Source organism: Theobroma cacao, chromosome 3 (genome assembly GCF_053813885.1).
Source record: "Theobroma cacao isolate CCN51 chromosome 3, ASM5381388v1, whole genome shotgun sequence".
Lineage (NCBI taxonomy): Eukaryota > Viridiplantae > Streptophyta > Magnoliopsida > Malvales > Malvaceae > Theobroma > Theobroma cacao.
This window is the reverse complement of record NC_142641.1, coordinates 44,919,352-45,160,402: the sequence shown is the minus strand read 5'-3', so window position 1 is coordinate 45,160,402 and position 241,051 is coordinate 44,919,352. Positions and strand designations below refer to the sequence as shown.

At 36.1% G+C, this 241,051-nt stretch overlaps 38 protein-coding genes, 3 long non-coding RNA genes, 3 other non-coding genes and 2 pseudogenes across 62 annotated transcripts; 28 read left to right on the top strand and 18 right to left on the bottom strand.

Moving 5' to 3' along the window:
* Positions 1–4,084: 4,084 nt before the first annotated feature.
* Positions 4,085–10,387, top strand: LOC18606638 (ABC transporter C family member 10-like). 2 transcript variants are annotated; one of them, XM_018117333.2, is made up of 11 exons: positions 4,096–6,396; positions 6,742–7,062; positions 7,141–7,227; positions 7,384–7,971; positions 8,062–8,226; positions 8,335–8,629; positions 8,886–9,100; positions 9,200–9,505; positions 9,643–9,706; positions 9,803–10,042; positions 10,160–10,387. In XM_018117333.2, the coding sequence occupies exons 1-11, from the start codon at positions 4,330–4,332 to the stop codon at positions 10,282–10,284; spliced, it is 4,473 nt and encodes a 1,490-aa protein (XP_017972822.2). In that variant the 5' UTR covers positions 4,096–4,329; the 3' UTR covers positions 10,285–10,387. The 2 variants fall into 2 exon arrangements, with proteins under 2 accessions (XP_088660817.1, XP_017972822.2); XM_088804691.1 differs by lacking the exons at positions 9,643–9,706; positions 9,803–10,042; positions 10,160–10,387 and having other exon boundaries at positions 4,085–6,396; positions 8,886–9,122; positions 9,200–9,353.
* Positions 10,388–13,000: 2,613 nt separating this feature from the next.
* On the top strand, positions 13,001–13,198 carry LOC148763862 (U2 spliceosomal RNA). Its single transcript, XR_016025638.1, has one exon. It is a non-coding gene; the product is annotated as a U2 spliceosomal RNA (small nuclear RNA).
* A 364-nt stretch (positions 13,199–13,562) lies between these two features.
* Positions 13,563–20,636, top strand: LOC18606636 (ABC transporter C family member 10-like). The gene is made up of 12 exons (XM_018117332.2): positions 13,563–13,765; positions 14,328–16,414; positions 17,080–17,400; positions 17,485–17,571; positions 17,717–18,307; positions 18,412–18,576; positions 18,692–18,986; positions 19,165–19,379; positions 19,464–19,769; positions 19,854–19,917; positions 19,995–20,234; positions 20,327–20,636. Exons 2-12 carry the CDS (start codon positions 14,345–14,347, stop codon positions 20,452–20,454), a joined length of 4,482 nt encoding a protein of 1,493 aa, XP_017972821.2. The 5' UTR covers positions 13,563–13,765; positions 14,328–14,344; the 3' UTR covers positions 20,455–20,636.
* Positions 20,637–20,942: 306 nt separating this feature from the next.
* LOC18606635 (6-phosphogluconate dehydrogenase, decarboxylating 3, chloroplastic) lies at positions 20,943–24,116 on the top strand. 2 transcript variants are annotated; one of them, XR_016025371.1, is made up of 3 exons: positions 20,943–22,577; positions 23,350–23,619; positions 23,726–24,116. XR_016025371.1 is itself a non-coding variant. In XM_088804745.1 (1 exon), the coding sequence occupies exon 1, from the start codon at positions 21,125–21,127 to the stop codon at positions 22,610–22,612; it is 1,488 nt and encodes a 495-aa protein (XP_088660871.1). In that variant the 5' UTR covers positions 20,944–21,124; the 3' UTR covers positions 22,613–22,834. The 2 variants fall into 2 exon arrangements, 1 of the variants encoding a protein (XP_088660871.1); XM_088804745.1 differs by lacking the exons at positions 23,350–23,619; positions 23,726–24,116 and having other exon boundaries at positions 20,944–22,834.
* A 715-nt stretch (positions 24,117–24,831) lies between these two features.
* Positions 24,832–26,803, bottom strand: LOC18606634 (uncharacterized). 2 transcript variants are annotated; one of them, XM_018117336.2, is made up of 2 exons: positions 26,631–26,803; positions 24,832–25,736 (listed from the first exon to the last, which is right to left on the bottom strand). In XM_018117336.2, the coding sequence occupies exons 1-2, from the start codon at positions 26,682–26,684 to the stop codon at positions 24,969–24,971; spliced, it is 822 nt and encodes a 273-aa protein (XP_017972825.2). In that variant the 5' UTR covers positions 26,685–26,803; the 3' UTR covers positions 24,832–24,968. The 2 variants fall into 2 exon arrangements, with proteins under 2 accessions (XP_017972825.2, XP_088660872.1); XM_088804746.1 differs by lacking the exon at positions 26,631–26,803 and having other exon boundaries at positions 24,832–26,011.
* A 107-nt stretch (positions 26,804–26,910) lies between these two features.
* Positions 26,911–30,491, bottom strand: LOC18606633 (BTB/POZ domain-containing protein POB1-like). The gene is made up of 7 exons (XM_007040350.3): positions 30,241–30,491; positions 29,844–30,123; positions 29,608–29,760; positions 28,977–29,098; positions 28,832–28,895; positions 28,316–28,595; positions 26,911–27,883 (listed from the first exon to the last, which is right to left on the bottom strand). Exons 2-7 carry the CDS (start codon positions 30,103–30,105, stop codon positions 27,070–27,072), a joined length of 1,695 nt encoding a protein of 564 aa, XP_007040412.1. The 5' UTR covers positions 30,106–30,123; positions 30,241–30,491; the 3' UTR covers positions 26,911–27,069.
* A 9,921-nt stretch (positions 30,492–40,412) lies between these two features.
* LOC18606632 (uncharacterized) lies at positions 40,413–41,932 on the top strand. The gene is made up of 2 exons (XR_001926907.2): positions 40,413–41,374; positions 41,515–41,932. It is a non-coding gene; the product is annotated as an uncharacterized LOC18606632 (long non-coding RNA).
* Positions 41,933–44,974: 3,042 nt separating this feature from the next.
* LOC18606631 (uncharacterized) lies at positions 44,975–47,440 on the top strand. Its single transcript, XM_018118045.2, has 7 exons — positions 44,975–45,353; positions 45,428–45,594; positions 45,700–45,802; positions 46,049–46,165; positions 46,250–46,420; positions 46,685–46,808; positions 46,886–47,440. The coding sequence occupies exons 1-7, from the start codon at positions 45,084–45,086 to the stop codon at positions 47,050–47,052; spliced, it is 1,119 nt and encodes a 372-aa protein (XP_017973534.2). The 5' UTR covers positions 44,975–45,083; the 3' UTR covers positions 47,053–47,440.
* Positions 46,631–47,891, bottom strand: LOC18606630 (uncharacterized). Its single transcript, XM_007040347.3, has 3 exons — positions 47,537–47,891; positions 47,208–47,340; positions 46,631–47,115 (listed from the first exon to the last, which is right to left on the bottom strand). Exons 1-3 carry the CDS (start codon positions 47,701–47,703, stop codon positions 47,059–47,061), a joined length of 357 nt encoding a protein of 118 aa, XP_007040409.2. The 5' UTR covers positions 47,704–47,891; the 3' UTR covers positions 46,631–47,058.
* A 121-nt stretch (positions 47,892–48,012) lies between these two features.
* LOC18606629 (uncharacterized protein At5g41620-like) lies at positions 48,013–52,384 on the bottom strand. Its single transcript, XM_018118044.2, has 3 exons — positions 51,758–52,384; positions 50,407–50,532; positions 48,013–49,794 (listed from the first exon to the last, which is right to left on the bottom strand). Exons 1-3 carry the CDS (start codon positions 52,181–52,183, stop codon positions 48,271–48,273), a joined length of 2,076 nt encoding a protein of 691 aa, XP_017973533.2. The 5' UTR covers positions 52,184–52,384; the 3' UTR covers positions 48,013–48,270.
* Positions 52,385–62,027: 9,643 nt separating this feature from the next.
* On the top strand, positions 62,028–66,486 carry LOC18606628 (cation/H(+) antiporter 18-like). The gene is made up of 4 exons (XM_018118442.2): positions 62,028–62,164; positions 63,651–63,913; positions 64,063–65,064; positions 65,159–66,486. Exons 2-4 carry the CDS (start codon positions 63,713–63,715, stop codon positions 66,374–66,376), a joined length of 2,421 nt encoding a protein of 806 aa, XP_017973931.2. The 5' UTR covers positions 62,028–62,164; positions 63,651–63,712; the 3' UTR covers positions 66,377–66,486.
* Positions 66,487–69,067: 2,581 nt separating this feature from the next.
* On the top strand, positions 69,068–75,987 carry LOC18606627 (cation/H(+) antiporter 18-like). 3 transcript variants are annotated; one of them, XM_018117934.2, is made up of 5 exons: positions 69,068–69,212; positions 72,157–72,217; positions 72,909–73,124; positions 73,381–74,382; positions 74,482–75,987. In XM_018117934.2, exons 3-5 carry the CDS (start codon positions 72,924–72,926, stop codon positions 75,688–75,690), a joined length of 2,412 nt encoding a protein of 803 aa, XP_017973423.2. In that variant the 5' UTR covers positions 69,068–69,212; positions 72,157–72,217; positions 72,909–72,923; the 3' UTR covers positions 75,691–75,987. The 3 variants fall into 3 exon arrangements, with proteins under 3 accessions (XP_017973423.2, XP_007040406.3, XP_088660504.1); XM_007040344.3 differs by lacking the exon at positions 69,068–69,212 and adding an exon at positions 71,060–71,334; XM_088804378.1 differs by lacking the exon at positions 69,068–69,212 and adding an exon at positions 71,060–71,334 and having other exon boundaries at positions 72,886–73,124.
* A 189-nt stretch (positions 75,988–76,176) lies between these two features.
* On the top strand, positions 76,177–78,495 carry LOC18606626 (Nucleic acid-binding, OB-fold-like protein). 5 transcript variants are annotated; one of them, XR_016025247.1, is made up of 3 exons: positions 76,214–76,405; positions 76,806–77,463; positions 77,915–78,495. XR_016025247.1 is itself a non-coding variant. In XM_018117936.2 (2 exons), exons 1-2 carry the CDS (start codon positions 76,317–76,319, stop codon positions 77,164–77,166), a joined length of 447 nt encoding a protein of 148 aa, XP_017973425.2. In that variant the 5' UTR covers positions 76,177–76,316; the 3' UTR covers positions 77,167–77,654. The 5 variants fall into 5 exon arrangements, 2 of the variants coding, with proteins under 2 accessions (XP_017973425.2, XP_088660505.1); XR_016025245.1 differs by having other exon boundaries at positions 77,796–78,495; XR_016025246.1 differs by having other exon boundaries at positions 77,760–78,495.
* Positions 78,496–79,155: 660 nt separating this feature from the next.
* On the top strand, positions 79,156–79,808 carry LOC18606625 (dirigent protein 5-like). The gene is given in 2 exon segments (XM_007040339.3): positions 79,156–79,237; positions 79,240–79,808. Coding segments are annotated over 2 exon segments (549 nt in total). The 3' UTR covers positions 79,707–79,808.
* Positions 79,809–80,637: 829 nt separating this feature from the next.
* LOC18606623 (dirigent protein 5 pseudogene) lies at positions 80,638–82,978 on the top strand (annotated as a pseudogene).
* A 2,775-nt stretch (positions 82,979–85,753) lies between these two features.
* LOC18606622 (disease resistance response protein 206-like) lies at positions 85,754–86,640 on the top strand. Its single transcript, XM_007040336.3, has one exon. It carries the CDS (start codon positions 85,858–85,860, stop codon positions 86,410–86,412), a length of 555 nt encoding a protein of 184 aa, XP_007040398.1. The 5' UTR covers positions 85,754–85,857; the 3' UTR covers positions 86,413–86,640.
* Positions 86,641–89,043: 2,403 nt separating this feature from the next.
* On the top strand, positions 89,044–89,895 carry LOC108661087 (dirigent protein-like). Its single transcript, XM_018116882.2, has one exon. The coding sequence runs from the start codon at positions 89,107–89,109 to the stop codon at positions 89,680–89,682; it is 576 nt and encodes a 191-aa protein (XP_017972371.1). The 5' UTR covers positions 89,044–89,106; the 3' UTR covers positions 89,683–89,895.
* Positions 89,896–91,753: 1,858 nt separating this feature from the next.
* Positions 91,754–91,846, bottom strand: LOC148763861 (small nucleolar RNA snoR8a). Its single transcript, XR_016025633.1, has one exon. It is a non-coding gene; the product is annotated as a small nucleolar RNA snoR8a (small nucleolar RNA).
* A 1,111-nt stretch (positions 91,847–92,957) lies between these two features.
* LOC108661078 (dirigent protein-like) lies at positions 92,958–93,854 on the top strand. The gene has a single exon (XM_018116817.2). It carries the CDS (start codon positions 93,064–93,066, stop codon positions 93,637–93,639), a length of 576 nt encoding a protein of 191 aa, XP_017972306.1. The 5' UTR covers positions 92,958–93,063; the 3' UTR covers positions 93,640–93,854.
* A 959-nt stretch (positions 93,855–94,813) lies between these two features.
* LOC108661230 (dirigent protein-like) lies at positions 94,814–95,548 on the top strand (annotated as a pseudogene).
* A 548-nt stretch (positions 95,549–96,096) lies between these two features.
* Positions 96,097–102,611, top strand: LOC18606620 (GDT1-like protein 1, chloroplastic). Of its 2 annotated transcripts, XR_016025382.1 has the most exons (13): positions 96,097–96,361; positions 96,754–96,838; positions 97,243–97,545; positions 97,968–98,021; positions 98,389–98,450; positions 98,642–98,710; positions 99,061–99,112; positions 99,262–99,336; positions 99,485–99,614; positions 100,295–100,365; positions 100,756–100,803; positions 101,621–101,755; positions 101,972–102,611. XR_016025382.1 is itself a non-coding variant. In XM_088804765.1 (12 exons), exons 1-12 carry the CDS (start codon positions 96,186–96,188, stop codon positions 101,690–101,692), a joined length of 1,197 nt encoding a protein of 398 aa, XP_088660891.1. In that variant the 5' UTR covers positions 96,098–96,185; the 3' UTR covers positions 101,693–101,963. The 2 variants fall into 2 exon arrangements, 1 of the variants encoding a protein (XP_088660891.1); XM_088804765.1 differs by lacking the exon at positions 101,972–102,611 and having other exon boundaries at positions 96,098–96,361; positions 101,621–101,963.
* A 4,015-nt stretch (positions 102,612–106,626) lies between these two features.
* LOC18606618 (WRKY transcription factor) lies at positions 106,627–111,228 on the top strand. 4 transcript variants are annotated; one of them, XM_018117301.2, is made up of 4 exons: positions 106,627–106,806; positions 107,525–107,585; positions 108,287–108,347; positions 108,566–111,228. In XM_018117301.2, the coding sequence occupies exon 4, from the start codon at positions 108,844–108,846 to the stop codon at positions 110,890–110,892; it is 2,049 nt and encodes a 682-aa protein (XP_017972790.2). In that variant the 5' UTR covers positions 106,627–106,806; positions 107,525–107,585; positions 108,287–108,347; positions 108,566–108,843; the 3' UTR covers positions 110,893–111,228. The 4 variants fall into 4 exon arrangements, with proteins under 4 accessions (XP_017972790.2, XP_017972787.2, XP_017972789.2 ...); XM_018117298.2 differs by having other exon boundaries at positions 108,287–108,367; XM_018117300.2 differs by having other exon boundaries at positions 108,282–108,347.
* Positions 111,229–111,953: 725 nt separating this feature from the next.
* On the bottom strand, positions 111,954–115,679 carry LOC18606617 (aluminum-activated malate transporter 9-like). Its single transcript, XM_007040327.3, has 6 exons — positions 115,119–115,679; positions 114,762–114,902; positions 114,373–114,642; positions 114,083–114,222; positions 113,817–113,963; positions 111,954–112,760 (listed from the first exon to the last, which is right to left on the bottom strand). Exons 1-6 carry the CDS (start codon positions 115,408–115,410, stop codon positions 112,128–112,130), a joined length of 1,623 nt encoding a protein of 540 aa, XP_007040389.2. The 5' UTR covers positions 115,411–115,679; the 3' UTR covers positions 111,954–112,127.
* A 3,306-nt stretch (positions 115,680–118,985) lies between these two features.
* Positions 118,986–119,057, top strand: TRNAG-UCC (transfer RNA glycine (anticodon UCC)). Its single transcript has one exon. It is a non-coding gene; the product is annotated as a tRNA-Gly (tRNA).
* A 412-nt stretch (positions 119,058–119,469) lies between these two features.
* CDPK6 (calcium-dependent protein kinase 6) lies at positions 119,470–124,682 on the top strand. The gene is made up of 9 exons (XM_007040325.3): positions 119,470–120,074; positions 120,166–120,452; positions 121,144–121,287; positions 121,503–121,655; positions 121,903–122,018; positions 122,453–122,620; positions 123,447–123,574; positions 123,648–123,747; positions 124,000–124,682. Exons 1-9 carry the CDS (start codon positions 119,659–119,661, stop codon positions 124,081–124,083), a joined length of 1,596 nt encoding a protein of 531 aa, XP_007040387.3. The 5' UTR covers positions 119,470–119,658; the 3' UTR covers positions 124,084–124,682.
* A 769-nt stretch (positions 124,683–125,451) lies between these two features.
* Positions 125,452–131,219, top strand: TRH1 (Potassium transporter family protein). Of its 2 annotated transcripts, none has more exons than XM_007040323.3 (9): positions 125,452–125,762; positions 126,183–126,426; positions 126,510–126,758; positions 126,866–126,916; positions 127,251–127,511; positions 127,602–127,654; positions 128,517–128,631; positions 129,065–129,319; positions 129,851–131,219. In XM_007040323.3, the coding sequence occupies exons 1-9, from the start codon at positions 125,760–125,762 to the stop codon at positions 130,945–130,947; spliced, it is 2,328 nt and encodes a 775-aa protein (XP_007040385.2). In that variant the 5' UTR covers positions 125,452–125,759; the 3' UTR covers positions 130,948–131,219. The 2 variants fall into 2 exon arrangements, with proteins under 2 accessions (XP_007040385.2, XP_007040386.2); XM_007040324.3 differs by having other exon boundaries at positions 126,180–126,426.
* Positions 131,220–131,956: 737 nt separating this feature from the next.
* On the top strand, positions 131,957–135,649 carry LOC18606614 (CAAX amino terminal protease family protein). 2 transcript variants are annotated; one of them, XM_007040321.3, is made up of 5 exons: positions 131,957–132,327; positions 132,842–132,994; positions 133,844–133,915; positions 134,537–135,034; positions 135,383–135,649. In XM_007040321.3, exons 1-5 carry the CDS (start codon positions 132,178–132,180, stop codon positions 135,434–135,436), a joined length of 927 nt encoding a protein of 308 aa, XP_007040383.1. In that variant the 5' UTR covers positions 131,957–132,177; the 3' UTR covers positions 135,437–135,649. The 2 variants fall into 2 exon arrangements, with proteins under 2 accessions (XP_007040383.1, XP_007040382.1); XM_007040320.3 differs by having other exon boundaries at positions 134,537–135,649.
* Positions 135,650–137,993: 2,344 nt separating this feature from the next.
* DAA1 (P-loop containing nucleoside triphosphate hydrolases superfamily protein) lies at positions 137,994–145,115 on the top strand. The gene is made up of 16 exons (XM_007040317.3): positions 137,994–138,545; positions 139,877–139,998; positions 140,116–140,204; positions 140,291–140,323; positions 140,433–140,523; positions 140,707–140,749; positions 140,846–140,937; positions 141,622–141,686; positions 141,825–142,321; positions 142,394–142,481; positions 142,577–142,717; positions 142,894–143,462; positions 143,861–143,999; positions 144,088–144,156; positions 144,322–144,450; positions 144,595–145,115. The coding sequence occupies exons 1-16, from the start codon at positions 138,331–138,333 to the stop codon at positions 144,706–144,708; spliced, it is 2,496 nt and encodes an 831-aa protein (XP_007040379.2). The 5' UTR covers positions 137,994–138,330; the 3' UTR covers positions 144,709–145,115.
* A 447-nt stretch (positions 145,116–145,562) lies between these two features.
* LOC18606611 (reticulon-like protein B3) lies at positions 145,563–147,818 on the bottom strand. The gene is made up of 5 exons (XM_018117756.2): positions 147,324–147,818; positions 146,610–146,790; positions 146,380–146,521; positions 146,129–146,198; positions 145,563–146,049 (listed from the first exon to the last, which is right to left on the bottom strand). Exons 1-5 carry the CDS (start codon positions 147,517–147,519, stop codon positions 145,880–145,882), a joined length of 759 nt encoding a protein of 252 aa, XP_017973245.2. The 5' UTR covers positions 147,520–147,818; the 3' UTR covers positions 145,563–145,879.
* A 3,200-nt stretch (positions 147,819–151,018) lies between these two features.
* Positions 151,019–152,852, bottom strand: LOC148763860 (uncharacterized). Its single transcript, XR_016025417.1, has 2 exons — positions 151,897–152,852; positions 151,019–151,490 (listed from the first exon to the last, which is right to left on the bottom strand). It is a non-coding gene; the product is annotated as an uncharacterized LOC148763860 (long non-coding RNA).
* A 2,645-nt stretch (positions 152,853–155,497) lies between these two features.
* Positions 155,498–157,397, top strand: MAKR2 (membrane-associated kinase regulator). The gene is made up of 2 exons (XM_007040311.3): positions 155,498–157,016; positions 157,114–157,397. Exons 1-2 carry the CDS (start codon positions 155,762–155,764, stop codon positions 157,215–157,217), a joined length of 1,359 nt encoding a protein of 452 aa, XP_007040373.3. The 5' UTR covers positions 155,498–155,761; the 3' UTR covers positions 157,218–157,397.
* Positions 157,398–162,336: 4,939 nt separating this feature from the next.
* LOC18606608 (late embryogenesis abundant protein At1g64065) lies at positions 162,337–163,229 on the bottom strand. The gene has a single exon (XM_007040310.3). The coding sequence runs from the start codon at positions 163,149–163,151 to the stop codon at positions 162,492–162,494; it is 660 nt and encodes a 219-aa protein (XP_007040372.2). The 5' UTR covers positions 163,152–163,229; the 3' UTR covers positions 162,337–162,491.
* A 2,872-nt stretch (positions 163,230–166,101) lies between these two features.
* LOC18606607 (late embryogenesis abundant protein At1g64065-like) lies at positions 166,102–167,013 on the bottom strand. Its single transcript, XM_007040309.3, has one exon. The coding sequence runs from the start codon at positions 166,882–166,884 to the stop codon at positions 166,243–166,245; it is 642 nt and encodes a 213-aa protein (XP_007040371.3). The 5' UTR covers positions 166,885–167,013; the 3' UTR covers positions 166,102–166,242.
* A 2,135-nt stretch (positions 167,014–169,148) lies between these two features.
* On the bottom strand, positions 169,149–170,151 carry LOC18606606 (late embryogenesis abundant protein At1g64065-like). The gene has a single exon (XM_007040308.3). The coding sequence runs from the start codon at positions 169,989–169,991 to the stop codon at positions 169,344–169,346; it is 648 nt and encodes a 215-aa protein (XP_007040370.3). The 5' UTR covers positions 169,992–170,151; the 3' UTR covers positions 169,149–169,343.
* Positions 170,152–172,013: 1,862 nt separating this feature from the next.
* On the bottom strand, positions 172,014–172,580 carry LOC18606605 (late embryogenesis abundant protein At1g64065-like). The gene has a single exon (XM_007040307.3). The coding sequence runs from the start codon at positions 172,578–172,580 to the stop codon at positions 172,014–172,016; it is 567 nt and encodes a 188-aa protein (XP_007040369.1).
* A 1,601-nt stretch (positions 172,581–174,181) lies between these two features.
* Positions 174,182–175,314, bottom strand: LOC148763859 (uncharacterized). The gene is made up of 2 exons (XR_016025403.1): positions 175,152–175,314; positions 174,182–175,019 (listed from the first exon to the last, which is right to left on the bottom strand). It is a non-coding gene; the product is annotated as an uncharacterized LOC148763859 (long non-coding RNA).
* A 765-nt stretch (positions 175,315–176,079) lies between these two features.
* On the bottom strand, positions 176,080–176,889 carry LOC18606604 (late embryogenesis abundant protein At1g64065-like). Its single transcript, XM_018117146.2, has one exon. The coding sequence runs from the start codon at positions 176,806–176,808 to the stop codon at positions 176,251–176,253; it is 558 nt and encodes a 185-aa protein (XP_017972635.2). The 5' UTR covers positions 176,809–176,889; the 3' UTR covers positions 176,080–176,250.
* A 1,543-nt stretch (positions 176,890–178,432) lies between these two features.
* On the bottom strand, positions 178,433–179,309 carry LOC18606603 (late embryogenesis abundant protein At1g64065-like). The gene has a single exon (XM_007040305.3). It carries the CDS (start codon positions 179,153–179,155, stop codon positions 178,598–178,600), a length of 558 nt encoding a protein of 185 aa, XP_007040367.3. The 5' UTR covers positions 179,156–179,309; the 3' UTR covers positions 178,433–178,597.
* A 1,649-nt stretch (positions 179,310–180,958) lies between these two features.
* Positions 180,959–189,728, bottom strand: LOC18606602 (respiratory burst oxidase protein F). 2 transcript variants are annotated; one of them, XM_007040304.3, is made up of 14 exons: positions 188,883–189,728; positions 188,636–188,795; positions 188,320–188,368; positions 187,639–187,752; positions 185,983–186,405; positions 184,209–184,595; positions 184,001–184,096; positions 183,654–183,769; positions 183,104–183,271; positions 182,827–182,986; positions 182,524–182,721; positions 182,308–182,436; positions 181,985–182,063; positions 180,959–181,889 (listed from the first exon to the last, which is right to left on the bottom strand). In XM_007040304.3, exons 1-14 carry the CDS (start codon positions 189,490–189,492, stop codon positions 181,780–181,782), a joined length of 2,799 nt encoding a protein of 932 aa, XP_007040366.3. In that variant the 5' UTR covers positions 189,493–189,728; the 3' UTR covers positions 180,959–181,779. The 2 variants fall into 2 exon arrangements, with proteins under 2 accessions (XP_007040366.3, XP_088660267.1); XM_088804141.1 differs by lacking the exon at positions 184,209–184,595.
* An 11,282-nt stretch (positions 189,729–201,010) lies between these two features.
* LOC18606600 (LURP-one-like protein (DUF567)) lies at positions 201,011–202,016 on the top strand. The gene is made up of 2 exons (XM_007040302.3): positions 201,011–201,342; positions 201,443–202,016. Exons 1-2 carry the CDS (start codon positions 201,079–201,081, stop codon positions 201,821–201,823), a joined length of 645 nt encoding a protein of 214 aa, XP_007040364.3. The 5' UTR covers positions 201,011–201,078; the 3' UTR covers positions 201,824–202,016.
* A 681-nt stretch (positions 202,017–202,697) lies between these two features.
* On the bottom strand, positions 202,698–208,911 carry LOC18606599 (uncharacterized). Its single transcript, XM_018117789.2, has 7 exons — positions 208,472–208,911; positions 207,456–207,791; positions 206,029–206,184; positions 205,449–205,786; positions 204,121–204,640; positions 203,999–204,031; positions 202,698–203,492 (listed from the first exon to the last, which is right to left on the bottom strand). The coding sequence occupies exons 1-7, from the start codon at positions 208,617–208,619 to the stop codon at positions 202,984–202,986; spliced, it is 2,040 nt and encodes a 679-aa protein (XP_017973278.2). The 5' UTR covers positions 208,620–208,911; the 3' UTR covers positions 202,698–202,983.
* Positions 208,912–210,818: 1,907 nt separating this feature from the next.
* TOPP3 (type one serine/threonine protein phosphatase 3) lies at positions 210,819–215,051 on the top strand. The gene is made up of 4 exons (XM_018117790.2): positions 210,819–211,170; positions 212,841–213,400; positions 213,748–213,960; positions 214,641–215,051. Exons 1-4 carry the CDS (start codon positions 210,993–210,995, stop codon positions 214,653–214,655), a joined length of 966 nt encoding a protein of 321 aa, XP_017973279.1. The 5' UTR covers positions 210,819–210,992; the 3' UTR covers positions 214,656–215,051.
* A 1,567-nt stretch (positions 215,052–216,618) lies between these two features.
* Positions 216,619–224,211, top strand: LOC18606597 (RING/U-box superfamily protein). 2 transcript variants are annotated; one of them, XM_018117739.2, is made up of 16 exons: positions 216,619–217,035; positions 217,678–217,750; positions 217,970–218,035; positions 218,624–218,689; positions 218,980–219,062; positions 219,708–219,759; positions 219,835–219,906; positions 220,104–220,171; positions 220,270–220,318; positions 220,423–220,507; positions 220,589–220,690; positions 220,810–220,861; positions 221,483–221,534; positions 222,100–222,216; positions 222,295–223,158; positions 223,289–224,211. In XM_018117739.2, the coding sequence occupies exons 1-16, from the start codon at positions 216,860–216,862 to the stop codon at positions 224,066–224,068; spliced, it is 2,757 nt and encodes a 918-aa protein (XP_017973228.2). In that variant the 5' UTR covers positions 216,619–216,859; the 3' UTR covers positions 224,069–224,211. The 2 variants fall into 2 exon arrangements, with proteins under 2 accessions (XP_017973228.2, XP_007040360.3); XM_007040298.3 differs by having other exon boundaries at positions 216,621–217,035; positions 220,807–220,861.
* Positions 224,212–224,560: 349 nt separating this feature from the next.
* Positions 224,561–232,726, top strand: LOC18606596 (Transducin/WD40 repeat-like superfamily protein). 2 transcript variants are annotated; one of them, XM_088804305.1, is made up of 10 exons: positions 224,939–224,954; positions 225,398–225,503; positions 225,589–228,094; positions 228,170–228,273; positions 229,037–229,106; positions 229,393–230,205; positions 230,633–230,835; positions 231,152–231,275; positions 231,538–231,744; positions 232,357–232,726. In XM_088804305.1, the coding sequence occupies exons 3-10, from the start codon at positions 225,764–225,766 to the stop codon at positions 232,492–232,494; spliced, it is 3,990 nt and encodes a 1,329-aa protein (XP_088660431.1). In that variant the 5' UTR covers positions 224,939–224,954; positions 225,398–225,503; positions 225,589–225,763; the 3' UTR covers positions 232,495–232,726. The 2 variants fall into 2 exon arrangements, with proteins under 2 accessions (XP_017973227.2, XP_088660431.1); XM_018117738.2 differs by having other exon boundaries at positions 224,561–224,954; positions 225,398–228,094.
* An 876-nt stretch (positions 232,727–233,602) lies between these two features.
* Positions 233,603–236,628, top strand: LOC18606595 (endoglucanase-like). Its single transcript, XM_007040295.3, is given in 9 exon segments — positions 233,603–233,920; positions 234,146–234,358; positions 234,746–234,946; positions 235,028–235,105; positions 235,198–235,350; positions 235,436–235,544; positions 235,637–235,803; positions 235,880–236,206; positions 236,209–236,628. Coding segments are annotated over 9 exon segments (1,512 nt in total). The 5' UTR covers positions 233,603–233,683; the 3' UTR covers positions 236,236–236,628.
* A 1,501-nt stretch (positions 236,629–238,129) lies between these two features.
* LOC18606594 (putative WRKY transcription factor 29) lies at positions 238,130–239,691 on the bottom strand. The gene is made up of 3 exons (XM_007040294.3): positions 239,088–239,691; positions 238,880–238,996; positions 238,130–238,759 (listed from the first exon to the last, which is right to left on the bottom strand). The coding sequence occupies exons 1-3, from the start codon at positions 239,462–239,464 to the stop codon at positions 238,294–238,296; spliced, it is 960 nt and encodes a 319-aa protein (XP_007040356.3). The 5' UTR covers positions 239,465–239,691; the 3' UTR covers positions 238,130–238,293.
* Positions 239,692–241,051: the final 1,360 nt, after the last annotated feature.

Below are 241,051 nucleotides of genomic sequence, written 5' to 3'. Positions count from 1 at the left end.
AAAAGTGGAAAAGGGCAAAACTTCTCCTTACCCACATGCTTCAAGAAAAGCCCAAGAAACCATGTTCCAGGCGTATGTAAGTTCGAGGCACAAATTCCGCACCCCAAGTCCATACTAGGGGGGGGGGGGGGGGGGGGGGGGGGGGGGGGGGGGGCGGCTTTTCCTCAATCTGATGTGGACCTGGCACAACATGTGTAGCATGCGGGGTTGGATTAAATGTTAACAGTCCACCTAGTTCTGTTAGTATGGCAACCACTCAAGCCAGCATAAAGGTGTTAGGCCCCCTTTCCATCCCATCTCAATCTTTGTGTGTAGAGATCAATTATCAAACATATCTTTTGATAAGATTAACATATAATAAGATGAAATTTCAATTTAATCATATTCAAAGTAAATAATTAAAAAAATCAAATAAATTTAGATCAAATTATTCTTATTCTCAATTCAAATTTAAATAAAATAACTTGATACATTTATATCAGACTAAGAGCAACAACTTAGTTAAGTCATGAGAAGCATCAGCATTAGCCTTCATTTGTCATCACTCATCAACAACTTAGTTAGGTCATGAAGAGCTTCAGCCTTCGCCTTTTATTTGTCATCACTCATCAGCAACAATCCCCGAAGCATTTCTTTCGATCTTTTTATTCTTTATTTAGTACGGCGCACAACAATGGTATCAAATGCAATAGTTACTGAAGAGCTTGGAACAGTTCGTTTCTTCATTAATTTTTTTTTTTTGAAAGGTATTTCTTCATTAAGTACAGGAATGTAAATCTTATCCTTCAGCGTTTCATTTTTCAGCAATTCCAGTAAATCGAAAGGGGTCAGATTGCCTAACAAGGCTTGTTTTGAGGCATTCACATATGTCTGGTTATCATTTCTATAAATTTTTGTAAGTTCTTACGTAGCAACGCAATAGTTTTTTGTTCATGCTTAATTAACTTTCCGTGTTGTTGTAAAAGAACTTGGAAAAATTAATAAATATGATAATCAGATATATGTAAAAGCCTTAAACAATGCTCGAATTGCTGAGAAATGCACGCTGAAGATGAAATTTGTGTTCCCATAATAAACGAGGAAATGAATTGTTTCAGATTTTTCCGTAACTGTTGCAGTTAGTACCTTTGTGTCATACTAAATAAACAATAAAATGATCGAATGAAGAATGCTGGCAATCATGACTCTCCTCATTCTCTGCCAATGATGGTAGACAAGGCCCCTCGGGTGGCTATGGAGGCTAAGGTGCTGGACATCTTTGAGTTAAAAGGAAAAGAGCAAGACAAAGGGCGGGGATGTAAAGATTGCAACTGCCTGGTGATTGATGGTCGTGTCTTCGAATCATCAACCATGATGCTGTTGAGAAGCGGGGAAGTCGCATTCGAAGGATCTTGCACGTCATTGAAGCAGGAGAAGCATGACGTTGGGAAAAGTGGGAAAAGGGAATGAATGGCGACTTGAATTGTTTGCCCCTACAATTCTACATGGAAATCCATGCAACACCTGGCCTTACTTCCAGGTAGCTACGCTTTGTGTTTAGAGTCAGAGCAACTTAGGGATCAAATCCTGCTAATCCAGGGCTCTGCGTAATTGCAGTTGAAATTTAATCTTGGAATTTGTTAAGTTTTGGAAGGCGATAGTGATTGTCTATTTAAATTTTGTACACACGATAAACTTACAGATAACCACAAGGCAAAAGAAGAACAGCCATTCACCTTTTAGCTGCTCTGCTCTATATGTTTAACTGCAAATGGGAATTAAATTATGTATATAGTGTGTATGATTCCTTTAAATAGATCAGTCTTTACATTCATGCTGATGCTGATGCTGATGCTGATGCTGATGCAGGCCCCACCCAGGCCTAAAGACTCCATTTTGTCACACCATAGCAAAACTAGAATCTTTGACTTCGAAGATGAATTATTTTCGTCTGGTTATTTTCCTTGTCTGGTAATTTTCGTCTTGTTCTACTTGTCAATTCCCATGCGCCAATAACTTCTGAATTCAGATGAATAACCCTTTGGACTTTATTTGGATTTGGGTCTTCGAAAAAAAAGAGAAAAGATTCAGGGACGGAGGACCACCTGAAATGGGAGACATAAGGTGTTACAGAGGTCTGAAACTCCCAAAGGCCAGGTCTCCTGAGAAAGCGCCACACCACATGGCTTAAAGAATGTTGTCGTTTATGGAAAATCAAATAAAAAAGCCAACTCCTCGCTCTCTCTTTTAAGAAATTGTCGCCTTTCGCTTCCATTAGCTAACAATTTTGACTTTTGCCTTCTGTGTCGGGCCTCGAGTCTTTGACAGGTTTGCGCACAGTTACGGTCGGCAGAGAACATAAACGGTAAATTTGTCTAATGAATGAATCTAATTTATGGAAACTGAAAAGCAAGTATGCTTGCGTTTTTGGATAGTGTGATAATTTTTACAGCCTTTTCTTGTGTCGTCTTGCACTTCTCACCCTTTTATTTTTGCTTGTCTGGAAGCTGCAGTGTGATTCCGGGTATGAAGTGAAAAAAGGGGGTGAGGTTTCTATTTCCATATATCCTTCTCTCCTCCTGTTTTATAATCAATCATGGTCTTTTTTTCTTTTGAAAAGAAAAGTTTATTCTGAATAAAGTTGAGTGAAGTTATTGTGAGAAAATAATGTTTGTTGGGCAAACAACAAACAGTGAAATGTGAACTGAAAGTGATGTCCTCCTGCAATAAGTTCCCCAGGGTGGGTCTTGTCAATTTATTTCCTTTTATTGGCTATTGCTGTAATTCCAAACTGATTTGGCCCTGAAATGATTTAGCCTACCTGCTGGAGTCCATCTGTATTGGCTGTGATGTGTGGACAGAGTAAAAGAAGGAAAAACAGAGAAAGGGAGGGAGGGAGAAGGGAGAAGCCACCCATCTGATGGCTTCCATATGCAATGTCAATCATGTGGGAGTTTTAATGTATCTTAAAACAACTCCTTTTTGACAAAAGATGTTATCACCTCCAATCATAATTAAAGAAGATTATAAAAATGTTAATGATTGGTTTTTAATACAGCAAAGATGCTTTCACTTGGAAATATTTTAAGCAGAAAAACCCTAGAGTGTGTGAATTACCTTCATCTGGTTTTACTTTGTATTGTTCTGATATTATTGTGCTTGTGAAGGAATTTTATTTGTTAGTACTTTAGATATTTTAAAGGTGTGTATATACGCAGTGCAGGGAAAATTTCAATCTGAGATCCCATAATTGTAGGCTGTCTTTTTATGGGGCATTGATTAGCATAGGGACAGAATGACAATGGAAGGCAAGTTGGATCTTCTGCATCATGATAGGTGGTGGGAACCACTGAGCTTCTCTCAGCGTCATGACTAGAAGACGCTAGGTACGTTCTGTGGTCTTTCACTATTTCTGATTGAAAGAGTTTGCTGATTTTAGTCTTATTCAGCTCACAGTAAGAAACTCAAACGCTCTTGGACGTGAATTGTTATTGTATTATGACATAAATATTGGCATCTTCTTCATGATCAAAAAGCCATTAGGAAAATGAATTCAAGAGAATGAGCCAGAGATACCAAGACTTACTGAGGTAACAGTATGGATTCCATCGGGATCAGTGTGTGATCATGATGCATGCACAAGCACCTTGAACCAGCTTAGTAGTTTGGTTTGTGGTCGCGTTTTGTCACTTGTTTAGTCTTCAGGTTAAACTAAACAAGACTTTCCTTTCCAATATGACTTTGCCTGCCTTGTATGAGCTCAATCCCTGCAACTTTAGATGCTTTTGATTAAGTTTTGTAATTGATATATACATATATATATATATATATATATATATATATATATATGTATATTCTCTTCCAGAGCTATTGAGTTTGACATCAGCATTAATTCTGACTATTCACATCATCATCACATCATTCCTCATCATACAAAATACTCTTACAAACAAAGTTTGTTTATACTAGTGGTTCTTATACCTTTCCTCATACTATAATAAAGATAGGAGCCCTTTGGAGGACTGAAGATTAAATACCAAGGTTTCAATAGTGGCTCAGTCACTAGTCCTGTTATGATGATGTTGATGAAAATAACACCTTTGCAATTATAATACTCCTAGTAAATGGTTGGACCAACTTTAGAAAAACTCTATCCAATGTTGAACCGTCAAGCCCATCAGTAGCAATGTTTGCTTTCTGCATCTTCATACACATCCATTGTAGACAATGGATCCTGGTTTTACTTCAATGGTCTTGCTTTCGTCAGTCTGGTTGAAGTAAACAAAAGTACAACTCTGCTCTTTTATACCTGTTTATAAATTGCAGATCTATTGGGACACAAAATACAACATGGAGGGTGCATGGACTGTATTCTGCAGTAACTCTGAGAGTTCACATGGAGTTGGAATAACACGCAGTCCTGGTTTTTCGGCGATACTCAATCCATGTACATGTATCAATCATGCTTTGACGATTTCTGTTGATATCCTGCTTCTGTTAATTTTCTTATTCATAGTCATTTATAGATTGTCTATGAGGAAGGTTACCGCAGCCTTCCAGTCTGAACACGTCTCTTCATTGCAAATTCTCTCAGCAGTCTTTAATGGCATTTTAGCCATTGCCTACTTGGTTTTGGGGATATGGATAATGAAAACAAAGCTAAATACAGATCAGACAATACTACCTTTGCATGAATGGCTAGTAGTGTTATTTCAAGGACTGACATGGTTGCTTTTAGGGTCATTTGTGAGCCTGAAGAAGCAAAAACTTCCATGTATATCAGCAGTGAAATCTTGTTCAATTCTTGGCCTTTTGTATGCAGGGTTTCTCTGTATATCAGCTTTTCGAGAATCTATTGTTGATAGAACAGTTTCAGCTAAGATAATTTTGGATATTTTATCTTTTTCTGGATCAATTTTACTGTTCCTTTGTGCCTTTGAAGGGGACAAGCGTAAGGACACTGATCTAGATGATACCATTGATGATTGCTATGCACCTTTGCGAGGTGGAGAACCTGAAGTAACTGATGGAATTAGCATCATTCATAATGTTACGACCTTTGGCAGAGCTGGATTTTTCAGTACGATGACCTTTTGGTGGTTGAATCCATTACTGAAGCAGGGTAAGGAGAAAATTCTTGAGGATCAAGATATCCCTTTGTTGCTAGAGGAACATCGAGCACAAATGTGCTACTCAAGTTATATGGAGCAGCTGAGTAAAGAGAAAAAGGAAGGACCAAGTGATCTGCCCTGGAGATTGTCAATGATTTTCTATTCTCACTGGAAAGCTATTTTAGTTTCTGGGTTCTTCGCATTGATAAAGGTTCTCACATTGTCCATGGGCCCATTGTTCCTTAGAGCCTTTATTGAGGTTGCAGAAGGAAAAGAAGCCTTCAAGCATGAGGGTTATGCGCTGGCTGTTGGCCTCTTCTTAACAAAATGCTTGGAATCATTTTCTGAGAGGCAATGGTTCTTTCGGACAAAGTTGGTAGGACTTCAGGTAAGGTCTTTGCTATCAGCAGCAATATATCAGAAGCAACTTCGACTATCAAATGCTGCTAAAACAACTCATTCTCCAGGTGAGATAGTAAATTATGTCAGTGTGGATGCCTACAGAATAGGTGAGTTTCCATCTTGGTTACATCAGATATGGTCAACAAGCCTTCAGTTATGTCTTGCGTTGTGCATTGTATACTACACTGTGGGACTTGCAACAGTTGCAGCTTTAATTGCCATTATCTTCACAGTTCTTGCAAGTTCTCCATTGGCTAAATTACTTCTTAAATATCAGAAAAAACTAATGTTGGCACAAGATAAGAGGCTAAAGGCCATCACAGAGGCACTTGCAAATATGAAGGTTTTGAAGCTGTATGCTTGGGAGAAACATTTCAAGAACGTTATAGAAGGATTAAGGAACGAAGAATTAAAGTGGATTTCAGGAATTCTGACACAAAGAGGGTTCCAGGTAGTTCTGTTTTGGTCATCTCCAGTTATTGTACCAGCTGTTACTTTCTGGACATGCTACTTTCTCAGGATTCAACTCAATGCTGGAACTGTTTTCACATTTTTAGCAAGTTTGAATATTCTTCAAGAGCCAATAAGGGTGATTCCTGATGTTGTTGGAGTGTTCATTGAAGCAAAAGTTTCCCTGGATCGAATTGTGAAATTTCTTGAGGCACCAGAGTTGAATGACAGAGATTTATGGCAGGAACACAATGACAAAGACTCTGAGTACTCCATTTTCATCAGCTCCGCTGAATTTTCTTGGGACATAGATTCTTCCTCCAAACCGACATTAAGGAACATAAATTTGGTGGTTAAACCAAGAGAAAAGATTGCTATTTGTGGAGAGGTTGGCTCAGGCAAATCAACCCTTTTAGCTTCTGTTCTTGGGGAAGTTCCAAAAGTCCATGGCATTGTAAGTGCACCATTTAGCAAAAACTCCACATTTCCAGAATTTACAGGCGTGTGTAATGATGAAAATCCTGAGGAATCTTTAAGAAATGTTTTTATGATAGCATGATGGTTCAGTTTCTTTCCTATCTTGTTAGTTAACTAGGTAATTAGGATACAAGAATAGAAAATCTGCTAGTAAAATGTCCAGACTGAAGGTATACAATATTTTAGATTAACTACTGAAACTGAATGATACACTTCAATACTTCATGAACCTATAATAATTATGAAAATTAGGTTGACAGCTTAAAAGCCTAAGAAGATCATTTAACATTTCCACTTACGGTATTGGAGATGTGTCCATCAGGTTCGTAGTTGCGGAAAGATAGCATATGTTTCTCAGACTTCATGGATCCAAACTGGCAGTATACAAGAAAATATTCTATTTGGCTCTGTGATGGATCCAGTTAGATACCAAGAGGTGCTTGAGAAGTGTTGCCTAGTAGAAGATCTAGAGATGCTTCCTTTTAGGGACCTCACTGAAATAGGAGAAAGAGGTGTAAACTTGAGTGGTGGACAAAAACAGAGAGTTCAATTAGCTCGTGCATTATATCAGGATGCAGATATCTATCTTCTGGATGATCCCTTCAGTGCTGTAGATGCCCATACAGCAACAAGTCTCTTTAATGTGAGTATAATTTCCATCTTTTTGCAATCTGTTCGTCAATGACGCAATTTTCACTTAAAGCTAAACCCTCATTTCTAGGAATATATCATTGGAGCTCTCTCAGAGAAGACAGTCTTACTTGTGACCCACCAAGTGGACTTCCTCCCAGCTTTTGATTCTATCTTGGTAAGCTACTTGTAAAATACCTGCTATTTTTTTTGCTTTCACCTACTTTGTTTATCACTGTTTTTCAATGCTCCACATGGGAAACTACATCATATTTTATCTTGCTCTACATATATGAATCGTCCACATAAGCTGTTCATGCAAATCTTATTGCAGTTGATGGCTGCTGGAGAAATCATAGAAGCTGCTACTTATGATAATCTACGTGCTTCAAGTCAGGAATTCCAAAACCTTGTATATGCACATAATAGTACTCTTGGCTCTGAGATACACATTGACCACTCTACAGGCAGAAGACCTATGACATCCAAAGGAGAGATCCAAGATATATATGTTAAGGATCAGTCAGTTGTGCCTTCAAGAGAGCAATTGATTAAGCAAGAAGAAAAAGAAACAGGAGACACAGGTCTCAAGCCTTACAGACAGTATTTAAGCCATGACAAGTGCTTTTTATTTTTCTCCTTTGCAGCGATATTCCACATGATCTTCATTATTGGCCAACTGATGCAAAACTACTGGTTGGCTGCTAATGTCCAGAACTCTAATGTAAACAGACTGAAATTAGTCACAGTTTACACGGTGATTGGGAGTGCTGTAGCAATCTTTTTGCTCCTTCGATCCTTTTCTGTAGTTCTTTTAGGTTGTGGAGCATCACAATCTATTTTCTCTACACTTCTGAAATCCCTTTTCCGGGCACCAATGTCCTTCTATGACTCAACTCCTCTGGGGAGGATACTCAGTCGAGTAAGAGTTTCAAAAAACACAGCTTGATTTCAGTGCCATGCTCAAGTAGAAAGTTTTAAAGGGCTTACAATTTGTATTTTACTGTAATAGGTATCTTCTGATTCGAGCATTGTTGATCTTGAAGTGCCATTCAGATTTGCTATTGCACTTGGGTCAACCTTGAATGCCTACTCTAGCTTTGTGATACTGGCTATTCTTGCCTGGCCAGTTGTCTTTGTCATCATTCCCCTAATTTTTCTAAGTATATTCCTACAGGTATTACTACAGCAAAACCAACCTTGCAATGTGACTTCTGTGCTTTTAGCATTTCTTAACTTCTCCTTCCTTCTCCATTATATTTTTCATTTGTTTTGAAACAATTAGAGGTACTACCTTGCTTCCTCAATGGAGTTGAAGAGAATCAATGGCACAACAAAGTCTTCAGTTGCCAGTCACCTTGCTGAATCCATTGTTGGAGCCATGACAATCAGAGCTTTTGGGGAGGGAGATCGATTCTTCTTGAAGAATCTGGGCCTGATTGATGCTAATGCAAGTTCAGACTTCCATAGCTTTTCTGCAAATGAGTGGTTAATCCAACGTCTGGAAATACCTTGCGCTGTGGTACTTTCTTCGTTGGCACTTGCCATGACTTTACTTCCTTTTGGAGCATCTGCCTCTGGTTAGTTATCATCAAATGTTTCCACTAGTTGAAAATATCGGAGTGCTGCAAGTTTCAAAGCTTTAGACTGATCATATACCTGCTAAGCTAAGAAATAGGTCCTAAGGTTATTCAATTCAAGAATTGCATACTGATCTTTAGGATTTAGTTATATAACCATTAGAAAAGCTCTTTTATTCCACATTTTGAGCAATTAGTAGAATATGTACTCATTTATTTGTTTAAAAAATATTTTGGTTATTGATTTTGATGGTAGGGTTCATTGGAATGGCATTGTCTTATGGCCTCTCATTGAATTTATTCCTTGTTGTTGCCATCCAATACCAATGCGTGCTAGCAAACTTAATGGTTTCTGTAGAAAGGCTTGAGCAATACATGCATATTCCAAGTGAGGCTCCGGAAGTAATTGAAGATAATAGGCCTGCCCATGGTTGGCCTTCTGTTGGTAAAGTGGAGATTTGCAATTTGAAGGTATATACATTGAAATTCAAAGGCAAGTACTATCTCTTCCATTTGCAACTAATTATACTTTCCCAAATACTGTATAATATCAATGTCATCATCTAGCAGGTTAGATATCGACGCAATGCTCCACTAGTTCTTAAGGGCATAAGCTGCATTTTTGAAGGAGGGCATAAAATTGGGATAGTTGGCCGGACAGGTAGTGGAAAGACAACTCTTATCAGTGCTTTGTTCCGTTTGGTAGAGCCTTCAGATGGAAAAATCATCATTGATGACCTAAACATCTCCACGATGGGGCTTCATGATTTGAGATCACATTTAGGAATCATCCCACAAGATCCTACTCTTTTTAGCGGCTCTGTCAGATACAATCTGGATCCCTTATCAGAGCATAGTGATTACGAAATATGGGAGGTAAGCTTTTGTTTCCTAATATGTGGTTATATCTCATGTTAGCAAGAAAACTGTTCTCCTTGATGTAAGAAACCATGTGATAGCTAGTCCCTGCCTTTTTTATTGCTAAAAATAATTCTCATCACTACACTTTTAAGGTTCTTGAAAAATGTCAACTTCGAGAGGCTGTTCAAGAGAAAGAGGAAGGCCTGAATTCCTTAGGTAAGACATAGAAGTTGTAGAGTTACTTATGCTTTGAGAGTTGGCGCTATTTGTAAAGGAGATCAAGAATTCAAAAAGATTGGACCTAAACTGCAGTTGTACAAGATGGATCAAACTGGAGCATGGGGCAGAGACAATTAATTTGTCTGGGACGAGCACTGCTGAAGAGGAGCCAGATACTAGTACTTGATGAAGCCACTGCATCAATCGATAATGCAACTGATTCTGTCATCCAGAAAACTATAAGAACAGAATTCGCAGACTGCACAGTGATTACTGTGGCTCACAGAATACCGTCTGTGATGGACTGCAATATGGTGCTTGGTATCAGCGATGGTGAGTTACTGAGTTATACTTCTCACCAGTTGTACTAGCTGTTAAGGACTATCAAATCTTGTGCTTATAAACACTGGTTATAGCCTACCAATCAATATATTCTGCTTATGTTAACAGGGAAATTGATAGAATATGATGAACCATCAAAGCTGATGAATAAACTGGGATCACTCTTTGGGCAGCTTGTCAAGGAATATTGGTCTCGTTCTTCCCATGATGATACCTATTCGGAAAACTGGTAATGAAACGTTGTATCAGACTCTTTCTGGTGGACGGTTGTAAATTGAATGATAAGTTTCTTAAGGTTTTATCCCTGCAATTTGACTCGGAGTTGCTGCCGGAACATATGCTTGTTTTCTTTTTTTTGAAAATTGGAACGTATGCTTGTTTAAAGAGTGTGAGGAACTTATGGATAATAGCAGCCATTGGGAGGTGACACGGAAGGAATATTAATCTGCATGAGTTTTGTATATAAAATGAACTCACTGATAGTTGTATCACTTATCACAAATAGCAATTTTGCAGATGCCAGGTCCATCCATTTTGGTAGACCTTAGGCTCCAATGCTAAACTGCAGTTGATGCCTTGTTCTAGGAAAGAGCATAGTTTGATGCACTATGAAGTCCCTACACACAATTTTTCCATACAGTCACCTGGCTTTACTTATACCAATCAAAATGTTCTGTCTATATTCTCAGGGAACTTGTTAGAGTATGATCAACCACCAAAGTTGATATAAGCAGTAACCACTATACAGGCAGCTTGTCGAGCGATACTGCTCTCGTTCTGCAAAATGCTAGCGCTTATGCAAGCTTCCCAGCAGGCTCTGCCTGGTGGACCGCCTGTAGTTAGAACATGACTACAGTTCACCAAACGTTCTGTCCCCGCCTGCCAGCCTTCTTTCATATACGATTAAGTGTTTAGACCTAAACACCCCATTTTGGTAGATCGCCGGCTCCAATCCTCGATTGCAGCTGATGCATTAGCTTAGGAAGGGATACAACTATTGTATTTAAGTTACCTGGCTCACATCTCCAAGATGCGACTCTGTTCCCTAAACTTCCACATCCAAACTAGAACATTACTGCATTATTATTTATTAGTAAGGGAGAAAAGTACGAGACTTTTATACAACATTAATTTGGTCAACTGGAACTTGAGAAACAAATGTAGCAGCATATATGTGGCACGACAATGTTTGTTTCAATTCATTCTTATCTCCATAATTACTTCTTCTCAAATCAAGCTTCAAAGCAGCAAATTTTTGTGATTGAAGACGAAGGTGTACTCGAAGAACCTCGATCGCTTTGCGTTCATTGGGACTGGGGCATGCAGAAAATAATTTTCTTTTTGAAAAGTGGTAAGTATAATCGGGCCTCTGGGGCGAGACAAAAGCAGAGCCATTCATGGCTTTTTACAAAAGGCCAAAAGAGTCTCGAGATAACAGAACTAGCATGATATCAGAAGGTTTCTGATATGCCATCGAGACGAGTTACAACAACGTACAACCTTTTCAGCTTACAAGAACCAGATCATGCTAAACATGCAGAAAGCAATTGTAAACTTGAGAAATAAGGTAAGCTGACGGGTTGGTTGTTTCTTTTTTCTTTCTTTCTTTTGTTCTTCGGGTCCTCATAGAAGGAAAATTTCTCTCTTTTCTAGTTTTGTATTCATGCATGTGGACGGCATGCTGGTTTTGTTTTTTCTTACTTTGATTAAATAATGTTGTAGGTAACTATTGATGATGAATGGGCCTAAACAGATAGCTCTCTCTGCATTAAATTTACAAATTATTGAGGGTAGGTTTGGTTTACAAATTATTGAGGTTAGGTGTGGTTTACAAATTATTGAGGTTAGGTATGGCTTTATTCTTTATTCTGTTAACGATCTCTCAAAATAATTTTTTATTTAACAATTAATAGAAATAAAAAATAATAAAATAATTTTATATATTTTACTTAATTTTAAATATTTTTAATTTATATTATTATTTTTTTATTCTTATTCTATTTGTTCATATGTTTTAAGTTTTGATAAATTTTATTTCTCAAATCTCTACAAATTATTAACCATATTCTTTTTCTTTTTTTTTGTTATATTATATGTGACATCTACCTTCTACTTGCCATATTTTTTTTTTTTATGTTACGTAGATTTTATTTTTTATTATTTTAATTTTTAAAAATTAATAATTATTATATAATTTTCAAATATAAATTGTAGTATTATGTTGTTATTTAAGATTTCATCAATATATTATTTTTTATTAATTTTGATTATATAAGAAGAAATTAATTTGAGTATATTTTTTTATATGTTTTTTATTTTATATTTAATTGAAATAAAATTATCTTAAATATGATTACATAAAAAAAATTATTAGTCTTATATATTTTTTTTTACTATTTATATTTTACATATTATAATTTTATATTTTTATTATCAATCTTTTTATTGTTAATTGTATTTAACATATTAATTTTTAAAAATTTTTACTTTTTATATTTTCGTGTTTCACTTCTCAATAAAATTTGACTAACTCCGACTATGAGCTTTATGCAATGAATCCTAGCCCTCCAAACCATTCTTCATCTGAAACGTAGGCAAAATGATAAGGCAAACGTCGTCCATGGTCATAATCTCATGAAAGTGATCGACTCTATGCAAACCGTTCTCTCTGTGTCCTGTTAATTTATTACGTCTTTCTTACTTACTGAAGACACCCTAACAGTCTGACATACTCCTGCAACAGTCCAACTAAGTTGATTGCAACAACCATTTGAAGGCTTTTAATTTCTCCTTGGGATGTGAACCATATGTCACTGTAAACTAAAGCAACTTTTCTTTCAACTTTTTTTTTTCTTTGAAAATTAGAATCATTTCATCAACTGAACAGGGTATAACCCTTTACAAAAGGAAACAGAGTATCGTGACCAAATCAATATTGGTACTCTGTTATTAGCCTGGCTTACAAAAAGATGGTCAGAGGCATCAACCCATCTGTTCTTAACAGTTTAATATCTGATACGTGGGCCATCGTTCCACATGATATTAAATTAATTTTCTGAGGGGGGGTGCTCACCACAGTAGCTTGCTACTGGAGCTCCCGCGCGTCGCCTAAGCGTTGCACTACAGCTTAGGCCTGGCGCACCCCGCCCAAAAATAAAAATGAAAAAAAACCTATCACTATACAACATTCACAGCATAAGCCTAATCATTTTCTTTCAACTAGGTGTAAATTATACCAAATGCACCATCATCGAAAGGTTACTTTGGAATAAAGAATTGCATTAGCTTCAGACACGTTATCAAAGCTCATAATCTAGTATTTGGTGCCCAAAAAATTACTGAAAAAAGGGTGTTTGTTGTATGATTATAATCAGATTTGTCAGTACATGTAGGGACAGTATCAGTCTCGTGTATCTTAGTGGTGTGGCAGGTTAGAAAGCTTAAATTTAGACCATTTTATAATCTTAATAATTAATGGTATTACTTTGTTTTGTCCTACGTAACATAATGGGACAGAGGTAGACAGCTTCCGAAGATATGCCGATGACAATAGAGAATGGAAGTACACTACGTGCTTAAAATTCCAACATTTGTATTTTATACTTTAGACCAAGATTAAGAGAAAAGGAAAAAAAAAGTAGCTGCAATCAGCTCGGATATATGTTCCTGTTGATCAGTTTCTTGTCGCATTCTTGATACTTCATCAGTTTCCAGGTTAGTAAGACTATCTTTCAGTGTGAGAAGTTGTGTGCCTTAAATTTTAGCTCAATCCTTGCAAGTTTAGATGTTAATTTTGTTACTAGTCTGTGTTTCTTCTTGTTCATTTTTGTGATGATACATATTAATTTTCGTCTCTGGAGCATCTAGTTGGGCAGATTCCTTCAATCTTCACCATATACATAGGTATCATCACAACAATCATCATCTATCATCAAGAAGCTGCAAAAGAGTTTCTTTAGACTATCTTTTCCTTTACTGTCTTGATACGCTACTGAAGAGAAGAACTCTCTCTAATTTCCCCAGTCCTGCTAACAAGATAATAATTTTGCCTTAAATATTTGGATTCTTAATATACTCAATGGAACATGACTTGCATGACTATGTATCTAAAAGCTTTTGAAAGAATAGGCCATTGAAATGTTCACATGTTCTTTTGCATCTTTAATACCCAAGTACTGCATTGGTTTAACTTCAATAATTGGACTTTCATCTCTCATGTTAAAGTGACAAGAATCTAATAATCTCCTGTACATGTTGCAAATATTTTGAGGTGCAGAATAGCAGATATATAACATGGGGGAAGGCTTATGGATTCTGTTCTGTAATAACTCTAACTGTTCACTGGAAACTGGGAGGACATGCAGTTCTGGTTTTTCAGCAATACTCAATCCATATTCATGTGTCAATCATGCTTTCATCATTTCTGTTGATATACTGCTTCTGTTGCTCGCCTTACTCATCATCATTTATAAATTTTCCATAAAGAAGATTACAGCACCTTTCCAGTCACAACACTTCCCTTCAATGCCAATTCTCTCAGCAATATTTAATGGCATTTTGAGTATTGCCTATTTGGCCTTGGGGATATGGACCATTTACCAGAAGCTTGATACAGATAAGACAGTTTTACCTCTGGATGGATGGCTACTGCTGCTATTTCAGGGATTCACATGGCTGCTTCTAGCCATATCTGTGAGCCAGAAGAAGCTAAACCTTCCAAGTATAACAGCAGTGAAGTCTTGCTCAATTTTTGCGTTCTTATATGCAGGATTTCTCTGCATTTCATCTCTACAAGAAGCTATTGTAGACAAAACAGTGTCAATTAAGATCGTTTTGGATGTTTTATCTTTTCCTGGATCAATTTTATTTCTATCATGCGCCTTTAAAGGACACAGTTTGAAGGACACTGATCCGGACGGTAATTTTGATGCTTTCTACGCACCTTTGCAAGGTGAGGAACATGATTCAAATGATGAAATCGGTTCCAACCATAACATTACTCCTTTTGCCAAAGCTGGGCTTTTAAGTAAAATGTCATTCTGGTGGTTGAATTCTATACTGAAAAAGGGTAAGGAGAAGATTCTGGAGAACAAAGACATTCCAACTTTGCAGGAGGCATGTCGAGCACAAGCATGCTACTCAAAGTATATGGACCAACTGGGCAAAGAAAAACACAGAAGACCAAGTGGTTCACCTTCTATGTTGTCAATAATTATATCTTCTCACTGGAAAGCTATGTTTACTTCTGGGTTCTTTGCATTGATCAAGGTTGTCACACTATCTACAGGTCCACTGTTTCTTAGGGCTTTTATTGAGGTTGTTCAAGGTAAAGAAGTCTTTAAGTATGAGGCTTATATGCTGACTGTTGGCCTGCTCATAGCAAAATGCTTGGAGTCCCTATCTGAGAGGCAATGGTTCTTCCAAACAAGAGTAGTTGGAATTCAAGTAAGTTCTATGCTATCTGCAGCAATATATCAAAAGCAACTGAAACTATCAAATGCTGCTAAAATGACTCATTCTCCTGGTAAGATAGTGAGTTATGTCACAGTAGACGCCTATAGAATAGGTGAGTTCCCATATTGGTTTCATCAGATATGGTCGACAAGCCTTCAGTTGTGTTTAGCATTGTTCATTGTATACGCTTCTGTGGGACTGGCAACTATTGCTGCATTAGTTACTGTAACATTAACAGTGATTGCAAGTTATCCACTTACCAAATCACAGCTTGAATATCACAAGAAACTCATGTTGGCACAAGATAAAAGGCTTCAGGCTATTGCAGAGGCACTTGCAAATATGAAGGTCTTGAAGTTTTACGCTTGGGAGACACATTTCAAGAATGTTATTGAAAGGTTAAGGAAAGATGAATTCAAATGGATATCAGGAATCCTGTCACAAAGAGGGTACCATCTAGTGTGTTTTTGGTCTTCCCCAATTATAGTGCCCACTGTTACTTTCTGGACTTGCTACTTGCTAGGGATTCCACTCAATGCCAGTAACATTTTCACATTTTTAGCAAGCATTCGCATTGTTCAGGAGCCAGTTAGGCTAATCCCTGATGTTGTCCAAGTGTTCATTGAAGCAAAGGTTTCCCTAGACCGGATTGTGAAATTTCTTGAGGCACCAGAGTTGGCAAACAGAAACCTACAGCAGGAATCTAATGACGAAAAGTTTGACCACTCCATTTTCATCAGGTCTAATGAAATTTCTTGGGACCTTAAGTCTTCCTCCAAACCTACCTTAAGAGACATAAATCTTGAGGTTAAACCAGGAGAAAAGATTGCTATTTGTGGAGAGGTTGGCTCAGGAAAATCAACTCTTTTAGCTGCTGTTCTTGGAGAAGTTCCAAAAGTCAATGGCACAGTAAGTGCACTGATTAATACGAAGACATGACATTTAAAGAAGTCTTTAAATTTTTTTAAAATTTTAAATAATTTTTTATTTTTTATTATATTTAATCAAGTTTTTATATTTATATTTTAAATTAAATAAGTTCTTATGTCTAATGATTGATTAATAGTCTTGAGTTAAAATATCATTTGTCAATCATTAGTCGTAAGAAGTTATTTGACTCAAAATAAAAGCGTAAAAACTTATTTGATTTAAAATAAAAATATAAAGACTTGATTGAACTAATAAAAATATAAGTTTTATTTAAATTTTTTAAAATAATTTAAGTGTTTTTTTGGATATTATGCTAACTCTTTATTACCACAATATAGCATTTTTTTAATGATGAAAGAATCTTTACAAATTTTCAAGAAACTTCTTGATCTAATATTATTTCGGTTCTTTTTTCCTCTGGTTCATACATAAGGCAATGAGAAAGGCGACTTGCTAGTTTAGATATTAAGCTTTAAGCTGAGATATTTCTACGCTGTATAATTTGTTTTGTTGAATGATAAGCCTAGTTAATTGCTGAACATTCAAGAGATATGAAAAAAAAAAAAAAGTGTCAACTGCTTGCAAAGCCTAATAGTTTCATGTAAATACTGGAGATGTGTTACTTAAGTTTTTGTGTCCATCAGGTTCATGTATATGGGAAGATAGCATATGTTTCACAGGCAGCATGGATACAAACAGGAAGTATCCAAGAAAACATTCTTTTTGGCGCTGCGATGGATCCGGTCAGATATGAAGATGTGCTCGAGAAGTGTTGCCTGGTAAAAGATCTGCAGATGCTTCCTTTTGGGGACCTCACTGAAATTGGAGAAAGAGGAGTTAATCTGAGTGGTGGACAGAAGCAGAGAGTTCAACTGGCACGTGCATTGTATCAGGATGCAGATATCTATCTGCTGGATGATCCATTCAGTGCTGTAGATGCACAAACTGCAACAAGCCTTTTTAATGTGAATATAACCTTTTGTCTTTTTCAATCTCTTCCACCATTGATCGGATATATTCAGTTTAAACTAACATCCCTTTTTTGGCAGGACTATGTCATCAGAGCTTTGTCAGGTAAAACGGTCTTGCTTGTGTCCCACCAGGTCGACTTCCTCCCAGCTTTTGATTCTATCTTGGTAAGCTAGCCGCTAGTATTTCAGTTATGTACTTATGTTATCATCCTTTCTCAACCTCCAAATTGGAGACTGCTTCCCATCTGGCTTCTACACTTATTTAACATCATCAAAGTATCCGTTAATACAAATCTTATTTTCATGACAGTTGATGTCTGCTGGAGAAATTATAGAGGCTGCTACATATGATCAGCTGCTAGCTTCAAGTCAAAAATTCCAGGACCTTGTGAATGCACACGGTAACACAATTAAGTCTGAAACGGATCAAACCTTGTATTCTGATAGCGGGAGAGCTATGACATCTAAAGATGTGATCCAGAAAGTACATGTTAAGGAACAGCCAGTAGGGCCTGCCGGAGAGCAATTAATTAAGCAAGAAGAAAGAGAAACAGGAGACACAGGTTTCAAGCCTTACATGCAGTATTTGAGACACAACAAGGGCTTTCTATATTTCACCTTGGCAATTTTATTCCACGTGATATTCATAGTTGGGCAGCTAATACAATACTACTGGTTAGCAGCTGACATCCAAAATTCTCAAGTAAGCAGGATGAAGTTACTTACAGTTTTCTCAGTGATGGGTTGTGCTTTAGCAATCTTTTTGCTCCTGAGATCCTTTTACGTAGTTCTTCTTGGTTGTGGAGCATCAGAATCTATTTTTTCCACACTGCTAAAATCTCTTTTCCGGGCACCAATGTCCTTTTACGACTCAACACCTTTGGGAAGGATACTAAGTCGGGTAAGTATTCTCGAAAGCACAGCTTCAATTTTCATTCCATGCTTTGCAGTTTGGACAAGTTCTTACTGAACTTACAGTTCGCAATTTCTATTTTACTATAACAGGTGTCTTCTGATTTAAGCATCATCGACCTTGAAATGGCTTTCAAATTATCAATTACACTTGGAACAACCATGAATACCTACTTTAGCCTTTTTACATTGGCAATTCTCGCCTGGCCAGTAGCATTTGTCATCATTCCCATGGTTTATCTGACTATACTATTGCAGGTATTGCATATATGAACAGAACCAAAATTTACCTCCTTCCAAATCTTAACATGTTTTCCATAACTTCTCCACCTTCTCATCATTGTGCTTTTTCACATTTTCTCGAAACAATTAGAGACACTACTATGCTTCTGCGAAGGAATTGATGCGAATCAACGGCACAACGAAGTCTTCAGTTGCCAGCCACCTTGCTGAATCCATTGCCGGAGCCATGACAATCAGAGCTTTTGGGGATGGAGACCGATTCTTTTTAAAGAATATGAACCTGATTGATGCCAATGCAAGTACAAACTTTCATACTTTTTCTGCAAACGAGTGGTTGATCCACTGTTTGGAAATACTGTGTGCAATTGTTCTTTCATCCTCAGCCCTTGCCATGACTTTAATTCCTCTTGGAGCATCTGCATCGGGTTAGTTCAAGCATTATGCTCATGACCTAAGCTTAAAAGTTAACTCCCCAAACGATTCAGTAATATAACCAATTCATTTCAAAATTTCCATTCCACAATTTGAGGAAATAATAGTGAATATCTGCTCATCTCTTGGATTATTCTCTGACAAAATTTTGATTATGGATTTCAATGGCAGGGTTAATTGGAATGGCACTGGCATATGGCCTTTCATTAAATGTATTCCTTGTTGTGTCTGTAAAATTTCAATGTTTGCTATCAAGTTCAGTTGTTTCTGTAGAAAGGCTAGAGCAATACATGCATATTCCTAGTGAAGCTCCAGAAGTAATTGAAGCCAACCGACCTCCACACAACTGGCCTTCTGTTGGCAGAGTGGAGATTTACAATTTGAAGGTGTAACAGATATTTCTCTATCTTCTCCATTTGCAAGTTACGGTTTTTACAGAGAATGACTGTAACATCAAATTCATCAAGCAGGTTAGATATCGTCCTAGTGCTCCACTAGTTCTTCAAGGCATCAGCTGCATATTCGAAGGCGGAAGTAAAATTGGGATTGTTGGCCGGACTGGCAGTGGAAAGACAACTCTTATCAGTACTTTGTTCCGCCTGGTAGAGCCTACAGATGGAGAAATCATCATCGATAACCTTAACATCTGTACAATTGGGCTCCATGATCTGAGATCACATTTGGGGATCATCCCTCAAGAGCCTACACTTTTTGGTGGTTCCGTCAGATACAATCTAGACCCCGTAGAACAGCATACTGATAATGAAATATGGGAGGTAAGTTTTTACTAAGACCTGCTTATATATCACCACAATCTGTCATATTATACTCCTATCCTGTTCTTTCTTTTGGATGTTAAGGTTCTTGAAAAGTGTAAACTCCGAGAGGCAGTTCAAGGGAAAGAAGGCGGCCTGAACTCCTTCGGTAAGAAACAAAGATTTCGTAGTTGCTTTTCTGCATTGAAGATTTGTATTTGCTTCTACTAACAACATGAAGTGCAGTTGTACAAGATGGATCAAACTGGAGCGTGGGGCAGCGGCAATTATTCTGTCTGGGACGTGCATTGCTGAAGAGGAGCAGGATACTGGTGCTTGATGAAGCCACTGCATCAATCGACAATGCGACCGACTCTATTATCCAGAAAACTATAAGAACAGAATTTGAAGACTGCACCGTGATAACCGTGGCTCACAGAATACCAACCGTGATGGACTGCAATATGGTGGTCGGCATTAGTGACGGTGAGTCAATTTGTGTCCTCCAAACTAAGGATTGCTGTCATTCCCATCCTAACAATCTTCATACCAATCAACACAATCTGTTTCAATTGCAGGGACATTGGTGGAGTACGATGAGCCAAAGAAGCTGATGAATAAGAAGGGATCGTTGTTTGGACAGCTAGTCCAGGAATATTGGTCACGTTCCGCTAACAATGGTACAAGTCCAGAAGATTGGTATTAAAGCGTTAAAAGACAGGCTTTGCCTGGTGGAAAACTTGTAATTTGAGTGGTCAATTTTCTTAAAGGGTTTGTCCTTATGATAATGGAGTGCAATTTGAAGTAACTTGAAATGAACAGCAACCAGCAAATCCTCCATGTCCATTGGTTCTTAACCAGTTTTAACACTTTCAAGGGAGATTATTAGCAGTTTATCGTTTCGAAGGCCATTAATATGGCTCAAGTTTTCTAGTTGGGCTTTGGGCCTTGAACCCATGCTGCAACCCCTAGGAAATGAGAACTCCAATCATCGAAAGGACAAAAGGAAAAGGCCAAAAGCAAAGACGGCATTGGGATAGTTGACAGTTGAGACCCCAAATTTGACCAATTTTAAGACAAGTCGTTCAGTATCACTTGGATTTGTGTGCGTAAAACGGCGTCGTTTAAGGCAACCACCCACCCCTATTCCTCGAGTTGATCGTCTCTCTCCTCGTTGGTTAAGCCACTGCCCTTTCACTCCCTCGACGAGTCCGTCACTCTCACAAAAATCCTTCCTTTCTTCAAAAGGCCAAACTCCCCGCTTTCTCCTACCTTTAAAAATAAAAGGAAAATATCTTTCACCAAACCCCCCATTTCCTTCCTCTCTCCATCTAACCCCCATTTCCTTTCCTTGCTGTCGTCTTTTCCGCCCAAAAATGGAAGCCTCCCCAGCTCTCTCTCGCATCGGCCTGGCAGGCCTAGCGGTCATGGGCCAAAATCTGGCCCTAAACGTCGCCGAAAAAGGCTTCCCAATCTCCGTCTACAACCGCACCACCTCCAAAGTCGACGAAACTGTCCAGCGAGCCCAGGAGGAAGGGCAGCTTCCACTCTTCGGCCAGTACTCCCCTCGCGAATTCGTCCTCTCAATCCAAAGGCCCAGATCTGTCGTCATCTTAGTCAAAGCCGGTTCACCCGTCGATCAAACCATCGCCGCTTTATCTGACCACATGGAACCTGGCGACTGCATCATCGACGGTGGTAACGAGTGGTATGAAAACACTGAGAGAAGAATCCAAGAAGTTTCCAATAAGGGTCTTCTTTATCTCGGTATGGGCGTTTCCGGTGGCGAAGTAGGGGCACGTAATGGCCCATCGTTGATGCCCGGTGGATCTCACCAAGCGTATTCGAATATCAAAGACATACTTGAAAAGGTGGCGGCCCAAGTCGAAGATGGACCTTGCGTCACTTACATTGGCGAAGGAGGATCAGGTAATTTCGTTAAAATGGTTCATAATGGAATCGAATACGGTGATATGCAGTTAATTTCTGAAGCTTATGATGTTCTTAAACATGTTGGGGGGCTTACGAATGATGAATTGGCGGAGATTTTTTCGGAATGGAATAGGGGAGAGCTTGAAAGTTTCTTAATTGAGATAACATCTGATATATTTAGAGTTAAGGATGAGTTGGAAGATGGGTATTTGGTGGATAAGATTTTGGATAAGACTGGGATGAAAGGGACTGGGAAATGGACTGTGCAGCAAGCTGCTGAGTTATCTGTTGCTGCTCCTACTATTGCTGCTTCATTGGATTGTAGGTATTTGAGTGGATTGAAGGAGGAGAGGGAGAATGCAGCTGGGGTTTTGAAAGAAGCTGGGTTGAAAGAGGAAGTTGGAAGTTTAGCACAGGGGATTGATAAGAAAAGATTGATTGATGATGTTAGGCAAGCCTTGTACGCTTCAAAGATATGCAGTTATGCCCAAGGGATGAATTTGTTAAGAGCTAAGAGTGTGGAAAAAGGGTGGAATTTGAATTTGGGAGAGTTGGCTAGGATTTGGAAAGGTGGGTGTATTATAAGGGCTGTGTTTTTGGATAGGATCAAGAAGGCTTACCAGAGGAATCCCAATTTGGCTAGCTTGGTTGTGGACCCTGAGTTTGCTAGGGAGATGGTTCAGAGGCAGGCGGCTTGGCGGAGAGTTGTGGGGTTGGCTATCTCTGCTGGGATTAGCACTCCAGGAATGTGCGCAAGTCTTGCCTATTTTGATACCTATAGGCGTGCAAGGCTCCCAGCCAACCTTGTGCAGGCACAGAGGGACTTGTTTGGGGCGCATACCTATGAGAGGACTGATCGTCCAGGGGCATTTCATACGGAGTGGACAAAGCTTGCTCGTAAGAGTACTGCTGGTGTTGGTGCACTCAATTGAGCTTTTCTAGTTTAGACTGTTATACTCTGGTTTACTTGTTTGTTTCAATTGAGCATTGGTTATATTTCTATGTTGAAATAGGATTCTACCTCGGCATAGCATAATTGTTCAGTCTTGCAGTTCTTTTTTTTTTTTGGTTAATAAAATGCATGCCCTTTGAGTTGTAGAAATTGAGCGGTTATTCAATGGATTTATGTTGCAACTTGCGGCAGATTAGATGGAGCTGTCTTCTGGTTCTCAATATATTTTCCTGTTATAAATTTAAATAAGATAGGATGATATGATATACAAGAGTTGGACTTAAACATTTTGGTAAATATGATTGGAAAAGTTAGGTAGCTTCTTCAATGTAAAGGTAAAAAGATTGCAGTTTGCAACTGGAAAGGGGTCAGTAACATTGCTAATGTCTTCTCAATTATTCTGGATGAAGAGATATTGTAGTTTATTGTAGCACCTCTCACGACCACTAACATATGGCTTTTACATATATCTGACATTTTAATGCTCTTTTACTTTTGATGCTTGAATGGATTATGATTCATTGCTCAAATAGATGGGGTTAGAAACTATTTTTGTTGCATTCTTTGCTTGGACCAATATTCCTAATCCTAATCATTTAATTATGAAGAATTTGTGGTGTTCACAGGACCACAGCTAATAGTAGTTTTAAATGCTACTTTTCTCTTTTCTGGTTCAAAATGTTAACTATTGTTTTTTGCATCTTTCCTGTGAATTAGATGGGATAAACTGGTAATTGGATCCCACCCGTGACTCTTGAATCAGCTGCAAATAGAATGGGGCAAGAACCTTTTGAACCAGATGCAAATAGAATGGGGCAAGAACCTGTTGTGTTCGTTGCCTGGAGCAATGTTTTAATCCTAGTCATGTAGTTCATACTTGGAAAATTTGTGGTGTCCATCTCTAGGAGTTTAATTTGATGTTAAACAAAGCTATCGGAGTTGTGAATCTCTTTTGCCTGAATATGGCCACTATGGAGTTCTCATAAGGTGCACACTCCAAAAAATGCACTCAATTTCTGTTTGCAGAAGAGTCTGGTAGAACTATTTAGGTACCTGTTTCATTTTGTTAACTTATAAAATGAACTCTGAACAGGTTTTGCGAGAAGCTTTATCTGGTAGATCTTCTGCAATGAAAAAGGAACAAGGAAAACTTCATTGAAAATGCATATGTTTGACAAAGGTCTCTCAACTTCTTTTTCAATCGGTCAAAATGAACGATGAAACACTTACAAGCTTTTACCTTCTCATGTTTCTGGTTTGATGATAACTTTGTTTTCATGTTAAGTGCCCCGTAGCGTTCACATTCTTGGAAACTGCCCTCTGCTTCGAAGAGAGGAATTGCCCTTGTTATAATTTGCTGTCTTATGTGTATGTACTGACAAGTCATATGTTATAGCCAAAGCACCAAGGTGCACCTCTTTTTAGTGATACTCATAGAGGTGGTAAAATGTGAAATCACATTGTAAATTTTTTTCTTTTTTTCACCATTTTCTCTTGGTTATAAGCACTGGACTTTGCCAGCGGCACCATCCCCCACATGGTCAGAATTTACTGTTGGGATCTATCGGACACTTTCCTCATATTTGTCAATGAACCTCGCTATAAAACATAGGAGACTGGTCCCAGGACTCGTTGCCTGACCCACGGCCCGTAGTGAATGCGCGAACCCGTTGAACCTGGATATAATAACGTTAGGACCTAATAGATTGACCCGACACTTTCTCATTTGTCGTGGGAACCTCATTATCAAACGTAGGGGACAAGTCCCAATTTTTTCTTAGGATCTTCAGAGATTGATTCTACACTTATTCGCTTGTCGTGAGGACCTCAATGATCAAACATACCAGGCTGGTCCGAAGACTTGGTGCTTAACCTCCGGGTAAATGCGCCCCAACCCATGGGAAAAGACAAGGAAAAAACGGAAGAAAGAAAATCCACTTCACCAGGTTTATCTTGTCATCACGGTGGGGAGTCAAAACTATTATGGTGGAAGCTGCAAGTGCAATTGATTGATACGATGCGTTGAGCTCAGTAGCTGAAGGTTTTGCAGAAGGTAAATTAAAACACTTGGGACCAGTCCATGATAAAGATTGTCATTCTCACCAATACAAAGATTTAAAGATGGTAAGGGGGGACGGAGAATTATAAGTGAAAAACTCCTTTTCATCAAGCACAATTAATATAGAAACAAGCTATCAGTTTTGAAAAGAGAAAATCAAGTGTGTATTCTGATTTCATTTTATGTAATAAAACAATTTAGTTATGCTGCACCACATACTCCCCAGAGGCCAAAATACAAAGAAGATATACACAAAATGAAGTAAAATATAGGAGTTCTATGGAAAACCTCCATTCTCGAGGACTGGCTGAGTTCTAGTTACTGTTGCAGAAGGCATTTTACTGCTACCGACCCATCTGCTATCAAAAATTACACCTTCATCAGCTTGTCTTTCCATTGCTTGAATCCTTTTTGTCTTCAAAAGTCTGATAAATACCAACCCGAAGTAAGCAGTGAAAATCAGACCAGAAGACCCAAGCACAACCCCTATCACCCATGGATACCATGGCCTGTGCTTCCTTTTCAGTCGAACAACAACAGAGAAATGGCCCTCATCTGAGGTATAACATACATTGGGCAAGATCATGTCACTGAAGTGAACTGTCCCTTTAGTGCTGAAACCTACACATCTTGCTACAGTTGATTCCATCCCATCAGGGAATTTCGGGTTGGAGAAATGAATTGATATAGGCTTCCCCATTGTATCAAGGCTGATATTTCTTAGGCTTTTTGCTCTAGTATTTGATGCATCAAAAACCATGAAACCAACAACAGAAGTGATCAATGAGTAACCTGAAACCTTGTAGTAGTGAGAAGACCAGTTGCCGAGGTTCTGATAAACTATTGCCAGTCTTCTCACATGAGGAACTGGGACGGTCCTGGATGGGATGTGAAAGCTGCTTAGAGTAGCTCCTTTTTTCCACAATGTTCGGCTTCTGATGCGGGCAATAGAAACTTCCATACCTGAGAGATTAGCAGGAAGACTAGCTTTGTATAGAGCCCCAGTGTGAGGCCTGTGTCGAACCAGTGCTCTGAAAGCAAAATCCTGAAGAAACATATCCAGGGAATCATTGGAAAAGTTGTCTAAGCTATGGACAGAGGAAGAGAAATACAAGCTTAAAACCAACCAGAGGACTGTCAAACTCATGCTGGATTCCTGGTAATGATGCACAGTGTCTAAAGGCCTTCTCTCATCTTTTCAACATGAACAGATAGCAAGTGGAATATAAGAGAAATGCAGGAAGGATTATGAGGAAGGATTTATGCTATTACTATTAAAGAAAATAGATTTAAAGGCATTGTTGAATGATGATGCTTTTCTACAAAGTGATAAAGCATGCTCTTAAAGGGGTCCCAAAGGGAAAGGACTAAGAAGTCATTTGCTTCTAACAAAGTTTTGCATCTTTAATTAACCTACGTGGCCCGTTAAAGAAAATTTGCAAAGGCAATGATTATTTTAATCCCCAACCATTCAGTCGAGAGCGTCGTGCACGTCTAATTTTGACGTGTTGACTTAATCGAATATGGGTCTGGTACCTACATGCAATTCAAGTCCCCATTAATCATTAAGGTCAATTCGGTGTTGAAGGAAGAGAGAGAGAGAGAGAGAGGGTCTTAGCCCGTCGATTGCGGGGAACAACATTAGTATTCTGTGCTAAAAGCATGCGCTGATAGCTCTCCTCTCCTCACATGGATGCTATCTAACACATCACATGACAGATTGAGCACTTTGATTGATATTTAAGAAACATGCTTTGAGTGTCATTAATCAGTCATAACCATGCGAAAGAAACCCCAAGGCCAAATTAACATAGACTCCGATGGAAAACAAAGTTGTGTGTGTCAGAAATTTGAAGTCAGTTGTGGAGCCTAGTTCATGGGAACTGGTTTGAAGTTAGAACGAACAAGATGGGCATTGCAAGGGGAGGAAATGTTTCACCTTATGATGATTGTTGGTACAAATTTGTTGTCGTGTTACCCTTTTCACCGGCATTAGTAAATCTGTTGATCAGATGCCAAAAAAGTGAATTAGGTTAACACCTTTATCATAGAAACGTTTGCCCTTTTTGCAGTATAATTGAGAGTTTGAAACTCTGACTGACAGTGAAAAAGATACTTTATGAATGGCATCTGCTAAGTTTAAACGGTCGGGAAAGCATTCTCTTCTGACCCCCCTCCCCGCACTTGAAGTATTTGCATATAAGCACTTGATAATAATATTATACATAAAACATAAAATAAGATAAAATTATTCAAAATTTTGAGATGATTCATAAGGCATTTACATAGATTTTACTATCAGCAAGAAGCAAAAGGATTGGAATCAGTTAAACTGATCTAGGCACATGGAACGCTATAAAAAACCAGCTACCATAAACTCACTGTCTAATGGTGAGTTCAGCCCTGAGATGCAGGATGCCATTTATAAAATAAATGCTATCATCGGCCATGAATGCTGTCCATGGGATACCAAACAGGTTACGGTAGCCAACAGCCTTTCCTCCTGTGAAAGTGTAGTTCCCTTTATACTTACTTACATAATCCTCAGTTGGCTTTGACCTTGCTGCAAACTCATAGTCAACAGCAAAAGTAACAGATCCCTTCTCCTGCATTCCCAAAAACAGCCCAAAGCAGTGAAAGGAGCTTTGCTGGTCCATGTTGCAATGAGCAGACAAGAAAAATCCTTGCCCGCCTAGGTGAAACGCCTGTGAATAAACCCTACCAGCAGGAAACAGATGCACACACTCCTCACGCTTCAGGTCCAGGTACACAACACACTGCTGCCGCGGCATTTCAAACTCTACAACCTTGACTGGACGGTACTTGTAGGCCCGCTCCACAAAGCGACGATAAGGGGCATTGGCTTCCTCTGCTGCATGAGCGCGTTGTCGGTATGGTGTCTCAGCCTTGAAAAAAAGAGCCTCAAGCACAACCTTGGATGCCAGTTCCGGATCAAAGTCATTGCAGGTTAAAACCTTTTTCAACTTTCTGCAAGTCATATATGGAAAACGAATTAGGCGACCAAGGCGTGTAGCAAGAACATCACGTCGTTCCTCCAGTTTTGGGTAATGAGTCCGAGCCCACTTCAGCACAGAGTCATAAACAGCATCCTCTGAAGCTACCTGGAGATCATCACTGGAAAATACTGCCTCTATACCTGCAAGAGGCAAATTGAGTACCTCCTCCTGGAACCTGACAAGAAAACAGTTAGTGAATCCATGATTTAGGAAATAACTAAAAAATAGACAAAAAAAAAAACAGTTAAGGAGACGTTGAAACTAATATTACAAATTTTGCACTCCAAACAGCCAACATCCATATCAAAGTTATTGAACTTTACTCGGCTAAATATACACATGCTATAAAAGACTGCATTTTTGCCCCATCCTTTTTCCTGAAGAAGATAGCAAATCATGCAATATATATCCATCCACTAACATTTTAAAGAAGAATGCCCACTTTTTTGGACGAGGAAAAACTAAATAACAAAACCAAATAAATATCATCATAAGGATGCTGCACATTCATGAATAAGTAATAAAAGAAAAAACCCTTGCTGTTACTTAAAGAGATTACTCAAAATATAAATACTGGATTAATATTGTGGATAATAGTGGTGCTCACTTGGTCACATCCTTGTATCTGTCAGCAAGAAACTGCTTTGCTGCATCTGTCAGTGGCTGTACAGCTTCTGCCAGTAAAACACTAGAAGGAAGGTCCAAATACAGTAAGGCAGATTCGCAGGTCATAGGCAGGTTCCGCAACAATCGACTACAATATCTCATGCAAGACGCAACCTCAAATTTATCAGCAGCCATCAACACATCTAGCAAGGCCGTAGGTATGGTTGTTGATAGGGTGTTGCTATACATAAAACTAAGCAGGTCCATGAGAGCTGTTTCTTCTGCCCAGAGAAAAAAATATAACACACAGTATTAGTCAAAATTTACTTAGTCAAGAACAAAGTAACGACTTATAAAAGAATATAATGACCTTTAGACACGATCAAATGCAGAAATGAACCCACAAAATTTAACCAGTTCCCACGTTGAAACAGACCGAGATCATGGCAATTCATATCAATATGGGGAAAAAGAAGACAGAAATGATCAATAACAGGACACGTATTCCAGCACTTACCAGAAGCATGTATCCGGAGTGTCACATGTCGCTGCTCTGACTCCCTCATTCCATTAGAAAACAACTGCAAGAAGAGGCACAAACTGATAAGTCAATCATGACATCCAATAAAAAAACACAAAGCAACAGACCAACATCTCCACACCTTATAAAAAAATGGACTTTTTGCTGCTAAAATTGGAGAACTAATATGTATGGTCTTGACTCTAAGAACTGATGAACAATCCATGTTCCAAGATGAATCATTGCTAGGAGTGGCATCATTCCCTACAAAAGAATCAAACGGGTCTCAAGGTTCATTCCTTGCAATTAAACAATAACTAATATTGAAATCACAAAACAACTCTACATACAGTTATTATCGTTAAAATAAAAAAAGCTTTAAGCAAGCAAGACACCATTTTTGCCAAACATATAGGCCCTATCTTATTGCTAGATTTCCGACTACCTTTTTGCTTTCAAATACAAAAACTTAGGGAGAATTACAAATGTACTACTTTGTGAATAACAAAATCCATAATTTTACTTCTACCCATTTGCTCATTTCTATCAAATACAACTTCGTTTTTACTCTTTCGTGTTGTTCTTTTAGCAACTTATGAAGAAGCAAAAACATAAATAACAAAAGGCAACTAGCAAAAGGAACAAAAAACGACAATATGAAGGAACCCAAGAAATTTAAGTTAGCATAAAGATTAAGTCAAAAGAATGCCTTAATTAGTGTGTATATATTAAAAAAAAAAAAAGACGGCAAGCATTTCATCTCATGTAAGTACCAATTTGATTGGAATTCAATCCAACATCGGTAGGGGACCCTTCAATCATTGCCACAGCCTCTTCATCTTGATTTTCATATGTCACACCATCCTCCGTGTCTGGCATGTTACAATTTAAAGTTTGCTCCTCACGTTGTCCAACAACATCTGCACCTGAAGGGCAAAATCGTCGAACTAAAATTATTACATTGTTAGAATTAACAAGTAATTCCAAATGATTTAGTAGAAAAACAGACCATTTTCTTTCTTGATATCTTCCCTCCGCCTCTTTCTATTACGGGCCCAATCAGCTATGGAGGAGCAACCGTCACCGTCGGCTTTAGTCTCGCGCAAATCAGGCATGATCTCGATCCTCAAGACCCGATCGGAGAAATTACTGTCGTTGAAAGCAAACCCGAAGTCCGAGTCTCCAGAACCCGACCCAGATGCTTCGCCCGGTGAGAAGTCCGAGTCCATAATCGTTCGCGGATCGAAAAGATCAACGTTCGGCACTCTCATGCCCACACCCTCCACACCCTTAATTACAACAAAACACAAAACAAAATATAATACTACCGATAATCTCCCAGGGTGTTTTGAAAATATCAATCAAATTTCGAAGAAATGGAGGAAAGAAAATTGTATGTTCGACACCTGAAAGGAAACGCTGTCCTAGTTTCCGAGTTTGTAGTTGTTTTTGAGTTGTCTGTTCGGTGCTTCCTTATGTTGTTGTCGTTGGTTTTTTTTTTTTGATATCCATGTTTCTTTCGTTCGTATGCTACGTGGCAATCAAAGAGTGGGTATCACAAACTAACCGCCTTTTCAACATGTTTCTCTTCTCGGACGGATTTATTGCTGCAACTTAGACGCCAAGTAGGAAACGCAAATCTCCCAACTTGGGTTCTTGCCATTTATTTTTGGTTAGTCCCCTTTCTAACTTTTTTTATTTTCTTAATGGAAATAAGCCAATTGTTGAACTTAAATTTGAAATTATATTTAATAAAAAATACTACTAAAATAGAAAAAGAAAATACGACGGGAGAGACAAGTTGATGACTTTTTACCTATGACCATATGGCAGGTGCATAGTTCGGATAAGACCTGCCGGGCTTCCAACTAGACGGGGTTTTAGCCCAGTATTCAAGGGACTAGTAGACCAGTTATGAGTCGGCTGGCCCAAGTATTGCCTAAGGCTGATTTGGGCCGAATGGCCTACTGCACTTTCCAGCTATAGAGAGAAAGAGTCGGTCTAAGTCTAATTCTGTTCACTCGTTTGGGGTTCGGATGCCCAAGGCTGAACTGGGCTGGATTGTTAGCAGTCGTCAAACGCTGTCAGCCCCTGCCAACCCTAAACCGTACTACAGAAAACGTTTCTTTTGTTGAGGGTACATTTGACAAGGCCAGTAAGAGAAGGGAAGAAACACATTAGGACATGCATACTTTTTTTTTGTCCCCACCCCCCCACTCCCAAAGGTCAGTTGGGACACTAAGCATGATGCCCGAAGCCTTTATTAATTGTCCCACACGTAAACTCTCTTGGAGACTCACTTAATGTCTCATGCATAATTTCCTCTTCCCACAATTTCTTGGTGTTTATGTTTACCTTGATTAATAATAAAGGTACTAAACAACAGCACAATGAAACAGTCGAAATGCAAGATTATAGTGACATGACGAAGAAATATTTTCTTAAAATTCCTTTTTGTAGCCTGAGAACCTACTCACAGTGAAATAAAATAAAGAAGAAAAGAAAACCAGCAAAGACATAAATGGTTTTGAGGCAGAAGGATGAGCCTTGCTTGTCCCGTCTAGTCAAAGATCACATCTTTCTATTCCATCCCGGTTGGAGGTAAACAAAGCGCACAAGAAAATCTTCTCGTTATAATTTCATTGCCATATCCATTCATCAACTTTTCCTCAACCAGAATCCTCTCCCAGTGAACTTCACATTTTAAGTCAATTTGACTCCATGAAAATCTGTATGAGGCCTATGACGTGACTCAACCCAACCACCGTAAAGGAAAAAAAAAAAGAATACCTCTTATTGCATAGCTTAATCACAGTACAATCTAATTTTGTTAGCTTCAGGCTAGTTATGATTATCCTAATATGGAACGCATTGTCTATGAACAGGAAAACATGGCACTTCCATGAAGTAATTTAGTATATGAAATGATTACCAAAGTTTACCTTTAATGGGAATAACTCAATCCAATTATTAAAATTTTTATTCTCGTTAATCAAATTAAGAGCAAAAGACAAGGATTAAAAAGTTGATTATGTTCTCGATGCTTCTTCCTCCATCATTCAAAGTACAGATCCGTGTACATATTAAACATTCTTAATTTATTGCTAAATGATGATGATCATAAGCCCTTGCTTTTTAATATCTGATTCTTTTCATTGTTAAATCAGTATAGTTATTTTCTTATCAGTGGTTGAACAGTCCAAAAAGCTAAAAATTCTGTCTGCTTTGCTTCTCCATGGCAATAAGAAAATACCAACTGTAATGAATCATTTAAACTTGTTTATATTGCCGACTCCGGCATGAAGAATTTCTTCGGATGCCTGATACCAAAAACAAACTCCATTTAATTCTTCTAAGGCTTAGGGATGGTAAGAATAAATGCCCCCCATCCAAAGTATAAGGCTATACGGTGCTCTTTGTGTTGAGTCATATCAGATCATCAATCAAGGATTCCTTTGAGAAGCATCTTAGAAAAAAAAATAACAGAAGAAAAACAAACGAAAGTACTCAAACTACTATTCCAACACACACTTGTGTTTGGTTTTGGATGGTGAATGAACATTTTCAATAGCGAAAAAGGGTTGGATGATCACTTCCCAAACAAGTAAAACGTCCTTTTAACTAATCAGAGTAATATCCCTGCCAATGTTCTGATAACCTGACATCATTATTCACTTCTACCGTGAAAATACTAAAATCCTTTCTTCTTTTTCTTTTTCTCTTTCTACTTTGAGTTATGCTTCACGCAAATCCTATGATTCTGGTACATTTTTTGTCCGTCATTTTTACTACGCAAAAAGTGAAGCAGTACCCCCCTAAGTTGTCCACAAACCATTCGGTACTGTTCAAGTTAAACGATGCGGGCAAGTTGGATTCGAAATTCGAATAATATATTTTCCTTGCAGGGTGTAACTAAGTACTGCTTTTTTCTCTTTTGTGGGGGCTGATCGAAAAGATTTAAAAACAAAAAAAAAAGGGAAATATGCTTCTGATGAGCTCTGAGGTCATGACCTTTCTTTCCATTTGCATGTTTATCCTTGAAGAGATTTTCAACATTTGATCAAGATAGAATTTTCTACCCTCTCTAGAACTTAGGGAGTACCATAGATATGACAGCCTCTGTTAGTTTGTAACTTGGTAACTTTCTGTTGATCTTAGAATTTAATTACGTGAACCTCTATTAGATAGTTTGGTGCCAGGTTCCTCACTTTCTATTGCCCTCCAATGGCTAATAAATATAGCTAAAAACGTAGGCATGATGTTTAACTCTTATCTTATCATGATCAAGAGACCATTATATGCACGGTAATACCCTATGAGCTTACTCATAGCAGTTATAACTCTTTGGAAAAAATTGAATGAAAGCAGGTGAGGGACTGTAGCAAACTGTATAGTATTGTCATTGTCAACCGTTCAGTAATGAGAGTTGGAGCATACTCCAAATCCCCCCAATACGGAAGGCTGAAACTGAAAGTCAGAACTGTAACTGAAGAGAGACAAGTGCTTGGAAAAACCCCAACCAGACTTTCGAACTTGAAAGCATATCTCAAGGAGGTGCAGAAGAAGGAATAATGAAAAGATTCTAAAGGGTCATGCATGTGGGCAGCTAAAGAATAATTCTGGCAAACCCCATTATGACAGAGAGGAGTAATTGTTTTTTTTTTTTTTTTAAAATCCCTGATAAAGAAAAGATGATAGACATCTAATGCTAACTATTCAAAGGTAACAAATGGGGAAATTAAAGGTAGAAGAAAAGAAAAGAAACAGATGTTTGGAGCACAAAGAAAGTCATTTTCATGGGACAAGCCCATTTGTCCAAGTAAAGCATGGAATGCTCTCTGCTCATGTTTGCATTGGTACTTGTCTCCCATATGCTGACGTTTGTCTGCTAAGTTATCTGATCTCTCTTTTGTTTCTCGCCCGTCTGTGAAGGGAGGTGTCTCTCCTCCCTTGCATTTTTGTTTACTCCATTTATTTATGTGTTCTTACTTCTTAAACCTAAACCTTGTTTTTCCCCCACTCGTTTAATCTTAATCTCGTCCTTTTGTTAACCTTTTGGAATACAAACAAATGCATGCCAATAGGCAGAAAGATTTTCCTCGATTTTCCCCTTTCAACTTAATTACAACATCGTTGTTATTTTTGGATAATTGAAGATAATTGCTTGCAACATAGTACTCCCACTAGTAAGTGTATATTTGTGTTGATCAAAGAGGTTGCTGGGTGTGCATCTATATTTGTGTTGATTTACACTCTTAAATACTTAAATTTGATCATATATTCTTGGTCCAAGCGTAATTGCCTTCTCCCTTAAAAGGTGAGATTGATCAACCAGGCTTGAGATCAAATTTCAGATCTTACCTTTTATTTTTGAAATTTTAAAACATGTTCCCACTGACAAACTTGAAGATTGGGGGGTCCAAACTTCTAATGCCAGAAGAACAGTGTGGAAGAACCAAAGCACTCATCAATTTACACAGTTCCCCCTACCTGCCTAGTTTTCCAATTTTTACAGTTGATTGAAATTTGACTCAGAGAAATGGGAAATGCAATAGGCCCCATCTCTGATAACATTTGAAGGTGATGATTACAGGAGCTGTGAACATCAACAAGTAGAGAATGGAAGTTCGCAAGTGGTAGTACAAGGTGTGAGACGCTGCTCATGAAAATTTAATGCTTTTGGCTTATAGCGTTTGTATACATTCAAACTAGGAAAGATTTTTTATTATGCCTCCGGCACCAGCAATGAAATTTTTGGCTCAGTTCAGTCCATAGTACAATCTGCACAAGCATTTGCCAGGTACATATTCTTGTTTCCAACAGCCCCATTCAACCCCACCTACCATTTATTTGAAAAAGATTAAATGGTTCCCAAGTCCTAACAAGGGATATGGGGCATTTTCTTATATGAAAAACATTCCCAGAAATCCCCAAATTCATCTCTAAGGATGTAGCCAGTAGGAACAATGAAACAGGGAAACAGAAACTGATTAATTACACAGTACAAAATTCCATTTCAAGGCGCAATAAAACAGGGAAAGAAGAGAGCAAAATAAAGAGAACAGTAGCAATGGGAAAGAAGCGAGATTAGATGGACGGATGGACAGATGAGAAGAAAAAGTGGTGATTGGACAAATGGAAATGAAATGGCAAATAAGAAAATGCGTACAAGATGGGAGGGAAAGGAAGGAAGATGGCACCTTTTGTAGGCAGCCTTTTTATGTTGACAAGACAGTGAATTCAGGTAGTGACTGGGAATCTGATGTGATCTTTCCCAACAAATTCATATAAATAAATGATGGAGTAGTATATTAATTAATTTTCCTCATGGCCATCATTCTACCCATTTGCCCCTTTTGCTGGTTCCTACTTCCTTCCTCCCCACCCTTCACCAAAACTTCAACCTTTTTGTGCATTTGTCTGAATGCACAAGCTAAGCTAGCGTTATATGTTAAAAAGGGATAATTACACTTTTGCTCTTAAAGGTTTTCCTGTTTTTATATTTCAGGCCCATAAATTTCTTAATTTGTGACACCGTTAGGCTCAAGGATGACGCATTCACGAAAATACTCACCAATAGCTGACGTCGGGATAATGATGCTCAGGTTTGAATACGATACGTGGCATGCCACGTGGGTGGACACAGTCAAAATGTTAATTTTTTATATTTTTCATTGAAAAGTCAATAAAAAAAACTTCATGAACCTTGAATCTTAAGGTTAGGTACTTTATTCGTAAGCATTCGAAAACCAAACAGTAAAAATCAACCGCGTTTGTGATAAAGAATTTTTTAGTGACAAATGCACAAATATGTAATAGACATAGATAAATTGAAGAAGGTTAAACCTCAGCTTCTTTCAATGGAATAGACCCAGAAGGAGAAGCATCTAACCATTAGTGAGCAAGACCAGAGGAAGGAGAAGAGAGGAAATGAAAGGCAGGGTGGCGAGTGGGTGGACTCGCCTTGCGGTCTGGCCATACTAAACTGAAACCCAGATTTTGCGATGTTAAGGTCCGGGGCCGGCCATCAGGGTTCTCTTCCTTGCGGTCCTTCCCATGCTTTCTTCTGCTCAGATTTTCCATACTGAATGGAAACGGATCATGAAAACCATGTAAAAATTTTCATGAAGCCAGAGATTTCTTTCACTAAATTATTTATTTTTAGTAAAAAATATTAGATTTTTTTATTATAATCTTTATTTTGTTTTGCTTACAATTTTTTACCATCCATCGACGTGGCATCCGCAGTATTGCCATGGATTCACCGTTATTTCCACGTCAGCTTTTCCTTAATCAATTCCGTTTATGAACTACTGTTATCATATAATTAGGACTGAAATTTAAAAACACAATAACATTTAGGGCTAAAAATTTAATTGGCCCTATGTCATAATGTTATGATACTGTACATTGCATAATCTTTTTTGTACATTTGATCATAAATGTCAAATTATCATATTTTTTTCCCAAGTTTCCAACATAAACACGTGCATAAGGAATAATTGACATTGTTGAGTGTAGACAAAAACCCATGGGGACACCATGTTGTTACATCCCAAGCTGTGATTGCACATACAAAAACATAAATTATTGAACCAAAACATGAGTCCAAATACATAGCAATAATTCTCAATCTCACAAAATTTTGTGTATAGAAAATTTTTAAAATTATGATAGAATGATCTCGACTCAAATGTTTAACATATGATTTTGGTTTGTTGCATTTATTTAGGTTAATCATACAGCAAAAATCATTCATTAAATGGCCCATCCAACAACGTTCGACACGAAGATCAAGTTGTTAATTTTACTCAAATTTTTAATATTGCTGTCCCTTTATTTTAATAATTGTACCTTTTTTAAGCAAGAATTTCACAAGCTTTGAATTTGAAGGCAATAATAAAAAATTTATCAAAAAATTATTCTTAATTTCTCTTGATCGTCATTTCTTCGAAACTCTATCAATATGTATTTTTTTAATGTAAAATTTATGTGTATATGTATGTGTATATATATATATATATATATATATATAGATATAATGGTTTTGAAATACATTCTACTCGATCAAGTCTTTAACTTTTTAAGCAGTCGATAATCTCATTTGAAGTAAATTTTATTTATAGGAAACAAGTGGAGAAAAGGACATTTAATATTGTGTAATGTATATATATATATATCTCGACTCAAATGTTAACATATGATTTTGGTTTGTTGCATTTATTTAGGTTAATTAATTATACACCAAAAATCATTCATCAACTGGCCCATCCAACAAAGTTCAACACGAAGATCAAGTTGTTAATTTTACTCAAACTTTTTAACATCATTGTCCCTTTATTTTAATAATTGTTCCTTTTTTTAAGCAAGAATTTCACAAGCCTTGAAATTGAGAGCAATAATTAAAAAATCTATTGAGAAATTATTCCTAATTTCTCTTTATGGCCACTTCTTCAAAACTCTATTGTTATGTACATTTTTTTTAATGTAAAACTTGTTATATATATATAATGGTTTTGAAATATATTCTATTGGATCAAGTCTTTAACTTTATAAGTAGTCGATGATCTCATTTCGAGTAAATTTTATTTATAGGAAACAAGTGGAGAAAAGGGCATTTAATATTGTGTAATGTGTGTGTGTGTGTATATAATATTATGTAATGTTTTTATTTAATGAATTGTTTTCATGGGGTGAGAAAAATGTGATCAATAATAATGTTTTTATTAGGGAAAAAAGTGTAAAATATTGTTAAAAACGTGACTTGAAGAAAAAATGAGGAAAAATTTGTGATTTGAGACATAATGTCATGTACAAATATATGGTGAAGATGAATTATGGATGACACGATACATTCCCTTTTATTATTCCATGCTGACCAAATAATAAAGAACACAAAACAATTACTCAAAAATTAAGTAATGATCAGGTCAAAATATATGGGCTTATAGCATGAATTTATTCTTGGTGAGTAATATTTTACTATGATAATCGAATACGAAAATTTCAAATTAAAATGTAACGGTGAGTGTATCCCATTAAAATATATCAAAATATATATTGAACATGTTTTCATAATTACCATGTGAAACTAATAACAGCATGGAAGAAAAAAGGGTATAGTCAGAAAAGGGAGGAAAAAGAAATCAAATGGTTTAGTTCATATTTCAAACATTACAGCCAGCTTTGACAACAAACATGGCTTTCATGATTATTGCAATTTGATTGGAAAATTTCTCCATTTTGGGTTGCATGAGCTAACTCCAATGGCTAAATCATGTCAACATCTCATATTGTATATTGAGATTAATCTTGTTGTTGTTTAGCTTCAAATGAACAAAGTCTTTTGTCACAATCTCTTGCCTGTGAGATTTTAGCCCCGACAAGAAGCTGTTTTTCTTTTTTTAGGGTCCTCAAGAAATTCCAATTAAGGCATATTTTCTTTTTTTTTTTCCACACAAGTAAATGTAAATGTAAATTTAAATTTTCCTTAAATTTTGATGAATTCCTTTGCAAATGCATAATTTATTATGTTTGGAATCTAACACAAAATTCCTATCCTTTTATTGTTAAATTTGAAAGGGCAAAGGAACTTTCTTGGAAATTCCAAGATTAAGATAGTCTAATAACAATGACAACTACGCAAAAGGGTCACTTTTTTCAATTCTAAAGGTTTGAAATTTAAACCCATCATTTCAAATTCGATCAAAGTTGATTAAATTTAAAAATGAATTTTACAAAATGAATAAATAATTATCAAAACACTATCATTCTAGGCTGTAACTAGTTGTACCATGCTCTTTCTCTCTTATGCACATGCACGCCCACATATTTAACTTTTTGAATAATTCTTGAATTAAGTAGGTAAATAATTATCACTAAAGTATTTTAAAATAGAAATATTGAATCCAATTCTTTATCAAAATACAAAATAAAAAGAATTAATGAATTCTATAATTTAAGATATAGTGGGTTACATTTGAGGATTTCTCTGAATTTATATGAATTCTGCTTAGAATTAATGCTTCCAAATTTAAAAGAAAAACAAAACATTTCATTCAATTCCAAACACATGCTCTTTTAAAGCTGCTGTTTTTGATCATATTGGTACCAATTTCTCTTGTCAGGCAAAGCGAGTCAAGTTTATTTTTTCAGACAACAACCTGAAAGTGCGGTTGAATGTGTTGAGAGAGATATGGGCATGGATCATGTGTCTAAATATAAAACAAACAAAGTACATGCGATCTAATACGTGTTCTTAAGACTTTTGAACTCCAAAGTTAATAAAATAATCTGGTTTAAGCTTCTACTTTGATCAGAAAAGGACTTGATTAACAGTTAAACAAGTCAGGCTTTTCTTGACTAAGGCTTTTCTTCATGTGCACGGGGCATGATATTATGGATTCAGTCTGTACTTTCAAGTGCGGGTTTCAGACAAAGCTGAACTGTGATAACTGGCTTTTCTCTGATTCATATTCATAGCATCTAACTTTTAAACAACCAAAATCCCTGTAATGTTGCAAGGCATGTGCTAATAGAGATTAATATTAAACATGGGTTTTGATAAGTAAAGTTATATATTACTTACAATTTTGCATGCAATTTAAGATGCTAATGGAGGGGGGTTTGGATAAACTTGCACATCTCTTGCATAATTTAATGGAGTTTAAAAAGGCTACTGATCTCAGGCCCCTGTCGAAAAATAGGTTTGTACCTTGCTAAAACAAAGCATTTTGCCCAGTGTAATCGGAAAACCCTAGCTAGGATTATAGGTTTTCCAGGAATCTTTAGGGTTTCTATAGAGGTTTACTGCACATCTTTTCAAGTTCTTTTTTTCTAATATATAAACTGAACAATCCCTACAGTAGTCTATCTACCAAACTTTTTCTTTCTGTCAAATTGAAGCAGCAACATCATATGGACTAATGGATACGAATATGCACCCTCCTATGTCATCTCAAAATTCCTCCCTTTCAGATTTAATCAGAGAAGTGGAAAGATGAATCTTTCTTGTACAAGCAAAAACTGTGGCTTCAACTTTCAAAGGGCTGGCCTGTTTTTCTATTTCCACCCCACTGGCCTGCTCCACATAAATTCAACAGGATAGTATAGTAGTAGTATATACTGGGAGAGAAGCAAATTTTTCTATTTTTTTCAACTCCCATGCATAAATCTGGAATTGATTATACATGTAAAAATCTGTATAAAATGACACAAAAGTATATGTATATGAACAAGGCTGTAAGAATACAGCAATTCTAGGTTGTGCATTAAAATAGAATACTGGTACACTAATAAAAAAATCTAGGGCATATTGCAAAGCAGGGAAGTGATGGGCCTTCGTAAATCATAATGCAAGGGATTGGTGGGGAGCCTGGGAGAGGGTTCTACGAGGGGAAAAAAATATAAACAAGAAAAGGAAAAAAGAAAAGAATATGAATACGTCTCTCCTTTTAATTAGTTTATATTATTATTTAAAAGAAATTATACTTCTTGTTGAAGTATGCCCTTTCCTCTTTAGCTTATATAAAGCTATAAGCCCTTGTCTTTCCACCCACAGATCCATAAGATGCTTTGGCTGAGTTTGCTAGCCAGTGATTATAGAAAACTAAGCAATGATCTTTCTCCTCTTCTCTTCTCGGAAGTGTCCATCGTCTTCTGTTTGACTCTCCTTTGTGAGATCTTCCCTTTTGAACAGTCGCTGTCTTCACCCCTCCTCACTCTTTATTTCTCTCTCTCTTTGGTTAGAGCAGTTTCCACTTCCATTCACTTTTTGCCCATGATCCATTTCGACCTGTTACAGTGGAGAAATTTCTCTGTCCAATTGCTTCTGATTGAGGGGCTAGCTTCTTTTCTTTTGTTGGGGTTCTTTAGGGTTACATGGGACATGGGTCATTTTTATTCAATTATAAATTAATGTGAAAGTGGAACCACAGATCTCTGTACCAAAAACCTTGCAATTTAAGTGTTACTATGTGTTTTTCTAATTTCTGCTTTTTATTTTTGTTTATTTTGTTGATGATCTAACAGGTAAGAGAGCTTTCTTCAGTCCACTCATGGGTGGCGATGGGATTTAATTAGCTGCCGACTCATTCATCCAAATACTGAGTTAAAAGGATCAGCAAAGATACCCAGTAAATGAGTGAATGATGCGGGAGACAAATTGAATCCTAAACTTCCTGTGCTTGGACTGAAGGGAGCTCCCTCTGCTGTTATTTTATCCACTTGTAACTCTTTTTAGTTTCTTAGATCTTCTTTTGTCTTGTTCATATCACAATTTCATGTACTTTACTCAAGGTTTTTCATATCTTTTTATGACAGCCATGCTTTTATATATATATTTATATATCACAATTCTAAGTAGTACTTTAGTGCTGAGGTAATGTTGGAATGATGATCTTTAACTTATTCGTTTATTCTTTTTCGTGGACATATGTCTAGATTATCTCAACTTCTTAATGGCGGTGGGTTATCTTTGTTCGGCTTCAACGAATCTAAAGAAATACGCCACCAGTTTCCTGACTAGGGCTAAGGTTTCGGGTATTTCTTTTTTACCTAAGAAAATCCCTTAATGAGGGGTAGCTTACAACTAAAACTTAATTTTGAGCAAAAAGGCATCGCTAGTTCTCCAAATTGTAATGGCTGGGCCTAATTACTGATTTTGCATCTTGTATGAACAGCTCGAAAACCTTGGAGACCAGAAGTTTTAGGGTTTCTGTCAAGCTGGAGTTGCAGTTTCTTGTTAAAAGCTCCCTAAAAGGGCAACGCATGGGAGGAGAAGCTCGCAAAGCTCACGCTCTACGACAAAACCTTCTTGGGTCTTGCTATCTTACTGCAACAAGTTCCTAGACATGTCTGCCAACATTGGAATTACCAAAACATCCCCTTCCGGTTGTTTAAAAAAGTCTTTGGACCAAGATTTGCAGGAATGTGAAGCACTAATCTTTGTTCTAATCCTGTGTCTTTGGGTGATTTTACTCTTTTCAAGTTTGGATGCAAAGGTAAAACGCAGCACTTTTTCTGTATGCCCACTTTCTAGTTCCTTTCCTGTATAAACATTGATAAGCAAAAATCAATTAATTATTTAATTGCAATAAATAGGGCTTTGAAAAAGTAATAAATGAATTGGCATACATCTACCAGAACCTTCTGCTGTTACGTATGGGAAGTTGCAACAGGCAGTTTCCAATTAACATCTGGCAGTATTGAGCAATTTTCATCATGTCAACCATTCATGGTTGCTTGTATGTCCATATAAAAAACCTTTGATAAAAGGATACTTAGGCTTTAATTAGCTTGTGTGTACTAGTTGATGGATGGATTGGAAGGATAATGGCATACGCATGTCATCTATGCAGAACAATGGCAGTGAGTTGAATGTAGAGAGGGAAAGAGAGCGTTGAATTTGGTTTAGTATGCCAGAAAGCTTTGGATGGCCAACCTGAGAAACATGTTTATATTTAGTATTATCACAATAGTATCACTTTATTTCGAATAAGAGATATTCAAATTAGGATCAAAATCTAATTGGCTTCGGACATGTGTAATGTGTACTCTTCGATATTCTCTCATTTAGAAAATGGGAACTTTTGGAAAAGGAAAGAAATGGCCACCAGCAAGGTCATTCCCGAAGCTAATAGGTCGAAGCAGATATACATATATATATAAGCTGACCTTCCATGAAACCCTATTTTAAGACGAAAAAGAAGAGAGAATGGTGTGTGTATATGTATAGGTGGAAGTGGGGTTTCTTCTTTGTTATTGGGTTCTTTTTCCCTCTAGTGCTTCCCTCCCAAGGACCAGTGAATGCCAAGTGCCTTACTCTGCCCATATATCTCTCTCCTTTCCCCAAACGAATCTCTGAAGACGAGAAACAATTCCCCCACCCCCACCAAAGATGTTTGATGTATCTTTAGCTCATTCATTTTATATACCATTACTCTTCTTCTTCCTCTCTCTTTTACCTCCCTAAGCCTTATCAGCACCATGCCAAATATGGATACGAGCTTTTTTCTGAGTCCCTGTCTGCTTTTGTAGAAACCAACGGCTGTTTCTCATGCCATGATTGATCATTGCACCATCTTTAACAAACACAAGTGCCTTAGTTTTTTGTCATTATTGTCCCATAATTACAATCTGGTGGGCATGAGAAATTTCCACGTGCCGGTCCCCTAGTGGTCCCCCGAGATTGATGATACTGAAAAAAAATTTTCGATGCTCAAAGTTGGGATTTGATGATAAGGAGTTGTTTTGTATTTTAGTAAGTAAGATCAAAGCATTGTAAAGTTTGATCTTTCCTTTATTCTCTGGGGCCTGGATGTTCCAACCCATTTGGAAAAAGGTTTCATTGTAGATGAACTGGTTTAATTTCTTAATCAAATTCTCGTCCATCATCATCTTTTTCAGGGATATGTTGCATAAATTTTTGACTTTCTTTCCTTTGGGAATTGGGATGATATGAACTACTCACTAATGAAGCCGAGAAAATGGAAGTGAATATATATAGTATCTTCATGCTGGCTTACAGGCATGATGTGACAATCACTTCATTTATCTATGGACTTTAGGACTTAGGAAATGAAAAAGAAGAAAGGATAACCTAAGAGATCAAATACCCTTCTTCTAATTGTTAGGTACATGAAATCAGAAAGATGATCATCATCTGAAACTTTACCATGTAAAGTTTCTCTTTAATTTTCTTGCTGCTGTCGTTATATCATGAGTTACCCATTACCCACATCATTTGAGGGCAATTCAATTAATGTCTTCAAGCTAGAATGGACCTTTGATGACAAGTATTGCTGGAGTATATCCTCAAATTCTCAGGTCAGTTTAGCATCTATGAGAGATGCAACCCTTTAATCTATGCCATGTAGAACCATATTTTGCATAGTCGAGTTCTCTGTATCAGTTCATATATACCAGCAACCTAAATTTCCGTATATATACTTCCAAACCTTGTACTTGAACCAAAACCAGAACTTTTGCAGTACTCCAGGGTTTTTCTTTTCTCATTATAGTCAAGCTGTACATATTAGAGCTTCAAAAAGTTTTACCATCTTATTACTACTTGCTAATAAAGCCTCCCTTTATGAACATGAGCAGATATATAAGAACTTTCAAAAGTTTTCATTGTTTTCTTTTGATAACTTTAGGGTCAATAAGATTATTGGAAGACATCAAGTTGCTCTTAAAATTTTCACTTTATATAGAAAAAAAACATAGGATATCCGATGCTTTGTCTTATATCGTTCATCTGTTCTGACCCACCTTCAATATTTTCCTAGTACCATTTTGATTATATTAACATGCAAAAGTTTTAACTAAGATCTGGAAAGATTATCTTGCTTCTCTAACTGTGCAGCTTCGATGAGAAAACCATGATCTAGAGACAATCTTTCTTTTTTAACGTTTTCTTTGAGGTACAATGGCATGGCCAGAAGAGGGGAAATGAGTTGACTGAATCATATTTATCACATTCTCTTGATTGAACAAACCTCTCCCAAGGCAAGGAAAACCTGGAAGAAGCTCTGTTTTTTTTTTTCAAAGTATTATTGGCATTTGTTTCTTAAGAGAGCTTTTTCCAGTTGATATTTAGCCTACCCATAAATCAAATATGTAGATAACTCATATTTTGACATGGGACTTCTTTTTTCTTTTTTTCGTTCTACTTGAGAAAAGGGGCACGACATTTCCAAGTGGATTGCTGTGTTGGAGAGGCGTGTACCTAGGTGCACATAAGACATGACATTCAAACGGGAATGATGGAGAAAAGAATTAAAAAGGGGACTGAGGTTCAATTTGAACCATTTAATTTCATGTACTACGTGTACGTAATAACTGGTGCAGTGGTCCAGAAACTTGATATTTGCAAATTGCAACTGCCATGGTCATGCGGAATAATATTTGCCTTGCCCGCAGAGCCAGCCCCTCCCTACACCACTTCAATTCCCATCTCACGGCACGCCATTCTTTTATGATGTGTATGCACTCCTTCCAATCAATCAAAGCCATCTGAACCATACAGCAACCAGATTAAATCTTGAAACATCATTCAAATCCAACTAGCATATGCCCACCAACGAGGCCAGCCCAAAAAAGGAGAAGTCCAATAATGTCATTTTCAAGGTTTATATCATTGGAAAGTGTAAACGGAACATTGGAGCATCACCGTAGTCTGCTCAGCGGAAAAGGATAAGAGACAACTTTGTTGTAAATTACTTCAGCCACAGGGTTTGGGAACTCAAGCATGGAAGGGAAAGTGTTGGAGATGCTTGAAGTTGGGCCCTGTGAAGATGACTACCGGTTGGGTTTTCTCATAGGTCAAAGGTTCTGTAGTCAGATAAGAAGCAGGTTGGCTGGAGACCTCATTCTTCAAAACCAGCTCCTTCCTTTTGCTCGAACAACACAGGCACAACCACTGATCGAAGCACTCTCAGAAACTAACCAGAAGAAATTCCCAAGATATTGGGCTGAACTTTTAGGGACTGCAGAAGGAAGTGGTGTGCCTGTTCTTGATGTAGTGCTCACAAACTGTTAATTTCCATCATATATCTCTATTGAATCAGTCACATTCTAGTTCTTCCCGTGCAGATAATACTTATCAACTTCAGGAAAGAGATACTTCCATTAATTTCAAATACAGCAATGAATTCAAATGGTGATACTACAGATGACTGTTCTGATATTCTCGTTGTTAGCGATTTGATGGCCCTTGCAGCTCATAACGAGGATGCAAATGTCGCTCTAGTTGGCCACACGTATGCTCTTTTAGTTTCCTGCATCCTGCTCTGATTCTAGACAGTGCAATATGTATGATAAATAGATACTCGTAAAATGTAATCATGTCTATGCTGGATTTGCAGCTATTTGATCAAGCGAAAACTGTCAAATGGATTATCTTTCATAGCTTACACATATGCAGGAGAGCTTCCAAGCTGTGCTTTTGGATTTAACAGTCATGGAATGGTAAAATTTCTTTTGTGCATCATAATCTGTACTGGACCATCTTATGCTAAAAGGAGTGAGATAAAACACAAGTCCCCAATATGAACCTAACCAGATGTAAGTCTTTGGCCGTATCAATAACATTAAGATAATAAAAGAAAGGAAAAAAAAAAGAATAGCATGATTGTTGCTTCAATTTTACTAGATGTCTTCTGAAGGAGTATTATTTCAAATGAAAGCTAATATTTCCTTCATACATACCTTAAGGCATTCACACTGAATTCTGTACCCCCAACCGAAGATGAGATTGTACCAGCTGGCATTGGAAGGAACTTTGTGTCTAGAGACCTTCTCGAAGCAACAAGCATTGCAGATGCATTAGCAGTAAGACCCTGTAATTTTCTCTTCTCATATCTTATGAAATTTAAGACGAGCTTGATCATTGGTACTGACATGGTTTAACCTCAGAAAATACGTTCATCAGAGGTTTCTGTGGGACACAGTTACAATTTAATTGATATACAGACGCGTATGATCTTGAATGTTGAAACCGCATCAAGATCTCGAGTTTCAGTTCATGAGGTTGGAGCAACACCATTTTTCCATGCAAATACGTATCTCCATCTTCAGGTTCAGCAGGTAAACAACATATCACATAAGAGAAGGAACCTTCATCAGGGCAAGAGCTGGTTTTACCCTTTATAGCTAGATCCATCTGTGGCTGCTGTGCTGAATCTCAAAATGCTTTTTTAACCAACTGATTTCAAGTAATAGCAGTTCAAAAGTTTCTATATGACAAACTCAGATACATTATCACATCTTATTATTTAGCACAGAACTCTAAATCAGTTTTATAACTTAATTCAACTACATTGAAACTGAAAACAATGTTTTGCAATAAAGGTACACGATGAAAACTCAATGAGCAGGCAAAGAAGAGCTGCTCTTCTACCACAAGGATCAAAGACCAATTTTCTGTCTATTCTAGGAGATACAGAAGACACAAAGTACCCCATCTACATGACAGGTATAAATTGAAAGATGGAAATGTAGAGCTGCTTCTCTTCAATGGTTACTAACTCAAGCTATTGGCATTATTTTCAGGTCCAACTCTTTACACACTATGCACAGCTGTCATTGATTTGGATGAAAAATCACTTACAATAGTTGAAGGGAATCCAAAGAAAGGAAAAGTTTCTCATGTCTTTTCTATGTATTCGAAAGACTTAAACCCTGAGTTGGTCAACTGCGCCGAAGGGACTCGTCTCTAGAGCATTTTATGCAGGTTCATAGAGGCCAATCATGTGACCATCAATGCATCGCATGGCAGCAACCTGATAACAATGAACAAATTTGAGTTGCAACTTCAGTTCATCATCAAGCTAAGCATAAGAATAAGTGAGGGGTGAAAAAATGGAGGCAATACCTTTCCATGGATTTCATATTTGATGGAACCATCTAGTTCAGCTCCTAATGCCATTAATTTCGTTACTGTACCGTTAATGTCGTTCACTGTGAATGATAGAAGTGAAGAGTATCCATTCTGCTTCACATTATCACTGTCAAAAAAACTGGGTTAGAATTATCCAGTTTCCCTCTCTTTCTTTCTTGGACAATTGAATGTTCAATAAAGCAACGTAAATCTGGGACTATCAACAATCTTATTTATTTTGGTTATTTTTCACTAAGCCTAAAATCATCAAGAAATTTATCAAACCTTCCATGTCAGAACGAAAAGAAATGTAAAAGCAGCACCTGGGAGATTGCATAAGGGCAAGCTTGAGAGGACCGGATTGGAGCTCTGCCCACCGAAGAGTGCAGATATTTACAGAGAAGTCGAGCCCTTGTGAGTAGAACTTAGCCGCCTTCGGAACGTCCTTGTGGAGTTGGAGTATCCACCTGAACGACGCCGCCGCCGCCATCTCCCTTCTTCCTGTCACTTCCTCTCGCTTTCAAACACGACGTCGTTGCTATTCAGGCCAACCTATAACATCGAATGGCCTCTTGTCTGTCTATTCCATTTTGGGTTTCAAAGACTTTATTAGGCCCAAACCCCACAAAAGAAAAAGGGATGATCGTTTGGCATATAATCGGATCCGATGGCTTCAAGTATCCAGTATACGTAAAATTTCCTACACCTCTCTCAGGATTTACGGTCTGTTTTATAACACACTGAAAACTTTCAACGTTAGAGGGCAGGTGATATATCTTGAATGCTCGCTTGGGAGATATAGAAACTAGAAAGGCTTAGTCACTCAAAATTGTAATGGACCCAAGATTCATCTGATTCGTATCTATGTTGTGATATTACACTAATATACAAACATTAAAAAAAAAAATCCAGAATTATGACATAGCAACATTCAGATTAACGTGTATCGTGGCCAGTATGGCAGTATTCACATAACATAATGCCGGACTGCAACAGGACGCAGAACCAGTTAATCCTGTGAGCTTTTCAGCGGATTGTTCAGGGAAAAGCCCGTGAGCTATGACTTCCCCTTGAATATTTTTAAACGAGAGCGTTGCCCTTTCGATCTTGCTTCAAGAAGCTTGGCCTTCAATGTGTTTTCCTTTATTCCTGGAGGTAGCTTGGTGGAAGGCTCGGATACATCTACGTCGGGGGATGTGAATTTCGTCATCCATTGTCGCACTGGGCTAGGCTGGTTCCTTCGTGCAGGGAAACTAGAGGAAGCCTCCCCACAGTCGTTTTCAGGATTTATATTCCCACCTTCTGACAATGCTATATGATTTCGTATCAAGTTATCCAGTACATAATTGGAGCTCAGTCCATGGATCTCATCAAGCTTATTCTTTCTTCCATCGCTGCCATAATGGGTAGCTTCATCATTTTCAAATTTTTGTGACACCGTTATTTCAGTGGTGATCCCTACACCAGTATTTTCCTGTTCTGAATCTGCCAACTGGGACTTTTTATTTCCGTTACAGATGGCTCTTGCCATCTTTTCTTCAAACTTAACTTGTAAGCTGGATGGATGCCGACTTTTACTCTTCTCGTGGGATGAAGGTTTTTTCTCTGCATGATTTGATTTCATTATTTCCTCGACATCACCATTTACAGCTTCGTCTTCATTTGATTTCAAGTCAACACTGCTTGGTTTATTCAGCTCAAAACAATTCGAATCACTGCCAGCAGAATCTTCCTCACCACAAACATCTTTGGGTGCACTCACAGCCTCATTTAAAGGGACAGATTCAAGTGATTTCCTGCGATCCTTTCGTGACAAATAATCAGTACGCTTAGAAACTGAAGTACCAACCCGTTTAGCTTGAAGGAAGGTCTCTATTTCAAAGCCTAATTTGTCTACTAATGAATTCTGTTCAGCAAAACCAGACTGAGCTTCTTCCAGCTTCATCTGCATCCGCTCATCAAGCCATGATTCAGATATATGAAGAATCAAACGATCATGGTCAGCCACTCCTGCCCAATCCTCATCAGATTTCTGTCTTAGAGTATGCACCTCCTGTTCATAGCTTTTTATTCCCCTCGCAAACTCATCACAAAGATCTTCCAAGAGCTTCCTTGATTTCCTTTCTCTTTCAAGTTCTTTCAAGGCATTAGAAAGAGAAGCTTTTGCCTCAGACACTTCCCGAGCTAACTTCCTGTGTAGACTCTCTGATCGTTTTCTTAACTTTCTCTCATCTTCTAGTTCATCCCTCACAGACTGTACAGCAGCATGAATCCGGTCTTGTTCCTTACTCTTCCTAACTAGTTTGTCTTCAGCAATCTGCTTCATCAAATCATCAATTTCGTGTCTATCTGCTTGCTGATCTCGAAACAACTCCTTGATCCTAACACGGGAATGATCTAGTTCCATCTTCAATGCTTTTATCAATGAGATATTAGACGCATGTTGCTCTTCCAGGCTCCAAATACGATTTAGTACTTTTAGCAGTTCTGTAGATGTTTTGAGATTATAATGTGACTCACCAACCCTTCCCCTAAAATCTAAGGAACTGCTAGGCGTGACTGCAGGATTATAAGGGGCCACCTGAAAAGGGAGGTAGGGCATGTAAAAACTCTATGGGATGGGATGTAGAACTTCGTGGGAAAGACCTACTGAGCAAACCACACAGCAATAATTTCCAAGGAATTCTAGCAGAAAATTGATATGAACAGACATAACACCATAAACATCGGTGTGGAAATTGATAATCGTCCAAATTTGTTCATGATTGTTCTCATCGTAAATAACATCCCAGTAAGTGAATTCTGAAAATGCCATTTATGTAGCATTCAAAGCTACAAACAGGCTATATATTTCTTTTACTGTTATAAAAAATCAGATATATGTAAACAAGTAACTAAGATGTTATGAACGCCCAATATGCTATCTATCAACTTAGAACCTTACTGAATACTACAGAGTTAGATTTGAGGCAGAGACTAAAGAGACAGTAGTCAGACTATAGCCAATGTGAACTAACTTGGTGGCAAGGCTCAAGTTTTTCTGCATATACAGGACTCACAACAATTATTCTTTCTTTACTCTTATTCAAGTAGCTTCAGTGAAAGCATCAATTACAGAAAGAACATCACCTTCCCTATTCAGTATTTATTCTACATGTAGCACCTTTTTCAGTAGGAATAAAAGAAAATTTACCTCCATTGAACTGCCATAACTTGCAGGAGATACAGGCTGTAAGGCATGATTATTTTTTTCAATCGATCGATGATGTTTCATCAGAGTTTGAGCAATATGCCTCCTCAAACTGCTTGCACTCTCTGGCTGATATAAGAAATAAAACAGAAAAGTTAGTAACAGAAGGTATTGCTTCCCCCTTGGATAACTCTAGAAGTGGCTGAAGACATTGAGTTCAAGCCACCAAAAAAGGTTGAAATCAACAAAAACTTTGTTGGGTCATCTTTTTATAACAAGTATCAATTAAATGGTTCTCAGTCCTCACTGTAAAGCAATGTCTAACAAAGTTACACTACACTTGACCATCAATCCATCATAGACAAATGATAAGTTAACGGTCAACAGTAAAAATTCAAGAAATACTCAACACTCTTCTGAAAATTCAAAAATTAAGGCTAATTACAATATTATATTGAAAGATTAAAGCAACCAGTGCCCTCTGGTTCCCCATAACAGAGTTATGGAGAACCAACCAACTAACAAATAACTGCTTAACCAAACACCACCAGATTTTATAGTATTAATCCTGAATTGAATGCTTTATGTTTTTTTTTTTTTTGTTAAAATAATAATCAGTTAGCAGACCAAACAATCAATGGCGTTGGTAATTACAACAGATAAAGATTGCAGGCACAGGGACGATGCTTCTTAGATATTATTAGGAACTAAATTGTTAGCTAGATCAATGAGAGCCACAAAACCAAAAACAGAGTTAACTTAGAGTAACTCTCCATAAGGAAAAAACAAATTCATAATCGAGGAAATCCTTTCTCGTCCAGAAAAACCCTCTCCGTTTTTCATGCTTGCTCATATGATTATACAATTCTTGACAAGAAAAGGCTCCATTAGGTTTTGAACTGGTCAAAAACGGTTGACAGAGAGCAAATTTTCCATGAGACATGAATAAAATATGAAACAATAGTACATTCAAGACAAATAATCTAACCTAACAAACTCTATAAACCAAAAAACATGAAAGTTAGGCAGGGCATAACCAAACAACCAAGACGGATAACATGAAGACAAAAAGAGTAGTCCTATCAACATAAACTGTAAACATCACCAATCTATCTGCATATCTCTCAGCCCAAATAACAAAAACATAAGAACAAACCATGTAGCCTAGGACAAACAAGTATCATCATTTTGCCACACCCAAAATTCCAAATCAATCACCATCCATCCCACCAACTAATAGATCAAAATACCCCAAAGGAGAACCTTTAGAAGAAAAATAACATACAAATACAAAAATACACATACACTACTTGTAGACAAACAGAAGTAAGGTATGCAACAAAAAAGGAAAAACCTGGTCAGGATCAGAGCTGGGGCAAGGATCAGCCAAGAAATGAGAAAAGTCAATTCCTTTGTCCTTGAAAAGATTGGCGTGGTGGCGTTGGTGGTAACGGCCATTAGTGTTGTTAACACCTCTATGCATTTTAGGATGATGAGGAAGGTATTGATGAAACTCCCAGAGGGAAGCAGCTAACTTTCTTGCAGAAACAGCAGCAGGAGGAGGTGGGATGTTGTTATGATGAAGGCGAGCCTGAGGGTGGTAAAGTTTCCACGAAGGGAGTGGAGTACAGGGGCCCCCTCCTTTCCTATTCCCTACCAATAATACCCTCCTACTCAACTTTTCACACAAATTTTCCTCCTTTTCTGCTACCCCTTCTCCACTTTTTTCTGCCCTTTTCATCTCTCTCTCTCTCTCTTTCCCTTTCTTTCTCCCTAGCATTCAAAAGGGTTTTATAAAACTACTGTATTCTTTTCTTTTTCATCTATTTTCACCCTTTTTTTTGCCTCCTGTGGTCTATCCTGCCGAGTCCAGAGCGAAATTTTGTTCTTTATTGTGGCTTTTTTTATTCTATTTACTCCTTTGTTCTTTTGTTGGGTTCTCCTTCTTGCTTAGAGAGTAGTACTGGGATTGATCCCCCATGGACAAAATGATTTATAGGGGAGGGAATTGGTTGGATTACCTGTCAAGCATTTAGTTGGGTCACCCGCCAAATTGTAATTGCATGAAGCTGGGCAGCTATAAAAGACTTTAAATTACTGTAGTAATTACTGAATGGGTAAATTCCACACGTGTTTTCGGTAAAAAAAAAAGTCAATCCATTCACCCATTAATCACGGTCTTTTTTTTGAAAAAATAAAATTAAATAACATCTATATGATTACTAAGGTGGAAGGGGATAGCCACAGTGACTTCTATAAACCAAGAAAATGCAGCTTGTCACAAGATTTTTGCCATTGTCAGTGACTTATCATATTTGCATTTACAGCTAGTTGATTTAACTATATTTATATTAAATAATCATAATAATGATAAACCTATTTTAATGTTTTCTCAATCGGCTAGAAATCTAGTTGTGTTTTAATAAAAAAAAAAAAAAAGAAAAACGTTGGAGCGTTAGGTGGGGCTAAGGTTTTCTTTTGCACTCAATAAGATTCATCGTACTGAAAAGGAATATGTTTCTGAATCCAGATTACTTAAACCAAGTGACATATACCCTACATTTTATAAAAAAAAAAATTTGATTGAAAATAAGATTTAAATGTGAAAAATATTTTTGGGCCAAAAATTAATAGTGACAAATTGTTTTTCTTCTGTGCTACTTTGCATAAAATATGTTTTTCTATGTCGTTTTATATTTATGGTGATGAAATTAACAATAAAATAAAATAAAATAAATAAAAAGAGAATCTCTTACAGGCCAAAGCTTCTGCAACCTGCCACGTCCTTTCCGTGTCGTGTTGGAGTTCCTTTCACTTCCATTTCACCTGTTCTCAAGGCACATACCCGACCATTGGATTCTGTTTGGTTTGTATTCTCTGGTGTCGGTTCGGGGGAAAAAAAAAGAAAAGGAAAATTTTCATTCTATTTTTATTTATGTTGGTGCTCTCTTGTTTGAGCTTATTTATTTGTTTAATTAGAAAATAAAAAGCACATTTATTCTAATATTCTCACCCTAAAAAAAAATTGTAATCCTTTTTTTTTAATCTTTTAAATTTTAATCGAGAAGACACGTGCATTGTGGATCCTTGATCTCTGACACTGACCATGAAATCCTTTTTCGGATCCTAAGACAAAGAAAGAAATACTCAAAATATATTCCATGTTCAAAGCTTAAATGCAAAGACAGCAAAGAGACATAGATCCTAACGCACGAGGGCTCCACGTGTTGTCGTAATTTCTACCATCTACTCCTTTAAAAAAACCAAAGAATGAAAGGCAAAACTCCTCTTATTATTAATGTATGTATATCGGTTTGGACCTAATTTGTACGTTCCGAAATTAATTCGAACAAGGACTGTACGGTTTGTATTAATTTATTTATTTTTTAACTAAGAGTAAAAATAATTAAATAATTTTTTAATTACAGTGTAAAATCTTCTTCTTCTTTTTTAAATTATCACCACGGTAATGTATTTATGAATACGACGACAATATAATAATTTTACTTCATTCAAAATCAAGATGTAGGCCTTGTTTTAGAATAGAGCCCAACCCAAAACCAAATCCTTAAGCACTGCAGCACACTCTTACACCAACCTTTAGCTCATTTGGGAGGCAGGTTCCGCACCACAAAACTAGATCGTTTGTCCAACCCAACCATCGATGCATTTCGAGTTGGCACACATTTTTTTGATTGTATATTAAGAAAAACGACAAACCTACATTTGTTTCATGTTGAAAATAAGCTCCAAGCTTTGGTTACAATAATTCATTCACCATAGTTAAAAGATATATTTAAAAAAAAAAGTTAAAAAGATATTATTATTCTCATTATAAGACTCTTTGACTTTTCTTCGTATTTAGAAGGTGTTTGGTACACTGTATGTGAGGTAGATTCCCTACATTTTAATTGGATGTACAATCACTTTATAGTATTTGATTTGCCTAAAACATATGGTAAAATTATCCCTTTGCAATGTGATTACAATAGACCAAAGGAATGTCATTCTCTTCAGCTACGAAGGGAAAAAGTAACTTTCTCTTTGTAAAGGGAAAGTCACTTTTTTTTTCCCAAATCATCCTATCCATAAGGCCATAGCCAACCCTTTTTTTTATTTTCTCTTCTTCTCTTAGCCACGGTGGGAACCCTAGCCGCTCACTCTAGCTTGTTTGATTCATTTTAATATGGATTGTCATTGATGTTTAATGGGAATCTTTCATTACAGATTATTTTCCCCATTTCTTTCTATTCTTCAACTCTCTTTTTTTTTTTTTTACTGTAAATCTTTCATCAATGAGCTTACTGTGTTTTTTTTTTCTCTTTTTTGTGTTTCTAATTTTTGTTTTTGGATTGATGACCCAATGCAGTAAGAAAATTTTGATTATTGTGTGTAGATTGATTGATTACCTTTTGGGTAACGATTTTGGAATATTATAATAGATTAAGGTATAAGAAAACAAACTCTTCGTGTAATGAACCCAGAGTCAATGATTGCTCTATCGTTTTCTTTAATTCAAAACTTAATTTAAAAAAAAAAAAACAACTTTGAGAGAAGATAATTAACGAAATAGGAACTCATTTTAGCAATGTGAACCATCATCCATACATGGTAAATTCCAAACAAATTATGTCCTCCAAAATATATTTCTTTTTTTTATTTGTAAGAATGATTTCAAGCAATCAATTTTTTTTTTAAATATTGATTGTCAATTTTTGTTTATATAAAAGTAATTTTGTAAATTTATATTACATTACCAGTAAAATGTTTTCAAATCAAATATTATAATATGATCTTTCCAATAATTACATTCTCTATAATCATCACTTTTCATATTATACCAAACACTGTAAAATTATTTGTCAGCAATCACATTATTAACAATTACATTCTTCGCAAAATATCAAACATTATCTTAAATTTCTGAATTTCTCATTTTCTTTTACAAAACATTACTAATCTTATCCTATATATATATAAAAGAAACATCATATTGCCAACTTTTCGTTGCAATGATTGACTTAAAATTAAATCATACCATCCCAAAAAAAAAAAAAAAAAAAAGGTTATTATTGAAACTTGAGAAACGACAAATTAAAATTTTTCTGATATCTAATTTACAATAGAGAAAATGTCCCTTCACAGGCTGAATAGATCGTTTTGAAACAACCGTGGCTAATCTTTGGTAGTTATACTTACAATTTGGTTACTGTAATATTTGCTTATAAGTAAAAGAAAAGGAATAGAATTTTTATTTATCAAACCTCCTAATCTTTTTATCTCGCTAAGACAATCAACCTTGTCTATATTCACACACGATTTTGTTTGGAAGAGCTTCAGGGGCGGAGCGTACCTTTGCAATGGCCTCCCCAAAATTTTTGAAATTTTTTATATATTATATAATTTTTAATAAAATTTTAAAATATTTTTTTATTAAATAATTAATATAATTAAAAAATAATAAAATGATCTTACAAACTCTATTTAATTTTACTCAAAATTTTAAATTTTTTTAAATTTTTTAAGTTTCTCCACCCATTTTTTTTTCTTTTCTGTTATTGTATTGTGAAATTATAAAGAGGTAAAGTTTTTATTTAATTTTTTCTATTTATATTACTATTATTGTTTATATTTATTTAATTTTTTAAATTATATTCTATTTGTTCATATATTTTAAGTTTCTATAGATTTTTTGTTTTAAATTTCTACGAATCATCAATCATATTTTTTTTTGTTATATAAGTTATATCTCCTATTTGTCATGATTTTTTTTCTATTACGTGGATTTTATTTTTAATGATTTTAAAAATTAAAAAATTAATTACTGTATATGTAATTCTCAAATATAAGTTCAAGTGTTGCATTATTGGTTGTTATTTAAATTTTCACTAATATATATTTTTTTATTAATCCTAATTATATAATAAAAAATTATCTTGAGTATATGTTTTTAATGTGCTTTACGTTTTATATTTAGTTGAAAGGAAATTATCTTGAGTATAAAAAAAAATATTAATTATGTATATCATATTTAACTATTTATATTTTATACATTATAGTTTAATATTTAGTATTATAAACTTAAATATAATAAAATAAGAATATTAGATATTGACTATATTAATTTTTAGTCGTTTATATTGATAAATACAAGATTTCGAAACAAAATAGATGATAAGTTTCTTACAAATAATTTAGTTGTTTATATTTAAAAAAATATTATCATCGTCGAACAAAACTTTCCTATAGTATTATTATAAAATTTTTTTATTTTTTTATTTACATGTTATATAAAATTATTATTTATTTTAAATCTGTTGATTATTAATGGTTAAGTTTAATATATTAATTTAAAAAAATTTTAACTTTTATTTTTCTTAACCTTTGGCCCTCCCAATAAAAATTGGTTAGCTTCGCCCCTTAAGAGCTTGTTGGTCCGAGGGACGGAGGAGGCTTGGTTAGCCCCAAGATAGTTATGGGTTCAAAGACGAGAGTTAAACGAGGATATATAGTTCATAGAGGTCGGGGCTCATTCAAGACTTACTGGAACTATAACTTAAAATAGGAATTATGTTTTGTTATGAATTCACATTTATATTCTAAAAGATTTACTAAGTGAAGAAAAATTTTTATTTATAAATTTAAGATTTATCTCATTGTTTATTAATAAGTGATTCGTCATATTTTTATGTCAGTGATGAATTGAGTAGATTTTGATGCCACTTATCACGAGTTTATATTTTTTATTCAAAAGATATAACTATTAAGTAAAAAAAGATTCTTATTTATAAGCCAAAAACATATTTATCTCTGAGATTCACGACACTTTAATTTTGACCTATTGATACAGGAACAAAGATAGAATATTCACACCTAATTATTAAATTGTAACTCTTTAATTTTTTTCAATTAAAACAAAATTGATGTAAAATTATTATCTCAAAGTCAATGCATAAACCTTAATAGTTAATTACATGAAGGAATTCTATTTCAGCATATCTCTCCCATAATCTGTTGTTCATAACTTATTAAGAAGAAAAAACTAATAGCAAAAAAATTAAGGACTTAGAAAAATGAGTAAATATTACAATAAACAGGGTGTTGAAATCATCTCTCATGCTAAGCTTATTCACAAGCATCGTTTTTAAAAATTAATTAAAAAAATATAATCTAACTATAATCACGCTTAGTAGAAGTTGATACGATTGGGAATCGCTTACGTATGGCCTCCCCCAGCAACGGAATCCCTGTTTCAGTCATATAACTCTCTTAATTTATTCATTCATCGTGCTTACCTATAAAATAAGAATAAGAATACTTATAAAGAGTTAGGATATATTTTTTTAAAGAAAACATTTATGGTGAACGAGGATGTGTCTAGTCGTGGCAGAGCCATCGATTTGAATAGGTTTAATAAATACTACTGATTGGAATCAATCTCTAATCAAATCAATTGCATATTTGTGTCTTTTAATAAATACTATATAGTAAAATCATATGTCACAACATGCGTCTCTCTTTGAAATTTGAAGATTCCAAGCGAATTAGTTGCTCACTCTTGAAACTTCAATAAATTATTAGTAATTTTTAAGGTTACAACGAGCCTCCTTTTTTTAACAGAAAACAATTAATGGTCTACTCAATTATTTGTATCACATAAGGAATTGTTTTAGCTTTTTTGATTGAAATCTTACTTATTCTCGGCCGGCTTAAAAGTTTTGTCATACATAATATACATATTTATTTCCCAGCAATCGTTGAGGCCCACATATCATATGTCTATATATTTTTCAATTGTTTCGTGACACTAAATCATATATACTATTATTAGTATTTATGCTCTTCATCTTTAAAAAAAAAATTATATTCTTTATTTTTGTATTTTCACATTTTACAATTGCCAATTTGCATTCATTGTCAAAATAATACTAACTGGTATGCATTCAAAGTTTGTCACCCCCAGTATTAGTGCATTTCTTGATGTACATTATTTAAATAGTTATGTCACGGGCCATTCAATCAATTGTTAATTAATTAAGTGCTCTAATGTCTTGTGGAGAAGTAATAGTACAACACGGCAACAGCTTAATTAAATTAAAAATGGGGGTTTATTCTTATTGAATCATCTGCTTTAGGTAAACCAACATTTCTAAATCTGGATGAGATCCTAATTTACTAATGAATTATGTCAGCTCGTTTTTAGCCAAACCATTGAAACTTGTTAACTTGAAAGAAGATAATAATATGTATTCAAAACTATAACTACCATTTTAATATCTTCCATTCTTGAAAAATTCCCACGTGCAGCTTATTGATTGGATGTAAACCGATTTAGATTGTAAACAAAATTTTAATTTGATGCAATTTTTTGTGTATGGTTGTGTACCTAATTATTGATGAATCACAACTTACTGATCAATCAAGTCCTTATTATTAAATGTAATTTCATGTCATACGATATTGACTCCATTATAACGAGTCAACTTATCAAATTAATCTCATGTGGTATAAGACAAACGAAAAGTGTCATTTAGATTAACATAGTTAGTTAGCTATTAATAATAAAAGTTTATATAAATTTTAAAAAAAATAAAGAGTTATATAATCTAAAATAAAAAATACATGAATTTTATTAAATATAATAAAATAGTAAAATTTTATTTAAATAATTCAGAAGCTTTTTAAAATATTATATCTACATCAAATAACTATACATATACAGAATCTTCAGACTAGGAATCTAAACATTAGCTTGTATTCAATAAGAATTAATTTAACTTTTTTTGGTCAAGCAAAAAGCTAAAATGAAAAATAAGATACCAAGTCAACCAAAACTTATTCTCTTAACAAATCATCGTATAGCAGAATTTCAGGCGGCCTTGGTGATTCGTGCTTGATTAGTAATTCGAATATTCACTTTCGGATCCAGTGATCATGTTATATTAATCTATTAATTAATTACATAATTTATTAAAGGACAAAGATACCCTTATACATAGTTTTTATTTGTAACCTTTACAGGGCTGCAATTGTACAGCGACTTCATTGTAGAGCTTGCCAAATATTTTCCAATCACTTATCCGTATGGGGGGGTGGGGGTTGACTCTATCAAATGCTGATCCATCTAAGGTTTGTTAATAAAAACTAAACGTAATTTTCATTAAGTTCTCAAACAAAAACGAACTATGTATTAAAATTTTATTACTTTGACATGGATCCTACGTAAGTTTTGGGCTATCAAATCAATGATATAACTGATTTTGCTGCCAGCTTTTGGTTTCGACTAGCAATGAGTTTTTTTGTTTACGCTGTTGTTCTTCTGATGATGTTGCCAATACTTTTTAGTGCAGCTGAACCATGTATTTCCTTCTCTCTCTTTTTTTAATCAAGCTGATTTTAATGCCAATGAGAGTCTTAAGGCAATTATAATTCGAGATTTTCTTTGACATATTGATAGTATAAAATTCATTTAAAAAAAATAATATAAAGTTATTTTTATTGAAAGAATTTAAGAAAAAAATAGCACTTTTATGAAAAACTTTATCTGAAATATTTAACCAACCATTTAAATTCAAACCTCTTTATATATATATATATAAATATATATTATGCATTAATTAAGGAATTGTTGCAGATGAGGGTAAGTTAGGGGAGAAAATAGAATTCAAATCTCCTTTTTAATTATTATAAAAAAAATCATTACGTAATATGTTTAAGGTTTGCGACTAAAGAATGTGAAATATCCTTTTCCACCCCATTGAAGACGGTGGTATTTCATTTTTTAATTGAACTTGTTTTAAAAGTCAGCGGGAGATTCAATTTTGGACCAAGTCAATATTGGTGTTTTATTAAAAAAATTCTCCCTCCTTTTCCATGTCATGCAAATGTTGCCCGGAAACCTGTGAATGACACAAAGATTCATCACATGATGCAAGCAGTACAGAACCAGTACCACAAGAGGTTCCCATTCAAACTTTTAGAGTTGAAATCGTTCCCAATTTGACAATAACTTGCGTGATACAAGTTATCTACAAGTAGTTTAGTTTCGAAAGAATATCCATTTATGATACTGATCAAGTTTAGATTTCGTACTGATAACGTGTTGGCATGGCGATGATTTTTGTAACAGGTCAATACAAATTGCCGTAAAGCTAATCTTTAATATTTGTTAATTGTTCATGCTTGGCACTAATAAAAATTGCAATAATTCAACATGTATGTCACTTTCATAGTTAATTAATAATTTCAATATATAAGTCTTTGTAATTAACCTTAGCTTGTCAAAAGGAATAATTGGAATCCATGAGAGTACATATGATGTGATTTATGTATCGTATATTTCCTTGCCGAGAAGCACATAAACAAGAAGGGCATCTGATCTGAAATAGTTTGCACGAAAATTCTAGTGATAGACACATAGAGGAATCCGACACATTTCTTCTCTTCCTTCCACATAAATGCTTTACTTGTGGAGAAACAATCATTTTGAGGTCATATAACATAAATAAAATATATTTTATTTTTTTTAATATAATTGGAGAATAAGAATTCGAACTTTGCTCTTTTAAATAGAGAAATAATATACTAATCAATGTCAAATGTTCGAGTACAAATAAAATATTTTTTATTTGATACTTACTATTTATGATACTCTAGATATAGCTAGGAGCCTAGGAGCAATAAAATTCAAAGATGGAGCATAGAAAAATGAGAATAATTTATAACTTAAATTCATTGGAAAGTTAGCAAGGCACAACATCAATCCCACAAGTTAACATGTTTATCGCATTCTAATTACTATTTATGTTCCCTTAGTTTAGATTATGTTATAATCTATGTTCAAGAACCATCAACTATTTTTTGTTTGTTTGTTTTTTTTTTTTTTTGTGAATAATATTTTAAAAAATTTAAATAAATACTTACATATTCTTCTATTATATTCAATAATATTTTTATATTTTTATTTTAAATCAAATAGATTCTTGTAATTAACTGTTAACTAATGTTACTAATCATTTTATACTATGTAATACTAACGTGATATGCTAACATATCATAATGAATAACGTGACATACTAACATGTTATAATAGATGATGTAATATAATAATGTGACAAAATGACATAGTCACGTGATATTTTTATCTTACATATTAACATCACATAAGCGTCACGTGGATAGTCATAAATATTTATATGATCAAAAATAAAAATATATAAACTTAATTAAATGCAATAAGAGAATAAAAAATTGTTTAAATATTTTTAAATAATTTAAAACTTTTTAAAACATCATTTTTTTTATCTCCTTGTAGCATTAAAGAGTTCAATGAAGGTTGCCTATTTACGTTCTAGATTCATAAATCGTGATAGGATTAACTTCCTTCAAAACTACAAACTCGTTACAGTTGCATGGAAATTCTCTCTTTATTACAATTCGTTACCCAAAAAGGCACTAAAGAAAGCACATTTTAATATATCTTAAGCTATGATTAAGTAAGGGTAGTTTTGTCATGAAAAAAGAAATTGCAATAACCATAGTGGGAACTAGGAAGTTGGTGTCATCTGGGGCAAAACCGGAAGCTGAATCATTACGCGGGGTCTATAAATGAAAGGTTTTCGCCTACCTGCCTGCCACACGCCAATGCGCTATTCTCTTCTTCTTCATTTCTTCTGATTATAAACAGAGATTCTCTGATAAATATGAAGAGAAAACGAATGTGATTAGTTAAACTCACCAGATTCATTCGGTGCAGATTCAGGTGACTCTTTCTCTCTCTCTCTCTCCTTCTCCTGCTCTTCTCATTTTCTCAAGTCTGTTCGGTGATTAAGAAAACATAACGAAAACAGAACGTCTCATTTTCTTTTCCTTAGTTTTGAGAAAATGAGATTCGTATTAATTTAAGATCTTGTTTGGTTGTTAAATTACGTTTAGTGGTTGAGATTGTAAATTAGAGGCGAGTTTGGGGGCATTACTGTCTTTGGGAGCACATGGCAAATGCAGGCTGCTACCGTTGCTTGGACGAGGCAACGCGGAAAGCGCAGAGCCTCCTGCTCCTAGTCTGTTTAGTTAGAACGTTCAACCACGTGGAAAGGACACTTGTGCCCCTGCTCATGTCCTAAATAATAATTCTTTCAATTTCTTTTTTAAACTTATTTTTTGATACATATCACAAGGAAAATTGCTTTAAGCCTTAACCTAATTCCCAAAATATTTAGTAACAGTTCTTAAGACTAAGCTTGAGTTAATTAATATTCTATACCCTTTTTGCTTGATTTTAGTAAATCTCTTCCATTTATGGTTTATTATAAATTGGATTACTGTAATATCAATACGTTGGTAAGAAATATCTGTGATTTATTCAAATAAGAGGTTGGCATGTATAAGATTTGTTTTTTTGTATTATTTTTTACTTTTTTTAATATGTGGATGCAAGGGAGAATTGATGCAGAGATTTTTATTTTTAGATTATATGTCATGTGATATTCACATGTTAGGTTTACATGATTTATCATTATTTAATTTATTTATCATATGGTTCCCATATGTCGGGAAGCTCTATGGTCCCATGGAGAGCTGATCATGGCTGAATTTTAAAGGATTTTTCACGTTTTATTTATTTTTCCCAAGTCTTACCGTATACTTTCTTATAATTTTTATTACACCTGGCATTGATATTATATTTTAGTTGTTAAATATATGAAACCTTTAAGATGGAATACTTAAGCCTTAAGGCTCAAATAAATGATATTTTGGACTTCTGATTTTATTGATAATTGGATAATACTAGAATTAGGAATTAAACTGCTAGTACTAGATTAGAATTAGGAAACAAACCATAAATTAAAATTAGAAGACCTTATTATCAATCAAAATTTAATTTTGTAAACAAATATATATTCGACATAAGTAGGAATTACCAAAAATTAGATGCTGAGACAAAAATAAGGGAACAAAGCTGGCAAATTGGGATACCATAATTGGATTTTGAGTATGACGAGGAAAGTTAGAATTAGGAAAGCAAGCCAGATAAAATTGACTAGACAAACTTTTTCTGGATGAAGAAAAAGTATCATGTCCCACCATTTATCAAAAAAGAAAAAAGCACCTCTCCCAGTACCAGACTTGAAAAGCTCAACCCAAGTTTGATCTTGCTGGTCCTATTATTTACTGTAAAACATCTGCAACGCTTAATGATTGTAATTATTTTCTTTGTGATTTACTTGGTTTCCGTTATGTGGATGCAGGTATTGAAATTAGAATCAGCAAATTCGTTTTGTGATAGCAGTGGTGGTTGTACTGGTGCAATATGGCCACGAATGCCACAACTGCAAGTCATTGCCCTTCTCCCACGAAGGCTACGTCTAACGGGTTGTTCCAGGGTGATAATCCTCTGGATTATGCACTCCCTCTCGCAATCCTTCAGATATGCCTTGTGGTTGCCCTCACACGCATCCTTGCTTTTCTTCTTAGGCCTTTACGACAGCCTCGTGTCATCGCCGAGATTGTTGTAAGTTCCTCTCTTCGTATGCATACTCTGAATTTCTTGAACAGTCAGTGCTGCAATTTTTTGATTCCATATATAGTCTCTTTTGGACAGAGACGCTTAAGTAGTGGGGAGAATGACTATTCAATTTTTTTTTCCCACTTTCTTTGCAGGGAGGAATATTGCTTGGCCCATCAGCTCTGGGTAGAAACGAAAAGTATTTGAATGCAATCTTTCCGTCCAGAAGCCTCACAGTGTTGGATACTTTGGCAAATCTTGGTCTCCTCTTCTTTCTGTTTCTTGTTGGCCTAGAGTTGGATCCAAAATCACTCCGCCGCACTGGAAAGAAAGCTCTATGTATAGCCCTTGCAGGGATTAGCGTTCCTTTTGCGTTAGGAATAGGAACATCGTTTGCCCTCCATGCAACTATCTCAAAGGGTGTAGATGAAGCTCCATTTCTTGTCTTCATGGGGGTTGCTCTTTCCATTACTGCCTTCCCTGTCTTAGCCCGTATTTTGGCTGAACTAAAGCTTTTGACTACAGATATTGGCCGAATGGCAATGTCAGCGGCAGCTGTGAATGATGTGGCTGCATGGATTCTGCTAGCTCTTGCCATCGCCCTATCAGGAACTGGCCATTCTCCCTTAGTATCATTATGGGTTTTCTTGTGTGGTTCTGGTTTTGTCCTTTGCTGCATATTCATTGTCCCTCCTATATTTAAATGGATGGCACAGCGTTGCCCTGAGGGTGAACCAGTGGAAGAGCTGTACATATGTGCTACTTTGGCTGCTGTTTTGGCAGCTGGTTTTGTTACTGATTCTATTGGAATTCATGCCCTCTTTGGTGCCTTTGTGATTGGAGTTCTTGTCCCCAAGGAAGGGCCATTTGCTGGTGCCCTTGTGGAAAAAGTTGAAGATCTTGTATCTGGCCTTTTCCTTCCTCTGTATTTTGTCTCCAGTGGCTTGAAGACAAATGTAGCCACGATTCGAGGGGCTCAGTCTTGGGGTCTCCTCGTTCTTGTGATCATTACAGCATGTCTTGGAAAGATAGTTGGCACTGTATCCGTTTCCCTTATGTGCAAGGTGCCTTTTCAGGAGGCTGCAGCTCTTGGCTTCCTCATGAATACTAAAGGCTTGGTAGAGCTCATTGTTCTAAACATTGGTAAAGACAGGAAGGTAAAACTTACTTTTTGGCTGTTGGATTGGTCTTAAGGCCTTGTACAGTTATATATTATACTTGATCAATCACCGTTTCCAATTGATATTGCAGGTATTGAATGATCAAACATTTGCAATCATGGTTTTGATGGCAATCTTTACCACTTTTATAACTACTCCTCTTGTGATGGCGGTGTATAAGCCGGCTAAAAGAATGAGTAAACGTGATCACAAATACAGGACAATCGAGAGGAAAGACACTAATACTCAGCTTCGAATATTGGCCTGCTTCCACAGTACAAGAAACATCCCCTCTATGATAAATCTCATTGAGGCTTCACGCGGAACTGAGAAAAAGGAAGGACTATGTGTCTATGCAATGCACCTCATGGAACTCTCAGAAAGGCCGTCTGCGATACTTATGGTCCACAAGGCTAGAAAGAATGGGCTACCTTTCTGGAATAAGGGGAAGCAATCAAATAGTGATCAAGTTGTTGTTGCTTTTGAGACTTTCAGGCAGCTAAGCAGAGTGTCTGTCCGCCCAATGACGGCAATCTCAGCAATGTCTGGCATGCACGAGGATATCTGCACTAGTGCTGAAAGAAAAAGGGCAGCCATGATAATTCTCCCGTTTCATAGGCACCAGAGGTTGGATGGGTCATTGGAGACAACTCGAACCGAGTTCCATTCGGTCAATAAGCAAGTTCTCGCGGAAGCACCATGCTCAGTGGGGATCTTAGTTGATCGCGGTCTTGGTGGAACTACCCATATATCTGCAAGCAATGTTTCTTCCATCACAACGGTCTTGTTCTTTGGGGGACATGATGATCGTGAAGCCCTTACTTATGGTGCACGTATGGCCGAGCACCCTGGCATCAGTCTAACCGTTATTCGCTTCTTACCAGGCCCTGAGATTTCAGGCGATGAGATCGTCCGAACTGATATAAACACAATCTCCAATGCTTCTGAAGGGTCAACTGATGAACGGGCTCTGATTGAATTTAAGAAGAAAATCTCAAATGACAGCACAATAAGTTATGAAGAAAGAGTAGTGCAAAATTCAACGGAAACGATCGAAGTAATTCGAGAATTCAGCCGATGCAATCTTTTCCTGGTCGGTCGAATGCCTGAGAGTCAGGTGGCAGCCACATTGAATGCCAAGAGCGACTGCCCTGAACTAGGGCCAGTAGGCACCCTATTGACTTCCCCTGAATTCTCAACTTCAGCATCTGTTTTGGTGGTGCAACAGTTTACGAAGCACTCACCTCCTCCTTCAGTAACTTCTACGAAGGTTGCAGAGACGCCCGATCCGGATATAGAAAGTGCATGATCAACTTTGCTCTGCCTTGGATAGTTGGATGTACAGCATCATGATCAGATTACAACCATGATTCTGAAAATTAAATATATTAATTATTAAAAATCAGCATTATACCCTTATGATGATTAATGCAATTATGTTGTAGTACTAATTAATTAATAACAAGGACCATTATAACTATGATATAATAACACAAAATAAGCATTATACCCGTAATTAATATTTTTATATAAGAATATTAATAAAAAAATAAAATAAAATTGAGAGAAATTCATGTATCATGATGCTTAAATTTGAAACTTAAAAATTATAACGTCTGGTTGATGGCATTAATTAATTTCAACCAATACTTTTCGTTAAATAAAGTAGATAAGAAAGTTATTCCAACCTTTCATAATTTTCCATTTAGTTTCTCCACACGCCCCATCGTCCTGCTGTCTGATTAAACCGTCTATTGATTTGTTTTCAAAAATAAGTCCACTGATTGCTATTTTTGTTGTTTTGCAAAATGAAAGAAACTTTTTTTCATTGCCCAATTCATCAATGGCCGCACATATCTTATCGAATAGTATCAGTTCCCTTTTACATAATTTTCATCCCATCAGAAAAGAAGAAGGTAGAATTCTAGAAAGATTGATTTCAAAGCTTAAAGATGTAATTGAAAAAGAAAAATGAACCATTTAAGATTAAATTGATGTCTTGACATGCATCACATGATGAGACATGTCTACAATGCATGCACCGACACCGTTTCATGTTCACGGGAGAGTTTGACATGTCAATTTTTCCATACGATTTTGGAGGGAGGAAATTGTGCTTGGCCTTCGGCTCTGGGAAAGGATACAGCATCTGAATCCAATCTTCTCATCTAGAAGCTGGCCTCCAGTGTGTGTTGGGTGCTTTTAGCATGTCCTGGTCTTCTTTTCTTTCTGTACCCTTGTAGGCCTAGAGTTGACGCCGACGATGACTCCAAACATTGAGCCATATTGTCAACTGATGAGCAGTTCCTGTAGTGGAACAAAAGTTCAACTGACAAGTACCTTCCAAATTATGAAGAAATGCAGCAGAAAATGCCACAAAGTCAGATTGGTGCAAAATCGTACACCAGGGTCCAGGTATGACTGCCCTCGAACTAGGGCTAGTGCCTAGTAGGCAATTTACCTGTTTCACATCCCCTAATTAATCTTTGTTGCTTTCTTCTGTCGGCTTGAAATGCAGAGCTCATTTAATACTGATATTGAATCCAAGTTTCATTCCCATAGATCAGATTCTGGGAATTCTTTATATATTTTAAGGGCCTAGGTTTAGGCCTGAGAATCACGTTTGGCCAACAGTCAAACAAGTCCATGCATGGTTATAACCGATATATTATATCATGAAGTTGACCCCTCTCTTTTATAATGCATACTTCGTTCATTAAGAAACGAAGTCGATATACTGGACAATACGTCAATAGCAATAAACACCTAGCCAATGACTATCCTGCTTTTAATCCTTCCCATTTCATGGAATGTTTCTGGCCGTAAACATCAATAATTTTCTTTTTGAAGTGTTTTTTTTTATTTTAATATCGTTAGTAATTGTCTCTTCTAGCTGGAATTCTACAAACAGGAGACGCGTTGATCAAACCCATACTTGATGTACGATCATTTCCGACTAGGAAAAAGATAAAACCCTTATCATGTCGGCTATCCGAATGTCATCTAAAGCTAGTGCTCCATTTCTGATATCTCAATGCTGCCAAAACCCAAAAGTACATTGAATATCAGCAGCAGGGAGAGAGTTAGTCAAACCCCAAAGGCCCAACCCCTCCACCCACAATATGGATATGACGTTTAAGATCATGGGTGCTGCCATTTGTATAATTATGCTCAAGGCTAAAGAACTTCGTTAGTGATAATAGATTTTGCATCTGGCTAGTTTCATATGGTGTAATGGTGTTTGATTATTTACTCTCAGCTAATTATTAAAGCAGCCAAAAGTCCCACTAGTGGCAACTGACAAGAATCCTTTCTCTTTAGAAAAGCAATTTAAGGAATCAAACATGCTAGGGGAATGCAGCTTTAGTCTAACTTCTTAAACAAAAATATATTGCCACCTTTGCCACCACATCGGAAAGGTTATCGTGGTCATCCCAACAACCGAAATATGGGACCTACCGTCTGCTGTCACTGTCGTTTTAGTCATTCATTAAGCACTTTGTTTATTAGGTGCTTTACTTCCACTTAATTACTTTATTAGGCAAACATTTACGTAACTTTTCTGTTCTCCCTGCCTACTCGACATGGCATTTTTGTCTACGTAGAAAAACAACTTTAATTTCTTAATCTTCCAAACACATGCCCATGTGAATGCGATCCCGAAAAAACAAATTTGTGCTTCTTTTTCTTCCTTTTTTGCTGCAAAAGAAAAAGTTTATTGACATCTCAAATATGTTTGTTATTTGGTCGTTTACTGTTAAGAGTGGAGGATTTGATCATGTGCAACATGCAAGATTTGAGCATGTGCAGGGCACATGGCAGTTAACGGTAACTGTCAACATGATGGCATTTGTCCAAATATCATTAACTTGTTGAGGTTATCTTGTAATCTAGCTTACATACATTCTGTTAAGTTTGTTACAGTACTGAAGACTCTAGACAGAACTGCACTTATAAATAGCAGAATGTATTGCAATTTTCATCAAGGGAAATAGATCACAAATATTACAAAACGTTGGTTCTAGTTTCTCTCGATCTGTTCATACTTCCAGTTTTAACATTTACCACTCAGAAGCGAAACCCCAGAGAACCCTTTCTCTGGAAACCTCTCGTTCAGGAATCTAGTGGTTCTTCCGTAAGAAAAGGTATTCCCTTTTATTCTCTGCAATGCAAAGTGTGCTTCTTGTATTTCTTTCTTATTGATTTCCTCAACTCTTCTTTTGGGAAACAAAACCTCTGCTCTGTTTCTCTGTTTCTGATTGCTGTTGAGTTTTATGGAAAATGCCGCATTGAATTCTGGATAAATGGATTGTCTTTTTAGTTCATAGATAATTCTGGGATCTTGCATCCTCTTTGAGTATGCCTGATACATGGCCGGCTAAATCAGCGGTTTGATTTGTCGATGCGACAGATAACTTCTCCGGAGAAATAAAATCTACTTTTAATGCTTCGTATGCGATCCAAAACTATGATATTGGGTTGTTTAGGTATTTCTTTTTCCTGATCTTATATCTTATAATGATATTGCAAACTGAGATTGGAGAGATTGCATTAGGCTTTTTGGAACGGTTACAGTTGTAGTGTGGTGTCACGAAGGCTCTTTCAGGAGAATATTCTTGTTACTAAGATATCAGCCGAATTAAGTACGGAACCTTGACAGATTTGAGTCCTGACCACACTTTCTTGCAACGTTTAATGGACGTAAGAGCACGAGGAAAGTTGACCATTCTTTAAGGAGAGAGAGAGAGAGAGAGAGAGTTTTATTTTGTTGCCAGCTTACCACGTCTTATTTGGAGAGTGATGGTCTGAGTGGAACTAGAAAACAGTCATTGGTGTGAGGCCATTAGCCACTAGAGCATCAGATTAGTGCTTTTCACGATCAGATCTACCCATGTAATGTCTACTATGAAATAGCAAATACTTTTTGTTAAGTATGACTTTTGGTTGATTTTGAAAATTAATTAATATTTAAGACTAATTATTCCTTGCGACAATTGTCAACCACACTAGGTAAAAAAAAATGAGAATAGAGAAAAAATAGTTAGTTCTTTCCTGTACCAAAGATTCTATAAATGTCGCGGGAGCTGCCATTTATTAATGGCATTTGCGGGAGAATTGAGAAAAGAAAGGCAGCATAATTAGGCTCAAGGCTAAAGGACTTTGTTAGTGATAATAGATTTTGCATCTAGCTAGTTTTATATGGTGTAATGGCGTTTGATTATATCCATTCAACTAGTTCTTAAAGCAGCAAAAGTGCCACGATGGACAAGAATCCCTCCCCTTTAGAAAAGCAAGTTAAGGAATCAAACACGAGGACGACCGCTCAATCCAAAGGGAAAGCAGCTTCGGTCCACATTCTTGAACAGAAATATATCCCCACTTTCGCCGTCACACTGGAACCGTGATCATCGTGATCCCCACAACCGAAATGTGGGACCCGCCCTCTGATTGGCTGCTTTTTCTTCCAGTTAATTTCTTTATCCAGCAAATATTATATAAATTTTTAAATTACAAGTCAATGCTTTCTCTTCGAAAAATTAATTTGATATAGTATAGGATGGCCAATTTATCTGTCATTTGATATGAAATTGTAGATCATATATATATATATATATATATATATAAAATAGAGATATAAATACATAAATCAATTAAAAAAATTTTCTTTCATAATTGACTTTAGATAATGCAATTAAAACTCTAAAAAGGAACTGAGGTGGCAAATTAGGAATGACAATAGAGATCAACATCAATATTTTCATATTAATAAATGACGGATATTTTGACATTTGAAATTTAAATGTTAAAAAAGAAAGTTGAAACAGAAAAGGAAATTCCATAAAGAATCCAAATTGAATTACATAAAAACTTTTTAAATTTTCAAATCAGTAATATTAGTGCAATCCACCCAATCTACAAAAAGCCCATCACGATTCCAGCTGTGGAAAAAGTCAAATCAAAATGAAAGAGATTTAGACTTATAAAAACTCAAAAAGGAGGCGTGCCTCTTTATCTTCCCAACTTAAAAACCAGTAGGATATCATAGTATACTACAGGTGTCCTATTCGAAGTCAATAACTCTCTGCATCTTCCAAACGCATGCCCATGTGAATGTGATCCGAAAAAACACAAAAGAAAATATTTATTTAAATCTCTGATATCATCGTTACTCGGTTTTTTTTTTATCTAAACTCCGGAAGACCTGTTTCTCTGGAAACCTCTCGATCGGGTGAAGAGAACCCAAATTGGTTCTTTTGTAAAAAAAAGGTATTGCCCATTATTCTCTACAATGCAAAGTGTGTTTCTTGTTTTTTTTTTTTTTGTTGATTTCGTGAACTGCTCTTTTGGAGAGAGACAAAAAAAAAAACTCTGTTCTGTTTCTCTGTTTCTGATTCCTGTTGAGTTTTATGGGATGTGTCACTCGAATTCTCGATAAATGGATTGTCTTTTTAGTTCATAGGTAATTCTGGGATCTTGCATGCTATTTGAGTATGCCTGATATCTCGCCTAAATCAGCGGTTTCATATATTTTTCGTTTACAGTTTGTCGATGCAACAGATAACTTCTCCAGGGAAATAGAATGTACTTTTAATGCGTAGTTTTTTTTTTTTTTTTAATGACGCTCATGTGCATCTGTTATATCTGGCTCTGTTTGGCTGCCGAGAAACTCAAAAGCTTACTGAAAATTAACCAAAAATAGTTCGTTTTGTTATGTTTTCTTTTTCTGTATTTAACGAAGAGGCGTGAATTTTAGAAAACCTCAATTGAAACCTTTAATAGAATGTTTTCCTTTCTGTTATATCAGGATTTGTTGTAAAGTCATTGTTTTAGCTAATATATTAACTAATGCAAATCCTTTAAACTCTGCATCTATTTCTTATAAAAGTCCGTTTAATTTTTAAATTATTTGTTAAAAGATTAAGCCATTTTTGAAAATTGAAACCTTTTCTGTAATTTTTCATTTTACCATTAGGAATTCGGTCCCAATTGCTTCGTAGATCTCGACTCAGATTGTTCTTTTTATTATGATTATTTTTTGTTGCTTGCTTCAGTTACAAACTGTTTACTCATATTTATTTTTTTTTGTAGGAACTCTGGATAAATACCTTATAAAGTTGGAGCGCTCCATACGTATCTTTTCATAATTTGAGTAAGTTTCTTCATTCCAATTTTCAAATTTTTGCAAAATAATTCCTATGTTTTTGTTTTAAAATCATATCTTAGCTCCAAGGGAGGTTGAGTGGATCAAATTATGGTATTAGAGCTAGAGGCTGTCTTTTTCTTTTTCAATTTTTTTAACTTGGCTTTTCTTACTTTCTCACTAATGAAACTGTAACATATTTTTACTAGAATTATGTTTTCTGTTTTGAATGCTATTATTTGATTTATCACCTTGGCTTCTAACCCCATTTCTGATTCATATTTGGCTGCTTATAAGTAGAGGAAAAGAAAGGAGAGCAAATTAGATTGCCATACTTTGCATTACTTGAAATATCCTGAAAGCTTATCAAAACAAAAAAAAAAACTTGAAATATCTTGAAAGCAGAATAATAAAGTGAATTTGTTCCTGTCTTTACTAGATCAAATTTGCTTATCTATTTCAGGTGCATAGCTTGCTTTAAATTTCTTCTTTAGTTCTCCTGCATTTAAATACTATCTAATTTTGTCGTAATTTTCATTTTTTATGCTAAGCTGTCACCATCTCACATGAACTAACTCATGTTTAAGAAAATCATAAAACTTTCCCCTTTTCTCCTTCTGTTTGTTTGGCATTTTTTCCACCTAATCTCAAGCTATATCTCTTTGCTGGAACTGAAGCGTGAAGTGCTCTTTTCTGTTAGTATTGTCCCAGTGCAATGGCTTCTAATGCTACAGTTGGACAGAAATGTCCATCGCCAATGAAGGCTACATCAAATGGCCTCTTCCAGGGTGATAACCCCCTTGATTATGCACTTCCTCTTGCCATTCTGCAGATATGTCTGGTAGTTGTACTAACAAGGGGCCTTGCTTTTCTTTTAAGGCCAATAAGGCAGCCACGTGTGATTGCAGAGATCATTGTGAGTTCCTTTCTATGTTCAAACTTCTACATATCCATGTATTGATTTCCCATGTTAGCGTTATTTATGTATAGTTATCAGTATATCTGATGTCAAATTATGGCAAAAAGTTTATAGTTTCCCACTTCAATAATTTTTCCATCTGAAATTTAAAAAACATTTCCAATTTTTTTAGATGTTTTAAGTAAAAAATTACTATAGCTTCTGGAAGTAACACAATATTCTATTGATTTAATTTTCACTGCTCATCTACCAGGGAGGAATTTTACTTGGGCCATCTGTTCTGGGTAGAAGCAAGAGCTACTTGCAAGCTATATTTCCACCCAAAAGTCTCACTGTACTGGATACTCTGGCAAACATTGGTCTCATTTTCTTTTTATTCCTTGCTGGTCTAGAGATAGATCTTAAAGCCCTCCGTCGAACTGGAAAAACAGCCCTTGGAATTGCTGTTGCTGGAATAGGGCTTCCTTTTGCATTAGGAATTGGCTCTTCATTTTTGCTCAAAGCAACTATATCAAAAGGTGTCAATGCTTCTGCATTTCTCGTGTTCATGGGTGTTGCTCTTTCTATTACTGCCTTTCCTGTCTTAGCTCGCATTCTGGCAGAGCTGAAGCTTTTAACGACAGATGTTGGAAGAATTGCTATGTCAGCTGCAGCTGTTAATGATGTAGCTGCATGGATTCTACTTGCTCTTGCTGTTGCCCTTTCTGGATCTAACAGTTCTCCCGCTGCATCACTGTGGGTCTTCTTGTCTGGGTGTGTTTTTGTCATTTGTTTGAGTTTCATTGTACCCCCAATATTCAAATGGATGGCTTATCGATGCCATGAAGGTGAGCCAGTAGAAGAGATATACATATGTGCTACATTAGCTGCTGTTCTGGCTGCTGGGTTTGTAACTGATGCTATTGGAATTCATGCCATGTTTGGTGCTTTTGTGGTTGGAGTTGTTTTCCCAAAGGAAGGGCCATTTGCCGGTGCTCTTGTGGAAAAAGTTGAGGATCTTGTATCTGGTTTGTTCTTGCCATTATACTTTGTTTCAAGCGGACTGAAGACAAACATTGCAACAATTCAAGGGCTTCAATCCTGGGGTCTTCTGGCTTTGGTGATTTTTACAGCATGTTTTGGGAAGATTGTTGGGACTGTTGTGGTGTCCCTTTCCTGCAAAGTTCCTGCTCGTGAGGCTTTTGCGCTTGGGTTCCTTATGAATACTAAAGGGCTGGTTGAACTCATTGTTCTGAATATTGGGAGGGATAGAAAGGTAAATTGAGTTTTCCTCCTGTAGTGACTAGAGTCATTGCCTTGTTTCATTATGGTTTTTATGAAATAAATGATGCATTTTGGCTGTTTTCACTTTCAGGTTCTGAATGATCAGACATTTGCCATTATGGTTCTAATGGCTCTCTTCACTACATTCATTACCACACCAGTTGTTATGGCTGTATATAAGCCTGCAAGAAGCAGGAAAGTGGACTACAAGCATAGGACCATCGAAAGAAAAAATCCAGATACTCAACTTAGAATATTGACCTGTTTCCACAGCTCAAGAAATATCCCATCGATGATAAATCTCCTTGAGGCTTCACGAGGCGTAGGGAAGCATGAAGGATTTTCTGTGTATGCTCTGCACCTTATGGAACTATCTGAGAGGTCATCAGCTATATTAATGGTACACAAGGCAAGGAAAAATGGGCTTCCCTTCTGGAATAAGGATCGGCATTCAGATTCTGACCATATTGTTGTGGCATTTGAAGCTTTCCAGCAACTGAGTCAAGTAACTGTCCGGTCAATGACTTCAATCTCTTCAATGGCTGACATGCATGAGGACATCTGTACCACTGCTGAGAGAAAGAGAGCTGCGATCATAATTCTTCCATTCCATAAGCACCAGAGAATGGATGGTTCGTTTGAGACTACGCGGACAGACTTCCGCTGGGTGAATCAGAGGGTTCTTGAACATGCGCCTTGTTCCATTGGAATTCTAGTTGATCGTGGGCTTGGTGGAACCACCCATGTATCTGCAAGCAATGTTTCCCTTTCGATGACAGTTCTTTTCTTTGGGGGCTGTGATGATCGTGAAGCCCTTGCTTATGGGGCTCGAATGGCTGAGCACCCAGGTATCAGTTTAAATGTTATTCGCTTTCTAGTGGAACCTGAAACTATTGGAGAAATTGCTAGGATTGATATGCAAGAGAATTCCGGCCTCAAATCAATGTCATTGGATGAAGAATTTCTTTCCAAGTTTAAGCAGAAAATATCAAATGATGACTCTGTCAGATATGAGGAAAAGGCTGTCCGAAATGCTACAGAAACCTTTGCTGCAATTCGTGAGGCAAGCCGCTGCAATCTTGTTCTCGTGGGGCGAATGCCTGATGGTGAGTTGGCCTTAGCTTTAATGAGGAGAAGTGAATGCCCAGAACTGGGGCCTGTAGGTTGTTTGCTGATTTCTCCAGATTTCTCAGCGACAGCATCAGTCTTAGTTGTTCAACAGTACCATGGCCGTGTATCTCTGAATTTGGCTTCAGACATGGAGGAAGAATCACCTGACAAAGATTCAGAATCCAGCTAAATCTCATTGTCCGAACATTTTGTCCTGATGAGTACACAATGTAGAGGAATTTTCAGTACACAAAGCAAAAAATTAAAAAAAAATGATAAATAGTAACTTGAAAATTCTTTCTACTTAGCTATATATGTATATAGTCGTATTCACATTGTTTTTCTTGCTTCTTATAATGTCTGTTTAGTATGGATTTTACATGAAATAGTTGAAGATCGCATCAAAACGTTCATCTATTACCAAAGACCTTCTTTCCCTCCCAATCAATATGTAAATCAATTAATGTTTAATGTTGACCCTTTCCAAGATTTAGGTTCAATTCAGGCCACCATCAAACAAGTGTGTTTCCCTTTCTTTCTTGAAAAGGGGCAAAAAGAATTTTTTTATATTATATTAATGTAAATGTGCTCAGAAGGGTTTTAACATCAAAGAAAAGAATTTTCCATGGAAAACAAAACTTCAAATAAAGTTAAAAGAAATGGAATTTCGGGAACAGCCGATGTGTCATTGTTTTATCTGTAGCGTAACTTAAAAAACTTACACCCTGCCACACTGTATAACTCTAAGCGGATAACATCAGGTTTGAGGGGATTGAACGCCATTCCGGCTTTACAGTGAGTTAGGGTTTTGAGATTATGGCTTCCCTCTGCTCCAATCTTCATCCTCCGTTTCTCTCTCTGGTTCTTCCCCGCCAAAATACGGTTTCCAGTTGCTTTTTCATCAAGTAGGCCATCATCTTTGTTTAAGTTACTCTGAAATTTATGCTCTTTTTTTTTTTTTTGCTTTCGATTCACTGCTAAAAACCAATTTTTTATTCGTTTTATTTTGTCTATATTACTTCTGAGTACATCAGCATATATGGGTTTGATTAGTTTTGAAGTTGGTTGGTGGTTTTTGTGTCTTACTGTATCAATTTTGTTAATTGACTGTAAAGATAGGTTTTTAATCCAAAACCCAAATGGAATCTTATGGTTTTAAAGCATTTTATCTGGTAATTGATGAAACTGATACATTAGATAACCTATCTGTCATCAAGGATGATGAAATATCTAGAATTTGAATCTTAAAATACTGTTTGCAAACTATGAAAAACTAACACCTTAAAAGCCCATTCTTTGTTTCAGTAGCAGGGTAAAATTCAATCTGAAAAAGGTGTCAACAACGAGAAGAATAACTTGCAAGAAGGCGAGTTCAAGGGGCCCTGATAATGATAGGTTTGTGAGAAGTAAGATCGAGAAAACTGTGGCGAAGCAGGGAGACAAAAAATTTGTTCATGAAGGTTTAATTACTGAATCACTTCCCAATGGTATGTTTCGAGTTCTTTTAGACAATCAAGATTTAATTCTAGGTTATCTTTCTGGAAAGATACGAAAAAATTTCGTACGAGTATTGCCTGGAGACAGAGTTAGAGTTGAATTGAGTCCTTATGATTCAACCAAGGGACGTATAGTTTATAGGCTTCGTAACAAGGATGCAAGTGGATAGTAGGCTAGATTCTCCAAGAAATTTGTGCTCTGACAATCAGTCACTAGGAGTCGATGTGAGGAACCTCCAACTATTAAAACAGGGCCCTGTTGAGTGTAAGAGAACAAAAAAACAATTTGTTGTCTTTTGAGAAACTCCTCAAGCGGTTGATTAATTGGTTCACCGTGCAAAACTACAAACCTGATGAAGATTGGAGGAACAATATGGCAGTTAGTTTAACTGGCGAGTTTCTTGGTGACATGGCAAAGATTTGGACAAGTCTTGGCTTCCCTTGGAGCTTGGGGAATTTCGAGATTGGTGAGAATTAATCTTGTTTTGTAGCCTTACTTTTGAAAGTTATATTAGCATTCTCAACCTTTCTTTGAATAGTTTTGATAAATGTATTTCTTTACTTGAATTGAAACGTATCTATTTTTTCTAATTGTTGAATTTCCATGTACAATTTACATACTTAAAGTAACTTGACTGCGCATGGATGTGCTTTTCAACCTTGATTTGGGTAGTCTTACTGAAATTGAAATGCTTGAGGAATTTCTTGAATTCAAAGAATCCTGATTAGAGCTAGTAACTATGCTAAAGAGATTGAATTAGAGGGGAGTGAAGTTATTGAGAAGCTTTCTTGCAAACAGGATGAAAAGAAATGAAATTCTGTTTTTCCTAAGCTGAATGCTATTGATACTGCCACGACACATTTGGTGCCGATCACTGGCTGATTATTGAGAGATTCTAGTGGTGTTTGGATATGTAGCTACAATGCAAGCATAGGATTGGCTTCTGTTGTTTCTGCAAATCGCTGGAGTAAAACGGCTGACTTATAATTGATTGGGAAAGTCATTGCTAGTTAGCAGTGGAATCCGGCTGAGCCATGGGCAAAGTAAAGATACCAACGAATGAAAATGTGTATCTGTAGGGTCCGACTGAAGATTGCCTAACGCATTGAGGGAAACTAGATTTGCATTCTTCAACAAGTTTGCATAGAGGAGTAGCACTGCTGACAAAATAACGGGGAAGAAAAGTAGTGGGACAGTGATGGGTTACAGCTTCTCTTCACAAATATGACCCAGCCACTCGAAGATAATGCTTGGCCGTCTGCAGGGCTTGTGTTTCTCTTCTTGTTTCTGTTCCTTGAAACTGACTCAACTCTGCACCCAGTTGTTGCCTTTCTCCATTAGATTGAAGTCTATTAACACGAAGGTCTGGGTTTATCTACCCTCTTCTGTGTTTTTGTGTTTTCCTTCTCTCTCTCTCTCTCTCTGGTTAAGGAGAGAGAATAATAATTAAACTTTAGATCATATCATATATCAACTAATTTCTGTCGTTTGGATTCGAGAGTGAAATCTTGAAAACATAATACTTCTTATTCTGAGATGACAAACCTAATGCATGTCATTGTCCAAAGAGAATACTAGATGGTTTAAGTGCGGAACAATAAGAGGTTAAAAGGAGATTTAGAAAAGACTAATTAAATGTTAATGGGAGATTAAGAAAAGACTAAGTAAAATAAAGTTAAATCAATATACTGTTACTTTCAAGTAAACAATTGGTCTGTAATCTATACAAATTCGTAAGCACTTTTAAACGTTCTTTCTTTTCTTCTTTGTTTGAACTAAGATCCATAATTAGCAAAGCCTAATCAAGCTATAAATTAGTTAATTGTAATAAATTATCCGTCGTGCGGCTGTCTTTTCTGAACCCCTCCGTGGAAGATTCAAGCTTTGCTGATTGAATAGATTTAACTACTACTGTCTTAAGCATTTATCATACAATGAAATGGCCACAAAGATTCGTTGGGCAAGTATATTTTCTAGACGACTTAATACTTAGCAGAAAAGGACAGCATGCTTCCGCTTTTTTGTGTGAGTAACAAATAACAGTATTTAGCAGCTGCTCTCTCTCTCTTTCTATATATATATATATATATATATATATATCTGAAGAGATTTAGTTTTATCAACCACGAAGCATCAATTAAACTAGCCTTAATTAGCCATGAGATATACTGTAGAGAAATCATGTTGCCTTGTCTTCTTATTCCTGCTTGTATCTCAACACTCTGTTTGGGCTACCAAAAAGCATTGAACCCACAAAAACCATGCAAACGATTCGTGCTCTACTACCATGACTTCCTCTTCGGTGGCGATGACATGGCTAACGCTACATCTGCCACAGCTACCAATATGACTAAGCTAGGGAACTTCAACTTTGGGATGCTTGTGGTATTCGATGATCCCATGACAAAAGACCAGCGCCTCCTTTCCCATCCTGTTGCAAGAGCACAGGGTTTCTATTTCTACGACATGAAAACCGACTACAATGCTTGGTTTGCTTACACTTTGATCTTCAACTCAAGTCATCACAAGGGAACTCTAAACATTATGGGTGCGGATATGATGATGGAGAAGACTAGAGATCTGTCAGTTGTTGGGGGAAGAGGAGATTTCTTCATGGCTAGAGGCATTGCTACCTTTAAGACTGACACTATGCAGGGTGACAAATACTTTCGCCTTAAGAAGGATATTCAGTTGTATGAATGCCATTAAACAATATATAGGCTTGGTTAATTAGCCACGTGCTAGGTTTGGTTGAGTCTAAAATCAATATAAATAATCAAATTAAAACAAATTGCAATAGGTTTTATAGTTTGATGTTTGGGTGTGATTTGTGTATTCTATGTATACGTGGTAGCAAGTTTGCAATCCTAATTAATCTTAGGTTTGCAAAGATGTCATTGTTTCCATCTGTTTGTACAAAGCTTTAATTCAATGCAAATCTTATCCCAGTTAGCAAAATAATTTCCTCTCTTTTATATGATCTTGATACGAAATAGAATCAAAGCTGATCACGGGGTTTTGACCTAACTAACTAGTCTTGACTGGGGATTCATACTCGATGCTCCTCAATGATCCTGTCTGCTGACATATCTGCTATTGGCTCCTGACCAATTTTAATTTTTTTTTCTTCGTAAATTGGTTGCCTGGTCGACATAGAACAACTGGATTCTTGGTTCGACATTCTAACAACAATATTTTGTCCCGTTTAAATTAACAAAAACGTGACGGGATGTGCAAGCTATACGGAACGTGCATAGTTTCTGTGTTCTACCTAGCTTCAGAATTAAAGTAATGCAGATGTCCCAGATGCCCCAGTTTCTTTCCTTCAACATTGATGAAATGATTTCCATTGCTTCTCTGATCCGAAAATAGAACCCAAAGTGCAAAACTCAACCCTTGATTCAAAATTTCATTGTCTACTGTCTGTAGAACAACTTCAGGTACGTTTGAACGTACGGTACAGAGACACTGAATCTGCATGGATCTGTATATTCAGTGCGCATGAAGGGTGCAGTGCGGTGCGGGATCCAAGAAAGTTCCCTTTTACCATGTTAAAGAAATGAAAATGTCATTGTCTTGAGAGCTGATAGTACGTCGAATCCGGTAACAAGTCGTTGGGAAGATTATGTCTAGTTATTCCATGGGAGCTGTCAGGCGTAGTGCTCCAAAGGAATTGCTAATGTCAAAAAAGGTGCTGCCTGCCTGCTGATTTGGCTTCAACAGTCGTTGCCTTCGTAATTAACAGTTGTTGTCTCGTATTATTCTTTAATATTCAATGATCAAAATGAGCCTTTTTTTTTTGAAGAGTAATTCCATCGTTACTGTTATTGACTTAAAGCACCAATGAAATCATATACACGAGGAACATGACTTACCTCAACAAGAGATGCTGATTTCATTAATGGAGCCACGAGCAGATCGATGGGAATAGATTCCATGGTGATAGGTGGAAGAAAAACGACAACCATTTTTAAGCAACAAATTACAAATCTTCTCACAATTTATCCAGACTTTGTTCAAGATAGCTATTAATTTCGCTTTAATATGGACATTAGGTTGCATGAATGCTACTAGCTACCTAGGCCTTTTGTTTGCGGAACAAGAATTTTATATCTCTTGTGCTTAATTAAAATGGTCAAAGTAATTAAGAGGTATATGGTGTTTTTGTCAATTTAATAACTTTACTTTAAAATTAATTAATTTAATTAAGTTTTTAATTGAAATTTTATGCAATTGAATCCCTCCCCTTTAACATTGTCCAATCAAAACCTTTTTTTAAAATTTTTTTTGAATGGTAGAAAACTTATATATATATATAGACACGTTTTTAATTAAAAAGATTATTTGTCCAATCATTATCATAGATATAGTAATCAATATCAAAGAAATCTTGCCTTTCTAGTGGAATTGTGGGAACTCATTTTGACCTGTCTTCATGATTATTTATCTCCTTTGTCCATGCAAAGTCATTTTCATAAAATTATAAATTGTCTGAATAATTTAATAAACAGGAAGAGCATCATAATAACAATAATCTTCACTTGTCAACCCAGACAGAATAGCTGTTTTCCCCTGATTTTTGGCAAATGCATCTTACTTTCACTTCCCATGAATTCTACTACAGTGTTTTTCAAGTTTTGACCTGATGACCCGGGTTTTGCCCCAGCATCCTCAGCAACCGCCATGATCAAATGGAAACTCCTGATATCAAAAAACGGTCTTTCTCCAGATTCCTCTGTAAACAAACAAACAAACAAAAAAAAAATCTCATGCTAAGCTGGCTCCGTTCAACATTCCGGCTAACCGGAATATCCTTGACCCAAAGTGGGGCGATGACGCAGGAGCTTGATTAAGTCCTGTTTGGTTGACTTCAACTTTTACCTAATTAAGCATCTCCTCCTAAGTCATGCTTAAGCTGTTAAGAGAGGCTATCACCTAGTGCTAGCAGAGCAGCAGCGGTAGTCTCTATTTAAAAACCCAGGCATGAGAAATTATTTATATACATGAGACAAAGTACGAAGATCTACAAATTTTTTTGATAAAGAAGTCATCAAAAGAAATGCTTCCCAAATAACACACTAAACAAACTTGGTTTTGTCCAATCTGCAAGTCAAATTTGAGCTCTCATTAAATTGAATGCCCATGCTTTCCGCAAATAGTATTATTTTTCCTAACCGAAATATTAAAAAAAATGGACGAAATGTATTTAATGTCTTTATTTACTTCAATGATTCTAGCACGATTGTCTGCCCCAATCATTTTCCACCAAATTATGATATATACCAACCTCTTGAATTGCTCTATATATATAATTAAGCTGGCTTTTGAAGCAGCAAATTAAAGCAGGATGATTGCTATCTTGATTAGCCACCACAGAAGTCATATTTGTGTATTCTGTTCTTCACCCTTTTCATCGTGTCTCAATCAGTTGTAGCCACCAGAAAAACGTTGAAACAACGGGAACCATGCAACCGCTTTTCTCTCTATTACCATGACAACCGCTTTAGCGGCGACGATGTTGCTAACGCGACGTCCATTGCGGTCCTCAACGCCACTGCTTTTGGCAACTACAACTATGGCATGTTGGTGATCTTCGACGATCCTATGACGAAAGACAACAGCTTTTTTTCTCCTCCAGCTGCGCGAGCGCAAGGGTTCTATTTCTACGATGGCAAAACGCAGTACAATGCTTGGTTTGCTTTCACTTTGGTGTTCAGCTCCACTGAATATAAGGGAACAGTGAACGTAATGGGTGCGGATCTGTTTAGCCAAAAGACTAGGGATCTCTCCATTGTTGGAGGAACGGGGGAGACTTTTTCATGGCCAGAGGGATTCTCACAATTTATCCCGACTTTGTTCAAGATAACTATTATTTTCGCTTTAAGATGGAGGTTAAGCTGTATGAATGCTACTAGCTAGCTTAGGCCCTCTGTTTGCGGTCTTCATATATCCTATGTGTGTTATTGCAATGTGACTTCAATAAAGACCTTTATATCTTTTGTGATGAAATGATAAAGAGCATCAAAAAGAGCTTAGCTGAGCACTCCTGTGCTTAGTATTACAGCAACTAGACTATGGCCCGTGCGTTGCACACGGGCCTCTTCCTACTTGTTTTTTTCTTTCTCTTTTTACCTCTCTTTTTCTTTCTTTTTTCCTTTTTTCCCCCATGCTCTCCACGTGATTAAAGGAATAAGCCTTTTTTGAGACTTCCTTTTGAAGAATGTTATAAATTTCTATGGGCACATGGCTTTAAACCCACTTTTCCAATGGGCTATGTCGGCGAACCAACCGAAGCTTTATCCACTGTTAGCTAAGATGCGACCCTTGGCCTAAATCAGGTTCTTCAAACGGGATGCCTGCCCAGCCCATGGATACTCTCACTAACCATGTAATTGGACCTAATTTATAATTCTAATTAGTCTCTTCATTCGTGTACTGCAAAAGGTTGTTTATCCAACCAGTTATCATGGATATAGTAATCAATCAAAGCAATCTTGCCTTTCTAGTGGAATTATGGTACCACTTTTGATTTTAGACCGATTATGCCTACTCCCCAAAGGGTTTTTAATTTCTTAATTTGTTAGTATTTATCACGTAATTATTGCGTTAGTGTAGTTGCGTAGAATCAAGCAAACTGATTTTGACTTTTCTTTCATGATTGTTTAATCTCCTTTCCTCCATGCAAAGCCATTTTTATAAAATTATATATTGTCTGAATTATTCCTTTCAATCTTTATTAACTATCATATTGGGCCCTGATGCACAACTTTGCTGCCAAGTTACTCACCAGTCCTGATTTCCATTATGTTGTGGCTTGGAAGTTTTCAACAGTGTGTGGATGTTGGTGTAGCCATTGGTGCATTGCTAAGAAAAGCCGACCTTCTTTGAATCTTACCCGCAGCCTTGAGAAGAAGATTTCATTCACCAACCAAGAACAAAGAAAGTGGGTTTGTCACTAAAAATAAAAATCGAACACACCTACTCCACCAATCTTTCCCCCCCAAAGTTTCCATGGAAAGCAAAAAAGAAATAATTGAGACAACTCAATAATCGGAAGGGACCCCTTTGCACGTTCTTAGACAGGACCCAAACGTTAACTGACAGTGACTTTCATTGCGTAATCATAAATATATTATGGACTAAATAATTACTTGTATGATCTGTGACGATGGAGGTGGAGTTACCTATGAATTCTAGCTTCGGATATGGTTGAACAATTACTATATTGTTTCGTAAAAATTCCCACTGGATCTTGAACTACACCAATTGGAAATAATCTAATCATTTCATCAAATAATAAAACCCCAATCCTCACTCCCAAGATTCAAAGCCAGAATTTCTAATTAAGTTTTGATTGTTCAGTTTGCCCCTGGAGGCCAAGATGACTAACATGATGTAAGAGAATGTCAAGGAAATAACAATGAATAGGGAGAACTAAGTATATGTTCCAAAAGTTCCTGGGACACCATTAATGATAATTTGCAGCTAATTTCTTACGTTTTATATCCAAGTCATTCTGCTTGGTATGCATGTCATCTTAAACTCTTCAATATCTTCATTTTCTTGGTTCTAAGCCAAAAGATTAGTCCATTGTCAAGTGCCCCACTTAGCTGTTACGCAATTACTTTTCTGCTTGTTGCCTTTCCCCACGGATCATATTCATATCATTATCGAAGCTTCTGTCGCCTTTCGAACGTAAATTCCATGATAGTCATCAGTCGCTAACATTGATGCTATCGTGTTTTGATTCTGGCTTAAGAAAATTGGGATTATGGGTAGAAGCCGCCTACATTTTTCATTTTTGCTTAATAATAAAATCGATACAAGCGGAGAGATAGTCTTACGAATGGAGTGAAATATAAACGTTATCAATAATTATTAGATTTCTGTTTGAATTTGCTTATTTATTTATTTTAATGGTGTATCTATAGTTATAGTTATAATTATCATACAATACACAATAGATATGTATAATATGATACGACACGATACTAATAAAAAACTATATATATCTATGATTTTATCGTACTTGATTTAATATCAAAAGCATATTGTACTATATGTATTTTATGATATGAAACATATGGTACCATACAGTCGATACACTTTTTATAAGCTTAATTTTAATTAATTATTAAAAATTTTATTTTTTATTTTTTTAAGTTGGAACATGAAAAATTATATTTTATGAGTTTTAATTTTTAGATTTTAAACAAAAAAATACTAAAAAATTAAATTCCTTTTTAATTTTAACATGATAAATGTTTTTTTAATTTTTAATTAATAAATTAATATAATAAATGTATATTTTATTTAAAAATCTATATTATTAAGAATTATGTTGAAAGTTTAAATTAAAAAAATAATCATCTTTTCAATCTATGTCCTATAATCTTTAATTTTTTTAAAAAATATAATATTTTTCAAATTTTTTATTTTACATAAAAATATTATTTATAATTAATTTTAAAATTTTTATAATATTTCCTGAAACGATATTGGATATTAAAGGTAAAATATGTATCTCATATTTTAATTTAACGATTATGCCTATCCGATCGTTGTCGGTAGCAGATTCGAGCTTAAGCTGAAAAGTCTAAATGGATGATTGATGGCAACGATTTTTCCATAGCAGGTACGAGATGCTGTGACACTTTTGAATATGAGATTGACATTGGTGTGCTCTTACCAACTACTTTCAGTCTTCCACGCAAAATCCATGAAGCGAGCTCCATATAGAGGGAAGTGAGGGAGAGTAAACCTCACAGTTGCTAGCAGAACTAGAATTCATTCATTAAGATTGGGATAATCCCACTTTCTCTTTTGTTTGCTATTTCTTCTGTAATCAGATATAGAAGTAATGGCATCAAAAAGTTGCGTTCTTCTTTCTTTTTTCACGGTTCTTGCTGTATCCTCAGCCTATCCATTCAAGAATAAGCAATACAAACCATGCAAACACTTGGTTCTCTACTTCCATGACATAATTTACAATGGCCAGAACAGGGAGAATGCCACATCCGCCATTGTTGCAGCACCACAAGGTGCTAACCTGACCATCCTGGCAGGTCAGTTCCATTTCGGGAACATAGTAGTTTTTGATGATCCCATTACCCTGGACAACAACCTTCACTCAAAGCCTGTTGGCAGGGCTCAAGGCATGTACATTTATGATACCAAAAACACCTTCACCGCTTGGCTAGGCTTTTCATTTGTTCTCAACAGCACGAACTACCAGGGCACCGTAAATTTCATTGGAGCTGATCCCCTGATGCAGAAGACCAGAGACATTTCAGTTGTGGGTGGCACCGGAGACTTTTTCATGCACAGGGGAGTCGCAACTTTGACGACCGATGCCTTTGAAGGAGAAGTGTATTTCAGGCTCAAAGTTGATATCAAGTTCTATGAATGCTGGTGATAAAGCAAATTGAAGAACAAGTACAATATAGAAAATGAGATAATAAGTGAGTGAAAATAAGTATGCTTTGTTTTGTAGTGAGTGTGATAGGGCATGTGCTGAAATGTACTGAAACGTGAAACATCTACACAGTCAGTTCTGCACTCTATGATTCTTGTTGAACCTTTGCCACTTCTAATTCCTTTTCCAGTTAAACATTCTGTTATATGGAAATCCTGTTCGATCTTAGATTACACTATAAGAGATTTAACTGCTGAGATTCTTGTGGAGACCAAAACCTACATGATGTAAGAGAATCTTAGTACGTAGGAAATAACAATAAATTTGGAGAGCTAATTACTCCAAAATAAAAGAAACCAATATTAACCAATTTTCTAAATAATTCGTCATCCACAATTCGAGGATGCCTTTCCTTTGCAGCTATAATATCTCACGTTTCTTATCAAGTCATTCTGCTTGGCCTATTGAATACATGTTCACCAGAAGCGACAGAAGACGTCCCAAAAATTAAAGGAATTCCTACGGTGTCTGTCTTTTCCATTCATGTCTCAATTACACTGACTTCACCATCACCACAATATAGAAAACCTAAGTCCATTGCTAAATGCTAATAATCAAGTGTCTAATTAGCGTAGGTGTACCTTGCCTTCACTTTTCTGCTTCTTGTCTTTACATTTGGATCATATTCATAACATTATCGGAAGACTGAGCCTTTATGGCTGTCACTCTTCATCCGGTCTTCTCCAATATGGCAGTTGCTAGCATCGGTTGTCAGATTTTGACTTAGAAAAAATGGGATTCCAGCAGAAGTTCTGGGCTACAATTTGCCTTTTTACTTAACTACAAAATGGAATACAACTGGAGATGGAGCTAATTTGTGGTGCAGATACAATGAAATATAAAAGTCGTCCACATGTTTTAGACTTCCGTTTCACGTTGCAAGTATAATATTTTAGTAGTGCAACTACAGCGACAGCATTAGGTAGCAAATCCGTGCTCAAGCAGAAAAGTCTATGGGGAGGATTTAGGCATAGCAGGACAAGATGCTTTGATATACGTTGAATCTGAAAATGGAAGCTCTTGCTCTCTCTCTTTTTATTTTGCCATTCTACCCTTAAATTGACTCCTTCTGATTCGGTATTAAGGACTAATAATCCTTTGTGATATCCAAAATAAAGGCCATATATGGCAATTCCCATTCATCCTTGATCAAATGAAAATAATAAAGAATAAATAAATTATGGAAAGTGAACATATGTAGTATAGAAATTCAGTGGAGAGCAAAATTGACCTTCTATAATTTATTTATTCTTTATTATTTTACTTTGAACCAGGATGACTTGTAATTCTTTCTATACTAATGAACACCAAATTATTATCTTTCAGATAATGAACACGAAAGAGAGATTCTTAGCAAGGAAAAAAATGAAGGGATCAACTCTTCCTATAGCAATGGTCAAACAACATTTGATCAAGTGCTAGGGCAGTAAGACTGAAAGGCTAACAAGACCATACCCAAAAAGACCACAAACAGAAATCCCAGCCGCGTGGCTCAGTGGTACTACTCGTATCCTTCTGTCTTTCTTCAAGGGATCGATGTACCTAGAGTCTGTACTCTGCAGGCCTTTTAAAGAAGTCAAGCTCCGTTAGGCTTTGGAAATGGTACCGAATCCCTAGTCCTATGCCTTTCAAGGGGGATGTATGATCACTGATCAGCTCAGGAAATTAATGCTAATTTCCTGGTACATGTTCAGTCAAAATGCCCCCTTTTTCACCCAAATGAACCATTTGGTAGACTACCAACCTCCACCTATATACATGCTGCACTAGTACATATGGTCATTATGACAGCTGGAAAAAAATTATTTAATTAGATGGGGTGACTAACTAATTCTTGGTGAAAAAAATTAACTAATGTACTATTGTAACGCAATAGAATGCTACTTAAATTTAATTTACAAATTATGAGAAAAACACAAGAAAAAGAAACATTAAATATTAAATAATTTTAATTTGACAATACTTTTTATCATATTTTTATTTAAAATCATTTTTAGAATATATTGTTATCATCTTTTTAAAAAACTAACTTACAGAGATTTGCCGAATCAATACTTATAAACTTTTTAAAATTTTCTTATTTCTCCAATATGAAATTAAAAAATTTTATTTACGTTTCTTAAACATTTAGCGTGACATGAATTGTAAAGTGAAATTAATGTATGTTCGATTCTCAAAATATTAATAACTGTGAACTTGGTTCCATTGTCGCTGATCATATTGCCCATTTATTGCCGTAACATCCTTTAGCTTGCAGTCAACTAACTAAGTCCAAGGATTCCATAATTTCATTCATAAAGAAAGAACACTAATGTTGCTCTACCAAATCTCCCTACAGCATCCAATAATTGTGTTAATCTTTGATCTGAAGCTATCAAAACGATCAGTTAAACGCCTAGGGTGCCGACTGAAGAATGATTAAATGGATAAAGGTTGTCTCTTTTTGGTGGAAGTTACTGCTATCCAATCATTACTTTCAAGCCAATCGTTTCTTCATATTTAATTAACCAACAGAGTAACCCAAAAGTTTTGCAGTTGAAAGCTCTTGTATAAAGCAGCTCAACTTTTATGCAAAGCATACTATCACAGATTCCATAGTTTTTTTTTTTTTTTTTGTAACCTTCTTGCTCTGAAATGAAAATGGAAGCAAGGAGATTTCTGCTACTTCTCTTCCTTCTCTCCCTCCTCTCCATATCTACTGCTGCAACAACACGAAAAATCCGCGCCAGGAAACCTTGTAAGAGCATGGTGCTCTATTTTCATGACATAATTTATAATGGCAAGAATGCAAAGAACGCAACTTCAGCCATCGTAGGTGCACCGCAATGGGCCAATAGAACCCTTTTGGCAGGACAGAACCATTTTGGAGATTTGGCTGTGTTTGATGATCCCATTACCTTAGATAACAATCTGCATTCAACCCCAGTTGGTCGTGCGCAAGGCTTTTATTTCTATGATAAGAAAGAGATTTTCACTGCTTGGTTGGGGTTCTCTTTTGTTTTCAATTCTACCGAGCATAAGGGAAGCATAAACTTTGCTGGGGCTGATCCATTGATGAACAAGACCAGGGATATCTCAGTAATTGGTGGAACCGGTGACTTCTTCATGGCTAGAGGAGTGGCTACTTTGATGACGGATGCCTTTGAAGGGGAAGTATACTTTCGCCTTCGTACCGATATTAAATTGTATGAATGTTGGCAACAAGTTTAAGTACTTGCTATAGCTATGCCAACAATCGATTGTCAAATTCAAGTTGTATTTTTCATTTTCCAAATATTTGTTTGTTGAGTCGTGAAGAGTTTCATCAATGGCAACACTGTACGAGGCTCTATTGTGGTTAGGCCCTCTGAATATTGCGTCTCTGTTTTGTTATGCAAAGCTGTATGTTCGGTAAAAAACAATAAAAGTCTTTTAATTGCTTTAGCAGAGGCACAGTTGCTTTACTTCTCTCTCCCCCATGTTGGTACGTAGTCCTTGTCTACTAGGTAGTGTGGATAGAAAGAAATTAAGAACAGTAGTTGTAAAGTTGGTTTCGTTATTTTTGACGTTTTTGTCATGGCTTGTTCAATTGTCTTTAATAACACCCTTTTATGTCTTTCCATACAAAATCAGTATTAATTCGTGACATTTTATCGCATTTAATTTTATAACGTCTTCATTGTATTAACTCTTTTATTTATTGAAGAAAAAACTTTTAAATTTATCTCGATTTTAATTTTCGGATTACTTGTTATGGACTCATATTTTTAATTTATGATAATATAACAATAAATTAATTCTTTTCAATTAAGTGATAACCATCTATTATTTGTCAAAAAAAAAAAAGAGAATCATTAGTACACGGTCCTTTATAATTTGATGCCTTTACCTGCTTTTGGAGTTTTTGTTGCTTTGGTTGGTGAGTCCAACGAAAAGACAGATTTATTATTTCCAAATGGGGAAAAAGAGGAAAATCATTAACAATAGTTAAGGTATGATTAAAATATATAAGGTAAGTAGTTGAAACATTACTGAAAGGATAGTGACAATACAGGAATAAACTTTTTGTTAATATTAATCGACACCCATCATAGAATAGCACATAATTCGAATAAAAAATTAAGTAATTCTTAATGACAATTGATAGAAAAACATATTTTGATGTTATATATGCTAATTTGTTGGTTCAATTTTTTTGATTAAAAGACCTATTCAGTTCCTGTATTTTTTAATTTTATTCAATTTAATCTTTATACTTAAAATCAAAGCAATTTAATCTTTTGATTTTGAATATTGCGTCAATTCAATCCCTCTCCCCAACGACATCCAATTTTACCGTTAAAAAATGATGTCAACGATGATATCAGTGATGATGTGTCATATTTTGATGATGTGACATGTCATGTGATATCGAGTGATGACGTGACAACGCAACGTGGCACTATACGATGATGTGGCAGATCAAAAAAATTTTCAAAAAAAATGTTGTCACCGTCGTAAAGACTAAATTGAACAAAAATATAAGATACATGAATTAAATTGAACAAAATCTAGATGTTGAGGGACTAAATTGAAAAAAAAATTTGAAAAATATAAACCTTAAGTAGATTATTAATATGCTTATTAATAAGTCAAATATTTAAGTGTAAAAGATTTATGGTGTTAAAATATATATATTTTCTTACTTGATTATTTGATTCTAAAATATGTAAATTAATTTATCTTTTTTACAAAAATTAAGTTTGAATTCTTCTTCTATAAAAAAAAATTAAAAAAATTTCATACTTAAAGTCAAATTTAAATGAATATCTTGCATACGTTAAAATAAAATAATATAAAATAACTAAATATGTTGATTTAGTTATAACTTTCATAATTTACAAATACACATTATTTTGAAATTATTCAACACTTACTCAACTTACCTTTTATTTAAATTTACTCAAATTAGCAAAATATGTTGATTTAGTTACAACTTTCACAATTTATAAATACACATTCTTTTGAAATTATTCAATTCTTATCCAATTTATACTTTATTTAAATTTACTCAAAATTTTTTATAAAACAATTTTATTTAAATTCAAACATTACAATTAAATTCTGCTAAATTTAAATTTAAATTATTAATTTAGATCTACAAAAAATTTACAATAAAATAAAATGGTACAAATATTTATAGTTATATTTAACTTTATCAATAATAATTGCAATCTTTAATTTATGAAATTTCAACTTAAAAAATATAACTTGAAATATTAAACAAAATACAAACATAAAAAAATAAAAAAATTGGAAGGATGGAGCTCAGATTCTATAGTTGTAATAAAAGGTTTGTCATGTCCAAATTAAACAATTCAAAATAAGAAATTAATTTTATAATCATCACTAACTCCATATCTCTGATTTTCATCTTTTTAAAAGAAAAAATTAAATCAACATATTTTGCTAATTTGATTTTAGCTCAAGTAAAAAACTAAGTTAAATAAATTTCAAATTTTTATACTATTATAAATAGAAAAAAAAGAATTTATTTAGTCATTTTATATTATTTTATTTTAACATATTATAAATTATTTATCTAAATTTGACTTCAGGTATGAAATTTTTTCAATTTTTTTTATAAAAGGAGAATTCAAACTTAGTTTTTGTAAAAAAGATAAATTAATTTACATATTTTAAAATCAAATAATCAGTAAGAAAATATATATATTTTTTAACACTGTAAATCTTTTACACTTAAATATTTGACTTATTAATAAACATATCAATAATTTATTTAAAAATTTATATTTTTTAAATATTTTTTCAATTTAATCCCTCAATATCTTAATTTTGTTTAATTTAATTCTTGTATTATATATTTTTGTTCAATGTAATTCTTATGACATGACAAAAATTTATTTTTTTAAATTGTCATGTGACACTGATATGTCAACATGTCCAAAATACTAACTTGAAGAGATTTACAGGATCAATACTTATAAACTTTTCAAAATTATCTTATCTGCCTATATGAGATTAAAGAATCTTATTTATATATATTTTCTTAAATATTTAGCGTGACATGAGTTGTAAAGTGAAGTTAATGCATGTTCAATCCCCAAAATATTAACAACATTAAAATGTCGTTTTCTCTTTAAAACAAAACTGTGAATAAGACTGCATTGTAATTAACTGTGAAACTGATTCCATTGTCGCAGATCATATTGCCCATTTATCACCATAACATCCTTTAGCTTACAGTCAACTAACTAAAGTCAAAGGATTCCATAATTTCATTCATACAGTAAGAACACTAATGTTGCTCTACCAAATCTCCCTGCAGCATCCAATAATTGTGCTAATCTTTGATCTGACGCTATCAAAACGATCAGTTAAACGCCTAGGGTGCAGATTGAATTCAATGGATAAGGGTAGTCACTTTTTGGTGGAGTTACTGCTATCCAATTATTCCTTCAAAGCCAAGCATTACTTCATATTTAATTAACCAACAGAATAACCCAAAAGTTTTGCAGTTGAAAGCTCTTGTATAAAGCCGCTCAAGTTTTATTCAAAGCATACTATCACAGATTCCATAGTTTTTTTTTTTTGTAACCTTCTTGCTCTGAAATGAAAATGGAAGCAAGGAGATTTCTGCTACTTCTCTTCCTTCTCTCCCTCCTCTCCATATCTACTGCTGCAACAACACGAAAAATCCGCGCCAGGAAACCTTGTAAGAGCATGGTGCTCTATTTTCATGACATAATTTATAATGGCAAGAATGCAAAGAACGCAACTTCAGCCATCGTAGGTGCACCGCAATGGGCCAATAGAACCCTTTTGGCAGGACAGAACCATTTTGGAGATTTGGCTGTGTTTGATGATCCCATTACCTTAGATAACAATCTGCATTCAACCCCAGTTGGTCGTGCGCAAGGCTTTTATTTCTATGATAAGAAAGAGATTTTCACTGCTTGGTTGGGGTTCTCTTTCGTTTTCAATTCTACCGAGCATAAGGGAAGCATAAACTTTGCTGGGGCTGATCCATTGATGAACAAGACCAGGGATATCTCAGTAATTGGTGGAACCGGTGACTTCTTCATGGCTAGAGGAGTGGCTACTTTGATGACGGATGCCTTTGAAGGGGAAGTATACTTTCGCCTTCGTACCGATATTAAATTGTATGAATGTTGGCAACAAGTTTAAGAACTTGCTATAGCTATACCAATAATCGATTGTCAAATTCAAGTTGTATTTTTCATTTTCCAAGTATTTGTTTGTTGAGTCGTGAAGAGTTTCATCAATGGCAATACTGTACGAGACTCTGTTGTGGTTAGGCCCTCTGAATATTTCGTCTCTGTTTTGTTATGCAAAGCTGTATGTTCGGTAAAAAACAATAAAAGTCTTTACTTGCTTTAGCAGATGGACAGTTGCTTTACTTTTCTCTCTCCCATGTTGGTACGTAGTCCTTGTCTACTAGGTAGTGTGGATAGAAAGAAATCGAGAACAGCAGTTGTAAAGTTGGTTTCGTTATTTTTGACGTTTTTGTCATGGCTTGGTCAATTGTTTTTAATAACACCTTTTTATGTCTTTTCATATAAAATCGATATTAATTTTTGACATTTTATCGCATTTAATTTTGTAATGCTTTTATTGTATTAACTCTTTTATTTATTGAAGAGAAAACTTTTACACTTATCTCAAATTTTGATTTTCGATATCACTTATTATGAATTTATATTTTTAATTTATGATAATATAATAACAAATTAACTCTTTTCAATTAAGTGATAACCATCGATTATTTGTCAAAAAAAAAGAAAAGAGAATCATTAGTACACGGTCCTTTATAATTTGATGCCTTTACCTGCTTTTGGAGTTTTTGTTGCTTTGGTTGGTGAGTCCAACGAAAAGACAGATTTATTATTTCCAAATGGGGAAAACGAGGAAAATCACTAACAATAGTTAAGGTATGATTAAAATATATAAGGTAAGTAGTTGAAACATTACTGAAAGGATAGTGACAATACAGGAATAAACTTTTTGTTAATATCAATGGACACCCATCATAGAATAGCACATAATTCGAACCAAAAATTAAGTAATTCTTAATTACAATTGATAGAAAAACATATTTTGATGTTATGTAAGCTAACTTTGCTGGGTCAATTTTGTTTTCATTATAAGTGAGAAGCTATTTGCACCATAATTGCTATTATTAGAAACACTCAATTCGATTCAAAGAACATGAGTTGGGTCACCTGGTGCCTCGTGCCACCAATTATTATTCTTTTTTTCTTTTGGGCACATATTGGTCCAATGATTATGCCTAGGCGCAGTGATGAAGTTATATGAAGTATTAAATATAGATCACGTTTAAACCAAAATTTATTCTACGTAAACTCACTTAGAAATTCTATTTATGGATTGACCCTGGAGTAGCCAATCGGCCAATCCTCAAAGCAGACACGAAATGGCTGCTACAAGACTCACTTCAACCCTTGTGCTCTGTCTCCTCCTCCTCCTCTCTAGCTCCACCGCCACCCATAGGAGGAAAATCCGGTCACGTTGGCCCTGTAAGCAGATGGTGTTTTACTTCCATGACATTCTTTACAATGGAAAGAATGCCAAGAACGCAACTTCAGCCATAGTGGGTGCACCTGCATGGGGCAACAGGACGATCTTGGCAGGACAAAACCATTTTGGTAACTTGGTCGTGTTCGATGACCCCATTACCTTAGACAACAATCCACATTCAACCCGGGTTGGACGGGCTCAAGGCTTTTATCTCTATGACAGGAAAGATTACTTCACAGCTTGGCTAGGATTTTCGCTTGTGTTCAACTCCACTCAGCACAGACCACAGAGGAAGGATAACATTTGCGGGGCCTGATCCCTTGAACAAAACAAGGGACATCTCGGTGATTGGTGGAACTGGGGATTTCTTCATGGCTCGAGGGATAGCCACTTTGATGACTGATGCAGTTGAGGGGGAAGTTTATTTCAGGCTCCATGTTGATATCAAGTTATATGAGTGTTGGTAACCAGTGTCCTTAGTCACTCAAGGATTGTTTTTTCTTATGTTGTTCACTTTTATGTTTGCTATCATGTCTTCTTTTCACATGATATTTTAATTTTTATCGTATTTACATTATTCGAATTTAAAAAATTTTGATAACTGTATGATGTTTTTTTGAGTTTAAAGAATTATTATATTTCATAAGAGTTGTTAATTCTTTTATTACAAATTATTCATTACCCACAATACTTTAATATTTAATTTATTAATTAATACAGAATCTCTCTCTTAAAAAAATAAAAATCTAATCTCCTTCCCTCAAATAATAAAAAAAATTATTCGTTACCCACAACTTTCTTTCATGAAAACCATTAAATAGCCTTCATCAAACCTGATGGCCATGGTACAATTTTAGGCGTAGTTTGGTTTTGGGCTTTTGGAAACTCACAAGCTCTCTGACGTCCTTTAACAAAAGCCCATGGATATTGGTCCAATGATCTCATAGAAACAAGAATTCTTGACCCAAAGGTTAATTTTAAGCCCAAGCAATGGTTTCAAAACTTGACAGTTAACATGAAATTGTAGATAACCGCTGGATTTGTATTGGCGCTATTATCATGGGATGACTTTTATTATTTATCCATTTATCTATGGACACCATCATTTCTAAGGCGAAAACGAGAACCAGAGGTTGAGGTACAGAAGCAGGGAGCTGCTGAGAGAGTGTGAGAGAATGCGAGGCATAACGCTCACGGAGAGCGGATTGGTTGTTCTCTCGCTGTTGCCTCCATGTCTTAAACCACCCAAGTCTTTCACTTCTCATTTGCTTTCTTTGAATGTTAATTCTCTCTCCAAGAAGCAGTACTCCTCCAAGCTCTCTTCTCGCCACCAAAGCCTTCTTTTCTCTAGGTATACTTTCATTTCTTTGTTTCCTTTTCTTTAGAACTTTTCCTTTTGTTCTTTATACCCTGCCTGTCTCTTTGTACTGAAAAGTTACTAGCAAGAAAAGCAAGTGGTGAACCCATAAGCAGAAGAAGCTGCCTGTGGGAAATGCTTATGACTAGTGGGTGGTTGATCGGGGTAGTTTTAATATCTGTCTAGTGGGAGAAAGAATGGACATGCCAATTGGAATGACATAATTGTCAGAAGAAAAAGAAAAGCATCAATCTATTTGTTAACTGAAGAATCACATATAATTTGATCTTACTCTCTCAATATTAGGTGCCAAAATGCTATGCAAATGGTGGGGAGTGGAGAAGGCGATTCAGTTATAGATTTAAATGCTATTTTTTTTTATACAGGTGTTATAGAAATTGGTCTGAAAGGACATGTGAGGAACGGTTTGGGCGTTTTCTGCAAAAGGTTGCTGAACTTCAGCATGGCCTGGTAAGATTTCTTATATCAAGTTCCTTTTCTTCTTTGTTTTAATGATCTTAACTATGTAGAGAAGTTTAAATACAGTACTTGAATTTTCTGATGTTCAGTTTGGTACGATAGAATGTGAAGTTTAACCATATCATGTCTTAATGAAATATATGGCATATCTACTTTTAAGGTTTGATTCAAAACCCTAATCCTTGCTTTTTCCTTTTGGATGTTATAATTAGGAAAGAAATTGTTTGCCTATTCTCTCATTGTAGCAATTTTCTATTTTCATCAGTTAATGTTGCTGACTGACTGATAATTGCCAAATATTTTACCTAGCATTAATTCTGTGGCTTTCTCTCTGCAATATAGGAGTTCTTACAAGTTGTTATATGCATTTATCTGATTTCTTCATTTTCGACCAGGAACATAAGTATGTTGATTGCAAGAATGGGGAAGAGACTCGAGCATTGGGGCACAATTCAGAGGACTGTTGTGTTTCAGATCATGCACCTGTGAATTATAACTTGAGAAGGGGAAATTATATAGCTACAAATTTGGCAATCTCAAATACATTGTTTAACAAGCTGCTAAAGTTTATGGTTCTTTTTGGGTTGTTCACATTTCAAGGCTCACAACCAGCAGCTGCTGTCTCAGATATTGCTAGTGGGTTGCAGTTGATTCCTTACATAGGGGACCTTGGTGATATTAGCACAGGTTTTGCTTCAGTTAGGAAAATCTCCCTGTAACTTTTATGCATGATACTTTTATTGTTCCAATTAAGGCCTATGCATAGTAATTCAGCTTCACCTAGTAATTATGTTGAAGCTTAAAGCACTTCCTTCCGTTAACTGTTTAAAACTTAATGGACTCCAGTGTCCTTTAGAATTTAATGTTTAAGCAACTGATCTTTTCAATCTGGAAATATGACTGTATATTGTGATTGTTGAGGCATTAGCTACTCCTTTAGTTCTTTTTCCCCCTCTTAGTTGTAACAGTACTTATTTCCCAATTCACTTTCCTTTGTAAAGTTTTGAAGGAAAAAGAAAGAATGAAAACACTGCTAATTTCCTTTTGGTAGACTACAGTGTTTGCACATACAAACACACATCTTGAACTACTATAATTGAAGCATTTTCTTTTATTGCAGGCATTCTTGCTGATATTTTTCTCAGAGCTGGGAGACAAAACCTTTTTCATTGCGGTAAGACTAAACCACATAATATTTTATTAGTGTCGAGGAAGAATCTGCGAATGATCTTTCTTTCAGATGCTATTTTTAAGATGGGGTCAAATTTTGTATACTTGTCTGTCTAGATACATATCTCTTTCCCACAAGCACAAAGTTGTATCTTATTTCTTATTGAGACACATTAAACGCTTTGTCTTTTACCATTGTCATTTTGGCTTGGATGGATTCCTAGTGCTAACAGAAGATCCATTCTTTATATCATTTCTTTTATCCACCTTGAAGCAATTTCTTTTCCATTAGCACATGTGTATAAATTCCCTAGTTCTCAAACTGAAGATAGACTATTGAGTGCACCCTGATTTGGATGTTTTATATGCAGGCACTTTTAGCAGCTAGAAATTCTGCTGGTGTAGTTTTCATTGGGACTTTTGGTGCACTTGCGTATGTTGTTCTGCCCATGCATGGTGATTTAGAAGTCCTTTGCATTTTTTAATTTCATTAGATGAGATTCCTCATAGGTGTGTGCTTCACTTGGAAAACACATGGGAATTTCTTTTTAAATAATTGAAGTGTTTATCTATTATGTGCAGGGCAATGACAATAATATCTGTTGTTTTATCTATTATGTGCAGGGCAATGACAATAATATCTGTTGTTCTCGGGCGAACTTTTCACTATGTCGATGAACTCCTTCCATTCAGGTTTTTAACTTTAGATTTTATTTATATTCGAAACCTGGGCAGATAAAATTCAATTGTCCCAATGCATATTGTAATGCCACTAAATGCAACAAATGTGTATAAATTTGAGATATTTCTGATGCGTTTTAACTCAGCTATTTGCAGCACAAAGTTAAATCAATGGAAAAGATAAAATTTTCTTTTCTGCAGAAGTTTTTAGATCAATAAATCATTACACTTTCAAACAATTTAGTAGTTCAAAACAGCTAGGATGGCTATGCAAATTGATTAATTTCAAAAAATTTGGTCAGCAGTTGTCTTGATGCGTGGTTCATAAGATTCTTCTCTAACATTAGACTATTAATGCTCAGGTTCGGTGAGGCTGATCTGCCTATTGACGACATTGCTGCAGTGTGCCTTTTGGTATATTATCCTCTTTTTAGGCTTTAGCTGTGGGTGAATATGCAGAAAGCACATTATATGCCAAAAAATGTTCTATAGAGGAACCTGTAGCTTGGATTTCTTTCCCAACTGACATAAGAAGAAAATTAAGCTCATTCAACAAACTGCAGGTATATTTTGGAGTTTCAACATTGCTTGATGCTGCTTCAAGTGATAATCAAAAAGCGGATGAAGAACAAAAGGAGGTCAAACTACCACTTCCCTAAATGATGCCTTAAGAAGTTACCTGACCTGCCTTGGAGATTCAAGCTCCAATATTGGTCCTATTTTCAAGTAATATTTTTCATTTTAAAACACATTTAAATAAGTTTCACATCTTGTGGAATCAAACAGGCAGAACTAGCAGTTTCAGAATTTTCTGGAAATGGAGCTGGGATCTTAGCTGCTGCTAACACTGTTGTTAGCACTTTCATCTTAGTTTTCATTGCTGAGTGGGGTGATAAATCATTCTTTTCGACAATCGGTCAGTTCCAATTCTGCAAATTTACATTTAATGATAATTGCTATTGGGTTTGTTACTGTTAGAATGGATCATTGCTCTGTTATACATACTCAACACAAAAGATTATTATGAATCTATCTTTGATGGCTGAATTTACGAGTTTAGAATGACTTCTTTAGATCAATATAAAGTAGGTGAATTTTTTGGATGAATTTTAGTGTGGAAAAGAATTTCCCGTGCATTTACTTTCCACCATATATCTCAAGGCAGATGGGCATGATCAGTCTTAATAACTCAAGCTAATGGTCAACAGAAACATACAAGTTGATTATTTAAAGATGATGGAAAAAGGAATTTTTTTTTATCTATTCTTCAATCAAAAAATGCTGTTCATATTCTAATTGCAGAATTTCCGAGTCAAATATCATGTAAAAGCAAGCTAAATTTGCTTGAAATCTGTTTTTGTGGATGCCAAAGCACTTGGTCTTTTTTCCTTGTAAATTCCTTTTTCTGGCTATTTGGCGGTCTGAAACTGAGATGTTGATATGTTTAGGTATATTCAATCAGGATTGTTTTAATCATATAAGTTTTACCTGGTGAATTTCTCAAGCTAGAGTCAAGTCTTTCATACTCACTCTACCAAGCATGGCTGCCTCCCTCTCAATCCTATATTTACACACGGTTCTCTTCTTCTCATGCAGCACTAGCAGCTGCCTCTTCACCTCTTGGAGTCATTGGAGGCGCACTGGCTGGTCATGGTGTTGCTACTCTGGTACCTTATACTTGACCACACAAGAAACAACACAAAAATAGTCTTTTCTTTGCAGCCACTTTCAACAAACAGTATATTTGCAAAAACTGCTAGTTTACCATAAAATCAGGAAAAGAAAAAGATTGTTTTTTTTTTTTTTTTGCTGAAAACATGCTTCTGAAGTCAGAATTTACCCAATGCTAATAGTGCTACAGATCTCTTATAATATGTAGATCACAATTGCAGAACATAAATCTATAAATCAAAATTGATAAGATCAGTTAGTTGAACAACCAATTTACCTCAGGCATCAGGCCCCTTATCAATCCAATTAAAGTTTTTACTTTTTCTCTTTACAATTTTTAATACATTATTTTATAGACCTGATTAACTTGCAAATTCCTTCGACAGCTTGCTGTTTTGGGAGGCTCTTTACTGGGAACATTCTTATCAGAGAAGGTAAATTTTGGAACTTTCAACCTTGTTCATCCGTTCATCAAGGGACATCCCGGGCATTCCTTGTTCCCACTTGGTTTCTATAGCACTAAGCCAGGCAAAGAGGATCAGAGGCTTCATTTCTACTGCATACATGGAATTACAAAATCTCTAACTATATCTTTCGGACATACAAATAATTTTATTCTTAAGCATAAAACTTGAATCTTCCTTAAAATTATTAATATTAAGAATATAGTGGAAAGCTCGATGCTTCAAGATATTCCACATGGACTTGGAACCATCCTCGTCGAGTTTATAGTGATTTCAAACTTAGTGTTATCAGTATCCCGACCTTGTCTCATTCCTTTCCTCCTCAAGCCTAATAATTGGAAAATTATTCCAAATTATTATCTCGTGGCCATTAAGCCCCATTCAGATCTGGTCAATAATGATCTTTAATTTTCAGTGGAATATAAGTTATGGAATGGAAGTTTGGTTTGAGCCAGTCATCACCATATTATCTTAGCCGACAGATTTATTCTTTGGTATAAATCATCTAGTCCAACAATGTAAAGTCAGCATGGTATTTGTACCTTTAAAAGGTGCAATGGTTGGTCCAACATGTTCAGGCCACCACATATCATATTGTCATCCCATATGACTAACTCAGTTTTTGGAATATCTAAGCAACTGTGCGGATTGTGTGCCATTGGGACATCTTCTTCCTTTGCCCTTTCAATGCAACTGCTTAACTTTAAGCGATGAAGCATATTAAGCTTTCTTATATACATTTCATCCATCAAGTACCATTGAAGTCTTACTTTTGATTCTTGTGCAGGCTATTGCCTACATCGGCGGTACTCTTTTTCTCGTCTTCGCTGCTGTTACACTGATTGAGATTGTGAATTAAGGGTTGGAGAATATAGTGTCTGACATTTTTGTGCACTTGTTCAAGACTTGCTCTCTGCTCCTGGTATTGATGATATCTACTCTTATATCATGGATGTGTTACATATTGAATCAAATCATGAGCTGAAACATGATTGGATAGTTGCATTCTGTATGATATTCTTGTTGTTCAAGATCTGTAATCGGTGGCTGATATAATACAATGACAGAACTTTGAAGGCCAAGCAGGGCAAGTTGGCTAAAAATTTTAAGGAATTCACTTTCTTTTTTAACTCTTCAGGGTGTGGGGTAACAACGTGTACACGCATACAAGGGCGGAGATAAAGAGGGGGCAAAATTTGGATAGACGTGGCAGACCCATGCCCATCCGTTAAACCTTTTGACAGAGAATCAAAAAGGCGAGCCTCAAAAGATGATTGTGAAGGTGGACAAACCCCACTTCCTGGTTCTTTTCCTTTGCCAACTTTCTCCATTAACCTCTCTTTATTTCCACGTCTGCTGCGTACGTCGCCTATCTGTCCAATGCATACTCCACTTTCATTCCTTACTCTTTTCACCTCTGCTAGCAATATTGAGATTCATTATTGGAACAAATTTATAGTTATGTGTAGCAGCACAAGGAAAGAAATGCTAGAATCCACCTTGCTGATGTTCCAGATTATGTTAAACCATTTCCTGGGTATACCCATGACTTTACTTAACCCCATAAATTACCTGTAACTCTCATAGGACTACTGTGGGAGGGAGGGAGGGAGGAGCAGGGAATAATTGAAGTTATAACAGTTAAAGGAAGAAAGGATTTGAAAGGCAGGAGGAGGAGATCTTGTGGGGACCATGTGGTGGATTGCTGTACAGACAATGAGCTTTTTCATGTGACACAGACAACCATGCAATCTTAAACAATAATGATGATTCTTTTACTTTTGGTTTGGTAGTCACATGAAGGACCTCGTGCATTCACCACTGCACGTGCACCTTAAGGAAATAAAACCGAATATTAAACAGCATATTCTTCGTTGCAAATAAAGCATGACAAGCCCTTGGTACCCACTAAACATTCTTATAAGATTGACCTGACCAGATCCAATGGTCCAAATTCCATCCAGAAAGGAGTTAGGTATTACATTAGAAAATAAACTATTCTCCCTGTATGTTAAACTATTGCCAAGGCTCTGTTCACAATATAAAATTCATTCATGAAAAGTTCACCAACGTTCCAAACCCATTAACAGTAGAGTTGATATCACTTGGAAGTTTCAACGATTGCTAATCATAAAAAGGTGGGTGATGATGGATCTTTTTGGGCAGAGGGACCATTCTCGGAGATGAAGATCAGACGGCGAACAGTGAGGATGGGGAAATCTGATTAGTTGGGAGATTAAAAAAAATAAATAAGCGAATCGATTCTGTTGACTACAAGATTTGACCTTTCATCGCTTATCTCTTGTATGTATTAATGTATGTGCACCACTCTTTTGATTGAATCTGAATTTAAGCTTTTTCCCCTGATTTTGGTAAAGTGTGCCTCGCGGTATGTATATGCAAAAACGCTAAATCACTATAATGTAAAATTATACAATCATATTATAGTTAATAAATGTAATATAATTATGATTTAAAATTAATTTAATCAAATTGTATTGTATTTTATATTATTATTAACAAATTTTATTATTTTATTAAAAATCTTTTACAATGTTATAATTTATTTTTTTATATATATTTTTTCAATGATGTCTTTTTATTTTTCTAAGTAGTCATAGTGATTGTCAATAAAATCTTATATTATCTTTTAAAAAATTAAATTAAAATATATAATATATATAAAATTACATTAAAAATAAAAATAAAATATATATGATTATAATAAAAAATAAAAATAAAATATGTGATGTTAAAAATATATTTAAGAGATCATATTATATAAAAATTGATAATAAAAATATATAAGTATATTAAACTTATATTTTAATAAATAAGATAATTATAAAAATTGACATTATAGTCCCAACAAAGTACTTGTAAATCAAATACTGCAATGTTTTATTCAAACGTTGTAATATTATTTTCCATACAATCATATTACTTGCAGTTACATTAACTGTAATTATATTACGTTGTTAAGTATCAAACACTACCTTATTTTCTCTCTCCCATAAAAAGTTATTAGAAACGATGTAGTTTCAAATATTAACACCTACATTTTTTTTTCATTTTTATTTTATTTTATTCAAAAATTTTTAAATAAGATGTAATTGATATAATACAAATTGAAAATACAAAAAAAAATAATAATTGAAAACGTTAAAGGTTTAATGAATTTGATAACAGGAAAATAATTTGCCAGGGAAAATTTTTTCAATGCAAAATATTTTAGATGAAAATTAAATTTTTTTGTTATTTAAATAAATTGTTGAAAATTTTTTTATTACTATAAAAAAATATTTTCTACCATCACTATGGAGTTATTTGAGTGTTAAAATCATAAATAAGAGTTATTACAAAACAATGATGTTATTTTGTTTAAAATTAGATATAAAAATGAGAAAAATCAATAATAATATTTTTAAAAATATTTAACTACATATTTATAATAAAAGTAAACTTTAATTTTCAAAATTTTTCTATCTCATCATTTTTTTACTATAACACTATAAAATATCAATATTAATCAATTGTATAAAATATTCAAAACTTATAATTATTTTGAAAATAAAATTTTATTTCTCCATTACTAGCAATGCCATGGCAAGTCTTTAGCTTGTTTGGCTAAAGACTTTGGTGGCATAAAAAACCTAGTATGGACAAGATTCAAAACTTATACTTATAAATATGTACCATCATTGAAATATTTTTTATTATAATTATTAATAAGATTTATTAATTTATAAATAAAAATTTTAAATGCATTTAGTGATTTTATTAATTTTTTTTTAATTTTAATAGTATTTAATAATTAAAATATTAATATTTTAAATTAATTTTTTAAAGTTAAGTATTAATATATATTTTAAAATTTTTTAATATTTTAAATTAAATATTAATATTTATTAAATCTATACTCTTAGTCTTAATATAAGAGTTTTTTTTTCTTTGGGAAGTGACTTAGGTCTCTTAGAGGCGTAAGATTTTTTTCGTAATTAATGAGTATTTTTTTTGTCAACTCATAAAATGTTCTACATGTGAAATAAATTTTTTGTATTGTAAACAAATATAAATCCTAAAAATATTTTACTAAAAATAAATGGAGCTTAAAATTGACATTACTGGACTATACATTACACACTTGCTTCTTTCTACTTGTTTTTTTCTTTCTTTTTTTATCTCTCTTTTTCTTTCTTAAATCCTTTTTTTCTTTTCTTCTATAGCATCCAAGTGGCTAAAAAATGAAGCCCTTTTGGACTTTCTTTTATTTATACTAGATTATAGCCTGTGCGTTGCACACGGGTCTCTTTTTAATTGTTTTTTTTTTTTTTCTTAACCCTCCACGTGGCTAAAAGAAGAAGCCCCTTTGGGGCTTCCTTTTAAATATGTTATAGATAATAGATTAACTTTTCATGCTATTATTTCGATTTATTCGCTTATTCTTTTGGACCAAAATAACATCATGCAAATACTAATAATATTTTTCAAAATTAAACAAACTCAAAAAGTTTTTTCCTTTTTCAAGTATCATCAATTTATTATATTTAATTTAGACGCGCTAATGGTGAGAGTGGTTGACAAGGTTGGTTGCATTGAAGGGGTTGTAAAGATAATGTGTGGAAAAAAAACCGCTAGCCGCCGCGGTCATAAAACCGAGAAACGCGGTGGGCCCAGGGCCGTTGAAGGTTTGTCCAATAAGAGCGTGGGACCCACGAGAAGAGGCGAGGAGGGTGGGACTTGGACAATGGGAGCACAAAGAACGGTGACGAGCCGCTGCCGACTATCAATAAGAAAATATGGCGCCACGTTGACGTGTCCTAGGAAATTTAATTTTTGATTTTTCCATTTTTTGGTGGGTGGATCAGACAAGGCAGGATGGGGGTTCGATATCGCGTCGCCACGCAAACCATGAATCTGACCGTAGAGTCAGGGCAGGCGGCAGCCTGCATCTGTTGCTGTCATCACCCATTACGTTATACTTCAAGACAAGGGAGTTGTGCTCCCGTGCAGCCAGCCCTTGCTTCCACAGGATAAAGATTTCTCTTCCATTTTTCTCTTTTAACTCAATGGATTCTAAATTTACTTCTTTTGAAATGAATGATTCATAATTATTTTTAGTACTTTTTAATTGAACTAAGTTTAAAAATATATTAATATTTGCAATGCACATATAATTATTGTTTATCAAATACTATTTAAAAAGATGCAATGTGGTTGACCGACAAATAAAAATGGTGTCACATTTTTTTATATGAATTTTAAATGAATTAAAAACAAAGTAAGTGCATTGCACCCATAATAATTGTTAGCACTCTATACTTATATAATTTTATTAAGTAAAAATATTTCAAAAAAAATTGATTGATTGAAAACTAAGATATTGTTCCACTTGTAAAGACAAAGAAGGTAAGATGTCATTCAAACATACAGGAATTAAATATATAATAATTGCAGATGAAACAATGAAAATAAATAATATAATAAGAGCAAAACCTTACACCTGCCCCTAGTTTGAACAAAAAAAAAAAAGAATCATTCATGGGTGAAACATTACTTCAGCAGTACCCACATACTATTTCTTCCATAATTCAAGTTCCTTCCTCTCTAAAATGAACTATAAAAAGATAAAAATATGATGTTTTAAATTAATTCCATTATATTAAAAAAAGGGGCACCATTAAAACAAAAAGGGCAAATTACAGATATCTGAAACCCTAATTGTAGCACGTGCAGCTATATCATAGACACGTGCCAGCACCATCTGAAATTCCACCATTTCACTGCCTTTCTAGCCACTCTCTCCCTTTCTCTCTCTCCCTCTCTAATTCGCTTCATATTTATGCCTTCATTTCTCCCTCTCTCTCTCTCTCTCTCTATCTATCTATTGCCGGCGCCCAAAGCCCTAAAAATCCCCTACGCCTGATCCGTACACCTTCTCTTCTATCCAACTAAATTCAATCAAATTTCAAGGTAATTTGAATTTCATCATTCTGATTTTTTTTTCCTTTCGAATTCTTTATCTTCTCTAAATTCCAGTCCAGGTTCAAAGCAGGTTAGTTTTTTTTTTTTTTTTTGGAAATCATTTTAACAGCTTAGTTTTTTTATTTTAATGACGGTCATGTGCATCTTTTATATCTTGCTCTGTTTGGCTGCCGAGAAACTCAAAAGCTTAGTGAAAATTAACTAAAATAGTTCGTTTTGTTTTGTTTTCTGTATTTAACGAAGAGACTTGAATTTTTAGAAAACGTCAATTGAGTTTGAATCCAATTTCTCCTACTTGAGCTGAAAAGTTTAGTTTTGGAATCATGAGGGAAGAAAACGCTATTGTCTTTTCTTTCCCTTAACACACTGCCGTTTTCTCAGCAACCAAAGAGGTTTTCTATCCGGTATATCTCTTTTTATCGGGATTTGTTGTAAAGTTATTGTTTTAGCTAATATATTAACTAATGCAAATCCCTTAAACTCTGCATCTATTTCTTATAAAAGTCCGTTTAATTTTTAAATTATTTGTTAAAAGATTAAGCTTTTTTTTTTTTAAATTGGAACCTTTTTTTAGTTATTCATTTTGCCATTAGGAATTCGGTCTCAATTTTTTCATAGATCTCGACTCAGATTGTTCTTATTATTATTACTTTTTTTTTTTAGTGATTGCTTCAGTTATAAACTGTTTACTCTTTTTTTTTTCTAGGAATTCTGGATAAATACCTTATAAAGTTGGAGCTGTCCATACATATCTATTCATAATTTGAGTAAGTTTCTTCCTTCCAATTTTCATATTTTTGCAAAATAATTCCTATGTTTTTGTTTTGAAATCACATCTTAGCTCGAGGGGAGGTTAAGTGGATCAAATTATGCAATTAGAGCTAGAGGCCATCTTTTTCTTTTTCATTTTTCTTACTTTCTCACTAATGAAACTGTAACATATTTTTACTAGTATTATGTTTTCTGTTTTGAATGCTATTATTTGATTTATCACCTTGGCTTCTAACCCCATTTCTGATTCATAGTTGGCTGCTTATAAGTAGAGGAAAAGAAAGGAGAGCAAATCAGATTGCCATATTTTGCATTACTTGAAATATCCTGAAGGCTTAATAAAAAAAAAAAAAACAAAAAGCTTGAAATATCCTGAAAGCAGAATAATGAAGTGAATTTGTTCCTGTCTTTATTAAATCAAATTTGCTTATCTATTTCAGGTGCATAGCTTGCTTTAAATTTCTTCTTTAGTTCTCCTGCATCCGAATACTATCTAATTTTGTTGAAATTTTCATTTTTCCTGCTAAGTAGTTACCACCTCACATAAACTAACTTATGTTTAAGAAAATGATAAAACTTTCCCCTTTTCTCCTTCTGTTTATATGACATTTTTTCCACCTAATCTCTAGCTGTGTTATGCTTGGCTTTATGTATTTATACTGCTGTCTTCTTTTTTTTCCCCCTCCTGATAGTTCAGATTTGTCCTTCCTCAACTCTGTTGCTGTCTACTTGGGCTGGCTGATGACTTCTGTTCTCAGGTTGTGTCTGGAGTAATAAGGTTCTACTTCCATCCTGTCAACATATATATGCATGTTAAGGACATTATATTTTGGAGATGGAACCTTTATAAAAATTGGCAGATGTTAGCTTGATAAGAATCTAATTTTGCTTTTCCAATTTTTAATTTTTGCTTATTTCAAATCTAGTTGCAGTCTATTTTATTAAGCTACAACTTTCCTATTTTATTTTGAAACAGGATGGTGGTGCACCATGATGTTGTTGTAAAGGTGTCTGGTCTGCACAGATTTATCATCTTTTGCTACAACTGATTGGTTAAATTTTGGGTTAAATCACATTTAAGCAAATGGATCGCTGTGACACTTCAGGATTTGTTAGTGGGGGTGGGATTTACTCACTCAACGACGTCTAACCCTAGTTTTGTGGCTTATTGTCATCTCCCGGAAGTCAGGTTGACTGCTCTATTGCAATTGAGATTTGGTCTGCATTTCATTGTTTGATTTCAGCTATCGCTAGATGGACACCAGGTTCTCAAATTTGGGATTTGCTGCTAATTTTTCTTCAAATGCATTCAAAATTTTGGGTGGCTCGATGCAAGTTGGAGGAACTGGGGTTGCATATGGCACGGATACTGTTCTACGTCTTGATTCCCCTGGTTCTTCAATCCCTTACATGTCCACATCAAAGGGAACCAAGCGGAAGTGGAGTTTGATGGATGGCTCCGTCAGTGAGCAAGTTGGGTCGTCATTGTCTCTTGGGCTAGGCCGCTCCTCAAGTTCCTCAGACAGCAAGGGGAGTTCAACAACTGCTTGTACTACCACATCTTCTGCCAAAGAAGCTGATGAAGAATCCTCAATGGATATTGAGTTGGATTTTACCCTCCATCTTGGAAATGAAAAGGTAAACAACCTCAAGAAACATGCTAGTCCAAATCTGAAAGGACTGGAGTTGCAACCAAAAGTTGACCTGGGGTTAAGTCTCTCCACTGGGCCTTCTGAATCTGATATAACTAGTGTTCATCTTAGCTCTTCTCCTATTCAGTCCGGTATGGAGATGCCAATAGCAGTTGATGGTGCTCCAAATGCAGATGAAGGATCGACTTCATGTTGTTGGAAACCTAGGATGGCTCTGCCTCCATTGCAGAGTTTACCAGGAAAACAGACTAGCATCTTCTTCAAGGAGGTTCCAAGAAGCATTGATCTTTCTCCCATTGTTCCAGACCTCTCTTCAAGTGTGATTACTACACCAAAAAGCTCAGTCACCTGCACTTCCGGGATAACACGGCAACAACAGCCACAACAACGTAGCTCTAGTTCGAAGACATGTCAGGTTGAGGGATGTGGAAAGGGGGCCAGAGGTGCTTCTGGCCGTTGCATATCTCATGGTGGTGGCAGGAGGTGTCAAAAACCTGGCTGCCATAAGGGGGCAGAGGGCCGGACTGTGTACTGCAAGGCCCATGGTGGTGGTCGGCGATGTGAATTTCTTGGTTGCACAAAGAGTGCAGAAGGTCGCACTGATTTCTGTATTGCCCATGGTGGTGGTCGAAGATGTAGTCATGAGGGTTGCACTCGAGCTGCCAGAGGGAAATCTGGACTATGTATACGTCATGGTGGTGGGAAGAGATGTCAAAAAGAAAATTGTACGAAGAGTGCTGAAGGCCTCTCAGGACTCTGCATCTCACATGGAGGTGGCCGTCGGTGCCAATTTTTGGGATGCACAAAAGGGGCACAGGGGAGCACCATGTTCTGCAAGGCACATGGTGGTGGAAAACGATGCACATACCCAGACTGTACTAAGGGCGCTGAAGGGAGTACCCCTTTCTGTAAGGGTCATGGAGGGGGGAAAAGATGTGCATTCCAAGGTGGTGGGGTTTGTACGAAGAGTGTGCACGGAGGAACCAACTTTTGTGTAGCACATGGAGGAGGTAAGAGGTGTGCTGTGCCTGAATGCACAAAGAGTGCTAGGGGACGTACTGATTATTGTGTTCGTCATGGTGGAGGCAAGAGATGCAAGTTTGAAGGGTGTGGCAAAAGTGCACAAGGTAGCACGGATTTCTGCAAGGCACATGGTGGAGGGAAGAGATGCTCCTGGGGTCATCCTGGATCAGAATATGGCAATCAACTTTCTGGTCCTTGTAACTCCTTTGCAAGGGGCAAGACAGGACTCTGTGCGCTCCACAGTGGCCTGGTTCAGGATAAGAGGGTTCATGGGGGTGCAACACTTGGGCCTATTGTCCAAGACCCCAAAGTTAGCAAGTCCGAGAAGATGAAAGAGATTGTCACTGCTGAGGACATGAATGTTGACATCATGAAAATGGGGAGTGACATGGAAGCGTCAGCAGGCAGAACTTGTTCTAGTTTGAATCAGTATGGGGTTCCAAATGCTCATATCTCTGTTGGGGAACGAGGCTTCTCTGTTTTTGTTCCTGAAGGTAGGGTGCATGGTGGGAGTCTGATGGCAATGCTAGCAGGCGGTTCTGGTCCTGGCTCAGGCGACAGTGAGGGTTTAGCTTGTGATCCATCAGAGCCAAGTAAATCTTTTATGGTGACCCAGAGCTGGATGTAAGTTTATTTCACGGCTATTATCAAATTGGTCACGGAAGTTGGCCCAGTTTCACTGCTTGTTTGTGTCCTTTGTTTCTAGTTTGTTAGTCCGTAAGTGTTAGAAAGCTGTCGTTATTCATTGGTCTAGATCGTGAGAACAAAAGAGCTTGATTGCACGTGTCACGGTTTGGGGGATCACTGATCAAGTAGGATGTAGCTAGCAATGAATCAGGTCTTTGTTCTTTCTTGTAGATATTTACGTATGTCCAGCAGGTTGTTGTGAATACAGGGTAGTGCCTGTAAGGCCAGTCAGTTGGTCAAACAGTATGGTTTTAATAAAGCTTTTATTGGGACTGTATTTACTATTTAGCTATCTTGGTTTCACTACCGCTTATGGAGTCCTTTCCTGGCAAGACATTTTTCAAAGGGCATGTAGTAGCTTCTCCTAAACTTTTTTTAAGTTTCAAAGAACGATTTAGTGCGTGTGTATTGCAAATAGAGAAGTAGGACGGGGCGAATAGCTGACAATGGGAGCCTTTACTCTGGGAAACCGATGGCCCGATTCCAATTGCACTGCAGGTCTGCCACGCATCTCCTCCCCCCCTTGTCCTTCTATTCTGTAGTTTTGAATTAGTCATTTAAATAAAGCCTCTATTGCCAAACATGATTTGGGTTTCCAAAGCTGTTGATGAATCTATTTCAATATGCTTATTTGCTCCACTGGCTGTATTTCCTTCTCTGGTTCTCGACTTTCCTGTTTTGCAGCCGTCCACCCATGCTTGGTTCAAAGGTCTATTAGTTCGTTGTTTGTTGCTCATTCAAATTAGGCAAGGGCATGTGATTGTCCTTTCGCATCTTTTCTTGCAATGGCGTTTTCTAAATACTAAACGAAAGGCCACTACTGTTCCTAAAACCCAGCAACCAGTAGTTGAAAACTGCTTGTGCCCATGGTTTCTAAATCGACGACTTTGGCCAAAGCATCTCTCTATGGATTCTTGAAAGTGAAAGCTATGTGAAATTCCCTTCTGTGGATTCCATTTTTTTGTTTTTTTGTTTTTTGTGTTTCAGCCTAACAAAAAGAAGTTCTGAAGGAAAGGAAAACTTACCTTTATTTTTGGGTTATTACAACAACTTTTGAAATCCCTCTTTACTCTCGCTCTCTGGTTCCCTTTTTCTAAACGGTATAGTTTTATATGGTGGTATTACAGCATCAAGTTATGTATATATGTGTTAATGTGTAGATTCCCCCCCCCTCCTCTATAGACCCTCGTGCTTGAACTTAGCCATCTTTGAGAGTTCATCAACTGCTTCCACCAGGTGATCAAGCCTAACTACAAATTCAATGAGCAAGGAAGTAAAGGTGGCAAGTGATAACACTGCAGTGCTCTCGAGTGCTCTCATCCTAGGTAAAAGGTCCGTGCTGAAACCTCCTTCTTCTTCGAAAGCATCCACCTCCCTAGATGGCCAAGAATGCAGCCTTCGTGATTGTTTCCTCATCATCTCATGGTAGGACTCTGTTTGTGCTGGCGGGGGAGTCCCTGACTGCATGTTTTGTGTTAGTTGATTCGAGCTCTTCTCAGGGCTTGTGCAGTCAAGGTTATCCAACTGGTCTGGTAGGTCACAGAGGGTTGATGATACAGCATGAGAAAGCTTTGGAAGTGGCTTAGAAGAGTTATCAGGAGGGTCGCACTGCACTGTGAGGAGATATGCATGCACCTCTATGGCACGTTGGAGTCGCTCGGTTGAGCTGTAAACTCTCTTTAGCAGGGAGCTTTTGAGGCTTCGCCTCATGTTGCAAATGTCTTTGCCCAAGCTCCTCACTAGCTCTGCTGCCTGGTTTGTTGCATCTTGGATCTCTGACTGGAATGTTTTTCGGAGGTTGTAAGGGGCCTGAATACCAAGGAAGAGGAGCTTAGTATCAATATAACCATGCCATCTTGAACTTGGAAATTCTTTTCATGTTGGTTGTTATGCTCCTGATAATCCCTTCTAATGACATGTACACGTTGGCAAAGACAAAAGTAATTCTACTTCCCTCTTCTTGCTGAATTTTTTCTGGCCCTGTGGTATCAGCTTAATATTACACTTATCTTATTTACTTCTACTGATCTAAATTGGTGTAAAGACATCAACAAAAAATGACGTGGTTCAAAGCTTTCATACCTCACCATCAATGCTTCTGAAAACCACGAGGACGCAGCCTTGCCGTTGATGATCTGCCTTCCCATAATATACTAAAAATTTCTAATATACATTTGAAGCTTCATATTTAAAAAGGCAGCCACCAAACAGAGGCTGCTCAAGCCTCCACCGAGGGAAGTTCCGGCAAGGTGTCGTCACCCTCGAGAAAATGTTTTAGGCTTTGTGTTGGACTGAACTGGGCAAAGCCCATTGTCCAAAAGGTTGTTTTCTTTACAACATGCTTAGTAGAGTTCTGTCCCTAATGTTGTGGATAAAGATTTCTTGTTTTCTCTCACGCAGTTTGATATGAACTAAGGTCATAGGAATCCTTGTATGCCAATAATTGTGGCAACATTGCCACTTATATTAGGTATGAGAACAAAGAATAAACAAAAAGGAATGGCTTCAGCATTTTAGACTCAGTGAGCCAATATTCGTGTGCGATTCACTTGAATGCATACCACAATTCGAGAACAAATGCATGGTAGATAATTCCTAACCATTTTGATTTGTGGACCTTATACTCTCTTTTCACCTTTTTAGTATTCCTAGTTCCTTTGTTACGATTTGTTACGATAAATCTAGACCATTGACGTAAGTTTCAGGTTGCAGTCTTAGGTATATTCCTGGCCTGCTAGCAATCCTATGGAAATGGTTCTGATTCTGCTAAATTGGAAAGGTGAATATCCTATCTATATTTTCTATGGAAAAGTGGCAACACTCGCACGTGTAAGCGCACAAAAGAGAAGGGGAGGGGAGGAATACCTGAATCTCAGAGTGAAGAACTCCATGGAGTGCCATAACCTCATAAGCACAGTGTCGTAGAACTGCTCCAACATTAACATACTCTGACCATGGGTAGAAGAAGTGCTGGAACCTGCCATGTGGGGGCTCCCATTTTGCTGCATTAGCCTAATGATTGGAACCAGGGAGAATTAGGATGATTTCAAGCGCACTCAAATGGTGATAAAACCAGAAACCATGATATGGAAAGAAAAAAGAATATATGCAAGGAACATAGAATAAATTACCAAGGATTCCAATTTGGCAGAAGAGTTCAATGTGGATCGGCATTTTCTGTAGGCAGGTTCGTCTGGGAACTCATCCATAACTGTCTTGGAGAATTCTGGATGATCTAACCCGTCATCTTCTAAATATTTCTTCACACATTCTGAAATTTCCATTACGAGCTCTTTGATATCAGTTCCAATTATAGATGTATAGCACTTTTAACTGTCATTAAAGTTATGACCTATTCACGTCTTTTCTTATAACTTGGTGTTGATTAAAGGGATTTGAGAGAGTTTTCAAATCAGCTTACCTTCAAGAGCGTCAGCAAGTGAGTTAAAGCTGTTGACTATCTCTTTGTGTAATTGCTCCCCAGCCCATATAGGGAAAACAAGCACGTTCACGAAGACTGCTACAAAACCTCCAATGGCAATAGAGTACAGCCTATCCATGGCAGTTCTAATTGGGTTCCCCATTCGATATCCAGAGACTATTATCAGGCAATAGGTGAAGAGTATGACCCGGAAACCATATTCATAAGGAACAAATGATGGCCATAGTTTCATGAATGATGTAATAGCCCCTGTACAGAACGTTGAACAAATATCCCTGTAATTAGCATGTGGATTTTCACTTTTTGTTTTTTTTTTTCTTTCATTTTAAGAGTACAGGGATTAAAACAAAAGTATTTCATAGATATACCGATAAAGAAGATGCTAATTCCAATTATTATAGGCTCAGCAACCCGGCCAGTGCGTAGAGCTAACTGAGCAACCGCAATAGCTAAGATTCCTGCAAGCAAGCTTCCAAGTGCTCGGTTGAATCCTCGGTTGAAAGTTGCGCCTTGAGAGAATTCACAACAATTAGAAAAAAAGCATCCTTTTGTATTTACTATATAGGAGTGAAACATGTATTTCTGTGCTGAAATCTGTATGATAGTTGTGTTTACTGGTGAAAATGTGTGCATAACATGGATGTAGCTTAGGCTTTTCAGCTGTTTGGTTTATGCATGATGCTATGAACATGAATCATGTTGCATGACGAGATGCACATACATACCAACTGTGTATTCAAACATGATTGCAACAGTGAGGATGGACCAAATGATGTTGGTGCCAAAAATTTCGTAAGGTCCTTGTACCAGTATAAGCAACGAAACCAGTAGAACGGCCAGTCCCACTTTGAATGAGAATGTTACTCTGTTACTATCTTCTTTGCAAAATTCCCAGACATTCCATATCCAAGCTTTGCAGGAAAGGCCCTGGAAGCTGGATTTCCTGATAACTTCTGGCTGCTTGGCTTTAGCAGCTGGCGGAATGTTGATCTCAACACTGCCCTTTTTGCCATTCATTCTCCAATGAAATAATATAAGTTCTTCCAACCCTGTCAGCCCACTTTGGTTCAAGTTCGCCGTATTGTCGAGCTTGTTAATTTGATTTTTCTTATTAGATTTTCGGAGAAAAGGAATTACAAGGCAGATGGTATTGGCAAAACAATAAGGCCAGAGCCAGAGGAGGAGATGAGTTGAGTAACAGTAGTTGAGTTTGGATGTGGGATGTGTATATGGATGGAAGGTAATATAAAGGGATCGTGCAAGCAGAGTTGTAGGTGCAACTGGGGAAAGAAAGTATGTCTAGTCGGGATATGAAACGTAGAAAAAAGAATTATACGGCAATAATAGAAGCGTAGATGGAGCTAAAACACAGGATAAAGATGCTTAACCTCAATAATGGTGCATGGATAGCGAATTAGAATCTAAAACTGCATTGCCAATGCAGTTTTCAATAGCCACGTTTGCTCCTATGAAATATCTTTTCTTTTTGAGGCCTATAAACCAAAAAAGAAAAAAAAAAAAAAAAACCCTGCAAGGGTTTCATTTCATCTGATGCACCAATATTATTCTTTCTGGATCAGCCCCAAGATTATCAAGATCAAGTACTGCAGACCTTGCATTTCATGGCTGCTTGATTTACATTCATGTATCATAACCCACCATTGAGAATATCATGGTCATCTGATTGTCCAAATGTTGTCAATATAGAATTTCAAATTCAGGATTCTCTCAAATTATTCCAAAACAAGACGACTTTTCCTTTTGGGCGTTTGGTGAGGGTGGGGTATTTTTAAACAAAAAGCTAAGAGTACTCATCTTGATCAGAGGCCTCACTTCCTCCATGAGGGGATTATACCTTGTGTAAGACTGCTGAGATGTGCACAAGTTGTGAAAATAATCACATTGGAGAATTTCTCCAATCCCTCATCATCTTCAACATTCTTGAAGTGCCTATCCTGTTCTTAATGATTTAAGCATATCACCATCTGTTCTTCCTTTTTCAATAAGTATGAATTATGAGGTATCTGGTTATGTAATATATATGCTTTTATATCTCATGTATTCCTTAATTTTTATTTTAGGAGCTTATGCTATGTATTATATTCTTTCACAGTCGTTTTCCTTTCCGTTCTATCTTCTCATTGGGTTGCTTGTATTGCAGTTAAATTCTTTGGAGAGGAATAGATGCTGGAAATTTCTTCCAATCGAGGTTGATTGATTGATTATCATATTACATTGACAATGCATACGTTGTTGAGCACGAATGAACCAGGTAGGCACAGTGGAATACGCTGTAGATACCTGCATAAACGTAATACTACGAATTGAATAACTGAAAACATTATTCTCCAGAAACAAATTGAGTAATTGAGGAAGGTTTTTTTTTTCTTCATTTTTCTTTTTATACAAATTGAGGAAGGTATTAACTCTACTGAAAATGCATGTGAAATTTAGATGAGGAATATATTCCAGGAATAAAGTAATGACAAATCCAGTGTTACTTTCACATCACATGAGGAAACCAGTAAGTTAAAGATAGCATGGGTGACGCTTTTGACCAAGACTCTTGGAAGTGAACCCAGAAACTTTAAACCCTGCACTTAAGACAGTAGAATCTAAGCCACTTTGCTAAATCAAGTCCTAATAAGCTAAATACCCATAGACGTAAATTGCAGCCATTAAATCTTTCTTTGTTTCTTACCCTAGATGCATCCAAATTGCAGACATTCTGGTCAGGTGCGTATTCCTCCAGGCAACCCCTTCCCTGCATTGGAAATTTATGACCAAAGAGAGAGGTGAACCAAGATATGGTAGGATACTATACTTTTGGTGAAGAATTAAAATTCTGATTCTGCCACCAGGGTCCAGGGGAGCTGCCTTCCATGTAATGGGAACCTGCCAATCATTATACGCTATAAAGATTTTGCTCAGCTTTAGCATGTGCCATAAAAGTCAATTTATGCAACTCGCAACAGCAATATGGAAAACAGATAATCAAATCGAATGATACAGCCACTTGATTATGTCTGGATCATGATCTGGTTTGCAGCAGTTAATAGTGTTGTAATTTTTGCTGAAGGGCCACTAAACCTGAATTTTCCAGCTCAAGAAACTCTTAATATGAGCCCGCTGCCCCGAATGATGTTAATTAAATCTTCACATATCTTACAGGTGGCTGGTATTGTGTATGTTTTGACAATTCAAACCCAAACCAATAGGATTTTCCTTTTAATTACTTGCCATTCTTCTTCTGTTCAGAACTTCCCAATCAAGCCAAGAGGTTAAAATGCTTCTTTTGATTATTCTAAGATGCTAGTTATTCAATCTAATCATGGTTATTTTTTTCGTTTATATTATCTATCCCGAGACAGACAGGTCACAGATATGAGATTTTTCTTCCAGAATTGTCAACAGAGATCATGCTGCTTGCCACTGGCATTTGTTCTTATAATTTTCTCAATGCATCTAATTAACCTAGCTATTCATTTCCACTTTTCAAAGGACGAAACAAAGTTTGAGTGAAGACTGTCTGATTCCCCATACCTCATTCGTTCCGAGCACGAAAATGAGACCTCTTTCCCATCCACATCTGGATGCCAGTATGCCAGCATTTCCAAACAATCATTATTCGGCTCTTGCTTTTGAAAAACTCATTGAAATTTGTTAGATTCTGTGGGATTTAGTTCGTCATTACCTTGACATGATCTTTCAATGATGAACAACTAATGCACCAGGAAAAGAATTTGGTAGAATTTTGGTGATGTTCTTGCATGTATGGATTTGGATTAGGCCTTTTCAGTCAAATCTTTTAGTCACATAAGCAAGATATATAACACTGACTTGATAGGAAACTCAGATTTTTTTTCTTCATTATACTCAGAGGCGAAGGGGGAGAGGGGGAGGTTCAGAAATACAATCTCTTGCAGAAGATATTACAGTTCATATGTCATACCCAACATATTGGAGGATTGGATGCCTAATAAGGCCTTGAAAGCTGGATCCCAACTATTCTATATGTTCCCAAATCTACTATTCTATATGCTCCCAAATCTGCAGGGACTTAGGCAGAAGCAACTGGACCAAACTCTGCTAAAAGATTCAGACCCGGATCTCCCTCATCAATCAACTATCAGCTAAAAGCTGATCGACCCCATTTGTATGTAATATCAGACATGGGCACACAGCATTTACGTGAGACTTGATTAATTGTTTAATAATGGTTTTATTATATGTCCATGCAGTGAATGGGAAAAGTAGTCCAGATTTTAACGTCAAGTCGTCAACGACAGTAGCATGACACTGAGTACGTCATGTGTCCGGTTTCGCTTTTTCCGTTTCAACTTGTTAGCGCCTTTCATTCTCCGTGACACTTCAATTTCCCTAAGGGGGTGGTTAAGTTCCCAGTTTGAACCGATTTGAGCTGTTTGGTCAATGAGAAAAGTTCCTCTTTCTACCGACCCTAGTGCTTGTCGTAATCAAGTTGCAAGAATGGGTTGTTTTTGTAAGTGAAATGGAGCACTTGAAGACCGAGGACACGTACTAAAATTTTCTGGGCATTCGTTAGAAATGTGCTCTTCCTTTCTCATCAGCATGCGTTTGTAGTCCAACGGTTAGGATAATTGCCTTCCAAGCAATAGACCCGGGTTCGACTCCCGGCAAACGCATTTTTCTTTTTTTTCCTGAGCATGGAGGTAGATAGACCTGGACTTGTAACCTTGACCCACCATAGGGTCCTTTTTAGGGAAGCGCGTGAGCATTTATTTATCCCGTTTCATTTCTTGCAGTTCTCACCCAGAACAGGGACAAAAATAAGCTTACCCATGATCAGACACGACATTTTTACTTTGGTTGGATTGTGCTCCCAAAAGTCAAAGGTTTAGACCCCCTGATTGGAAGTTACGGTAAAAAAGCAGAAAGATCACATTGGAACTACAAAGGTGGGGAAAGAGAGGTTTTATCAGGTGAGGAAACTTCCACCACATGACAGCAACTGTTCATGATAATGGCTAAATTCCTCTTTCTTTACCCATTAATATTGCTGAATGGTGAAGGAAATCATGCACACACATGTATAATAGTCTCCCCCCGTCTGATCCCATTTTCGTCATTTCCATGAAACCTCAAACTTTCTTCCCCCTTGCTTTTAGATTCGGACAAACAAACCACCTTCCTTCTAACGCTCCTCTTTCACTCTGTTAACTCCCTTGACTCGCTTTTGACCTTAATAAGGTAACTGGGCTCTTTATTTTTCATTTTTCTTAAATAATGGGTAACTGCAACGGCCATCCGTCAGCCGATAACCAGTTCAGACCGGACTCCGACTCCGGCGGTGGTCCCCACAATGGCATCAACATCAAAGCTGGCCCATCACCACCAAGGCCTCAACAACATTCAACCACCCACCACTCTTCCTCCGCCGCGTCCAACCACCGCCTCGCTACCCCTACCACTCCACCGATCGGTCGTGTTCTCGGCCGTCCCATGGAGGACGTTCGGTCTAATTACGTCTTCGGCCGCGAGCTCGGCCGTGGACAGTTCGGTATTACCTACTTGGTGACCCACAAAGAAACCAAGCAGCAGTTCGCTTGCAAATCTATTGCCACTCGGAAGCTTATCAACCGTGACGATATCGAAGACGTCCGCCGTGAAGTCCAGATCATGCACCACCTCACCGGCCACAGGTACCCCTCAAAAGAAGAATCTGATGTTTTATCTCTAATTCTTTTATAGTTTTTGGTATTTTAAAAAGTTTTAAGAAAATGGGTTTGACAGGAATATTGTGGAGCTGAAGGGGGCTTACGAGGATCGGCACTCTGTGAATCTGATTATGGAGCTATGTGCTGGGGGGGAGTTGTTTGATCGGATTCTAGCGAAAGGTCATTATTCAGAGAGGGAGGCGGCTAACTTGTGTAGGCAGATCGTGATGGTGGTGCATAATTGTCATTCCATGGGGGTGATGCACAGGGACTTGAAGCCTGAGAACTTCTTGTTCTTGAGTAAGGACGAGGATTCTCCATTGAAGGCTACAGATTTCGGGCTCTCTGTATTTTTTAAGCGAGGTGAGCATTTATGGTTAATTCTCTGATTTGAATTTGTTTGACTTTGTGGTGATTATCACTTTTCGTGCTACGGAAATATGAGCAAAGAGTTATATACATATAATGGAGGGATACTGAGTTTTCATCCTACTGCGGTCGGGTGAAACTATGATTGTTTTTAAATTCATGCGTTGGATATTGTTCTATGGTTGCTTCTCAACTCAGAAGTCTTTTCTGACCGCTTGGCAACAGTTTTGTTGGAATGAAGATCTCATCTTTGGTTTGAGTACATTTGTATGTTGGTCATGCAAACAATATCTTGGGGGCACTGTCTATGGTGTCTATGATGTAATTGAAGACAATCAGAGACCATGTGTCGAAGAAAATTAGAAACGCATATTGTGCTGGACAATAACATTGTAGCTGTAGTCAATCATCAATGGCATGAAATGAAAAATCTTCATAACTTTATTCATGATGGAATACTGAAATGATGGAAACATGATATCCAAGATCTTTGTCAATCTTAGATGTTTCTAACAAAAAAATGCTAGTATTTAAAGTAAATTGTCAATCTTCATCTTTTATATATCCGCAATTCACTTAACAGAGTGAGGTAGATGAGGAGACAATTACTCACTTCTCTCATCACCTTTATTTCTGAAGGCTTATTGGTGATGCGTATCAACTAGATAGTTCTTTTCTGATGCAGGGGATGTTTTTAAGGACCTTGTTGGAAGTGCTTACTATGTAGCGCCGGAAGTATTGCGCCGACGTTATGGACCTGAAGCTGATATTTGGAGTGCTGGGGTGATTCTTTACATTCTCCTAAGTGGGGTCCCACCATTCTATGGAGGTACTACTATTGTTTCTTATGTAGGTTAGCTGATCCTCATGATGATATACTATGAGCCATATCCTTTTCTGTGAGTTGGAAACTTTTGAAGTTTGAACATTTCAGTAATTTCCAGTTGAGCGTATACATAAAATAAGAGCTGATTTGCAATGAACACTGCTCAGTGGTGGATGAGTGAGAGGGTCTCTCATCTCTGCTTTTGGTTTTGTATGCAGAAACTGAACAGAGTATCTTTGATTCTATTCTTCGGGGAAATATTGATTTCTCATCAGATCCATGGCCCTCTGTTTCCAGCAGTGCCAAAGATCTTGTGAGGAAGATGCTACTAGATGATCCTAAAGAACGGCTTTCAGCATCTGAAGTCTTAAGTAAGTTATTTTGTTGTTTTTTTTTTTTAAATTTGAAGGGACCTAGCGACTGGTTTCTAGCAAGTTGATGGCAGTTGCATCCTATTGTGAAGGATAGGGAAGTTAAAATGCCTTGGACTTGAAACTGTCAAGTTGGCTGTCAAATTCATATTTAGAATTTTTGTTTGCCTCACTTCAAATTTTGCTTCAAGTTTCTTGTCAATTCTGTGAATAAGAAATAAAGCTTCACTTGTAAATTGCATTGCAGATCATCCATGGATGCGTGAAGATGGTGATGCATCTGATAAGCCTCTTGATATTGCTGTTTTAACTAGAATGAAACAATTCAGGGCAATGAACAAACTCAAAAAAGTTGCTCTAAAGGTGAATGCTTTCTCTATTACCATTATGGAATATTAATATTTAAGCTACAAAATTCATGAATGTGAAAAGAAGATAATATAATGTGGATGAGCTGATGAGGTGTTTTGACCTAGAAGTTTTGAAAGCTGAGAATACAAAGTAATGTATTGAAGATCTATCTTCAAAAGAACAAGCTAAAGATGGTTGTGTTAAGGTGATATGCCTCTTTATTAAAAAGAAAAATGCTCTTCTTTGGTTGACCTAGTAGCTTAAGTGCATTGTGCTTGTAATATAAATATGAAAGATCAGTCATCTATTCAAGTATATGTAGGTATCTCTAGGGGCCTTAGCATCAAAGATATATAGTCTATTGCTAGCCATTAGTTGATGCAGTGTGGCAAGATAGTTGTCACCATTATCCATTATTATTTATTTCTTTCTTTCTCTCCTTTCAGGTAATTGCAGAAAATCTATCTGAAGAAGAAATAATAGGTTTGAAGGAAATGTTCAAATCTATGGACACTGATAACAGTGGAACGATCACCTATGAGGAGTTAAAAGCTGGCCTTCCTAAACTTGGTACCAAGCTTTCTGAGTCTGAAGTGAGGCAGTTAATGGAAGCGGTATGTCTTGGTCCTTTTATATTAATCCTGCCTGATAATCACTGTGCTTTTAAAGAATTTACTTGAACTTCAATCTAATGATGTACAATGAATATTTGGATGGGACAACATTCTTTGTAGAACCTCGGTCATCACTATTAGTATTAAGTACTATTAGCTTTGTGCAAATTCAAGTTCCATGCTTCAGTTTTTGCTGAATAAATAGGAGCCTCTAGGACTGAGGAATGATGTAGAAATTGATATTTACAAGGGAACTAATGCTGAGTGAGGCCATCATGAAGCTTTTCATCACATTATATAATGCTAAATAAATGACAAGATAAGGATCACGCATGTTGGAGACCTGTAAGCACTCCCTCAAGCCAACCTGAACTCATAAGTCTAACTCTACCTGCCAAACATGCTTTTGGAAGCCTTAATTTTTCCAGTTAGCTATAGTGCAACCTGAAAGCAACTCAGAACTTAGTATTGAGTAATGAAAGATGAGTATGCCCTCCAGGTGACTGGCTTAGTGGTTTCTCATAATGAGAGTTTATCTATATTCTCGTTTATTGCTAAGCTAATATATAATGTTACTTATGTCATTTTATGTTTTGCAACACACCATCTCAGCATCCAATCATGGTTTTGTTCTATGAATGTGCTATTTCTTGATTAACATGCATTCTGCTGGAATCTAAATCACAGACAAGAACTGAAAAAAGTGTAGATGAATACTGTGTTTTCATGTGCTACCTGAAATATATCAAATGTATGTGTAAATCTCATTTTGCAAAACATTCTTCATAACTTGCTATGGTATATAACCTGTTTGTTACTTCCCCAGGCTGACGTTGATGGAAATGGAACAATTGATTACATTGAGTTTATAACAGCTACTATGCACATGAATAGAATGGAAAGAGAAGAACATTTATACACTGCCTTCCAATACTTTGACAAGGACAATAGCGGGTAATCAGTCTTACCAATTTGTTATGTTATATTACTATTTGTGATGACTGAGCATGTTTGCTACTTAATTTAGATACATTACAATGGAAGAGCTAGAACAGGCCCTTAGGAAGTATAATATGGGTGATGAGAAAACAATAAAAGAGATCATTGCAGAAGTTGACACGGACAGGGTATGCTTCTTCCTCTTTAGAGTCGAGTATCTTTTCTTATCTCTTTTCAGATGCTATCCTTTTTCATTTATATATTTTTTCTCTTCAAACACACTTAACTCTGGCAAATAGTGAATCCATATAAATGAAAATGTCACAATTCGGGTATCGAATTACATTCTAGTTGTTATCGAGATAACCGAAACCTATTGATTTTGTTGATCATTGTTATTGCATCTTTATATTTGATAGATTACCATGTTCTTCATGCAGGATGGAAGAATCAACTATGATGAGTTTGTTGCCATGATGAGAAAAGGCAACCCAGACTTGGTCGGTAATCGACGACGCAAGTAAGCTGAATGCAGCTCGCATGTCTACCGGCTCAATTTCATGTTTTGACTGGTTTGTTAATTCATATGGTTTTGTTAAGACCACAATGACGTGCTGATCTCAGTTTCACCACCTGGGATCGCGAGATAGTCCTTGCTTTCTGAAATCATTAGTGGCTTGTCTACGCCTGCCCTTTGCAACAGAAATGAACTAGATTGCCATCACACCGCGGGAGAGTGTAATTATGTTGAGTTTTGGAAGATTTCTTTGGTTGAATACTGGAGTGCAAAATTAATATTAACCTAAACCTTCCTCAGACGAGTTGCAGATTACAAGAGGGAGGAGTATGATTTTTACTTTTTACTTTGCTTGTACATTGTGCTATTGCTTGAAGGTGGCAGATGCATCGTGTAAATGAGCACGGTCCGTTGATCATTTAGCCGGTAGATACTGACACTTTTGGTAAATGGCGCAAATCCTCTGCTTGTGGGGGTGCTGCAGCTTGTAACTGAATGAACTCTAGCAGCTGCTAAGGTTCAAGCAGTTGATTTAATATGTTGCTTCGGAATCTGACATTCTAACGTTAGTGAGTTTTTATACAAACGTGGCTTTTTCATTTGGAATTTGAGTCGGTTTCTATTCAGGTGGAGTCGTGTCCAGCCTTCATTTCTTTTCGATTAAAGTTGACAACTTTGTCTACTTTCTCCTTTCTTGCTATTCAAACAAATTCCCCCTCATTAGTTCACTCTGTCAAGGAACACAAAAGTGGAAAGGGCCCGTGGGGGGGCGGCAAAGACTTTTTGTTGTCCCTTCCATTTCAGGATATTTGAACCAAATGTCTTGTATATTCAGCAGGACAAACATGGAATGAAAAACAAGCCCATCGATAAACAATCATGGCTGCTGGTTTTGACCAACACAATTGCATAGTTTTGAACATTCTGATTCATAAACTATCCGTAGAAAGCAAGAAAAATACAGAGATCCCAAGGTCAAAGCTGGAGAACCTGGAAGTTTTTGAGTGGTCGGGTGTCATTTAAAATCGTTTTCAAGACAGTATATGTCCTTGTTATATATATATATATATAAAACATGTTTCTCATTATCATCTCTAGCCGTTTATCACTCTCTACACATCGTCTATGAATTATTGGAGATGGATGCACAACCCCACAGCTAAGAAAATTTTGACATTTTAATAATAAATACAGACTATCCTTTTGCTTAAAGCTTCACCTGTTAAATATATTAGATATAGAATGACCCAATTATTTTATTTGCTTATTAAAAAATAAAAAAGGTGACTGTATGATCTTTCAAAATCTATTTTTTATTTTACTTTTTTGGTTTTTTTCTGTCGATTTTTCCTGCTAAAATAGCGGGGTCTAGTTTAGGAAAATCCAAAGGAGATATAAACAACCATCATAATACAAATAAGGAGATAACTATGGATACATTCCGAGTCCCAACTCTTACTAAACAAAACTGAAACAAAATAAAAAAACACACCCGCGAGATTTGGATCAGTCTGGTACAACTCTAAACAACGTTTTGCAGATTCAACAATTCAGTACAATCCCACATGTAATTAGAAAACTCTTGCTCCCCCCACCACCTCCTTCTTTTTCTTTTTTCCCTTTTAGGGGTTTTTAACAAAACATACAGAGCAGGAGATTCCATACAGCAACAGCTTGCAAATTATGGTAAGTGTCTGAAACTAAAAGCCCCCTGCTTCCTGCTTGTTTCTCAAGAAAATGTTTGGAGAAAACCCAATTTAGGCTTTTTATGAAGAACCCATTTAAGAGTTTGTTGTGATTTACATAGAAGTTTTAACTTTTAGCTTCGGGTTCACTTTAAACAACGTGAAAGCTGTTGCCTTTAAATTTAAGCGATCAACTTGATTCATCTTTAAAAAAACAAAGCGATCAACTTGATTTACTGTAGAAATTTGAAAGTCAATGAAATCAATGTGGGATTTTATGAATGTTTTTGATTGATCATCAAATGGAAGTTGATCTTGTAGCAATCAATGAACAAACCATCTTCTAATCAATATGTTGTCACATGGGTTGACTGTGTTTAAATACTTGAAATTCATGCAATCTGTTTTGTCTTCAAAGCAGGTTGACAGAAGATATCAATGGAAAGAAGTGCTACTCTTAGCTTATCAGAGTTTTGGTGTACTCTTTGGTGACCTGAGCATTTCACCCCTTTATGTCTATAAAAGTACATTCTCCGGGAAGTTGAGTAATTACCAAACTGAAGATGTTATATTTGGGGCGTTCTCCTTGATATTTTGGACTTTCACACTTCTGTCCTTGTTCAAACATGTCATTATTTTGTTAAATGCAGATGATAATGGTGAAGGTAAGGCTTGACTTCTTGATCAACTTTTCAATGTTAAGAATGTATATGGTTGATCAATGATAAACTTTTGGGGCCATTTTCAGGAGGAATTTTTGCTTTATACTCTCTCCTTTGTAGGCATGCAAAATTTTCTTTACTTCCCAATCATCAAGCGGCAGACGAAGAGCTTTCTACATATCACGTTCTGCGTTACTCAAGCAGAAATCTGCAGTCATCATCAGCCAAAAAGTTTGCTGAAAGGCATAAAAAGTTGAAAACTGCTTTGCTGCTTCTAGTTTTGTTTGGTACTTGCCTGGTTATATGTGTGGGCTTCCTCACACCAGCAATGTCCGGTATGTGGTTTAATGCTGTTGATTTCATTCATCTCTTCACATTTCCTAGTGCCAGTCATCAACTTTTCCAAAATTATTTACAAATGGTTATTATTTGCAATTTTCAGTTCGTTCATCAATTGAAGGGCTGAAAGTTCGATCAAACAATCTTCATTATGGTAAGTACAGCTGTCTGGGGAAAAAAATTGATCTTTAACCCGTTCGCATGCTCTTGATGTCTTTATGGAATCGGTTAGTGCGTATGAAGTTTGAGTAAATGATTGTCTTGATATCAAGCTGATTTCTTACAACAAAGATTATATTGGAAAGTTATGACTCATAAACAGGACAGGACCTAGCCTTAGTTCCTTCTAGCATTATAAATAAATATGTTGCTATATAGAAAGAAACTGTGATGGGTTATGCCTTCTTTTCTCCTTCCATATTCGAATGTTTTCCATCATAGCTTCATATATTGCTGTTTAAGCTGCTAACAATTTTGTCTATACATAGGTGTGGTGGTTGTCATAGCCTGTATTCTGTTGGTTGGCCTGTTTGTTTTGCAGCACCGTGGCACCTATAGGGTGGCCTTCATGTTTGCCCCTATATTGATTTTGTGGTCATTGTGCATTGCGGCGATTGGTCTCTACAATATCATTAAGTGGAATCCAAGAATTTATGAGGCCCTTTCTCCGTATTATATTTACAAATTCTTTAGAGACACTGGACGTGATGGTTGGATTTCGCTTGGAGGAGTGCTTTTGTGTATCACTGGTAAATCTGAGATTTTGGGATTCAATAGAAGTTCAATTGACCAGTATCCATGTTTTCTAGATTCATGCATGCCTTTCTTGTCAACTACAGGAACTGAAGCTTTGTTTGCAGACCTTGGCCAATACACAGCTGCATCGATAAGGGTATGCGTACCAACTGTGAGGATTTAATGCATTTAATGCTTCTTAGTTGGCATAATTAAGATTTAAGAGCTTTTGAGGGAAAAATTTATTCAGACTTTGGTTCTTCCCATAGTGGAAAGAAGGAAATCTTTTTTGTATAAGCATAACCAGAATATTCTGTAAGTGTTCTTTGCTGAACCAACTGACGGGTTAGTGAGCATATGTTGTAATTTCATCCTTGCTAACGCGAAGGGAGGAGGATAGGCAGAGGGAATTTAAGCCTGCGGTCCATTTTCTTGAGTAATTCTATTGTCCCAATGTCACATAACTGCATAACCCACTTTGATATTCAATGTCACAGTCCCTTTTGAGGAAGAGGACAAACTTGCAACAGTTCTTGAATGGTCCGGTATTCAAATACCATATGCATCAATTTTTATTGGCAAAGTTGCAGGCTTCCTGCTAATTGGAATGATTAAGGTTGTCACTTAGGAAACTTGGCCTCATGGTCTTAAGTTGTGGCTGTGTAAAGTGTAAACCATGTCATGCATATAAATAAAAAGGGAGGCAAAAGGGAAATTTTGGTGTTAATCCCATTCTCATTTTGTATATGTTTGTCAAATAGGAAAGAGATTCACTTTTTCCCATGATTTTTGGTAGAGCTATTTGTACTTGTTTTAAAGATTGAAGTTCATGCTTCTGTCTTACATTGCTTTTATCAACCTCAGCCCTTTTGGAGTTCTTGCATTCTATTATTGATGCAGGATTAATAGGTCTGAGTGGTTTTTTATGTTTAGTTAATTAGTTGGTTTAATTTTAGTGTTTCTCATATAATTGTTACTGTTGTTTGAGAAAAACTCTGAAGGCTTGTTTCTCTATGCAGTTATCCTTTTGTGGCATAATTTACCCATGTCTAGTGCTCCAATACATGGGGCAGGCTGCTTTTCTTTCAAAGAATTTTGCTGCAGTATCCACAAGCTTTTATGCTTCCATTCCAGGTAAGCTTCTGGATTCCTCTAGTTTTATTGTTTTCACTTTCTAAATCAGGGTTATCATTCCGATTTAAAATATGTTTAAAGGATTTCTAGGCAGTTATAGTTTAGGAAGTTCTAAACACAGTCTAACAGACCAAAATATTAATTTAGATGTGAATACATTTTTCCGGTTGTACCTTCTGCATGGTGATTGGTCGGTGCACGGTGAGGTTTATATATTATGGTTACAATGTCTCCCTAAATATTTATTCTTTAAGACTTGTTGTCATAAAGCTCAACTAGAATTTCAGGACTGTCAGCCATTCCAATTCTTGTACTGAAGCACTGTTAAACAAGAATGATATATAGCCTTCTCCTAGAGTCACTTCAAGATTTATTACCTTTGCAATTTATTATTGTTATTATTGTTTACAGAATATTCTTGCCATGTCTGTAGATTCCTTGTTTTGGCCAGTTCTTGTGCTCGCAACTTTAGCTGCAATGGTTGCTAGCCAGTCGGTAATCTCTGCGACGTTCTCTATTGTCAAACAATGCTATGCCATAGGATGTTTCCCTCGTGTCAAAATTGTACATAAATCCAAATGGTTCCGTGGTCAGATATACATTCCAGAGATCAATTGGGTCCTTCTGATTCTCAGCCTGGCTGTCATGATTGGTTTTAGGGACATAAATCATTTGGGGAATGCTTACGGTAAGTCATATTCATTCAAAAGGATACTCTGGAATTTTGGATTAAAAAGCCACATATTTGTTCTTCTGCTTCAACTGATATTATATTTGTATCCTCTGGTACTGATTATGTTGTTTACTGGACATAACAATTAACCATGTATGTTTCATTGAGAATATTGGATTTTCTGGCAACTAAAGATCACTTGAGTCAATACATAGGGTGCCAGCCAAGTTGCATGACCAAATTGGATAGGATGAAGGTAGGGAAGCTACTCTAATCAGTGTATATCACACCTCAAAGATGGGTACATGTATAACTCTAGTACTTGTTAAATTGAGTTCATAGTTGAGAAAATTATATTTCATAGGGTCTTGAAAAATCGTTTATGTTTATAGTCAATGGTATTAGACATATAAAGTTTTATCTAGTTGGCTAGAGTGCTGGTTTGATTCAGCAACTGGTGGGTGATGAAGAATGCTTTGACATCATACATAATGTTTTTCCTCTTTATCTTTTCTATCTGAAAATATGGTTACTATCTTAATTCAGGATTTGCCTGCATGTCTGCAACATTGGTGACAACATGGTTGACAGCTATGGTCATTAATTTTGTCTGGCATCAGAGTCTTCTGCTTGCCCTTCTATTTGTCCTCTTCTTTGGGTTAGTTGAGATCGTCTTCCTATCATCATCTTGTGTAAAAATCCCTAAAGGTGGATGGGTTCCTCTCATGCTCTCTGTTATCTTCGTGCTTATTATGTATGTGTGGCATTATGGTGCTAGGAAGAAGTATTTATATGATCTACATAACAAAGTATCCATGAAATGGATCCTCACGCTGGGTCCTAGTCTTGGAATTGTTAGAGTCCCAGGGATAGGCCTTATATTCACCGAGTTGGTTAGTGGAGTTCCTGCCACATTTACCCACTTTTTAACCAATCTACCGGCATTCTATCAAGTGGTTGTCTTTGTTTGTGAGAAGACTGTTCCTGTACCATATGTCCCTCAGAAAGAACGGTATCTCATAGGCCGTATCGGTCCCAAATCTTTCCGAATGTACCGCTGCATTGTTCGAAATGGTTACAAAGATGTGCAAAAAAATGAAGATGATTTTGAGAATGACCTTGTCATGAGCATAGCAGAGTTTATCCAACTAGAAGCTGAAGGTTGTGGAACTGTTGATGGATCTTTGGATGGCCGACTGGCTGTTGTTAGGACATCTGAAAAGTTCGGCAAAAGGTTGGAAATGTTAGAACCCGAGAGCAATGGAGAAGGTAGCAGTTCAACATCCCCTGCCGTATTGAATGGCGGCAAGTCACACACATTGCAGTACTTGCAGTCCACATATGAGCTGGTATCACCCCAGTTCAGCCTAAGGCGGCGTGTTCGATTTAAGTTGCAAGATGTGAAATATAAGGATCCAAATGTCAAGGAAGAGCTCTTGGAGCTAGTGGAAGCTAAGCATTCTGGGGTTGCATATGTATTAGGTCACTCTCATATAAAGGCAAAACGGAATGCCCCATTCTTGAAGAGATTCGTAATCCACGTGGCCTACTCTTTCTTACGTAAAAACTGCAGGGCTCCGGCCGTGGTCTTGAACATCCCTCATACTTGTTTGATTGAGGTTGGTATGAACTACTATTTGTAGAACTTTTTGCTCCATCTTTTTCCCTTTTTGGCAATTGTTTGAAGTTGAGTAGTTGTGGATTCAAGTTATTAATGGTAGCTGAGATACATTTTTGAACAATGGGTTATGGAGTTGATCCTTACTTTGGTGTTACCCAGAAGAGCTACAATTGCTTGCAAGTCCTTCATACTTGGAGCAGCCTCCTCCTTTGTATTTTCCTAACTATCCTTCGATCTTGTACATAACATTTTAAGTTTTGATTGTATCCACAAATATGGAAATTCTTTTCTCCATCTTGTCATTGGCTTCTTCAAACAATTTGCCTTCTGGTGGAGCGTTGTTATCCAATTTTCTTTTTCTTTTTATTATTTATTAATAAATTATTATTTACAAAAGCATCTTCTAGTAAAATTTAATTTAAATTATAATATTTTTTTTTTTTATAAAATCTATTGTTATTGTGTATGTGAACAAAACATAAAAAATCTTCAAATTTAAAACATATTAAATCCAATACAAAAAAAATTACAACCACAGGTACTGTTAAACTATAAAAAAAAACTCAAATGTTTAAAAAATATTTTTTTTTTTTGAATTATAAGAATCAATTTGATTTGCCATTCAAATTTTAAGAAGAAAATTAAATAATTATATTTTTAACAAGATGATTTATATACTTAAATTGATGAAAATGATAATAAAATAAATATTTATATTTGATCTAAAGTTAGCATATATTATCACTTAATCACATAATTGTCAATTCATAAATATATAAAAATAATAATTTAAAAATGAATATTTATTTTTAAAATTTTTATTTATTAATAAAATGAGAATATTTAATAAATGATATAAATTCATAAAAAAATTTCATTATAACATTAAAAGTAAAAAAATTACTAAATTACTTTAAATTGTAAGAACTAAAATAATATACTCTCAAATTTTAAGGACCACGTATAATTTCTTCCAATTAATTACACCAACCACTACAAAAATTAATACAAATTATTTTTTTTCCCATTTCCCGGAACTATCACTGAAAGAAAAATGAATTCCTCGTGTCCAAACACCCCTTAAATCCTCTGCCGAAAAAAATCAACTAGGAAGAAACTGGGAAGTAGCTTCCCCCCATAAACTCAAAACCCAAATGCACAAATTAGGGTTTTTGATTTTCAATTCCTAAATTACATGTAAAATTTGTTCCTTTTTAATGCAAGTTATTGGCGCTCTTGAAGTTAGGGCCTCATGTTGAGCTTCTATTGCTCGCACTCTCTCGCTCAGCGCCCAACTCTTGCATCTTCTCTCCCCAAATTTCGGTTTGCGAACCGACCCGGCACCTTTTCTTTGACCCGGAGCTCCCGGATCTTTGAATCCAATCCTAAGCTCACAAAGAACGTAAGTATAAATGCAAAAGCATTTTTTTTGTTTCCACCTTTTTTCCTGTTTTTAAATTTCTTTTTTATGTTAAATTTTGGTTTTTGAGAATCTGAAGTTGAACTTTGCAATGGGTTATGTTTTGTTGCTAAAAAAATGGAGGAAATGTTAAGTGGAAGTCAAAAATTGGGAGAAAAAAAATCCATTTAAGCCTGTCTTGATTAATTTGATATTTACCTTAATGAAAATTTTGTTTATTATTTGGTTTTTTACCCTGAGGCTGAATTATAGTTAGTTTGGTTTTGACTGGTTGCTGAGAAAATGGAGGAAAAGAAAGAGAAAATTGTGTACCGGCAACTTGATTTAATCTACTTAGGCCATGATAAATCTAGAAAGTTAGTAGCTCTATTAATGGGTTGAGTTTTAGAGTTCAATTTGAATATCTCCTTTGTTGTGATTATGTTCATGAAATTTATGCTACGTATACTATTGGTTTACAGTCATTTCTGTTTTTTTTTTTTTTTCTAATTTGCAGAAGTGGAAAATTTCATGCTTTAGGCATGAGGGGTTCTCCCCAGAAAACCCAAAATCTGAATACGTTGAACAGTTTCTGCCTGAAGAAGTGGTACAACATGATTTTGAGAAGTCTAGTGCTCGCAAAAGAGATTGGAAATCAACTCTTCAGGAGGTAATATTTTCCTTGAATTCAGTTCAATGTGTTGGACCTAAGATTATTATTTGTTTATGTGTGCAAGATTGTACTTTTAGTTTTAATCTGTATGTCCACTATCAGTCATTGGTTGATCACTGAATCTATTAGCAACCAGTCTCCACATAGGCTGGACTATCAATTTAATTAACTAAAGTTTAGTCTGAGATAGTATTTATGACAGAATTTGAGTAGTGCTGTTTGTCCTAAGTGAACTTTCTGGCAAAGGACTGATGAGAATAAGTTATATAGGCTATCTTACTCATTACCGTATGGCTCTTGGCATAGAACTAGGTGATTTTAGATCATTGGAAGTGATGAAGTTAGTTTCTGTAGTTGGATTCTCTGCCTGTGAGTCGATGGATCTATTAACCAACCTGTCGAGTATCTTAGCTTACAAACTGAAACTGTACTGATACATGGAGCAAATGGTATTGAATGACCAGCAAACTGATATGGTTGTGTGCACAGTCCATCTATGAAGAAACAACGGGCTATACACAGATATGCTACAGGTTACTAGTAATTTTACAAGAAAAAAGATGAAATGTACCTTCAACTTGTATAATGTTGGAGATCCTACTTCTCTCATTCTTTCATATTAAGTAAAAAATAAGGATCTAGACATTTATGATTTTTCACTTCTGTCTTGTTTTTTAAATTCGAAAAGTACAGTTAATGCAGATAAGATTATAGTTGCAAGGGATATAAAATAACATAGTGCAGAATTGTCAAATATGTAAACATGTTTGCTAATATCTACACATTTTCTTTCTTTTTTTTTTTATTTTATAGGGAAAATGATAAATTTAGTTGATTGTGATGCAGGCTGCAGATGCTGTCTTGAGGGCAGTTGGTAGTGGGTGGACTGTACCATGGACAGCAGAGACCATTCTGCAGGTTAGTTTATTTTACTTCTATGTAGTAATATATTTTGCATCTGCAACTGGCTTCTTAGCTTTTATCAATGTTAAGCATATTTTGTCAATTGATTATACAGAAATAAGCTGCTTAATAAGGTCCATGAACTCTAACAATGAGTGTCCTGTGTCGCAAAGCTGCCTACTGGGAGCTGCAGGAGATGCAGTGGATTCAAATCCATTCTCTTGAGCCCTAAATGAATCTAGGAGAGAAGAAATTTAGAGAATTTGTTTCACATCCTTCCTTACTTGTCATTAGTTGTAGGTTAAATATCTGCTGGTAGATCACAGCTGAACAGGAATAATATCTTTGTTTATTATTTTATGTTTGATATAATTCATAATTGTTTACCCAGGAGAGAGGAATGAAAAATAAATTTCAGTAAAGAAGTGGAAGCATATTTGATAATAGGTTAAAATCATTAGATCTGATGCTAGATGTTGTCATTAAACAGTCATCCTTATTAGCATTTTAAGATTTAAAACTATAACAAAGGATGGAACTGTAGGAATGGCATCTTGTTCAACAATCTAATTGAAACTTGGATGAATTACAAATATGTCAATTGATTCTATGATAATATTTTATGTGCTGACACAGGTTATGCTTCTCTGGGTAGCTGCTTTCTGGTTCATTGGGTCCTGGATGATTCCTTTTGCAGCTCACATGGCGGGGTTCAGCAAGGAATCTCTAACATTCAGAGGACAAGCTTTGTTCAGCCTTGTGACTGACGTAACTGAAGGCCTTGCTGGGATTGCTATACTCCACCGCTGTCTGTCTCAGTTTCATCCCCTTCCATCAGATTGGTTTAAATTTAGCTTGAAAGGGAAGTGGCTTTTTGATGTTGTGCTAGGATGCCTCATGTTTCCTGTTGTCAACCGATTATCACAGTTCAACCTCAACTTGTTGCCACTTATGCCTTCTACACCTGTAACCCTTTCAAGTGTTGAGCAGTCAATTTTAGCAAGGGATCCAGTAGCCATGGCACTATATGCGATTGTAGTTTCGGTTTGTGCTCCTGTATGGGAGGAGATAGTTTTCCGTGGTTTTCTTCTCCCTTCCTTGACCAAATACATGCCTGTATGGTGTGCAATACTGGTGAGTTCAGTTGCCTTTGCTCTGGCACATTTTAATGTACAGAGAATGCTACCTCTTATTTTCCTGGGAATGGTGATGGGTGTTGTTTTTGCACGGTCAAGGAATCTATTACCTTCTATGCTTCTGCACAGCCTCTGGAATGGTTTTGTGTTCTTGGATTTAATGAGATAAGCATCGTTGTCTTCTCATATAAGTCTATTGTTGGCTGATCCTATTTAGTGAAGCATAGGCTTCAGGTCAATTTTCTGGGGGTATGCTTCTTGCAAGGGTTTTGAGCATATTCTCGTTCATAGGCAAGCTACTTCATTGTATCTGCAACACAATTGAATGCCTAGAAAATTTGTACAGGTCCTCCAACTGAACGCAAGAAGTAACACGCATGCTGATTGGCCATTCAGTTGATCCAGCATAGCTTAAGAGAACTGCTCCACAGTTTCTGTTTGTCTTTGATTATACCAGGGACAGCAAAAGCAACAAAGAAAATGAAGATGATATCTCCATTTTGGCCAAAGGCAATCTCCCATCTTGGAATTGTAGAACTTCATGTTTTAATTTGTTAGATGAGGACTTCTCTGTTTCTTTATGGTAAATAGTAATCCTTGCCTTTCCATTGTTGCTGGCTATGTTCAAAATGAAACGTGAATCTGACCCATGTTCAGGCCAAAGGCGAATAAATAATCAATCAGATTATATTTTAATAAAAGGGTCTTAAAATTTTCTCATTTAAAAAAAAAAGAAAAAAAAATGCTCTTAATTTATAGAAGATGCTTCAGTCTTCAGAATGCGTGCTTTCTGCTTTGAAAAGAATCAAACTAGATCCATGTGCCTTACTTCCATCATCAGTACCTGCATGGAGATTCCCCTTTAGATTCTTAATAATTGGCCATGACTACTTTTGCCCTAACATTTCCTTTTCAACTAATTATATAATGCTTTTGAGATAACGTTTCATTCTCTCTTTCTTACACAATTGATCCTTCTTAGTGTCAATAATCATCCCCACAAATTAACTATCAAAGCCCATTATAGAGGACGCATGTGACTGTCAGAGTGGTTTGATGACAAAAAGAAACAGGTTGGCTTTTGCAGCATATCCTTACACCTTGGGAGATTGCTTCCATATTCATGGTACAGCTTCAGTGGGGGACAGACATTGATCGATCTCTTCTGTGCGTGCTCGGGCGCTGTATAAAAATCAAATGGTGCACTGCAGCTGATATTTTCACACCTTTGTCTTATTCTTCCATTGATGTCCCTTGTTTTTGTTACTTAAAAAGACTTAAACAGTGATAATAACAGTTACAAAGTTCTACTTAAAAAGAGACTTTTAGACGAAAATCTTAATTTACCAACCACACTTAAGATTCAAGTTCAATGCTGCATTTGCTCATCATTCCCTAAACTCATTCCTAAGTCCAAGCCTCAGGGTTAGGGTCTTCTTTCGGGGACCAGGCCAATGATGCAGACGTGAGAAAGTACCCAATATACCAGACATTGGTGTGATTGTAATGGTGAGAGTAGTTGGTTCCTGTCTACATCTTTTTTCAGGTCCACTTTCACAAAATTTATGGTACGTGCTTCTCTACTACTTTTTGTAAAGCAAATCTTTAAAATATAAAACTTCATCATCTTATAGAAAGTTGCCCAGGCAGATACAAAAAAACTTTTTCCATTCGAATTTGTTTTCCAAAATCCAAACCAGTTCATATCAGAATGATTTGATTTGGCACTCTTTTTGTACCCCTGATCCATTTACATATCATGGCCCTGCGTGTATCCCGTACAGTCCATTGATAATTGCACTTTGTAAAGTTGTGAATAAACACCCCAAAACAAAATGATAAAAGTTAAAAGCACTGTTTTTTTTTTTTTTTGGTTTTCCTAGAAGGTAAGAGGTATAGTCTATGGCCAGCTTGATTGGATAAAGTTAGGAAAGGTTTCGTCAAGTGGAAGGCAGAGCCCGAGCCAATTTAGACCTGCGGGGTTGCGAAAGTCAAGGTTTTATAGTTGGGTGGCAGATGCCGCAGAACCAAGTTGCAAGCACACGCAGCCCAATGGGGGGTGTGGGGTTCCTGTAAAATCCATCAGCTTCGTCTCCCTTACATGCCTTTCTTCTTTCATTGGTCGAAAAGGTGCTGCTGCTGTTTCCTGTGTTCGTAGTTGTCACGTGCAGTTACAGCTGTGGATAAGTGGATCATCTGCTTTGAACTCTGATGCCTGAAGCAAGACTTTTTGGCAGTGTTATTTACAAATACAATGCTTCACTTAAAATTTTTCCCACTTGATTCTGTGCCCATACGGCCATACCTCGATATCATAGTTGCTGCTCCTCATTCCCTATGAACTCTCCCGTCTTGGGGAAATGGAAATTCACAGTTGCAACCGGCAACAGTTGCACCAAATGCAATCACTGTTCTCTGTCGCTTGTTAGTATAACTTCAACTAGCATCACAAATCTAGCCTATTACACAAGACGTTAAGCTCATAATCCGAAGAAGATTCAATCAGAAAAGTTTGCTTTTAAAGATAAAAACTCTTTCGACGGCATATGCTAAGGGAGCACAGCACAGTGACTAATTGTAAATGCAGTGTGAAATGTTATTTTTTTTATTAACTTCATTTGATATCTGAGCCCCCCAATGCCTTGACCCGGAGGGTCCCACCAGATCTTGATTAATCCGGACGCGTGTAGTACTCGGAGAGGATCCTGAAATCATGCAAGCCTTATCTGATTACTACACTTGGGCGACAACTTTAGGCGACGGTTTTATTCCATGCAGACTTCCTTCGTAATCTTGCGCCACGTAGTCCTGCAAAAAAACACTTTTTTAAAAACCTATTTATTTAAAACTGTCAAACCGAACCGTAGACCGTCAAAATAGTGCCACGTAAGCGTATATCTGATTACTCATCAATTCTCCCTCCTCTGTTTTTCTCTTTAAAAACTGTAAGAGAACGAGAGAGACTCCAGAAAAAGCGGGAACCGAGTTCACTACCATTCCTCCGTTGCCGTTCTCCGTCTGTAGCCGCCGCTTTTTCTTCCCCTTTCCAGTGTCGCTTTGGTGTCAAAACATCCGCTTCTTTCGCTTCATTCAAATTGGCCACGGAAGATCACCATTCAATTATTAGAAACCAAAAAAAAAAAAAAGGAATATACGTACTAAGTGTGAGACAGAGGAAATATCGCAGAGATCGAAGGATTTTCATTTTGAGACAAAAGAGAGAACTTTTGAAGAACAATCAAATTTATTTTCTCAGGAAACTAAACTTCGGGTTTTGAAAATTTTAGGCAAGCAATGGAACAAAAGCATATACTGTTGTCGGCGTTGAGTGTTGGGGTAGGCGTAGGGGTGGGGCTGGGGTTGGCTTCGGGTCAGAGCAAATGGACCGGAAGCGGTTCGGGTACATCAACTGGTATCACTTTGGAGAGGATGGAGAAAGAATTGCTCCGCCAAATCGTCGATGGCAGAGAAAGCAAGGTCACCTTTGATCAGTTTCCCTACTACCTCAGGTGACGATACAATTTTCTCATCATGCGGTTATTATAATTCATTTTCTTCTTTGAAAAAGAAATTATTATTATTATTTCCATATAACCAAAAAGAAAGTATTTCAATTTAATGTTTAATTTTATTTTTATTTATTTATTTTAAACTTGTAAGGATCATAGTAATGAATTTCAAGTATTTTCTTTTCCTTAATATTCTAAGCAAACCAAACACTGCCTTATATCTATCTTTTGAAAAATTTTCTGGATATTTCGACTTGTTTGCCTGTTTGCCACGAGGCTTGCCTCGAGAATGAAGCATGTATTTCTGTAAAATCATGGAGCTCAAAGTGTACGTTAATAAATTCCAGCTATCTTCAGTGTCATTCACTCACTATCAATAGATATGGAGCGTTTTATATAGTTTTCAGATTTGATGGGATGTTTCATTCTTGTTGCATGCTTATGTTATGTCTCACACACTCCTTTAATAATTGTGCAATTGTCCCATTTTTTTTTTTTTTTTGAAGATGGTGTTAGATTTAGGATGTGACTTTCACATGCTCTTCTTTTTTCTTGGGTTTTTAAATTGAATTCCTCAGTATGTGGTTCATGTCTCTGTATATTTGTCCATTTGTACATAACTAAATTAGATATTTTCTGCTTGCTCAATATAATATGATCTGGTAGTTTGCCAAACCCAAGATGAAGGTTTATTATTCCCGTTCTTGGAAATAGTTGATGGTTTAAGGATGAAGACAAATTGAACAAACAGGTTTCAAAGGCTAATAGGCTTAGACTCAATCAGGTTTCAATGGATAACTTTATGAATTATGTGTGCTCGATAAAATTAACAAATGCCCTGTTTTACTGAACTTGATAACCGAAATCAAGGTGATGATGTACCTAAGTTACAAAAGGGAGATAAAAGAAATGAAAAGCATGCTTTGAATAGTAGGATTGAATACTATGAGACTTGTAGCCTAGATGAGAATTGGAAACCTAATGATAGGCCGCACCTTGCTGAAAAAGAAAAAAAATGTTCTGAAGCTTAATTCCTTTCTCCCCCAAGTTAACTAAAATGCTGACTATGCATCCGGAGTGAATCTTGTGGTGAACTAGTGATATAAGCAAGGGCAAACATAGCAGGGTTTTGAACTAAAAGAGCTCTCTTGGCAAGAAAAGTAGAAAACAATTGAATGACCTCTATGAATGATAATATAAGCCATTTTTCAAGGCATTAGACAGAGATAATTTTTTATTTGCTCGAATGATCTGCTTAATGTTTAAGTTGTCATCCCATAATCTAGTCCTGCTTGTTCTGACAACTTCACCATGTTGGTTTCGTTTGGCAGTGAGCAGACTCAAGCATTGCTAACCAGTGCTGCCTATGTCCACTTGAAACATGCTGATGTTTCCAAGTACACAAGGAACCTTTCCCCTGCCAGTCGAGCCATATTGCTATCAGGACCTGCAGGTTGGTTGCCAGGAATCTCTTTTGTACTGGTGGGCTAAAATTCACAGCTTTTTTTTTTTTGTACTATAGTTCTATATTTGTTAGATTTCTGATTGCATTATTTTCTTTTTTTTGAAGAACTTTACCAGCAAATGCTTGCCAAAGCTTTAGCCCATTACTTTGAATCAAAGTTGCTGCTATTGGATGTAACTGACTTTTCCTTAAAAGTGAGTACGCACATTTTTTTCTTGCCTCATCCCCTTATCTTTAAGCTTTTTAACAGTTGACAATTTAAATGCTCACCATTGTACAGATTCAGAGTAAATATGGAAGTGGCAAAGAATCTGTAAGTTTTTCTTCTTTTTCTCTTTTTTGAAGCATAATTTTCTCCGATGGCACATGGAATTGGGTCAACCCTGCTTTTGATTTCTCTAACCTTTGATTCTGTTCTGCAGTCTTTCAAAAGGTCCACTTCGGAGACGACACTAGAGCGATTGTCTGGCATATTTGGTTCATTTTCACTCCTTTCTCAGGAGGAACACAAAGGTATAGTAGAAAATGTTTGGTTTCCAGTATTTACGTGAAGCTTTATCGATATTGTTTCTATATCATTTATTGAATCTAGTAGCAGAACTGAAATATCTAATTTCTTCATTCCTATGATATGGATATTTTGTACAGTAGTTCTACCTATGTCTCTATGACTATTAACTATAAGCTCTGTTGCAGGTACATTGAGGCGGCAAAGTAGTGGTGTGGATATTGGATCAAGGTATAGTGAAATATATTCCTGATTCATCTTGTGAGAAATGTGTAGCCAGGAGTTCAGTCTTCCATTTTTCAATATTTCTGGTCCTTGTAACTGCAGGGGAGTAGAAGATCCTCCTAAGCTACGTAGAAATGCATCTGCATCAGCTAATATCAATAGCCTTGCTTCTCAATGCACTTCTGCAAATCCAGGTTTGTCCTAAGTTTTATTAGTAAAGGCTTATAAATTATAATTCTTATGGTTAAGAATGGAAATTTTTGGGTGAAGTAATTTGGTAGGTTTTCCTTAAAGTGCAAGGTTAACATTAAATACCACTAATTTTTGTTTCACAACAAACTAATGAAATCTCCTTGACGGTAACTTTTTAGTACAGAACGTAGTACATTGCACTTCATTAGAAGCAGCTAGTGAATGGTTCTATTCTCTGTCATGAGAAAGTAGTGGGAATAATGTAGTGCGCTATTATTGGTTTCTTCTTGAGCACTTTGGAAAATCTGTTATGAGTATGTCCTAGACAGAAAAGGCAGTGTAGTCTAACTGCAACTATAGAAATTTTAGTTGTTGGTAGTTGAAGAACTTCAGAGTCATGACATGATCCTTAATGAACAAGAAAGAAATTTTATGTTGAAGCTGTAAGTTGTTGAACAACTTTGCTTGATCTTTCTTTGATCGATTATACTAACTTTATAAGGGCAAATGTTTAATCCATTTTTAAATTCAAGGTTTTTGAAGCAATCACTGATTATAAGAACCCTTCAACATGGATAGATTCTCATGAAGCTTAACTACCTTCTGTACTATTTATGCCTCATATTCTTATTTACCAAGTTCATTTTCCCACTGCTCATGGCTGCTTTTTTTTCCCTTTTTTCTAGCTCCTCTGAGGCGGACAAGCAGTTTCTCTTTTGATGATAAGCTTCTTATACAGTCTCTTTATAAGGTAGGGTAATTTGGGGATGCATGTGAACTGCAGTCTCTACCATGCAAATCTAATTGCACTTTATTTATAATTGAAATCAGCTCGTGTCGTGTTTTGAAACTAAATGATGGATTAACAGCGATTCTTAATTGAATGCAGGTGTTAGTTTATGTGTCAAAAGCCACTCCTCTTGTGCTGTATCTTAGGGACGTTGACAAGCTCTTGTTTAGATCGCAAAGGATCTATAGCTTGTTTCAAAGAATGTTGAATAAACTGTCTGGCAATGTGTTGATCCTTGGCTCACGAGTTGTCGATCTGGGTAACGATGACCGAGAATTGGATGAGAGGCTAACTGCCATTTTCCCTTACAACATTGAGATCAGGCCCCCAGAAGATGAAAAACATCTTGTCAGCTGGAAGTCTCAGCTGGAGAAGGATATGAAGATGATCCAAGCTCAGGATAATAGAAATCACATCATGGAGGTACTTTCAGCAAATGATCTTGATTGCGATGATCTAGATTCAATTTGTGTGGCAGACACAATGGCCCTCAGCAAATACATTGAAGAGGTTGTGGTATCAGCCATTTCTTATCATTTGATGAATAATAAGGATCCTGAATATAGAAACGGAAAACTCATGATATCATCAAAAAGGTCAGATTAGTTCCTCTTGGACTGGCGATGTTATTATTACATTGCATTACTGAATGGGTCACATCTATGCAGTTTGTCACATGGATTGAGTATATTCCAAGAAGGAAAGTCCACTGGCAAAGACACATTAAAATTGGAAGCTGAAACTGAAACATCAAAGGTATTTGTACTAGTTTTTTAACATCATGTAGAGAAGAAATTAACTGATAGCATACTAAGCTGACCTGCCTATTTTGTTTTTTTGAGTAATTATAGGAAGCAGGAGAAGTTTCTGTAGGTGCGAAGACAGAATCAAAATCTGGGAGCACAAATCCTGAAAAGAAGAGCGAAATGGAGACAACAGCTACAGCAACAAAGACTGAGGGTGAAAACCCCGCCCCAGCCCCAAAAGTTACTGTGAGTTTGTGTTGTTTTAGTACAGTTTATGGATGGTATTTGTTGGATACATGCAGGTCAAATTTTCAAACAATTTTTAATGATTTAATAATTTATCCGATCACCAAATTCCTGAAAGGAGTAAGGATCACCTATACAATTTTTCCATTTCTTACATCACTCTGTACTTTTGGCAGGAAGTTCCTCCTGACAATGAATTTGAAAAGCGTATAAGGCCAGAGGTCATACCAGCAAATGAGATTGATGTTACATTTGCTGACATTGGTGCCTTAGATGAAACCAAAGAATCCCTGCAGGAGCTAGTAATGCTTCCTCTTAGAAGGCCAGACCTTTTCCAAGGTGGACTTCTAAAACCTTGCAGGGGAATATTGTTGTTTGGTCCTCCTGGCACTGGGAAGACAATGCTGGCCAAAGCCATTGCCAGAGAGGCTGGAGCAAGCTTCATTAATGTATCCATGTCTACCATTACTTCTAAATGGTTTGGTGAAGATGAGAAAAATGTCCGAGCTTTGTTCACCTTGGCAGCCAAGGTCTCTCCAACTATTATATTTGTTGATGAGGTTGATAGCATGCTTGGTCAGAGGACTAGAGTTGGAGAGCATGAAGCCATGCGGAAAATAAAAAATGAGTTTATGACTCACTGGGATGGGCTATTGACAAAGCCAAGTGAACGTATCCTTGTTCTTGCTGCAACCAACAGGCCATTTGACCTTGATGAAGCCATCATTAGGCGTTTTGAGCGAAGGTACTTATGCTTATTGACTTTTAAATACAGTAACTTAAAAATTACTGGAACAAAGAAAGAAGCAAGGTACTTCTTGGAGAAGCAGAGTTTCTATATGCACATGTACCCTTTCGTAGCTTCACAACTGAAATTTTTTCATAGGCTCCATCCTTACTCAATCTGCAGTCTATTGCTGTCATTAAGAAAGTCATGTAGGTTAGCATGCAGAGAATTAATTTTGGTCAAGTATTAGTACAGGTCAAAACTTATGCATCTCCAAAATTACAATCACTCGAGAACTTAACAATTTTCTAAATTACTTAAAATGCTATTGGAGAATTCACTGTGATATTCATTGACACATTGATTTTTCTTCAAGGAATTATGTTTGTTATACTAACTCTTACTAATTTTAACAGAATCATGGTGGGGCTTCCGTCTGCAGATAACCGGGAAAAAATTTTTAGAACTCTCCTGTCAAAAGAAAAAGTAGTAGATGGTCTAAACTTCTCTGAGCTTGTATCAATGACAGAAGGATATACAGGAAGCGACCTTAAGGTTAGCATTTTGATAAATGTGTTGTTAATAGATGAATAACTAGCCAGAATGATTTAATATAGTGAATGTTATTTCCTGTTTAAAACAGAACTTATGCACAACAGCTGCTTATCGGCCAGTTAGAGAGTTAATTCAGCAAGAGAGATTGAAGGATCTGGTTAGTGCATCACTTCGTCTAAATCCTTATTGCAACTCCTGTTTTTCTTTAAACAAAATAAATTTTCTTTTTCTTCAAGGAAAATTTGAATTTAAATACTTCTTTTCAAGCAAGTGCCTGGAAAATTAATTCAACTTTGGTCCTATTATGAACTATCCTTTGCAGGAGAGAAAGCAGAAAGCTGCAGAAGGGCAGAACACTGAAGATGCCTCAACTAAAAAAGATGGTGCAGAGGAAAGAATCATTACCCTAAGGCCATTAAACTTGGAAGATTTCAGGCAAGCAAAGAATCAGGTAAATGTGATTCCTATACCTCATAATCATTGCTCAGAATAATTTCATAGGATGAAACAATTCCCAAGTAGTCTGAAGAGAAATGCTCCCTTAGCAAATTTTATTTGATTCTTTACATATTTGTTCCATTTTCCTGCTGGGCAGGTGGCAGCTAGCTTTTCTTCTGAGGGAGCTGGAATGAACGAGTTGAAACAATGGAATGATTTGTATGGAGAAGGGGGTTCGAGAAAGAAGGAGCAGTTAACCTACTTCCTATGAGACAGGATTCAATTTACAGTTGCAAGCGACATAGGAAGAGTTTTGTAGAGGATGTCATGATTTAAACATCGACATGTGGGTGAAATATTGATAGAAGAACAAAATGAGAAGCGGATACAAAGCCAACGAAAACCCATCCTTTCTTAGTATCTATAAGTTCTGTTGTGAAGCAGAGAAAGGTTTGTAATATTATTTTAAAATAGTTTGAGTTGTATGTGTATAATGCTTCGGATCATGTTGCTTTATTAAGCCTGGAATAGAGTAGTAAAAACCCCTAATGCTGATCTGAAACAACCCTAGGCTTGTGTACACTGTCTTAAACAATAGCATAAAAGGATGCTTTTTCAAGTCATCATTAGTTAATTTCAATCTATATCAATGAATTTGAACACTGTTAATTTCCTGCATTTGATAGTTGGTATAGCTGCAACTCTTGTTGAGATTTGAGCTTTTTCGCCTCAATTCAAAAGTTCCCATGGCATCCATGGGCATCTTCAAGAGCTATGATTTACTTTATGTAACCCCGGCTCTTATCAACATTATGGAATGCTTATTGGATCTCGCTGCTCAAATCTAAACCTGTCACTTCCTTCCAAAGCCAAATTCACATTACACCTGACATGCATGACCAACCTAAAGTCTCACAACTATTGACAACCTAAAGACAAGCCATCAATATCTAACAATCTCAACTAAATTTAAACAAGTTGTCAACTGCTACAGAAGCCTAATCTTCACTACGTCTATTAGTAGGCTGAGATAATTTGTGCTATTATTTAGGTAACACATGGAAGGCATTAACATCAACAACAGTTATAGTGATCATGAGGTCAACCACTCCACAAACATAAAAGTGAATCATCCAGAATGATAGCCAGAACAATTTGATAGAACTTTCAACCCAATGTACAATGCACTAATCAACATGAAATATGATAACATATCGTCACATAGCTTATAGTTCCATGAAAAAGCTACCATGTGTGTAGCAAAAACAAGATTTAAAAAAAAGATCCCATATTCATCAACATTGTGAACCCAGTGACTACGAAAATAAAGGATGAAAGCAGGGCTCTAGCTGATACTGGATAAAATTTCACAACACCTTCACAAAACACAGCTACCAGATGTATGTCAGAACCTAGCAACAGCAACATCAAGGCTGGAAAATCTAATCCTTCTTCTTTTCCTTCAATGGTCCCCTAGGAATCTTACTTAAAACTTTTGCATCAAACACTGCATACTGCTTCTTAATTTCATGCATTGCTTTCTCAGAAAATGAGTCCACCTTGTCCTCATATTTCTCATACAGCACAGGTACAGTGTGAAGTAGGACAAACACTGTTTTGCAAAACAATTAAAATGACATCAGGAAACCAAAATATTTATATTTGGGAAACCAATTGAGCAACTCAAGTACCTATGTAGAACAGTGTCAAGAAATTGCACCAACTTCCCACAATAGACAAGACCCATAAGCCAGCAATCACCTGAACAATCACAATGCCATTCCAATATGGTTGTCAAATGCATAATAACATAATTCAAAATCTCCATATCAATAGAATGATCAGGACAGAGCATGCATCACTACCTTAATTGCAAGTCAGATGAATAATTGCATATGATCAACTCAAAAAGAAAACTATTCGATACAAGGAAACTACATACAGAGAGAAACTTCTTAAGATCTCTTCCTGATGCAATATCACGCAGGACAGCAAAAGCCCGATTAATCTCAAATCTAAGTGCTTGGGCAAACTCTAAAACTGGCTCCTTAGGGATTTGAACTTCAGGGATGCGTGGTGGAGACCTATTCAAAACAATTACATTACCATGAGTAAAAAGAAACCCAAATCAAATATAACGCCCAAAAGTAGACAACAAATTCAACAGCTTACTTGTTGATGAAGGTAGTAGCATTTGACCACAAAAAGAGTATTGCAAGAGCAAGTATCAATAAATGACACACCAGTGTGAGAAGGTAGTATTCCAGCAACTCAAATAAAACCCATATCACGGTTGCAACACCAAGCGCTCCTGCCGAGATCTTTTTGTTCCTCCACAAGAATATATCAGCCGCTATTACACATACACCCAAGTTCATTACATAAGTATGCATTACAAAAAAGAGTTACAGTCATGAGGCAATAATTACTGTTGATAATCAATTAAAATATCAAATTAACATCATCAGGGAAGGTTACCGGTAATTAATAGTACTACCTTTTAATACTTTTAATAAAATAAGATAAACCCAGAAGTTGTTCACTCTCATAAAGCAAAAAAGTAAACTTTACTGGAACTAATCGCATCAATTCAGTTGAAGATCTAGAAATTCATTAACTTTTTTTCAAGCTAAACCGAAAATTTACAGATCAAAAACCATATTTAAGCTCAAACAACATCAATTAATCAAAATCGAAAGCTCGATCTAAACCACTGAGCCAGATCTAACTCTTCAAGGACCACATAAAAAGATCCAAAAAATATTGGAAATTTAATTCTGACTCAAACAAAAAATAAAAAACTTTAAAAAGACCCAGACTTCTGACAAGCTAAAAAATGAAGTGAAAAAAATTTAAGAAATGAAGAAAGAGGTTTCTGCTACATACGTTTGCCTCCTCCGAGGACTTGGTGGACGGGCTTTTCTCTTCCAAAGAGACGGAAGACGTTAGACTTGATCGACGATTCTGATGGCTTATTGTCCTCATCATCCGATGATGACGACGACGACGAGTCATGGCCGTGGATCTTCTCTGTTATCTTTTCCATCAACGTTTCCTCGTGCTTCTCTTCGTGCTCAGCCATTTTTCTTTCCACCCAAATTCTAAAACCCTAACTACTCTCCTTTCGAAACCTTTCGAAGGCTGACAGAAAAAAAAAAAAAAAAGGGAAAAAAAACTCGGGAAATGAAACTTTTGAGAAGCGTTCCTTCTTCTAAACTCGAACCCTCCTGTGGCTAAATAGAGAGCGTACACGTTAGATTTAATCTGTACCGTTTATTGGGGAGGTTTCGATCTGGACCGTCAATAGCTCTGGAAAACCCGAACCTGAGGAGGTCTGGAGCAAACCCGAAACCCGACGAGGAGCCGGTGGAAAAAGATAAAATGAATGGGAAGTACGTTTTACAGGTTCGAGGACTAACGGCCGTCTGATTTTTGACGGAGACGTTCGTGAGTGATACAAGCTGACGAATATCATACCGACACGTGGAGTTTCGTGAGCCGTGATATTTTGTATTACTTTAAGCACAATAAGGTTAGTCACACTTATTGTGGGCGCATTTCGCAGCAAAGTTCTTAACTGTTAAGCAGAGGGTAAGAAAATTTATGACACTTTAATATATTAATAACCTCTGGAAAATAAAAGAAATATGACCATCTCATGCATTAGATTTAATTGAGGGACCCATATTTAATAGGTTAGTTCATATTTGTGGTCAATAATACAGATAACCTAGAAAATTTGTATAATGATTTGCATGGATGTATGTGTATCCTCTAGATTTAATAATAATAAAAAAAAAATCCAGATGTTTCTAGCACACATTTGTGGGCTTTTCCTAATAAAATACATTACTGTTGGTGCCTGTAAGCAATTGATCTTAGCTTTGAAGTTTTGGTGAAGTAGGGAGAACTAAAAAGAGCAGCAGAATTTATGAATATATATATATATATATATATTGAGAATTATTTTATTGGTGAGTCATTCGAATATTTAATTCATTGATTGATATACGATATTTTTTTAAAAAAATAAAATTTAATTTTTTTAATTAAAAAAAACTAATTCATGAGTAATACAGTCAGAAAAATCATCTGAAATATAAAAAAAAATGGAGGTGCGGGATAAGATGCTGAACATGTGTCCTTGAACATGTGCGCTATTCATTATCACCAGACAGACAGATAAAATCTATAGCACATTATGAATTGGTTGGCACACATACCACAAACAAATTTCCCAAGCATCACCAACACTTTTTCCATTGGCACCCTTCCTTGTTCCATGTTTAGAACTAAAACTTCAGCAGATCAAAATTGAAACAAGGGTAAAGCTATTCCAACTTTTACAGAAGAATGGGAAAAAAGAAACCCAAAAAAATGAGAGAGTAATATGATTTGGATTTGAAAGCCATTATGAAGCATGCATTTTTCTTTATGATTATTGATTCCCTTAGCTAAACTTCTTATCAGTCCTTAGACCATCATCTAACAGCCACAAGTGGACTCTCCTAATGGGGCCAGGTAAGGAACAGATATCCTTTCTCCAAACGAAAGCTAACGAAAATGGGAATGGGAGACAAAAGTGTGGCGATAAAAGAGCATCAAGACTTGAAGAACAGCAGAATCTAACTGTCAGAACTCTATTGAAGATAGCAATGTCTGGATTTAAACTATATATATATATATATATATAAAGTTGATTTACGACTGGGAGATTAGTCCTCCTTGACATGATGTTGATGACCCTACATCCAGCTTCTATGTGACAAAGCGTTTCATGAAAAGTGCAGAAAGTTCATGAGAACAACCCCAAGAAGTAAGGACAGTAGTCCCAAAGCAAAAGTAAAAAAGTGACACAGGATAACCATTTCCAGCTCCCAACTAATTGAATTGTGATCATTTTATGACTTGTAATAGGCAAAACTGCAGCTTTTGCCTGAAACTAGCTACCATACATGCTTTTGAAACCCCACTGCCCACCCTTTCAGAAGAAAGAACTAATGCCATGATGTTCCTATTTTTGATACCTGCTAACCAATCAAAAGATGAATATGCAGTGGAGAAACCTTGAAAATATAGACAGAAAGGAAAACTTTACCAGCTATTTTATCACATGCCAGTCTATGGAATTGCATGTAATTTAATCATACAAGGCTGTAAACATAAGAGAAAAATCCTAATAGCAGATGCCTATATGGTAAAAGATATGCTCATAGTCCTTCTTAAAACTGCATACAGCTTACTCATAGTTAAGTTTACCTCCACAGCGAAGCTCAACTAAATCTGTTTTCTGCCAAAAGGGAAAGCAAGAAATTGATGAAGATTATGGCACATGGATATTGATATAGTCCTACAAGTTATGTTGGATTTGAAATGTTGATATCAGTGAGTTGGCTTGTCAATTTTAGGATTCCATCAGCTCAACAAACGTGACAAAGGCTAGCAGAAAAGGTTTCCGTAATGGAACTGGCAGGTCATGTGCCTCCTTAGAAGTGAAGTATTGGAAACTATTGGTCCTAGAATTTAAGTTAAACGTTATAATAAAGCAAAGTGCATAGTAACTTTTCAAGTTTGCAATGTCAAGATGAGAGAGAAACAGAAAGTTAGCAGATGCTTTAGCTGTTTCAAGCTGTTAACAAATCTGATCTATACATCTCTATAAAGCAAGTAATTAGAAAAATGCAAAGTCAGGAGATAAAATACAAGTGATAGCTGGTAAATTTGTGCATACATCTATACCTGGACTGAGTAAGCCCTGATCTTGCATCAACCCAAAATTTTCATTTTTCATAACGATGGGGTGGAGAGAAACTAAAATGTGTGATTTGGGATGTTCATCCATGTAGCATGTAGGCATCTTATTAGTAAATAATCATGAAGATAATGATGCTGTCTAAGTAAAATGTCTGTTGCCTATCACTTTAAAGTCATTAGCTATCATGTAGGCCAAATTTAACTTCAAACATATAAAGCAAATAAGGGAATAGATGCTTTGACAAGCATGACACTAGATACAGCCACCCTGCCTTCAAGGCTAAGACATGACTAGATCAGTGAGTAGGATTTCACCTCCTTCCAAATTCTCATTTTTCCCACTGCTATTATAACCTTATGATAGTCAACAAAACAATTTTACTCTCTCAAATGTGCCATCACCATTGTATCATCTGTGCATACAGTGCTTTTTCACATACCTAAAAGAAAGTGCTTTGAAATAGACTGACTTTATTTCTGAAAGTGTTGGTGGTTTATACCATTTTCTAGTTGTTTAATGCATGATAAGATTCCTTAGCTTCAAAAGTTATGGAATTTCGCTGTATTTTTGCAGCAATTACAGAATAGATCGATCTGAGAGTAAGTAGCAGATCTCTCACTGACTATCATGATCATATATTAACTCTTTAAAGAGAACTTCTCTTGTCATATATAAACCTTAATGACCATCTTTGAGTCATAGACTGCACCACTTCGTGGCTTGTTATGGATACTAATCAGGTTTAATCCTTAAGATTGTGTTCAAATGTTTGACAGATAATTCATCAAATAATTTGCCTTATGATATGTAGTTAAAGTTCCAGGGATCAACAAAGTACTTGCAGATGTATAAGACAGTGGTAAGCAGGATCTTTTCCAAAACTCTTGTCTCCGTAGACTGTCATCCTGTTCAAAGTGGGGGGATTGAAGAGAAGGGGTTCGTGGGCAACTCGTGGTTTTTGCTACCCCCCAGCCTCAAAAAACTCAATCAAAGATCCTTCTACCAACACATGTTCACTGAATTCAGGTTTACAGTCGTTTGAATCTATACATTATACACAAATTATTGCGAGAAATGACATAATCATGAATTTGCATCATAGTCTATAGAATCCTGAAAACAACCCAATCAGCAAGAAATTCTTGATTCTTGAATCAATTCTATCTAAAGAGGTGTCCTGCAGAGCCAATACCATTTGTAATGCATTGATCAATACTTTTAACCATGATTCTTTATCAAGATCGACCAACTATGCAAAAGACCAGACTGCAATTTGAACTCCCAATTCTTCCCTTGCACTATTACAAATTAATAAAACGACTTTGAGCGGTTCTTGAATCTTGATGAAGCAACTAAAAGAGACCATAACATTGAAGCAGAAAAACATGGGTACTAATAGTAAATGAACCAACATGAATTGTTTACTAATGAAACATACTAATAATGCAGAACAGACAACAATATGAACATAGTTGAACAAAGTATGCATATAAACAATCAATATCTCATCACAAGTTGTGTTGCGGCAGCCAGTAAAGTATATAAACTTAGCTTTTCTTCAGCCACGAACTTCTTTAGATTATGTAATACAGAGAAAAAAGAAGCTAAAGTATTGGATGATGGTACGATAAACAACTAAAAGGAGAAGCAAAGAAAACTCAAAGCTGCTAGAGAAAAGTACGGTAGGGTTAGCATTAGAATTACCTCATTTGATGCTGTAAAGGGAGAAAAAAGCAATGCAGAAAAATATACAAGCCTGCTTTAACTGGCTTCCATGGAATCATGGGAGCAGCTTGCACTTGTATACGCTTCCAGATAACAAAGACTTCAGCTTCAATGCCTGGAGCTGTTCAAGTATTCATTGACCAACATTTGAAGCCAATTTCTGGGAGTTGTTTTTTGTTTTCCAGTTTGGACCAATATGACCGTGTTGAAGTGTTACAATTTGAGGCAGTGATCTACAGTCTTCGATGGGAATAAGGGCAATGGTGTCATTCAAGCCAACGGCGGCTTTTCCATTGAAGTTAAGAGGACTTGTTCAGATCATATTGCTTTGTTTGGAAAAAACGAACATTTCAACGAATATGCGCTGGGTACCATGTGCTTGGCTCTTCTTATCCACTGGTACCTATATTTTCTGCCATTAGACTAAATTGTCCGCTAACATCAGAAAAAAGAAAAAAAAATTAAATTGTCTGTAGTAGTTGTGCCATTTCAGTAGAGGATTGTGACCCAAAAACAGTTGTTGGCCAATAAAGAAAGTAGAATAAAGGGCCTAGAATATTTCTTTTTCATATTCTAAAAAGAAACATATTGGAGAAAACCTTGCAATTGGGCCTTCACAGGCTGCACTGTTGCAGCCTGTGAACCAGAAAATGGAATACTTTGGGCTCAGGGAGAAAACAATCTCAGATCTACCCAATAAACCGGCAACATTAATGAAGAAGGTGCAGGTTGCCAAGATTGTAACTGGTATCAAATCCAATCTGGGTCGAGGGACCAGCAGAGCAACTGTAAAAAGTACCCAAAAAAAAATTATGGAGCTGGAAATGGGAAATAATTGAGCCTTAAACCTGAAAAAGGAAGGAGGAGGACTGTTTGTTTTCCACTAGAAAAGGGACGAGGAATGGGGGCCATCCTTCATCTTCAAAAGGAAAGTAAATGGCAACAAAAAATGCCAAAGCTGTGATTACCATCATAATTTTAGTGGGGAATTTTTTTTAAAACAAAACAAAAAAAAATCTCAACAAATCATTCTTTTCCAAAGTTTCATGTGATTTTTTTTTTATGTAAATACAAATGAATGTGGGGTAGTGTTTCAAACTTTTGAACCTTGCCTCCAATAAACAAGACAAATAGTTAGGAAATCAGGGGATTTTAGTGGATAAGATCCCTTTTTGTAACAAAAGTGAAAGGTGGCTCTACTTCTTTTGGAACCTAGAATAAGGAATAAGAAATTTAGGTTATAGCATTAGTATTTATTTCCATAATTGAGGGTAGAAAATAAAAGGAAAAAAAAAAGCTTAAGAAATGTTCATCATCTTGCTAAATTAAACATTTAACACTTGAATGTTTTATGCATGCATCTGCTCTAAACCAAACTACTTTAAACCTACGTACCCAACCCAACATAGGGTCTTTGACTTGCTTTGCTGAAAGAATGCTACCCTTTAGAAAAGTGTACAAGGCATAGCTTGCAGTCCAGGACTCCCTTGATCTAATTTTCTTGTTAAACTATTGAAAATCAAGTATTTTCTCGACTATGGTTTTGTTACATCTGTATGTAGTCACTCCAGGGAATATTAATAGTTGCAGATGGGTGAATTAAGCAGGCTATGCATTATTCCATACCAAGAAATCTACTCATCAATGGTAGGAGAAGCCACGCAATAACCTGCCCAGTTTGTCCAAAATTGCAGGCTGCATTATTAGAGGTTGCAGAACATTGCTGTAGACATGTTTGTAATTAGGTTTGCTTCACCACCCTTTAAAGCTTTAATTAGTCTCGCACCAACCATGGGAGAATATTAAAAGCATTTGTAATTCTATTGCAAGTGTGTTCTTTTGGCCTGGATATAATGGATTTGATTTGGATTTTGGATTCCGTAATTAAGAGTTCAGTTGAATTTTGTTCATAATACACGTCTGATGATATCTTCACGGATTTTGAAGTAGTTGACACAGTTGGATTGCCTAAGAAAATAGCATTTACCTTTATATAATTAGTTATGTGGAAGAATGTAGGGATGTCAATCAAAGATTCCATCAATGGCAACAGATGCCATTGAAACTTAATAAAATATCCTTGATTCTACCTATTAGACCAATAATCCATTGATAATGGTAGCTTGAAGGCACCTACTAGTTTGTTACGTTTAAGATAAGGGTGTTGTTCTGTCACTTTTATGGGACCCTGTTCCCCAGAGTTTCCTGAAGTAATAATATCATGGGGGTTGTCCATTCATCAGACGGTTGCTATCAATTCTCTGTCTCAAACTTAAGAGTCCTCCAGTCATTGGAAGACCCCAGCAAATGGGGCAGATATGGGCAGTTGAAAGCATGAAATCAAGTACCAGTCTCTATCCGTCATGTAAGGAAACTTTTCTCTATTTTGTTGAAACATATACCTATATGACGTGAAAAGAAGGGTTAGAGTTATGCCCGATCAGGGTGAATTAGAAAACTCTCGAGGTCAAAGCTTTTTTTTGTTTCCCAAGTGAAAGACTCCTGGAACTGGATTGTGCAAAGCAAAGGTCCCCTACATGCATGTTAGCCACGTGATTTTACACTACCCAAGTATAGCCAATTCCGGTTCTGCAGCTTGCAGGGGCTTGGACCCCGGGATTCAGTCCTTTTCGTCTGTTAAAAGTAAATGTGAGTTTAACTCAGGACCTCGGCTCAAGTTCAAAGGCATAGAGTCAGAGATGCTAGCTTCAAGAATCAAACCTTCCTTTTCTTTTCTTTTTATTTAACTCTGCTGAGACTCTCCTTGCAGGTCTTTCACTTTTCTCCCCCTCTTCCTGGAAATTTCGACGACTCTGCCTTTTGTTTGTTAGATAGTTTGTGTATAAGTTTATGAAATAATAACAAAAATCATGGTGTATAGTAACGAGCTAGCGAAATTAGAAGTCAAGGAACTACCTTGTCGGTGCCCCAAATGTTGAGAATCTTACCATGTCAAAGAGAGGGGAGGTGCAATTATAACAATGCTTTATCCAAAAATAAAAAAGTCCACAAACTAATAAAGAGAATTCTCATGGTATTACATAATCTTATTCTTTTATTCTGAGGTATAACATCATGAACCATATGATTCCATAATGATTTGAGGTCTTAATTACCATACAAGATTCACAAAATTGTATGATTATGGACTCAAAACATCAGAGAATAAAAGGAGAGTTAAAAGAGTGTTATCCAACTCATCAATAAATGAAGTTACAAAGCTGAAGGATGGCCAGGAACTAGGAAGAGCTGACCATGATAAAAATTCAAGACAGAGCATGATGACAACTGATGTGAACTTACCTTACCCAACTACCAGCAAAAAATACAGTAAAAAATGCACCCAAGAAAAACCCAAGAAAGAAAAAGTGTATAGTAATAATAATTATTAACATTTTACAGCACATAGTACGTTTTTTATGTATACGATGGTACACATACTTCCCCTCTCTCTTCTCTTACAACTCTGTCTTCTGTCAAAAAATTTTTTTCTGAGCATTGCAGCCTGCTCTCACATGACTGACCTGCTGCAACCACGTATACAATACAAGACAAAATAAAGGCCAACGCTCCACCTTTCTATCTTTCTCTCTTTACTCTCCTTTTCTCTCCCTTGGTAAAAAAGCTTACCCCTCCCCATCTTCCTCTCTGTTCACTCTGTCACGCTCCATTTTCAGTACTTCCCATTAACCCTAAAGCCTCCATCTTCTCTCTCTCTCTCTCTCTCTCTCTCTCTCTCACTCAAAAAATATCCCTCCTTTTTTTATTTCTTGTTTTATTTTACCCATCTACTCTAAAAACCCATCCTCAAAATTTGTGTTTTTCTATTCTGGCTCTCCCAACAATGGAAGCTTTTAGCTTGCTTAAGTATTGGAGGGGTGGGGGTGGTGGTGGTGGTTTAGGTGGTGCTGCTGGCGGAGGTGGAAGTAATGCTTGTGTTAATGCACGTTCCGCTGGCACTGCCGGTGGTACAACTACGATTGTGACGGCGGTGACTACTCATCAGGCGGTGGATACGGATGATGACGATGACGATGATGGGCCTTTCTTTGACTTAGAATTTGCGGTTCCTGATGAGGACGAAACAGAGGAAAACGAAGAGATTGGTAAAGAAGAAGATAATGTTGAAGATGAAGAAAGTGAGGATCAAATTGACGACTTTGACGCAAAATCTGATGATGGCGGCTCGGATGGTGAGAGAGAGTTCAATTTCACACTCTCCTCTGGCTCTATCAACGACCGTTCTGATCCAAATTTAACTCTATCTCCTTCTGATGATTTGTTCTTTAAAGGAAGACTTGTACCCATTGAGCCAAACTCTTCTTTAGACTCAAAGCCTCCTCAATTCCCTGTCTCGTTGTTGAAATCAGCCACAAAGTTTCGAGTTTTCTTGTTAAGGTTCAAGAAATCAAAGCTCAACTCAACTGAAAAAACAGAGTCGGCTTCAGCTAATGGCTCTGTTTCTGTCCCCACTGCTACACCAAAAAAACAAGATACAACCCAAGAAGAAAACAACAACAACAACAGCAACAACAATAACAAGAACAAGTTTTTTACTGTGAAATTTAAGGTTGAAGAGGTTCCTATAATGTCTTTGTTTTCCAGAGACAATAGCAAGTCACAGAAACAGCAGAGCTCTGAAGACTCTGTTTCTGATGAAAAGAAATTCTCCAAAGATGTAATGCAAAAATATTTAAAGAAAGTTAAGCCACTTTACGTTAGGGTTTCAAGAAGGTACGGTGAGAAGTTAAGGTTTTCAGGGCAGTTAAGCTTGAGTTCTTTGAAACCTGCAACGCCACCGTCTACTGCGGCGCAGAAATCGGTTTCAGGGAAGGTAACGACGACGGAGAAGGGACAGGTGGAGGTAGAGGTTGGGGAGAGTCAGGTGAATGGTAAGAACCTCAAGCAGGTGAATTTCCCAGCGGGACTTAGAGTGGTCTGTAAGCATTTGGGAAAGAGTAGATCGGCTTCCTCCGCAGTGGCGGCGGCTCCTCCTGTGCCAGCTTTGTCACAGAGGAGAGATGATTCTCTGTTGCAGCAACAGGATGGGATCCAAAGCGCCATCTTGCATTGCAAAAGATCCTTTAATGGCTCTCGAGGTATTTCATTTAAAGCTCATCACTTTACTTAAAGATAAGTCTTTTTTTTCCCTTGTTAGTTTTGTTTCTGAATGAGCTTTGATTTTTTTGGTCATAGATTCTTCAGAGTCTTCCGTGTTGCCAAGGTCTGTGAGTGACCCATCTCATGAGAAGTCAATTAACTTGTCAAGAAAATCAACACCAGATGAAGCTAAAGAATGAATGCTGGGAATTAGAAAATCCCTGTCTCTGTAAGTTTTTAAGATCAACACCCCCAGAACAAAAATGAAAAAAAAGGCGGGAAAATTTGTCCTTTTATCAGTGAATCAATCATGGGATTGATATTTCAGGACTAGGAAACGAGTTTTCACCTATCAGTTAATTCAGCAGCTTAATTGATTATCTCTGTGTAAATGTTTTTGTTTTCTAGATAATTAATTTTTACTAGTACTTAGTATTAATTAGTTAAGAGGGAAAAAAGAGCAGTGGCTTATTTGTGAAGATGACTGGTTACTGGTTAGTCGTAGCTAGTTAGTCTCTTCTGCTCTCCCTCTCTCCTACTGTATGTAAAGCTCCTCTTTCTGTGAAAGTGAAAGAAGAATCAGATCTTTGTATCTATCTTAAAAAATATGAAGTATGAAGGCTCCATCATTATCAGCAAATTTTTCCTTTTCTTTTTTATTTTTGTTTGAACAATTTGGAATTCAAGTTTTGATAATGTGGGTGCCTTTTAATTTGGATTTGTTATTCATGGGTCCCGGAGTCGGGACTAATGCTGTCTTTAGTGGTCAGAGAAGTGGGAAAGTGGAAACAAAAGCAGTAAAAAAGAGATTTTCTTTTCTTTTTCTTTTTCTCAAAGAGTGAGAGAAAAACAAAAAAGAACAGACACAGCAGGGTTAAAGATCAGGCTGCAGCAGCCAGCAGGTTCGGTGGAAGGAGCACGATGGCATCACGGTAAAAATCCCACCATTTTTATCCATCTTTTTAAGTCTATGGAGCAAGACCACAAACGAGTTCTCCCTTAGTGGACACCTTTCTTCATCTAGCTTTGGCCTCTTCATGTATTGGAACTCGAGAAGTCATGGACGTTGATGATACATACAGCCCCATTTTTTCTGTGTTCTTGTAATTGAAACGTAGGAGATTCAATTTGTCTCCTTGCGGCAGGCTTGGGGCCTACAAAAGCGCTGCTGAGTGCCCTCCCTTTGCCACTCTGCTACGTTTTCGGGCAGTCCCTTTTGTCGTTTTGGTCAGTAATCAGATTCCTAATCAAATTTTCTCCCTCTTTTGGTGTTTAAGCGGCAGCAGCAGCTATTTGCTGCTATTGTAGGCCAAAACGACAGCTGAAGGAGAAAAGAAATGAAACAACCAAATTCCGAGGATGGTAGGACAGAAACAAAAGTGAATTTCGTAAGTAAAAATTCAATCCTAGGTGTAATAACTTGGGTAATAATGATTGCAGTATAGAATCTTTTGGTTTCGGTGTCTGAAAGCAGCGTGCCCTAAAGGCTTAATGACGGCATTGTTTGGTTGGTACAATACTTTGACTAGAGTATTAGAAAGAGTAATGGGCTTTCTAATCAGACTAAAGCTTGAAGCACGCTGTCACCCCTTTTCCTATCTCTCCTTCAGAAAAGAAAACAGAGAATACGGAGTTATCAGCTCCTTGGCAATGCTTTTTAGGCATAATTGTACCATATTAGCCTCTATTTATGGGAAAGAGACTTTATGATTTAAAACAAAACAAATGCTGCCCCTCCCTCTCCCTCTCCCTCTTAGGGAGCGTTTGGTACGGTAAAATTACTTGATATTATTTAAAAAAAATTAATATAATGTAACATTACATTGCAATCATATTGCACTCAGTAGAGATAATTACATTATTATTAACATAATATTTGGTTCGAAGAAAGTGAGAACACATTTCTTACAATGTTATCAATTAAATTATATTATAATGTTTATGTTACAAAAAATTACTGTAACGTAATATTACAATACAATCACGTTACAACGAATAGATATAATATAATTGCAGTTCAAAATTAATACAATCAGATTGCGTTGCACTCTATAATGTTATTAAAAATATTTTTACCTTTCAATTTTAAAATAAAATATTAAATATTATCTTTTTAAAGAAAAAAATTTAAATAAAATATACATAATATAGGAAATTATATTAAAAATCAAAATAAAATATATGATATTAAAAATATATTTAAAAGATGATATTATATAAAAATAAAAAATAAAAAAATACCAATACATTAAACTTACATTTTAATATATAAAAATAATTCTTAAATTTAATATTACATTTTTTACATTTTAATCTTTATTTATACATCAAACACTGCAATATTATTTTCTTTACAATTGCAATAATGTAAGAATCATTAAGAATCAGTATAATGTTACTTTGCCGTTTACTTGACAAAATAAAAAAATTTGATTTACCATTGTTGCCCCATTCTATTTTAACCAAAGGGTCTTCTTCTTCACCCAAGTGTTTCTTTTTCTTCTTCTTCAATTGGGTTTTTTTTTTTTTTTTCTCTCCTGCAATTATATTACATAATATGCATAATGCTTGCATAAATCTATATTGTTTGTCTTTGAAAAAAGAAACCCACAGCGACATTACGATTTACGAAGAACTATCTTTTACTATATACTGCAAAAGGACGAGCAAAAAAAAAAAGGGGATTTACTCCGTCAGTTTGCTAAGTTCTAGTACTACTTATATTGCAAGTGGGCAAGGAAACGTTCTTGTTAATGGTCCAAATGCAGCCTGTATACAGACATGACAAACCTTAGACCTAATTTATTATATTAAAGTCTTGCATTCTTGTCTCTTAACACTAAAATTCTTTTCCCAAGACTTATAACACAACGCCATTTGACTTGCCTTCAAATTAAAATAATGAGAATATTCTTTAGTTATCCTTTGAATTAGATGATAAAAAAGATATTGCAAAAGTATTGCCATTTGTTTAATTAACAGAACAAGTTTTCTTGTAAGCCTGCATGTGTCTTAATTTTGTGCCATTCTTTGGAAGCATCCTTATGAAATCTTCCAAACCATGTTAGTCCATTTTCTGTTCCCGGCATGTGAGTGAGAACATGTCTATGCTTGTATTTTATTAAAGCCTGATTCATGTGATGAAGTTTCATGTACTAACCATAGGTTTTCCTAGGGGGGAAATATTAAAAATATGCAAGTACAGTATACTCATTGATAGCCTAAAGTTTGGTTCCGCTTACCATTTTCCCTAGATAAAAAATGGAAATAATGCTGATTTGGCTTACTTTTAGAACCAATCTCGACCAATATATTCACCATGATCCCTTGCTTTCGCGAAGTTAGAAATTAAAGTCGCCTCTAAAAGGGTTGTTTGAATTCAATTAGGAGGTTTAGGATCCAATTGTTTGATAATTGCACCTGATCCATGAAGGAATAGTTGTATCTGGTTTTGGTGTCAGAGAGAAACACGTTAGCAGATTTTAGCCAATAGTGTAACTGCAATAAGGGACAGATACCCTCAAAAAGCCTGCATGGATGGCTTTCTCCTAAATAGTCAGGGATCATATGAGGCTGATTCATGAACAGGGGCCATTAATCTTTGTTTTTTCGAATTCATAAATGGATGTTTGGAACACAAATTTCCCCAACCATGACAGTTGCGGCTGTTTCAAGAGATAAATAACCCCGTCAAGAGCCTGCATGTGCGTGAGGGGATGCTTTTTCCCGCTTCTCAATTGAGATTTGAGAGTGGTTAGCCAAACTGGAACGATTCATGCAACCGCTAAAAGGATTTTTGGATTTCTGGACGAAGGCAAATGAGATTACTAAATGTATGTTCTTCTGGAAGTTGTAAACGGAATCATGCATGCACTTGAAAAAGGCTTGACAAAGAAGGTCACCCAACATGTTCTCCTCAACCCGAGGAAGAAAGATCGTCTCTGTTCCCAGGGATGATATGCCTGCCTTTTAGCTCTTCAAACATGAAAATTGTTTGTTAAAGAAAGGTTACGTTTGGGCTATTAAGAAACGAAAACGTTGTTAGCCTGTGTTTTTCTCGATGAAGCATACAATCATGTCACGTATTTGCCCAGGATGTGACGGTTTGGGTTTAAATGGACAAGCATCTCTTCTTTAATGGGGCCGACGCTGATGCAGTTGCTGGCCCAAAACTTGGCTTAGCAGGTGCAATGTCCTCTCTTTTCAAAGGCCCAAATCAATTCCAATTCCTAGCCCTCATTGTACATTTTTCAAAACAAGATTATGACTATTGGAGATTCAACCTTTGAATCTTTTATTCTTAAGGAGATTGGGTGTAGAAGATTCTTTCAAGGTGCTAATTCATCTTGTTGATTGTGAATGTATAGAAATACCTACGACTACGATCAAATCTTACAATACTAAGTATAGTATTTATTTGTACAATCTAATCTTTGAATTACCATTATTTGTCTTTCTAAAAGAATGAGATCCTTTGACTTGATGTTTTATTTTATTAAAGAATTTGTCAAGAACTTCGAGATATCCAGGCGATGATTTTCAACTTCGAATTTCAAGTTGATTGGCTTTGAGAATTCAATTGTTTTACTTTTCAAATAACCCATATATATTTCTATAGCAGAATTAATACAATGTGCTTAACCAGTAAAGAAATTATTGATCAATCACAGTCAGTGTTTGGTGAGAGCCTAGAAAGCTTGAAGAGAGAGATGTCAACAATCAGATGGAAAAACGATCCAGCTTGAATTCCTATAATTTAGTCATGAATCTTAAAATGGGAAACTGGGAAATGCTCCATTTGACAATATTATTACATCAAAAGCAGACTTGGAAATTTGGCGGTCCATGCATTTTTTTTCTTTGAATATGAAATTCTTACGCTAAACTTCCTAGATATTACCATCGAGAAATTCGTATGATGAATTCTTTTTCAAGTGTACCAATAACCTTGTGCCTCCATTGAAGAATGTTATGCTTGTATGGAAGGAAAAAAGGAAAAAACAAGAGAGGTCTAATCTATTTACTGGAAAAATGATGAAAAAGAGGGTTGAAACTTGAAATCAAAGCAACGCTTGATTTGGGTGGCAATAAGCAAATATGCATTTCTTGAATTCCCAAAAGATATAAAAGATTTATGGGTATAACTTAAAAGGGCATTTATGTAAGATCTGCAATGGCAACACCAAAAAATTTAAGCGGCAATAGGAATGAAACGAAAGAACTTTCCCCATTGAAGCACTGGAAATTCTCGTTTCAGTCCATTTTCGACCTTAACACGATGATTCAGTATTGCTTTAGAACTAGCAAGATCTGATCAACTTTGAGGAAAAAAACCAAAAATGGGCAATTTCTTAAATTACTCCTTAGTCTTTACACGTAATTTCATAGGAAAAAGCAGAAATGGTACAACAATCGAATCGAGGTGCTGCATATTTAACCACAAGCTTCAACAATCACCATAGAAGAAAATGACTCTAGTAATCAAGTTCTGGTCTGCAGCTCTCTCCATGAAACTCTTGGCCTGAGAGTCTATAAGTCATGGTACAATTAAATTTAACCACAACTTTTTTCTTGATAAAATTCAGTATCCTGACCCGGCCTGAAATTCTGGTGTAGCTGCTTATGTTCAATGCCTGTGATGCAAAATCGCTCATCAAGCTTGGAACAGCCAGAATTTTCTCTGGAATTATATCCACCGTCACGTTCCTCCGCAGTGTACGCCTCGCCTTGGCCTTCCCTTGGAGATGGTGGCCCTCGCCGACCACCATCCCGCCATAGTAAATTAACGTGGTGCTGTTGTTGAACTTGAAGGCTGCCACATTGGGGTTCTTCACTGAAACATCAGCCAAAAGTGTCACATTCACATCAGTCCTGAGACTTCCGTTCTGGAAAAACTCCAGTCGCTGGATTGTTACAGAATTCATTCTAATCATGGGATCCTGTATCCGGAAAACCGTGAAAAATAGGACTAGAATCACCACAGCTTGAATTAATAAAAGCGCGGCGACGCAGCCACAGCACTGGATATATCTTCTCCTTTTCAGCTTCAATTGCTTGGACAAGGCTTCTTCATCGTCGCTGCGAGTTTGGAAGGCCGCCGGGGCTAAGGGCTTGACCTGCTCTCGATCGGCCATCGCCAAGTTTTGGAATCTGTGACCCCTGGTCCTTGGAGATAAATACTTAGCAAATGGGACTACATTCTTGCTTTTGTCTAATAGTATTTGCAAGGAAAGTATGCCTGATGTGAATTGAATTGTCCTGTGTGTTTTGGGCTCAAACGCGTCCGCACGCTTTGCACGTCTTGACTATTGACTACTGCCTTTCGTAAGAAATTCTACCCTTTTTTTTCAATGGAAAGGAAATTGTACCTCGAATACGACATTATATGGACTTTCTTCGTCTGGTTTTTTTTTTGGTTCAAACGGAGTACAGACATGAAATCTTTCAAATTAAGAAGTTTCTTTGAGTTTCTTATGATGTTTACTGATTCTTTCTCTTTCTTATTTCTTTTAAACCCTCTCCTTAATTTGTTTACTTAAATATGTTGTGAAGATTACACATGGTTCATTATCTTCCAAGAACCATATAGTATCTGCCGTCTGCATGGCATGGGACAATAAAATATACTATTGCAATTACTGACTTCATCTTGAATTTGAAGTCACACTCACACGGTTTTTGGGCAATTGGCAATGTGAAAGGAAGGAAATACCAGTACTTTTTTATTTTTCTGGTATGAAGGAAATACCAGATCAACAACAAAGAATGCTAACCTAACTGTCCAGGATTTGAGGCGAATGAAGTTATGGGTTTCTTTGGTGTGAACTGAACTCCAGAACCTACAGGACGGCCAAAGAGTCACAGAATCTTGTTGGGTTTTGGGTTTAGGCGTAAAGCCCAAAAGCTATAGCTTAGTTGATAGACTAGCTTGGTTGGCCCTTTTATGGTGACAGGGAAAGCTACTTATTCAAAATAACAGAAGAATTCTATAGTAAATTTATAGCTATGGAAATGAAATGAAAGAGAATTAACCGATCCAAAAAACATTAAAGATCTTAAATTTGTAGCCCATAGTTCTGAGAAATACAAATTTTGAGCACCTCAAAGCTAACTATAAGGTTGTGCAGCGGTTTAGAACCAGAGAAGAGCTAAAATTGAGCTGATCATGGTCCTAATTTGTGATACGCGGGCATTGGTTTAGCCCCTAAGCGATTGCTCTGTTTTAACTTCTCATTCCCTTTCATGGAGGCTGGCATATGGAGTGGCTGCGGGTTGAGAAAAGTGCATAAGAAATCACAATCTAAGAGATGTGATCTTACTTTTCATATAGGTTTAAGGCAAGGAGTTGGCAGGTCTAAACACGTAACTTTGGAAGAAGCTAAGTTCTGACTCCCGAGTCCCTTCCCGCTTGGACAGATACTTTCAATGGTTTGAAGTTTCCTTGGGTCCCAACCGTGAAATGCGTCAGAAGTTACTTTTAGCTTGAAAAAGGAGCAAGCAAGTTGCTGGACCAGCCAATGGGAAAGGTGGATTCAGAAATTTGTTATAATTAAAATAATAATAATAATAATTTTAAAAAATAAATTAAAAGTTTAATATTAAACAAAAATATAAATTTAATATATTCATTAAATATTTCAAAATAAAAATATTTAAAATGACTATGATTTTAAAATAACAATTATTTTTCATATTTTAAAAATGATATATGATATCATCAGTAAAAATATTATCAAATATATCTTTTATAATATATATCATCAAGTAATTATTTTTTTAAAATTACTACTCATTAGTATAAATTAAAATATTAAAAATAAATAAAATATGATCTTACATAACAAATTATCAAATTCAATAACTAAAAATATGACAATTTTCTATTCATTAATCAAAACTAAATATAAGCATCAACAAACCAAAGAAAGTTAATACAAAAATCAAATAATTCAACTATATATCTACGAAATAAAAAAAAAAGAAGAAGAAAGAATCATAATTTCAATATATTATTTGACATGTAATTACTATTTTTTATTAGCTAAATTATAATTATGAACCTAAACTATCTAATTAATCAAAAAATATTTAAACATGAATATTTAAAAACTTAATTTTAGTTGAAAATTGCTTACAATTGAAGACTAGATAAGTTACTTTAAGAGAGTAAAAAACACAGCTAAAGACTGAGAAAATGAAATATTTGAATTTTTGGATAAAGAGAATAGTTTAGGTTTTGAAGTTTCTAATAAAATCTTAAATCATAAAAAAAATTTATTATTTTTTCAAGTAATATTTAACTATTAACATATAAATTCCTTTTTCATAAATCACTTTTTTTTTTGAAGTTTTTGACCCACTCTTTATAACATTGTAAAAAAACAGATTTATTAATATATTAATTACCCTAAACTATATATAAATTAAATCTTTTTAGAAAGTGAGTGGTATCATGTGACACCACTCTCTGCTACATGGGTCCGCCCATGCCAATGGGCCAGGAAGTACCAAAGGAGTGTGAAGAAGCATGAGATAGCCCACGAAAACTCCATAGAAACCTTATCTTTATTATCCCAATTTTCTGCTTTGACTTTTTCTTGCAAATTGAAACTGTTCAGTCCGAAAAATTAATAATAATGAATAACCTGAGGCAAAGATTGAATCTAAACCCTAAACATCAAACATGAACACGCTGAGCTCACTTGTCAATTCTCATTTTTGGATCGAAACACAGAAAGGGTTCAAATTATATTAATTAATTCCAACATGACATACAAAATAGGTTTAAGAGGATTAATTAATCCTGAAGAAACATATATACAATAAATGGAAGAAGATCAGTCTACTCAAAATAATAGAGAGAAGGCTCGTTACGATACTCGTTGCATTCAACAAGGTGGGACGGGCTTTGGCCCATTCATGGACTTTCACATTGCAAGTTGACTTATTTCTTACGCCATATGGCCCATATCCTGCCATCTCAACTCAACTGTAAACCGCCATTCATACAGGAGCAGTAACACTGCTAATAATATCATCAAAATCATGAAGCAAAGATCTATATTTTATAACTATTAACAAAAATTGTTCTTCAAGAACATGGGAATCTCTAATAAAAAAATTTTAATTATACATATGTGATCTTATACACTTGTCTGTTTAATGAAACCAAGACAACTCTACAAAACCAAAATTAAGAACAGGGAAAGAAGTTCATCCCTCATATCATTCGCATGGAAAATCCTGTTTGGTTTGCCCTGTCAAATTGAGGGTCATGAAGCAATTCATCTCCGGATGCCTTCTCCTCTTCATAATATTCATAATACTCACTTTTCCGCTCAGTTTGACATGGCTGTTCAGCTCTAACAATCCAGAACTTATATTACAGCTTAAGTTCTTTGCATCTGGCAGCGGGAGTGAGCTCACATCCACAGAAACATTTAACCTCTCTGTTGCCCTGGCTTGGGCTCTCCCTGTAGGTATTTTCATCTTTCCAACGACTACAGAACCACACCAAACAGTCCCGGTAGTGTTCTCAAACTTGAAATCGCCGAAATTGCTGTTCTCAACAGTAACCTCGGTTACAAGTGTAAGGTTAAAAGATGGAGCCGACGAATTGCCGTACTTGAGATTTCTAACCGTGACTGATACGATCTCAACATCGGGAGTTCTGGCACGTAAAACAATACTCGCAAAGATTAACAGGACCGCCCCCTGGATGACCATTCCAACAAGAACATAAACAAGACATTTACTGCTCTTTTCTTTTCGTTGTGACGCTGTCGGTTTAATCCCCCCAAACTCCATGTCGCTTCTAGGATAATATTCAACAGGTGCCAGTGGCTTGGCCTGGGGGTCCTCTTGCATATTGTCTAGAAGGAAAAAGGGTTGAGAATCTTGAATAATTGTAGGTTTTTCTTCTATAGCGTTTTGGGTTTAATCACAGGATCGTCAGGATTTTTTCTCTTGGGTGTTTCCTCACAAGTTATACACATGCGGCCAGTTTATATATAATTTGAAGGCAGGGGACTCGAACAACCGCGTTGAATTAGTGTTTAGGTGCATGTATGAACCTTAGTGGGTTATTCTTTTGTTTAGCGCCGGCCGTCACAGGGACTTGATATTAAGTGAAACCGACATAAACAGTATTTTGGAGCAGTAAATATTTTACTTAGTCGTCTGTAAATCATAAAAAATCTCCTAGTGTACTGGAGGTTCTGCCAATCTCGAAGGCTCATTTGCTGAATTTGTATTATAAAATAAAAGAAGAAAATGAAAAGGAAAAGACTGATGATTTGTTCTTGCTGAAGGGTTTGTTGTGAATAATAAAACTTTTGGGTTGTCAAAACGTGTCCATCGCCATTAAAAGTCTCGATTATGACATATATTGAATGTTCCTTGAAGTTGATCGGTTTGAAACTTTGCAGCCACGTCATTATGATTGTGTAGTAACGAGTATAATTCAAGTTTCATGAAAAATCAAAAGTTTTTTTTAACTAGTGTTTAGGATTGGAATTAACTTTCACCACACAAGTGTATTTCCTAGCTAGTCATCATAGTATAAATTGAATAAATTAATATTGATTTAAAATTTAAAAGTTATATTTTTTTGACTTTAATATGATGTAAAAAAGTGAAATTATGAATCAGAAGCACAAAAGTAAAAGAAAAGATAACAAAAGAGTCCACAACACGTTCCATCACTTGAAAGTACTCTTCTGCGAGTCATGATCTACTTTTAGGACAATAATTAACCCTTTATTGCATGGTCATTAAGGAAAAGTGGAAAGCCATTCCCTCACAGAAGCTGATTTCCTTTTTGCCCTTTCTCTCTCTCACACACACACACATATATATATTAAAGCTTAGGCATTAATTAATTACAAAATGATACGTTTCAAACCAGAATAAAGCAACACTATTGAGCTTTTACATCCATGATATGTTAACTATTTTATTAGCAGATATTGTAACTTTGATTTAAAGAAAATTGGAAAATAATTTGTTAATGGAAATTCACACATAAAATTAAAATATGATTCATTAATATAAAATTAATGTTAAACGACATTATTTTTTATTACCTAAATATATTAAAATTTTGTGTCTATGACAGGTTTAGTCAAGCTAAGCTCTAGCAAAAGTTAACCCCAGGATTTTATTTTTAATATTTTAAAATCAATTTAACTTTGGCAAAAGTATATTGGTGGTTATTTTGGGATGGGTTCAAGCCCAAAATTATTCCTTTCCCAAACCCAAGATCATAGCAGATGCCGAAGTGATAAGCCCAGGCTGACCTCCCTCCCATGGGCACGTCTGGATGAGAAGGTGCCATAGCCCGAATAAAATGTGGCTTTAGCCTTGGGCATGAAAATAGGTCTTATATATGAACCTTGGGCTTGACCCTGATGGTTCACTCACCCTCGTAGGGGGTAGAGTTCCAGCAGGGCCTGAGTAGAGTTCTTGCATATCCACTGACCAAGTAAACAAGGTCTTATGTAGCTTCTGCACAAATGGTGACAATGACATGAAAAAGAGAAACTGAAGAACTTCCTTCTCAAGTTTATGAAATGAAGATCTAGCAATTAAATGGATTAATGGTGATCAAGGAACCCAGATTATTTGTTTATTTGTTCATTTATTTTGCCAACCCTGTGAAACACATGCACTTCAACTACCACTTGCCAGCATCCTTATCTCTTTGATAGTGGTACATAGGAGTAGTAACTTTCTTACTTTTTGGGTTTTATAATGATGCTTAAGCTATTGGTTTTGGACCTACCATTAAAGGAACAAGTTGAGAAATTTCAATCAGATGATGTGCCAGATTTTAATTAGTTCAATTACCTGTCAAAGAGAGTTTGTGTAGTGTACAGCAAGCAGCACTTGATGTGATGGGGTCACATTCACAATCTTAAAACGTTAACTGTAACCTATGATAATTAATTAAATCAGGATTCTGAAGCTCTCAATCTGTCCTCTCCAGTTTGCATAATCTCTGGTAATTACTAGTAACAGAATTGATAGACATGAGAATCATACATATCAAAAGAAAATAAAAAACAATCTTATTAACACTCAAGGAAGCAAGAATCGAAACAGTAAACTTAAAATATAAAAATGGAACAAAATTAAAAAATAGTAATAAATAAATATGAGATCCCTGTATAAGAATATATATGTATGCACACAAAGGAGATCGTCGAGCATATATAATGCTACGAAGATCAGTGCATGCTTTCTGGCATAGTAAAATAAGTATATATGTTATATATAAAAAACACCCCAAACTCCTTTGAAACCAAAACCAGCTTTAATTATTGTTGTCACTTGCACTTTAGATCTTGGAGACTCCTTGTTGACACATTGAATATGAGGGTGCAGTTCATCTCTGGGGATTTCTTCTTCTTCATCACTTTCATCAACTCCACTTTTCCTTTCAACTTGGCCTGGCTGTTCAATGTCAGCACGCTGGAACTCAATTCAGAGCCGAGTCCCGTGGTAGTGCTTGTAAGTGCGCTGGAGTTCACTTCCACAGTAACATCCAATTTTTTAGTCGAACGAGCCCTGGCCCTGGCCTTAGGTATAATTGCCTCCCCTACCATCACACCATCATACAGAAAGCTCATAGTAGCATTATCAAATTTGTAATGACCGAAATTGGTGTTTTTTACCGTAACTTGGGCGATGAACCTGAGGTTAAATGAAGCAGCAGCTTCTGTGTTACTAGTCTCCATTGTTTCAACCGTGACTTTCCCGATTCTCACCTTTGGGTTCTTAACGCGCATGACAGTCAGGGCAAAAATAAGGATGACAACAGTTTGGAACACTGCAAAAGCGGCAATATACACAGCGTATTTGATCCTCTTCTTTCTTTTCAGCTCTTTCGATTGCAAACTGGCTGATTCTTCATCGCTTCTCGGGTGCCCGTTAGCTGGTGCTAGGGGATGCACTTGCTGGTCTTTCTCTGCCATTTAATCTTCTTTACTAGCTATAGGAAACTGAAATGAAAAATATTCTCTTAATAACTTTTTCTTGACGTTTAAACTGAATTGAGGAAGTGGAGCAGGTTGTGGCATTGGTGGCAAAGCAAAGTTTGGTATATATAGTACTCAATGACAATTCAAGTACTGTCGATGAACATACAAATAAATCAAATTTTCATAGTAAAAACTGATGGTCAGACAGGTTCCTCGAAATGGGAACGAACGAAAGAGTTCTGTATTCTTTATTCAAGCATTAAACGCGTGCTAGGGTAGACTTTTGAACATCCATTCTAGATGGGCTCGTGACTTTGTTAAATATTGGTAAGCACTTCCTATCCTAAAGTTGGAGATTATAATATATCACAATAGAAGTTTCTATTCTATCCGTTATTTGGACTAAAATATCCTAGATATTTTACCTGGGCATAGTCATTCTATATACTGTTATCTCTTTTGTACGAGATGAAGTGCTCTTTACTCTTGGCTATGCCCTTAATCAAGTCAATTTTTTTTTCAAGCAGTCATTTTATTTTATTAATAAAGCTTAAACCGCATCACAATTCAAAAACAAAATACTGAAAAAAAAAATACCGAAGACAAAATGCCCTAAAGAAAATAAAACATATTACATTATATTATAAGACATTATTCTTTGTATATAAAATATAAGAGCTTGGACATTCAAACCGACCACAAATAATCACTAATGAAAGACATAACACTCTATACATGTCATCACCAATATGCACTGAACATGTTTGATCGATTAACATCTATTTTTACTAACACATCTATTAAATTTTTTATAAATTTATTCGTATTTGATTTCACCGATTATCTTTTGTATCGTGTAAATATTACCGAAAACTTTTAACAAAACCCATAACATATTTCAAGCTGTTATTCCTTTTAATTTTAAAGTGAAATCATAGCTAAAATATGTAATTAAGTCCTCTTTCTTGTTTACCTCTGAAACAAAGATGCAACACAAACATAAAAGTTGGAATGAATGAATGAGTTATGTTTTCTCATTTCTGTTAATGGTAATCCATATATTTATTTTTAGTTGGGCAATTTTTTTGTGGTGGGGGAGACGTAGGATTGGAGACTTTGAACATAGGAGGTGAAGAAACCCCTCCTCTACCCTTCCAAAGAGAGTAAACCTGATTGTCGGGTCACAGTCACAAACCATGTTCCCGTGTCCTATGGATAGTTGGAATGGTGGGGATTAGAGTCTGTTTGAAACCCGGTTTGCAAGATGTCTATTGGAAATAAGGCGGCAATCATCTATCTCTAATTAAACAAAAGAAAAAAAAAAAAAACTTCTACAAGTATTATGATCAATAATTATAATGGCAAAAAACATTATTTTATTTCATGAACTAAATTAATTCATAAAATGTTATGGTCCTTGCCACACACCTAACTTGAAACTAACTACCCCAAAAAATAAATAAATAAATAAATAAAAGAGATAAGCTGAACCTTGGATCTAAAATGATTAATTAAAATAACTCTAACACTTTAGGTTAGGTGAAATTTTTTTAAATTGAATGATTTTTTGATATGATATCAAAACCTCTTTAACTTAACCAATCATTTCAATATCATATCTTAATTTTTGTCAAGTTAAATTTCGAAATAATAAACACACACACACACACATATATATATATATATATACAAAATTTAAGAAACCCGATTTCTTTCTCTTACACCCTGCTTTACACAAGCATGCACATTGATTCGCTCATTTTGCAAATTTAAATCTAGCTCTCTGTCATGGATGCTACAATAACTTGGAGCAGCTTTGTTTGCCTTCAGGTCACATATAGTTTTATTGATTTTCAAAGTATATATACATTAACTAATTTTGTAGCAAAAGAGGATGGTATTCATTCCTTTATTTCAATCCATATTGTTGTATCTAAGACAGAAGTAGAAAAAATGAATTTAAAAAGAAAAAAGAGGACTAAAAGGAAACATATAATAAAAATTCTATCAGAAATTTCACTCGCAATCCAAATCCTGAACAGCATGGCTATTCAAATTCACAGTCATAGTGCAGTTCATCTCTGCAGTCTTCCGTTTCTTCATCAGCTTCATCAATGTCACCTTCCCTCTCAACCTCGCAACTCCAGTCAACGTCAAAGTCCCACTGCTCAACTTGGTTCTAAGCTCATCTTCATCAGAAACCGCACTTGAGCTTACATCCACTGTTACATTCATCCTTTTAGTCTTCCTAGCACGGGCACGGCTCTTTACGATTTCGCCATCACCCACCATAACGCTTCCAAAGGTAACGTTAGCAGTAGTATTATCAAACCTGAAGTGACCAAAATTCTTGTTCTTCACTGCAATTTCCATGATCAATCTCATGTTGAAGTGAGGGACTCCTGAAGCATTATAGTTGAGACTCTGGACCGTCACGGATCTTAGCCTAGCGCTAGGGGTCTTGATACGCATAACCGTTAACGCGAAAACGAGGATTATGATAGTTTGGAAGACAACCCCAGCAATGATATACGCATAACATTTCATGTTCTGCATTCTCTTGTACTTCTCCGATTCCAACATGGCTGGGTTGCTTTGTTTTCAGGAAAGTGACTTCAAATGATGTTGGAACGACTAAGTACTGGAGTGTTTGCAGAAATGAAAAAGGAGCTTGAGCTTGGTGAGATTGGAGGATTTGTGCTTGTGGTATAGTATTAATACTTATAGGTAGCGGTGAATACAAAAGTTTTTTGTTTTGAATAATGAAAATGGAGGAAGTTACATTGAAATGATTTTCTTGTACGTTGTGTGGAAAATATATACATGGGCAGCCAACTTAGATAATTAGAATTGAGGTGCTGGTACGATATTGACAAAGACTTGGAAAGAAGTTTCCGATCGAAAAGTCCAAACCAATTTAATTAATTTAAGTTTACCAATTTCAGAGACTTTAGAGACAAGTTAATATAGCATGGAAAATTAGAAGAAACGATGGGGAATTTCATACTGACCAAAATAGCTTTGACAAGGCTAGGGAACCAGACCCCCTCGGGATACGCTTGAGTTCAAGAAATGATGACTTTGATGAGTTACAAGTTCTTGATCAGGGTGATCAAATTTGTGATCCAACTATTCTAGTATTAACTTATTTTTTGGTAGCTCCTAGAATTCAGAAAAAATTAAGAAAAATACATTTTCCTCGAGTATCTTGGTGGTACAACAAATAACTTTACTCTTTTATATTGGTCTAGATTTCATTCGTACAATGTATGCAAATCCTACTAATTTAAATTTTGTTAGTGTAAAAAATGATATATAATTATATCATCATGACATATCAGCACATCATGTCATCATTCATTATTAATATTATAAATAACATTTTAATCGATAATAATTATTTAACTATTAATTATAAGAATTTATTTAATTTAAAATAATAATATAATATTTTTGATTGAATAAAATAAAAAAAATTTATTTAAATTTTTTTAATATTATACGTTTTATAATATATCAAGATTTGCTCACATATACTATTGAGATGCTATATAATGAATGATTTTTACAAGCAAAATGAAATCTGTAGGATAAGAGAAAAATAGCCTACCAGCCCTTTCCGAATATGCCCTTAAGTCAATCATAATAGAGAATATATATATATATATATATATATAGTTAATAGCTGACTTAATTAAGTTTGAAATTAAGATTTGAGATGTAATCGAGTTGAGTTATTTTAAATCAAATGGAAAACCATAAACCATTGGGAGAATTAGTCTATTCCCCCGACCCCACTCATCATCAGATTTAACTATTCCGTAATAGTTCATTGAAGTTTTTTGGTCAAATAAGAGGTCGTTTACATGTAATTTTAAGGGAAGGACTAAGGAGGGTGGAAGCAACGTCAATACGCATCTAGATCTCTGGGAGAGTACAGGAAAAAGGCAGAAAAGTCTTAAAAAACATGGTTCATGCTTAGTCACATAGCTGATTAATGAAACAAAATTCATTCATGGGAAAACGAATGATCAGTGATATGCTGCCAAACATGGAGAAAAGCCAGGGATATGAGCGGTGTAATGAGAGCAGCCATTAAGGACTTGATTAGTTGATTAATTACTTAACAATCTCAACTTCAAATAGCTGAATAAATTCAAAGATCCATCATAGCAAAGGAAAAAGAAGAAAAAAGAAATTCAAGTAAATTAGACCGAAAAAACCAAGTAAATAAAAAAACTACACAGTTCTCGCCAAAAAAAGCCAGCACAGTTGCAGAAATAATCCGTTTGACATGTCATATTCGTCCTTCAAATCCTGTACAGCACGGGCTACTGAATTTATTTCCATGGCGCAGCACATCAAAGCAGACTTCCTTGTAAGATTCCCATGCTGCCATGTGAAAGATTGTGACTGCTTTCTCATACTTGACGGCTTTCAAGAAGCTTTTGACCTCCATGTATTTGCCTGCTGTTTTGGCACTTGCATTGTCTTTTGAACTTTTGCTGTCTTTCTCTCCCTCTTTTTCTTTTGGCTCTCTTATTTAGGTATGGTTCTTTTACTCTATGGCTGCAGCTACTTTAAATTACTTTCCTGACAGATTGACTGAAACTTGTAAGGAGTTCAGTTCCTTCCAGGGTGCCTCGTTATCACTGAAGGCAAGACAGTTGTCTGCAGTTCCATCAAACCGGTAGAGAGAAGAGGTCGAAGACCGGAATTTATGGCTTTTGTTCTACACAGTAATACTTCGGTCGTAATCTAACATACCCTCATATGCAATTAAAGGGCATTAGCAACTCAATTGCATATGACGATGTGTTACATTACAACTGAAGTGTTACTGTGAAGAAAAAGCCCTTAATTCTGGGATTCTGCCTCTTTCCTGTACCAGTTTGATGGAATTGCGGACAAGCGTCTTGCCTTTGGTGATTCTGAGGCACTCTGGACCGGAACTAAACTCCTTATAATTTTCGGTCAATTTGTCAGGAAAGTAAAATTAATCTTTAAAATCAATTAAAGTAGCTGAAAGGAAAACCATTTGTGACCAAGAAAGCCAAAAGGAAAGGAGATAACAGGAAGTCAAAAGACAATGGAAGTGGCAAAGCAGAGGAGCAAATATCATATGGAAGTCAAAAGTCTCTTGAGAGTCTTAACCTGGGCCAAAAATTTCATGTTGCAAGAAGGTGAAGTGCTTCAATAATGCTGAAATTAATCCCCCACCCCTACATCGCGAAACCTGACTTTAAGATATCAATTGTGATCTGTTCTCGTGCGAGGCAAGATGATTATGATCTGAAACGCAACCAAGATGACTCAAGGAGCAATGGTCATTTATAATTCAGAATCAACTAACTAATTCATTATAAATTTGATCAAGTCAGAATAAGCTTTTCAGTTCTACATTAAAGCCAGTTTAAGAGTCTTCGAACCTGGTAATATAATAACAGAAGCTTTTATGTACGACAACTGAGTCAACCACTTGACTTTCCTGAATATTAATTTACAATGGGTTTATCGTCATTGGTCGATCTTATGGTATCATTTCTGTGCCGAATGATAACTACATCTTACACCAGTCTGAGCACATTGCTGTTGCATATGAATAGTTTTTCATAGCTAACGGAAAACAAAACAAAAACCTTAGGTCAGAGGGTTGATTTTCATCTCAGCTTCGAGATGTAAATTTGACATAATTTACTTGAAATCATCCGTCTCTAAGAAGGCCATAGTTGGACAAACTGTTCAAGTCAAGGGAAAATTTCAGCTTCTGTTGTGAGGCAAAACCCACATCAGAGTCAAAAAAAGGAACCCGTATAATTATAGAGAATACACCTACAAATGAAATCAGCCTGAATGGTTGGCACAGACTTTTGATCAAATCGATTTGATTAGGAAGGATGCTAAAGTGACAGCAATGTTACGTGAAACTGTACTGCAAAACCATTTTTAAGGTATGCAATCTAGGCTAGGCAGATACGGATGTATTCAGATGTAATATGGTGCTTTTGCTTCAGACAATTTGGATGCTCAATATATAGGCCATGATGTACATGGAATGGAAGATCATGTGAAACAGACCAAATCTGAAATCTCAGTTACAAATAGATGTAAAGGAATCAATCTCTACTTCAAACCCTAAGTAAAGCAGAGTATAATAACAGAAACGGTGAGGCCAATAGACCAAAAGAAAAACAGAGAAAGTAAGAAAAAGGTGAAATTAAAGAATTTAATCCTCAGAAAGCAACTTGACATGTCATTTGCACTTCAAATCCTGTACGGCACGAGTCGCCAAATTGATTCCCATGGTGCAGCTCATTTCACCAGACTTCTTCTTCTTGATCACCTTCATCAAATGAACCTTTCCCTTCAACTTGGCCTGGCTGCTCAACGGCAAAACACCTGCATTAATATCATTTCCAAGGTTTGAATTGCTGGATAACCTACTGGAACTAATATCAACATTAATGTTGAATTTTTTGGTTTGCCTGGCCCTTGCGCGACCCTTGAAAATAGCTGCCTCCCCAACTGGCATGCCTCCGTATAAGATTGTGACAGTGCTGTTTTCATACTTAAAGTGACCAAAATTTGTGTTTTTCACGGCCACCTGGGCCATCAATTTCATGTCAAAAGAAGGTGAGCTGCTATTGACAGTGCTGAAACTCTCCACTGTTACAGCACCGAACCTGACTTTAGGACTTCTGATCCGCATCACAGTCAGTGCAAATAGCAAGATGATTGCGGTCTGAAAAACAACAAAAGCTGCAACATATGCTAGGCATTTTGCATTGCTTCCTTCCCTTCTCACTTTCATGGTGAAAATGATTTGATTTTTACTTGATTCTTGCTTGTGTTATAGGAATTAATCTGCTCAAAAGCCCGAATGCAGGTTAAGGTTGAAGGTATAATTTTGCAGACATGCAACAAATCTATTTATACTGTTGTAACTATAAAGTATAAATGAACTGTATGTGAAACATTCATCAAAGTGAAAGACTATTTTTAACTACTAAATCAAAACGTGTTTGAAAGTCTTTTGAACATGATATATATATCTATATATATATTAATGACTGAAGCTTCTATATGCTTGAACTGGGTCATCATCTAGATGCTCACAGTAATAAATTAATGCAAAGTTTAGGTATTGTACCTACATGGATAGTTTCAAAGAAAAGTTAATTAGTATTTCATGATCATCCATATACAATTTAACTGGCGTGACAATTACAGGTTACACCAATCAGACCACGTTGCTGCTGCATCATCTGTTTGTCAAGACACCCCTCTCCCTGGTCCCTACCCAAAACAAAAACATCAGTCTCCTATCCAGTGACATTCCAGCCATTTAAGATAGTTCCCCATCCATTATTTTATCTTTGGAGGCAAGGAAGGGGATTAACAACATAAAATATACGTAGCCCTTCTAGATTTCCCCTAACCAGAGAAGAGGAATAGTTCCTGTATAGCTGATAAACGAGGAATTTCATGTTTTTCTCCAGCCAGCCATTCTAGACCTCCGTACACTTGTCGTAATTTAATGGATTCGATTAATTTATTCACATTTTTACAACAGTTATTCATAGTGCTAACTTTCCAGCAATTTCCTTGTACCACCAAGACATGTATTCAACTTGGAAGGGGACCTTAGCATGACCTCCCATTTTTTGGCCAGGTATGAAGATATTTTACCAAAAAGAAAGACACTTGCCCGGTTGAATTATGCAGCTTATGGTTGTTAGGCAAATTAAGTTACATAAAAGTCTTTTTACACAAAGGATATACGTAAAAAAAACATGCAAATGCTTGTTTGTCAAAGCTCTTGATTATCGGAAATGTTTGTTGTCTGTCAATTCTCACCAGCGAGATTTGTGTTTGGGAAATTCAAGTAATACGCCAAGGGCAAGGCAAGTTCTTGCTAGACTTTTTTGCTTTCCCATTGTTGAAGAGTAGGATTCAAAGCAAATCAAGCACTGGAATTACTTAAGAGTTTTGTTTTAAGCTGAAAACCAAACCTCAGAGGGACTCTGGTCCAAGTCCACTGGTGAAACGAGTTAATCTACCTTGAGCATGTATCTCCTCCAAATTACTTTCAATACATGTGATGTTGGCTTTTACACCTCTAAAAGTATACATCTATCACTTAAATATTAAACTTTGGGGAAATTGTTTCTTATTCAGTTATATTCAAGGAGGGTTTTTCTTCATACAACCTAGTTTAGTTACATAGCCAAGCATGCTAATTATTAAAGGGAAGCTTGTTATGTTGCTTCGAAGGTACAAGTATATATCGATTAAATGCATATGTCCTGTAATCTGCTTCTTTGTCCAGTACAACCTCTAGGAGGTGGATGACTACATCTCATAACTTGAAGAAAGTTTTAGAAATTAAAACCCATGTTGAAACAAATAAAATCTCAATTTAATTGCAATCTCAGTTAAACATATATAAATATGAATCAATTTCTATTTCTAACACAAACTGGGGCAGAGTGCAAAATTAGAACTGGTAGGCCAAAGTAACATGACTGCATTGACCAAAACGAAAAAACAGAACAAAAAGTACTGAAACTCGAGCATCAAGTTTCTAAATAAACTTCTTGTCACTTGCACTTTAAATCCTGTACGGTACGAGTTCCTATATTGATTCCCATGGTGCAGCTCATTTCACTAGACTTCTTCTTCTTGATCACCTTCATCAGATGCACCTTCCCGCTCAACTTGGCCTCGCTGCTGAGGGGCAAAACACCAGAAGCGATATCATTTCCAAGGTTGGAGTTGGTCGATAACTTGCTGGAACTAATATCAATTGTAACGTCGAATTTTTTGGTCTGCCTAGCCCTCGCACGAGCCTTAACAATAGTTGCCTCCCCGACCGGCATGCCCCCATATAAGATTCTGATGCTGCTGTTTTCGTACTTGAAGTGACCGAAGTTTGTATTCTTTACAGTCACTTGAGCCATCAGCCTCATGTCAAAGAAAGGTGAAGAGCTGTTGCCGGTGCTGAAATTCTCCACCGTTACAGCACCGAACCTGACTTTAGGATTTTTGATGCGCATCACCGTTAATGCAAATATCAAGATGATTGCCGTCTGAAACACAACAAATGCAGCAACGTATGCCAAGCATTTTGCATTGCTTCGCTTTCCTTCTCCTTTCATTTTTTATTGCTCTTCTCTCTCTCTCTCTCCCTTTTGGGTTTAAAGGGAATTCTGTTTCTTTATGACTAGGTAGGAACTGGGCGATGTAGTTTGTGTTTTCTCAAGGCAAAGGCTGGCTCTATATTTATAGATATAATTTGAAACCCTTGAAGATTGCTGATTCAACTCCACTGTGAAAGAGACTCAGTTTTTGAAACAAATATAACGTAACAAAAATGACTGGGCAGTCAAACAAAAGCGTATGATGAGGGCCAAGTGGGGTTCATGTTCGGCAGGACTTGATGGGGTCTTCGCTTCTAGATGGGCGTCGGATGAAGTGGCCCCACTTTGACGCGTGGCGTGGGAATAAACATTACTTTTTCTAGACGAGGTAGGCCCTACTTTCAAACATTGGCTTTATTATTTGAAAAACGACCCAAGGCGTGTGGTATTATATTATACTATGCCAGGCAGCGATCTCTGACATTCGTTGACTAATTGATACCTTACTAGAAGGACGACACCTTCCCTAGTTTTGGTTGTATGTACACATATCTATCTAATTTTGGATTATATAAGTGCATTCAATAGAAAAAGGATGCACTTATTTTCATATAAATATTAATCATTATTAAATAAATCATCGTATTCATGTATTAAAAAATATGATTGATTAATTTGTATGGACGTAACTCATGTAAAGATAATGTCACTTTAATATAAATATAAATATTTTTTAAATAAATTAATACTGATGAATTAAGAATATAAAATCATCATAGTACAAATGCATAAAAACTAAAATAAACCATGGATGAACTGGGTGGTCTAGAATAGACCTGATAATTTATGTTTTTGTGTCTTAAACGTGTCAGACACGATTAGACATGAAACACGTTAAGATTAAACACGAACATGACACTAATACTATTCATGTTTAAATCTGAAACACGTATACGTATCCATTTAATAACCGTATAACACGATACGACACAATTAAATATGACAATTATAACACAATTAAATAAAATAGTTACAATTAAATATAATTGTATTATTTAAATTTTAAATCAATAATTATAAAAACAATTATAACAAAAAAAATCATAACATTAAATATAACAAAATAAAATTTAAAATTAAGGTTTGAGCATGGCATAATTATATTGCTATCTTTATAAAATTTAAAAATCTTATTAAAATAATTTTTTAAAATTATTTAAATAAAGTTAAAATAATATTTAATTATTAATTTTTTACGAGTTGATAAACGTGTCATGTATACAAGTTTAAACACAATAACATGATTAAGTACGTTTATACGTTTAAATATAATTAATTAAACATGTTACTCGTATCTGACAAGTTAAGATATAAAATATGTTAAGATTAAACCCAAATCTATTTAATCTTGTACCTTTTCGTATCGTATTAATGTATCGTATTTAAAATTATTAAGTCAAATCTAGAGCCCGTGCTAACGCTCTCTAAGACTCTAACCATTTATTGGGCTGATTTGGGTTTGTGTTAATCTGTGGGCTGGACATTTAAGTTTAGAATTGAGAAGGGCTCCCGTAGACTTAGAAATACTTACTATTAGTAAGAAAAAGCAAATGGGCTATGCCCGATCAAGGGTTTTGCTGGGCTGCAGGTACCATCTATGAATCCCAAAAAGGAAAGTATTTAACTTTGCATGATTAATTTGGTTTTTGCCGCAAGAAAAAAGAGAAGCAATCAGTTGAGATTTCAATTTTTATTTTTGGCTAATACTAGACTCTACAGCTTTGGCCATTTTAGTAGATTAGTAAAAGAAAAAGGAAAAAAGAAGAAAAGAAATCAATTAGGATTCTATTATAGTTTATAACTGATCGTGCCCATTTACATTTACACATGAACTATAGAAAGCCCTCTCTTGAATCTGTATTAAGATGGAGATAAAGCTAGCAAAATTAACTTACAAAAAACTATGAACCATCATCATCATCATCATCATCTACACCTGATCCTTATTGTAAACTAAAATAATGAATAATAATAATGTAATCATAGCAGCTTGACATACTTCATCAGCATCGACATTCTAGAGGATTCCCCGACGTAAAATTGGAAAAGTTCAAAAAGACGAATCCATTCCGAAATTCCAAATCCCACGCCACCCCCATCGCTTCTCAAGCCTCTGCTTTTCAAAATTGTCTTCCTCCTAAACCCACCTATGAATGTCTACCAATCATTGCCTGGCTTTATCGTCTCACCAGCCTCAGACCCTCTCCATTGCAGCTGTACCGCACTCACCACTCTTCTTGCTCGCCCAACGTTCCATTCTGGGATCACCTGCCATGTTTCTATCCCTACTTACGCCACGTGTGCAATGAAAGATTCACCTTAGAATTCCAAGCCGTTTCCCCACTCTTTTTTTGTGGTTATACAACGATAGTCCTAATGAAATAATATCTTTGCTTCTTCTTCTTCTATATTTTTTTCCTTTCTTTTCTTCTTCTTTTCTATTCTAAGACTGTACAGTGACTCGTGCTTTCTTGGCTTATTGCAAAAATTCTTATTCTCTAGGTAAAGCAAGGAGATTGGGCTATTAATGGTGAAGCGAGAATAAACATTTAGTAATTCTATTTACTCCCCATGGTAATCTCTTAGAAATGCTCCTTGTGGAATTCAAATTTAGTGGAACCTTTTTGGTTGAACTCATAGCAGAGTTTGCTGAGTTCTTTAGCCAAAACCGGTGCCCCGCAGTAAAAGACTCCTGCTCGACCACATCAAAACCACAACAACAACATTAGAAGGCAGAGAAGATTGCTACTTGTTTTAATTATGCTTAGGTATAGAACTGGGGCTCACCTATCCTTGCGTTGCAGTGCTTAGAACTTAGTTTAGAGAGAACGTTCTTCCATTTAGGCCTTGCAAAATGGGTCCGCACCTGATAATGGCAAAGAGGAATTATTATTATTATTGTTATTATTACGTTTAAAAAATTACTAACAGCCCTGCTGTTGTTAATGCATGGGAGCCACACATGATATCTGCTGCAGGAGGAATTTGTGACAGAGACAGATTGCACAATCTCATCACAGATTTTGGATGGGATGTTCAGAATCCTAATAAGACAATCATGCAGTGGAATATGCTAAGAGAATGAAAATGACAGACAAAACAGATCTTACCCTGGTGCCAGAAACGATGTCAACTCCATTCTTGGCATGATTTAATGCTTGGACCATGGTGATGAGAGCTGAACGTGCATCTCCTTCCTCGTACACGCTAGTCAAATAGTTGTGCATTTCAATGACACCCTAAGTCCAAAATGACAAGTTAGAATTAACAGTTACGGTATTCAAAAGAAAATTATAAAATGCTTTTAAGTTGATGAGTTCTCGTACCCTTTGATCAAGTTCTGCAACTTCATTCATGACCCCTTTGAACCAATCAAATGAACCCTGCTCCCTGGTTACCCAATAAAAATAAGCATTAGTCGTCTTAAGAGTTTTCTTTCGCTTTGGTGAAACTCTGTTAGGAGTGGTTGAATCATTGCTCCCGATACTTATGTCCGATGTCCTACTGGTATCTGAGACCGAATCCTAAACATGAAGAAGCATGTCATGAATCTGATAGGGAAACAACCAATAATTTAACCAAAGAAACAAGAAGAAAAGCGGATTCATTACTTAGCATGAGTTACTTACTGCCTGCTCCTCCATTTTGACAATGTTGTTAAGCAGATCTTTTAAAATACTGATGAATGGTGTTGCACCAATTCCAAGGCCCACGAGTAACAGGACATCATACTTGTGATAGTCTTGTGCAGGGGCACCATACGGCCCATCTATTAAGAGCTTCGGCAAACTGTTCTTAGACAAAAATATTAAGGATCATCAAAATTTACTCAATAATTCCTAAAAGTTTAAACCTTCTAAGACGAGAGAAATGTCAAACATATTAACGGGAGAAAAATAGATACACCTTTTCTTAGTCGTCTCATCAGCCCTAAGAAGCCCACTTTTCCCAGCTACAGGAGGTTCACAAACCTCTGAGAACAGCCGTCTGAGCTCTTGGGTCCAGTCACCAAGTTGCCGGATATGAACACTAAGGTAATCATCACCAGGAGCAGAGGTGATGGAAAATGGATGCCTGGTTCATAAAAGAGATATGCTCATGAGCTGAGAGAAAACTGGCATAATGCAAAATGTACACACCTGCTCTCTCGACTGCCCCCTATCTCAGAACTGATTTTTGATTGCAACTATTGACACTTTTTAGTATTGTAAACCTCATTCTTACTACGAACCAATCAAATATGATGAACCTGGTTCTATTCATATAAAAGTGCAATTGTTGACAGCAAATTGAATGTGCTTCTGATCTAACTAATGTCCATTTTCATCCTCTTTACTGTGGATTTATCTCTGGAGATATTATTCTGGAAATTCTCAAAACAATTTATTGGCACTAGAGGAAGTGAAACAGCTGAAAATCATCCCTAAAACATATATGCTTTAGATTGCTTACTTACCATTCAAAGGGAGAGACAGCAGGGCACTGGACAAACATGTACTGTCCACTCTTATACCGAAATTGAGGTGGCTTAGACATTTGTAATGTGAGAACACCTCCTGGATAAATAGCCACCTATATATTCAGAATGCAGAAACAGGAAGATCATCAGTCATAATAGCTCGTATGAAAAAGATCAGATACAGAAGCAGATTCAGTAAATTGATCAGCCTCACTGTTCAGGAGATAATTCCCAATTAATTGGTCTCTTTGAACTTTTCTCCATCGCTTTTACTTTCAGCAGTTCTTAGTTAAATATGGAACTTGTTGCCTACGCTGAATCATAGTTGACAGAGTTATGCTCACCTTCAAAATCCGGACAGTATAGGAACCAGAACGGAAGAATCTCAGGATCCTTTCTCCAGCATATAACAAAACTGGAACAGCTAGGTACATCCAAGTCTGCAAGCAGGAATTCCATACCTTAAACTACAGTTATAGTTACTTAAGTAAAATAAAATCTTGTATTTATAATTTCTCCAACCACTTGAGAAAAGAAGATGTAAATATATACCGTCTTACGGTACCATATGTGCACAAGATAAAGGAATACGCCGTGGATGACGAGCAAGACGTAGACAATGACAAACAGGTGATGTGAGTACCAAAAAGCATTGAAGCCAGTGATTCTATCAAAGGGCTTGGGCAGCTTAATCAGGTTCCGCCTAAACCATGTTGTTGCTAGCGTAAATGCAATTGTCATGCAGATGACCATTAGAATTCCAGTGACGCCCTCAGCCCCTTTTATCAGGTCTATATACGTTGGCTTATGACTTCCGAAGTCATGGATTAGAAAGACCTCATAGTCTTTAGCAGAAGAATTGATAAGCTTCGGAAAATCACAGGCAAGATGGTTACCGGCATGGAGAATGACTCCAATTACAATCGCTGCAGCTATTGTCTGCACTTATTCAATGGGGTGAAGAGTGATCATTACAAAAGATCTAACTGGATAGGATTATGAACAATTTTAAAACTTTGATAAAATCCGACATCAATAACAAGTAGATTTGCAAATGTTTGAATTGTTTTTAACTTAAGAACATGGTTAATTCCTTGATTTAAATCAAGTCAGTGCCATGCAAATCTTATACCTGCCCTCTAACTCTGCTAACCTGATATATATATATATACACATACCAAGTGCATCATAAATTACATTCTGCATAACCTTTGCAGCTACAATTTTATGACCTTCAGTAGAAATTCTTCTTACAGGAGAAATCATGCAACCGATGAATTAAGTAACTACTTCATAACCATAATACAACAAAGCATGCACGATCCGGTGCTAAAGAGCTGTAACTAGTAACCTATAAGGGCAGTTTTGTCAATCTAGCAAGTTACAACGAACTGTCCACGTCTAACTCCGAAAAAGTCAAGTAGTTGCGAGCTGGGGCATGAGAGAATCTTCCACTGGGACTAAAATGCAAATTATTGGCTATCTCGAGGACCAGATTCAAAATCATTAATCAGTGAATATGTCTTTTTAACATTTCACTAAAGCACCTATTGCCTGCTAATCTCATCTAGCTGGCATAAGTAAGCCTATCTGGAAACTATACTTTAATTAAATGCAACGCATGCCCTGTTTCTATCTCTCCGTTTTCTTCTTTTCTAAAATTTTGATGACTTGATCTTGAAGGGAAAATTGGAATAGGAAAGAGAATAGAAAACTGACCCAGATAACATGGAAATTTTCTTTCCCGTATGTAAGGAGAGTAGAGTTATGCAAATGCAGGTTTTTGCAATTTAGAGAAGCATTTAACCGAACCCAGATCCTGGCTACACTATATATATATATATGGAGCCTTTGTTGGGTAGCAGTTGCACAGTACCAAGTTTTTACCTCCCCATATTTATCTCCTAATTTCAACGAATTGTTTTTTGTTCCATCTTAGATTGTCAGTAAAGCAAAAAAAAAAAAAATTGTTTGTTTGTACAAGTCAATGCTTTTGTCACCGCTAAAAATTATTAAAACTAAAATGTATTAATTTTATGTATAGTACGCCTAATTTCTTTACCAAAGAGAGGGAGATCTGTTTAGGTTGTCAATTGTTGCTGCGGGAACATGTAATGCCTCCTACTGTCCCACATATGTAGCATGTAGACATCAGTGTTTTTAGGGCAAGGGCAAGCGAAAGACTCAAGTAACGATCTATTATTGTCTTTGATGGCTGAAATTAACCAATCATATTGACTTCTATCATTTAGTCCACACCTAGGACCAGAGGATAAACGTAAAGGAGAAGCACAAAAAATAGAGAACAATGAGTTGGTATACACACCTTGTGAAAGTTGATATTATCGTCAAAAGGTACAAAGAGACCCAGCTTGGTGGACCTGAGCCAAGTAATGGTGTTTCTGCACACGGGCAAGAGGATAAGAGCCATGTTAAACTTGAGGGTCTCAGCTGCTCCCTTGGCTGTGAGGAGACAGTAACCCATAACCTGGAAAGAACTCTTCTGCTTATATTGAAAGAACTTCCAAGTAAACAGCCCTATCATAATCATAATCCACAATGACACGACCCATATCCTTTTCCAATTTTCTTCCAAATAGTATAAAAGTTTAGTGCTCATTCTTCTGATTCTGCTCTTCTTTCTTAATCCCTGTAAGTTTTGGCTCAGGGCTTGGCTCGTGTAGCTTAGGGCTTGACTATAGCTCAGATACGTGTCCTTTTGCAAGAGAAGTGTCTCCAATTGCCATAGCTGCATCATTTTTCATCAGTCACCATCCACCAATCATGCAATTGTGGCAATGAAAATATGAAATCATAAAAAATATATTTATTCATGCAAAGGACAAGATTATTTTATTCCGTCAACTCGTTACACTATCAGTGACGCAGAATGGAGGACGCGTGCCTGCGTGAATGAGTGAAGAGAACGCGTATTTGAGAGGGGAATAACCAGAAAGCAAAGTTCACATGGAACCCATCTGTGTCAGGTCCGCCATTTCGCAGGACCATGAGTTCCAACGGTCAATCATGGCATGGAGTTGGTCAGGACCCCCTTCAATTTATGACCAAAATAACGACAATACCCTTTGCTTAATCCTAGCAACTTTGAAAAGTAAAACATAAGAAAAACATCAACATACAAAATTGAAAAAAAGAAGAAAAAATTATTAAATTCAAGGCAGACACCGGATAGTGACCTGACAAGTTGATTTGATTTTGCCCTTACACAACTTAATTATCACATGGAGATAATGCAATTAAAAGAAAAAAAAAACTGCTCACATGAAACTGACAATTTAAATGCGGTAAGTATTGACTAGATAAATTAGCAATTTGAGAGATTAAAATGGAAAATATACTGACTAGTATTATATTTTTGGGTATACTATTTATTACGGAAAAGAACTTGTTCATCCAATTTCTTTCCCTCCATCAAGCTCCAGCTACTTCGCCCGGACTTAAAAAAGTAAGTATTAAAAACTGTTCAACGACCTCAAATGTAAGTAACTGTTTACCAAGATAAGATACGTTGAGCTGTCTCCAGTAAAAGCTCATTATTCTTACTTGTTCATTCTTTCTTCGTCACGGTTCAACAAAACCAGAACCGGATTGTTGGAAGATTTGATCATTTTTCGCCTAACAAAAGACTATGGATGAAAAAGTCCAATTTAAGAACTATTACAATTTTTTTAAAAATATAAATATTTCAAAATTCCTAGTCAATGGTGCTCCAAGCATATCTTATCGAAACTAATTTATGAGTATCGAACCTTTTCCTATTTTTGTTTTTTTGAAAGGTGAGTGTCGAACCTAATTTGAAAATGAAGTCTTACCGGAAACAAAAAATAGTATAATTATCTCAACTTGTTTCGTTTATTGAATTCTAGAACATCTTTTTTTTTTTTTAATAACATGCAAAAAGCAAAGAAGGAAACATTTGGTCATGGAAATATCCACTGTACCATATAAATCATGGACCCACCTCAATGTATCCAAGTCTTTCGGGGTCCAACTCTTCCATGATCAGAGCTGCGTATTCTTCCGCCTGCTCCTTCAATCTTGATAGCTTGTTCGCTGAAGCACTCAACATGATAATCTATCCACGAGGAAAATGAAAAAACTTGAAATACGAATAAATTAATAATTATATATTGACCAAAATGCCCCCACCAACCCCTCTAAAAAGCTACTATTAAATGATCACGGCAAAGAAACTCTCAAAAAAATAGAGGAGCCATCGGTCCAAACCCTTGAATAATTGTAGATTACACATAAAAGATGCTTGAAAAAATGGTTAACGCCAGAGACCAAAGAAAATTAAAGTCGTTTTTTTGTTTAATATGATTCATTTATTAAATTGGAGTAGTTAGTTTTAAGAATTTCTTGTGATTTAAGGTGACCCAATCCCTGCCTAACGTTGATTATACTAACCCAAATGACACCCTGTAATCAAGTTTTAAATCAATCTCTTTAAACTTTAAATTACTCCCCTTTGACGACGAAAGGGCGGTCCTAGCAATTTTTTTTTTTCAAGAAAAGAAAATTTAAATGTAGCAGAAGGGACAATATTTATGGTTAATTTATGCATGTTGGATTACAAAATTAGATAAACGTGGCTGCCTAATCCAATTTTAATTATGGATATGGTAAAGAATAGTTCTACCTCCTTTACTTCAGCCTCGGCGATTCTACCATCTTCATTCTTGTCCACCCTGTAACATAAATTAAACAAGATATAATATAAGATTTAGAAAAAGAAATTGAAATATTAATCATTTCCGTACTTGCAAAAAAGACGATTTTGTCCATTTTTTTTATTGCATCACTATGTCTGGTTTCCGAAATTATACAGCGAATCTCAAACAAAGTTGAGAAAGAGAGAGTGTGAACTTTAAGTTTTAATTAATTTAAAAATGAATTAATTAATGAATAAAAAAACTTTAATTAAAATCGAATACTAATAGTTTTATAATGCGTACATGTCGAAGAAGATCTGGAGGCGAGAATCAAAACTTTGATCGGTGATTTGAGACCAATATTCATAAAGTTCGTCTCTGCTAATTTTTTCGACTTTTAATCTCCTGCGCCTACTCAATGCATCGAACATCTCCAATGCAAATTCCTTCGAGTCCTTCATTCCTTAAAGAAATGAAAAAAATAAAAGTTACTGATGGTTAGACGATAGATTCAAGATTAAGCATGTACGATTGTAATAACGAAATGAACCTATGCATTGTGCGAAATCGGAGCGAAAGAGAAAGCCGTCTTTGGCGAGTTTGTCGAAATTGTTTTGAACTTCTTCCCATGCATTGGTTTTATTGTTACTTATAAATCGTAATCCGCGAAGTGCTTTTTGAGCGCCGGACCGAGTCCGGTCGAGTTGAGCTCGCTGCTTTCTCAAAGCACGAGCGGCTAAAGCCGAGTCGAATCCGGTCACGGTCTGAGTTGCGTGCCCGTGGCCCCATGAAAACTTGCGTAGTTCGGCTTTTAACTCTTGTGAGAACTGCTTGGCTTTGGCGACGGCTTCGGCTTTTAGTTCTTGTGAAAACTGTCTCAGTTTTTTGGATGAGCTTCGCTTGATAATCGGGGATCTTGAAGCGGAGGCTGGCGCGGAGACAGGGGTTTCGGCACCGTCATCGACGTTGATGACGGTGGCCGGCTCCACGCTTCGGAGAATGATGGTGTCATCGTCCTGGAGGTCGAGGGTGACCTCGACGAACTCCTCGGCGGAGTTAGAATCAGTCCCGGGCGACGTCGTAGAACTGAGAGTCGTTTTGGCGGGAACGGTGTCTGAGGCCCACCGCCTCTCGTGCGTCGGTAACGAACCACCTCTCATTGAGCCAACACTATTTGTACTATCCTTAACAGTTTGTTACGGTGACGACAATATTGGAAAGAAGAAGGAATGTAAATTACGGTTTAGTTATTGAAGGAGCCAAAAAAAAAACAGAATAGTTGAATATAAAGGCAGGAGGGAGAGAGGAGACGCGGAAGGAATCTGAGGGAAAAGACAAGAACGCGTAGAGCAGCTCTAGAAGAAGCGAAAGAAGAGAAAGGATAGAAAAGGACAATACTTGCAGGGGCCAAAGGCAGGGGAGAGAGACTTATTTATCTGTTGGATTTTGTAAAAAAGAATTATATCACTTAATTATATTTATATTTTTATTACTAGTAATCTGTGACCACTTCAGGAAGGATTTCGTTTGGGAGCCTTTGATTTTCTTCCTGCTTTTTGATGTTTGGCTTCACGCGTTTTTACTTTGCTTTGGTTTCTTCGGGAATTGGAGACGGAGGTTTGTGTGCCAGAAAGTAAAAGAAAGCAAAAGAGAGATGGGCAGTGTGAACAATGAAAATTAAAATTATTTAGATCCGAATTGTTATATAATTATTTATAGTAAAAATATAGAATAATGTTTTTAAAATTATTTGTTAATATTTTGAATACGTTGATTTTTGCATATTGAGGCAAAATTTTACTACTATTGTATGATTATTAATCTCTTAACATTACAAGTTAAGGAAACTACTTTAAAAAATTAAAATTATTTGTTTGACCTTAAGAATAAATAAATATATATATCTCTCTCTCTCTCTCTCAATGATGAAAGAGAACATAATATTATTTTTTATCAGATAATATTGGAATAAGGGGTGGCAGTAAACCAATGGGCCTGATGGGGCTGGGAAAGTTGACGGCAGGGTTGGTGGAAGTCAACGTCGCGTGGACGGTAAATGGTGAATGGGTGAGTTACCGCTTTTTAGCGATGACTAACTTATTGACTGCTGCAAATTCTGATTATCTTGTTTAGGAAAAAGCAAACTCTGTAGCGAGAAGTTTCTTTGTTCTTCATTTTTTTTATGACTTGGAAAAGGTATACGAAAGATTTTCAAGTAAGAAATTAAGCATTTTGTCTTAGTGAAAGTGCTTACTTTTATTACTTTCGTATGCAGTTTAATTTGCTTTAATAATGCATCAAAAGCGAAGCATATGCCCATATTATATATACACACACGTCTGCATTGTCTACTTTTTTCTTATAGAGAAATATAATTAAGTAGTATGTTCTAGAGAAAAGTACGGTCTCTTTAATTAATTAAGCTAAACCCATGTATCTTCAAGATTGATGCTTTTCCCCTAAAGAAAATCCATGGTAAAAAGAAAAGTTTAAAGAAATTGGTTGGGTTTGGTCTGCAAAATTTTCTTAAATTGATGTATCTGCCACTTGTAGACTTGAAGGTAAGTGCAAGAACAAAGAGATAAGATTCTGTCAACACAACACAATATCTTTGTGTAAACCCCTGTTCTTTTTTCTTTGGTTACACATTAGCAACATTGAATCATTATGTCTTGTCGACAAAGCTAGTACCATTCTTGATCATGTTTATAACTTGATTGACTTGAATTATAGCCTCTATTCACCGACAATAAGATGGTAGAAATCCATCTTCCTGTTCATGGCAAAAAAAGATTGAATTTCCATCAATTTGGGATGTTGCTCGCTTCACAGTGGCATGTACATTTGTATGGCCTTCCAAAGGGAAAACAGAAATGGAAAAGGAGATTGATAGCTTGTGAGTTCTCGCTTTTAAAGGTGGCATTCTCATTGTTAGCAAAATTGTGTGGTTCTTAAGTTTACATGTATACTTGTAATCTCTGGATTCTGTCTTTGGACTCAAGACAATGCCAAAGCCTCTCATTTCATTTCACTGCCAACTAACCGATCTGTCTTGCATCATTACAGGATTTGAATGACAACTTCATCAATAGCTTTACTGTAAGCTTGAAAAATGAAAACTATGTTTACAATATGATCAGGTGACTGATGCAAGCGAGTTGACGTTCTTGTTTGACTTGTCTACCAAAGATTATATAGCTTCCATCCAAAGGAGAAATATCTAGCTAGCTAGGCGGCTTATGACCAGTTTAGTTCAGTTGTCAGGTAATTCATATTCTGCCAAATTTAGAGGGCAGAATTTGATGTTGGAATAATATATAGTTGACAGAAGGAACAAACTAACAGAGTGTCCCTGATATATCAGTCTTCTTCAAATCAGGAATTTCTCCAAAGGGCTTAGCATCATAGTATATATATGCATCTTTCCAAAGTTTTATAGCCAAATAGATACTAAAAGAAATGTGTCCAAAAACGCATGCCAACAAATATTGTCGACTATGTTTGGAGCATCATGATGTCACCCATGCATGTACACTTCATGTCAGACTTGTTTTCAACTACTAAATCATAACTTGGTACTTGCTCACAGTTTCATATAAACTCTATGATTTCAGTTTCCAGGAAGAGGTTCGAGGTGAGGTTTGACAGGTGGGAATTGAAAAAGAACAATATTGTTTCCTGGAACACTGACAAAACGCAAGTCCGATCCTTCAAAAAATTGTACATGCAAGCACAATTTGGTTTTGATGAAATCTTTAATAATATTCTCCCCTCATGTCTGGAAAATGTGAGCTATTATGGACCCAGAAATCATATCCTGACAAATGATAGAGCTGTTCACACAACCTTATTCTATGTGACTATCACAATTATAGATCTTTCTCTACATATTATTGTGTTTTATTCCCTGGAAGCTTCCAAACATAAGTCTAGTACTCTTGATGCACAAAAACTAGTAATTATTTCAATCAGTATGAACATGGTTCTAGTTCTAGAATGAAAACGATTTCCAAACTGCAGCTCATTCTGCAATTATTTATAAAAGGAGCAGATTTTAATATTTATGTGAACAAAACTCAACCTAACCCCATCACAAAAATGTAGAAATACATGTTTATGTTTTGAATCTGAAGCTATAATAGTATGGTCAAACATGATTTTATCATTCTTTGAATTGATCACATGGGGTATATATATATATATATAAGACTATGATTTAAATAATATTATTAATTTTTCTTTCCTCCCTCCTCGCATGTCCCAACCAAAGCAAATTACTTGTCCCACAAGGAATCTGTAATGCAAAGGCAATCTTTCTACTCCAGGAAAAGAATATCCGGCTGACAATCATCATCCACCAACTAGTTTACTAACAACAAGATTGAAGTCCCCTGTATCCGAAGCTAGTTGTTTGACACTACAAACATCCCATTCACCTAAATTTATCATCAACAATGTTAATTTCAACGATTTCGTTTTTAGTTTCGTTTAGAGGAAGGGCCTCTGTAATAGGCTAAACAACATTCATTGAAAGGCTAACTCGTGGTTCTTGTTTAACATGAAATATTGCATGGTAGGTAGAAGAATCAAAGCTAGGGGAGTTCACCCACCTAACCTATTACAACTTGAAAATTCTCCCTTTCTAGTTTCAAATCCAACCCCATTGTGTGTATCGCCAGGCAGAAAAGAAAATTTTCAAAATAATAGAAAACAGGGGGAAGAAAGAGAAGAGAATGAAAGAATGAATCATACTCGTAAAGAGGCAAATTCAATTGCAAGTTTGTCGAGAACCTCTGACTATTCTAACATCCATTTTGTACTGAAGTTGTTTGTATTTCCTTTTCAAGGATGTAATGTAAAATCTTTAGCTAGTCTTTGTCCTTCACAATTGCATTTCATTGAAATGTTGGTTAATATATTGTTTTTGAAAGGTAATTTTTGTTATTATATTAATTTATTTGTAATTAATGCACCTAAGTCTCTTGCTTCATCAATTTGGTTATATACACTGTAATGCCCTAAGAGAGCCAAATATGTGTGAAATTCATTTATCTCATAATTCTAGAATATTTTTTATAGCAGTAAGGCCTTAGCTCCAGCATGAAATTCCGCAAGATTTGAAAGAAACGTTTCCCTACTTTAAATATGCATATGGCTGCTGGCCTTTTTGATATATATATATATATATATATATATATATATAAAAGTTGGCAAAAGAGAACAAAGCATGCTTGGAATTTGGACATCTTACGCTCAGTAAAGCCAAACATGCATTAATGTACATAAAAATTATGGGGTTTAACCTTTTGACTTGAAGCAAACAACGGAATTTGTCTGCTACTGATGATGATGAGATCAGATGGCTTAAAAGACAAATCTGATCCTTCACTCGAACAAAACCAGGAAATTATCACCAGGTTTCGTCAGGAAACTACGTGATGTTTGTAAAGCCAGATATATATGTCTGGTCACAGTTACTGGAAGACTTGTTACGCTATGTTTTCCAACTAACGTCGCTGTTTAGTTGAACACATCTTGTGGTTTTATTGACGTGCATGGATTGATCACATCATTATATGGATTTCATAAAAAGAGATGCTTGGCTTTGTGTAGTCAAAATCGAAGACCAAAACCAAGAACTTGCCAACGAATGTACATATGTAAGCATGGGTAAGTTTTCCTCGTCAAAGAAATAATATACACATATAAGTATACAGGAAATTGAATTTGTAGACGGGCAGGTCTAATTTTATCCTAACCGATTGCCTTTTTAAATTTAAAAATAATAAGTTGATTCCACTGTGTGATGAGTGCACTTCCCAAACTGTTAATACGGAATAAACAGGAAGAAGAAAAAACAAAAGGCTTGGCATTGGGGAAGACAACCAGCAATCTGACGACAAGCCATGGTACGTGGAACAGACAGAAAAAAACTCTGTAATGGAAAAATGACATGGCAAATAGGAGCATATAATATACTATATGGGTGTTATGCAATACAATAAATTAGTATATAAAGTATTTATAAGCTTATAAATAAATCATAAATGAGTCTTATAAAAGATAATATGTAGTTTGAGATTGTTGATTTAGGCTATTAAAGTTATTAGAAAAATCAAATAAGTACTAAATCACCATCAAGGTCACTGTCTTGGTCCTTGATCAAGCCTTTGGCGCACAGAAAAATGATGCATTCCAAGATCACAGCACCCCGAGCATTTAAGGTTACACGATGGAGCAAATTATAAAAGTAGTCTAGCACGTACAGATATTCATCGTTCATCCACCCTTAAGCTACAAAACAAAATTTCAAGACCCAGATGCTTTGAAGTTAATTCAAAGGCGTGGGGCTGGTTCAATTTTTGTGGCTCAAAAAGATGAAGAAAAGAATCGAAAGAGTTCGCAAATCATGCAGACGATGCTAAGCATATAACAACAAACAACGTTGTTATTGCTTTGCTTTCTTCGGAGGGGAAGAAGGGTTTCTAGAAGATCCTTTATTACGTAAAAAGCCCACAGACGATGATTTGGGTCCACCAGGAATCTGTCCCATTCCCCCCAAGTCAATTGCCCACCAACCCCCTTTTTTAGAATTAACCCTTTTTCCATAGCCCTATCTTGGTTCTTGTGGTCATTAATTATTAGTATGTGCAAGTTTTTCTTTTCCATAACATCATCCATTATCTCTTTAGTTGGCTAATCTACCGGAAGCTAACCAGGTTTTGGCAAAGTTAAAGCAGAGAAAATGCTCAAACTGCCGACCTGAATGCTGATGAGCTTTGCTTTGAGTGGAAAAGCAGCACATGTTTTAAATTCAATCTGATTCTTCTTTTGTTCCTGATTAAGGATGTGCAATGTGAATTCATGGAAGATAATTCTGACTTCTAAGAGATATATATCGATTAAATATATATAGAGGTTAATTAAAAGTCACTGTCCTCTTTAATTTTCTTCAAGGTATTCCTATGAAGCAAACCACTCAATTAAAAAGGAAACCAAAAAGTTCATCAAAGTCCTTAATCACTGAAGAAATTTGCAAATGCATCTGCCACTGCCCCATACATAGAAATCAATACCACAAATAATTACATATTATATATAAATTTAGAATGGAAGAAACCCAGGTTGAATAAATGACAGGAAAACAGACGAATATCCCATCCCTCTCAAGGAAAGAATCATGGAATAAAAATCTTCTGGTTCGTTTATATTTAGCCGTCCTTATCTCACCAGTTACGCACATATCTTTTCTTTGTTGGTCATTGAAAGTGGTTGGTAGAGATAGCTGTAATTCAAAATGAAATTGTTCATTTTGACTAGGACTTTTTTCACTTTGTTCGTCAATGACGCTACGTAAAAAGACCGCTCACAGTCCATTCAATCTCTACTCTTGCACCAAACTGAAAGCATTTATGCAGGCAAATGACATGTCGAGTAGGTAAGGACTTTTGCTCAAAGAGGCCAGTTTCAATGCCACTTAATAATGTCTATCTAGCTTAGCTCATTGATGTATGCACTTCGTTGAGCATTTATGACCTGGTGATGCATTGAAATTCTTCACTCAAAAATTAGGGAAATTTCAAAGGTACTAACATTTACGGAACACGTACTTCAATCTTTTTCCTTTTTTTTTTTTATATTTTTAATTGAGAATTAATCGATTTGGATTAGATACAATTAAGTTTTAATGATCAAGTATAGGAATTTATTAATATATATATATATAAAGATGTAATCGTTATATTACGATAAATATTGTTTCTTTTATATGATTTACTTTTTGTATTAATCTCAATTTTGAATAAATGAGTGATTAAAAATCTCATATATTTATATATAAAACACTATTTAATAATTGAAAGTGATTTTTTAAATACTGTTTACTAGATTTTAAATCCCAAAATACTTGATGGATATTGAGAAATTATGTTTTGCATATTAAAACCTTAACATCTACGTTAGGAAAGTGACAAAATCATCGCATTCATCAAGTTGTTAATGATTTTGTCAATGATTTTCTAAAAATTGGTATTCAACGTCAATCGGTTATGACACTGATGATTAATTAATCTGTTATTGTGAATTTTAAATAAAATTTTATATTTATTTTAAAATTCTCTTGTTACTTAATTGTCTGTCTTTATTTTTATTAATAGACTGATTTTATTATATAAAAATATATATAATTATCTATTTGATTTATCGACTAGTGAATTTCAGTGTATATACATATATAACTAAGCATGTGTATATATGTAAGAAAAGTTAGGCTTACCAAGTTAAATTTTTACTACTGTTATAATGACTTCCTCTGCACTTTCCATTTATTATTAGACAAATTAACAAATTTTTCTAATCCGAACTGTCTGTTTCATCTTTTCTAGATACTGAAACGTGGAGAAAAGCTAATAAACAAAGTGCTGTTGGTATATATATATATATATATATATATATGTGTGTGTGTGTGATCATTGCAAATTGAAATTAATTGCACGACCCAGACCTCATGTCTATAGTGGATTTTACCCACCATGATGTTCTTACAAAATCTATACTCCATTTTCCTTTCCTAAAAGTTTCACACAATCACACTATCTTTGTGCTCCCACGGGAGGAGCATAGATCCCTCAACTTTTGTCACTGTTTTTTCTAATCAGTATAAAGAACATGTGGAACAGAAAGATTCATAATTAATTAAGGCATATTAGTTCCTTTATGAAATTTTTTTGTATCTGCAAAAGCCTGTTGCTTTCTGCTGCATAATGGAGTTTTCTGTACATGCAACTCAAAGAGGTCCCCAGAAAATGTTTAATTCTTTCTAAGGTTTTCTTCTTGACAAAGTCATCCCACGAGTGTGCTTTGATGCATATAAGAGTTGACTCCACATGCCCATTTTAGAGGCAATCTTGACCATCATTGGCCAGCTTTCTTCATGTTACATGCAGAGAAAGAAAAATATAATCTATTGCCATACTTCTTAGGTGGCCATGGCCCATGGGGTCTTCCCGCTGATAATGATGATGAAATCCCATCTGCATTATTGAGTTAACAGATGTAGCTTACTGCTCGGTATCAATAATTAAAACTGAAAATTGACATCCCTTAAATCCTGTCAGGACAACAAAAAGCATGAAATCCCACTATAAGTTACAGTATATATATATATATGTTATCTAATGGCAGCAAGAAAAGAAGCACTAATTCATTATTAATATAGCTTTTACGGGCTGAACCAAGTTCATAAATGGGAATAGAGAGCAGATTATGTGCGCCGAATTAGGCTTTTTTTGGAGTCCAAAATACGGCAAAACTATGGTAATGACTTGGAAAATTCCTGGAAATACAGACAAGTGTATCATGTTTGGCCTCATGAATTTCCATGGCAGACAGCCTATGAACATTGAATTGGAAAAAGAAGGGGGGAGAATCCCACTCAAAGAATGCTTAATTAATGCTTGTTCTTTCTAATTATAGAGTCCTGATGTGTGAAAACGAGGGTATGTTTCAACGTAGGCTTGATCAGTTTGAGTAGACTAGTCCCACTCATTGATGGACTTTGTTTGCTGCTTTGCTTTATAAAAGAAATGAAGGTACCGAAGAAAAAGAAGAAAGGAAATGAAGGTATTGGACTCCCAGTGAAGTTGCTTTACACTTGCTAGGAAGCTATAAGGTTTTGTCTTTTAATTCTTTTGCAGCTACCACGATAATAAACTATTGACCCAAGAAGTTTTTAGATGATTGAGATTGAGGTATCTGAAAATAGGAGAACGTTATCTTCTGTTGTAGTTCATGAAATGTATTATCTAATAAAAGAAAAAAAAAATACAAAAAAATTTATATCTTATCTCTCAATTTTGTTTTCCATTTTTCCTTGGCATACTGAATGGTTGTAGCTTTGTTTTTATTTTATTTGTAATACTCAATATCTTATCTGAACCTGACACAAATAATAAATTTATTATCTATATTTATTTTAAATTTGAATATAAAATACTCATATTTTAAATAATCGGGTCAAATATTCGTGAGTACTCGATACAATCTCTATGTTTTGGTAATAAAATTCAATCTGAAAATTAGATGATTAGGACAGCAAAAGAGAGGCTTGTGTGTGGTTCAAACAGATAAAAAGACACAACCCAATACTTTGTCTCTTCCTAGTTCCTACCAAAGGAAAGCTTTTATTTCGGATGAAAGTCAAATTTCCATTACACGTTTTCAGTATATTGGTCTTTTACTTGTTTGGCCAGCCAGTATATTGACATTTGACATTTGACAGTTGACTTGAGCTATTTATCGGCAAAAAATATTGAAAAAGAAAAAAGAAGAAAAAGAAAACTTGCATCACTACTAAAATCACTACCAAAATGTAAAGTTTGTCAGCTTGGGCTCGGTGAGCCACTACTAGGTTGGGCCATAAACCTTGAATGAGCCCACTGGGCACAACCATCCCCAAGACTTGTAATATGAGCCCTAACCACCAGTAGAGATGACTCTAACCATGCTGGTTGGACTAATAATAACGTAGACTGCTCTAAGGTTTTGGGCTTTGAGAACTGCAAAACCAACAGACAGGCCCAGAGTGAAACTTCACCATTGCTTCTGTTCCAGCTCCAACCTTGTTGACTCTAAAATATATAACAAACCCTGCAGGCAACTGTAAAATCAAATCCCAAGATGAAGAGCTTAGCTTCCTTCTGCATTACGGCTCTACCTCTGGGAGTGGGAAATGAACTTGCTTTCTAGATATAGTAGTTATAATTACTGTTTACATTTTAAAATCAAATGAATTTCTCTGAACAGGAAACCTGTTGTAGGGTCACTGCCAAGAAGATCACCAGCTCAACCAGCTCAACCTGGAAATATGCACGTGGTTTGACACCTACTTCCAAGGACTAGCATGCTTGCATAATTTTGTAAATCTGGTAGGGAATAATATCTACAAAGGGACCCACCAGACCTGATTTAGTCTGATCGGATAATGGAATCAAGGCCGCGTGTCAGTTTGAGGATAACATGTTCATGTTTATAGAAATCCTGAGAGCCAGGAGGACATATCTAAGCCGTATAATTGTTCCCTATTTATTAGAAGAAAAGTTCTTCTGGGTGTCTTAAGTGACTGACATGGGAAGATTCCGTTGCTTTCTTATGGAAAATTATTTCACAAACAGTGGCTTGAAGTCCAAAAAGGGGTGCATCTGGTGGAAATTTAGTTTCATTTGTCAATTGTGATTGTAGAAAACATCAAGACTGGTGACCCTCTGATATAAGATTATGAGCCTGTCAAGATCAGATTAGCTGGTTCACGTCCACCGATTGTCTAGGCATTATTATGTGTATAACTCTCTTGATAATTACATTGAAAAGAGCCCCAAACCATAAGAGTTGGAAGTAAGACTAAATTTAAGAAAGAGATGATGAAAGAACAGTAGATGGGCTACTAAAAAAGTCTTGGTCGGCTGCCCGTAGCAGGAAGTTTGAAGTGGACTGATCATGCCGTGAATATCATTTAGCTAAAGACATAGATGATGATGCATTGTTGCAAACACTTCTATTTTGTGTTTGTCATGTTTAATCCTAAAAGGATGGATAAAAATTCAGAAATTTAACACTTCGAAGTGAAGGTTTACAGTGAAAATTTGAAGGAAACAAATTGTTCTCTTCATTGTTTAAGGGTGTGTTATTGTTCCATTAATGCTGGTATCTTCCCAGCTGTTCCATTTCGATCTGTCTCTCTGGGTCTCTTAGAGGAAAGACGTGTTTGAAGAGAATATGACTAATGGACAGGCACATGCGTTGTACTATTTTATTCGACAGACCTTCCAGAAATTTAATTAATGGTTAGATAGTTTTTGCTAGATATTTCGGGGCAGTCTTGACCGCTCTGAACTTCAACCTTGAGAAGTTAAGTGGTTTAGGGGAAACCTGTTGACATAGTTTTAGCTTCATGATCAGAACAATGAGAACACCCAAAGACGAAACAGCATCTGTGCATAAACATAGACCAAAACAATTTGCTCTTTGAGGATTTAGACGTATCTGTTTGTTGTCTTCAATGTTGTATAAGACCAGGTGACTAAAATATGTCCTTGGGAGCAACGTCTTTGCACCAAGCTGGCCTACCATGCCAAGGACGACTGAAATTCTGAGAAACTACGACTATATTAGCATTCCAACGACATTAGTGTATTTGGGTACAAAAACAATATGCCATTGGGGTAACTCGGTTCTCACCATTCTCTGTTTTGTTTTATATGTTCGACATCAACAGATCATGGGAAACTGTGACGGGAAAAACTACAGTAAAGTCTATCTTGAATTTCTCTCTTTCTCGCAGAAATTATGGTTCACATTTTCGTCGCTTTCACATGAATCCTTGGAAGAATGAAATCAGAGCCTAACAAATACTTGAAAGAAGAGGGAAACGACTGGAATCTTGCATACCAACTATGCAGAAAACACGAGTGTCCCATTTTCCAACGTCAAGAAAATGTGAAATCTATAGACAACATGGGATTGAATAAAATTCTTTTATTATTATTATTTTAAAATCCCATCAAAATTGCCTCCAGAAAAAGAGGCATGACAGTTAGGTAAAAGTTGTCTCGTTCACAATGTTTCAGAAGGAAAAGTAAGAAATAGCTTAACCACCATAGGTTAGGTCTTACTATAGCCTATAAATATCTTTTCCCATTAACCTTCCCAAGCTTCAAAAACAGCTGTCACACAGAGAAAACATACGAAAAATGTTTCTTTTCTTGAAATCTTTGTCAAGATCAGTGCATGAGGAACATCAAGAACAGGTGGAGTACTTATCCAAGAGTACCCAAGGCCCCTGCACATCACTAACAGTGTGGAGAAAATCACTTATAGTTAACTGTAATGGGTTCACCGTGATTGATTCCGATGGAAATCTTGTTTATCGAGTCGACAACTACATGGGACGCCCCAAGGAACTCATTCTTATGGACGGCTCTGGAAAATCCATCCTGACAATGCGACGTGGCAAGGTACTAGCTTCTTCTATAATTCTAGCCAAGATTCATGTGCAGTAATGTATGTATGCATTGAACTGTAAAATAGAGCTTCATTTATCATTTGAATGCGCAGAACCTTGGACTGGTAGATACCTGGCTTGTCTATCGAGGGGAGGTAGATGACTATTGTACATCATCAACACCATCAGAAAAGCCCATTTTCTATGTAAGGAAGAGAATTAACATCTTACATGCCAACCCTAATGTGCTAGCATATGTATATCGCCGGTCGTCAGACAAAAGGTATGCTTATATGATTGAAGGATCGTATTCACAGAGATCATGTAAAGTGCTAGATGAGACAAAGAGGGTGGTGGCAGAGATCAGGAGAAAGGATGCAATTATTGGGGGCATTTCTTTAGGCCTAGATGTTTTTCTGTTGAGAGTACAGGCAGGACTTGATCCTGGATTTGCAATGGCTCTGGTTCTTTTGCTGGATCGAATGTTTTCTTAGGTTTCCAATTCTTTGTTAGGTGTATTTACTTATTTATTTTTATGAGAACTAATCATATGCTTGTTTTCAAGCCGAAGCTACCTTTGTAATGATCTGCTAATACAGCGTCAAGTTCCATGTAAATATACATAAATATGGACTTAACAGAGAAAGCAATGAATTAAAGTCGATTGAAGCCTTTTGCCATTTAAGTGCTCTGAATCCGGTAGTAGGAGTTAATTTCCATTCCCTTGCTGATTTATCTCAACTTTACGTTCGTCTGTGAACAGAAATTGCCTTGTGGAAGGTTTCTGATTGAAGTTCATTTACTCAGAAATTCAAAGATTGAACCTTGATTTCAACAATATTTCATGAGATGATCCCATGTTTTGCTGAATTGTGACATGGGTTTCTAACAAACAATTCTTAGAGTTCGTTGAACTAACAAGCCTAGCTATTCTCCAGCGTTTACTCGGTCAGATTTCTTTACTTAAAAAGCAAGTTTGTTTGAACTCTGTCACGTATACTCAAGCTCAGGGTATGGCTTGATTGCCAGGTTCACAAATCTTTCCCATCAGAAATCGACTGGGTAAAGCTTAGAAAGAGCTACATCTGCCTAATCAAAGTTGCTATAGACTTTTCTATCAGTTGAAAATTAAAAGACTTTCCCATCGACTGAAACAATCCTCTGCAAATCTTATACTACTATTTCTTGTGAAGACAGGGCCCAGCTCAACCTTGATCGGACTTACCATTAAACCAAATACTCAAATTGTATTTTCATCATTTTAATCATTTGCAAATGGTGGGATTGTAGTTATACTGCAACCTGTCCTGCAATGTTTCTGGAGTGGTTTATACTGCAACCTGAATTTAAGTCAATGAAACTCAGAAATGGTAGTGAAAGAAACTGAACTTTCTATTGCCTCATCAATTGCTCTACACAAGGCAAAGAATTCCCTGCTGTATTCTACAACTATCCTTGATGTTACAACACTAAAAACCCCCTGCTTCTATTGTAACATTTCCCTTTTCACCCATTGCACAAAGCCTCACAGCTATTCCATACCAACTACAACACAATATATACAAACCTCACAGAGAGGTAGATAGATTGCAATAATTGTTAAAACAATGCAACTTCTAAATTGAAAAAAAAAAAAAAACTTAATTAGTCAAGCCTATCTCTCCCTCTTCCAGTCCATTGGCATTAGTTTACGCAACTTATGTTGACTGTTGCAAGGCTTATCAAAAACAGTTGCCGGTGGATGCATCATACACGGTGGCTTTACTACATTGGCAGTAGAATGTCTTATTTCCATAACTGAGTCTCTTAATGACTTGCCAGGCGATGATCTACTTGATCTAGGAGTAGACCAAGTTATTGGTCCTTTTTTAACACCATTGATAAGACTGAGACCCTTCTTATTTTCAACTACAGAGAGCTTAGGCCTTTTTGAGGTAATTATTTGGTCCACATCACTTCTCAACAGTTTGTCAGATCCCAATACTGAAGGTGTTGCATATATTTCCTCCGGTTTCTCAATTGATTTTGTCTTGCGAGCTTTCATGGCCTTTTGCGAAGGCTTCTTCGGCCACCTTGTAATCCTATCTGGGTTTTGCCTTGAGGATTTAGTTGCAATGTCATACAACGTTTGAGCAGCAGCCAATACTCTTGGACAATGCCCAACTATCACCAACCAAAAAACCAAAATTAAGACCTGACAGACGAAACAGACATTTGAAATGGCAATAAATTTGCCTATATTCCTATACGAGAATGATAACTACAAATCTCACACCACATGCAGGATGCAGCACATAGCCCAGATTTCAAACTAATGCTACTTGGTCCTAAGAATCTAAGACTGGATAGCCAGAACTAGGATAAGTTCCCTGACTTCCACTTTGAAAGATTTCTATCATTCAGTTCTTTTTCCAAATAAAAAAAAAAAAGAAGGGAGAGGGGGCATGCTGGTCCAGGGGAGCTGGGGCTGGCAGAATTTCTAAGAAGAATCATGTCAAAAAAATAAGATACACTATGAAAAACAAGTATAAGACTCCTTCAAAAGAGATCAGCATATCCCTTAGCAAACATATCAACTACTAAACAAGAATAAGACTGCATTTTCTCTTTAGTGTGTATTACAAGATAAAAAAAGGAAGAAGAGAACTCTAGGCAATAGCAAACCATACCATTCCATTGATCTGCCAGCCCAAGTCCAGATTCTGCAATTCCAAGAAAAGACAAAGCCCTTATTAACCCAAAAAGGAGAGAGAGAGAATGACCATGAAGTAGCCCTACAAAAAGTTCTTACCTTGAGGAACATTAAAAGCCTCAGTAAAAGTTGCAAGAGATGATGAACCCTGCTCACAGAAACGAAGATTACCAGTGGACGAGGCAATTCCACCTCCCGAATTACCAAACTTTGAACCTGATGGAATTAGGCTCGGATCATAAGCAAGTGACTCCAAGTCGGTAAAACAACCAGTTGCAATCCCAGGCAAACTGGAAGTGTTTGGTATCTTTACCCATCGGCCTTGGCATGTGCTCTTATTTGATAAAAGCTTAACTGCATCAGAATTGGTTCTACAGTGCCCATTAAAAGTATGTGACCAGGGAAATGGTGGCAAGCTAGCTCGACGGGGTACTTGTTTGCCTGAACGTGTATCAGAATTGTTCCTTGTGGATGAAGAAGGCTTGGTTGCATCAAGAAGTAAAGAGTCCAGATCTTTTGGTGGAGGCAATGCCAAGCGCTCCAGAATATCTTTGGCCTGACACAACTGAAAATCTGGTGGGCTGGCAGGCATTTCAGGCTTGTCACATGAATCCTGGGTCTTTGAAACAAGATAAAGTACGCAGTTAATCACTAACTTGTCCAGCATCTATCAGGAATTTAAAACAAAATTCAAAAAGGCCTTTTCAGTTAAGCCTAATACTTCAAGGCATGAGAAGTTGATAACAAGGTGTCATATGCATGCACAGCTATCAATAGGGCCAGTAAATAACTTCATAGCATGGAATGTTCCTAGTCAAATGACCTTGACATGTTGAAAAGTTGCAAAACTACAGAAAAATTTAAAGGGAAAACAAAATTGCTAAAGGCTACTGCCAATAGGGAGAAAGCATTCTATTTAACTAGTATTTGTTCTCACATGTGTTATATGTGAATACCTTTTTTATTTATTTTATTAAAAACAATAATTGTACATAAAATACAAATATTTGTAAAGTGTAAATTTGAAGAATAAATAATTGAAATTTTGTAAGATGAATATATAAATTATTCAGTAGTATTAGAATTAAAATTTTTTTTACGAAAATCATCCACTATAATTAGAATTCTTATTTACAAAATAGACAAATCTTATTAATATTTATAATAAAACGTCAATGATAGTTATTTGATGCCATAAGAATTCTTATTTACAAATTGGATAAATCTTATTAATAATTATAATAAAAAATATTTAAAATGACAATTTAGAAATATAATGAGTAAAAATGTCGTCAATCAAAAAATCTTCTAACATCCGTACATTTATGTATATTATAGATTATAGATATCAATAGGAATCAAAATTTTTACTTCATTTATAGTTGCTTTCCAGGATCAAGCACATTAGTTTTTTGCTCAAAACACACCTTGTTGCATGCTGATGGATCTGTAGAACAGGTGTCTTCTTTATCACCATTAATGCAACTTGCTGCTAAAGAAACAGAGCTCGGTGGGTACATGGGCATTTTCTTGTGGGAAGAATTGTCTATATCTGTAAAACTTTGGGACTGAACCCTTCGAAGAGGAAGAAGGGAGCATGCCTTCTTAACTGACTGCAGAAAATTTTCAGTTGTGTTAGATGCTTTCTTTCCCTTCTCTCGGCCTAAACTGGGGCACTCGTAAGTGCCATCAAGGAGTTCATTTAATGATAAATCCTCCACAAGCTTGGTGACGTCATGAATATCTGACTTCAGACCACATAATCCTGACATTGATGCCCAAAGGTGAATGATGTAAGAAACTGAAACATATGACCAGTAGCTAACTTTAAACTAAAAAAATAGATAATATTTGCACAGCCGATTACCAACCAATTGGTGAGACTCTTTTTGCACATTTGAACCCAAATACTTTGACAAACATTTTGCACTTATATGCTTAACATAGCATAATACAATAAAAATACATGTAGGTTAACAACGCCTATTTTTGGTAACAATGACATACCAAGGAAGTTGCTTCCTCCAGAAGCCACACTAAAGCTCGCCAAACCAGCCTTCATGGAGAAAGAATCAAATTTCGGCTTCATAGGAACTTTGAAACTTCTCCTGTCACCTCGCTTGCCACTAAAACTGTTCTTTTGCCTTGACATTTGAGTTTTATCTGGAATGTATGTTACAAAAAGGAGAAAATAGACAATCAGAATAATCTCCAGATCACAATGATAATCCAGATTCTGCTTTAAAATTTCAATTTCTAATTTTGTCTTCTTCAGTATATGACATGCACGAAAATCTTCCTCCTTTAATTGATTGTGCAGTCCATTTAAACCAGTCCAACAAATTTTTGCCACAAGTGTTAAGTATCACAATCATCCTCATTACAAACTAACAATAACAACAAAATTATCAAGTAAATTAGTCTGTTCACAATTAAGTGGCCAAGTTGGAGCCCAAAAAAGAAGAACACATGCAAGTTTTTGACTAGTACCTAAGCAATAAAGCAAACTTATGTATGAGCAGGACAGAGACCAATCCAACAGAGCAATTAATTCCACAAGAATCATTCAAGAAGTTGATTCATCAAAATATAGGATTCCAATAGAATGTTGAGTTAAAGTTACTGACCATAATTAGACATCAGACTTTACTCAATAATTCAAAAAGTAGCAAAGGATATTATTTCAGTAATATCACTAACAGCAATAGAAATCTTTTGTTTTCGTCTGGCTTTCCTTTTATCACCTCATAGATAATATAAAGGGTGACTATCCAAATAAGACCCCACAACAAGTGGGGACCTTTACGACTTGAATTGATGCACTTATACTTGTTGACTCAAGGTTTTTACAATTTTAACTAAATAAAGCTCTCGCATTGTAAAAACATGCATCATTCAAATTTAAAATCTAACAACAAAATTCTAAAGATGCCTTGCAAACTTTAAAGAGGAGAGCTAAATTTTCTAAGTATCAGGTGGTTTAAAGCATTTTGTCAGATCTAAGTGAAAGAACACCTATTTAAGTGAAACAAGATTAATCAATTTAAACATGGTTTCTTAAAACTTTCCCCTGTTTCCCACAAAATGTTGGAGGTCATCAAAAAAATTATGTGAGATACACACACACACCCCTATATAGGGGGGGAAAAGGATACTTGCCAGTACTGCAATTTCAAACTAAATAACATTTTTCACTATTCAAAACATTAGACGCTAAAGGCATACCAACAACCAAAAACTGCCACATAAATGAAACTAAACATGCAAAGAAAGAGCATAAGAAATTAGCAAAGCCAGACAAGCTCCATCAACTTAACCATAACAAGACTTTCAGGGGACAAAGACGTTTTCAATGATCTGACATTTAAGTAGACTGACATAAATCTACATTAAATTAATATACTATTTCCAAACAGGCGAAGAAAAAGTACAACCTGGAACGTTACATTTTGTAGAATAAGACCCTAGCTTATCAGTTATATCCTTTACGTCATCAACTCCAGCTGAACTCACACTATCTTCTAGTTGAGCAACACGTGCTCTCTTAGAACATCCACTACTACTTCTTGGCATTTTTCCGGCTTTCCTTTGTGCATTAACAACATCAGGAGCAGGGTTTAATAAGTGGCGACTGGTGCCCCTGTAATCGTGTTGTTCATACAATTCTTCAGCCTGACAGCTGGGCAACTGACTAGCATGCTTACAAAGTTCAGCATCAGGAATCTTACTCCATGACACCGACTCTAATGCATTAACAACGCCAGTCTCATCTGCAAAATCTGATTTTGTTAGAACATATGTCAAAGATGAATTGCAGTATAAAAGATTACACACTATTGCCCTACAAACTGAGAATAGAAAAGTTGGGATATCATTCCAATCATATAAACTGTATGAACAAACAACAAACACCAAAACAATTATTAAAGGGCACAGGAAAAAGTGACAAAGTATTGCAGCACGGGTACAACATTCTAAAATTGGCAGCAGGATTTCCAGCACGTAAACAATCACTATGTATTATCACAATCCGTTATCTTTGCTAAAAGAATAACAGAATAACAATTTCCGCAGGAGTAAGATAAGGGGAATTCTCCTCTGCCATCTGTAGAAAGCTTTATTATACTACAACCCATTTCTTAAAAAACTAGAAACAGCCAACTTTCCACTGTTCCTTATAACCTATGAACTATTCTCCACTATAACTACCAAAAGAAAAGATTAAAAAGAATTAAAAATAACTCACGGCTTCTCCTCATTTTCCAGTTTTGCTTCCTTTTTAGTTGAATTTTTTATCCTCTACTCAAAAAATTGATTTTGCTTTCCTTCCTTTAATAAATTACAGAAGCAAAACAAAAAAATTACTCCATTTCTCTTATAATAAGAAAGAAATTAAAGCAAAAAAATAAAACCCATCTGAGATTGAAAGAAAAGAAGTTAAAAGATGGACCTTTATGTCTAAGAGAAGTGGTGCAACAGTCAATCGAAGAATTAAGAAGCGGCTTACAATCTTCAGTAACCCTAGCCCCTCTTCCAAACCCTTCAGATCCCATAAGCTTCGGAACATCCACCGGATAATTCAACTCCACTGCATCCATCCAAACCCCACCACCCCAACCAAAAGAAAAAGAAAGAACTTATCGCTCGATCCAAAAAAAATAAAAAGACGCCCAAAAGCGACGGCGTTTCAAGTGAGGTAATCAGAGAGGTACAATCGGTCAAAAGGGTTGAAAACGACGACGTAGGAGGAAGAAAAAGGGGAGGAGAAGGGAGGTGCAGGGAGGAAAGTGGAAGGGAAAGAAGTGCTTGGGAGACGGCAGCATGGTTGCGGCTGAAATGGAGAGTGTGAGGAGAGGGGAGGTTGGAAATTTTAGGGCAAAAAGCGAATGAAAGTGAGAATGAGAAGTATTTATAGTTTTCGGGAAAAGGTCAGGTTTTTTGGTCTCCGTTTTAGAAAAATCGCCCGTCGGTTGAGGGCCTTTGGGGCATATTCCGGTGAGGTCATCACCACGCTGACATCTTTATTCTTCTCTCAATGTCTTGACGTGGCATTATCCATTCGCTAATGGTCATCCGATGAGGGCCAGGACAAAAGTGTTCCATCCAAAACCCAATAGAGACGCAACACGTCTCTTGTCAAGTCTCTAGTTGACTTCCGATTTTACGTTAATGACCTTCTTAACTAGGGTTGGTGACAAGTCGGGCTTGTGGAACTGTGTGAGAGTAGAACAACTCAGTTTGCGCGTTTTGTCCTGATATTACAACTATACCCCCCCGGAAAAGAAATCTAACTCCCCCGTGACATTTTGAATTTTTCAGTTAACAAATCAGTATTTACTTTTGGTAAGGGGCCCTTCCATAAATAAATGAAAACTTAAACTTTGGTTTAGGGGCAAAAGTCTTCTGTGGATCTTATAATAATACTGCTATTATTAGTTAGATAATTAAAATCAAATCATTAAAGAATGTTATCTTTATCTTAAAACTCTTTTGGTATTTTCTTTTGGATAATTTTGATATTTAACAAAAACACAAAGAATTACCTATTTACCACTATTTTCCAATTATTTTATGGAATTAAAACAATGAAAAAGGTAAAAATATAAAGGATTTAACAGCTTCCTTTTGTCTGTTATTGTTTACTACTTTCAAACCCAAAGAAAAAAAAAACAGTAGGAATTTGGTGACAGGATTTTCCCTCTGTTTATAATAAATTTGTTTTTAAATACGTGTTAGGTTAAAATTCAACTTCTAATAAAGTTATTGTGAACAAAATATTATGTGTTTCTTTTTTTTTAATTGATTTATTTTATTCATTTACTTTACTACGTAGATAAAATGAGATTATCTTAATATATATTATTAGTGTAATATAAAATGTGATTAAGGGTTTTAGTTAATGATATCAGACAAATTTTATATGAATTGACACATGTCTTTAATATTTTTTTAATTCATGGATAGGTAAATGGTTTATTGTTATTTTTTATCTTCTTACTTTGCATGATTTGAAAATGTTTCATTTTTTATATTTTATGATTTATTTTTTAATTTTGTTTAAATAAATGAATAACAAAACAACAAAATTTAAATAGCAAAAATATATAATAAATACAATTTTAGCCAATAATTGTAAATTGAAATTGTAATTAAAGTTACCTCGGGCTCGGGACATCTAATGTGTGGTTGGCATGTTACTTGTTTGAACAAAAGTTGAATGAGTAATTATGACTTATAAAGCTTAACCAAACTTGGTGAATTATTTTACACTCGACACTTTTCTTATTTTTCACAACAGCATCATCAACCATGGAGGAATCTACCCCCCACCAGTTTTAAATTTTTTACTATGGGTAAATGCCACTTCTTCATCATTTTACTCACGGTAATAATTCAAATTTACCATTTTTTTTACGGTGATAATTGAATTTTTCCTTCAAATTTTGAATAAGTATGATTTTATACTGTACTTTTTTTAATTTGATTAAAAAATAATAAAAATTAACAATAAAAAAATTATAAACAGTGGAAAAAGAGGAGATGACTGGCTGGAATCAATCCTTAGTGCATAGTGCACACCATTAACAAAAGATATGGGAAGGTATCTCTTTGATTATTTGTATGGCAATCACTCATCATCAAGTCATTATTACAACAACTTATGTTTTTTTTTTCCCCTTAAAGAAAAAAAATCTGTTGACATACAGGAACACTACGCACGTGCAGGCAGCGTGCTCTCCTTAAACCGCAGATAGGGTTCCAAAAGAAAAAAAAAATGGGTTATAAAATGACCTTTTAAAGGACTCTTTCACAAGGGTCCTCTCTTCTCTTCAGAGAAACCTCCAATAAACTCCTCCTCGAACTCCGTCAAAGCCAAAAGAAACCTATTCCTCTGGATAAGGACTTGAGGAGAATCCCTTGTTTTTAGTTCGATAGAATTGTTTGGTGGGTATTTCTTGGTTTTCTTTTGGATGGATGAGAATTTGCTTGATGATATCATAAGGAGGCTGGTGGAGGCCAAGAACGGGAGGACCACCAAGCAAGTTCAGTTGACGGAGGCTGAGATAAAGCAGCTTTGTGTTGCCTCCAAAGAGATCTTTCTTAGTCAGCCTAATCTTCTCGAGCTTGAAGCTCCTATTAAGATTTGTGGTAATAGTTAGTAGCATAAAGTTTATTTTTTTTGTCTGTTTACTCGGTAGATATAAATTTATATAATTTAGTGTTGTTTTCCTTTGGGGTATTTTTCATTGCTTTCTTTGGGGGTAGTTTTAGTTGTTTGTATTTGTTGAAAGTGTTAATCTTGAACATCTAAGGATGCAAGAATTTGCAAATTTATACCAAAATTTCTCACTTCTGTTTGTAATAGAGTTATTGAGCTGAAAGGTAAAAGATGCTATTGACTTGGTGGACAGAATAGACAAACAGAAATAAAAAAAGGAAGAGTGTGGAGAGCAGTAAAAATATAGTGTAAAGGGTTTTTAAGGTAGATAGTTAATGAATTGTTATTGGCTTGGCATGAAGTTAGATAGTTGATTTATCTCTGGAACATCTGATAAGATTGGAATGAAAAGTAAGATGCTTAATTGGTTTTATCACCAGGTGCGAGGAAATCACCCAAGTGCCTAGTTTGGTAGCCTAGATTTACCAAATGTGAGATTTGCATTTAATTATATACAGTTTTTGCCTAAAGTTTAATCTCACGCATATATGGTATATCGCAATAATATAACTCTTGGTTGTTGCGTTGTAAGCAGCTTTATTGGGTGAATTTTGTGTAAAAGATCTATAGATTGTGCACATCACTTGGCTCAACTATGTTATAGCTAGTTGTATGTCCCATGCTTTATCCATATGACGTAATGAGATGATATTTAGACTTTCAGAAGTGATTGGGTGTATTATTTACCAATTAGGGTGTTTATGATCCCAATTTTTGTTATTGAACATTGGTATTTGCTGTCCGGTGGACATGGGACAACTTTTTGGTACCAAGGGTCTCAATTTGGAATGTTGTTGACCTTTGGTCCTATCGGCAAGGAAAAGTAATTGTATGCCCCACGTGGTGGGAAATTATAAAAGCATTTCTAAAAAGTCTTGTCTTCATCGTGATATTGAAGGAAAGTTCGAACTTCATACTATGAAGAGTTATGCTTTTGTGGACTGATGGTATCATACAAAGGTCCTAGAATTGCTAGTGTCGTGTTGATCTTTAGGTGGAAGTGTGGAGCTAGAAATGTCTTCGTGTCTGGTTGAAGTTAAAATAACACTTGAAAGCTGCACTATTCGGTTTATTACTAGTTCCTTTACATCCTTCTATAAAGCTGGACTTTCTCCGTCTTGTCTCTTCCTTTCTTCTCTTAGTCTTTATGTTTTTGTGTGTGTTGGGGTGGCGGTGCGGTGTCTAGTAAGTTTGTTGCCATCAGTAAAATATATGACGTAAGGGTTCATCAGAGTTTGTGGTGGCTCTTTGTGGGCGTTCAAGCGTTAAAGAGTGTTGCAGAAGCTATTGGGCCTTAAATGAGCTTTTTCTGGTCTTCTTAGTTGCCTATGGGATCGCAGTTTCAGTTATTTAAGGCCTTTTAATTGGTCCTTAAGGTCTCTGGCAACTTTTTGGCACTCAAGGGGCTTAGACGTCTCCAAGTTGAGTTTATTTTATGTTTAATACCAAACTAACTTGACCTTCATTCACTATATCACAGACATGCATCAATGTGCTTGTGCTGGCTTGCATTGATATAATTCAATTCCTGTTGGTTTAGCAAGTTTTAGCTAATTGAGAATGTAATAATTCTGCTTTTCCTTTTATATTATTTTGGCAGGAGATGTTCATGGTCAATTTTCAGATCTTCTACGCCTGTTTGAGTATGGTGGATACCCTCCTGCAGCAAACTATTTATTCCTAGGTGACTATGTTGATCGTGGAAAGCAGAGCATTGAGACAATTTGTCTTCTCCTGGCATACAAAATCAAATACAAAGAGAATTTTTTTCTCCTTAGAGGCAACCATGAATGTGCGTCAATCAACCGTATATATGGGTTCTATGATGAGTGCAAGAGAAGGTTTAGTGTGCGTGTCTGGAAGATATTTACAGACTGCTTTAATTGCCTGCCTGTTGCTGCTCTAATCGATGAGAAGATCCTTTGCATGCATGGTGGATTATCTCCTGATTTGAAAAACTTGGATCAGATCCGGAGCATTGCTCGCCCTGTTGATGTGCCAGATCAGGGCCTTCTCTGTGATCTTCTATGGGCTGATCCTGATAAAGATGTTGAAGGCTGGGGAGAGAATGATAGAGGTGTTTCATATACATTTGGGGCTGATAAGGTTTCTGAATTCCTTCAGAAACATGACCTTGATCTTGTTTGCCGAGCTCACCAGGTACTGTCATTTGCATAACCTTCCTAATTGGCTTGCAGCGTACGTATGCGGAAGCTTTCACATTTCTTTTGCTGAATTTGCATTACTTGATGGTATAATAGGCAATTTGGAAACTTTTTAGTACATCATTATAGATGATCTCTTTGTATGTCAGCAGATGCACTTCTATTTATGTTCCTGAAACCTTCCTGTTACTGCCAGGATAATAATCTGGGCGCACTGAATAAATTCTAGTAAATAACTTTTGTATCTTGCCAAAATAGACACATGAGCATCCATGTATTACTTTCTCAGTGACTTGTGAATTTTTCTTCGTCTCATTTTTTATGTTTTTATGTTTCATTCAGGTTGTAGAAGATGGTTATGAGTTCTTTGCAAAGCGGCAACTGGTGACCATATTTTCTGCACCAAACTACTGTGGTGAATTTGACAATGCAGGCGCCATGATGAGTGTGGACGATACTTTAACATGTTCTTTTCAGATCCTTAAATCTTCAGAGAAGAAAGGAAAGTTTGGATTCACCAACAATGCATTAAGACCCGGAACTCCACCTCACAAGGTATGAAACCTTGGTTACTGTGAACTGATAAATTGACCTTTCAGACAGGTGTAAACCGTCTATTAAGGCAATGCATTCTGCAGGCTTGTGACATTTTTTATCCTGACACCATTGTATTAATACATGAGATTAATATGATGAAAAGTCTATTATTTTGACTTCCCTTGGACATTAAAATTAGGGTGAGCAGTTCCATGTTATGATATTCATTGCATCAGATATAAAATTGAGTCACCTGAGGATATGTATAATTGCATCCAGCTGTTTCTGGGCAGTGGATCAATTATTTTGGCCCTTTGAAGAAACATGCCACTGAGAGAAACAGATTCAACCATTTACTATCAAGTATTTTGGCCCTATGAAGAAACATGCCACTGAGAGAGACAGATTCAACCATTTACTATCGAGATTTTCTTTGCAATCGATAACTGCTTTCTCAATGCCTTATAAATCCCCTTTGCTTACCCAGTTTTTGTAGTTTTGTAAAACACTCCCTTCCCCAGCTTCACTTTTTTTGGTGATGGAAGTTTAGTTTCTAACTAGATTGTCCATTTTTGAGAAAATCTTTTCTTCTCAGTTTGATTCATTGTAATTGGATGCAAGTGTTTCTTTCCTAATGTATGTTGTTTTAGTTTTTGTGGTGCTAAACAAGTTTTGCCCGTTCACCTCCTCTCTTTCAGGGTGGGAAGGGCTGATTAAGATTGCGTGCGTTGGTGTTCATAAAGTCCAAAGTGCATAACTAAGGGGTCGATCTGTTCTCTACCTCATGTCTACTCGGTGTTCTGTTGAATCAAACTATATGCCTGCCTTGGCTTGATCATGTTTTAGTGCAAAGGGAGAAATTGAAGGTGAAGTTATTGGAATGGCGTAAGAGAAGAGCTGAGGCACCCAGTTATCAGTTGGAACTCGGGTTTTTGTTTTTCATATGTAAAATGGAATTCTGACTTCAGTATGTTGAATTTCAGTTGGTGTAGGTACACAATTTTCATTTCATATCATAACTTTCACCATCTGTTGCTTTGGTTGGGGTAGTTGTTCCATCCTAACGAATACAAAAACCAAAAAAAAAAAAAAAGAATTGTGATGAACAAGGGTGGCTCTTCTTGTTGGTTGATTTTCTATTGAGATTTTGATGAATTGGCTTTAACCAACTCATATAATCAAAACTATCGATATAGCTTTTGATTACATGCACGCAGCATGCATTAATACAGTGACATGCGTTAACAAGAGTGAAATTGATGCTCATCCGGCCTCATTTGTTTGATCATATCAGCAACATTCTCGCATGTTTCGTCCAGCAGAACCTTGACCTCGAAATAGTTGGCAGCCAGGAGAAGATCTTAGGATGCTGACAACTCAATCTTGTAGAAGCCGTCTTTCCAGTCAGCTGCTTGTTTGTTTTTGTGCTTGGTGTGGTGAACACTTTTCTTGCACCATTCCTAGAGCCTCTCGCCAAGGTCTCGCTGTCCACGTTCCTTGCTGGGAGCACACCAGGGTCGCCATTGATCAATTCAGATAGCACGGCAATGTCCTCTTCCAGGTCGAAGATTCTTATATCGGAGCTCTTCAGCTTCAAAACCCTATGACTGTTGGGCTTGAAGAGGGGTTGGGGACCGGACTCCTTGAAGAACCAATTTCTATAATTTGGGTCCAGCTCAATCTTATTTATCTATAATTTATTTATAATATATTAATTTTAAAGTTTAAATTTTTAAATGCTTAGAATTTAAAATATATTGATTTTAAAATTTAGATTTTTTAATAATACTCTAAATATATTTAAAATCCAATAAAAATTTTATAACATATTGATTTTAAATTTCAGAATTTTTTAAAATCTATAATTAAAAGGTCAAAGAGTTTGATTAGTCCATCACTTTTACCCCAAAGAAAAAAACATTGGTAAAAAAAGAATACCCAAGAAACAAAAAAATTAAAAATAGAGCTATTTAAATTACAATCACATTTATCTACATATATTAAAAATATGGAAAAGCTATCAAAGATATCGACTTTAGTTTTAAAAAAACATGATTAATGTTTTCAATGACTCTTTTTGAGGTGAATCAAGTTCAATAGTTAATATTAATTTATTGTGGTATACCATAAAAACAAAGATTATTTATGTATGATTTTAAGACATTTAAATAAAAAATTATGATATTTAAAAATTAAAATGTCATTTAAAGATTCAAGTTTTATATTTATAAGTTAATGAAAAGGAATTAAAATTTATACAGAAGATAAAAATAAATAAATAAATATCATCATATGCATATATATATATATATATATATATATATTTTACAAAAAGGTAATGGAAGAGTATGGTTTACCTATTAGTATTACATAAAAGTATTTTGGTTGTTAAAACGTGTAGTAATAGTAAAAAAGGAATTGCAAGCTTGGATGATGTTGTCTAATTCACAAAGGTGGTGAAAACAGAAGTTTTAACATAAAGATAATCTTAAACTCATCGTTGTATTTTTGCTATATTTGCACGTGATCAAACTTATTACTACTGTAATTTATTTTTTTTTTACAGTTTACCCCGTACTTTTTTACAGACTGCCACGTTTAAATTGCCAGCTGTGTAACCTATAACCACTTCGAACGGTTTCCTTCCAACGCAAGCTACATTTGACATGAACGCACAGCGCCGACTTTCCGGCTGGATCTTCTCCTAAATTACCAACTATCCAGCTTCGGCATTTAGGTAATTAACGCCAAACAGTGCCCTATTTTCCAACCACAAAGGATACAAATTCAAAATCCCCTGAAATAAATTAAATTTCATTCAAAAAACTGTAGAAAAAGGGGTCTCTACTCGAAACTTCGTATTCTTAATTGTTTTTCCCTCTTTACTCGACATCATAGGGGGAAAGGAAAAATAACGATGGTTCCACCAGCGGCGGCGACGGTGTCGGAATTGGGTCCGGGGCAACCATTATCGGCGTCAGTAGTGAATTCGTTTCGAGTGGCGGCAGTGGCGGAGCGATTGGCTACTCACACTCAGCCTGGTGGACAGCCTCAGAGCACGGAGTTCTTCAGCCTCTGCCTCTCTCTCGCCAGGCACCTTTCTTTTATAATATATCTCCGTTTCTGTTGTTCCATAAAAAGCTCCTCAACATCTGTACATTGCCATCTTTTGCTTCATTTTACTTTATTTTTTTGAAGGTTTTTGTTTGTGCTATTTTTTAGTGAAATTTGAGTAGAGTTTTAGCTATTTTGGTTATGAAATTGCGCCTTTTTTTGAACGAGTATGGCCAGTAAGAATACATTAAATTCTTATTTTAGCTCTGTTTTTTCCCCTTTAGTTTGCTTTAATTTTCCATGTACGTACTTTAGGTTTGGAAAAAAAGATTCGATGATTAATTGAGTGAATTAATATTTGCTTGTGCATGCGAGTGTGTTTTCGCATTAGGGTTTGTCAACTCTGCAAGAAGAGTGGTGATATGGAGAATTCTAAGCGGTGAATGCTTTTATTGTGTTCAAATTTTGAAAATGGAAGTTACTTTTGCATGTGTAAGCTGTTGCCATTTTGTTTTGAATAAGCTTTGTATTTGAGTTCATGGTGTTTTTCACTTTTGTCTCTGCTTCTTGTTACATCGTCCAATATTATTTGAGTGCACTTGAACACTAATCGAGCTTATTATTATTCTTTATTTCATAATATATATAAATATATGACTGTATTTGCTTTCAAATGTACAGAGGCATTGATTTTGCGATTGCAAACAATGAGGTTCCTGCCAAAGTGCAAGAGTTACCTACATTGTTTAAACAGGTGCGGTTTCTGTTGCATTCTTTAGATGTTAACATCTAATCTTATTAATTAAGTATTGCTTCTTTTACTTGCAATAATTTTTTTTTTTTAAATATACTCCTTTCATCTCATAATAACTGTTTCCATATCAGCTAATGCATGGAATTTATAATATTATATTTTTGTCTATGCAAATAATCTGCATATTACATATCTATTTCTACTTTCTATGCTTTATAGATTTGCCAACGCAGAAATGACCTCTTCTTACAAGCAGCTATTATGGTGTTGATGATATCAGTAAAGGTACTTCTGAATACTTTCATCTATATTGATCTTTGTTGCTAGTTATGTCATCAGTCGAATCTTCAGCAGTACCTTAAATAATGGTTCACATATGTGCATGTGTTGCACATTGGCTGTTATTTTGATTCTTGAAGCTGATTCCTTTTATAGTTGTTATTGACCATTATATTTGGCTAAAAGATATATTAGAACTGATCCTCTGTATTTGATTTTTTTTTTTTTCAAATACAAGATACCATGCTTGATTTATAACTTGTTTGGTTATAAATTTCGCTTTCTCAGAACTCTGGTGTGTCAAGTATCATAGTCTATTAAGATGTTCAAACTAATTCATTTTACTTCTGTTTATCTTTTATATTGCTCAGGCGTGTGTGCCTGCATTCCTGTGTGTGAATATAGTATCTATGGTTTAGTGGAAGATTATTTTACTTAATTTTTCCTTTCATAGTTTTTGCCATGTCTCTTAATTATGTCTTTTTATTTTTTAATGCTGAATCATCTATTAGTATTTATTAATGATTAGGTGTTTAAAACTGAAGTATATGCTTTTATAATCAACATCTTGATGACTTTGTTTGTACATGATAGAATGCCTGTAAGATGAGCTGGTTTTCGGATAAAGAGAGTCAAGAACTTTTTACTCTTGCCAATGAGGTTTGATTCCTAAATAATGCCTTTCTTCTCTCTCTCTCTCTCTCTCTCTCTCTCTCTCTCACACACACACACACACACACACACACACACACACCCTTCTTAGTTTTCTAAATTTGGCATGTGAGACCTTGTTAATGCTCTGAGGCCTGTGCCATTGTAGAGGTTTGATCCTCTGACCTTTGCCTGCATAACGACTGCTTTAAAAAGATAGTGGATACCAACTACATTAGACTCCCTTAATTGATGTGCAACCTTTTTTGTTGCTAATTGTAGTTTCTCTGTATATCTAGGTGGGCAGTTGCTTTTGCAGCTCAGGAGATATTAAAAATGGACTGAATGATTCAATTTCAACTGTTTTGGCAATTATGTCAAGGTAGAGGCTTTTATCTATTTAGTTTTATTTGAAACAATGATGTTTCCATTTCCATGTTTAATCTTTTGTTCAAAATGATACTTGCCAAAAGATGTTGGACTTCTAGCTGGGACATCACAGAGAAATTATATTAATGTCAAACTCTAGTTTTTGCCATAATTGGTTTTTTATTTTATTTTATTTATTCCTGTCCAAGCAAGATAATGGAGATATGCCTTTTGATTTTGAAATGCCAGTTTATCACATACTTCAAAAATTCGAGTCAGATATCAATTATTGATGCTGACATGTTATTTCCTGAAACCCACATTTTCTATTCGGTTTTTTCATCCTCTCCCTTCTCATTACCATGAGCATGTCAGGTGCCAGCATTATTTTAGTAGTTATACAATAATGGTGCGTCATTGTTATCTGTTGAATCTATATGTGTTTAAATATCTCTTCACATATATGCATGTATGTTTGTGTATAAATATGTGCACAAATTTGAGGTAAAGAAGTGTCAGGTTGTCAATCTCATACAGTTTTATGTCTTGATTGTTGCACTTGTTTTAAAAATACCTCTTTACATTTGGATGCTGAAATGTTATACTTTTGCTGCTAATGCTAATGAATAATATGAAAATTCTTCGCCCTTATTTTCAGGTTCTATCCATTGATGAAGATGGGGCAGATACTCGCTTCTCTTGAAGCTAAGGTAGTTTCTTTTATAATTTAGATCTATTGTTATACTCATGTGAGCATGTGTTAATATTGATCTTTTGCATTGTAGCCTGGATATGGTGCACTTGTGATTGATTTCCATATATCGAAGAATGCAAAACATTCTCCTCTTGAGAAAATTGTAAGCACTTCTTTTTTGGTTTAAATATTGAGTTTTGTATTAAGGAATAATACTTTGAAAGAAAAGGGTTCCTTGGATACAGCCAGTTATTGTTTTGCCGTTTTCAGTGTTTGTTGTTGCTTCAGTTCTTTTCCTTTGATTGCATGGAAATTGTCTTGCATCTCAATTTGTATTACTTTCTTCTGTTTCTCTTGCAGAGGTTATTTGTAGCTCAAAAAGATAACATAGAGACATCTGCTTGTATTATAAGTCCACAACAAGTGAAGTATGAATCATTTGTCTTTTACTTTTTCTCTTTGTTTAATGTGTCACAGGTCATGTTAGATCTTTTCTGATCACTATTTGGTTTTTTAATTTATGCAGCTTTCTTTTAAATGGAAAGGGAGTGGACAGAAGAACCAATGTTTTAATGGTTTGTTTCGAGTTGATTATTTTATTTATTTATTATTTATGTGTAAGACTGCATATGATGCAAATTGTGTAATCAACGTATTACTCCTCTATTTCCTTTATTAGGACACTGGACCTCAGATGCCAACAAATGTGACTGCAATGTTGAAATATGGGACAAATCTTCTCCAAGCCGTGGGCCAGTTTTGGGGTATGACATGAACATGTCTTTTTTGTCTAAACATCCTAATTTTATTTCATGAGCTCACTGACAGACTAATTATTGAAAAAGGTCATTACATCATAGTGGTTGCCTTCATGAGTATGGAGTCATCACCTGACACTTCTGTGCTATCTGATTATGTTCAGTCTGGTGATGTTGCGCCAGATTCAGGTATGCATGAAGATAAATAATAGTGAAGAAATATTCTGTTTATCCTGATGATGATCTCATCCTATTATATGGAGTTCCAAATTGTTGTTAATTTTTGCTCTTTTCTTTTCGTATAGAAGATTCTGATATAATTGAAGGGCCATCAAGGATATCACTCAAGTGTCCCATAAGGTATGCCATGATACTTTTTTTGTCATGCTAGATTTTCTCTTCATGCAATTGCATATGAATAATATTACTCAAGCATTATTTCAAATTAAAATTTTTATAATTGGATTATTGATTATAACTGTAATTGTAGAAACATTAGCACACAATATGCAAATTTATCACAACACGCCCTTAATGTTATTTTTTTATTACATGGTATTATTTTTTGCAAATATAAACAATATAAAGGCAAGGGTTAACAGGTGCACATGACTTTTGACTAATGCCCTGTTTTATGTAAAATTAGAACACACTTGAAATGAGGCTTGTCACATGTCTTCTGCCTTTATTTTGCATTCACGTAATTATATCGTACCATTTTTCTGTGCTCCTGAAATTTTGAGTAGACAATGCATTCAATTAATCAGTTTTATTCTTTCTTCTTTATTCTGTTTTATTCTAATGTTCTAATATTATTTTTTGAGTGCTTTGCAATATTTTATTCTTGAGTTTTTCAATGTCTTATAAATGGTTTATGACATTTATTTTTCTTGACGACTAAGAGTTTCTAGTTCATCTTGACATTATACTTCCATTTATGTTTTGAAGTTCTGTTGATTGACTCTCTCTTGACTTCCACAGCCGAATACGCATCAAAACTCCTGTCAAAGGGCATGCATGTAAGCACCTACAGGTGAGTGTTTCTTAAGGTGTTTTCACATTAATCAAGATGTCATACCTATTGAAGGAAAACAGTACTTGCCTTAACTTACATTATTGTGTCAGTAAGTGCTGAATCCCTTGTGGTGAATGTTAATTTCTCTAAAACTTTTGCTTTGATTCCTTTATGTGCCAACTTTTATCATTATAGTTGGTGCATTATGTGCTTTGACACGGGGTATGGGTTCTGCAATGTTTCTGAGGTTCTGTTTGCATAGATGGTTTAGTTCCTCTAAAACTTTTATCATTATAGATGGATGGTTTTAAGATTTTTTGATTGCATTTTGAAAAGCCTGATTCAAAATCTATACTTGCAATATGAAATTGGTATTGTAATCTTGGGTCAGAAATTTGGCAAGATTTTTTTTTGAGAAGGAACTCACAGGATTTCTACGTTTCTATAATAGATGAATTTGATACACAAGTGAGTAATTCATGGAATGTTTTCTTACTTGTAATATCATGCTGCTTTCACACGCGAATCTGTCTCTTCTAGTTCCTGATGTTTATATTTCTTCTTTGATTTTTATTTGCTGTAGTGCTTTGATTTTAATAACTATGTTGACATAAACTCTAGAAGACCATCCTGGCGCTGCCCGCATTGCAACCAGCATGTATGCTACACTGACATCCGTATTGATCAAAATATGGTTAAGGCAAGTTGCTTACGAGTTATGTTTGCCTTTCTGATATCTTCTTGTTTGATTTCTATTAAATGTATGGTTTGTCCTCAGGTGCTGAAAGAGGTGGCAGAGGATGTCTCTGATGTGATTATCTCTTCAGATGGATCATGGAAAGCTGTGTTGGAAAATGATGACAACGTAGATGAGTTGCATGATAAGATCCTTCTTTGCCAGAAAGATGGGTCTGAGCAGCCAGAATCTGCTAAGGCTGTTCCTATGGTTTTGGACCTTACTGAGGATGACAATGAGGTGGATGCAATGGAAACTATTGAAATTGAAGACATGAAGCCTTCGGTGGCTAATCTTCTAAGTCAGTCTGCTACTCAAAATTTAACCACAACACCAGAATTGACTAATACAGTTGGAGTTAATCAAAATGTTGCTTCTCATATGGAGGATGATTTTTGGCCTGCATTTTACCTTAGTCAGGGGTCTGGCGCCTCCAGTGCTAGGACAGATGCCCAAGTTGGTGGCATATCTGAGTCTACCCCAAATTTTACAGTATCACCAGTGTTTTCTGATGCTATCTCTCCAGCACCCAATCGAGCTGAGGCTCGTGGTAATGCTAATCTTACAACCCTAGGGATTCAAAATCAATTTTCTGCTGCGAGTAATTTGCAGTTACAGCAGTCACATTTGATAAATTCGACGTCAAATCATGAATATGGAAGGTTACAGCACATACCCAGACATATAAACAGAACCCCAGTTGCAATTCAGGCCCTCCCAGCTACATCTCAGACACCAACACAACAACAGAGACCAAGAAATAGTCTAAGTACTTTGAGCTCAAATGGTTCCCCACTTCCTCAGGTCAACCTGTCCATGGCACCTTCCTTGAATGGTTTGAGTACAGTCTCCGGTGATGTGGAGAGGCCACCGCAGTTTTCTAGATCCCCTGCAAATCCACATCAGGTGCCAGATATGGCTTAATCTTCATTTGATCATCATTCAATTGTTGTTATCGTTATGATGTGTTTGCTCTTGTTTATGGTCTCTTTCTAGGATTTCATGTTAATTTTTTGAGATAATCTTTTCAATGCAGAGTTGGAATCAGCAAGAACGATTATTTGTTCCTGGTCCGTCAGTTCAACAAGTTGCTGGTGTTGCAGCTTCAAGTCAACTCCCAGGTTCGTACAGAGCATCTTCTGGGCATCTTGGTGAACAACAGAACCTACAGCAGCAGCAACAACTGAATATGAGGTTGTCTCAACCCAGGGGCCCTTCTCCGGGCCTGATTCGGTCACCGTCACCTCTACTTCGGACACCGACTCAACAAGTAGCTGCACAAGTTGGGTTGGGCCACACAGCGAGCAACGTGAATAATAATCCTACCAGATTTGGGACTCCTACCCAGAGAGCTACCCAAATGACTAGACAGCCTCCAATGGTGCCAGTTCAAACTCAAACATCAAGAGCATCATCTTCTTATTCTGGAATTGTTGATGGGAGTAGGGCTTCAGCTGGGGAGCAGAGATTGAACATGGTAGGATTAGCACCTGCAGCTTTAAGAGCTGACACCTCATCTGACTTGGCATCAGAGCAGAATTGGCGACCTACGGGCCGAATGCGGGGAAGCCTCTCAGGTCGAGCGTATTCTGCAGCTCTTAGCCAGTTAATGATTCAACCCACCCAGTCAGCACAAGCTGCAAGGCCACAGACAAATTTGACCTCTCCGCCTAGTGTCTCACCTCACCTGCAGGCGCTTCTCGTGAATAGCAGGAATGCCTCTGTCCCGCAAATGCAAAATAATGCAATGACTGAAATCGGTGGCATGAATGGTAGTTCTAATTTTCTGCCTGATAGGTCTAGTGGCATGCATTAGCGTTGACGTAGTGTTGTAAAGAGAAATGATGAATATGATGATGCTGTATATATAATATTAATTATGTCCAATTTTGCGCATCACACGGTTATTGTACAGAATCTTCCCCAGTTGTAAAGTGGTTTCATTCAGTTTTTCCTGTACTTGGTTTTGCCATGTGTGGAGTGATAGCCTTATCGGCTTGATTTTAGCTTTTGTTATCTTGATTTCGTCATGTCTGCACATTTGTTGCGGTTTAGAATAGGGTGCAAGAGTTGCCAGATGGTTTCAACTCGAATTTAGCTTAGGAATTTGAATCTGAAATTTGGTCAGTTTGGGAACCTGATTTTGGGTAGCTGGGATTTCGATTAGTATTTATAATCCAAAATTGCACATTGTTTGGGAATGGTTTTAGAAAGTGGAATTTAGATTTCGATAACTTTAATGGAAGGATCACATCTTGACAGATTGTTTAATTAATGCTTTGTGTTATTAAAAGGTTTTAATTAGGAGTCATTAGCCCAATTGCAATGGAAACCCAATAAGCCCACTAGGTTCAGCCGGAGCAAAGGAATTTGAGAACTTCATTTGCAGTCGGCTGTTGCATTTTTTCACAACCATTTTTCCCCAATCGGCTTCGGCCCACCAAGCCCTTCTATCTCCTCTTGACCCTTCGTCAGAACTCAGAACTTGCCAACTTGGTAATCCACCTCGCTTAACTCACTCAGTCATCCCGAGCGAACTCGGGGCCATGAAGTGCCGATCCGTGGCGTGTATATGGTCAGGCACACCTCCGGTTCACCGAGTCACCGCCACTGCCGCCCTCAACCACCCTCCCACTCTCTACACCGGCGGATCCGATGGGTCCATCCTCTGGTGGAACCTCTCCAATTCCGACTCTCACTCGGTAACCAACTCCTTTTCCTTTTCTCATTTCTGATAATTGAATTTGGTTCAAAATTCTTTTTAGAGATAGCTTTGATTAATTGTCATTTAATTTGATCAAATGCTTTGTTTACTTGGACTAAACCGTGATTAATAGCTAAGTTTCTGTTTCAATGCTTATTCAAATCATGAGAATGAATATAAATAAAAAATCCCAATTTCGTTTCTGTTTTTTATTAATGAAAAGAAATTAACTTTAGATATTCTGTATTCAGTTGAATGACCAGAGAGCGTCTATTTGTTACCTTTTTCTTTGTTTAAATTTTTGTTTTTGATTTTATATTTTAAAATAAAATGTGATGCATTCATTCACATATTTTCTCGGTAGTAAGTCCGGGTTTTGTTAGGTTGCGGTTCAGATTGTTGATTTTACTGACTGATAGTTGAAATTTGTATCATTTTCAGGAAATTAAACCGATTGCTATGTTGTGTGGTCATGCTGCACCCATAGCTGATCTCGGCATTTGTTGTCCCATTGTAGTATCAGGAGAACAAAATACAGATTATTCAAGTAATGTTGCTTTATACTCTAGCTTTGAACATGATGGTGCCTTAATAAGTGCTTGCACTGACAGTATGTTGTGCGTCTGGAGCAGAAGTAGTGGCCACTGCAGGCGTAGAAGAAAGCTGCCTCCGTGGGTGGGCACCCCATCCATTATTCGTACGTTGCCCTGGAATCCAAGATATGCTTGTGTGGGCTGTTGTTTTCTTGATGCTGGCCATTTATCTGACCATCATTTGATAGAATCTGCTGAAGGGGGTGAAATTTCAATGGATAAAGAATCTCAGAACAGGAAGCCTTCCAAGTGTACTGTTGTTATTGTTGATACATATACTCTTACCATTATACAAACTGTTTTTCATGGGAATCTGTCCAATGGGCCTTTGAAGTTTATGAATGTTTTTTCTTCATTTGATGATGGAGAAAAACATTTTTCACTTATGGCCGACTCCCTTGGTAGGCTACATTTGGTGCCTTTATCAAAGGACTCTCATCAAGGCGGTGAGCAAGAGAGTGGGTCACAAAGAAATTCTTTTCCGCAGGAAATTGAGACATGCGAAGATGGCCTAGTTGAGGCTGGACAAGTTGTGTCAATTGCAACATGTAGGAATATTGTTGCTACTGTGTTGAAAGATCGCTCTATATTTAGGCAGTTGGGGAATGCTATTAAAATAGGAGTGATTTTTTTCATGAACAATGTCCTTTGCATTGAAGGCGATTTGGGTCCATCACATGTTGTAGGGGCCATGTTTCTTGAAAGTAACAATTCTGAGAATGCACAAAGTACTGGTGAAGCCTATGAATATGAAAACTTTTTAGTGTGGAGTAATAAAGGATCTGCAGTTGTGTACACAATATCTTATTTAAATAACACATTTAATTCTCAGCCTCTTTGTGAAATCCCTGCTGCTTCTTATCCCCTTGATGCAAGGATGTCATTTTCTTTTGTCCATTTGAGCCAAATTCTTCTTCGCATTGAATCTGTTTGCTGCGTTGTTGAAGACCCATTCCAGTGGAGACCACGTGTTACAATCTGGTCACTTCATCAGAAACATGATGATCATGGCAACCTCTGCCAAGAATGCACAATGCTTGGAGACAGTATTTCTTCTCTTGGCTGGATTTCAGGTGCTAGTTTGGATCACAAAAATGAGACTCTGGGTGGATGCAAGACCAAATTAACATCTATTCAAAGCTCTGTTTCCTGCTCAGAAACTGTGAATAGCATACGTGCAGATGATAGTTGTTATTATTCTGTCCCTAAGGGACGGATTGTATCTTCCTCCATGGTTATTTCTGAAAATCTTTATGCTCCTTCAGCGATTGTATATGGCTTCTTTAGTGGTGAAATTGAAGTTGTGTGGTTTAGTTTGTTTCGGGGGCTTGATTCTCCTACTGTAAGTTCATGCCTTGAGGTAGACTCGCATATATCCAGACAAAGCTTTTCCGGGCACATGGGTGCTATACTATGTCTGGCAGCACATCGGATGGTAGGTGCTGCCAAAGGATGGAGTTTTAGTCAGGTTTTAGTTTCTGGAAGCATGGATTGCACGATTCGTATATGGGATCTTGATTCTGGTAATCTCATTACAGTGATGCACCAACATGTAGGTCCAGTGCGCCAAATCATTCTCCCCCCTGCTCGGACTGAACGCCCTTGGAGTGATTGCTTTCTCTCTGTTGGAGAGGACTCTTGTGTTGCTCTTACTTCTCTTGAAACTTTAAGAGTGGAGAGAATGTTTCCTGGACATCCTAACTATCCTGCAAAAGTTGTTTGGGATGGTGCAAGAGGTTATATTGCATGTCTCTGCCGGGACCATTCCAGAATTTCTGATGCCACTGATGTTCTATACATATGGGATGTGAAGACCGGTGCTAGAGAGCGGGTCCTTCGTGGGACTGCTTCTCATTCAATGTTTGAAAATTTCTGCAAAGAAATTAGTATGACTTCCATTTCTGGTTCTTTGCTGAGTGGAAATACCTCAGTTTCCTCATTACTTCTTCCAATACATGAAGATGGGAACTTATCTCAATACAATTTAAATAATTCTGAAAGTGGGGCCAGTTTGTCTAAAATGACTGGGCCTAGTACATCACAGGCAAATATTAGTAAAGTGAATCATGGAAAGGCAATCCCAATCACTCCATTTGTTTTTCAAACCAGAAAGCAACCCTTCAAATGCTTTTGCCCATATCCTGGAATTGCCACCCTGAGCTTTGATCTTGCAGCATTGATAAATCCTTATCAGAAGCATGAGTCTGTAGCAAAGGATGGTAATAAGCAAGAGAATGGCTATACAAAGGAGCAGGGAAGTGAGACATTAAGTCCCCATCAAATGAATTCTGATGATGGCTTTGTTAATGATCAGAGTTCAACCGATACCGTAGAACAGCATGACTGGGTCAAGTCACTTGAAGAATATCTAGTTCGATTTAGCTTGTCCTTTTTGCATTTATGGGATGTGGATTGTGGGCTTGATGAGTTATTAATAACTGAGATGAAGCTGAAGAGACCAAATGAGTTTATAGTATCTACTGGTTTGCAAGGTGATAAAGGGTCTTTGACACTGACATTTCCTGGGTTTACTGCAAGTCTTGAGGTATTTTGAAGGAATTGTATTGATATTGGATTTGACTTATTCCAACCGCTCCTGAGTTGTTAATTAACATTTCAGCTTTGGAAATCTTCGTCAGAATTTTGTGCAATTAGGTCACTAACAATGGTTTCACTTGCCCAACACATGATTAGCTTGTCTCACTCAAGTTCAGGTGCCAGCAGGTATCAAAGTTGTTCCACCAAAAGCAGTGCACAGCATCAATCTACTTCTATTACTTATTTGTACACTGATTATTCTCTATTTACTTTGTGCAGTCAAAATGTTTGTTGTCTCCTTTTTTACCTTTTATTGTTTCTGTTAGCTAATTTGCAGAAATGAAGCCTTTTTCTTTTAATCACTGTGTAAACAGTTGTTAACAAAACAAAGTAACATGTCAAAATTCAAATTTTTAGTAGATATATGATGTTATGATTCACAGATAATTTTTTGATGTCGTTGGCCATACCTAAGGACATATTGGTTGAAGTGGATTTTACCTTTTTATCAGTCCAGGATAGCATTCTGTTTAAGTGAATAGTTATCCTGTGCATGCATTATCTGTGAAATGATAATTATTTTATGCTCATAATATCTTGGAAAATTATGTTAAATGGAATATAAGTTTCACCTCTTTAAGTTATCTTTATGCTGGCTAATCTTGAAGGTAGGACTGACCATAGGAGTCATCTTCCATGACATGATGACATGGATGCATGTCTTCTGATTATGCCAGCATTATGTTTTTATGCTGTGCATTGTGTTAATGCTATATATTTCTTAAGTATGTATTTTTCCTCTACAAGTTTAACAATGAGACATTTTGATTGATACATTATTATTCCAGCCTGTGAAATAGTGTTCCCTATGTATTTTATTTTTGTTACCAGCCATTTGCATTTATTGGCATTACTTAACGATTTTGCTTCTATTGGTAATTGTTTGCAGTGCCTTAGCAGCATTCTATACTAGGAATTTCGCTGACAAATTTCCTGATATAAAGCCGCCTTCACTCCAGGTCCCATTTCGTGCTGATAACTAGGTGTTTTGAATCTCTGGTTCTGAACTAAAAACTATGTGTAATAATTTATAATTGTTGACGCCTTCATTGTTTGTGCCTTCTTCTTTGTATCTTGTGAGCATTTCATAATTATATCTTCTGTGTGCCTTTAATGGTTTCCTTGAGAGCAGAAGGTTGTTGGTTATGTTGGTGATATAGTTGATTAGGTTTCTTGTTTATTTATTAATTTATTGTCTTAGTCAACACCTTGTTTATGCTCAGTCTGTCTAAATTTGCTTTACAGCTTTTGGTGAGTTTTTGGCAAGATGAAAGTGAACATGTACGTATGGCAGCACGGTCTTTATTTCATTGTGCTGCTTCACGAGCTATTCCATCCCCTCTGTGTGGTCAACAAGCAACTCAGCATGCAAAACATGTGAGGTCACTGACTGGAATTGAAGAAATTGAACATGAAGTTTCAAGAAATGGAGGAACACCCATGGTTGGATTGAGTTCTGAATGTTTGTTGGAAACACAAGGAACTTCTCAGGTTGAGGAAGCTAAACTGCTTGCATGGCTAGAATCTTATGAAATGCAAGATTGGATTTCTTGTGTTGGGGGAACAAGTCAAGATGCAATGACATCTCACATCATTGTTGCTGCGGCATTGGTAATATGGTACCCTAGCCTTGTGAAGCCAAGTCTTGCCACATTAGTTGTTCAACCACTGGTGAAGTTGGTAATGGCAATGAATGAAAAATATAGCTCCACTGCAGCAGAGCTCCTTGCAGAAGGCATGGAGAGTACATGGAAGGCATGCATTGGCTCTGAAATACCTCGTTTGATTAGTGACATATTCTTTCAGATTGAGTGTGTAAGTGGCCCATCAGCCAACTTGGCTGGTGAAAATCCAGCTGTATCAGTATCCATCCGCGAGACCTTAGTTGGGACTCTTCTTCCAAGTCTAGCAATGGCTGATATTCTGGGGTTTTTAACTGTAATAGAAAGCCAAATCTGGTCTACTGCATCCGATTCACCTGTCCACCTGGTATCACTCACAACTCTCATCAGGGTTGTGCGTGGTTCTCCAAGAAACTTGGTTCAATACCTTGATAAGGTTGGTATATCTTGTTCCAAGTGAGTAACACATATTAGTATCTTCACTTTAATTTGAAAATAGATCAAGTCTTAAATACATGGAAAACAAAAGAAATTTCAGTAGATCAGTTTTGTGATGCATATCTAGGTTGATATATTTCACCATTTTATAGTCTTATTTCCAATGGTATTTCCACAAAAAATAGGTTATTTGCTGTCATGTGCATTTTTCTGCATTTTGCATTTTTCTGATGAATTTATATTTTTTAATGGGCTGTCGACATGTATTTCCTGCTCACAGAAGTCTGAATCACTTCGAGTTTACGTGTTACTATATTTAGGTGTCCAGAATCCTGGTTACTTTCTAAGATAGTGAATTAGACTTTGCAGAACTATTGTGCTTGAAATGTTAGCATGAATTTTTCTGACATTGGACAGATTTGCAGGTGGTTAAGTTCATCCTACAAACTATGGACCCTGGCAACTCAGTCATGCGCAAAACTTGCCTTCAATGTTCAATGACAGCATTAAGGGAAGTTATACGTGTATTTCCAATGGTAGCCATGAATGAAAGCTCAACCAAATTGGCTTTTGGTGACCCTATTGGGGAGATTAACAGTGCTACTATTCGGGTATATGACATGCAAAGGTAATCAACATCAAATACAGATCAGTTTTGTGTTTCATTATAGGCAAAAATGGAATCCTGAAACATCAGTTTCTCTGTCAAATATGGAAAATTATTAGTGAGGAATTTTGCCTGTAGTTTTCCTGAGGGTTATGTGACAATAATGTCTTGTTCTTCGTTATTCTTTTTGTTGGTTCATTGTTCTTCAATTACTTTCTTTCTATTGTCTTCATAGCTTCATGTTCTTTGATCCTAATAGCTTTCATTAACTTCTATGAGGAATGACTAGGAAGTTAACAATAGTTTCAATCTGCTGTACTTTTGTTTCTCTCTGTAGTGTGACAAAAATCAAAGTTTTGGATGCAAGTGGACCTCCTGGACTTCCAAGTTTGCTTTTGGGAGGCCCAGAAACGTCAGTGACTACTGTGATATCAGCTCTGAGCTTTTCCTCAGATGGAGAGGTATATCTAATTAGTCTATTGGCCCCCTGAACCAGATATTCCGATTCTTGCACTGGTTACTAATGCCATTGTTTCCTTCTTGTCTTCTTAAAATCATTTTTTATGCCTCCATTGCTTTATAAATATGTTCCAAATATTTCCATGCTGTCACACTTCTCCTTTTACTTCTCTACATTATTTTTTATTATCATTTTGAGAGGGTGAACTCCGATGTGTTGATGTGTCTCTTTTTACGACTATTTACATATCCTACTATTTGCAGGGGTTGGTAGCTTTCTCTGAACATGGGTTGATGATCAGATGGTGGTCTTTGGGATCCGTCTGGTGGGAGAGACTGAGCCGGAATCTTGTACCTGTCCAGTGCACCAAAGTGATATTTGTTCCTCCAGGAGAGGGATTCTCACCTAACACTTCAAGATCTAGCATAATGGGAAGCATATTGGGACATGATAGAGAGGCCAATGCACAGGTAATCTTTTGTCCCCGTTAGTAGCATTATTGTGATGAATATCAGCTTTTTGTCGAGTAGTATCTGGACTGCATCCATTATTAATTACCTTTCATTCATTTAATTTAAATGCTTCATATAAGGACCTGTTGGATACTGGTGAAGACGGAATTCTGCTTTTGAAATATATTGTGAAGTACAAATATGAAAAATAAAATAAGGATGAAGGAAATGTGATATAAGGAAAACCCTATCATGATGAACACTAAAGAAGAGTATTGTGTGATATTTGGGGGTCCTCGAGTTGTTTCTTTCAAGATGTTTCCAATTAATGAAGCTGAAGATTATTTCTTGCGAAAAGGGGATTATTCCTTTGTGTATTAGGGTTAATTAAACACTCTTCTGCTCATTATTACATGGTATGTCTTTATGTTCCAATTCTTCTGCTGGTGGGTGTGCATTTGGGGGAGGTGGAACTGAAATGATCGTGATAGACTCCACACTCCATTTACCTGTATAGGGTTCATTGCAATTTCTTACTGGATGCATCTATATGTAACTATAATAGCAGAAGGTAGCTTTCAAGATTGCTCCTTCAAAACCATAACACCTTTTGCAATTTCTTTTCTGCAGGAGACTGTTAGGAGTTATACAGACAAATTAAAACTCTTGAGTCATAACCTTGACCTTTCTTACCGGCTCGAATGGATTGGCCAACGTAAAGTACTGCTTACAAGACATGGCCTTGAGATAGCCAGTTTCCCATTATAGTCAGGCAACTGCAAGAAATATCTTCCTTGAAAACCTGAGCAGTCCTGCATTGGATACATTCTATGTTGTCTGGTAGATGAGGTTGGACCATGTATATTCAGGTAGCCCTTGAATGCGTTATTATATTTTAGGTTAATACAATCAATTTTGGTGAGGAGATCATGTATGTATTGTTGATAACATATAGACTGCTGAATTAATAAGAAGTCATATATGTGTTCATTGTGTTCAATTGGCTTTTGCATATTTTAATTAAGCACAATCTTGCTCCTTGTTTTGAGAATGTTAATTCTCTCCGGCCGTTTCCCTCCAGCCCAGGCACTCTTCTCTTGATAGTTAAAAGCAAACCATAGCTTTTGTATATGATAACTTTCTTTCTTTTCCATCAAAATACACTTTATAATTATACATTTTACCATACAAATTTCATTTGGTTCGATTAATGTATTGAACATCTTTTCTTTTCTTTTTTTTTAACTTCAATTTCTGACAAACAAAATCAAGTTCACATGTGTTCTAATTATGTTAAATATAGTTTCAAAACAAAATTTATAAATAAATATTTCTTAAACTTCACAAATAAAATTAAAGTGTTCAACATGCCCATCATCATCATCATCATCATCATCATCATCATATATATATATAAGAAGCAATGAGAAAATGAATGCTTTGGATTACATTTCATTTGGAAGGATATATATTACCATGTATACATATATATAAGAAGGGAATGATGGTAGCAAATGACGTTGAGGAGTGGGTGCAACTATCTCTTATTCTTACTCTCATAATTAGTACAGTTTTGTGACTCAACTTACTGACTTTACTACATGCAGTTTATTCCCCTCACGCCACCTCCAGTCCTCCATTCTTCCATGTCATCATCCTCAATCTTATGATCCAATTAACTTCAATTTTACCAATATTAATTTTGGGAATGGAGTTGGATTATTCCTTGATATTTTGTAATTGAATTACAGTAACAAAATCTCTTCTAATTTTCCTTTTAAAAAAAGGAGAAGCAACTGATGACTAAAACTTCCCTGTTTTTCTTTTGTAATTAACCAACAGCCATGAAAAATATTATTACTCGTTCTATTCAATGAGGGGCATCAGGGTCACCACTGAAAAGGGTCTATAAATAACCAATTAGACCAAACCAACGGTCATGCAATTATAAGTCACGATGAGGTCTGGTGAAATAGTGTGGGGTTTGGTCTTGGGCAGCATCTTGGCCATGGCTAGTCGTCACAATGGACTAGCCGTGGAGGACTCGGGTTTGTCTGCCACAGGTTATGACTACACGGATGCACTTCACAAAGCAGTCTTGTTCTTTGAAGGACAACGTTCCGGAAAGTTACCGGCGAGACAGAGAGTGAAGTGGAGGGGAGACTCTGCACTCACTGATGGCGAACCTGATAAAGTACGGCTGGCAAATTAAAAACTTCGGAATATATATTGTTATATACTGAGCTAGACTAGTGTTGATGTTTCAACAAATTTAACTAGCTGTTATTTTCACCTTCATGCTGATTTGGTTATCCCAGGAGAAACAATAGAACAGTGATGCTTGGTATATATCACTGACTGCTAAATTCCGATTCTTGACAAATAATTTTTATGGTTTCGGATTTGCTTTCTCTTGCAGGTCAATCTAGTAGGAGGTTACTATGATGCTGGCGACAATGTAAAGTTCGGATGGCCTATGGCTTTTACAGTCACCCTGTTAAGTTGGGCAGCTGTTGAGTTCCGGCAGGAAATCTCTTCGGCCAATCAGCTGAACCGCCTCCGCTCCGCCATCCGTTGGGGCAGTGATTTTATTTTGCGAGCCCACACTTCACCCACCACACTTTATACCCAGGTTTGTGTCAGGTTCTTGTATAGTAGTATGCATAGAGTACTACCTTTTTTTTTTTCAATTTTTTTTCTCATTCAATCTGGTTATTTTATTAATAAAAAGTTTGGTACAAGCCCTGGCCAAAGCCATCCAAGACTCTTACAGCCAAGTCAATACAGAAACCACACTGGTTGTAAGAGCATACTACAACAGAAGTAAAAGACACCTTACATAGAACTCAAACTCAGCCCTGCTTGTCAAATATGCGTACGTCTAATTCAATTAAAGATTATTAACCAGAACGAAATAGAAAAGGAATAGAAATTGTAAGGTTACCATTAGAATAAGTTTTGTCTCTTACTATTTGATGCTTATTGCTAGAACATCATTGGTATATATTTGCATTTACAGGTGGGGAACGGAGATGCTGATCACCAGTGTTGGGAGCGTCCTGAAGACATGGACACCCCTCGAACGCTCTACAAGATCACTTCTGATTCACCAGGCACTGAAGCAGCAGCAGAGGCTGCTGCTGCCCTTTCTGCTGCTTCATTAGTCTTCAAAGGGGTTAAGTCCAATTATTCTAGAAGGCTGTTAACCAAATCAAAATCAGTTAAGGGGCTGGTTAAATTTAGTTCCTTTATACCTACCAACCTCTCCTGTGCATTTAATCTCATTCATTTTGCTTCACAGTTATTCGAATTTGCAGACAATTATAGGGGATCTTACAAAGATTCTTGCCCTTTCTACTGCTCTTTCTCAGGATATCAGGTAAAACATTAAGCTTCAGGTAGATATGTTGATAAGTATGTTAGTCATCACTTTAGTTCGATTTGAGCTTACCCATTCCGAATTTTCGTCAGGACGAATTATTATGGTCTGCAGCTTGGCTATACAAGGCAAGTGGAGATAACAAGTACTTTAGCTATGTTTTGAGCAACCAAGGATGGAGTCAGCAGGTATCAGAGTTTAGTTGGGACAACAAATTTGCTGGAGCTCAGGCATTACTAGCAAAGGTATAGTGAAAAAAAAAGCAAAAACAAAAACACTGTACAATCCTATGTCTCCTATTTATAAAGATTTTAACAGAATTTAGTTCAGGAATTCCACGGTGGGAAGAAGGATTTGTCTAAATATAAGACTGATGTGGAATCATTTATATGTGCCCTGATGCCAGGGAGTAGCTCTTTACAGATTAAAACAACTTCTGGTATGAATAACTAAATTACTAAGTTTTCTGCACAATGCATTTGAAGGGTATGGTTCTCACAGAGCTTAACAGATTTTCTGGTTTGTTTTCAGGTGGGCTTTTGTACATAAGAGATAGTGCTAATCTACAATATGTTACAAGCTCCTGCATGCTGCTATCTATCTACGTGAAAACCTTAAAGGCGTCTCAAATCGATGGAATCCAATGTGGCTCTGCCCATTTCTCTGCTTCCCAAATCAGAGAATTTGTAAAATTACAGGTATATTTATGATCTAAATTAATGCAAGACAAATAACATCAAACCCAGAATGGGTTTCATTAATTTATTGATGCAGGTGAATTACATCCTGGGAAACAACCCCATGAATATGTCATACATGGTTGGAATCGGAAGCAAATATCCGATGCAGCTTCACCATAGAGGCGCATCCATCCCTTCTATCCACATTCGCCCGAGCAAGGTGGGCTGTAATGATGGCTACTCGAGTTATTATTCTTCTGACAGTCCAAATCCAAATCAACATGTTGGAGCCATCGTTGGAGGTCCTGATTCAAATGACCATTACAATGACCGAAGATCAGATTACTCTCATGCCGAACCCACAACTTACATTAATGCAGCTTTTGTGGGCGCAGTGGCTGCTTTCCTTGATGAAAGCAAGCAGCAGCCTCTGCAACTGCTGCAGATTAATGGAACCATAAGTACGATTGACTCTATGTAATTCACCAGCACTGCATCCAATTTAAAACTTCCAGGGAATATCTATACCCCATCTACATGGTTGTAAAATATTTAATAAAGGATAAAAGTATTATAAGTATATATGCTGCATCTCTCTGGTCCTCTTTTGACTGGTTCAACCCGAAGCTTAAGCAACAAATCGAAGAGTCAAAGCCAGATGTATCCGATGATGATCAATAGCCAAAGCCTGAAGAACTTGAATTCTGACAAATCAAATCATAAAACTACTTGCATGGATAATGCCAGAATATCATCATTTATTAAAGATCTTAAACAATTTATCTTAAACGATTGTATAATACTTCACATATATGTACACGCAAGTGAGATTTTCCAGTTTTCTTCTGTACGGAAAGTTGCTCAGTAGCAGAATATAACTTCATTATAAAGCAATCATTTCCACTATTCCAATGATAGGATCATAGAATATATAATTATAAACTGTGGATGACATAATAAAAGCATGCTTGAGGTTTAGAAATAGTTTTTTTACTACTAATATTAGTATTAACATATTTGACCGTCGTTTTCCAATACAGTTAGGTGGATTCGCACCTAATTTCCAAAGAAATGCAAGTTGGCTTGAGCTAAATTGGATAAATAGTATTAAAATGACAATAAAAGCTGTGTTTGTTTCCCGAAAATTAACTTTTAGAAAAAAAAATTATTTTTTTAAAAAAATATTGATATTTTTTGTTATAATGTTTTTATTAAAAACTTAAAAATAAAATATTGATTATTAACATTCAACATTTACTATACATTTACTGTTGTTTGACTAGATTATACCATCTTCCACATATTTGGTTCTATATATCAACCACTTTATATCAAGGTGTTTCATATTAAAAAGACTATAAGGCTGTTTTATAGTTTAATCACTTTATATTTATTTTTTTGATAACCGAAGTTACCAAATATCTATGAAAATTACCAACAAAATACATCTAATATAGTAATTACTAAATAATAGATGAAGATCATGAAAGATTAAAGGTATTGGATAAGTTATAAACCTATATGGTGTTCTAATAACTAAGTATATAATATTTTAGTAACCCTATGTTGCTGAATATTCCTAAAAATTATATATTTTAGTAACTTTACGTTATCGAATATCCATGAAAGTTCTTGAAAAATATGTTTGATAGATGAAAGTTAAAAAAATAATTATGTATTTTAAGGTTATTAATTTTTACATATCGAGATTATTAAAAAAAAGTTATACATCACTTGATATTTAGTACCGTTATTGAATATTTATTAAAATTATTAATAAAGTATCGAAAGGTAACTATATAATATATAGAAAGTTACTAACATAGTATATCTAAGGTTATTAAATAATATATTTATATATGTGTGTGTGAAGTTTAAAAAAAATAATTATATATTTTAAGGTCATTGATTTTACAAATTGAAATTATAAAAAAGTATATATAAATATTTGATGTTATGTTCCTGAATATTTAATATTTCAACAACACTTAGTTATTGAATATTCATATAATAAACCATAAAAAAAAAGTGGAGGGATATATATTTATTTCGTTTTATACTGAAGTAGCTGTCTAGCTGATGATGTGGGTAACTAAAGATTTAATCAATGCAAATTAAACTTTTAGACATAATTGGTAATTAATTTATGAAATATAAGAACGAAAATTGATATTTAAATCAAACCTTACAAGTTAGAAACAACAAGTTCAAATACAAGTAGTTAAATGGTTGCTTGGGTTGGTTTTTCGTTGTAATTAACTCCATTAATTTATTTATTGTCAACAATATACTTCCACCGATTTATATATATATATATATATATATATATATATATATATATGTATACATAAATAATTTTTCTTGTTTATAATTATGATATTCTTGTAAGAAGATGGATTACAGAGACTGAAAGAGCAAAAAGAAATAAAACAAAACCGATGGAGAACTGCAATTTCGGTTTATACACGGCTTGTGCCTGGCCTAGCTAAGTACATAAGAGGCTAAAGACTAAGTCCAGCAACCACCAGTTAAGGTTGCAGATTCATTCATGGACCATAGTTCATGAGACCAATCGGGAAATTGGTCTAGAAAGAGACCTTCAAAGTTGTCTAAGCTTTGATCTAATTCGTCACTCAACATTATGTCTGGGGTGAGAATTTTGTCCCCATGACCATCTTCAAGCATTTGTTCCTCCACCTTCATACTCCAATCTTGTTGCACAGACTCATCTTTCATGGTTGTTGGAGAAAGAACCGTTTCTGCTGCCTCACGGGGTTCATTATTGTTGACAAGACTTTTAGATGTTGAAGATGACTTGCTGCGAGTGCTTCCTGCAAGCGAGCTTCGGCGAGTTGGATGGCCATGGCTGTGCTCAGCGGTGTAGGTTATGATAAAGATTCGAGGATCCGAACAGCTACGCTCTACTTGCTTTCTCGCCAAACATCCTTTTGAGCTGCTGCACCTATAATAGCTCCTGTTTTTCAATTCAACCAAGCAAACAAGTTTATTCAATGACATGAAAATAATTAAGTAAGCCTTCAAACTCTCTAGCTTGATACCCAGAAAAAAAATGATAACGAAGAGAGGTTTTTACCTTGGATATGGTGACCCTTTGATGGGTTTCTGTCCATATTTTCGCCAAGCCCATATATCTGACGAAAGACCATCAGCTGTTACGTGCTTCACCACTCTATTTTGCTGATTCTTCCGGCTGAAATATGTGAATTTTTCAACATCAATGGATTTTGGAATTCCAGTAATCAAATTCTGACTATTAAAACATAAGCAATGAGTTTACAAACCTGGATCTTTTAGGTTTGGCTGTTTGAGTAGAATCTTTATTTGTACCAGAAACAGCAGACTGAGAAACAGGCTGCTGCTTCTTTTGGCTTTCTGGTTTCTCCTCATCTTGAGGGACTGGGAGGGAACTGGTAATAATGGTTTGTGTGGAAAACGGATTGAACTCAGGATAGAAAGGCTTGTAAAGTTCCTCCAACTCATCTAAAACTTTAGGGTTCGTTTCAAAAACATCTGGGAAACTCATAATTAGATCTTCCTGTTGAAAACTCCAAGGATCAAAACTGAATGGTGGGTTTTCCATATCGGGGATGCAGGCACCATTGCTGCTTCCTCCAACTACCGCTCGCAAATCCCAGTTCTCCATGTAGAATTCACTCATCAACAACTCTTTATTTATATTCTATGAAAAAGAAAAAGGAGAGATCTAAGAGGGAAAACTAGGAGATAAAGGGAGCAAAGAGTGGCGCTGACTTTGGAGATTTGTCAGAGGATTGTGATGAGAGGAAGATCTCAAAACAAGGCCTTCGTCTATATACTGGTAAGAAAGAGGGGATTGTTTTTACTCGAAATTAAGCAGCAATTGTGTAAGTCTGGTTTTGCATTTCCACTGAGTTGACATTTTGAAAAGTCAAATCGTTATAACAGTGGAAGCAGCCTGTATATATCTATATATTCAGCATTTCATACAGTTTTGTTCTCTTCTGGAATGCTTAGTTGTCCAATCTTGGCGTTCGGCGACTTCAATAGGTAATACTGGCGTCGGTGAGAAAAGAATTTAACTCAAATGATCTGTTGAATACTATTTCACTCCATTGATGAGCTGAATAAATACTATGGAATTAAGGTTATTTCAACAAAAATACCGCTGCTAACTGCCAAAGCAGTCATCTGTGACAAAACCCCATTCGGAAATTGTGAATGTACTATAAATGGTTTATGTTAATGCACTTAGCATGAACCGTGATAAACTTGTCACTTTCCTTTCGAGCAACTTGAACTTATCTGATAATAAGATGCATGGTTGAAGATAAAATTTTAGGCAGAAATATTTCATATTTGAGCTGCAAATTACTTTTCCAGAAATATTACGAAAGCAATATATGTAGATATCCAACCATGGAAATCTAGGAGTTAATATGCTCGAATTTGATAGAAAGCAATAGAGCATGGCTATATCACATACCCCATATATTGCCAGTTTGCATATAGGGCAAGGTTGGTCCCTATTCTCATATGCATATGAAACCATAGGTTTGTCTTTTAACTTTTAAGGCTAACATCTCTCATTCCATGGAGGTCCTGTTTAGGGTTCATCGGCTTATCCTGCCAGTTCTTTGATCAACTAAACAATTGCTAAAGGATTCAAAACTGGGACCAAACACGGCAAAAACTCAAAGTCAAGGAAGAAACTATGGAAATATATGACCAGTAGCTGTCTGCAACTTGCAAAAAGCAAGACAGTTCTGTCATCAATACTCCGTTTGCATCCTGCAAAAGATCATGCGCATAGGCTTGAGCCCAGCAGCTTGAGGGTATGGCTTATGGGTCTTGGGCTATGATATCTATTGAAGAAGACCCAAAAAAAAAAAGAGAAACATATCATTACGTTGACTGAGGGAAAACTCGAAAGAAATGGAGCATTTTGGACCACAAAACACGGCCACTGCTACTACTACTACTACTACTACTAGTACCCATGAGAATATTTTCTTGGTCACTTTTGTCAATAACTTCATCCTCCCATTTGGCCCCCCTACATCATTTTCCTAGTGACCATATAGGAAGCCACAAGCTAGAAACGTTTGAAAAAAACGAAACATATCGAAAAGCTCTTTGATTTGGTCTTGGAGTGCTGCACCACGTGGAAAGGAAGGGGAAATTTCTTGCAATCGGGAAAAAAGTAATTGAAATCCAGGAAACCAGATTTCTCAAAGTCTTGGTCTGGTTTCGTTCAACATTTCCTGCT

Excerpts from the sequence above, each read along its gene's own strand:
- TOPP3 (XM_018117790.2), top strand. The coding sequence starts at position 210,993 with ATGGATGAGAATTTGCTTGATGATATCATAAGGAGGCTGGTGGAGGCC. Across the intron at positions 211,171-212,840 it reads AGCTCCTATTAAGATTTGTG|GAGATGTTCATGGTCAATTT; the intron begins GTAATAGTTAGT and ends TTATTTTGGCAG. Across the intron at positions 213,401-213,747 it reads TTGTTTGCCGAGCTCACCAG|GTTGTAGAAGATGGTTATGA; the intron begins GTACTGTCATTT and ends TGTTTCATTCAG.
- LOC18606611 (XM_018117756.2), bottom strand. The coding sequence starts at position 147,519 with ATGGCTGAGCACGAAGAGAAGCACGAGGAAACGTTGATGGAAAAGATA. Across the intron at positions 146,791-147,323 it reads AGTCCTCGGAGGAGGCAAAC|CGGCTGATATATTCTTGTGG; the intron begins GTATGTAGCAGA and ends TATGTGTAATAG. Across the intron at positions 146,199-146,379 it reads ATCTTAAGAAGTTTCTCTCT|GTGATTGCTGGCTTATGGGT; the intron begins GTATGTAGTTTC and ends GTGATTGTTCAG.
- LOC18606617 (XM_007040327.3), bottom strand. The coding sequence starts at position 115,410 with ATGAATGGCAAAAAGGGCAGTGTTGAGATCAACATTCCGCCAGCTGCT. Across the intron at positions 114,223-114,372 it reads ACTTGCTGACGCTCTTGAAG|AATGTGTGAAGAAATATTTA; the intron begins GTAAGCTGATTT and ends TGGAAATTTCAG. Across the intron at positions 112,761-113,816 it reads TTCTTCACTCTGAGATTCAG|GCCCCTTACAACCTCCGAAA; the intron begins GTATTCCTCCCC and ends CTTGGTATTCAG.
- LOC18606620 (XM_088804765.1), top strand. The coding sequence starts at position 96,186 with ATGCGAGGCATAACGCTCACGGAGAGCGGATTGGTTGTTCTCTCGCTG. Across the intron at positions 98,451-98,641 it reads GGGACTTTTGGTGCACTTGC|GGCAATGACAATAATATCTG; the intron begins GTATGTTGTTCT and ends TATTATGTGCAG. Across the intron at positions 98,711-99,060 it reads GATGAACTCCTTCCATTCAG|GTTCGGTGAGGCTGATCTGC; the intron begins GTTTTTAACTTT and ends ATTAATGCTCAG.
- LOC18606604 (XM_018117146.2), bottom strand. The coding sequence starts at position 176,808 with ATGAAAGTGAGAAGGGAAGGAAGCAATGCAAAATGCCTAGCATATGTT.
- LOC18606618 (XM_018117301.2), top strand. The coding sequence starts at position 108,844 with ATGGACACCAGGTTCTCAAATTTGGGATTTGCTGCTAATTTTTCTTCA.
- LOC18606635 (XM_088804745.1), top strand. The coding sequence starts at position 21,125 with ATGGAAGCCTCCCCAGCTCTCTCTCGCATCGGCCTGGCAGGCCTAGCG.
- LOC18606631 (XM_018118045.2), top strand. The coding sequence starts at position 45,084 with ATGGAAGGGAAAGTGTTGGAGATGCTTGAAGTTGGGCCCTGTGAAGAT. Across the intron at positions 45,803-46,048 it reads GATTTAACAGTCATGGAATG|GCATTCACACTGAATTCTGT; the intron begins GTAAAATTTCTT and ends ACATACCTTAAG. Across the intron at positions 46,421-46,684 it reads TCCATCTTCAGGTTCAGCAG|GTACACGATGAAAACTCAAT; the intron begins GTAAACAACATA and ends TTTGCAATAAAG.
- LOC18606628 (XM_018118442.2), top strand. The coding sequence starts at position 63,713 with ATGGCCACGAATGCCACAACTGCAAGTCATTGCCCTTCTCCCACGAAG. Across the intron at positions 63,914-64,062 it reads GTGTCATCGCCGAGATTGTT|GGAGGAATATTGCTTGGCCC; the intron begins GTAAGTTCCTCT and ends CTTTCTTTGCAG. Across the intron at positions 65,065-65,158 it reads ACATTGGTAAAGACAGGAAG|GTATTGAATGATCAAACATT; the intron begins GTAAAACTTACT and ends TTGATATTGCAG.
- LOC18606599 (XM_018117789.2), bottom strand. The coding sequence starts at position 208,619 with ATGGATGCAGTGGAGTTGAATTATCCGGTGGATGTTCCGAAGCTTATG. Across the intron at positions 206,185-207,455 it reads TACAAAATGTAACGTTCCAG|ATAAAACTCAAATGTCAAGG; the intron begins GTTGTACTTTTT and ends CATACATTCCAG. Across the intron at positions 204,641-205,448 it reads ATCCATCAGCATGCAACAAG|ACCCAGGATTCATGTGACAA; the intron begins GTGTGTTTTGAG and ends CTTGTTTCAAAG.
- LOC18606600 (XM_007040302.3), top strand. The coding sequence starts at position 201,079 with ATGTTTCTTTTCTTGAAATCTTTGTCAAGATCAGTGCATGAGGAACAT. Across the intron at positions 201,343-201,442 it reads TGACAATGCGACGTGGCAAG|AACCTTGGACTGGTAGATAC; the intron begins GTACTAGCTTCT and ends TTGAATGCGCAG.
- LOC18606626 (XM_088804379.1), top strand. The coding sequence starts at position 76,317 with ATGGCTTCCCTCTGCTCCAATCTTCATCCTCCGTTTCTCTCTCTGGTT. Across the intron at positions 76,406-76,805 it reads TCCAGTTGCTTTTTCATCAA|TAGCAGGGTAAAATTCAATC; the intron begins GTAGGCCATCAT and ends TCTTTGTTTCAG.
- LOC18606636 (XM_018117332.2), top strand. The coding sequence starts at position 14,345 with ATGGGGGAAGGCTTATGGATTCTGTTCTGTAATAACTCTAACTGTTCA. Across the intron at positions 17,401-17,484 it reads CTGCAACAAGCCTTTTTAAT|GACTATGTCATCAGAGCTTT; the intron begins GTGAATATAACC and ends CTTTTTTGGCAG. Across the intron at positions 19,918-19,994 it reads AGGCGGCCTGAACTCCTTCG|TTGTACAAGATGGATCAAAC; the intron begins GTAAGAAACAAA and ends CATGAAGTGCAG.
- LOC18606630 (XM_007040347.3), bottom strand. The coding sequence starts at position 47,703 with ATGGCGGCGGCGGCGTCGTTCAGGTGGATACTCCAACTCCACAAGGAC. Across the intron at positions 47,341-47,536 it reads GCCCTTATGCAATCTCCCAG|TGATAATGTGAAGCAGAATG; the intron begins GTGCTGCTTTTA and ends TTTTTTTGACAG. Across the intron at positions 47,116-47,207 it reads AATATGAAATCCATGGAAAG|GTTGCTGCCATGCGATGCAT; the intron begins GTATTGCCTCCA and ends CATTGTTATCAG.
- LOC18606605 (XM_007040307.3), bottom strand. The coding sequence starts at position 172,580 with ATGTTGGAATCGGAGAAGTACAAGAGAATGCAGAACATGAAATGTTAT.
- LOC18606596 (XM_018117738.2), top strand. The coding sequence starts at position 224,799 with ATGAAGTGCCGATCCGTGGCGTGTATATGGTCAGGCACACCTCCGGTT. Across the intron at positions 224,955-225,397 it reads CCAATTCCGACTCTCACTCG|GAAATTAAACCGATTGCTAT; the intron begins GTAACCAACTCC and ends TATCATTTTCAG. Across the intron at positions 231,276-231,537 it reads GCTTTTCCTCAGATGGAGAG|GGGTTGGTAGCTTTCTCTGA; the intron begins GTATATCTAATT and ends TACTATTTGCAG.
- LOC18606594 (XM_007040294.3), bottom strand. The coding sequence starts at position 239,464 with ATGAGTGAATTCTACATGGAGAACTGGGATTTGCGAGCGGTAGTTGGA. Across the intron at positions 238,997-239,087 it reads GCCAAACCTAAAAGATCCAG|CCGGAAGAATCAGCAAAATA; the intron begins GTTTGTAAACTC and ends CACATATTTCAG. Across the intron at positions 238,760-238,879 it reads AAAGGGTCACCATATCCAAG|GAGCTATTATAGGTGCAGCA; the intron begins GTAAAAACCTCT and ends ATTGAAAAACAG.
- TRH1 (XM_007040324.3), top strand. Across the intron at positions 128,632-129,064 it reads CTTTTATGCTTCCATTCCAG|ATTCCTTGTTTTGGCCAGTT; the intron begins GTAAGCTTCTGG and ends CCATGTCTGTAG. Across the intron at positions 129,320-129,850 it reads TCATTTGGGGAATGCTTACG|GATTTGCCTGCATGTCTGCA; the intron begins GTAAGTCATATT and ends ATCTTAATTCAG.
- LOC18606638 (XM_018117333.2), top strand. The coding sequence starts at position 4,330 with ATGGAGGGTGCATGGACTGTATTCTGCAGTAACTCTGAGAGTTCACAT. Across the intron at positions 6,397-6,741 it reads TTCCAAAAGTCCATGGCATT|GTTCGTAGTTGCGGAAAGAT; the intron begins GTAAGTGCACCA and ends TGTGTCCATCAG. Across the intron at positions 10,043-10,159 it reads GGTGCTTGGTATCAGCGATG|GGAAATTGATAGAATATGAT; the intron begins GTGAGTTACTGA and ends TTATGTTAACAG.
- LOC18606603 (XM_007040305.3), bottom strand. The coding sequence starts at position 179,155 with ATGAAAGGAGAAGGAAAGCGAAGCAATGCAAAATGCTTGGCATACGTT.
- LOC108661087 (XM_018116882.2), top strand. The coding sequence starts at position 89,107 with ATGAAAATGGAAGCAAGGAGATTTCTGCTACTTCTCTTCCTTCTCTCC.
- LOC18606606 (XM_007040308.3), bottom strand. The coding sequence starts at position 169,991 with ATGGCAGAGAAAGACCAGCAAGTGCATCCCCTAGCACCAGCTAACGGG.
- CDPK6 (XM_007040325.3), top strand. The coding sequence starts at position 119,659 with ATGGGTAACTGCAACGGCCATCCGTCAGCCGATAACCAGTTCAGACCG. Across the intron at positions 121,656-121,902 it reads TTCAGCATCTGAAGTCTTAA|ATCATCCATGGATGCGTGAA; the intron begins GTAAGTTATTTT and ends ATTGCATTGCAG. Across the intron at positions 123,575-123,647 it reads TTTGACAAGGACAATAGCGG|ATACATTACAATGGAAGAGC; the intron begins GTAATCAGTCTT and ends TACTTAATTTAG.
- LOC18606627 (XM_018117934.2), top strand. The coding sequence starts at position 72,924 with ATGGCTTCTAATGCTACAGTTGGACAGAAATGTCCATCGCCAATGAAG. Across the intron at positions 73,125-73,380 it reads GTGTGATTGCAGAGATCATT|GGAGGAATTTTACTTGGGCC; the intron begins GTGAGTTCCTTT and ends CTCATCTACCAG. Across the intron at positions 74,383-74,481 it reads ATATTGGGAGGGATAGAAAG|GTTCTGAATGATCAGACATT; the intron begins GTAAATTGAGTT and ends TTTCACTTTCAG.
- LOC18606614 (XM_007040320.3), top strand. The coding sequence starts at position 132,178 with ATGTTGAGCTTCTATTGCTCGCACTCTCTCGCTCAGCGCCCAACTCTT. Across the intron at positions 132,328-132,841 it reads ATCCTAAGCTCACAAAGAAC|AAGTGGAAAATTTCATGCTT; the intron begins GTAAGTATAAAT and ends TCTAATTTGCAG. Across the intron at positions 132,995-133,843 it reads GGAAATCAACTCTTCAGGAG|GCTGCAGATGCTGTCTTGAG; the intron begins GTAATATTTTCC and ends ATTGTGATGCAG.
- LOC18606607 (XM_007040309.3), bottom strand. The coding sequence starts at position 166,884 with ATGCAAGAGGACCCCCAGGCCAAGCCACTGGCACCTGTTGAATATTAT.
- LOC18606622 (XM_007040336.3), top strand. The coding sequence starts at position 85,858 with ATGGCATCAAAAAGTTGCGTTCTTCTTTCTTTTTTCACGGTTCTTGCT.
- LOC18606602 (XM_007040304.3), bottom strand. The coding sequence starts at position 189,492 with ATGAGAGGTGGTTCGTTACCGACGCACGAGAGGCGGTGGGCCTCAGAC. Across the intron at positions 188,796-188,882 it reads CGATTTCGCACAATGCATAG|GAATGAAGGACTCGAAGGAA; the intron begins GTTCATTTCGTT and ends CATTTCTTTAAG. Across the intron at positions 184,596-185,982 it reads ATAATATCAACTTTCACAAG|ACAATAGCTGCAGCGATTGT; the intron begins GTGTGTATACCA and ends GAATAAGTGCAG.
- MAKR2 (XM_007040311.3), top strand. The coding sequence starts at position 155,762 with ATGGAAGCTTTTAGCTTGCTTAAGTATTGGAGGGGTGGGGGTGGTGGT. Across the intron at positions 157,017-157,113 it reads ATCCTTTAATGGCTCTCGAG|ATTCTTCAGAGTCTTCCGTG; the intron begins GTATTTCATTTA and ends TTTTGGTCATAG.
- LOC108661078 (XM_018116817.2), top strand. The coding sequence starts at position 93,064 with ATGAAAATGGAAGCAAGGAGATTTCTGCTACTTCTCTTCCTTCTCTCC.
- LOC18606608 (XM_007040310.3), bottom strand. The coding sequence starts at position 163,151 with ATGGCCGATCGAGAGCAGGTCAAGCCCTTAGCCCCGGCGGCCTTCCAA.
- LOC18606597 (XM_007040298.3), top strand. The coding sequence starts at position 216,860 with ATGGTTCCACCAGCGGCGGCGACGGTGTCGGAATTGGGTCCGGGGCAA. Across the intron at positions 218,690-218,979 it reads TTTTTACTCTTGCCAATGAG|GTGGGCAGTTGCTTTTGCAG; the intron begins GTTTGATTCCTA and ends CTGTATATCTAG. Across the intron at positions 220,691-220,806 it reads TGATGTTGCGCCAGATTCAG|AAGATTCTGATATAATTGAA; the intron begins GTATGCATGAAG and ends CTTTTCGTATAG.
- LOC18606633 (XM_007040350.3), bottom strand. The coding sequence starts at position 30,105 with ATGAGAGTGCCGAACGTTGATCTTTTCGATCCGCGAACGATTATGGAC. Across the intron at positions 29,099-29,607 it reads ATTGAATTCCAATCAAATTG|GGAATGATGCCACTCCTAGC; the intron begins GTACTTACATGA and ends ATTCTTTTGTAG. Across the intron at positions 28,596-28,831 it reads ACTCCGGATACATGCTTCTG|AAGAAACAGCTCTCATGGAC; the intron begins GTAAGTGCTGGA and ends TTCTCTGGGCAG.
- LOC18606634 (XM_088804746.1), bottom strand. The coding sequence starts at position 25,838 with ATGAGTTTGACAGTCCTCTGGTTGGTTTTAAGCTTGTATTTCTCTTCC.
- DAA1 (XM_007040317.3), top strand. The coding sequence starts at position 138,331 with ATGGAACAAAAGCATATACTGTTGTCGGCGTTGAGTGTTGGGGTAGGC. Across the intron at positions 141,687-141,824 it reads TTATACAGTCTCTTTATAAG|GTGTTAGTTTATGTGTCAAA; the intron begins GTAGGGTAATTT and ends AATTGAATGCAG. Across the intron at positions 144,157-144,321 it reads AAGAGAGATTGAAGGATCTG|GAGAGAAAGCAGAAAGCTGC; the intron begins GTTAGTGCATCA and ends TATCCTTTGCAG.
- LOC18606629 (XM_018118044.2), bottom strand. The coding sequence starts at position 52,183 with ATGCTAGGGAGAAAGAAAGGGAAAGAGAGAGAGAGAGAGATGAAAAGG. Across the intron at positions 50,533-51,757 it reads CCAGCTCTGATCCTGACCAG|CCAGAGAGTGCAAGCAGTTT; the intron begins GTTTTTCCTTTT and ends TTCTTATATCAG. Across the intron at positions 49,795-50,406 it reads GTTATGGCAGTTCAATGGAG|GTGGCCCCTTATAATCCTGC; the intron begins GTAAATTTTCTT and ends CTCCCTTTTCAG.